Source organism: Tenrec ecaudatus, chromosome 8 (assembly GCF_050624435.1).
Source record: "Tenrec ecaudatus isolate mTenEca1 chromosome 8, mTenEca1.hap1, whole genome shotgun sequence".
Lineage (NCBI taxonomy): Eukaryota > Metazoa > Chordata > Mammalia > Afrosoricida > Tenrecidae > Tenrec > Tenrec ecaudatus.
Window position 1 is genome coordinate 36,044,045 of NC_134537.1, and position 243,271 is coordinate 36,287,315.

Here is a 243,271-nt window from a genome sequence, read left to right on the forward strand (position 1 = left end):
CTGCACAAAGGGACTCTGTGAGCACTCTTTACTGAGAGCGCGGGACGGGTTCAATACAGTTCATTCCCTCTTAGTGAGAAGGGATGGTCAGGTTCCTTAGACAAAAGTTCCTAGCCAATTAAACTCTTATTCGCTTGCATTCCTAGAAGAGGAACCAATTTTGAAACGGAAATTATGCAAATCCAGAAGAGCAAGTGCAAGTTAGGGCCCTGCAATTTATGAGTCGGGTGACGGTGCTGAAATTCCATGATCTTTCTGAGCCTCCACAGCTGCGTCTGAAAAGTTGGGAGGGCGCGAGCAGCCTCCGCAGAGCCACTGGACTAGGTCGCCAACTCGCTGTGGCCGAGAGCGACTGGGACACGGTGACCGTGCTGCGCAAGAAGGGCTCAGGGCCGCCCAAGCCAAGTCCAAGCAGGCCCTTCTGGCAGCACAGAGACGAGGTGGGGATGTGGAGACGTCCAAGAAATGGGCCGCTGGTCAGAAGAAGCAGCACTCCAGCACCAAGAACACCGCCAAGCTGCACCGAGTGACGGAGGAGCTGCGCCAGGGCCGCGTGACCCTGGAAGTGATCATGGTCATCCAGCAGGGCCAGCAGAGCAAGGGGCTCACGCAGAAAGACCTGGCCACCAAAATCAACGGGAAGCCCCAAGCCGTCGCCGACTACAAGAGTGAACGGGCCATCGCCAACACCCAGGCTCTGGGCAAGCTTGAGAGGGCCAATGGCCTCATGTTGCGGGGCAAGGACATCTGGAGTCCGCGAAGGGCCCGAGGGCGAAGTGAGCACAAAGCCGCGAATCTGGTGTCCACACTGCTCCCGTCTGGGGGCTCCCGACCGACGGGCTTCGTGTCCCTTCACTGGCCAGCGACTCGGGACACCAGGCCACTGGGGATCCCTCCCCCCACACCTACCGTGTAAAACATCACCTGTCTCCCCAGAATCCCTCAATTACAGTGGCTCCGTGGACAGCTCCTTTTCTCACTGGCACAGTTAGTACGCAGGAGTCCAGTGTTGTGGCTTCTGCGTTGATCCATCTCCTTGAGCATCGTCCTCCTTTCGCTGGCTTTCCGCTTGACCAAGCATGATGCTCTTCTCCAGAGGAGACAAAGCTGTCCCTATAAAGGATCATTTGATGATAATGTTGTACAAACGTTGTGCCCAGTGATAATATACTCACTTGAAGATGTGAATCGGATGGAATCTGCGAGGACCGGATAGGGAAATCTCCATAAAGATAGACGGTGTGATCCTCATGAAAGAACAGCCAAGCATGGAAGAAGTGAATTCCTCTCATGGTGTCTATTCAACTACTGCTTGCCATTCAAGGTGCAGGTCTCATGCCATCACTGCCCAGCCTGTTCTGATCTCTCACCTGGAAATGAGTTCTTTGCCCACTTAAAACTCCACCTACGGCCCTTTTGCCTTGGAGAGAGCCTGGAAAAACAAGATGGGTCCGCAGCTACTCTACTGAAGCCACCCATGGAAATTCATCCAGGGTTCCAGTCTGGCCGCTTGTCTTGTGGTCAAACCGGCACGATCTTAATGGGGAAACATGGCCTCAATGTGTGCTGTCCGTGTTTCCATCAGTACATGCGAAGGACATGGGCTTCATAAAGCTGGCTTAAGTGATCTTTGAATGGACTATCCAAGATAGCTACCCATCACAAGAAACAATGCCAACTATTTGTACATAAAATTAAAAAAAAATTCAAGTCTGAAAACAAAACAAAACAACTCTATCTAGGTAGCTCTTGTAGCCGGAGGATTTCCTCTTTCCGTTTGGATCATGTGGACAAGTGTTGTTCACTCGTCACTGGAGCAGGGACAGGCACTGTTTCGACTCTCATTGCCTTCCTGGGGAATTCAGTGCAGTTGTTTGACTAATATGAAATAGGGAAAAGTTTGGGAAGAGCCCTGGCCGCGTACTGTTTATGGGCTGAACTTCTAACCACAAGTCCGGCAATTCAAAACTACCAACGGCTCTGGGGGAGAAAGATGAGGCTTTCTACTCCTGTATAGTTACAGTCTCAGAAACTGACAGGCACAGTTCTACTCTGACCTATAGGGGCGCTATGAGTCAAAATCCATCCCATGGCAGCTAGTTTTTTTTAAGAATGTAGAACTTTAGTTTTAATTCTCAAGAACTAAATGTTGCTTTCTCATATGCACACACTTATTTGATGCAAGTCATTTATAGAGATGCCCTATGATGTGGTAAAGGGAGTTAGGCCTGGAAGTTGGGAGAGAATTTTTACCACTCAATCACTAAGGACCCTTGAAAGACAATATCTCACCTCTCATTCCTCCCTTGGTATAATTAGAAGTGAAAATATCCTCAAAGGTCACTTAATCCATGGCCTGAGACACAAAGGAAGAGAGGGGACTTGTGTAAATTGATTTCGTATTGGGTGATGAAGTCAGAGCTGGAGACTGCTTCCTACCCCTACTCTCTGTGACAGAAGGGCAACTAGTGGCTATCTCAGAGGGGTTGATGAGGAGGAAGGTTGACATTCTGGAAGACTCTTGGGAAATACAGATATTCTTCATGTTGATTAGATGGTAGTTACTTAAATGTACAGAAGCCAAACTCACTGCCATTGAGTCAACTCTGACTGGTGGCAACCCCGTAAGGGGGGGAGGGTGGCTCTTGCCACTGGGGGTGTCAGACACTGATTATTATTATTTTAATCATTTTATTGTGGACTCTTACAGCTCTTTGTGTGTGTGTGTGTGTGAAAATGATGCCTTTTATTATAATCACATAAAATTAAATCAGCTACACAAAGTTTTCACAGTTCTTTTTTTAAAAAAAGATTTTTAAAAATAATTAAAAGATCATTTTATTTGGGCTCGTACAGCTCTGATAACAATCCTTACATCAATTGTACCTCTCATATTTTTGCCATCATTATTGTCTAAACATTTACTTTCTATTGCACCCTTAGTATCTGTTCCTCTCTACCCCCCCTTCTCACCCCAGGATAAATTATAAATTATTATTTTCATATCTTACACTGACCATTGTCTCCCTTCCCCCATGGTTTCTGTTGTTTCCTCCCTGAGGAAGGGGGAGCGGGGAAGTGGTTATGTGTTGATCATGGCGATCGGTTCCCTCTTCCTCCCCTCCTGTCCCCACCGTCCCCTCTCATATCTCATATACCATTCCATACACCAATTGGTTTGTTTTGCTTTTTAAATCATTTTATTGGGGACTCTTACAACTCTTATAACAATCCATACATCAATTGAATCAAGCACATTTGTACATATGACGCCATCATCATTTTCTGAACATTTACTTTCTATTTTGAGCCCTTGGTATCAGCTCCTCATTGTTCCCTCCCTCCCCCACCCCAACCACTACCCTTGAGACCCCTTGATAAATGATAAATTATTATTGCTTTCATATTTTACACTGGCCACTGTGCTTGTCAGTTTCTGAGACTATAACTCTACAGGAGTAGAAAGCCTCCTCTGACTGAATGTACAAGAAGCACCCCACCACCACCACCACATCCACCACCACCACCACCACCACCACCACCACCACCTCCACCACCACCACCACCTCCACCACCACGACCACCACCACCACCACCACCACCACCACCACCACCTCCACCACCACCACCACCACCACCACCACCACCACCACCTCCACCACCTCCACCACCACCACCACCTCCACCACCACCATCACCACCACCACCACCACCACCTCCAGCTCCACCTCCACCTCCACCTCCACCACCACCACCACCACCTTCACCTCCACCACCACCACCTCCACCTCCACCACCACCACCTCCACCACCATCACACCACCATCTCCACCACCACCACCACCACCACCACCACCACCACCACCACCACCACCACCTCCACCACCACCACCACCACCACCACCACCACCACCACCACCTCCACCTCCACCACCACCACCACCACCACCACCACCACCACCACCACCACCACCACCACCACCAATGGAATTGCACTGGGCAGAGCAGAGCTTTCATAGTATGCGTTTTTCCTGCTAGGCCAGTACTGAGCAACTTGCTCTGAGCTAGCGCACCCAGTGGCATCACCTGGGAAGGTTCTCCGTGGTCATGGTGAAATTTTTGTGAAAGCAGTTTCCCTCAAGCCTTGCTTTCTGTGATGGTCGATTTAAGAGAACCGTGTGCAGCTCTGAAATTTTGTTTCCTGCTCGGTAAAAATACTACGGAAAACTGCTGTGATGTTGAGCAGAGCTGACAAGGACAGCGCTGTGGGGAAAGCTCAAGTAGATGGATGGTTTTCTCATTTCAAAATAGATGAAATGTTGATTGATGACAACCTCGTTCTAGACTGTGCCAACTTCCCAAATGGATGAAATGGTGGCAAAATTTGTGCACTTGTGCATGGAAGATTTGGGAATGAGAAGGGGAGCTGCCTAATTTGTGCCTTGGGTTCTGCTGACAAGAAAAAAAAATAGTGTCCAGTGGAAATATGCTGTGTTTTGAAAGAACAGCTCTGAAGCGACCCAGACATGGTGCCGTTCTTACAACCCCAAAAGCAAACATCAATTAAACCAGTGGAAGATGCCATTTTCACCCTGGCCCCCAAAAGCTCTTCAAGTGAAATCAAAGGTCAGGACAATGCTCATTCGTTTTTGACGTGAGGGGGATAGGGCATCTGGATTTTGTTCCACCAGGTCAGATTGTTAAACGTTCTATTTAGAGGTTCTGAAAGATCACGTAACAATGCACAACAAAAAAGGCCTGATTTGTGGCAGACAGGGGACTGGTTTTGCCATCATGTCCATGCACCAGCTCACACGGTCATCTCAGTGAGCCAGTTTTGGGCACAAAACAGCATGCCTCTCTTGCCCCACCCACCTGACTCACCTGATCTTGCTCCAAGTTACTTCTTTTGTTTCCAAGAATGGATCTGCCGATTCGACAAATGTATTAGGTGTTATGGAGAGTTGTTTTGTAATATATGTGTGTGTGTGTGTGTGTGTATAGCTTTGAAAATTTTTCTGCTTTTTTTCTTTTTGTTACCCTCGCATAAGTAACAACCCAGGAAAAAATGTACCTTAATGAAACTATTTGGTTTCTAAGTAGCCCAGGTGGTGCTGTGTGTGAAGAACGAGGTGGCTCACCTCAAAGTTGCTGGTTGGAACCCACTAAAGCTCCAAGTAGAAAGAGATGGTAGCCTGCTCCAGTTACGAGTTACAGCCTCCCAAAGCTGAGAGAACACTTGCACTGTATCCGATAGGGTCATGAGGAGACGGAATCAACTCCTAGTCAGGCACTTTTAAAATCTAGTTCCCTTTTAGCTTACCATTTGTAGTTCTTGCATGTTTATAATTTTTTTTGGTGTTAAATAATACATATTCAGTAAAAACCCCATTGTAACAGAAATGTAACAACTTAGAAAATTAATACTTTTAAAATGTCATTCCCCAGAAAGAAAATGTTGGTAAAACTTGATTATACCTGGACCGTATTTTTATCTGCAAACGCAGCTGCTTGGACAAGTGGAGTATGATCATTTGGCTCATGGTTTCTAGCAAATTGTGTAAGCCTCTTGGAAACAGTTTTGTGTTGTAAAATCAGTGCTGGCATCAGAGACAACACCGCCTGCTGCTTCCGAAACTCCTGAGGGTTATGGTGTGGGGTGTGTGCGTGTGTGTGTGTGTGTGTATGTGTGTGTGTGCTTATAATGAACTATTTTTAGAACAGTTTTAAATTTAGTGAAAATATGCAGAGAGGAAAGAGTTTCCACCTACTTCTTCCCAACTGTATATTATTTCTACTAATATCTTGCAGTTAATGAACCAATCTTGCTGCACTCGTGTTGACTAAAAGGCATGGTTTACACTGTTGTTAGTGGTGGGGCCATGGAGTTCTTTGTGACCCACAGGCACCACATGCAACAAACAGGCTGGAACTGTCTCCTGGGTGCTGAGGCTGCACTATGCACGGCAGCAGATTGCCCTGTCTCTCTCCGGCCGAGGGACCAGGCCTGTTAGCAGTGGGGAGGGCTCCTCTACTCTGCATCGGGGTGGTCTTGGGGGGCTGGACAGTCCTGCGGGTTTTGCCACTGTTTGATGTCACGTGTCTACCATTGCAGTATCATCCTACAGAATAGTTTCACTCTCCAGAAATGCCCTGTGCTGAGCCTGGCAACATGAGTCTTTTCTCTGCTTCTGTAAGTTTGCCTTTTCATATAGTTGGAATGCCATGGTACATAGTGTCCGGGGCTGCTTCTTTCACAGTCCTCCATGTCCTTTAGTGGCTTGATATCTGATTTCCTTTAGTTTTTGAATCACCTTCAGTGCAGACGTGTGGGCCCGAACAAGAGCACAATCGTGGGGATGGTGTGAGAGCAGGTGGTTTCCCCTTCTGTGTCCATCGGGGAGCTGAGAGTTGGAATGGACTTGATGGCACTCATAACAATAGTACAGATATATATAGATATAGATATAGATAGATAGATAGATAGATAGATAGATAGATAGATAGATAGATAGATAGATAGATATAGATAGATAGATCTCCCATCACTCATCTACTGAATGACACCTAGTTGCTTCTGATGTTTTATGATTATGAATAAAGCTGCCGGAAACAGTCATGGGAAGGCTTTATGGACATGCTTCCATCTTAATTGAGTTCATGCATATGAGTGTGACTGACGGATCAGGTGGAAAGCACATGCTGAACTTTGTAAGGAGCTGTCACACTGTCATCCAAGACAGCTGTACCACTTTGCATTGACAGTGAATCCGAGTTCGAAATCCCAGTTAAGCGCTGATTTATTCCAACTTTCAGTTTTTCCTACATTCCAGAGAACCGGGCCTGTTTAATTCCAAGGTGATTAAACCTACTGATCTTCCATCTATGGTTTCTCCTCACGGTTGTTGTTGTTTTTAATATTAAAATTTCTCCCGTTTTTCCATGCTCCCTAAAGCAGGCTCGTGGTACTGGTCAGTTTCACAGAGTGTTGCTGTGAAGGAATGAAAGTGGAGGAGATGAAAGGTATCAATGATCGACTCGAGAAATTGACAGTATGACCCCAGGTCTCCCAAGATGATTTGATTATATATTTGCGAAAAGATTTGAAATTCGTATTAGCCTATGATGAGTTGTTCGTTTGTCTTCTTATTAAGAACCACACATTGTGTGAGGAGCTAAGCCCACTGCCAGTGAGTCAGAATGATCATCTTCTAGGACAGTTGAACTGTCTTGTAGGGTTTCCCAGGCTGTCATCTCGACAGAAGTTGACTGGCAACACCGAAATTAACTCATCAGCCTGAGCTGACAACTTCATTAGCTCTTTTCCTCACTTCTCTTCCCTTCCTGAATAATTCAGGTCAGAAGCCAAGTCGGTATAAAGACTGGAATCTCTGTTTGTGCCATACAATGAAGGAGATGCATGAAGAATGATAGGAGCGTACAAAGTGAAAAATAGATCATTCTCATATGGGATGGTAACAAAATAAGGAATTATGTATCCCTACTGATATGGTCATAACTGAAGACACTGGAAGTGTGATAAAGAACAGCATGCTTATATCGTTTCAAAGTCTTCCCCACCCCACACATCTGTTCATTCACAGGGGAAAGGAATAATTTTATAGTGATTGAGCTGGACAGATTTTCATCAGGTGATCAAAGTGGACATCGTCATTAATGAACATCACCATTACTTGAAATTATGTGCCACCTGATCAGGTGCAGTGAGAACAGACCAGGCTCTCTTCTGTGGTCTAACTGCCTGGACCTAAGGACACAGAAACATCAGAAAATGCAAATCGAGGATATTCTACAAACAAACAACCTTGCCATCTTCAAAAGCATCAAGATCCTAGAAGAGTTGCACATTGAAAATTATCAAAAGGAACATGACAGCTACACCATTTGGGATTTGTTTTGCTATAAAGAACATTATGTGACAATGTGTAAAATTTGATTGGGGTTAAAGGAGGAAGTGGTTGCACTTTATCAATCCTAGTTTCTTGATCTTAATGGTATCGCTGCAGTCTGAAGAAGAGTGTTCTTGTTGTTCTGGAAATACGCATGACCGTTTGTGCGGATTAGAGAGTGTCCGGGATAGACATGTAAACTTGGGTGGCGAGGATGTACCCATGATATAATCTAACATCATGTGGCCAGCTCCTTGGTGGGATCACCTGTGATACAGGAAAGCACTGTGAGGAGCATAGACCTCCTCAGTCTGGTCACAGCCTTGGTATGATTGAGAGGGGGGCGGTGGGGGGGGGTTGTTCAGGGTGTAGGTTACTCTGTGTAAATTGACAGTATGTGGAAGCCAGCTCACTTCTACGGCTGGATTTGGCTTCTGCAGCTGGTTCCTAAGCCTCTTGTATCTCCTGCCCATTCTAGGAACCATCAGGGGAACGCCGACCTTGGATGAATTCAGCCCATCTTGAATCCATTCACCTCAGCACCCACCAGCTTGTGACCTCCCTGCTTCATCTTCCTGTTTCCTGTTCATCAGCCCCTGATGCTACATGAGTCAGAAGAAGCCTTCCGTTCACATCTGAATCAGACTGGACTTACCCACTTCTACAATTGTGTGAGCCATTTCTTGATATTAATTGTGTTCTATATACATTCACATACAAGTGTCCCGGATTTGGCTTCTTTAGCGAACCCGCCTAACACAATAGTTGTTAGATGCCTTCAAGTTGGTCTGATCCACCACGGCCCTGTGCACAGTAGAGAGAAACGCCGCCCAGTCCTGCGCCCTCCTCACAATTGCTCTCATGCTGGAGCCCATTGCGGCAGCCACTGTATCATTCCATCTCCTGGACGCCATTCTTCCTCTTTTTCCCTGTCCTCTACATGATCAACCACGGCATGTAAATTTCCAGGGACTTGTCTCTCCTGATAGCATGTCCCAAGTATGTAAGATGAAGTCTCGCCATCCTTGCCTCCAAGGAGCACTTGGGTCATTAGTCTTCCACAAACAGATGTGTGTATCCTTTGGCAGTCCACACAACAGCTGATGGTCGTCACCAGCACTATAATGCAAATGCATCGACTCTCCCTTGATCTTCCTTCTGGCTCCACTTGTCCAGGTTCCACATGCCTAGGAAGCAATCGAAAATACCATGGCTTGGGTCAGGTTCACCTGCGTCCTCAAAGTAACCTCCCTGTAGTAACCCAACACGGCAGCATAATGTATTTTCAAATTATTCAGAGGGGAAATAGCTTTTAAACTGCACTCGCAATGCTTTCCTAGATCTGAGATAGTCTCAAACTAATCATAAATACGAGCCCAGTGCAATGATTGAAGCAGTGCCTTCAGATAACATTCTTAAGTAGGCTAAAAATAGTCTCTCTCTGCTTTCTGCTCCTCTTTCTACGGTTGCCTGGGAGTTGGAAGGGCTCGTATTTGTGGAAGAAAGGGGCTTTATAACATCGTGGTGTTGAAGAAGACGGGAGAATCATCAGAGCAACGTTGCTTCCCTGTAACATCTGCTGGTTCCTCTGGGCTCTGAGGCATGATCTTTTGTCACCTGGTTGTAGCTACTCTCTACCATCATCTGATTAATCTCTCTCTCTCTCTACCATCATCTGATCTCTCTCTCTCTCTTTCTCTCTTCTACTTGGCCACCTCAACATTATCTTAGTCCTTGTTACCATTTTAAATCCTTTTGAGTCTCTACCATACCGCTTTCTGGCTCCCTGGTGTAAACAGTCCCGCTCCATCCTTTCTTGTGGGGATACCTTGTCCATTCGACCTGTGGCAAGCCAGCGGCCTCTCAATTCAGCTGTGTCTGATTCTTCCCTCTAGGTCTACACGTATATAGGCGTGCTCTTACCTCACAGCCTCATCAGCTTTTCCAGGTCATCTAAAACTGCTTAGCATTTGGTTAAAAATGGTGATGTGGTTGATTTTCAATGAGGATGTTAGAACTGCTCAGGAGAACATCATGTTGAGTCCTGTATCTAATTGTTCTGCCCAGTTTAATTTGATACATATGTGCTCCAGGTTGGTATGGGGAGTTCAGCCCACCAGGAGAGGTCCTTTAAAAAGCCCTGTATAGGTATTGGGACAACATTTCATCTGTAACTTGTTCCATGTAGTTCTCTCTACAGACTCAAGCCTAGAGCAGGGAAGTCAGGGCACTTGGGTTGGACTGGTGGGTTCTCGATCTTATGCCTCCCTTTGCCCAGTGTGCCTCTGAGTCAGATAGGGCAGCCACAGCTTCCCTTCTCACTCCTGCCACAAGGCTGTGTTCATACACGGTGTACGGTGGAGGCAGGTGGGCAGGATCTGTCATCCAGAAGAATCTCCCAGGCTACTTGTCAAACCTTTTTCTGGATACTGAGTTAGATTTCTTGCCCTGAACCACATCTTGGTTGAAGAGGTGGAAACAAGCAAAAGAAATACAAGGGGGGCTCAAAAAATTCTTAGAAAATTCTATCATCATTTAATTCCATTTCCCCCATGAAATTTTGAAACCTCCTTTGTATATTTCAGGGGGACAGATGAAAGAAACCTACTTTTAAAAAGATGTCCTTTATCTCTAAATATATGTGGGACTCCCAAATGAAATGTATGGCCATCGAGTTAATTCCAACTTATTGTGACTCTATAGGACAGGGTGGAACTGCCCCTGTGTTTCTGAGACTGTAATTCTTTGGGGAAGTAGAAATCCTCATTTTCTTCCTGCAGAGCATCTGGGAGTTCTGAACTATTGACCTTGCAGTTAGCCGTCCAATGTTTAAACCATATGTCACCAGGGCTCTGGGTTTATGTGGGACTAGGCTATAACTAATGTATTCCTGGAATTGCCTTTTCTCAAGATGGTAGAAACCTAATGATGCCATATAATATTAATTATTCTGTTGTTTCTGGGTATGTTCTCTTTCACCAAGCTTATGGGTTTCAATGATCCCATTAAAGCCCTGAGTCCAGGTTGGTAATGCGGCATAACGCGATGTGCAGGATCTGCATTTGTGCGACTGCTTGGTCACTGCACTGTCTAAGCAAGTTCATTTTCATTCCAAAGCTCTGGCTTTCCATTAGCTTAAATCACAAGAGAAAAAGTAAAGACATAAACTTACAAAATATCCTTTCTGAGCACCTCTGAGGGATAGGTAATTTGAATAGACATCTACATGGGCCCAGTGTAGGTCAGTCAAACGAAACTGTGGCTGGGCAAGAGGACAGCGGAGAGTCTGGTCCTCTCTTATTGCCTTTGTGGCTTTAGGAAGTTCACCTCTGAACCTCCACTTCCATATCTGTCAACTAAGAATAATAATATCCATCTATGTCCTTGAAGATACAACCATACTAAGAGATTGAACTGAATCTTGAATTTTAAGATTGGCCTAGTTGCCATATAAGCAACAGATACCATTATTAAATGTATCAGGGGTTTGTTTCCCCTATGAAATTATCCTTAGAGGGTATGCCAATAAATACAATAGTGTTGAGAAAAATTAAAAACAGGTGCATAAACTATATGATTAAAGACTCTATAATACTCCCAGTTCCTTAGTGAATTCTGCTGTAGAGCAGAGCATCGTATTACAGTTGACTACCTTAAGACTGATTAAAAGAGGAAAACTGGCCCATGAGAGTCATAAGCAAGTTTGTGGGCAGAGGTGTATGTTGGGAAGGGAGGGGACAGTGAAAGTGACACCTAGAGAGAATTTTAAGACAATAATAAAATCAGCCCGATGTCAGTCTGCGTTTGTTTAGTTTGATGAGCTGGTGATTATAAGTAACTTAATATCAACAGTAAGGTACTACTCTTGAGAATGAACCACAGCTCTGTCCCCTTTCCTGGTTCTGTCACTGTGTACAGGCATAGAAAGAGATCTCCATTCCTGCCAAGTGCCGTCAGCCTACAGGATATGACCATCGGTCGGCGTGTATGTCTACCCCACCTGTGTGACTACAGCACAATCTAATGTAATTACTTGGAGTCCCTCTCCAGTCGACTGCAATCTGGTATACTCAGTCAGTTAGTTGCGATCCTAGCAGGGCAGGATGTACCCTAAACCTAATCACTTCTAAGTAATTAAGCAGTGATATGCATGCACGTACTAAGGAAGACTCCGTGGGCGAATTGCCAAGAGAACAAGGAACACACTGGGGCTAATAGCAAGAGAGGAATCTATACAACTGAGACCCTGCTTTGGACACTCAGTGAGGAAATAAGTCCCAGCAGCACTCTCGAAGATACATGCTCATGCACACTCACACATCTGCACATGTACCTCTTAGCAGTGCTTGCTTGCCCTTTCTAACCTAAGGTCTAGACACTCATAAGAGTGGCGCTAGAAAAGCCTATGAAAGTTGGAGTTCCGGGCCCTGCTGACTTGTAGCAACGTCTGAGGGAGATCAGATCAAGGGAGGCAGATGTCTCCTTGAAATGTGAGGAGCTAGCTTTGATTGAGGATGAAATTACCTCGAACTCCTTTTATGTGGATGACCATCTTTATCTATGTCTTGCTTTTGCTTCGTTTTTGGTTTGAAATATTTTCTTTCATTGCTTCTCACCAAGGAAACTATTCTTTTTGGCTCCCCACTGCTAAGCCAGCTAATGAATCATTTATAACTTGCCTTTAACAGCTAAAATTCTAATTTTTTTATATCTTGATATAATTTCTATGTCTCTTTCCACTGAGAGGATTTTCTACAGCTCTGGGAGCTCTTTTAAATCCCCAGACTCTGCACAATTCAAGTGCAGACCCTAAACTTGAAACTGAAAACTTTATTGTAAAAAATGTATTCGTTGTGAGATATTTTTTAAATGCTTGTGAAGGGGTGAATATATATTTGGAAATGTATTGAAGTTCCTTGTTTTTATTGCAGATACTATCTTTTTTGGCTTGAGAAATTCCACTTTCCATTCTGCAGGTCTTTCCTTTTCAATCGACAGTCAGTCATGTATAAGAGCTGCTTAAATAGTTGGCTTGCCAATTCCAGCATCTTGGTCACTGTTCTTTCTGTTAGGCTGAGTTGTCTAGAGAAACAAAAGCAGTGACCCTCATACACGTATCAGAAAGAACTTTCCATCAAGAAGTAATTTTATATCAAGAAGAGTTTCAGCCCAGTCCAACTCAAGTCCATGGGTCCCATACCTATATTCATCGGAGCCCTCTTCAGATTCACGTGGCTGTGGGCTGATGACCAAGAAAGGTGACCTAGGAAGCAGGGAGGTCACAGGGTGGGGGTGCAGAATCACATGGAATCAAGGTTGGTGGGAGCTTGGCAGGGTGCCAACAGTTCGCAGGTTGGCTCTCAGGCTCAGCATCCCACAATGGCCATTCCTGGAGGCAGCTATAGTCCCAGCAAAGATGAAGGGCAAGAGAGGAAGGAGAAGTTCCCAGTTTCTCTCTTATCAAGAGGTCACACACCCAAAGGGGCAATATCAGACTGTAACCGGATTGACAAGTTGGATTCCATCCCTACACTTTCATCCAAATTCAAGTGGACATAAAATCTAACTTTGACATTGTATTTCTGTTGACCCCTACACCCACTCACCACCTTACACTGTGTATCATCTTGTGTGTTGTACATTAGAAACCTTCTATTTTTGTCAGGATATCTATATATATTTGTGTGTGTGTGTGTGTGTGTAATTTCCTTTAAAGAGTGTTGGGCATTCTTGCATCCATTAGTAATTTACTGGCATGCAATTTTCATCCTGTAGAAGCTTGATTTTAAGGTTTCTTAGGGTAGATCTAGCAATAGCCCTTACTCTAGAGATCGTTTATCTCTACCATCTACCTACCAGTTGTCGTTGCTACGGAATAGAGCTGTGCCCAGAGTTTCAAATACCAGCAGGCCACTGACGGTGGATGGATTTCAGTAGAACTACCAGACTAAGCTGGGCTGGAGGAAGAAAGGCTAGTAATCTGTTGCTAAAATATAGCCAGCGACACGCCATTGATCGCAGCAGAATTTTGTTCAATATTGTGCCCAACATGAGCCTTCTAGGTTGAAACACACCCCAAACGCACAGTGGCTGCATATTAGACTCGAGCAGATGCAGGGATCGTGAAGAATTAGCACCGGGAGTGGGAGCTGCCATGGGCAGGGCTGACTCAATGGTAGTTAACAACAGAAGGCTTCTCTGGATTCCCAAGTGCAAGTTAACAGTCTTTAGCCAGTTTCCTGGCTGTGATGGCCAGAACTCCCGAGTCTTCCATACGACGCGTCTGCCAGAACCATCCTGCAGCGTGTCATGTCTCGGAAGCTATCTTCTGGCAGGCCTTGTGAATCTGTCCTTTCAGTTCTGACTACTTCAGCGCCCGCAGACGATGGATTCTGGTGCTTTCTCTGCTCAGTGCTGTGTCTACAATCCCCAACTACACACACACACACACACACACACACACCCCTCCTGCCTGCAGCTCCAGACAATGCCCCCAGGCTACGAGCCAGTGACTAGGGGGCTCCTTCTCAGGAGGCTCACATTCCTGCAAGAGCTGTCATCCGTCTATCCCGTGAAGTTTCACAGTTGCTTAAAACATGGGCCTACACTGGTCCCTGTTACTCTACGGGTGCAGAAGCCAAAATCAATTCTTGCTTTTAGTCCACTATTCTAAATGTCTTCATATTTTAGAAGACTTATTGATCCCATGAAAGGTACTATCAATGGCAGTATTTCCCAGATCTTCTCCATAAAGATTAAAATGACTGTGGTAAAACAGTTTTAAAGTGCATTTTTCTTGACAGTAGAACATCTCAAGATCATGTAAAGTTGATATGGATGATAAGTTTTCAAGGGATTATGCTCTCTGCATTTTGCAAATTCCCTTTCCCAGAGTCCATCATTACAGAATGTCATCGGCGTGTTAGACCAGGAACCCGTTAGGGCAGGTGCCGCTCTCTCGGTTCGCTTCATTTGTTTGATGAACAATGTGTGAGTCCAATTTAAAAGAGAGCTTGATGTGGCCGGCTAGCTCAGTCTGTAGAGCATGAGACTCTTCAAAGAGAGCTTGATCACAGCCATCTTTTAAGTACATCTTTAGTTGGAGCGTAATCTCAGTCTTTCATTTTTGTATTTAACAACATTCCATTCAACATTATTCCTGGAAATCCAAAGAAAGGTCACGCCTAGAGACGATGAAGGGGCCTTTAAAAGCTTTCATAGAAAAATGAAATAGAAAAATAGTGGAGTTTGTCCACATGTACATACTTGCCTGGATTAAGTCTGCAAGGTAGGCCCGTTCACCCTGGCATATCTGATTTCAAAGGAGATTTCAAAGAAAAAGGCATATTTTATAACTCTTCGATAAAGCCACCAGTTTTCACCCTGTGAAGTTACTGTTTGATCCTGCTGGGTGATACATGAAATGTCATGAAGACTTGCTTGAGAGTGATGAATCTGCAGCAGCAGCAGCAGCAATTGGACCCCTTGTTACTATTAATAATTCAATTATTTTAAGCGCCTCTCCTTGTCGCCCATCCCAAAAGCACTCATCCAAAGCTCTTGGAACAGCTGACTGGAGGTGTCGCCTCTCTTTCAAACGTCTAAGAAGTGTCTGGAAACGACAGTGACACAGTAGTGACTCGGCCCCTGGGCTGCATGAGATTCAAGGGGCAGAAGGCAATCTGGGTTTTCCACTCTCCTCCACCATGCAGTTCTTCTCTTTGGCCCAGAGTTTCTCCAAAACGAAATGAGTTCTTTGCACTCGATGGTTTCAGAGGTTCTTTCTAGCTCTTGCATTTGGCAGATCTTCTCGGCTCATGTTAAGTGGGCTCACGAGAGTGGCCAGAATGCGGCTTCGCTACAGCAGTACCTCTCCCTGGGAGAGGGAGAGAAATACTCAGAGAAACGATGGACCATGTAGCTGGGAAGCAATTTGTAGGTTTCGCACCTGTAAACAGAACATTTCTGACATTTCAAATTTGACCTTCAGCACTTAAGTAATTCCCTCATCACATTCCATTTGTCTTCTGCCCCAACCCCACATTTTCGTTTTTGTCAAGTGACAAAGGTGAGAGTTCGCCTCCTGTTGATGGCAGGAGATTATAAGGCAGGAGTGGCACTTTTTCCCCAAGAGAAAATGGAATTTTTCAGAGAATCAGGACACAGGGCTTTTGAATCACTTAATGAAACCAGGAGGGAAGAAGAAGTGGGGGAGGAGGGAGTCAGTCTGATTTTAGTTGCTAACAAAGACAGAGAAAGAAAAAATTCAGTTGCTATGTTACTTCTCCAAAAGCCAAGCTCAGCGCACAGTGCAAACGGATCTCTGGTGCAGCTCTACATTATCTTTAATTGCATGATTGGCTTAGATTACAGCAGAACAGAAAAATCCCAGATCAAAGGCTTTCCTTTCCTTAGGGCCTCAAATGTATCCGTGCCGCATCTGTCTGGGTGTGAATTATAGATGGACACCCGTAAGGGATTCCTCATCTTGCTCTGGGGTCAAGGTGAACGTTGAGAATTGGCAGTGTAGCTCCTGGGCTGGGCTAGCTTAGGGGAAAGGCACCACAGAGAGCAGAACCAAAAAGTTGTCTAGCCAGGAAATTGGGGTTCACAGGTGGAGATGCAGCACACAACTGCATGCAATGATGCAGAATGCAAGAATCCTAGGCTGGTGGGTGAAAGGCTGGATGAATCCAAGGTCAGAGGAAATGTTGCAGGGTTCTGGCAACTCTCAGGGTGGTCAGCAAGCAGGAAAGGGAAAAGGCAGAGCTAGGGGGAGGTTCCCAGAGCCCTCCTTATGAGAAGGCCACACCCCTAAGGAGGCACCATCAGGCTGTGACCTGATTGACAGGTCAGATAATATGCCTGCACTTTTATATATCTTCCAGTTGACGTAAAATTATCCAGCTACCACAAGGGTGAAGTGCACAGCTTTGGCAAAGACTGACTAGCTGTCTGGTCTAGGACAAGTTCCTTAACGACTCTGTCCTTCCATTGCCTCCTCTGTAACATGAAGGTAGCATATTTAACAAAAATAAAATGGAGGAAGATAATAATCTGGATTTTAGTAGCCATGAGTATTAATTAAGTGAATATAAATAAAGGAAGTCATAGAGTATCTGAGACATTAAGGAATCTCCAGGTGGTACGAACAGCTAATGCACTCAGTTGCTAATGGAAAGGTTAGTGTTTCAAATCCACCCTTAGTAGACACAGAACAAGGGCTTGGTGCGCTACTTCTGAAAAATTAGGAGTTGAACGTTGTGTGGAGCACAGTTGTATTCTAGCACATGTGAGGTTGCCATGAGTAGTCGTGACTTGACAGGCAACAGCGGGTTTGGCACATTGAAGTCAAAGGTTAGAACCACTGCACGAAATCCTATTGCCCTCCAGTTTTGCCTGTGGCCAGCTGGCATCAACAGGAGCAAGGGGATGTCCATCAGGGTCAGAATTGCTCTCAGCCTAGTAGACGGCTCTGCTTATGTAGGCAAGAGAGTTTGCTTTCTATGACTTTTTCAGCACTTTGATCCAATTCTTTTTTGTGTACACTCATATATATGTGGGAGTGGAACGTGTGTCCCTTTTGCATATTTTCACACAAACACTTTGGAATTCATGGTGCTGGGTCAACAGAGTAGTAGCATCCCTCTGTCCTCTCTCCTGCACGGCTCCACAAAGAGCGCAGTGCAAGAGCATGGGTACTTCCGCAACCGATAGCATATGTGGGCAGGAAACTCTTTACCCACACTGAGAACCCACCACCTGAAAACTGGCTGAAGCCCCTGGCATGACTGGGCCATTCTAATATCTCTCTGTGGGGCCTTATTTTACATGTATGAGAAAGAAAAAGCCAGAGGCTGAAAGAGTGATGTCAGTAACAGATGGTAGGTTCAGGAGTCGAAGGAGTAGAAGATGGCATTGGAGGAGGAGGCAGAGGATCAGAGAAGAGTCACAGAAACTAAGGAAGTGGGCATGCAGGCAGCTAGTCACTACCAAGCTCCCACAACATGCTGTTCAAACTTCTTATTATAGCACGTACCATATTTTATGCATTTCTCTTTCTTTTCCAAAACCTGCACGGTACCGCTAGGTTAAAGATTTCATGATGTAAGTCCTTCCTTATTCCAAGAGTTTAACATAGAGTTTGGCTTATTGCAGACTCTTTAAAATTTTGAATAAATGATTGGCTAGTTGGATGGATAGATTGTTGAGTAGGGAATTGATGGGTGAATGGATTGATTGATACATGGATGATCAGAACACAAGAGACAAGGGAGGAGAGCAGAGGTTATGAGTTAGGAGCTATCAAAATAACCAGTCTCCAGGACCACCCAGGGCTGATCCCAGGTGCAGAGTCTGGGTTCTCAGCCCAAAGAAGCCTCTTCCCTGAGAATGAGGAGATAGAAGGAGGAGTAACATTCCATCAAAGGGCTGGATTCAATATGATAGAGAAGAAAATCCAATTTGATCCCTAACTGGGGACCCAAATTAATACCTCAATATGAGGTTGAAGGCATTAGTTTGAAATCAAGTGAAAAACAATCCAGGGACTTGGCAAAAATAAATATTGCTATCTCAGGCTGTCGGACTCAGAGAGGTACACTGGAAAGGACTCCTTCTCATGGGGCTTGGGGAGGGGCACTTCCACTTTAAGAGTGCTCCTTTGGGTTCATATCCGGAATATGGAAAGCCCAACTTGAGGGGGGATGTTCTGGCTCATATATTCTCACCATCCAGCACTTCAAAGTTTTGAGACCAGACCTGGTTTAGCAGAAGTCAAAAAGATCTCTGGCAGTTTATTCCTGGCACCTGTCTCAGAAATGTATGTAACGAGACCCTGGATGTCCATCTGGTGCAAAGAGTGGTGAATACAGCGTGGGTTAAAATAGTGAAAGAAGAGAAAGGGAGTTTTGAGCTGTAAAACCACAGACAGAGCTGTCTGTGTGTATTAACTTGAAAGCTTAACGATGCCGACCTACAGTTGGGATAGGTGCAAGCGGTCCTTGTACCTCCCACCTTACATGCCCTTATGGCACATTATTTATTCTTTGATGCATGGGAGTGAGTCGTCTATGAACTTTAAGTACTCTAAACTACTCCAAGAACTGATGGTGGTGTTTGGTGTAGACATTTGGAAGGTAGAGTGAATATTCATTTTGGAACACAAAAAATGTGCTATTATAGATAAAGCCTTTAGTTTCAGGGTCTTGGTTGACCCATCCCTAAGAATGACCCACCTTCAATATTAGAGAATCCAGTTGACTATCTAACATTGTTCTTGGCTTAGGAGAAGCATGTGATGAACAAGCTGGTATGGATACCTTGTAGAGCATTTTCCAAAACTAGAATATAAACCAAGGAGCATAATCAGAGATGGGCATACTGTGAAAGTAAAATATTTTTTTGCATGAAGAAAGTTGTAATGAATAACTCAGTTGGTTAGGGTTTGGGTGTTCATCCCATGCAATGTCAGGCTAGTTCTCCAATCAGATTTTTTTTCCTGCTTACCACACTCATCATGTTAATAGTTCACCTTATTAACATCACTTATTAACTAGTCACTGCCCTTGAGTTGATGCCAGCAAATTGTGAACCTGTAAGACAGGGTAGACCTGCCCTTGGGAGTTTCCAAAAAGGTTAGTGTTTATGGGAGTGGAAAGCCCCATCTTTCTTCTGAGGAGTGGCTCCATGGCTTTCAGACCCAATAGGAGCATCGGTCGGCATTTGCACATGAAAAGAAGAGCACAGTGGCTGGTTTTTCCTTCTTACTTCCACTCCCAGACACTTGCATCTTGGCAGCCTAAAGATGTGAGGGCCAAGAGGTATCACATCAGAGTAGATTGAGACAAGCCATGTAATCAATAATAGAGATGATTGGATTTTTCATTCTACAATCCAAGATGGTTCTCCAGGCATAAATGTTACACTGTAAAACAAAGGAGGAGGAACAGGCATTTTATATCAATAAAAAGGAGACAAGTTAGGAAAAACTGGTAGAATAAACTGGGAACAATTCATATTTCCAGGCAAAAATGATTTAGCAGCCAGGTCTGAGATGCTTCGATGATGCTGCAAGATAGATCAGCCAAGCTTTTATATTCGAATGGAATCTGTGTCCAGAGATAAACAATGAGTATTTTCAAATCTTACCAATCTACTAAAATTCAAAAAATAAAAATAATGACTCTCACCATGTGATGAAGCTTTAACTGTGGTAGAGAGTGATTTGGTTAGGGAAATCAAACCCCTGGGAACCAAGAGCAGAACCAGTTGGAACAGGAGTGGGCAGGCAGAGTCTCGAGTGATGCCCTCAGTGCCTAGCTCACCCAGACTGAGATCTATGATTTCTAAGCGAGCTAGCAAAACTCAGCCTAGAAGTGACCGTTTCCATGGTATCACCGATGTTTCCAGGTTATAGCCCTACGAAAATGACTCGAAGACATTGTGAAACTAAACCAGTAATCGATAAAGTCCACCCTTTAAAAATACACCATCGTTTCAATGAACAGAGCTGTACGTCATGTGGCCTTGCTTTCATATCGCAGCTTCTAATCTCTTAGAATCTGGCAGACGTGGAAGGCTGTCCACCAGATTAATTTCCTCTGGCAATTAATGTCCAGGGAGAACAGTAATTATAACCATTTGCCGGAGTCAATGGAATGCGAGCAAACGTGAGGGCTATCATTTCTGGTTCAAGTCTTTTTATGAGAAAAAAGCGCTTCTTTTATGTCCTTTACCCTTGGTGGCAACTGAAACGGCATCTCCAGGACAATCTTGCAAACCAGGGGTTGATGATTGCAGCTGCATTGTCAATGTAAGTCCCTCAGTGACTGCGGAGGAGAGTCAACCTGCTGACCAGGCACACCGACCTTGGACTCTTATGTGCACCTATACATATTTGGTATTCTTTGAGCTTTGATGTTCGAACAATTTGTTATTATGATCATAATAATGGAAAGGTAACTTAAAATTATTTTTCTCCATTTATTAAAGGAGAACGAAATTAGTTTCCCCTTTCTTCTTTTTCTTAAAGTGTTTCCTTAGAAACATAATAAACCTGAAGTTTTACTCTAACCTTTAATTACAGATAAATATCTCTGTGTTTAACCGGGTTGACCAGAGAAACAAATCCAGGGACATTCACATATGTATAAGAAAGAGCTTTATATCAAAGAGCACTTGTATATCAAGAAAACACTCCAGCCTAGCCCAGATCCAGCCCATAGGTCTGATATTAGCCTATAAGTCTGATACTCACCCATAAGTCTGTCTTCAGACCCACGCAGCACATGCAATGATGCAAAATGCAGGAAGATCACAGACCGGCGGGTGCTAGGTCTTAAGGACCTGGTGGCAATGAAAACATCTCCAAGGCTCTCTCAGGTGTCAGTGTGGTTCCATGTGGCTTGTCAACAGGAAGGTAAAGCAGTGAGAGTGTGGTCCACCTCTCAGGAGAAAGAGAGGAAGTTCCTAGAACCCTCATGAGAAGGTCACGCCCACAAGGGAGCATCATCAGGCTGTGATCTGACTGACAGGCTAGACTCCACCCCTTCACTCTATTTAGCAAGTTGACATGAAATTATGTGACTACCTCAATCTCTAAGGATTCAATTCAGGTTACAGTTTTTACAATTCAGAGACCTCCCCATCACTTGGGTTGAAGAACCTCTAGAGATGTAGGATTTGTCAATGGAATTAGCTCAGATGTCTTTCACAAAATTTGCAAGAGCCCATCATGGCGTGCTGCCCCTTTGCTTCTCCGGGGTGTAAGAGAAGTTTTCATTGTCCCTTCTTCTACTCCGTTGTATAAGCTTCTGTGAAATCTTGTTCAGACTTTTAAAATCACTTCCATGCTACCTTCCAAAACCAAAACCAAACTTGTTGCCATAGAGCTTGTTCTGACTCGAGACTTCATGGGAGCCTCGCTCAGCTTCATAGAGCTTCCGCGGCTGTGATCCGTGTGAAAGCAGACTGCCACAATTTTCGGCAGTGAATTGGCTGGAGGATTCGAACTGTCACACTTTTGATTAGCAGCTGGGTGCTTCACCACTATACCACGAGAGCTTCTCCACGCCTACTTTACACTGTATTATCTTCTATATTCATATGGAAGATACTTTGGTTAGAAAGATTGTGTTATTTCCTCGACAATAATCAGAAAGTAATTCCAGATGTGTGGCATTCATGTCACAAATATTTTAAATGCAGGTCACTGACTTGGTGCTCAAGCAACAAGGGGTAAGGGAACCGAGATCAGGGGTTGGAAGGATGAAGACTTTCATTATACAAAATCATTTCTCCTGCGGCCAGAGCCTGGATGATCTGCCATTATTTGGAAGAGAACATAATGCTCTGTGAGCCTGTAGTCCCAGGAAAAGCGATCGGAAAAGGCTGGTGTTTTTGTATGTTTGTTCCTGTGTAGTTTGTCTGAGTGTAATGAGCCAAATATTGCAAAGAAGAGATTCACGTTCCTTCCCACCCCCACAATGGTGGCTTGTTTGAAAGCAGAGACAAAAAGTAAAAGGATTTAAATTTTTTCAGATCGAAACGCTAACTTGCTCGTAGACTCCACTAACAAAGAATGTAAAGACTGAGAAAAAACAAACAAACCCTATAAAAACGTATCAAAGAGACTAGGTCTTACAACAGGTATTCGAATAAGGGTTTTGCCATTCAATCCAAGCTGATGACTTTAAATGGCTTTGAAATATTTCTTTAAAAATGCTTTGAAAATGATTAGGGCAAGGAATGTGCAGATGTGCTTTATACAATTGATGTGTGTATATGTATGGATTGTGATAAGAGTTGTATGAGTCCCTAATAAAATGTTTAAATAAAAAAAGGAAAAAAAACACAACTTTTTAAACAGGGGTCAGTTCACTGTCCTTCAGACCCATTGGAGGGCCAGACTATAGTTTTAAAAAAAAAAAACTATGAACAAATTCCTAGGCACACTGCACATAACTTATTTTGAAGTAAAAAAACAAACAGGGCAAAAACACCAGCGGGCCGGAAAAATGTCCTTGGTGGGCTATATGTGGCCCACGGGCCATAGTTTGAGGACGCCTGCCTTAAATTGAGAGAGTTCAACATAAGCATGGGGGGGGGGGGGGAGAGAAGTAAGAAACCATGACCCAAACCCTACATTGAAGAAAGAACTTTAGATAATGTTCATTTGCGAGTGTCGTTGTCTGGTTGTAAATACAAGCACATTGGGAGCCTCGTATGTTTTTGAAGTAAATGTGCTCGCTAAAAGAATCCACAGGCCTGACTTTTAAAATCCTTGACAAAACAAATCCATGGGACCACAACTTTCCAGAGGGCAGAGCTAGGACCACGGACAACAATGGGTAAGTGAGTCCCTCCCTGTGCAGATCAGAGGCTTAGTAAGGACTTTTCTCTCCTGCTGAGCAAAGTTCTCCTCAAGGATCAGGCAGCATCAACTCAGGCTTGCCAGGGACCAAGGACTACTGGCTTCCTATGCACTCTCTTCCTGAAAGAGAACGGCCCTTCCCAGTATCTTAGTGTGGTGGGCTGGGGCCTGGACTAGGGGTTGGCCTCAAAACAAAACAACTACCTTATCTTTTCTATGTTGCCGAATCACAAGCTGCCCGCCACCTTCTGAATAGATAGAAGGACCATATATCACCAAGGGATATGGTCCTTCTTGGAGTTGGATGCAGAAACTTACCTTTGGGTGGCTTCCCATTAGGAGGAAGGTGTGTGGAATTTCGAGGAACAATCTGGATAGAGAAGAGTTTACTCTGCGTTATCTCTTCTCAGAAATCTTCATAAGCAAAATCTTAAAAATCGGTTCCAGCTTTCACAAATGGACTTGTTTTTGTGCAGACAGAGAGGTTTTCATCAGGAACAAAAGGCCAAGATGTAAGTGGACATACTGCATTTTTTTTTTTTTTTGGAAAAACAAGGAGAGCACAGAAGCCATCAGCAATGAGGCACTTCTTTTTACATGGCCATTATGCTTTCGTTTCTTATAATTAAGCTCTGACCCCCAATCCTGACAATAATTGATATATTTCTCCCATTTTCTGCTCTCATGAAAGAGGCCAGTTTACTCAGGGTATACATCGGTTATTATGATTAATTTTAAATCCAGGGTGTTTTTGTTGTGAGCTGCAAAGCCAAAGAAAGCTCCAGTGTCCTTGCAGAAAAGACACACTTGTCTTTTTACACTTTGGGAGTGTTGGGACCCACAGGTGCACTGGCTTAATCACGCCTGCACCTGGCCATCAATCACCCTTCTGGAGACTCTCTCCCATTAGGCACTAGGAAAGAGGGACTCTTGCCAACTAGAAACGAGGGCAGAAAATGTCATTTTGTTCTCTGACAGGGATGGAACAGAAATTATGCCAAACCTTTGTCTGGCATCGCTCAATGTGAAACACACACAGAAAAAATGTGCAGAACTCGTGGTTCGTTCTTCCTTCAGAACAAACTGCCATGCTCTCATTCTTTCATAATTTACCCTCAGCAAGTGCACGGGCACACAGCTGAAGTAGCTGTCCCCTGCAAGACTTGGACGACGATATAAGAGATGGGCACTTGATGCTAATGGTCCATTGATGATGACGGAGCCTGCGTGCCTAGCACGCTCCTCGCCACTGAATCTCACAATTGCCTACCTCATCCTGACCCCTTCCTAAGCGTGTTACATTTAACCCTTAATTGAATAGATTCTCCATGGATTTGCACAATTGCAAAATATTAGGATAGCAAAGACCCAGGGACAATTTGATTTCATCACTTGTTCTAAGGACTGGAAAAATCAGCCCAAGAATGGTGCATCGATTTGTCTAAGCTCAAACAGCCAGTAAGTGGGAGATTCATGTGTGTGTCTCCAAGGTCCTGTCTCCTGGTTCAGAGTTGTTCCTCTTATTTCCAGGTTATTTTCCATTTGCATTCAGATTCTTGCATGGTGGCAAGAGCTTTCTCATGAAACCAGTATGTTGTGAACTGCCGTTCCACATGTTAAAGCTGATGAAGGAACAAATGCCAGGCCACCTTGGGGCTTCCCTGGAGGAGAAACAAAACAGCCCTCCTGGTTTCCTTTTAGGAATGACATCCTTTCTACTTAGAAATCTTAAAACCAAGATTGCTTGCCTGAGAATCTGGAGTAAGAAGCTCTGGGTTGTCAAGAGAAAGAATGTATCCTGGAGAGAGAGAGAAGTTAGCAAATTATAGAGCTACAAATACATGACAGCTGTTTGAAGATGGGTAAGGTGAGTGATTAATTATTCACTTACTGAATTCATTCATCATTCATTTAATGCCTGCGGCACTTGTGCTAAGGTATTAGACTAAGGGTCCAGGGGAATGGAAAGATGCGTAAGGCCATTTCTGCCCCGCGAGGAGGTGGTTTCTAATCTCCTAAAAGAAACAAGTCACAGATGGTACTTGGGGTATATTGATGGGGTGTGAGGAACGAAACTAGCCCCCGGTGTTCCTGAAGGAAATGGTCTGATGCCACCTTTCCCCTGTGCACCCATTTTTTAACTGCGAGAATCTGGCGTGAACAGTGTGGTAAGTTTTGCTATATGCAGATATCCATGAAGCTATAACTACTGACAGATCATGAACATATTTATAATCCCTTACATTTACCTTTTGTAATCTCCCCCTCCAAGCCCTCCTTGATATTGTCCCCAAGACCCCAGATGAAACCAGTGGATTTTCTTTCTGTCACTGTAGCTGTTGGAATTTTCTAGAATTTTATATAAATTGATTGGATTTCTTTTTGTTTGACTTCTTTCTCTCAACATAATTATTTTGAGATCTAGTCATGCCGTGTGTTAATGTACAACAAAGCTTCATTCTTTTTAATTGCGGAACAGTACAGTGGTATTCCATTATATTGCTACAGCATGCTTTGCTTATCCATGTATTATTGGAAAGTTGGGTCGTTTCCAGTTTGGGGGCATTAAAACTAAAATTATGAGCACTCATGTATAAGTCTTTGATGATCATATGTCTTATTTATTATAAACACTGAAGAGTAAAATGAGGGTAAATACCTAGGAATGGAAGGGCTGGGTCATACAGTATATTTTAATATTTTAAGAAATTGTGAAAATGTTGAGTGACCATGCCTCTCTCTGCAGCCTCACCAACAGCGTATGAACATTCCAATTCTTCCATATTCTTGCCAACAGTTGGTACGTCTAATGCTTTCAAATTGAGCCATTCCAAAAGCGTTTTTATACGTCTAGTTGAATTTATTGAGGTTCAAAGAAATGGGGAGCCTTTTTGGACACACCTTGAGCCCCACCTACCATAGCTGTTCAGATACATGTGCCAGATATTCTGAAAATTCCCCAAACTCACCGCCACCAAGTCAATGCCGGCTCATCTCGACATTACAGGACAGGGGAAAACTGGCCCCCGTGACTCTCTGATACTGTAGCTCTTTATGGATGGAGAAAGCCCCATCTTTTGCCCATGAACCGACTGGTGGTTTCAAACCACCGGCATTATGGTTAGCAGCCCAACACGTAAGCACCCTGCCACCCAGAGTTCCTGATGCCCTATAGGGAGAGTCACATGGGCCCTTGGAAGGAATTATCGTAAAGAAACAAGGAGTCTGTTACAGGGAACTAGACTTAGAAAAGCATCAGAGGAGATGGCGGTGCCAGGGACCATGTGGTGGTGAGACCAGAAGTCATCCTGCTGCAGTTTTGGGGTCTTGTGCATATGCACAGAGGGAGAACAGCATCTCTAAGGCTGGAATAGTTGGAGAATGCAAGAAACCTTGCTAGGGCCTCTTCTCTGCACAAGCATCACACTGACATTGTGTTGTCCTTTCTACTTCATAAGGGTGCTAGCAGAAAACTTGCAGTCAGGCCACTCCCATCGTAACATTGAGGGTGGTAGGTTCCCAGACCCATTGGGTCCTGGGGGTGCTGGGTGCACAGTTTCAACTTCAGCAGCACCACTGTTGGGGCTCATGTTGACTGAGGGGGTGAATTCTAATCCGGATTTAATTGTGGAAGCCTGAGAATAATCTTGAATATTTCTAGAAATAATTGAGAAGGGACCATGATGCCCCTATTGTATATCTAAAGCAATCAGGACTAGATCTGAATCATTGATGTTTGGGTAGTACACAGGACTGAGTTTTTATTCACTAGCCACTAAGGCTTGAGACAGTAATGTAATATGCACTTGTGGCCATGAGGCTAAGCAGTTCGGATGAATTTGAAAGGGCCAAAGGAGATGAATAATGATAGCAGTCATTTATTGAGATCTAGCTGATGTTTCAAACAATCTCCAAGGTGATTTAAATGGATGGACCCATTGAATATGATAACACACAGGCATTTAGGTTGTAGGCTGCAGAGTCAAAGAAAATGAGTTTCCTCATAGGAAATGTGACTTTCCTCTTAAAACATGGCAGTGGGGTGGCACACAGTTGCTTTCGCTTTATCATGGCTGCACCTATGAATTGCTGTTATAATTGTTACTTTCATTTTACGGCGGAGGAAACAGAGCCAATGAGCTGAAGTGAGGGAATGACACCAGGTCAAAGGGCAAGCTGTCGTGGAGAAGAAACAAAAGGGAAATCCTCGGTGAGGTGGGTTGGCACATGGGCCCAAACTTCCCAGTTGTGAGGCTGGTGCGGGTCTGGGCAGTGCTTTGTCCTGTTGTCATCATGGTGCTATGAGTCAGAGTCAACTTGACAATCAGCGCGGCTATGTTTAAGCCCATGTTGCAGCCACTAGGTCATGTCATCGTGTGGAGAGTCTTCCTCTTTCACATTTCCCCTGTACATCACCCAGCGTGGCGTCCTTCTCCAGGGACTGGTCTCTTCTGACACCGTGCCCAGAGTATGCGAGCTAAAGACTCATCGTCCTTGGAGTAAAGAGGGGCATTCTAGCTTGTCTTCTTCCAATGAACCAAAACGTGTTTGTTCTGCCATTTCCCTGGCATATGTAGTATTCCTCATCACTGCCTTCCCTCAAAGGCATCCATTCTTCTTTGGTTTTCCTTGTTCATTCCTTGTCCAGAATCAAGAAATCAAATGACAGTTTGTGTTGGGCCAATCTGCTTTACAGCAGTCTTTTGTAAGCCTTCTTGAAAATGTTTTAAAAAGCAAAGATGTCACATAGCGGTCTATGGTGTACCTGACTCAAGCCACATACCTCAAACCGCACAGTCCTCTTTTCCTGCTGCATATGGGTGAACGAAATAGGGGGAAGATGCATTCGGTTGTGAAGGATTGTGATCGTAAAAGCTTAGCACGCTCACGTGGGATCGGTCAAGTTTGCCATCCTGCTGGGTATCAAGTGAGCCATCTCAGAAGCAGGATGGGGGATTTTACTACCACCAAGCGAGCAGAGATAGACAGGAGTGGAGCGCGCCCTTTTATATCTGAAATGCCTGCGTATTAAAACTTGATCCCGGAACATAAAGCTGTGATACAAGAGAAGCACAAGAGGAGCGACAGAGGAGCAGCAGCAGCAGACCAGAGCATGAGGGAAAGTCGTGGACTTTTCAGCCTGCAGAGCAAGTAAAGCTGAGGCTTTTTTACAGGAGGCTCACTTTTAGGATGGGTGCTTTCAGGCACTTAATTGAGAAACTAGATTTGCTGACATATTGAGCTTGAGCTGAGTGCCATTGGGCTGTGGCTTAAAGCGAAGTGGCATCTTCTTGGGTGAAGAAAAAGCTCTGAAGAGCTTTTAACATTACGAGAGCAGAGTAGAGGCTAAGGAACAGACAAAAACATGCCTGTGGGCATGGTTGGGAAGAGACTGCCCTGACTGAAGGACTGTGTCCCGGGCATTTGTGATCTTGAATCATAACCTGATCATTTCTCTAACAAAGCCAATAATCTTGAGTATGGTCTCTCATGCGTTGTGGTCATTGCAATGGATTATTGAACCCAATCATTAGAAAGTGCTTTGTGAAGGAAGGACGATTGTGGTCAGAATTAGTAAAGCAGGTTGGGAGTTAGAGGCAAGGAATTGGTCTTGAGATGATGCGGTTTGCTGGTCTAGCTCCCTTTTGAAGTCAAAGGGGCAGAAGACCGGCCCCACATCCTTTTCACACCATGACATTTTCAGTGATCTCATAGCATGAGATGAGCATCTTCAAGTCAGAATAGTTTTACTTCTTCCTTTCCAATTTTGATATCTCTTACCTTATTGCTTTGGGTAGAACTTGCAGTACAATCTTAAGACTAGAGATAATAGGCATTCGCATTCATGTTCTCAAGGGGAATTATTTCTATATTTCTATTGAGAATAATGTTAGCTTTTGGTTTTGCATGTACACCCTTGTTTTTTATTTGTGTTATTTTTTCACACTGATACATTTATTTACAAAAACCATACATATAGACTAATGACTCTGTGCTCAGATAGCGTCGGGGTTCTGTGCTGACTTCCACCAAATGTCACCTAACTGTCACGGACTCTTCACAACTACATTCTGGACAAAAAGAAAAAGGTCCACAGAGACGGTGGTCAGGACAGACCTGCTGCAGACACTTGTGATGAACACTCGCTGGAAAATGAAGCTTGACATAATTTACAATTACATCCGCATTTACGGAAGTTGAGCATCAGAGGCAAAAGGGTGCACTATCGCCACAAGAAACCTTTTCACATTTCCCAATTAAGTTTATATAGTCAGTCAGTCACCAGGAAAAACAACAAAAGCTTGTTCCGGTCAAGCAGCGTGTTTAAGTCCATTCAATCAGAGTCTGGTATATCTTTCTGGGTCTGTTCATTTGCAGATGGGAAGAGACCAGAACCAGAGTCTTCACATCATGCATTCGCAGGCGATACTACATCTTCATATACTATACAATTTCTTTAAGATAAATGGAGTGACTTGCAGCAGGGCCATGTAAATGAGAAAGTTCCGTATGGAGATCACGTCCTCGCGCATCTTCCGTTTCATTTCCTCAGAGTCCAGGTTCGGCACGAGGCCCTGGATCTGAAACATCGTGGCTGGGCTTCAGCGACTCCTTGCTAGGGGTCTGGGTGCTTCTCGGATTCTTTACTTGTGTTTTAAAAACAGTTTTATTGGCATACAGTTCACATAGCATATAATTTAATAGTTCAATACCATAAGAAGGCTTGTATAATCACCACCACAATCAGGTTTAGAACATTTTTTTTCAGTCGTGTCCTCATCGGTATTAGCTCCCCATTCTCCCCAGTCTTCTTTGGCATATCCCCAAGGAACCATTAATCCCGATTTCCAAGAATCATTAAGCCGGTTACTGTCTCTATAGATTTACTTAACCTAGATTTCATATACAGAGAACAATTTTTAAAAACTAACAATAACAAAATAAAAGAATTGAATTGAAAAGAGCAAAACAATATTAAAAACTAGAACCCATTTGAATGTTCATAAGGGACAGCAAATGGGTACTGAATTGTTACCTAATTGCAACTGCAGCAGTCCACCACCAATGTCTTCTGCCTGGCATCAAACCTGTTCCCATCCCTGGTCCATGATTTAGAGGGGATTCACTGGGAGCTTAATCCACATGTATTTCCCTTCCCTCAAGAAAAAAAAAAAAGCTTTCAAATGAGTCAAACTATTAGGCCTTTACTCAAGTCTTCCCTCAACACAAGAACACTTTGTTTTAATAACCTGCCATTCTATGATGCTCACCTTCCCTACATGATCGCTGAAGACAAAATGGGTGCATAAGCTAATGTGGTGAAGAAAGTTGATGGTGCTTGGCTATTACAAGATATATGTCCTGGGGTCTTAAAGGCTTGACGTTAAACAAGCATCCATCTAGCAGGGAAGCAACAAAGCCCACATGGAAGAAGCACACCAGCCTATGTGATCACGAGGTGCTGACAGAATCAGTATCAGGCATCAGAAGACCCAAAACAAACAACCATTTCAATGAGAACAAGGGGCGTGGGAATGGGGACTCAAACCCATCTGTAGACAATTGGACATTCCCTCACAGAAGGGTCACAGGAAGGGATGAGCCAGCCAGGGTGTAGTATGGCACCAATGGAAACACAACATCCGTCTAATTCTTTAATGCTTCCTAACTCCCACCCACCTACTGTCATGACCCCAGTTCTATCTTAAAAATCTTACTGGTCTAAAGCATGTACTCTGGTACAGAAAAGAGCTCTTGACACACAGAATCCAGGACAGATAAACCCCTCAGGATCAATACTGACAGTAGCAATACCATGAGGGTAGGGGGAAAGTGGGGGGTAGAAGGGGAGAAAGGGGAAACTGATCCAATGATCAACATACAACACACACCCCCACCCACCAACCAGGGGGGGCAAATAACAGAAGGGTTCACAAGATTGGGAGGGTGGGGGAGGGAGGGTGAAAAAGAGGAACTGATACCAAGGGCTCAAGTAGAAAGAAAATGTTTTGGAAATGATGATGGCAACATCTGTACAAATGTGCTTGATACAATTGATAAAAGAGGTGTAAGAGCCCCCAGGAAAATGATTTATTAAAATAAAATAAAATTAGTCAGATGAGAGATTAAATTATATTACATTTTTACCTGACTGCATCTGCCATAAGTAACTTCACAATATGTTCTGCCTGATAACAGGGCTATTCATTTCGTCAACTATGATCAGAGAGAATTCACCAGAGGCTTAATCCATGTGCGGACCCTGCAAGTAGAGTTGGGATTTTCACTGTCACCCCCAGCCAAGAGTTCACAGTTTAAGCTCTGATAGCATCCCCTCCTTTAGATTTGAATTTTATTATTTAAAATCATTATATCACACAGGCTGGTGTGTTTCTTCCATGTGAACTTGTTGACACCTCACTTAGGTGACTGCTTGTTTGAAAACTAGCCTTTAAGACCTCAAGTGCTGTTCTTTCTGATAGCCAAGCACCATCTAGTTCCTTCACATAGATTGGGGGGGGGGGGTAGGATTACGTGCAACCTCAAAGACCATTCATGCATCTATGCTATCTATATATAAAACTCTGGCTCACCCTAAATGCATAAGTATCATTTTATGCTAGAGAACATTATCAATGCCATCAAGTCAATGCTGACTCGTGACAACCCTATAACACAGGGTAGAACTGCTCCTGTGAGTCTCTGAGCCTGAAAATCTTCCCAGGAGTAGAAAGCCTCAGCCTTTCTCTGGGGAGCTGGCTGTGGTTTCAAACTGGTGACCCTGCAGTTAGTAGCCCAATGCATAACCACTACACGTTGATAGTGTTATTAGTTTATCCAGTGTTATAGAATTTAAAACACTGTTGAGAAAAGGAAACTATATGAGTATAGGTCAGATATAAACTACAATACTTGAATTATTGACTTGTCACAATTGAACTTTTAAGTGACTGGATATTATTTACACAAAAAATGGGAGTTGGTGATAGGGAAAATCTTCCAATAAAATTCATTCACAAAAACAGAGTCATGCCTCACAGATGAATAGCTGTCAAAATGAAGCCAGGAGAGGATTAAAGTAGTAAGTATATGGTATTACTGGGCCACCAGTTATTGTGCACCCTCAAATATGTTCTTGATTTCATTGAGTCTTCCTTCTATCCGTATTGTCCTCAGAATTTTTTTTTAATCGGGAATGGGTGTTGAATTTAGCAAATGCATTTCCCCCACCAATTGAGATGATAATATAATTATTTTCTCTTGATTTATTTATGAGGTGCATCACATTGATTGAATTTCTAATGTTGAATCACTCTTGCATCCCTGGTATGAATCTCACTGATCATGATGTATTTAATTTTTTTTATATGCTGATAAGTTCTGCTGGCTAGCATTTTGTCAACATTTTGGGGATTAAAAAATTGTGTCTATATTTATGAGGGACAGCGGTTTATAATTTCCAGGTGTTATTTGCCTGGCTTTGGTATCAAGGTTATGCTGGCTTCATGGGATGGATTAGGGAGGATTCCTTTATCTATGTTCTGAAAGAGTTGGAGTAAATTGGTGTCAACGTTTCCCGAGTGTTGATGGAATTCTTCAGGGACGCCAATAGGGCTGCTATTGTTGTTTTTAATGAGGCAACCTCTTTTTGGCGTAAACATAGAGCCCAAAGAGTACGGGAGCATGTGCTGTGAAGTACCCCCCCAAGGACATGGGAGGGTGAGGCAGCTGTGCCAGAGGCCAGGCCAGCACGGCAGGTGTGCCTTTGCCACTGGGCCCAGCGCAGGGCAATCTGTTTCCAAAAACCCCTGCTGTACTTTACATGCAAAATCCCAGGTACTGGTCTGTAGGCTGACAGCATTAGCTAGATAAGACAGATATTGAGAATCACTAGCCCCAGGATTTTTGACATTTTCTATAGCAATAAGCCACAGAGAATCACTATTCAAAGTTTAACATTAAGAAGCTGAGCTTCAGGCAGCTCTAGGAAGAGTAAAGATCAGTTATTTTCTCAAATGAAAAGGGAGAGAGTCAGTTCCAGGCAGCCTAGAGATGCCTGGGCACCTGCTTCTCTGGTTCTAACAGAATCAATCAGACAATTCAGGCAAAGACAAAAAGGTCACTTGAGCTAAAAACTTGGATTTTTCCAATTTATTTTCTTGGGCTGGGTTGATTAAATTTGGGTTAAATTTTCCAGTCAGTTTAGTGAAGAGTCGAGTTTTATGTATAGATCGAACCAGACGGAAATGGGCACCTGAGATCATGTTGCATTTAACAAACTCGCTGCCTTGGAGTCTAATCTGACTCAGGATCCTATAAGAACAGAATAGGCCCATTGAGATCTGCGGCTCTATTTTTTACGGAAACAGATAACCCCATTTTGTCTCTTTGTAACTTTTGAAAGAAATGCAATGCTGTAATTTGTTAATAATGGACTTGTCCTTTGTTTAAGCGTGGAAAGATTTATGTCTCCCCTATGTCCTTAAGTCTCCCCTGTCCAAGTTACACTTCCCCTATATTCTTCCAAATCTCTACCCACTGACCACACAGATGCTTTGGAGTATCAAACAGTGACAATACAAGTCAATAGTTACATATAATAGTTACCAGGCATTGTTCTAAGTCTTTACTGTTACCTAATTCATTTTAATCTTCATATTAACCTAAAGACGTAGGTCAACACAGGAAAAGAGAAAATACAGGGAAGGGAGAGGTTAGGATCACCTGCCATGACCACACTGCATCTTAGGGCAGAGCTGGGGTACAAAACCAGACAAACTTCTATTGCTCAGGGCACAGTCGGAACAAGAGAGCGTCCTGAGAAGCCCTAGAATTTGGTTGAGAATTAAATTATCTCAAGGGCAATACATTCACCTTTAATGAGTGGTTCCTTTATTTTTTTTAGGTAACCGGAAGAACAGAAAGCTATAGAGAGAGTTCTTGTCACTATGAGTCAGTATGGACTCAATATCAGTGAGTTTGTTTGATTGCTTGTTTGGGGGTGGGAACTCAATTTTAAGATACCTTGTACCTGAACCATTTGGTAGAGACCCAACAAGACATGGTCAAACTGCGCTTGTGGGTTTCGGAGAAGATAAATCTTTATGGGAGTAGAAAGCCTGTTGGTAGGTGTTGGATTGCTAACCACAAGGTTGAGAACTCGAACCCGCCACCTGTTCTGTAGGAGAAAGTAGAGGCTACCTTCTCCCTTAACCATTTAGAGCTTCAGGGACCCTATAGGGTCGCTATGAGTCAGAATCAACTCCATGGCAGTTTTTTTTTAGGGGGGGGGAGGAGTGGTGAGTGAACCAGGCAAAGGAGGATCACCCAATAATCAAGGCAAGCATAGGCCTACTTGTGCTCAGTTGTCATCCAGTTCGACTGTGTTTGCTCATTCCATTGGGAAACCCAACACTGTGTGGCCATTTGCTTTTGCAAAGATTACAGCCTTGAAACTTGACGGGGCAACTCTACTCTGTCCTAGAGGGTCACTAAATTTTAAATGGACTCAATGTCAGTGGGTTTTATGAAGACTAGGTTGAAGCAGCATGATCTGACACCTTCCGAAGCAGGGCATTCAGGAGGACTGGTACTGAAAACGTCTAGAATCTCCGTATAATTGTTGGCAAAATGGGGACTAGAAACACCTGAGGGGTTGTAGCTTCATGGTTTGTTTTTGCTATTTTTTAAATGTGTTCATATTTCCCTTTCATCTTCTTTGTGCCGAGATAGATTTAGAATTATGAACTGAATCGCGTCTGTCTCTCCATGACCTCTTAATGCCGCAGAGAAAAAGCCATAAACATGCATTTACTTTATGTTGCTTAACTGTTTCAATTGAGTCATCACTGAAGGAAGTGGTTCATGATTTTGTACAGGAGAGTTATTGTGAGCATTTATAAAGCCGTCCCGCTTATGAGCTGAATTGATTATGTTGGCCAGGTTAATCTGCTTTCTTTAATCGGCCACTTCATCACCCGGCCTCCCCCTTGCATTATGGATTCATGAATGTGAACTGAGGAGACTTGTGCAGCCAGGGCAGGATGATGGATTCCCTTTTCATTTCGGGGCTATTTGTGATTAAATGCTTCAACGTAGAATTAAAATGAAATAAATCTTGTAATTTTACTTCTAGATCCTTGCCAAGCTTGGGTAAATGCATCTAGTTGAGAGTAAATTCAATTCCGTGTCCAGCTTCGTGACTGCACTCCTGCAGACATGTGAGGAAACCACTCGGGGGTGCTGGTCTGTGCACGAGCAGCGCAGAACTGAAATCTCCACGCAGAAAGAGAGGAGCCCTAGTGGCATAGTGGTTGTGCATTGTGCTGCTAACCGCAAGGTCAACACTTCAAACCCCGACCCCAGTCACAGCTCTGCTGGAGAGCCTGGGCTTTGTCCTCTCATAAAGACTGGGGTAGCCACAGGAGCAGTTCTGTTCTGCTCTATAGGGTCACAAACTTAATGGGTGGCAGCAAGTGTGGTTTTTTGGTTTTATTTAGGAAGCATGAAGAATTCACTTAGGGCAAAAATAGCTGGATGCTGGCCGTCTGGATATAGAGCTGTAATCTTGGGACCTCCAGGGCTGCACGTGGAATGCGATTGAGGCAATGATGGAGTATAGCGAAATCATTCATCCCTATTCATTTGTCTATTAGTGCTACCCACATGTTATCTCGCTTCTCCGTAGCTGCCCGGTTGGGTTGTATGCCCTGAAACACATGGGGATGATTAGTCACATGTGTTGTTAAATGAATAGAGTCTATGTGCCCAGTCAAAATCCTGGGAGGAAACGTACAGGCATTAGGATTTGCTTTATAGTACCTAGAGACGAAGCTGAATTGGCATGAAATGATATTGGGCAGAGCACGCATCAACAAACCAAGCCTCACAGCAACCCGAGAGGATACATTAGAACTGCTCCACGGGGTTTCTGAGGCTGCAGATCTTTATGGAAGCAGCCTTGCGCCTCTCTTACCCCCCAGCCACTGGTGGGTTCACACTGCTGGCCCCTGGGCTGGCAGCTAAGCACATTAACCGCTGCATTACCAGGGCTCTTTTTGTACTCAGAACAGCTCTATGTGTTTTGTGTGTACATATTACAAAAGACAGAGTGCTTTGTCTCATCTGATCCCTCAAAGAAGCCGTGTCTTCCCAGGTTTCCATGATTGCTTGAGGTCTGAGGTGTGGAGGAGCTCCTTGGTCAGTGTCCCTTGGGATCGAACTGAGGCCAGGAGCCTTCTCAGGGAGAGCTTGTCTGGTACCCAGATTGGACTTTGTATTCGATGTAGAAAGTAAAGCCCTCCATTTAGGTTAAACATACGCTCGCACACACTGTGTGAATTCAAGGCAGATAAAACCTAGCGAGGAGACAACAGGTTTAAAGAGGATCTATGGCTAGCCTTACATGAGAGATTTACTGAGCTGATACAGAGGACGTTGGCTCCAGGAGCAGATTACTGGTAAAAAAAAAAAGGGGTCTTCCATACCCAGCCCACGAATCCATGCTGTTGACGTAAAAGCTTTTCTCTTTACTTGAATATCCAGGCATTGTATCTACTCAGATTGGATTTTTGTACAAGTTGCTCAATCTTCTCACTCAATCTTCCCTGTGTGTTCTTGGTCAATACAAATAGACCTAGAAATCTGTTATACATCTTCACATAGTGCACAGCCAGTCCAGTTGATGTCTCCGTGATTGTGCCTTCCCAGCGGTTCTGTTGATTCGAAATGATTAAACTTACTATGTTGGGCTAAGTTCAGGCTCTGGGACTATCGCAGGTACCTGTGGAGAAATTATAAATGGAGTCCAGGTTAGAGTCACAAAAACCTATCAGCAAATGGCAAGCAAAAGAAGAAATAGGCATGCCTTCTATTGAAGAGGCTGCCTGCATTCTGCTCAGGAAAGAAGATAGTGGAAAAGCCTTGAATGTCTTGTCAGGGGTCTTGGGTTCTAATCTCAGTTCTACCACATTCTAGCCATGTGACACTGTGGACATTCTTTAAACCTGGAGCCTTAGTTTATGTATGAAATGAGAGCAGTCATGGATTACAGTGTCATCTTCACTGAGGTGTAAGAGGTCTTTTATGTGTGTAAAACTGCCTGGGTGCATGAATGGCTAGTGTGCTTGAATGCTAGCCACGAGGTTGTAAGCTCAAGTCCATTAAGAATTACCTCAGAAGAAAGGACCAGTGATCTACTTCCCCCCAGATCAGCCATATAAACACTGGAGACCACGGTTCTACTCTGACTCACATGGGACTGTCATGAGTCAGAATCTGCTCAACAATAACTGGTTTATGTTGTGGTCAGGTGCCGTTACATTGGCTCTGACTCATGGCAGCCCCACGCAGGTACGGCAGGATGAAACACTGCCAAGTCCTGCATCATCCCCACAGTCGTTGCTATGTTTGAGCCTCTTGTTACAGCTACTGTCAACGCATCTGATTTCCCCCACTGATTCTCTACTCAGCATGATGTCTGTCAGAGTTAGATTTTATGTCAACTTGCACCTGTGTGAAGGTAAGGATAGCATCCAACCTATCAACCCGGTCACAGCCAAATGACAGCTCCTGGAGGTTGTGACCTTTTTATACAAGATGCTTCAAAGAATGTCCCACTGTCTTGCCCCTGTGCTTAGGCTTGACTGGGTCCTGTGTCTCATGTCAGAGGTCCGTGTGGTCCGCTGACTGGGAAATGTTGGGGCCCTGCCATCTTCCTTCACCCACCAACAGCTGCATGAGTTTGGAAGGCCTCCTAGTAGCATCTAACCCATGGACTTGATTTGGACTGAGCTGGGCCGCTTCCTTGATGTAAATTTCTTTTTGATCATATTGTTTATCTTGAAATACAGCCTAAAGCATGTCCTTCTCCCAGGACTGGTCCCCCAATAACATGTCCAAAGGGCGTGGGACAAAAATATCAGTATCCTTGTTTCTAAGGAACATTCTGGTTGTACTTCCAGGATTTGTGATTTCAGGTAGCACTTTCAATATTCCTCAACAATATTATAACTCAAAGGTGTCCGTTACTTTTTGGTCTTCCTTATTCCTTGTCCAGCGTTCTGATGCATGTATGGAAGTTGAAAGCATCGTGGTTTGGGTCAGGCGCACCTTTGTCTCCAGAGTGATGGCTTTGCTTCTTAAAACACTTTACAGAGAGAGATTTTGAAGCAGATCTTCCCAATCCAATATGCTGTTGGGTTTCTTGGCTGCTGTTTCCGTGAACATTGATTATAGATCAAAGCAAAACGAAATCCGTGACAACTTCAATGTTTTCTCCATTTACCTTGCTGTTGCTTATGGGTCTAGATGGAGCTTTTTGATCTCCTTGCAAAGATTTTTGTTTATGTTAAAGTCAGGTTAGCATTTATGTTGAAGTGTACTCCATCCTGAAGACTCTAGTCTTTGATTTTCATCAAGAAGTGAGCCCTCCATGCATCCTGATTATGTGTTTTTCATCTGGTCCAGTTCCGCAAATTGCTTGCTCAGTTGAGTTCAAGTTGAGTAACTGGTGAAAGGATACAACTCTGGCACACACCTCTCTTGATTTTTAAAGTTCTGTTTGGATGTCTGCTTCTTGATCTACATCCAGGCTCTGCATAAGCATTATTTAATATGAGTGGATTTCCATGCTTCACAATATTGCCAATAATTGTTCTGATCCACACAGTCAAATGCCTTTGCAGAGTCAATGAAACACAGGTAAACAGCTTTCTGCCAGTCTCCGCTTTCAGCTAAGGACTATCTAGTATAAATAATTATTTTAAAACTACTTTATAGATATATAAAATATTTTAATATGCATAAAAAGAAAACACAAAATATGATTGGTAGACAGATATAATACAAGGGTAACCTTGAAGAAAATGCTCAAATTTTGTCATATTTGGGAAGGGAAATGGCTAAACAGATACATGATATACCCGCTCTTGCTTTCCTTATGTGTGTCTTGCTATTTTTAATCCTGAGCAAATTGCCTTGCTTATTAATTGGAAAATTTATTTGCATAGTCACGTAAAAGCAATACTGATAGTATCACTAAGCCTTCCTTGCCTTTGATTAGTCTAATGAATAAAAACACACTGCTAAAAAGAGGGCACAGATCTAAATGGTCCTAGGGCCTTTGCCCTAAGGAAATATTATGCAATGCATTTGGAAAAAGGGAACTATTACTTGTCCTCTGTAAAATGCTGAATTCCTGAGTAAAATCTTAAAGCACAAGTGTTTACAGGACTCTAGGTGGCAAGAAAAGCAATAGTAAATGTGCTTCAGCACGAAAATTCACGTATCCATGGAAACCTGTGAAGTTCTCAAAGCGTACAAGTACCCGGGCTCCCGTATTTATTGAAGGGCTGAGGCAGCGACCAGTGGGTTACTATGCAGGGAAAAGCTGACAGATTGCTGGGAGCGCCTCTGCACCAGTGTGGATGAGGTTGCCATCCCCACTTAAATGTAATTACTGCGAAATGCAGAACTCTCAGACGTTGCCGAGGGGAACAAGTGTTGGTGTATGTATGTGTCCTCCTACCTCCTTGAATACAGCATCCTAAAATCAAAGCTGTCATTGGCGAGCCACCTGGATTTCCTTCTCGTCCCCATTTGTAGCTGCAGTTAAAAAACGCTAGATTTTCAGTGTGTGTATATCCAGATAGTTCTTTGTTGGGAGCAAATGCCGTGAGTTCTTAGCCAACGGCTTCTTCCTGGCAATTTAAATATGCTCTTGGAATGTGCGACAGCTTCAAGATGAGCAAAAGGTATAAAATTAGAGGAAAAGATAATCTGCATATCCAAAGCTTTATACAACTCAAAACCAATATCCTAATTGAATAAGTAATATTATTTACAGAGGCATTTGCCACGCCATGTTCTATGGTTTAAAAGCATGATCATGCATGTAGTCCTTACATCAGTCTTGATGTGAATTATTTTCCTGGTTGTTCCCTGCCCATGCCACTTTCTGGCTTCTTTCTCAATATTCTGGAATGTAATAAGCAGGACATGAGAGCGAGCAGTGGTGGGAAAAGGACACCTTGTTTGTTAAAGTAGACGGTCAGTGAAAAAGAGACATGCTCAGTGAGGTTTCCTAACTGACAATGGACTCAAGTTGAGCAATTGCGAGGATGGCTGAGCTAGGCTGGGCTGACTAGAGAAACAAATCTGAGACATTCCTAGATATGTAAGAAAGAGCTTTATATCACAAAGTAATTGTATATCAAGAAAACACTCCAACCCAGTCCAACTCAAGTCCCTAAGTCTACGATTAGTCCATAGGTCCCTCTTCAGAGTCACATGCAATAATGCAGAATATGAGGCCGGTGGGTGCACAGGCGTGTGCGCCGAAGGTCGGTGGAAGCACGGCAGGGCTCCGGCAGCTCGCAGGGTGGCCAGCCAGCAGCAGAGTCGAGGCAGATTGAGAGGGAGATTCTGCCAGCCCTCCTTATGAGAAGGCCATGCCCACGAGGAGGCACCATCAGGCTGTGACCCGATTGGATAGATTGGATACCACCCCTACACTTTTATATATCTTCAGGCTGACATAAAATGATGCAACTGCCACAACGGCGTGAGTCCAGGCACTGCTTTGTTCTGTTGTAGCAGCGTTAATATGAGTCGCTCAACTGAACACACCTACGGCAGCCACCATTTTCACCTTTGTTGCCTGAATTCTTTCTAGATCTCTTCTAGCTTGTGTCCATGTTGCTTCCCTTAATCCCTCTAATGTTTTCTATGTCCTGCAGCCAGAAAAATCAAATACCATGTTCAAACATCCATGGTTTTTTCTCTTATCCAGAAAAACTCTAACTCCTTACTATAGCTCCCAAGACCTCTAAAGATCATATAAACCCACGTGACCTCATCTTGCCTCTTATCGCTTCCCCTGTTCCTCACCTGGCTCTAGTCTTGGCTCTTCCCATGGCTCCTTCAATGCTCCAAATAGGGTTTTCTTTTCATAGCCTTTGCATATACTATTCACTCTTTCTGAAGCCTATTTCCCCCTCAAAAATATCCCCATGTCTTGCTCCCTCATTTCCTTTAGGTTTCTCAAATGTCACCTTATTAAACCAGCAGCACCACCACCACCACCACAAAACTCACTGCCATTGAGTCGATGTCAGCTCATAGTGACTCTATAGGGCAGGGCAGAACTTCCCCCATGAGTTTCCAAGATTGCAACTCTTTGAAGGAGTAGAAACTAGCCTTATTTCATCACCTATCCTCTCTACCCTTCTCATAAAAAATACAAATTCTTACAGCTCCTAACTCTACCTGTCCTTGTATATTTACTGCCTTGCGTCTAACAATTGTTAGTTCCCTTTAAGCAGGAACCCTGATTATTTGGTACATAAGAATCTCCAGCACTGGCGTCATACTTGGAGCACCTGAAGGATAGCGAGGCCCAGCAATTCCCTTGGCCTTCCCCATCCTGCGGCAAGGTGGCTGTAGTAGCATCTACCATTACGCCCTTACACAATCACCTTCAAAAGAGGAAACTGTAGACACAAAGCTCTTCTCCTGCTGTCTTTTTTCCTTAGTAGAGAGACAAATGCCTTTTGTAGACGCTCCCAACACTGTCCTTTAATATTTACTGACTAGAACTGTCTCAAGGGTCATCTATGCTGTAGGAGAAACTGAGGAAGCCAGGCTTGACTTTTCCAGTCCTTTAGGGTGAGAGACAAGGCACAGAGGATGTTTGATTAATCAAACCACCACACCGACAAAACGTCGTATCTGGTGTGCCCCAGTTGAGCACAGGGTGGATTAGAGGCTTGGTGGAGCATGAGCTCCAGAAGCACTCCACAAAGAGTTTGCACCCGGCATGCTCCTCATGTTCTCCACCCTTCACTTCTTAAAAACAAGGTCATTTTTATGTGACGTCTCTCTCCAACTAAATGATTGTTTCATTAAATGAAAGCCTTTTCATGTGATCCATGGAATAAATTGCTTATGTGATTCGATCGGCTGGGGGGACCGATGAAGAAAAATGACCGGGAGCCTGAATCCCTCAGAATGAGAGGAGAAGCAAGCTGAGGGGTGGGCTGGGAGGTGAGGACAGAGCCAAGGACAGTTCTCTCCTGCTTGATTTCTGATCTTGGTTCATGCTGTGCGAAATCAGCAAGATCAGATTTCTGCGCAACATTTGTAGGTCAGACACTCTGAATGGCACATGGGAATTTATTTTTCTTTTTAAAATCTATGAAACGTGGGTTCTTGGCAGATTGATGCTGTGGCCCAAGGCAGTGTCTTCCCTGCTGCGAGGGAGTCCGGGAAAGACATTAGGGTTTGACTACACGCACACGGCCTCCCTCCCTCCCTCAGGTCTGACACATGGGCCAATAGATGAGAAAGTAGTCTGTAGAAGACTGGAGCACACAGCCCGCTCCATGCCACCAAATCTCGCCACAGAAAGAAAACGATGGCTTGCAATTCCAGAGGCTCCAAATTGTGAGGATCTGAAAACATGGGGGCATAAGAAACTGGTAGTGTGACTTTCAAGTGAACCCTAGATTTGATTTATTCTCACCTTGGGAAAGCCCGCCGTATTCTCCTGATGCTGCATAAAGAGTGCGGCGAATCTTTCATATGTTGCTATGACATTTAGGATGACTCGTGAGGACGCCATCTAAGTCGCGTAGCCACTCAGTTATGTTTAATGAGGGAGTCTGAATGAGAAGCAGGTAAAATCAAATGAACTAATCCCCACGGACTGTGGGATCTCTGGTTCCAGGGCTGGATTACCCAACAAGCAAGGTAAGCGAGGGTTTACCTGTGCTCGTTTACTTATCTGTAGTGAACAATTTCACATTTCTTCATATCAAATGCTCTTGTCTAGCTCCTGAATAAAAAGTTGCACATTTATTTAGCTAGTTGTTACCCACATAAAATTTAGCCTTTGAGTCAGTAGGACGCTCTCTTCCATTTGCGATGAGATGCCATTACAAATCTAGGCTATGTTTGAAGGAAGGGCCTGTGTAGTGCTCTAGAAAGTGCACCTATCACACACGGCCAGGCTCTGCTTGTCAGAGGCACACTTGGCTCGTGACCATTCCCAGCCTCCCTTCGGGAGCAGAGAGAAAAGGATACCGGTACTCTCTCCGCCCAGGCTTTATGGTATTTTTAAATGCGCATGGCTGTTTTCCTGGTGACCTAAAAGACAGCTTGGCCTTGCTCTGTCACATGTATCCACGTTACTCATCTGTCTAGAGCCAGAATATTTTGCTGGAGCAAGGCAGGGGCAGCAGGGACCAGTATGCAGCCACGTAAGTTTCCCACTGGGAGAACCTAGGACCTGGAGGTCTAAGAGATGACGCACACTGCTTTCTTCTTTCACCCCAATCTGAAGTTGGATGAAGTTCGGTGGGGGTGGCGGTAAGGTGGGGTATGTTGTGACTAGGCTGGGAAGGTGGGGTCCTTGTGTGTCTTTCAAGGCCCTTGAGTGCTAGATCCGGCCCAGAACGTAAGAGGGCAGGGTGGTGGCAGCGGTGGCAATGTGTGTGTGTGTGTATGTGTGTGTGTGTGTAGGCAGTGTTGGCAGTGGTGTGTGTGTGTAGGCAGTGGTGTGTGTGTGTGTGTGTGTGTGTGTGTAGGCAGTGGTGTGTGTGTGTAGGCAGTGGTGTGTGTGTAGGCAGTGGTGGCAGTGGTGTGTGTGTGTGTAGGCAGTGGTGTGTGTGTGTAGGCAGTGGTGTGTGTGTGTAGGCAGTGGTGTGTGTGTAGGCAGTGGTGGCAGTGGTGTGTGTGTGTGTAGGCAGTGGTGTGTGTGTGTGTAGGCAGTGGTGTGTGTGTGTAGGCAGTGGTGGCAGTGGTGTGTGTGTGTGTAGGCAGTGTTGGCAGTGGTATGTGTGTGTGTAGGCAGTGGTGTGTGTGTGTGTGTGTAGACAGTGGTGGCAGTGGTGTGTGTGTGTCTAGGCAGTGGTGTGTGTGTGTGTGTGTGTGTGTGTGTGTATGTGTGTGTGTTCACTCTTTCCTCCTCGGCTTTCCTGAATCAAAAACAGAGGTATATCCAGAGATGCAAGGACCAGTCTCTTCTACCATTCGGCAATTGTAAGCACTTCGTGTAGAGCTCGAAGGGGGTGTCCTTGCAGTGCAGAGTGTAAATTTATAATGAACCTTTATGCTATCAAATAGCCAGAGAGCCCAGCAAGCCTCCAGGCCAGCCCGAGGGCACCTGCAGGGCTGGCGGGGTTTGCGTCCACTCTCCTGGGGGAGCGGGGGCGCAGGGGAGCCCAGTGCGTGTGCACGTGGGCCGGGCGGCCAGCGAGCCGGGCCGCGGGTGGGCACTGGCCTAAGGCTCCGCGACGGCGGCGCGCTGCGTCCTGGCGGCCGACCCCGGCGTGCACGCGCACGCGCACGCGGCGCGGCGGGCGGGGGCGCGCGCGCAGGCCCGTGGTCACACGCTCGCTCCCCGGCGCGAAGGCGCGAGGCGGGGCCGGCGTTGGGGCTGCCGCGGCCGCGGAGGGACGCGCGGAGCGGCGGGCAGTGGCTGCCCTGCGCAGGCGGCGGCTTTCGGTGACAGCTGGCAGGAGGGGCCCCGCCGTGAGTCAGGAAGACCCTCCCCACCCGCGGCCGCTGGCCCCTGGGGAGAGGCGACTCGGGCCGAGGGGGAGGCCTGCTGGCAGGGGCGCGGGGAGGGAGGGTTTCTAGGACCCCCATGTAACCGGGTTTAAATGGGAACCAAACACCTGACCCAACCCATTGCCCATGGAGCTTAAAAGAATGACCCCCGCCTACCTCCTAGAAATAAAGGGGGGATTATCGGTCCGCAGGGGAAGTCTTCCTTCCCCAAGTCATCCACCTGACGAATGGCAGATTGGTACCAGATACCCAATTAGTATTCTTTTAAACGATATGGCCATCGTAGAAAGAAACATGTAATTATTACGATAACAGTTTAGATCTTGGAAATATGGACGGGGATTTTACTTAGGCACTCTGGGTTCGTGCACTAGAAGAAACCCCAGCTAAAGTCCTCCTACCTCTGGGCTTCTCCATTTCCCATTTGCTTGGCAGGCAGAATCCACTAAATGGCAGTGGGTTTGGTTTGGTTTGGTTTGGCAGTTATTTGTGCAATGCACTGTGGTAGAGACTGGTGATATAGAGAGAAGCAAGAAGAAGCCTTCCTAGCAGAAGAGAATCCCTCCTCCCCTCAACCCCCGGATTGCAGTAACTACCAGGTGTGAACAGGTATAAAACACCCTGGAAATAGAGAAGATGACACTTAGGTCTGATTGGAGGGGAGGGGGTGAAATGGATATTTAAGAGCGGGTATTTCAGGACATTTGGAAATCATAGGGCATTCCAAGTTGAACTTCACTGTTAGCTGGTACAAAAAAAAAACTCTAGGTCATGACTAGAGAATAGAAATATACCCAGAGGCCAGAATGATAGAGGAGCCAGTCTGGGGAGGATTCCCACTGGAGAATGTCGTTGCTGTGGCTGAGCGTGCTTAATGTTTCCCACAAGTAGAATCCTGGCTGTAGAGTAAGGACACCAGACTAAGATTCCTGAGGTCCTAACAAGGCTATGAATTAGTTTGGGAATGCAAAACTTCCTGGAGACCTGGGCATGGAGCAAGGCTATGGGTGTACAGGATTGCTGGGATGAGAAAGTGACAAAATTGAACTGGAAAATAGTTGAGCTCAGGGTGGCCTGTAACTGGGGCTCCTCTTGGGGAGTTGACGAAAAGGTGCTTTTAGTATTACTCAAACTCAGGTGGCCTCATGGATGTGAACCTCAGTTCAACATCCAGTCCGTATCTGCAGGGAACGGTGATTCCACTTGATGGGTCTCGAAGGGCCAACATCGAGCTATAAACAAGGCAGCTTGTATTGTTAGTGGAAAGAGGAATTTACGTACCTTTGTGCCTTTCTGTGTTATAAAAGAGTGAAACAATTCTATGCAGATGACCTGTTAAATGAAACATTTTTAATCTTACTTGTGACACACACACAGATTGAGGACTTTATACATCTGTTTTTAGTTGGTCCTGTGCTGTGCTGTACCCATGAACCACTAAATTACATACAGACTTGTGCCCAAATGAAAGGGGCACATGCATGTAAGTCAAATTATTCAGACAGGTTACAATCATTCATCTGTGGTGGAGGATGCTTCCAGAGAGGGGAACCAAGAGTTAGTTCCGCAGCTCAGCTCCAGTTCCCAATACTACAAGGTGCACCATATGAGTGGTGGAAAATTCCTTGTATTAACATATGAAATGCATGTTCTGTGTGCTTTCAAAAATTCCTGGGGCTTTGAACGGCTACTTCCAGTTCCACCCCTGCAGAGTACTTTCATTTCTACCCCAGATATACAGAATCAGAAGTTATATTCTAATGAGCTCTCAGAGCTGTAGGAATCTCTTAAGAATTACCTGTGCAGGTGGCCTTTAAAAACTGTATATTATAATTCAGTATATCTGTGGTGGAAATATGAGCCTTGACGGCATAGTGAGCTAGGCATTGGCCGGCTCACTACAAGTTCAGCAGTTTGAATCCACCAGCCATTCCTAGGGAGAATACAAGGCTTTCTACTCGTGTTGAGAGCTACAGTCTCTAAAGCCCACAGGGAGTAGTTCTGCCCCTTCTTAATGGGATTGCGATGAGTTGGTGAGGTAGTTAGTTGATAAACACATGTGATAAACACGTGGGGTTAATTGAAGGGTGGAGGGATACATGGCTTGGTGAGCCTTGCCTTTTGAGTTCTCGGGCCTCTTGCTTTGTAATGGTCGCACCAGGGTACAGTTGCCTTGGTCAGTTCCCTACTTCAGCTGGCAATGCTCACTTCCTGCAAGACATCCCCTGGGAGAAGTCACATGGACCTCCCCCGATGCAGCCCTGGGTACTGGAGCAGCCGTGTGGAGACCCCTGCCAGCACTGAGATGCTTACACAGTCACTGATTCGGCTTTCCTCCTGCAGTCGGCATCATTGTGTATGTTTTGTGAGATGGAGGAGGACTTTGTGGATTAGTGTTGGACATATGGGTTAAAGGGTTAATGTTAGATTTGTGGGCTTTGGCAGCACTGGGTTGGGATGTTTTCATGATGTGCACTTAACCTTTATATGAACCTCTCTCTTATACATGAGTTTCTGTGAATTTGTTTCTCTAAAGTACCCAGACTAACGCAGTTGGATTCGATTTGATGGCATTGAGTTTGATTTTTGGTTTTAAAATAGAAATGCAAATGATCGAGAGGGGGTCAAATCAGTCTGAACCATTTCAAAGCCCTGCAGGGCCCTCATCTGATGGGTAGATTAGAAGAGAGAAAAGATGAAATGCTGGTAGCAATTCTTTAGGTTAACGGTGTCAATGTATTCAGGAAGAGCATGGAGTCAGTGGACATAACTGGAACTGAATTCTACCACCTATGTGATTTCAGGTCTGACTCTTGTCTGAGTATTAATTTTCTTGTTTTTTAATGGTGATTGTAATAATTAGCTCACATTTGTTAACCAGTCTCACAGCAAGTGAGAACAACAAAAACTGCTATGATCACTGCAGTGCGTCTGTTTGGACCCATAATCTTTTGGAGACTATAAATCGTCATGGGAGCAGACAACAGCTAGTGAGACGGCTATGGAAATGTCCGTGGAGATGGACCCACAGTGTGAATGTGGAGCATCATTGAGGAACCTGACCTTGGAGGAAGCTTAATCTGATTCAGGTGGTGGACCTCAGGGATGGGTGAAACCCTTTCAGCTGTGTGATTTGGGGTGACTGCTTAAACAACTCTGGGCCTCGTATGAGGGGAAAATAATTCTGTATTTTGGTGTTGAAATGAGATCTCCACTTATCACAGTGATGTGTCCGGTGCCATTGAGTCGGTTCTGACTCATAGTGACCCTGCATACAACAGAACAAAATTCACTGCCTGGCCCCGTGCTGTCCTCACAATTGTGTTTGAGCCCATTGTGGCAGTCACTGTGTCGTCCATCTCCTCGAAGCCTGCCTCTTTTTCACTGCCCCTCTACATTTCAAAGCATGAAGTCCTTCTCCATGGATCTGGTTCTCCTATCAATGTGTCCAAAGAATTTGAGGTGAACTCTCGTCATTTGTAACATAGAGACCGACTCTTATCTTACAAATCCAATGGATTCGAGAGGGTATGATCTGCAAGGGTCAAACTTATATACAACAGGGACAGCCAACAATTGAGACGCAGGCACCCTGCAGCATAGATACTTCAGGGTCTCGCACTTTATTAGGGGCAGGCTTGACTACATCCCCTACACATAGCCTGCAACGTGATAGGATTATATAAAGGGGGGCTTACAATTCTTTGAGAGTATACAAAGAAATATTACCACTTCAACCAAGTTATTCAGAGACAGGGAGGGAGGATGAGACTGGGAGCATGAAGTAGCTGATAAGTATGCAGATGACGGCTTTCTACAGCTTTTGTCAAGGAACAGGAGGAAAAGTGTCCATTTTATCTCAGGTGGAAAGGCAGGCCAGCAGCTCCCGTGGCTGAGCCATCAGCATTCTCCCACCGGCCATGAACCATGGAAGGTGGTGGTCCTGTCCCCTCTGCCCAAGGAGCAAGCGCCTTTTACCTCACAGCCACGCTTGCCTTTAAGGAGCACTCTGGCTATTCTTCCTCCAAGCCAGATTTGTCTGCTCTTTCGGCAGTCTATGGTACCTCAATATTCTTCACCGGCTCCGTAATACAAATGCATCGATTCCCCTTTGGTCTTCCTTATCCATCGTTCAACTTTTACACACCTTTGAAACAATGGAAAATAATATAGCTTGGCTCGGGCACACCGTAGGCCTCAAAGTAACAGCCTTGCTTTTCAACACGTTAAAGAGGTTTTGTGCAGTAGATTTACCCACTGCAATTAGTCACGTACTCGCTTGACTGCTGCTTCTGAGAGCATTGATTATGGATCCAAACAAAACAAAATCATGAACAGCTTCATTCTTTTCTCTATTTATCATGATGTTAGCTATTGGTCCAGATGTGAGGACTTTGGTTTTCTTTACAAGAAGCTGTCACTGTCCTAGGTCATTAGTGACCACTAATGTTTAAAGGGACTTTGGAAGATCTCTCACCCTTAGAGGAATCATGTTGTTATGGATTCTCTTTCAAGCACTCCGGGTGTCAGAGACTGCCATGGACATAAGGTTTCCTATTTCATTGTTGGGCTACTTTCAGTGAAAGAAATGTTTCCTCATATACAGCTTAAAACAGTTCAATTGAACTTCAAAATTTGGATCCACTTCTCTGCTTTGCATATAAAAGAGCACTAGTCTTCCTCACAATTTTTAATTAAAAATTTTAACTCGAAACAACTGTAGATTCATATACAGAGCAAACAAATCTGCCTTGGAAGAAGTACGGCTAGATGCTCCTTAGGAAGCAAGGGTGTTGAGCCTTTGTTGGACATGTTGTCAGGAGAGACCATTCCCTGGAGAAACATCATGCTTGATAAAGGGGCAGTGACCAAGAGGAAGGCCCTTGACAAGATAGACTGACCCCATCACTACATTGGGCTCAACGTAAGAACGCCTGTCAGACTGGCACAGGACTGGGCAGTGTTTCCTTCTGTTGTACATCAGGTCACTATGAGTCAGAACTGACTAGACGGCACCTAACAACAACATCAAAAACAATGTACAATTATAACAGATAATATAAAGTGGTACTTTCTATCTTTACTCAGTTTTGTTCAGTGGTACCCAATTCAATGGCACTATCAAAACCAGTTTATTCACATTGGCACAGTAAACATACAGAAAATTTTCATCACCGCTTTTATAGTCACAACCACTAGTGTCCCCCGACCCCCGACCCCCATTGCCTTACTTAATACCTGGCAACCACTAAGTTGATCTCCAGTTCCAAAACGTTTGTCACTTCAAAACTGAGATATACATCATGCAAAAAGCATTAGAAAGTGGATGACTGAAGATGAAGTTAGCTTAAAATTTAGCACCTTATCATTTGATCTCCCTTATCCATTTTAAATTCGCTCTAGGTTTTAATATTTTCTGATTGAGATTTTCTTCATTGTTGTAAGTTTTGTTTTCTTAAATGTTTTTCTGTGTATAAAATCCAGGATAGAGACAATGACTGGATTAATGGTTGCTTGCAATTATAGCAGGGGAGGTTGGGGGAAATGGGAGCTAATATTGATGACCACACGAATGACGAAAATGTTCTAAAACTGTTAGTGGTGATGATTGTACAACTTTTCTAGATGTAATTGAACTATTGAATTGTATGAGATGTGACTTACTTGTCAATAAAACTGTTCAAAGGTGTTATAATTGGAATCCAATGCTATGTGATCTTTTGCAATTTCTTCCCTCTAGCATAATTCTCCAGAGAGCTTTCCAGGGTGCTGTGAGTATCCATAGTTTGCTCCTTGTACTTGCAGAATAAGTATTCCGCAGCTTGTCTAACCTTTTAATAGCTAACTACGATGTGCTTCTTCCAGTTTGCTGCTATTATGAATAAAGCTTCTGCGAACATTGATGTATGATTTCTTATGTGAGCATGCATTTCGTTTCTCTGTGATGAACGTCCAGTAGTACAATTGCTAGGCTGTTATTGTAGTTGCAAATTTAGCTCGTAAGAAATTTCAAAGCTGCCTTTTAGAGTGAGTGTACCATTTTACATTTCCATCAAATAACGTATGAGGGATCCACAGTCTCTGAATGCTACCCAGTAGTTTACATTAAAAAATGCTTTAAAAATAAACCTTTAAATTATTAATTATATTAAGTTTTACAGAACAAATTATAGCTTTACATTCAGCAATTCACACACATTCTTATTCAACTCATCTGTTATATCCCTGTAATGTACCATCTCATATCCTACCTCCTCCCTGTGCTTCCCATGTCTATAACTCCTTCCTTCCTTCCTTCTCTCCCTCCCTCCCTCCTTCCTTCCTTCCTTCCTGAACTTTGTATTTGGTTGAATGCTTCCTTTTTTATCTTAAGTGATTGGTTATCCTAACCCGGAAGTACTGGTAAGTTCTGTTCTAGACCTGAAGGGTAGTGGCCATAGCCTAAGGGGCCCCACCAGTCTCTATCCAACTAGTAAGTCTGCTCTCTTTCATGATTTTGAGTTTTGTTCCACATATTTCTCCCACTCTGTCTACAACTTTCTAATGTGACGTTTTTCAGAGAAGTTGATATTGGTAGCTGGGCACCATCTAGTTCTTCTGATCTCAGGGTTGTTGAGTTTGATGTTTGCTTGGTCCACTAGACCAGTGGACTGATTGTTTCCATATATCTTTCAGTTTTCATCACTGCGCTTCCTCTGAAAAAGGAGAAACAAATAGTTGCACTTTAGATGGCTGCTCATAAATTTTAAAGACTCTAGTTGCTACTTACCAAATTAGGGCGTAGAATATTGTGAACTCTGTTATGCCATTGGACTATATGATATGTCAATTGACTTTGGTATCCCGTGAACCAAACTGGACTTATATATTAAGCATAGGCCACATCCCGAACACAATCTCCTTCAGTCATATAAGGCTGTGACCAGATTGAGGAAGTCTGTTTCCCCTGCAGCTGCTTGCCTGCTTCACACAAGATCTCATCATGAAGTTGATCACACTGTTAGAACACATCGTGAGCGAATCCTGATCCTGACATAAAACCTAACTGTCATACCACTTTCCAGTGTGCTGGACAAATTTACAGCCCTCTAGCAGTGTCTGAGGGTCCAGTCTCTCCACACCCTCACCAGCATTTGCTATTTTCTGTTTAATATAATAGTGTCAGTATGAGGTAGCTCAGCATTGTTTTGATTTGCATCTCTTGAGTGACTAATGATCATAAGCATTTCTTCACATGTTTGCTGTCCACCTGACTTATCTTTGGTGATGTGTCAGTTCTTTTGCTCTGCCCATTTTAAAACCACATTATTTGTCTTTTTCTTGTTGAAATGTTGAAATTTAAGAGATCAATTCCCTGTATAATATTTCATTGCCAATTTTTTTTCACTCTATGGGTTGTCATTTACTTTTTGGGTGAAATATTTTGATGCACATGAGTGTATTATTTATAGATCAGACTCACTTTACGTCTGGCTGTTTTATATGATTTTTATTGTGTATGATAGTACATTTATGCCATGTGCTAGGGTCCCTATGTATTAGCCGTGTGGCACTTCTTCAAAGAGTTGGGAACGGAAGTTGGACTTCATGCAGAAGAACACAGCATCAGGATTGGAAGGGGGCCTCTTTATAATCTGCAATATGCAGCTGACACACCTTTCCATGCTGAAAACCAGGAGGACTTGAAGAACTTGCTGATGAAAACCGAAGACTGCAACTTTCAGTGTCTACTGAAATCCAATAGAAAGAAAACCAAAATCCTTACAACTGTACCTCTAGACAACATCATAAGAAATGGACAAAAGATTGGAGTTGCCAAAGATTTCATTTTGTTTGTATCCAAAATCATTGCTCATAGAAGTAGCAGTCAAGAAATGAAAAGATGTAGGACATTGAGTAAATCTTCTGCACACGACCTTTTGAAAGTGAAGAGCAATGATGTTGCTTTGAGGACTAAGGTGCCCTTGACTCAAGCCATGCTATTTTCAGTCACCTCATGTGCACATTAAAGTTGGGTAATGAAGCAAGAAGACCACAGAAGAATTGATGCACTTGAAATATAGTACTGATAAAAAATATCAAAAATACCAGGAACTGCCAGAAGAACAAACAAATCTATCTTGGGAGAAGTATATCCAGACTACTCAGTGTGTTAGTCTGGGTTGTCTACAGAAACAAATGACACTCACATATGTATAAGAAAGAGCTTTATATCAAGAAGTCTTATATCTAGAAAGTATTTCAGCCCAATCTAACTTAAGTCCATGTGTCCGATGCTAACCAAAGAGCCTTCTTCAGACTCACAGAGCTGAAGGCTGATGATACCGAAAGATGAAGGGAGATGCTGGAAGATCACAGGTTAGTGGATGCAGGATCAATGTAGACTCAAGGTCACACAAAAAATAGCTGAGCGCCAGCAACTCTCAGGGTCAGTGGCCCACATGTGGCCCACACTGGGAGGCATGCACAAATCCCCAGAGGGCAGAGAAGGGAAGAGTCCTCAGTATCTCCTTTATCCTCTCAGGTGGCATCATCAGACTGTGAACCGATTGATAGGTTGGACCCCACCCCTACACTTAAATACAAATTCAAGTTGATGTAAAGTTTAACTACCACAGATGGCAGGAATTCACCTCACATATTTTAGATATGCTAACCAGAGAGACTAGTTTCTGGAAAAGAACATGATGGAGGAGAAGTAAGGGAGAGTGTCAGTGAAAAGGAAGAAGCTGGTCAAGGAGATGGATTAACACAATGGCTTCACTACTGGGTTCAAACTTGACACTTGTGATGTAGGATCATTGTGTTCCATTATATTGTGCATAAGGACACTTTGGGTTGGAATCAACTTGATAACACTTAACAATAATAACAAGTTCTTAATGTTTAACTTATGGTCTGTGTTAGTCTGGATGGACTAGTGAAAACAAATCCAGAGACACTCGTGTGTGTGGGAAAGAATTTTATAGAAAAGAGCAATTGTACATTGAGAAAACATCCCAGCCCAGGGTAGATCAAGTCCATAGTCTGATATTAGCCCATATGTCTGATTCCAGTCTATAATTTCCTCTTCAGACTCATGCAACACACGCAATGATGCCAAGTGCAGGAAGATCACAGGCCAATGGGTGGTAAGTCTTCTGGATGCAGTGGCGGTGGAAGCATTTCAGTACTGGTGTGGGTCTCTATGTGGCTCCTACAGCTCCAGGGCTCTGGTCCCATCAGGGGTCTCCATGTGGCTCATCAGCAGGAAGACAAGCAGAGTGTGTGAGTGTATCTCTGGCCTCCAGTGAGCTATTTATCTCTGTGGCACCTCCAAATGAGGTCATCAAGCTGCAACCTGATTGACAGGCTAGACCCCACCCCTTCACAAGTTGACAGGAGATTATGTAACTGCCACGTGGTCTTTATTATTCAGGTTTTACATTTAGGACTTTGATCCATCTTCAATTCTGATTTTTGTATATGGTCTGAGATATGTGTTCCGTTTCAGTATTTCACAAATGGGTATTCTGTTTTTTAAAGAAACTCTTTCCTATTCAATGTGTTTCAGCTTTTTGTCAAAGATCATCTGCCTGTAGAGTGATGGAGTTACATCTGATTTTAAAATTCTGTTCCATTGGTCTATGTATCTAACATTGTACCAATACTAAACTTTTTTGACTCTTATGGCTGAGTGGTACATTTGAGATCAGGAAGTGAGAGGTTTCCTACTCTGTTGTTCTTTGCTTGTCTGTTCTTTCCTTTCAGTGGATGATTCACTTTTCTATCTTTTTAAAGAGTTATGTTGGAATGTAGAACAAAATTTGCATTTTCTCTCGACTTCTGTGGATAATATTGCTAGTTTCACAAGCCTACCTATTTATGAGCATGGTATATTCTTTCATTTGTCTAGGTATCTTTTTGTAGTGTTGTATTGGTTTCTTTGTACAGATCTTTGGTTTCTCTAGTTTGATTTATTCCTAATTATGTAATCTTTTGTTTGTATATTGTACGTGGTATCATTTTCCTGATCTGCTTTTCAGAGATTGTCCCCCTAATAGTTTTATTGCAATAAAATTCACATACCACACACTTTCACAGTTTAGTTGTATTTAAAAAGTGTTCTGTATATCATCACAATTAGTTCCGTTGCATCTTCCCTGCTCCAGTATTCACCATTTGCTCCTCAGTTTCCCTCGACTTCCCCCCCCCCATCCCTGACAAGCCATTACCTCACTTGTTGTCTCTGTACATCTGCACTTTCAGTTAGCTTAAAGGAATCCAACTGATTATTGTGTGCTGCTCTTGTGCCAGGCAATTTTGCAGAACCTTTTAATTAATTCCAGCGATTTTCTTGCCAAATCTTTGGGGTTTCCTGTGCATATGATCTTATCATCTACTACACGAGGTTTACTTCTTCACCAATTTGGATGCCTTTAATTTAACCTTGCTTGTCTAATAGTTCTAGATAATACTTCCAGCACATAATTAAAATGAAGTGGTGAGAAGGGACATCTTTGTCTGGTTTTTGTTCACTTCCTCTCAATTGAGCATCGTGTTGGCCATTGCTCTTGTACATGTGCCCTTTATTATGTTGAGGAATTTCCTGTCTCTTCCTGTTTTCAGAGTGTTTATCAGGAATGTGTGCTATATTTTGTCAAATGCCTCTTCTACACCAACTGATATCATCATGGCAATCTTTTCTTTTACTTTTTTCTATGTGATAGCACTGCTTGTTTTTGTAACATGCTGTTCTTGCAAATCTCGTATGAATTACACTTAGACATAATGTTTCTCTTCTCTTTTTATTGCCAGATTCTATTGGCTAGGACTTGGTTGAGAATTTTTGCATGTATGTTCATGAGGGGTACTGGTGTGTACATGTCATTTTCAATGCTATCCCTGTCTGCTTTGGGGTTCATAGTTATTCTCAATTCACAAAATGGATTTTCAGATTAGTCATACCTTTTAATAATCTGGAATAGTAGAATTTGTGTCAGCTAGTCTCTAAATATTTGGGAGAATTCACCAGTGAAGCTGTCTGGGCCCAGTTGTTTGGTTTTGTTGTTGTTGTTTTGGCGGGGGGAGGGGGTTTTGGAGTTTTCTAATGACCTGATCGATTTATTATTTTTTTAAATGGGTATATTCTGGTTTTTATTTCAGTCTAGGTCATGTTAGGTAGATAATGTTCTTCTAGAAATTTTTCCATTTTTTCCTAAGCTTTCTAATTTATTGGAGACTTAATAATATTCTATTATCTTTTTTATTTCTGTTGGTTCTGTTCTGACATTACCCATTTCACTTCTTATTCTTATTATTTATATATTCCTTGTTTTCATATTTTAGGTTCGTCATTGGCTTGATAATTTTACTTGTTCTGTCAAAGAACCAATTTCTTATCTTACTGATTATTTCATTTGTTTTTCCTGTTTGCTGATTCATTTATTTCTGCTCTAATATTCATTATTTCCTGTGACAATAGACTTAGTTTGCTATTCCTTTTCTAGTTGTTGGCAATGTTGGGCGAAGGGGTTAATTGTGGTTCTTTCTTCTGTCTCGATATATACATTTATTGCTATAAATGCTCCTTTGAGCATAGCTTTAATTGTGGTCCTCAAAGTTTGGTATATTGTGTATTAGCAGTGGTTTGATTGACAACTTTTTAAAAAACGGCTTCAGTAGTTTTAGTTTCAGTGCACTTTATTTTTTCCCCTTGACTTTATTGTAGTTGATTTAGAATTTTATAGCATTTCAGTCTAAGAAGACACTTTGAAATATTTTGATTTTTAAAAAATGTATTGAGGCTTCCTTTATGGCATAACATAAAGTCTGTTATAGAGAATGTTCTCTATATGCTTAAAAATTGATATTCACTGTTGGTGGGTGGACTATCAGTGTATGTCTATGAGATCAAGTTGGTTAATTATAGTGTTTAGTTCTTCTTTGTCTTTAAGTTTTTTCTAGATTTTTGATTCTTCACTAAAAGAGGTGCCCACAATTATTGTAAAGTTTTCTGTTTCTTCAATTGTGTAAGAATTTGATTAATGTATTTTAATACTTATATTGAGTTCAAAAATATTTATTATTATTATTATTTCCTCTTGTTAGGCTGACCCTTTACCATACGCTCCCTTTCTTTGTGTTGTATGCTGGATTTTGCCTTAAAGTATATTTTATCAGAAATCAATATTGCAATTCCTGCTGTTTAATTGCCATTAGTTTGATCTATTACTTCATACTTTGATTTTTAGGCTATTTAATGTCTTAGTGTCTAAGGTATTTCTCTTGAAAACAGCATATTGATTTGTCCTGTTTTCTTATCCATTATATCCACTAGTGCATTTAATCCATTTGCATTCTGTGTAATTTTGATAGATATTAGTTTATTGCTATCACTATATTTTTGTGTTATTTGTTTTTTAATCATTATATTAGGGGCTCTTATGGCTTTTATAATGATCAATTGTATCAGTCACATTTGTGCATATGTTGTCATCATCATTTTCAAGGCATTTTCTTTCTACTTGAGCCTTTGGTATCAGTTCTCCTTTTTACCCCCTCCCCTCCTCTTCCAGCCTCCCACTCTTGTGAACGAACCCTTGATAAATTATAAATTATTATTTTCATGTCTTACTTTGTCCACTGTCGCCTTTCTCCCATGTTTATGTTGTTCATGCCCCTTGGAGGAGGTGGTGGTGGTGGTGGGGTTATACATCAATCATTGCGATGGGTTCCCCTTTTCCCCCTTCTCTTCCCACCCTTTTCCTACCCTCATGGTGTGCCCCTACTCCCATTACGTTACCTGCAGAGTTTATCCATCCTGGATTCTGTGTGTCGAGAGCTCTTATCTGTACCAGTGTACATGGCTCTGGTCTAGCTGGATTTGTAAGTAGAACTGGGTCATGATAGTGGAGGGGAGGAAGCCTTAGAGAACTAGAGGAATGTTGTGTGTTTTGCCGGTACTGTACTCCACCCTGGCTGACTCACCCCTCCTTATGACCTTTCTGTGAGGGGTTGTCCAGTCGCCTACAGATCGGCTTTGTGTCTCTACTCCAACCCTCCTTGTTCGCATCATTATGGTTGTTTGTTTTGGATTTTCTGATGCCTGATACCTGATCCCGTCGATACCTCATTATCACACAGGCTGGTGGGTTCTTCTTCTATGTGGGCTTTGTTGCTTCCCTGCTAGATGACTGCTGGCTGAACTTCAAACCTTTAAGACCCCAGATGCTGTATCTTGTAATAGCCAGACACCATTAGCATTTTTCACCACATTTGCTTATGCACCCATTTTGCCTTCATCAATCATGTCGAGCAGGTGAGCATCACAGCATGAAAAGTTATTAGAACAAAGAGTTCTTTTGTTGTGGGAGGGCTTCAGTACAGGTTCAATGTCCATCTTCTGCCTTAATATTTAACATATATACATCGACCTAAATCCCTCATTATACATTAACATATTTACATGTATAGATGCCTATATTTATACCTATATACATGTCTTTTGCTTCCTAAATCTTTCCCCTTATTTCCTTTTACTTTCCTCCTATCACCACTATTACGTTTGACCTTCATTCAGCTCTCAGTAATTCCTCCCGACTGCATTGCACTTGATCTAACCACACCAGGCATTCTACACCCTCCTCACCATCTGTTTTAGATCTTTTGTTGTTCACTTGTCCTTGAGTTTGTTGACTACCTCCTCTCCTTCCCCCATCTCCTCCTCTCCCCTGTCCCCTCAGAATTGTTGGTTCTGTTGTTTTCTCCTCAGGATTGTTTATCCAGCCTATTTTATATAGATGGACATAGGGGGTGGGGGAGGAGAAAGAAGATAAAAAGCCTAAAAATAGTCCCAGGTCTGTTTGCTGACCCTTATGAATGTTTTCTCATCAGGTCTGATGAGGTGCCAAGCCCTGCCTCTGAGTCAGAGGTCTGTTTTCGGGATTCCTTGGGGACTTCACTGCTTTGCTACTCTTTCTGCTCTGCTGTGCTCCCTTTTCATTTCACCCCGTGGGGGTGGCAGGTGCAGTTAGACTGGGCATAATTCCTACACTGTACCTCCAGTGGTGCCCCCCGTAGTGTTGTGGGCCTGTGAGTGGATGTCTTGTCTCGTGGTGGGGTCGGCCCTGTGGTCCTCTGTGTGTATTGTTGCTCTGAGCGGGAGTGGCATCCTCAGGGCTTGGTAGGCCAGGATTTGGCATGATCTCTCTTTTTCTCCCTTTCCATCTTAGTTTTCTCCCGTGTGATCTGGGCAGACCCGCCACTCTCCCGGGGCTGTATCTTCAGTGCTGTCCTCTGTAGTGCATTCTTTTTGGATGGGGGTTGATGAAGCTGGGATTGGGGCTGACCCCACAGACCTCTCTGTGAGCTCCCTGCTTCTTGCCAGTGTGCCCTCAAGGCTGGAGGACCGGGTTGAGGTCTGGTCCTTTTCTTCCTTTCCTGTGGAGACAGAAACAATACCCTCCCCATGATGAGTTAGTGTCCTGTTCCCCCACTACCCTCGTCCTCTTTTCCCCCCTCCTTTTTAGTTGGCTGCCATATGCATCCCTGGGTTGGGTCTGACCCTGGGCAGAGTGCCGGGGGCCTTGCCCAGGGACTTTATGCATTTAGTGACTTTCCTCTATGCCCATTATGTTTTTGAAGCTTCCTTCAGTGGACTCGTGTTGTACTTGTCCTTTTATGCTTGGCTGCCTTTACTTAGTATAATTTCCTCCAACACTTCCCATGCGATGATGGGCTTCCTGCGTCCATCCCTGTTTCTTAGGGATGCACAGTACTCCATTGGATGTACGTACCAGAACTTTTTAATCCTTTCATCTGTTGATGGACATTTTAGGTTGTTTCCAGCTCTAAGGGATTGTGAACTGCGCCACAGTGAACACTGGAGCATAGATGTCTGGTCGTGGTCTGTTTCTTACTTCTTATAGGTATATTGCTGCATTGCTGGGTTGTATGGTAGCTCAATTTTCATTTGTTTCAGGTACTGCCAAATTGATTTCCATAATGGCTGCACATACCTGCAGGACTACCAGCAGTGGATGAGAGTCCTGTCAAAGCACACCTTCTCCAACACTTGTTGCTTTCTGAGTTTTTTTAATTGGGCTATCTTTGATGATATTAGCTGCTATCTTATAGTGATTTAATTTATATTTCCTTTATGGCTAATAATCAGGAACATTTTCTCATATGTTTATTGACAATTCAGATTTCCACCTTTGTGAAACTTCTGTTCAGGTGTTTTGCCCACCTCCTCACTGAGCTTTTTTATTTCTCTTCTCCTTATTGTAGGCTAGCAGAGTATTGTAGATTTTAGTAAATAAGGCTTTGTCTAATGTGTCATTGCTGAAGATGTTTTCCCATCTCTTAGCGAATCTTTCGATGTACACAGGTGTTTTATCTTCTGTTTATCCCACTGGTCAATTTGTGCTTTCTCTGTGTTTGTGTCTTTCCCTGTGTTCTTAGGCTTGACCCTATTCCCTCATTGATGGTCCTAATAGTTTGGGGTTTTACCTTGAGGTCTATGATCTACTTTAAATTTATTCTTGTGTATTAAGTGAGGTAAGGGTCTTGCTTAATTTTCTGAAGGTAGAAATTTTTTTTCATTTTTTTCCAGCACTACTTGTTGAAGAGAATTCTTAGACTTGCTATCAAAGACATAATCCATTAGAAGGAAAAATTTCGACTCTAACTCACCTCACTCACTCACTCACTCTAACTCACCTCACTCACTCACTCACTCACTCTAACTCACTCACTCACTCTAGCTCACCTCACTCACTCACTCTAACTCAGAGACTTAATTATTCACTCACTCTAACTCACTCACTCACTCTAGCTCCCCTCACTCACTCACTCTAACTCACTCACTCTAACTCAGAGACTCACTCACTCTAACTCACTCTAACTCACCTCACTCACTCACTCACTCACTCACTCACTCACTCACTCTAACTCAGAGACTCAAAAAAAAGAAGGAAAAATTTCTGCAAACCTATAAACATTCAGATTATGAAAGGCCCCTTTAAGAGGATGGATGGACAAGCAGAACAGTGGGAGAAAATATGTGCAAACTATATATCTGAAAAAGGACTAGTCAGAAGATACCATGACCTTTCAAAAGTCAACAGTTAAGTGAAAAATCCAATTAGAAGATATACCCCCTCTTCAAAATCATTAGCATATAGACAAGTGATCTTCGATAAGGGCCCAAAAATATCAAGTGGGAAGTGGATATATTAAGTTTATGAGGCTTTACATCCTCATAGAAGTGGACAGCCTCGTCTTTCTCCATTTGAGTGACTGCTGAGTGTGAATCAGTGGCCACGTTATCCATACACCACTTCCCTGACAGTGCTGCTGCTTCTCCTAGTCTGTGTTCAATCCAGTTCTCCATCCTGTCTTCCAAGACTCGGGGTTCCAGGATTATCCCCTTTGTCTGCTTCAGTACATTCTTGTTGTACAGGGTCTGTGAAGCATATCTGCCAGTGTGCTATCTTGCCAGAAGTTGACAGTAATTTTTATTTCAGACATCCTGATAAGTGTATAATGATACCTCATGTTGACTTTAATTTACATTTCTCAGATGATAGATAGTTTTGGATATTTTTCCATCTGGACTTTTTTCTTTTCTTTCTCTTTTCCATCAACATGTCTTCTTTTGCCGAGAAAATATGAAGCTTTCTACTCCTGTAAAGATTTAGTCTCAGAAAAACATAGGGGAATTCCACCCTATCCTATGGCCTTACTATGATTCCAGCATGATTTGATGGCAGTGAGTTTAGGTTCTATTTTTGTTTTTTGGGGGGTGGGGATATCTTCTTTAGTGAACTGTTATTCATGTCTTTCGTTCATCTTCTATCCAAACTCGTTACCATCTAGTTGATAATGACTCGCAGTGACCCTATAAAGGAGGGTAGAATTGCCCCTGTGTGTGTTTCTGAGGCTGTAGCTCTTTTTACTCAAAAAGCCCGATCTTTCTCGGGAGTGATTGTGGTTTTGAACTTCAGATTTTATGGTTAGCAGCCCAATGGGTAACCATGATGCCACCAGAGTCTTATCATGGCTTGAAATTAGTGAATTATCTTTCATAAATTAGTTCATGAGCTATAAATGTGCTGTATGTGTTAAAAAAAAACTTTCAGCAGAATCGCTATGTATCTTACAGGATCATTGTGGTTTCAAGTGAAACTAAGAAGCTAAAGCCACACATCCGCCTGTGCCGTTTTTGCCAATGTACAAAGTCCTTGCAGCCCCTTTCGCTTCATAAAGGGTTATTTCCAGAAGCTCTTTGAGATGGATAATTTGGCCTCATATTCTTATTCCCATCATGCTCTGATCTGCTTTCAAGTCAGCCCCTAATCCTAAGGATCCTATGCCCAATGGGATCACACTTTATGATCCATAGATTTCCAACGGTTGATATTTTTGAAGTAGAGCACTATGCCTTTCTTCGTAGCCTATCTTACTCTGGGTCTCTGCAGAAATGTGTTTGGCATCAGAGAAAATACAGCTACTAATGATACTCAGGTAGTGGCGGTGCATGAGGACCATTAGCAAGGAATTGAATCCAGATCTCTCACACAGAAGATAGGAGGTTTACCGGACCACAGCTCACTGCCAAAACCCTCAGCCAAACTCACTGCCATCGAGTCGATGCTGACTCATAGCAACCCTATACTTTCGGCCTGCCCCTGTGAGTTTCTGAGACCATAACTGTTTATGGGCGTAGAAAACCCTGTCTTTCTCCTGTGGAGCAGCTGGTGGTTTCAAATTCTAGACCTTGAGGATCACAGCCCAACTTGTTTAACTGTGCAGCCAGGGCTCTGGTAACTGAGCCCTAGATAATTTAGGTGACTTCCCCTAAATTGCAGAACAAGCAAGCAGAAGGCAAGCATTCACATCTTTTACACCCGATTCAGTCATTTTTCTCTCTCACATTTTATAGCATTATGGCTTCAGTGAGCGTGTTCAAAAAGTTGACATTTGCCAGTATAGCTTTTTATCTGTAAAAAGCAATAATAACCTAGTGGTTAACTGAAATAATTGTGAGTTTTTATTCTTATTAAGTAGGGTTAATCGAGATAGTAGATTTGAAAACAAAAAAAAAAAAAGTTTCACTACCGAGTACTCTATGTTCAAATCATGGTTATTGTTGAGTGCTCAGCTCGTCAAAGAATTCCAGCAGATTCTTCCTGTTCATGGGGAATGTGTCTGTTTGCATCGTAGTAGATTATCTCTTTTTCTTCTTCGTGCCCACGTGGCCAAATGGATATACTAAAAGGAATCAAACATGTTTGAGAGGGTGGTGAGGCGTAATGATTTCCATAAAGTTGTTGTAATAGTTATTTTTCAACAGATGGACAGCTTGCATTTGGCCATGTCTCGGTGACAGTGTGATAATTGAAGTTTCCACAGATGGCACATGGGTACTGGGAAGCACACCCTCCCAATATTAGCTGTTGTAAAAATGACGGTTAACGTGCCAGAGAAATGATAAGTCCATAATCCCAAGCCCTGAGCCAGTTGTCTTATCATTACCATTTGGACACTTTGGAAGTTTTTGCTTCTGGCACTTGAATTTATTTTGTAAATGAGTGTACAAGTCTGCACTGGAGCTGGAGATTATGAGTTGTCAGAGATTCAGCATGGATATAGCTTTTGATTGTTTATAGATCAGCAGAGCTCTCTCCTGCTGAATCTCTCTACGGCAATGCCATGTGCAGGAAATGCAGGTCTCCGCAGGACCATGCTGTCAGACACTTAGATGTCCTCTCTGTAAAGGATTGATTTCAAAGGGGGGACAGCAAACGAAAAACCCTCCTCCAAATCTATCAAATTTAGAATGTTCAGGCATACGCATCCGTAGGATGTTGGCACCTTTGAAGTTGTGCCAACTTTGTGGACCACCTTGCCCCATTTATAGAAGCAGTGAGTGAGGAACCCGGCAGTGTGCGAGACATTGAGATGGTCCTTCTATCCGTAAGTTCATTGGTGACGGATTATAAATTCTAGCCTCAATGCCTGTGACTAGAATCCCATTTTGGAAGGAGTTCTGTAAGGCGAATGGTCAGGATTAAGGTGGAATCTAGTCTGGAGTCTTCACTGTATTAAAAGCAGATCCTTTCTTTGAGGGTATGGGCGGCTGAACAGAAGCCATGCCTCCATCCAAGCCTTCTCTTTTGTGACCTCTGCCTCCTGCGTGAGCTTTTGTCCAAGCTGCAGACCTGCTTTGACTTGAGGACAGTTTTGACTCTGGTTCTGGACTCTGAAGCTGGCTGACCTCTGACTGACTTCTGGTTTGGGGACCTGAGTCTCACCAGCATCCTTAGCCTTTTTACGAGGGAGGAGGGTCCTCAAGAAAAACAGCTGGACTTTGGATTTCGGACATAGAAGCACCCCCAACCAAGTGAACCATTTCTTTAAAGCCTCAGGAGTTGTTATAGTGAATTTCAGAATCCAGGGACATGAGGGAATAAACGGGGAGAAGTGCTGGGTAATATAAGGGAGAATGGAGCCAAATAACCGCTTGGGAAAATTTGACATTTGGGCCATCTTTAATCTCCACCTTCTTGAGACCAGTCTGATATTAATTCTTCTAAAAGAAATTATTTCCACTGACATTAAGGGAAAGGGTACAAATCTGAGGGGGCATTTGTGGTTGTGATAGTTACAAGGACATGCTGAAATGTTCAGCATAGTTCCGAACAAGCAAGAAATGCCCCTAGCCCATATTACGGCTGAATATCTGGCTACATATTCATCTGAACACAGGACCTCCTGCTATTAGAATGGCAGACTGTGTTTTGTATGATATTTTTATACAGTTTAGATTTTCATAGTGTATTAGCATCCACCGTACCTCTGTAATTTCATTTTTATTGTGCTGCTGTATGGAGGATTTCTGGTTTCTCCTGGATCCTGACTTTCCTTGTGTTTTAGAGCTTAAATTGTGAGCACCCCATTTGCAGAAAGCTGTGGATGACAGTAAAAGTCCCAATCCATTTGCAGCGTCCCTCCATGGACCTGAATCCTCCATTGAATTTCTTCTGATCATTTTCCAGTAAAGTGAGTCATCCTGTCCTCAGGCAGACTACACTGGAAATGGAGTGCCTCTCCAACCTGCCCAGGATGGGTTTGCCTGGGTGCATCCTTAACGGAGATCACTCTGAGTGTCCTAGTCATGAGGCATGCCTCATGAATCATGCCCATGGTTGCCTTGGTTGGAAAGCCCTGGGCAATCTTGCAAGCATGTCTGTGTAATATAAATACATGTGCCACAATCCTAGTTTCCCCATGTTATATTGATCTGCCAAACATGCTTTTTGTGACAGTTTCCTTTGCCCTCCCAAGTCCTTTTTAAAGCTCTGTATCTCAACCCACCTGGGACGCTCTTATGACCTCGTGCTAATGGTCTCCCTTACCCAGAAGAGTCTTTTTGTGTTTGTCCCATTTAAGAGTTTGTCTCTAAATTACATTTGTGATTTGGGGTCTATTTTGTACCCTAAAACACATGCTAAATAAATGCAACATATAGATATTTTATAACACCACTTAATATAGTCATATCCCGAACATTTGTATAATGAAGCATATTATTATAAACTTTTATTTCTTCTTTGTGTTACAAATATGGTATATTTATACGTAAGAAATGTCCGAATTTAAAGGGAATTATAACATTCTTGTAGTCACACAGGGGTGCTGGCATTACTCAGGATGAGAAACACTATTCAAGAAAAGCAAGCAATAACAGGTGATTCCGTTTCCACCTGTGCCGACTTGGCCAAGCATAATCCAGTGTTGGAACGCTTCAAGGGAGAGGGTGGTGTTCTGGGTCTGAGTCACGCATGAAGCATGCAATCTTAGTAAATGCCATGCCAACCACCATGCTTCCATGGGATGTCCACATTTGGTGGCACAGTGGTTACAAGTTGGGCTGCCGGCAGCTGCTCCACGGGAGAATGACAGGGTTTCCAACTCCCATAAAGAGTTACAGTCTTGGAAACCCACAGGAATGATTCTACCACGTCCTATAGGTAGAATCACTATGAGTCGCCATTGAGTTTTGGTTTTAAATCGCTTCTGACAAGTTTTATCCGATAGATCTTTTTGTGTCTGTCATTGCAGATGGCGCTTAGTGATTGCTTTAGTTTGACCTATCCTGGCAAGCCCAAACTGGGGGACTTGATCGAGGTGTTTCGTCCTGGCTATCAGCACTGGGCGCTGTACTTGGGCGATGGCTATGTTATCAACCTCGCACCTGTAGGTAAGATTTGTGTCCAGTGTCTCCTGGGAGCTTTGTAGTTTTCTTATCATAAGAGGTAATTGTGAACAAAACCATTTTTTAAAAAGTAAAATGTAGAAAATAGGCAAGTCTAGCTGATCTAAATTTAGGGAAGGACTTTCTACACCCAAAGTCGTCTGTTTCAGTTCATTCAGCATGTGGCTGTTGGCTGTCTGTTTGGTGTCACCCAGTAGATCGTGGCTCATAACCACCCAATGTCACAGAGAATTGCCCCCATGGGTTTCTAGCTGCTGCACATATTTTTATGACTGTTTAAATGTACTGTGACAAAGAGTCCTTGTGACATATTGAGCAGCCAGCTGCTCAAGGTCATCAGTTCAAATCCACCAGCTTCCTGGCAGAAGAACAGTGTGGCTTTCTACTCTTGTAAACACTTAGACTTGGAAACCCACAAAAAAGGCTCCACTCTGCATTTACAAGATGTGAGTAAACAGCAATACTAACCCAAATGGAAAAAAAATGCAAATCAATTACCTGAAGACTCTTTATGTCTAAGTAAAAGGAATCAAAGTAGGATTAACTTAAGTAAAAAGGAAAAGACATTGTTTCACTGAGGAAAACTACAGAAAAGGTAGAGGTGGTGCTGATACCTGTATCTAGGGGGTTGAACACTGTCACCTATCTGCCCCGCCCCCATATATTATCTTTATCCTCAGGCTGTGTGTCTCTGAGAAACTAAATTGATTGCTTTAAGCAACGTAGGCTTGCATTCTTACATCCTTGGGACCCAACTAGAGAGAAAGCTGTTAGGAAATGACTCTTCTTGGTCAAGTGTGGGTCACGTACCAGTCACTGGGATATCACTGTGCCCAGGAGAATGGTCTACTAGGATTCATGTTGGGAGAAATAGGTAGCGGTTGAGTGGGGTGCTATATAAGACATAAAAACATTTGCAATCATATTCTGAGATAGATTTTATATATTTTAATTGGAAAATTCCATATTTAACAATTCAGTATATAACTTGATATTCAGTTTTCAATATATATACATACATATGTGCCTCAAGAGTCCTTCTAAATGGTTATGGAAAAGACCCATCATCTTTTAAGTCAGTTTTTCCATGAAACTTTTGAAGCCCCCTTTTCATATGCACGTATATACAAATTACCATATGTGCTGATAAAAACATAACAAAAGCTTAAAAAATAATGATCATTATTTCTGAATGGTTGGGTGATTAGTGATTTTATTTTCCACATATATGTTTGTCTTTATGTTATTTAAATGTTTAGGGATAATCACAATTTAGTTTATTTACTAGGGGAAACATATACAAACAATATGTAACCCCCTGAAGATATCTTTCAAGAGAAGTATTTATGGGTCTAAGTTTTACTGTCTCGGGAACTTATGAGCCCTTCCAATGAAATTACTTTTGCAACATTTTCAGAGCATTTGTTCTGGTTCTGGAAATATTGTCAGTGGCAAGGACAAATAAATGGCATTTGCAAATCAGAGCTGACTCTGGAAGGCCCAGTGATTATATATATATATATATATATATATGAATGATATTACCTCTGTAGCTTTCCCACCTGGAGAATAATATGGCCTTTGGTGCTGTTTCCTTGTTTTCCTATGTCTTAAACTCCACATTAATGTGGCTTAAGCCCTGAGCATTGATGCTGTAGCTCAAGATTGTATCCCAGCTTATTCTGGTATCTTTTTGTATCATCTTTTGCAAGCCAATTTCCCTTTCTGAGACTTACTTTCCTTATCTGTCAATTGATGGCATTGGGCTCGACAACACAAGTTCAACAGCAATGACAGCGCCAGCAGCAAAGTGTAGTCGTGGTTCTAAATAGGATACACGTGCCCAGCAGCACATGCAATGTATTAGAACTTGCCTTGTGTAGGGCTTTGACTGGAAAATGAGAAAAACTCGGAAGAGATAGAAGAGTGCAAAAGATTTGATTAATGATTGAAAGGGAATGTTTTAGACACTGGTTATACAGAGACTCTTGCTTTCATGAGTCACCTGAATATGGATAAGCAGAACAATTGTGTTATGGTTGACTAGGGTCCAGGAATTCCTGGTAGTCCAGGCAAATGGTCACCAATAACAGTAGCTGAGGTGGAGGAGTGGGGCCGGGGCAGTATTAAAAGGTGGGTAGGGGACAACATAGGGCCATCCGGTGGACAGTGCCTATTGGATTAGAGTTCAGGGCCAAGATTTAATTTGTTAGTGAAAGGAACTGGCAAGAGAAATTAACTCCCTAGTCTGACCCCAAGTGGTTTTTTGCAAGACAGGATACCATTTAAATTTCCAAGTAAGAAATCAGGAGCTAAGGCAGCAGCCTGGTTGAAAACACATGGGTGAAAAGTGGAGGTAGAGGTGCATATGAGAATACAGCTTAGGCACCAGGAGGAGCCTGCTGAGCATAGTGCACTCTTGCTAAGTCCTCGTCTAGTTTAGAAGTACTTGATTGGTGAACAAGAGACTGCTTTATCAAAGAAGTGGTCAGCAGACCACTCAGATTGGTTTGTGTTTGACTATTAACTAAATGGTCAAAACTTCAAATCCACCCAGTGGTTCCACAAAAGATCGGTGTGGTGATCGAATTCTGTACAGTTACACTGTAGAAAGCCCCCCGAGTACAGTGTTACTGGACCAGCTTGTTACCATTTGAAATCAACTCTGTCACCACGTGTTGGTCTTATTTGAGAGTATGACACTGAGATCGCTGGTGACCGTGTCAGTGACTAGGAGTTAGTTCTCACTCATTGTGTTTTATGACGAGTGCAGACGTTTCCAAAGTTATTCTTCCATTCTTACTGATGCAGCATTGAGTACGTGCTATAAGTTACAGAACGAGGGCTTGAGCTTGAGCGACCCCTTGGCCTCTCGTTTAGTGAAATATTAGGAACAGCTGGGTTTAGACATCCCAACACTCCCAGCCTATTTACAATGACCCTGGCGTTCGCTGGAGTGGGTCACAGTGCCTGACTAACCAGAATTTTCCTCACAGACGATGGCATTCCTGCATCGTTTACAAGTGCCAAGTCTATATTCAGCAGAAAGGCCCTGGTGAAGATGCAACCCCTGAAGGATGTCGTGGGAAATGACTCATATAGAATAAACAATAAATACGATGAGCTCTACCCACCTCTGCCCACGGAAGAAGTCATGCAGCGCTCAGAATTTGTTATTGGACACGAGGTAGCATATGACATTTTTGACAACAACTGTGAGCATTTTGTGACTTTGCTTCGCTATGGAGAAGGATTTTCAGAGCAGGTGAGTCTTTCTCTTGGAGACAAAAGAAGCTTCCCAAATGAACAGCATGCTTGATTGACTGCCCTTTGTCCTATCTGGGAAACCCATGGGGCGCAGTGATTAAGTGCTTGACTGCTAGCTGAAAAGATGTTGGTTTGAACCCACTAGCTTCTCTGTGGGAGGAAGATGTGACAGTCTACTCTGGTGAAAATTTGCACCCTTGGAAACTAGGAGTTGTATCCCGTCCTACAGGGCCTTTATGAATGAGAACCCATGTGGCAGTGGGCTTGGCTCAGTCTTATAGTTAGCCCCACCAATCCAGTTACACTGTTGATGTTTTTCCCAGCAACTTACTGCGATGGTATGAAACTAAATATGTAAGACTTTTAAAAGAAGTCTTTTTCATCCTAAATCCCCCAAATAATAATTCACTAGATTTTAACCTCCAGAGTTGTTACCTATGAAAACTGGAAAAAAGAAAAAAGAGGATACTTTGAAAATTCAAAGAACTCTACCATAACATATTAATAAATATTTTCACATCTCAAATTTTTCAAGTCTTCCATTATCTTGAAATGGCAAATCTGTTTTATTAACTTATAAGGCATGAGGCTATACCTCTTCTCATGAAAGCTTGGGAAACGGGACACACAACAAATTGAAAGGATACATTTGTTTTCATTAAGGAATAATTGAATGGGAATTCATTAGGGTCATGAACACTCTATTCGCATGGAACAGTAAATTGCGTCAGCAGTGAGTTTGCCACCTGAGACACACAGTATTTCCTGTCCACCTTTGCATGGAAATCTCATGGTGCAGCTGAAAATTAGCAGACTTCTGATCCATAAAAAGTGAATTCTTCCTCCACAAGCAGTAAAACTGGCCCCAGCAGGTTCTGATAAAGATGGTGCATCGGTGGTCTTGAAGGTTTACTCAAGCTTTGGCCTCCTGCAGACCTGTGCTAGAACCCGGTCATCACCATCTATTAGCCAAGTGATTTTGACCCACTCCTGAACACCAGACTTCCATCAGGTTGTTTTAGAGTATATATTCCCAAACATATTTGGCCTACCACCTACTTTTCAGAAAAAAAAACAAAAACCAATTACTCCGCACTCCCCCTTGTCCCCCTCAGCATGAAAGCTTTGGACTATATGGCCCAGAATCGTAGTGACCTGCTTTTGCTGCACCCCCTGGATTGTTCCAACTTCCCCCAAGGCGCAGTATCACTCGCTGTGAGAAATACTCTTAAGTGATGAGAGCCTTTTGAAACTCCGTGTCAGTGTGTGGCAAACACGGAAACCTTTCACGTACAGGTCTACTTCAGCATCCCTGGGTCACTGTGACTTGGGATGGAGTTGATGGCAGCTGCTTTAATAAAGTCTTAGGGACCTTGGCCACAGAAAACTTTTCTTGGGAAATGGCGATGTATTTTCTCCACTGGGGGGGAGGGTAATGTAAGTGCATAAGAAAGTTCATACGGATGGAAGGTTGTGGAACGACTTTCTTTTAATTTTGTACTTTCCCACATTTTCTAAAACCACTGTTTGTGACAGCCGTCACCCCAAAAGATAATGTAATATGCATCTCACTGTGGAAGATGGCAGTGGCCTTACTTAACCCAGACCAGTTGACCCATGCATGTCCCTGCCACTGTGGCCTTGGACACTCAAGGCGAAGGCACTTTGATAAATGGCTGCCCTCCTCTGCGGCCCTGTCACACTGATGCCGGGGCTCATCCACTCCAGATTTTGCTAACGTTGCACTGGACACGTGCAGCTCCAGAGAGAGAAACCCTTGTCCAGGAGGACGTGTGCAGTGTGGTATGTGCAATCTTCTAAGCCTAAGTAAGCCGCAAAGTAAGAGCCCTTACCCATGCTGGCTCACCAGCAGCATCCTGGGACATTTTAATCGTGTGGGTCAGAGCCCATTTCATGTAACTCCAAGGGATTGTCCAGATTACACGGGATTTTGCCATGTGGGATGCAGCTAGAAAGGCACGAGCATTTAGGGACTTGAGAGACCGCATGAGCTGCTGAAAGTGGCCTGACTATAATGGCGTCTGGAGTCCCAGGGGAATTTGGTTTGGGATTAAGTTCTCTTTCTCCCTCCCAGGCTTCTTGGGGTGATGTGATTTTTACATTTGGGGTTTCTAGCAGCTGAATTGTACCTAAGCAGGCCTGCGTCTGCTCTGTTCTCAGGTCCTGATAGTTTCCCAGGGCATTTCCCTTAAAGATATCAACTGTATCTTCTTCTTTCCCCCTTTGCCTGCCCCATGTCTCTGCAAAAAGACCTCCTTGGGACCTCAGCATCATCCTGCAGTTGTGCAGGGGCTGGGCTTGCGTACAACCCATAGTCCTGCCTGATGATTGATTCTGTGTTCATTGGGGTTAGTCCTGTGTCTTAGACCCTCCTGCCCCTTTTTGGTTAGCTCTGCGCTGCAGCGAATTCCAACTCTCTCCTGGAGCTCATTTAGGTAGTCACTAATTTAACATGAAGAGGTAGGTAGGTAGAAAACACACACAAACACACACACACACGTCCCAACAGTTATACTGCTGCGGTATGAAGGCAGCAGGCACCATGGCAGAAACTGGTGAGCTGGGTCAGGCTTTCTAGCTCTTGGGCTGATCCCCAGAGTCATTTGGAAGAGATGATTGCTTTATTTGAAAGCCTAATGCTTAAATACCAGAGAACAAATTTATTATTACTTTTGAAAGCACCATGACTCTGAAATATCTGAATGTGACCTTTGAGTCCTAAAATTGCACTTAAATCCATGCAGAAGGAAGGCATTATCAGCCGAGTGCTGTGGACCCGTGACAATACACAGCCCCCCATCATCCTGGTGATGATGCAGACTTTTAAAGCTGTCCGTGTCTGTACTCCATGATGCACACGGAGCTTGTGAGTGGTTTGTTTCAGTTTGCCTGCATGAGAAATTAACTTTTGATATGATAATGAGCATCAGTGTTGGCTTGTATTGTTTATCAGAATCGAAATGATATCTACCACCTAAGGGTTTAGATATATTTAGTCCAGATCACATCCTGGAATGATTTTATGAATAATTCACACAAACATTCTTTTCATTAGCCAAAAATTATCTATGTTTATACCAAGTTATTCATTTTGATATAGACCCAACCCAAACAAGGTGTGTGTTTAGGGCTAGGAATAGGAGTAGGAATCGAGAAAACACGTGGTTCCTAGGACCCATCCTATCCTGAACTGGCCTCAGGCAAGTGGCTGACTTCTCCCCTCAAGCTCACACTTGTAAAACACGGGTGAGCAATGCTACACCTCTCCCACAGGTGTGCCCTGACGATTAAGGTAGGCTGGGTTGCCTAGAGAAGCAAAACCAGTGATATTCATTAGTGTATAAGAAAGAATTTTATAACAGAAACATGGGTGAAGGGAGACAGCAGACGGTGTAAGATATGAAAATAATAATTATTATTATAATATATCATTTATCAACGGTTCATAAGGGTTGGAAGGTGGGGGAGGGAGGGAAAAAAAGAGATGATACCAGGGGCTCAAGTAGAAAGAAAATGATGATGGCAACATATTTACAAGGGTGCTTGATCCAATTGATGTATGGATTATTATAAGAGCTGGAAGAGCCCCCAACAAAATTATATGTATATATAAAAAAAGAGCTTTATATCAGGAAGTAATTTTAGATCAAGAAGGCATCCCAACACAGCCCAACTCAAATGTATGGGCCTCCCTTCAGACTCATGTAGCTGCAGGCCGATAAGGAAGGAAGAGGACACAGGGTACACAGATCAGAGGCCCATGAGTACAGAGTCACGTGGATCCAAAGATGGTGGAAACATGGCAGGGTGCGGACAACTCTCTGGGTCGGGTGCCTGGGGCCATCCCTGGAGGTGGTAGATTCCCAGCAAGCAGGCAGGAGAAGGGGCAGAGAGAGAGAGAGGGAGAAAGAGAAGCTCCCAATTTCTCCCTTATCAAGGGGCCACACTCCCAAGGAGGCATCATGAGCCTATGACCTGATTGACAGGTTGGATTCCACCTCTATACTTTCACACACCTTCATGTTTACATACATCTAGCGACCACCGTGACTAATGGGAACTATCCTTCAATAATAGGTTTATAAGTGGACCGGTACTAAATGCTCTATTCATCTGCTATATGGATCCATATATTTAGCATAACTATAAAAATATGCACATGTATTTGTTTGCTCTTTAGTCACACATAATTTGAATTTTGCACTGAAATATTAAGTCGCTGTGCATTAAAAGGGTCTCTGGTTTTAGAAATAAACTTGAAAGGTGCTGTGAGATGCCTTTAGAATAAGATCTGTACTTGTCTCTTGTTTCCTTCCAGGCCAACCGAGCAATAAGTACCATGGAGATTGTGACAGCTGTTGCCGGCAGTGCCTTCTCATTCCTGGGCTTGCTGCTAAAAAGACAGAAAGCAAACTACGCTTAACAATTTACTGAAGAGATATTGGAACCGAAGGATTTTGTGAGAAGGAAAAACAAAACAAAAACCTGTAATGAATACTTATTTTCACTGAATTGCTGTTCCAAATTCCAGTGATAGATAGCAGGCACTTTAATAAATTGCTTACCACTATTGTCTCATCATTGAGTCAAGGAAAATTTTCTCCCCACTCCATGGATATGCTGTGGCAGCCTGAATAAGATGCAGTGGCCTTGTGAATGACCAAGCAGAGAATCTTAACCAAATTGCATAATATTTTGTCTCCTACTATAAATATTGTTATGCTTTCCCTTGGGGGTAGCTATTTTATATTTGCCAGAAAGATGAAGAAGCATTCAAATATAGTTTCGAAGGAAATGTTACAAGCTCTAAATTGTGAGAATTGACATCTAAATTCATATTCCTCTACTAGCCAGGAAAGGCAGGGTTTGGTTCAGCAATTTTTGAACTTGGACTTACAAGCCGAGTGCAGGCGTACCCCCATAGGCCCGAATGTGGTGATGGGATGAGGGGGGTAGAAGGTGTCCTTGGTTTCAGAGGAATTTCTCCAGAGCTTCTTATCTTTCAAGAGGACCTGGCAAGCAAGAGGGGAATGTTGCCGGTCAAGAATTACACTGTTCTCTGTTTTGCAGCATCTCAAAGGCCCCGTCCTTTCGCCGTGGCGCCATGGCATTCACTGTTGGCTTGAAGTGCCACGTTTAGAAAACCATGTCCCAGGATGCGAAGGTAGCCCTTCAAGTTTACTCTAAATGCGCTTTCCCACTCCTTTGACGTCTGCTCCCCACTGATGGTCAAACTGTAGTTCTCTAGTACTTTCCGACTAGACTAGCTGAAGTTTAGTGTGTTACTTTCCCCAAAGTGTGCTCACCTTCCAATAAAGCAGTGGGTCTCAACTTTCCTCATGCAGCGACCCTTTAATACAGTTCCTCATGTTGTGGTGCCCCCCCACCTGAAAATTATTTTCGTTGCTACTTCATCACCGTCATTTTGCTACTGTTATGAATCCAGCAGCCCCTGTGAAAGGGTCGTTCGACTCCCAAAGGGCTCACGACCCACAGGTTGAGAACCACTGTAATGAAGGATGACAGCAGAGGACAGGTGGGCCACGCTTAGCAGGAGAGACAGGCATTATAACACTGTGGCCAGTGGGAGAGGGAGCAGAGCTGAGCCCAGAGAACCTTCTCAGGACCCAGAAGCCAAACCTTTCTGGAGTGCTCTGTCTGGATGCGTTCATACTTCCACTAGTAAATTTCATGTGAGGATTCATGTTTCTCCAATGTCGTGTTCCAGTCCCCAGTAGTTCTCCTCAGAGGGAACCTCACAAAGTTAGTCATTCGTTTTCCATAAAAGGGTCACCTTGATGAGGGGCAACTTCAAATTAATTCCAGTTTGACTGCTGTTGTGTCGTGTGCTCATGCTCAATATGCTTTCTTTGAAAGATTTAATAAAAACTAGTTTTTATCCAATTGTATGTTTCAGAAAGTCAGGTACAGAGTGCAATGTTATCATATTCGAAAGAGAATACATGTTATCAAATAAGGATCATCATCACCCACCTAATACATTGTTGGGGGACATGGGAAAGGGGAAAAGGGGCAAGGTACACTTTTTGAATCATGATGAAAAATATATTTATTGTATCTATAAATGTCCTCTCAAGTGAATCTTCTGATTCTAAAAGTTGTTACTAAATGCATGTCTCAGCTCAAGGAACCTGAGTTGCAATATTTTCTAGGTTGACATATTCTTACATTTCTTAATCAAAAGTCAAAAGAATATTTTTATTGTGCCAGAAGTTCAGAATTAGTGCAGCACACACGTGTGCATGCGCACGCACACGGGAAAATGTAAAGGTGCATCCTGTTGAAACTTCACGCGGGCCATTCTCTACCCAGGTTTCTCAGGACACGAACACGGGACAGCACCCTCAAGACGTGGGACACCCTAATTTCTGGGAGAACACGTGGCCTGAAGGTTAACTTTCTCATGTTCAGCCAACTTCTTCTGTCCTGACCCATGTTGTTACCCAAAGGCAGCAGAGGCCTTGGTGCTATTGCTGGGGAGGCAGCTACAAGTGTGACCCCCAGGTGCCCAACATCCCCAAAGCTCCCAGGTGGGAGTGACGAAAGCACAGAGAAAGGGTCTCATTACAGCTTCCCATGCCTTTTCCTTCCTTGTCCTAAAGAGGAACAAGGGTTCCCAGCAGGAGCCCCTCTTTCAGGCTGCTGTTGAAGCCCTTGTGGGGCAGGTGGGCTCTTTTTCAAGCAAGTCTGTCTGACAACACAACGATGTCCCAGCACTGTTAAAAATATATTTTTTATATTTTTAGACACACTTTGTAAATGATTACTCTCCAAAGAGCTGTGAACAGCCCCCCCACCCCCCTGCAAAACAAACAAAAAAGCAAACAAAATGCAAATACAGAGATTTGTTTTACATTTGCATTTATGTTGGCTTGTGTAACAAAGTGTACACTCTTAAATTGCTGACTGGATTATTGAAAACATTTGTCCTAAAGATTTCAGAGTTGTAAATGTAAGGTTCTTATTAGACACATAATTGGCCCTCACGGAATGGGCCTGATTAATTGACTGCAAGATCTATTGTTAATTGCCATGAAGTGGCTCCAACTCATGGTGACCTGACCCACAAGTGAATGCAGATTACTTATTGCTGCCCCATCATCCCGGCTGTCTGCACATTGGGCCCAGCGTGACAGCTATTGTGTCAATACCTCTCATCAAGAGTTTCCCACTGTTCTGTTGGCCCTCTACAATACCAATCAGGATGTCTCTTTCTAGCAATTAAGATCTGTTAAATTAGTAAAGTTAGATTTATTATTTCAAAGATGTCCTAGATGATCGTTTAGAATGTTCATAGGAATAGCTTCCCTTGGTAGGTCAGTCTTAGATCGATTATAGTCAATAGTGAACAGAATAGACTTGTAAAGAATGTACTCTTTCTTGTGGTCTTTAAGGTACATCTAGTACGTTGATTTAAGTAATGAAAAGGTGAGGTAGAGTTTGAGATGGCTTAACCTGGGAATCGCAATGTGATAAATACGAACATGGTCACTTCCTAAAGGATTCGGAGCCCTGCTGGCATACTGGGCTGCTAACTACAAGACTGCTGCATGGAGCCCACAGCCACTCCGGGGAAAAGATCAGGCTTGTCTGTTCCAATAAAGATATAGAGCAGCGGTTCTCAACCTGTGGGTCGCGACCCCCTTAGGGGTTGAACAACCCTTTCACAGGGGTTGCCCGATTCATAGCAGTAGCAAAATTACAGTGATGAAGTAACCACGACAGTATGGTTGGGGGGGCCACCACAATATGAGGACCTATGTTAACGGGTCGCAGCATTAGGAAGGCTGAGAACCACTGATACAGAGTCTAGGAACCCAGTGGGGCAGTGCTGCTTTGTTCTATAGGTTCGCGGTGAGTCGGAATCCACTCAGTAGGAGTGGGTTGAGTTTCCCTGAGGTGGCTTTTAAAAGATGAGCAATGAAGAGTTCTGGTTAATTTTTAGAGTCTGGAACTTAAGGCTTCCCTGCGCCAGTAACAACGTGGAAATAAAGTTACCATGCTTCTTTGAGTAAAAATGTTATTTTTATCATTTTATTGGGGGCTCATACAACTCTTATCACAATCCATACATCCATCCATTATATCAAGCACAGTTGTATATTTCTTGCCATCATCGTTCTCAAAACATTTGCTTTCTCCTCGAGCTCCTGGCATCAGCTCCTCATTCCCCCTCCCTCACAAACACTTGATAATTTATAAATTATTATTATTTTGTCATGCCTTACATTGTCCAACATCTCCCTTCACCCACTTTTCTGTTGTCCATCCCCCAGGGAGGAGGTTATATGTGGATCCTTGTGATTGGTTCCCCCTTTCTCCCTCACCTTCCCTCCACCCTCCCGATATTGCCACTCTCACCACTGGTCCTAAGAAGTTCAGCTGTCCTGGATTCCCTGTGTTTCCAGTTGCTATCTGTACCTGTGTACATCCTCTGGTCTAGCCGCATTTATAAGGCAGAATTGGGATCATGAAGGTGGGGGGGGGGCGAGGAGCATTAAAGAACTAGAGGAAAGTTGTATGTTTCATTGTAGTATTGCCATACTACACCCTGACCGGCTCATCTACTCCCCGCAGCCCTTCTGCAAGGAGATGTCCAAGGAAAAATGTTTTCATAGTGGAATCCATTATCTCTCTGATTTACTCTGGACCTTCTAGCTCATTGGAACCAAAATAATATTCCTGGAGATGACCCACTTTGGTGAAGTTGGCTGAGGTATTAGCTCTGTTCCCATCAAGATTATATGCAATGAATAGAAATCTCTACTCTTCTTCACATCCACAACACTAGCCTTCTCCCATTAGTGTTGTTGTCATTCTTGTTTCTCTATAAGATCACAAAGTAAACGGCCGGTTGGGGATGGAGCACATAGGAGAGCTTTTAGACATGTAAACAAATATTCTTCCCAAATGAATATCAGATTTAAGTAAACTTGTAAACAGTTCATTGGGAGTTTCTTTTTTTTCTCCCAAATTCTTTTATTTCTGTACATGAGATAGTGACTCCTTCAAAGACCAAACTTTCACTCCATGTGCCTTCTCTTGATATTCAAACCACCAATTTCATGGCCTTCAACTGTGCAATTTAAATAGGATATTAGTATATGATGTCAGTAAAGTTTATAAGACATGTTATGAATGAAATAAGTAATCCATGAAATGATTTTTCCCCTTTCTTGTTATAGGATACAGAAAAATGAATATGTTGAATGCCCTGTATCTCAAGCCTCAATGTAGGCACGCTTGTGCTTTGAGTCCTCAGGTAGAGGGTCGGCCACCACCTCCACTCATGTCGTTGTTTCTCTGGAGAACGGTGATGCTGTTAAGCATGTAGGTCACCAATTCTGATTAGAGTCTGGTTAAGAAATGCTGTTCTGTGGTTTGATCTCCGAGCTCCGGTTTGTCTTTTGGAATCTGCTCAGAGCTCTCATAGGCTAGGTTGACGTAGAAACCATTTTTGCCCTCGCCTGCATAGTCTGTCCTGTTTGTGGGAGGCCACGTGGAGTCTTCTGCCAGCTTTCTCTGCCAGTGTCTGTATTGGCTTTTAGAATAGAAACCAAATTCTTTCTTGATCAATAGCCAGAGCTCCCGGTTCTGAAGGATGGCATCCTGGAAATTCAGGTGGAAACAAAACAAAAAGATCAAATCTTCATCTACTGCCTCCTGGGCCACCAATTTAGTTAAAGCCACACCCTGCTTCCCCAGGGCACCCCCTAAAATGTGCTTGTTGTTGCTTCTGCTACAACGTCTTCCTGCTACTCCCAGTGAGCCCAGCAGCTTCGCAAGCACCACCCCGAGACCAGAAGACTGGTTGTGCTCAGAGTTCTGAAAACATTTCATTTCCACAGAGTTCTTAGCTAGATCCTGGCTAATAAATCACATAAAAACGACTTTCCACCTGACTGAAAGGTAACAATAAGGTACCCAAAACCAAGAAGAACAAGAAGTACAAGAAAATACCATTCAGTCCTGTTACTGCCACCTGCCTTATTGAAAGGACCAAATAAATGCTGAATGGCTGATAAATCCTAGAAATCAAATAGTGTTTGTACTACTTTTGTGAATTCCCACATCCTTTGCCCACATGCATGCACAAGTTTACACATTCGTTTAGAATAGTGGTAACATTTTGTATCCTGTTTTTATTAGCCCCCAAGAAATATCATACAATATGTAATGTGTAATTTTATGTTGTTACTTTGAGGACTAAGGTGGATTTGACCCAAGTCATGGTATTTTCAGTTGCCTCCCAGGCGTATGAAAGTTGGACATTGAGTAAGGAAGGCTTAAAGAATGGTGGTACAAGTGAAGAATATCAAAAGTGCCCTGAGCTGCCAACGACTAAACAAATCAGTCTTGAAAGAAGGACAGCCAGCGAATGCTCCTCAGAGGCCAGGACGGTGAGCTTTTGTCTCATGTACTTTAGACAAGTTCCCAGGAGAGACTGGTCGCTGGAAAAGGACATTGTGCTTGTGCAAGAATAGAAGAAGCACAAGGAGGAAGGCCCTTGGCAAGATGAATGGACACGGGCTCAAACGTGAGGACCACTGGGGGAGGCTGCAGGACCAGGAGCGGCTTAATTATATCCAGAGGGTCACTAGGAAGCAGATAAAATAATCCTAACTAAATCCAGGGGTGGGGTGGGAAATCCTTGTCTCAGTGTTTTTCCTGAAGTGAAAAATTTTTAATTAAAAGGAATTGACTGTATACTTCAGCTCTAATACCTAAAAATTCTACGAATTAAAAAATATATATTTTTGAAAACTTGAATATAAGACGCTTCCTTAGAAAAAATAGCACTTGAGCCTTTTACTGAGTCGTGAAAATCACGTAGTGACACTGAGCTCAAGCGAAATACTGCAAACATAAAATTCCGGCGGCGGACGTTGACTCCAATGAGCACCAGTGTCCTTTCGCTCTCATTTAGGCAAGCCTGTCTTCGGACGGTTCTTCTGCTGAGGTTTACTCTCACTGGCCTTCCCAGGGGGAGGGTCACCTGGTCTAGTCTCCAATAAAGCAAACACATTGTCCTCGCGTAGCGACCGTATAGGACAGAGTAGAGCTGCGACACCCCCACCCCACCCCCTGTGGGTTTCTGAGACTGTAACTCTTTATGGGAGTAGAAAGCCTCGCCTTTTCTCTTGTGGAGCAGCTGCTGGTTTCCAACTGCTGACCTTGCAGGGACCGTATGCCGCGAGGGCTCCTCTAGTCTCTAACAGGTTATGCAAAATGCCAGAGAAGGATAAGAGAACGTCTCCCTGTGGAGACAAATTACTCTTCTATGTTTGGCTTTCTCTTTTCAAAACACCAGAAGCATTTCTACACAGCCTTCAAGGAACTTTAACTTATCAAGCAGCTTCTCGCTGAAACAAAGTCTGTGTGTTTTCATAAACTCTTTAATAGCTATCATTTTAGAGACCAACGTGGTTGCTCTAAAAGAATTAACTTATTTGGGGAATAAAACCCTTTCTTTCCACCCACCCCAGAAAATAAGACCACGCAGAAATTAGTTTACCTCTACAAAGTAGGCCACACAGAATTGAACAAGGGCTGCTACGAGAACGGAAATCCGCCACGATGTGATGGTTGGGAGGAACTGTTGAAAAAGAAATAGCATCGTATTATTTGGATACCTTACTCTTAAACACATATTGATTACCTTATTTAATGTTTAAAAGGCTTTTCAGAACTTGAAGGGTGGGCATTACTTTCTCTACTTCACAGATGATAAAGCTGCAGGGCAGTGCCCTGCTTGGGGAGTCAAAGCCAATTAATAAATGGAAGGGTCAGGACAAAAATGAGAACTGACTGCGTCTTGGCCTGTCCTCCCTCCACCTGCCAGTGGCTATCTAGTGAACGTGTCCAGATGGTGGATGTGAGCAGAAGAGACTTTGGAGCTGTTGCATATCTCTTCAAGTTTAATTTGCAGAAAAGAGAGGGTGTAAGATTAAATCATTCATGCAATAATATTACTTCCAAGTCTATGAAAGCAATATCTGCCTGGATTCTCTCTCTCTCTCTCTCCTTTTCTCTCTCTATCTCTTAATTAAAGTTGACACATGGCTGGAACATAAGGGGGGCGGAGGAACAAATTTATTTTGATTGAAACTGGTTGATGTTTTCTGAACAAATCTTCACAGCCCTAAATCTAAAGGCTTGGTGAAGTTCCAACTATTCAACCCACCTACTTTTAACATCAAAATCTACACATTGGGCATGAATTACCATTACTTAGTAGGTAGGAGGGCAGAAATGCCCCCATGGCTGTATCACTAACAAGAGGGTAGTAGCGTAGCTCCCTTTTTGGCTTTTCTGGGTAGACTGGATGACTATGTATGGAACTCTCTGGAAGACTAAAACTACAGATATGCTCTAGTACTCAACTTCAATGCATCCTTATTTTGATGTGAGCTATTTCAAAGTAATAATTGCTTGTCATTTCCCCACCCCAACCCCTAACTAGGATAGCCTTTATCAGAGCTGTGAAATATAGCAGACTGGTGGAAGAGTTGCTGTGGGGTGGTGGAAGCGTTAGATGTAGTAGTGGGTCAGAATATAATAGAGAGCCTGGATCTTTCTCCCTTAAGTACTGCCAATCGCATTCCTTGGCCTAGAGCAGTGGTTCTCAACCTGTGGGTCGCGACCCCTTTGGGAGTCAAACAACCGTTTCACAGGGATCGCCTGATTCATAACTAACAAAATGACAGTTATGAAGTAGCAATGAAAATAATTTTATGGTTGGGGGGCTCACCACAACATGAGGAGCTGTGTTAAAGGGTCGCGACATTAGGAAGGCTGAGAACCACTGGCTTAGAGGAACCTGTCAATTGCTTAGGATGTTCTTTTCTTCTGTCGTCTGGGTTCCTTCGGAGCAATGATACTGCCTTCTCATCCCTGTAATGTTGTGTTAACTGCCATCCAGTGAATTCCAACTCATGGTGATGCTGTGAGTAAGAGTCATGGTTAATGATGTGTGTCGACTTTGTTAGGCCAAGTTCTAGGCATAGAGTTTGGTCCCCCACGTCTGGATAAACATTTTTCCAGTTGCTATTCCAGAATATCATGCAATGATATAAGCACATTCCACATGGAGTCAATCGGGTGGAAAGGGAGTCTCCATAGAATGGATTCTGCCTGCTGACACGAAATCGTTATCTTCACAGATTTTGCTCTGTGTTGTTCTGTCTCTTACCTTCTGAGGAAGCAAGCCTGCAGGCGTCTCCTACTGCATAATGTATGGATTTTGACTTACCAGCCCTCACAATCATGTGGACCAATCCACTGGAGAAAAAAGCAAACCCTCTGTATCTGTAGACACTCCCACACACTCACATGCTGATTGTTTTCCTAGAGAACCCTAAGACAGTACCCTTAGTGCGGAGCACACACTGAAGCTCCATGATGTTTGATCAATGCATGCATGGGCTTGATTTCCACTTCCCAACGCCTTTTCTCTCCACAGCCTCCCCACTGCTACCTATGAACTCCCTGCCACCATCGTCTTGAATGCTCTGTGCAAAAGCCTGCTCAGGTGTCCTCAGCCACCTCCTGCTGCTCTAGGCATGAATTCAACATATTCCGCTGGATATACCTTTGTTAATCCATCCCTTCCTGAATGCTGCATTTTCATCTGTAAAACACACTGCTTTAGCTTTATCAGCTACTTGTTCTAGGAAACAAACTTTGCTTTTGATTTTTACTTCTGGTCCCCTTCCCCCTTTACATTCCTTGGCATTTGCAAGACAAAAGAGACACAGTTAGCTCCTTCTTACTTGTAGACACCCACTGCTGTCCCCCCTCCTTTCAAAGCTGGTTTATCCTTCAAGATCAGGAAGCTCCAGGGCAGACAGCCCAGCTTCAAGGGAACACCTTCTCTCCCTGTGCCTTTTTAGTACTTCCATGACCTTGGGAGGTCATTTCACCCTTTCTCCCTTGCTGTGGCCTGTTTCAGTAAGGAAACAATGGCTTGGAGTTCAAGACTCAATCCTTCTTTCATCTTCCCTGCAATGATGGGTCCAAGGATAGATTCTCAATTCCTAGATGGACTTACTTATAACTTGGCACACCCTGGATCAGCTTATATCCCTGAAATTAACTGCAAGGTCAATAGTTCAAGATTACCAACTGCTCTCAGGAGAAAGATGAGGCTTTCTAGTCCCATAAAGAGTTACAGTCTCAGAAACCCACAGGGCCAGTTCTACCCTGTCAGATAGGGTCGCTATGAGTTGGCACTGACTTGATGAGAGTGAGTTTGCTTTTTTGGTTGGCACCTGACTAACATATGGTCTGAACATCTGCCTTTCCTCTCTTTTGCCAGCGACATTAAGAAAAATGTCTACTATATGTTTAAAAATGTTCAACTTAGAGAATGACATGACAGTGCATTGATCTGATCGGACTAGTACAACGTAGCGGAATAAAGAATCCAAACGCAATGTGTCTGGTATGAACGCAGGGCTCGTGTGCTGTCGGGTGCGAGAAGGCTGCAATCCAACCTGTGGCTCAACAGGAGAACATTCGGCTCTGCCCAGGACGACGGCAGCCTAGGGAACCCTAGCGAGTCGTTCTACTCCGTCATAAAGGTTTGGAATTGATTCCAGAGTTCACCGCAGCAGCAAATGGGAATAGACCGACTAGCTGTAGTGGTCAGAGAGAATACAGTAATAAATGACTTATAAACTACAACTCAAATATGATCTCATGGTGTATGCCAGCCCCTCCAGATGGACAAATCGATACCACTTACCTCCATTGCACGGTAGATAGCTTGAAAATCAGAGAAGGAAAGGAAAATCGTCAGGCCCAAGGCTGATATAAGTAGACATGAGAAGATATCTGTGGAAATGCCAAATATCACTTTAAGCGACTACAAAGTATTTCGGACAATTTGGCACACATTACCGAAATATCTCTGTTGGACAAATACCAGAGGCATCTCCAGACGTTTTAATGTTTCCCTGCATATTGTATAACAGGCCCCAAAGCTTACAACAGAGAGGTGGCATCTTAAACTCTTGCCTTGGAAAGCTGGGCAGAGGATGTTGTCAACAAAATCCATTATAATGACCTCCATTCAACTCATGGGGGGTGGGGAGGGGATGGCAAAGATACAGTGCCAGGAGAAGTCCATCTAAGTCACCAGAAAGGCATGTGCACTATCCTTGTTTGTCTACTGTCCTACACATGTGAGGGACCAGGAGGGGAACGCGCATCCCTCCTGGTATCGCCTCATTCTGCTGCGTCTCTGGAACACCGTCTATGACTGCCACTGATCATTCATGACCTTCCACCATCGGGTCCCAGTTTCTAAAACTGATCCCTGACTGTTCCACCTGATGTGTAATAGAAAGAGGAACCACAACAGCCGCCTCCCAGAGAGACCCAACTTGCTTCTGTCCACAGGACACCAGTTTCTGTGCTTCTGTCCACAGGATACCCTGTGGAGATATTCTCCTCTCTTGGGGAAGGTCCGATTGTTCATACTTCCAACACCTGAACTCTAGTGATACTTCCTCTTAAGACCTTCTTAATCCCCCCTTTATGCATTATTTGTAATGTGCACATCAGTTACATTACGCCCACCTGAAACTTGCTTTGTCTCTGGTTTGGGGGACACTGCATTAGAGGAACAGATGAGTGCATAGCCTGCTCTTCTGCTGGGTTCTTTATTTCCATCCTGTTCAAAAGGCTTTACTTATGGGGACTACATTTCCCAGGGTGCACGGTCCCCAAGTCTCTGTCCATATGCCCCAAATGTATTACTTCAGAGCTTTTAGCAGAGTATTTGTAGATGGTGCCTTGGGACTGCTTCCCGATGGGATTGTAGCACACGTGGTCACTATGAGCTTGAAACAAGGGAGCAGTGGTTAATCAGTGTCACCAATAGATATTGTTGTAGCCACTGCATCAGTCCATCTCCGTCAGGTCTTTCTCTGTGTGGCTGCCCTTTTATTTTTTCCAAGCATGATATTCTTTTCCCGGGACTGATCTTTCTGGATAACAAGTCCAAAGTGCATGAGACAAGACTAGTTTCTAAGGAGCATTCTGACTAAACTTCTGAGATAGAGGTGTTTGTTCTCCTGGAAGTCCATGGTAATTTCGGTATTCTTCCCCAGAACCAGAACTCAAATGCACTGATTCTTCTGTGGTCTTCCTTAAGCCATTGCTAGCTTTCCTATGCATGTAAGACCATTGAAAAGACCGTTGCTTGGGGCCAGTCCCACCTTGGTCCTCAAAGTGATGTCCTTGCTCTTCGACACTTTAAGAGAGATCTGGAATAGAAGATTTTTGCTCAGTGTAATGTATCTTTTGACTTCTTGACTTTTGACTTCTTGACTGCGCTTCTATACGCATTGTTGTGAATCCAAGCAAGATGAAATCCTTGACAATTTCCATCTCAAGTCCGTTTTATCAACACCAGTATAGATGTCAGGCAATTGCCCCTCTACAGCAGGTTTGCCTTTGAAGCCAGAAGTTTTATGTTCACCCTCGACCTACCCTCATATTCATTCACATATCACTTTATGCATACAACTAGAGATTGCAAGGCATTCCTGAATAGTGAAAATGATTAGCAGATCCAACTGCTCACCCCGAGATTTGAAGTTTGAGCCTACCCACAGGCACCTCAGATTAAAGGGAGGCCCACTGCTGGAAAGCCAGGCATTGAAAACCCTGCAGCACACAGTGCTGCTTTGACACACCTGGGGCCACCATAAGTCGAGACTGACTCCACGGCAACTGGTTCCAGGCAGCAGGTGTTCCCTGGTCTTTCTAGGGACTAGAAGAGATGCAGAAGCAGAGAGCAGAAAAGTAGACAATGCAGCTATCAAATTAGCACGATGTGAGATAGCTCTATGCTAAGAAGACCTTACGCAGAGTCCCATTTCCTTTGTTTGCTTTGGATTCAAGGGATCTATGGGCTGGAGATCAGGGGGTGCGCCATCTTTACCACGGCCGCATGCTCACTGCCAACTGGGTTCAGTGTTGTGCCAACATCTGCCTACAGATGAATGATCTGAAAAGCAGGGCAGGACCACGCACAGGTGAGCAAAGGGTAACAAAACAAAATGGTCCATTAAGTTCTGCTTTGATTGAGAAGCAAAATGAAAAATTAAAGTGCATATCGCCCTCCTCGGTTAAATGCCTTTGATGACCAAAGGGGAACAAATAGGGCTTTGTTGACACAGGTCAGTTGGGAAGACAAGTCCTGTGAGGGTCATTACAGCTTATTTTCAGATAAGGAAAGACCTAGTGCATATTCACCTATCTGTTTCTTTAAATCCATACTTTCTCTGTGTCTGGTCAACGTCAAGTTGAGTTTCTGTTGGAGTGGTGGGGGGGGGGGGGGCGCAAAAGCCTTCTTGTTATATTAAATAAAATTGCTTATATGTTTTCAGAGTAGTTTCAGGACTGTTGACTTGTGACCTTGAGAGTGTGTGATCATTATATGATTGCACTTGGGATGTTTGTTATAAACCTTTTTTCATTTAAAATTATTTGGAGTATTGCACATAGGAGTTTGAGTTTAGACACAAGCATTATTATTATACAACTACAATAGCTTTATTTACATAAAAGGACTCAGCGCCTGACCTTAAAATTAGAGTACTAGCCAAGGGCATAGATCCCCCTTATGAAATATATTTACAATAATATAAAAAAGGAATTAACCTTAAAACATGAAACATCTCAATTTGTTGTGAGTAAAGCCAAAGAAAGGCATCATTAAATATTTCATCAAAAGTTTTAAAAATATTAAATATGCAAGAATTTTATAGGAAATATAAAATTAGAGGTTGATCTTAGTATGCTCTTAAAAACTATAATAGACCAACTGTACAAAAAAGGAGGTCAACAGACTTCAGCCCAGTGTGCCAAGATGTGAATACAACATACCAACATGTACCAGGGAACCAATCGAGAGATCTGTGGGGTAGGTTCCAATCCCAACTATGTGGACCTCCCCCCACCCCCAGAAGAATGCGCTTCAGAGGACAGCACTGAAGCTACAGCTTAGGGAGAGGGACATGTCTGATTAGAGCACATAGGAGAAGCGAAGAGGGATGGAGAGAGGGGGAACACATCATGGCTCACCAAGCCCCTAGGATGATATTGCTCAGAGCAGACAATGCACAGAGAGGACCAAAGGGTGGGCCCCACCATGAGACACGCCTTCCCTCACTGAACCATAGTGCTACGGGGGACAACACTGGAGACACAGTGCGGGAATTGTGCCCGATCTGACCCCAACACACTGGGGTGAAACACCAAGGTCATGCAACAGAGCAGCAAGGGGAGCAAAGCGATGAAATCCCCAGAGAATACCAAAAAGCAGACTTTAGAGGCAGTGTGTGGCACCCCATCAGACTCCACTGGAAAACAGTCCTAAAGGTCAACAAACAGACCTGGAACTATTTATAGGCTTTGCCTCTTTTTTCATTGGCTTTCTTTTTTGTGGTTGTTGTTTTATTTTTGTTTTTTGTTATTGTTTTGTTGGTTTTGTCTTCTTTTGTTGTTTTGTTTGGCTTTGCCTGGATTTTGCGCTTATTAATGTCTCTGCATGCCTCGCTAGATAATATAGGCAGGATGAACAATTCAGAGAGGAAAACAACAGTACCTACGGTTCCCAGGGAATAAGTGAGAAGGGGTGGTGGGAAAAAGGAAGGGTTGGGCCACCAACCCAGGGACAATGGAACAAGTGAACTAAAATCAATGGAGAGAAGGGTATAGGATGCCTAGTGGGGCTTACTCAAGGGCAATGTAGCAGCGAGGAATTACTAAACCTGAATGAAGGCCCAACATGATGGGCGACAAGAGGAAAGTAAAAGGAAATAGAGGAAAGAACCAGGAGGCAAAGGACACGTATAGAGGTCTAAATACAGGCATGTAAACATGTAAATACATTTATATATAATGAGAGAGGAATGGATCTACATACTTATATCTCTATGTGAAGAATTAAGGTTGCAGATGGACATTGGGCTTCAACTCAAGTACTCCCTCAACACAAGAACACTTTGTTACTGCGATGCCCATCTTCCCGACATGATCTCCAAAGATAAAATGGGTGCAGAAGCAAATGTGGTGAAGAAAGCTGATGCTGCTCAGCTAGCAAAAGATATAGTATCTCGGGTCTTAAAGGCTTGAAGATAAACAAGCAGCCATCTAACAGAGAAGCAACAAAGCCCACATGGAAGAAGCACACCAGCCTGTGTGATCATAAGTTGTCGATGGGACCAAGTATCAGGCATCTAAGACCCAGAAGGAAATCATACCCAGTGTGAATTGGGGGTTGGGAGGGGGCATGGAACGGAGATCCAAAGCCCATCTGTAGACAATTGGACATTCTGTCATAGAAGGTCATAAGGAAGAGATGGACCAGTCCGGGTGCAGTAGAGCACTGATGAAACACACAACTTTCCTCTAGTTCCTTGATGTTTCCTTCCCCCCACTATCATGACCTCAATGCTACCTTACAAATCAGAGTAGACCAGAACATACGCACTGCTACAGATAAGAGCCCGAAACACAGGGCATACAGGATAGATACACCCCTAAGGGTCAACAATGAGAATAGAGATATCAGGAGGATAAGTGGGAGGTGTGGGGAGAAAGGGGGACTCAATCACAGGATCATTGGATCAACATAATCCCCTCCCAGGGGGACTAACAATAGAAATGTGGGTGAAGGGTGACAGAGGACAATGTAAGATATGAAAATAATAATCTATAACTTATCAAGGGTTCATAAAGGAGGGTGGGAGGGGGAGGGAGGGGCAGAAAATGAGGAGCTGATATCAAGGACTCAAATAGAAAGAAAGTGCTTTGAAAATGACACAATGGATGATTTGTATGGATTGTGATAAGAGGTGTAACAGCCATCAATAAAAGTATTTAATTAAAAAGAAAGAAAGAAAGAAAATGATGATGGCAGCAATTAAACGACTATGCTTAATCTAATGAAAATATGGATTGTAATTTTATATGCCATATCTCCTAATAAAATGTTGAAATAAAAAATAAAAAGTAGGTCAAGACAAAGTTAATTGGAATAATATAACTACCGAGACTGGTTTACTACAGTAAGTGTATACTTCTACCTCAGGAATGGGAAGACTTACTTTTTCTAGTATTTATGATTTATTTAGAAAAGCAAAGATTAAAATTTATATTATGTAATGCATACATTTGCCATAAGTGACCCAAAGCAGAAATTTTACAGAAGAGGTCCTCTGAATATGATAGTAAAACTTGGAATTATTAACTACGTTTAAGTGAAAAACATCTTCCAATTTACAAATTAAAACAAAATCTATTGAGGCAAAACAGAAGTCAAAATTATATTTGTATACTGATCAGAAAAAAGTAATAGTAGGATAAAACAAACTAAATTCCTTCCCTCTTAAAAGCAAAAATCACTATTTTGTAAACAAAATGGTAAAAGAAGGATTCAATCCTGGATTAACTCATAGACACATGGACGCTTATAGCCTGTTGCACATTACTGATTGCAAACTGCACACTTTTAATCTTAAATGTTTCTCTAATGAGAGAAAATACAAAAATTGTAATGTCAATTCACACATTTATAAAAATGACTAAAAAAATAAGAAAACAACTAAGGTAAATATCAAATCAGAAATTATAAGACATACAGAACTTTAAAGAATTGGTCTTTAATGAAAACTCCAAAATGAAAACATAATAAATACAAAATAAATAATACACACAAATTAAAAATAACACATAGGATCAATTTGGATGGGAAGATGCAAAAAGAATCATTGAAGGTACTAACAATTCTACAAGAGTTCAATCCAATACTAGCGTTTGATAATTAAATGACATAAAATTCTCTCAGCAAAGATAGATATTATTGTTTTTTAAAAAGACAGTTTAAAAAGAGGATAACCTAAACCAATAATCTAAGAAAGTAGTCTTTAAAAGGAAGGATTTGAATGCAATGATTTTACTAATGGATTCTTGCAAGTTATCAGAGAATAATTATTTCTATATATAAAAACTTTTTTTACATTAAAAAGTCAGATTAATAGGTAACCTACCAAAACACTACACTAAAATTTAATCATGTGAATAATATGCATGAAATATAGTCATTTAAACAAAAACTAGATTTTAGTATTATAAATTATAAACTATAATTTTAGTATAATTCACAAGAAGGATTTGCTCAAGAACATGACTTACTAATAAATAGTTTATTATAACTATAACTCAGTCTAACAGTAGGTCTGAGGAGAACTGCAAGATCATCTCAGTAAAAGATGAAAGGGCATTTGATGAAATTATTCTTGATCTTTTAAAATACTCTTGGTAGACTAGAAAGAGAGGTGGCCTTTCTAATGATATAGCCTGCCTTGAGCTAATATTTAGTATCATATTTACAGGAGACTCCAAAACATTGCCATAGAGCCTATTCTGACTATAGGGTCTCAGCCCTCTAAATCTCTATGAAATCAGGTAACTTTCCCCCACATGCAAGAGACCAGTGAGTATTACTGAAAAGTGGGATTATCTGCTTTTACCACTATTATTTAACATTGTCTTGGGAAATCTGAGTGCACTAATGCAAAAAAATATTAATAAGCATTTTAGCAACTGGAAAGGAGAAAGTATCATTAAAATTTATAGATAATAATTCTGTCTTTCTAAAATATTGAAGAATCAAAGGTTTATAGCAAAATGCAGAAAGATTTCCAGATATAAAATAAGTATAAATTTCACTACTATTTTCCCACATATATATGTTAACCAGTTAAAAAATATGATAATGGGGGAACCATTAACAATATAAAGGAAAATATAAAGCACATATGATTCATTTCTTAATCATATTCAGGATCTTCAATAGAGAAAGCCAAAAAGACATACTAAGATACATAAAACAGAGCATGAATGGAGAGATATGTCATGCTCCTAAATGAGAAGACTCAATTGTGTAAATATATAAATTCCACCCAAAGTATCAAAATCTTAAAGGGGATTATAGAAACCTTGGTGATTTTAATTCACCACTGCCCTGAAGGAGAAATATGTGACAGCTGGCTTCCACAAAGATTTACAGCTTTGTGAACGGGTAGGGAAGTTCTACACTCTTCTGTAGGACCTCTCTGCGTTGGAATCAACGCAATAGTAGGGGGTTTGGTTTGGCTTATAGAAGGTGATCTTTCAATTTTATTTTCCATGAACATTTTGAAGCCTCCTAATATATATCCTGGATATGGATATAAATATAAGACTATGATATAAATGTATCCTCTCAGTTTTATGTCTATAGGTATACATATATGCAGGTGTAATAAAAGTGGTATTATGAATAATTGGGGGATATATAAATGGAAAAATCTTAAATATTTAGTAGTCAATTAATTCTCCAGGGAAAATTTATTAATTCGTTGAATAAACTAGTTTGATCCCTACTTCAAACACTAAGTGAAAGTTGACTTGGTACAACAAAAGCATAAATGAAAATAAAATAGTGATACACTTTTATAATGAGGGGGAAAATCTGTGAATAAAAATAATGGGGGAAATAACAAAGGAATAAGTAACCCATACAAATAAATAAGGAAAATAACAGTAACCTAATAGAAATGGATAAAAATATGAAACAATAATTCTCAGGAGGAGAAATAGGTAATAAATGGCAATATGCCTATTGTCACTGGTGATCAAAGAAATGCCACTTTTTATGTTATATCAGCAAACTTTTATTTTTTAGTATGTTATAGAATGTTGCAGAAGCAAGTAATAGAAGTGAAAATCAGTACAAATTTTCTAGGATGCAATTTAATTTATGTATCAAAAGTCAGAGCAATTTCACAATATTTGGACTTAGTTATAGAGAAATCAGAAGCTAGATCAAAGTATGTTTTTCACCTCACTGTAATACTGAAATACTGAAGCCAATTACATGATACATCTTTGTGGTTGTTGTTAGGCGCTGTGGAGTCTGTTCCGATGGAGACTGAGTCTGCACGACAGGAAGAAACGCTGCCAGACCTGCACTCCCCTCATGGTTATTGCTGCCGGATTCCGTTGTTGCAGCCGCTGTGCAAACATCTCACTGAGCATCTGATTTGCTCCCTTCCTGCTTTACCCAGCAGGATGTCCTGGGCCCTGCTCATAACGTGCCCCAAAGGAAAGGAGACAAAGTACCTCTAGCCTTGCTGCTAAAGAGCAATCTGGCTGTATTTCTTCTAAGACAGATTTTGTTCATTTTTTTGTGGCCAATGTTCTTCACCAACACCACAATCCAAAGACATTACTTCTTCTTCAGCCTTTCTTCTTTATTTTCCAGCTCCCCGATACGGTGCAAACAAGAAGCTGCTTGATTTCTTGGCTGCCACTTCCACGGGTCTTGTTGTGAATGGTACAATGAAATCAGTGTCGATTTCAGCCTTTTCTCCATTTGTCATGCTGCTGCTTATTGGTCAATTGTGAGGATTTTTGTGTTCTTGATGTTGAGTTGAGGGGTAATCCATACTGAAGACTTGGGTCTCATCAGCAAGTGTTTCTCATCCTTCTGTCTTTCAACAAGCAAGGTTGTGTCAACTGCATATAGCAGTTTATTAAGAAGCCTTCCACCCATCTTGATGCTGCATTCTTCTTCAAATGGCTCATCTTCTTAGATTACTTGCTGAAAAAGTATGGGGAAATGATACGACCCTAACGCCCCTTGGTTGATTTTAAACCAGGCTGTATTCTCTCGTTCTCTTTGAATGACTGCCTCTTGGTCTATGAACAGGTTCTGCAAAAGCAAAATTAAGTGCCCTAGAAGTTCCATAGTTTGCAATGTGATCCAAAATTAGTTATGATCCACATAATCAATTCCTTTGCATAGTCAATGAAACACTGTCACGCATCTTTCTTGTGTTGTCGTATTTCAGCCAAGATCCATGATAGACAGGGTATCCAGATTTCTAACTTACCCTCTAGTCCTTTTGAAGTCTGGTTTAACTATCCACAGAACCTGCTTTCATTCTCAGAAGTGACACCATATGGTCAATGATAGGACTTCTAAATCAGGGTCTTCATTTTTAGCTTCAACAAACTGCGTGTGTTTTGTCATGATGTGTTTGTATGTGTTGAAAATGACTCTTGAAGACTCACAATAGGATAGGATTCGCGTGACCCCTTAATAATGTTTGTGCTTGTCTGTGCACAAGCAGATCTCTGCCCCTGGACTCCACCATCTCTGATTTTTACAATTCAATGACCACTTTGGAGGATTGAAATGGTTTCTCCCTGAACTCGTCACTTCACCGGTCAGCTGCAGCGAGGGGGAAGGCAAAGAAGGGCAAGGAATAACTCGAAAGGAAACTTAAACTTTCTGATACTTACAGTTCGTATAGATGGGTTTTCGAAATGGCTTTCCCTTAGAAAAGACAAATGCTACAGTGATACAGTTGATGGTGCAGATGGGCCACAGTGTGGTGCTCTCGAAACTCAGAATGGAGCCAGGAATCATGGTGGCATTTCCAGTACAGTTTCTTTCCAAAGTCATGTTTGTTGAGAATTCCGTTCGGTTGGCCAGAAAGCACTCACTGCAAAAGAATTACCAGCGCTTATGATGCGTTTTATTCAACGGGCCCCCAAATCAAGATGAATGAAAAGCCATCGCTACCACGAGACCTCAGCGTTTAAACTCCTTCAGCCCCAATATTCTGGACAACAAAATATCATCGCAAGGCTCTTGCAATGACAAAACAAAAATGAAATTTGGAGGCAGGCAAGGTTTGGCTCCATCCATTCGCGACAGGGGACCCCTCGCTAAAGGGATCAGATGATCAGGTGCTAATGGTGCCGGCTAACGCAAGGCCAACTCAGAGACTGAAGGAGCCCTTGGCTAATCAATTTACCTCACACCGTCCAAGAATCAGCCTAAGGATCAAAACATGATACTGTCCTGCTTAGGAAGTGCCTACAGCGCCATTGCCCCAGTAAATTACACCCAGACTGCTCGCCCACCCTACCCTCCTGGCCTGGCCTCGTGTGGCTCCTCACAGCTACCTGACACTCCAAATGCAGGAGAGTATTTCTGGTTTTCCCGCATGTCCCAGTTTGCACATTTCCAGTTAGGTCTACTATCACCCCAACCTCCGTCAGACACCACTGGCTTGGCAACGTTTCTGCTTTGGCTGATAAAGTAGAACTGGTCATTTCTATTATTCGATAACAGCGCTTAGTTCCTTGTGTATAAGTTAGTTTACATAGCTGCATTTTCTAATGGGAGTGGCTTGGATGTAGACATTTTCATTGTACTTTTCTGCTTTTTGTGACCCTGGAATTTACAACAAAACCTTTGCACCTAGCGCAGCGGGTGGCACATAATGCTTATTCATAAAAATGCTGGCTTAAAAGATGGGGTTTCTTAGTCCCGATTGATCGTTTTGCAAAGTTCATTTTTTAATTTTGTTTTAAAATAACAGCCCATACACTAGTTTCTACTGGCTTTCTGATTCAGCTCAACACTTTTAAACTAGTTGACACTTTTACAACTATTTATACTTCAAACCAAATCCAAAACCATAGAGTGTATTCTTACTCATAGCAACCCGTAGGGCAGAGCAGAACTGCCCGATAGGGGCTCCGAGGCTGTGTACCTTTAAACAAGCAAACTGCCGCATTTTCTCCCACATAAATGTTTATAAATAAGATTAATTTTTAACTGTAAACTTATATGCAAGGCTTAAGTCTTATTATCCTTGGCTCCATGGTATCTCATAGATGTTCAGCTATTTATTTATTTTTTTTATTTATTTGGCTAAATAAATTAATGAAACAAGCCATCAGTAGTCCTGAGGCATTCCTATACAAAAGGAGATAGACCTCTTTCTATTCAGATGGCCTTAATTATAGAGTTTTATGCCCAAGAGTATCCTGCCCAATTCCTGTTCATTGTCAATAAGAAAGTCAAGAACTTCTATAGCACAACTAGCTGATTCAAGGCTACACAGGTAAGTAACCATTGGATTGTTAACCTCAAGCTCAGTGGTTCAAGCCCCTCAACTGCTCCTGAAGAGCAAAATGAGGCATCCTGCTCCTGTAAAGATTTACAGTTCCCCAAACCCTATCAGAGGTCGCTGTGAGTTGGGAAGGAACACAGTGGCCGTGGGTAGTGGTGTGCTCTTTTAATTACACAGTGTAGTCTCCTAGAGTCAATCAGAACTGTACACCTTTCAACATCATCGTTCTAAAGGAAAACCCAGTTTTGAATTGAAAAGGAATTCCCTATTCTAAGGGTATTTTGGCATGTCTGCTCCTTTAAAGATGGACAGTATTGAAGACCCTATGGAGCATTACTATGTGTAAGAATCCACCTGATGGCCAAAGGTGGAGGAGGGGGGGGGTAGCAGCTGGTCATGCACTGCTTCAAAAGAGTAATTTTCCCTGTATTTTTATTTGTGGGGGGAATGGTCAAGTTTTATCAGAAAAAATAGTTTGAATATCTATATTTCATATCTTGTCACCTTTACTCAATAGTTTAAGAAACTGAAGTCCAGGAAAGTGAATTCATTTGTCCTGAGTCCCATTGATAAAGGCAAAGCCAGAATTAGAAAGAACTAGGTTGGCTAATTGGATTTTAGTGTTCAACCCCAATCAACTAGCATCTTTAACATTCATTTTAAAAAATGAATATCATTTAGGTTTTTAGTTTATGTTATTTAGTTTAAATCAATATCTATTGGTGCATGTCTGCATTAAAGATTAGCAAACCAACCCACAGAGCTAATCTACCCTGTTTGGATGAATAAAGTTTTATTGGAACACAGTCATGTTCATTTGTTTGCATATTGGTTGGCTGCTTTTATGCTGCAACAACTAGGTCTGGTAGTTACAACAGAGAGCATCTAGTCCACAAAGCCTGCCATGTTTGCAGCTGAACAGAAAAGAATGGTCCACCCCAGTCTCTCCGATGCTTAAACAACAGAGGGATAATACAGCAGCCAGTAACCACTGTATTTCCATGAGCCAATTTAACAGACCTTCTCCTTCCCCCACAACGTGGCTTCCTCCAGCCCTCCATCTATTAATTGTGTCTTGTCCTAGCATTTGTGTTTTGAGGTGTGGACACGCAATTTCTGCTAACTAAAATTTTAGGATATCTGTTAAAACCAAGTTGTACCATTTCATTGACTGCTCATTATCTATCTCTCAACGAGTTAAGAAATTAAGAAACTAAACTTTACCTGTATTTGTAGATCTCAAAATACCAGGGCTGCTGCTTCACTAAGAGAAACGCACAAAGCTGCACGATGATGGTGAAAGAGGAATTCAAAATGACCGAGAGTAACAAAGGGGGAGAGAGCAGCTGTCCTGCTGGCCTGTAAGGAGCCAACTTAGGGTAGGCATGTGTTGAACTCACTGAAAGATAAGCACATTTAGTCCTGTTACAATTTCATCATGGAAAATAAAATAATACTTGGATGTATATCTTACGTCTTATCATAGGATTCAGAATTAACCAGCATGATTTGAGAGTTTACCCCCAGGCATTCTCTAGTTACATAACCAAGTCTACCCACCCTTGGCTCTTTGCTGCTTTGTTTTGAGCTTCAGAAAGGAAAGTAACAGACTCAAATGTTCTATGATTCGGGAATGTATTCTATTGGATATATTTTGTACAACCAGGCTGGGTGGGAAGGTTATGTTAAGAGGAATCGACCTTCCAAATGGAATTTGTATTATCTACTGCCAGATCTAGTCGATTCCAACTCAGAGTGAAGAGAGCTGAACTGCTTCATAGAGTTTGTGACAGATTTACCTTTCTCCATGGAGTGGCCTGTGGGTTTGAACTGCTAACCTTGTGGTTAGCCGCCCAGTGCCTAACCCACAGTGCCACCAAGGCTCCTTTGTAAATGGAATAAGCCCTACCAATAGTACCTTTTGATAATGATGGGAACATGGAATGTCAGGATGAGAGTAAGAAGGAGTGTAGCTAGCCTGCTCTTCATGTGCTAAAAAAACAAACGAACTCACTGCCATTGAGTCCATGCTGACTCATAGGGACCCCCTGTGGGCTTCTGAGACTGAAACTCTTTTCAGGAGTAGAAAGCCCAGTCTTTCCCCTTTAGATCTGCTGGTGGTTTTGAACTGCTGGCCATGGGGATCATAGCCCAACACACAACCACTATACCTGGTGGCCTACCCTGGCTAGACTAGGTAGTTATAAAATGAAAAGGACTTTCTTTATTATTCACTCAGACGATCTCTATAAATGTTTCAATGTTCCAGGTCCCATCTTAGTTGCCAGAGATGAGCTATGCTTCCTCCCGGGGAAGCTTGGGAACAGAGGGCTAATCATGCATATTACACTCAGTTTGGAAAAAAGAATGGATAGAAAATGCATGCTTCCAGATGGAAGTATTAAATTACATTGCATAGAACATTGGTTCTAGAATTTATCTTTTGACATTTAAAGTAGGTGGAGTGTAAAAAAGAACAAACAAAAAGAAAAGAAAGAATGATTACATCCTTTTTTAGGAGCTACACATTCTAACATGATTATAAAAATGAAATGTGCGTTACTTCCCAAGGCAAAACAGGGGAGAAGCTAAGGAAAGTCGGCAACTAGAAACACCACATTTAATGATTTGCATCAAATTCCTTATGTTTTCATTCTCATCTTTATATCCGCCTTGGACTCTTTCTTTTCCACAGCTAATCACTGGGTTTGGTCAGAGGAAAGGAATTAGGGTATGTGCATGCACGTACATGGGAGTCAGATGTTGGTGAACCCCCCACTTCCAACAACAAAATGCTAAGGTAAACAGCTTCTGGCATGTGCATTTGGGGTTAATCATATTTTTCATATAAAAAAAATCTCTGTTATGAAATGTGCGAAGGAACCCAGGAGATTTCCCATATGAGTTATTCTACAGCTCAAAGACCCGGGTGGTGCACAACAGCTACACTCAACACTGACTTAACAACTGGTGACTCATCCTTTCCCGAGACTGCACACACGCAGACACTCTCGTCCATAAAGATCATAGCCAAGAAAATTGTAGGGCAGAGTTTCGATCTGTAACCTACGGTGTCTTCATGAATCAAAATAAACCCAGTGGCAATGGGTTCCAGACGACCCCTGGGTGGCACAAGGGGATAATGCTTGCATTTTAATCCAGAGGTTCGTGGTTTGAACCCACCCAGCAAGGTCTCAGCAGAAAGGCTTGGTGAGCAGCTCCCATAAAGATTTTAGCAAAAAATAAAGCGTGGAGCTCAGTTCTACTCTGTAACACATGAATCACAATCTACTCAATGGCCACTGCTGGATGGCCATCCAGACTTCTTCTCTGTATTTCTGAAAGTGAGGAGGACTTGCATGATTCGGAGACCCAAAGCCCATCTCTGGACAATTGGACATCCCCACACCGAAGGTCACAAGAAAGATATGAGCCAGTCAGGGTGCAGCATAGCAACGATGAAACACACACCTCTCCTCTAGTTCCTTAATGCTGCCTTTCCTCCACTGTATCATGACCTCACTTCTACCTTACAAATCAGATAATACCAGAACATGCACACTGCTGCAGATAAGAGCCAGAAACTCAGGGAATCCAGTATAGGTAATCCCCTCAGGGCCAACAATGAGAATAGAGATACCAGGAGGATTAAGGGAAAGTGGGGAGAAAGGGGGGATCTAGCACAAGGATCAATAGATAACCCCCTCCCAGGGGGACAAACAATGAAAAAGTGGGTGAAGATTGACAGAGGACGATGTAAGATATGAAAATAATAATCTATAACTTATCAAGGGTTCATGAGGGAGGGTGGGATGGGCAGGGAGGGGGAAAAATGAGGAGCTGATACCAAGGGCTCAAGTAGAAAGAAAATGCCTTGAAAATGATGATGGCAGCATATATGCAAATGTGCTTGACACAATGGGTGAGTGTATGGATTGTGATAAGAGATGTAAGAGCCCCCAATAAAAGTATTTAATGAAAAAAGGGGTAAAAAAGATGCGATGTAATGGAATAACAATAAACATTGATGTTTAGAACATATCAACTCTAAGGAACAGGAAAGAAATGGTGGAATAGAGACTTAAATAAGATTAAAAAAAATAAAGGAGGACCTGCAGCCCCTACTAAAGAAGGTCAACGATGACAGTTTTCAATATGGATTACACCTGAACATCAATCCTGGACCAACAAGTTGCATCAGGCGAAGCAGAGATAAGATTGAACTTGTGGGGGATTTTGTTGGACCCGATGCACCTTCAGTGCCTGTGGAAGCGGTTTTCAAGACATTGAATAATTTGCCCTGGGAAAATCTGCTATAAATGAGTTCTCCAAAGTGCTAAAAAGGCAAAGGTGTCATTTTGAAGACTACACCCAGTCTGACCCCAGCCATGGTCTTTTCAGTCCCCTCTCATATATGCAAAACCTAGACAAAGAATAAGGCAAACCAAAGTAGAAGAGTTGCCTTTGAGTTCTGGTGCAGGTGGAGAATATTGACAGTCTGTGGATTTCCAGAAGAATAATCAAATCTGTCTTGGAGGAAGTACTGTTTGAATGCTTCTTAGAAGGGAGAATGGCAAAACTTTACCTTACGAATTTTGGACAAGTCCATGAGAGCCCAACACAACCTTGCGTACATCTGATCTCAATTTAGAGACAATCTCAAGAAGATATTTGACACAGTGAGCACTAATGACCCAAGATTAAATAAATTGTGGGAGGACATCAAGACCATTATATAGAAAGAAAGCAAAAGGTCATTAAATCGAGAGTACATGTTTAAAAGGTCAAAATGGATGTCAGACGACTCTCAAACTTCTGCTGAACAGGGTAGCCAGTGTAAGAGAAAAAGGTGAAGCAAAAGAACTGAACAGAAAATTACACAAAGCTGGTCAATTAGACAAATGGAAAACTTATTTTAAAATGTTCAAAGACGTGGAATGAGTAAACCAGAAGGGAAGAATATGCTTAGCTTAAGCTAAAAGAATTGAAGGCAATTTCAAGGAATGATGGAGTCAAGAACAGAAACAAAGATGGACAAAACACACAGTCACTGCTCCCACGCCTGTACCCCTGCCCCCACCCCCCAAAAGTCCAAGCTGCATTGACAGCATTAGTGGAAAAACAAGGCTCATGGAATTAAAGGAATATTGATTGAAAGGTTTCAACAAACGGATGCAGTGTAGAAGCACTTGCTATGCAAAAAAAAAAAAAAAAAAACATGTGGGAAGACAGCATTATTTGGCCAACTGACTGGAAGATACTTATTTGTTCTCATTTCAAAAGAAATGTGACCCAGCAGAATGTGGGAAATTTTGAACAATATCCTTAATATCACATGCAAGCAGAAGTTTGCTACAGCTAGTTAAAAACAGTTTCGATTGGACATGGACAGGGAACTTCCAGAAATTCAAGCCAGATTCAGAAGAGAACATGGAATTAAGGATCTTGTTGATATCAGATGAATCTTGGCTAAAGGAGCATACTAGAAAGATATTTGCTTGTGTTTTACTATGTCAAAGCATTCGACTGTGTAGATTTAAGTAAACTGTAGATACCATTGGGACGAATGAGAATTCCAGAGCATGTAAATTACACTCACGTGGAATTTGCACGTACACCCGGAGGCAGTCATTCCAACAGAGTAAGAGAACACTGTATGGTTTCTAATCAGAAAGGGTGTGCCTTAGGGGTCTACCCAAGCCGTGGTATTTTCAATCACTTCATAGGCATATAAAAGTTGGACAATAAATAAGAACGATCAAAGCATCAACGATAGCTTTGAATTGTGGTATTGGTGACGAATATTGAAAGTGCCATGGTCTATCAGAAGAGCAGACTCATTCATGTTGGAGGGGGGGACACCCCGAATAGTCCTTAAAACCGAGGACGGCATGATGTCGTTTCCTGTGCATGAATGAGCATGTTATCAGGAGAGACCAGTCCCAGAAGAAGAACCTCAGTAGGGAGAGGATGACCCCAATAAGATGGACTGACAGAGGAGCTACAACCACATAACAGGACTGGGCAGTGCTCGTGCTGCTGGATAGGAGGTCCCTAGGAGTTGAAGGACATTCCGTGACATGTAACAATAACAACTAGACTCTGGAAACTCTGCCGCTACTAAATATTTATATGATCTCTTTTCCCTTTAAGAGCAATCCAAGATAGGTGTTGTTATTACATCTCCCATTTCACAGGTGAAGAAATGGAGTTTGTTTTTCAAGGACCCACAGCTAGTGAGTGACAGGATGGTGATATGAATGCAAGTCTAATTAAAAAGCTCCACTTCTCTGTCCTACAGAATATTACCATGTGATGGAGGCTGCCAATCAAAGAGAGGAAGATGAGGGGCCCTGAAATAGCCCTGGGTAGTAGGATAGATGAGCCGTCAGAAGAACGTTTTGGAATTGTCCAGGTTTCCTTAAAAGCATGCTGATCCAGGCTATCAGATTGCCTGCAGAAGCATGCAAACTGTGAAGTATTATATTTTCTTCAGAATAAATCATTTCCTTCTCTGAGTTCCCACAGCACACTGTTCATGTTGCTGTTATAGTGCAGTTGTCTTGTCCTAAATCTTGTTGTTTACACTTGCTCTCCGCAGACAGTGAGTTCTTGGAGGGGAGAAACCCAGCCTATTTGGCTTTCTGCCCTTTACTTAGCCCAGCACAGAGTCAGCTCTATGGGAGAACTGAACGGTTTAAATTCCATTACAAATAATCATTTTAAATGGCTCTGCATTCCTTGGTTATCATTAGTAATGCTTCTTCCTCAAGTTATTTATTTTATATTATTTACATGTGTTATGTAAGTCAAGCATCAAGAAGCACATGAACTCCCCTAAATATTATTATTTTAAAAAAAACATTTTATTGGGGGCTCATACAACTCTTATCACAATCCATCCATCCATCCATTGGGTCAAGCACATTTGTACATTTGTTGCCATCATCATTTACAAGACATTTTATTTCTACTTGAGCCCTTGGTATAAGCTTGAAATCCCCTAAATTATATGCAAAACTTCACATGTCCATTATAATACTTCCAAAGTAAAAAGACCTATATCTTTCATTAGCTCCTCAGAGGAGAGTAAGATCCAAAAGACATTAGAAGGCACTGAAGCTTATGCGAAATACGAAGCTGCATAAAGGATAGATTCCCTCCCACAGCTGCCTTTGCTGGTGACAGCTTCCTCTTGTGCACGGTAGTATTGGGCTTAAACACATCGGCACGCCAATGCCTCTGAGCTCTCTGACCTTCCTCACAGAATGAATGGCAAAGAGGTGCACATCTTACCCAGGGTAAGTCAATACAATTTCTTGTCAAAAGATTTGCAATGGGGACACTAAGAGATTGGACTACTTGGGAGAGAAAGGGTGAGGAGAAAATTGGTGGAAGCCCAATACTGGGACAACCATTTGGGGTCATTTGCAAGGTGAAAAAAATATGAGTGTTGAGATGAAAATAATAAAAATGGATAAAGGAAGCAGGAGCTAAGGCAGGCTCGATTTTTGATCTTTAAGTGTTCTAACGTCAGGTGAAAGGCCTGGAGATGAACTTCAGAAAATCACAGTCATGGAAACACCTCTGCAGTGCAGTTTTGCCACAAAGCATATAGCGCCGCCATGAGTCAAAATCAACTTGAGTACCAGGGGTTTGGATTCTTGTTAGTGTGTTGTCCCTCCTCAGGCCCACGGGCATCAGAGTTCTTGTTCTCAGATTTGTTTGAGAATTAGATTCTTCAGCAGCCCCCTCTATCTTCATCTAGCTTAAGTAGGTGCCACTGAAGAAAGAAGCCACAAGGCTAGAATAAACCCCCTTCAAGACAGTGGCTACATAGATTAAGGCTAATGTTAGGAGCCACTTTGGGCAGTAATTTGATTTCGAAGCATGTCATTTTCTAAGGTATGTTCTGATTTCATCTTACTTTTCCTCTTGGCTTTCTCTTTAATATATGAGGGGGTAACCCCCACAAATGGTTTTTTTCCCAAAGCTATGTATTTAAAAATTTTTAAACAAATAACCTTAGCTCCTTCAAAGTACTCTCCATAATACTTAAAACTTTTGTCAAATCTGCAATTTCGTTCTTAGAAACATTTTTCAAACTCATCTGTTTGGGTGGTTGACAGCACCTCCCTTGTTTTTTCCTTCACTTCTTCTATGTCATCAAATCGCTCTCCTTTCATGTCCCTCTTCATTCAAGGACACAAAAAGAAGTCTCAAGGAGTGAGATCAGGTGAGTCAGGTGTGTGGGGAAAGAGAAGCATGCTGTTTCTTGCCAAAAATTGGCTCACTGAAAATGGCTCTGTGACATTGCAGGTGCATTGCCCTGGTGGCAAAACCAGTCCCCTGCCTGCCACAAATCAGGCCTTATTTTGTTCACACACTGTTACGCAATCTTTTCAGAGCCTCTAAATAGAAAGCTTGATTAACAGTCTGACCTGGTGGAATGAGCTCCAGATGCACTATCCCCCTCACATCAAAAAATAAATGAGCATCATCTTGATCTTTGATTTCACTTTAAGAGCTTTTTTGGGTCAAGGTGACAATGGTGTCTTCCACTGACTTGATTCATGTTTGCTTTGGGGGTTGTAAGAATAGCACCATGCCTCATCACCAGTAATGACCTTGGAAAAAACGTCTGGGTCACCTTGGAGCTGTTCTTTCAAAGCACGATATGTTTCCACTTGGCATTCTTTTTCTGGTCAGTCAGAAACCAAGGCACAAACTTGGAAGCTACTCTATCATTCCCAAAACGTCCTTTAAAACCCAGTTCCAAGATAGCCCAGATAACTTCCCCATCTTTTGAATGGCCTGTTGTCTATCCTTAAGCACAAGTGCCCAAATTTTGTCAACATTTTTGTCTATTCGGGAAGTTGAAGGACGTTCAGAATGAGGTTTGTCATCAATGAACATTCACCTGTTTTGAAATGAGAAAAGCACTCGTACACTTGAGTTTTTCCCATAGCACTATCCTGGCAAGCTGTGTTCAACATCACAACCGTGTCTATGGCACTCTCCCCGAGGAGAACAAAATTCACCACTGAAGGCTGTTCTCTTAAATTGGCCATCACAAAAAAATAAGGTTTGAGTGAAACTGATTTTACAAAAAAAATTCACTGTGACCAGAGAGAACCTTCCCAGGTGGTGCCACTGGGTGCACTAACTCAGAGCAAGTTGTTCACCTAGTGCAGTGGTTCTCAACCTGTGGGTCACGACCCCATTTGGAGATTGAACAATGCTTTCACAGGGGTCACCTGATTCATAGCAGTAGCAAAATTACAGTTATGAAGTAGCAACAAAAATAATTTTATGGTTTGGGTTCACCACAGCATGAGGAACTGTATTAAAAGGTCATGGAATTAGGAAGGTTGAGAACTACTGACCTAGTGGGAAAATTGCATACCATGAAAGCTCTGCCCAGTAGAGCTTTTTTCTGTTTTGTGGGGGTACCCCCTTGTATTATATCTTGTTTTTACTAGCTACCTTTGAATGTTACATTAAAATTCAGAAGGATTAACATCCTCCTGAAACCAAGCAGATTATGTATAAATAAGTAAACAAATACATTCATAAAAGATGTAATGGTGTTTCCTCTCTCCTTGCTAATTCAGGCTGTAGGCAGAAAACTTGAATCTGGAAACCTTGGCAGGTAGAAGCCTCGGTGAGAGTGATTTTGCATTGATTGTCCGATCAACAATTGCCCTTAGAACACAGTCCTCAGCGTGGCAGGCAAGATTCTCTGTGATCTGGTGCAGTTCACCCTTTGAAACTATTTAACACGGTTTCTTTTCACATACCCGATCATGTGGTCCTGTTGGAAAAGTTCACACCCTGTGTTTCTCATCTCCTGTATGACTCATGCTCCTTTCTTCTACTACAAAGGCCCTTCTTTGAAGCCTCACATACTTGAAATCCATTCATCCTTCCTATTTGGTGCAAATGCTAGCTCCTTCACGAAGCTTTCTCTAGGATCTGGCTCCTCATCCCATTGTTCTCTCTGCTTCATCCTTCCTCACCAGAAACAAAATCTCTTCTCTTTGACTCTTAACACTTCTGCTGGACTCTGGCAGTTTTAATAATTTCAAGTTGCATCATGTTCATCAAGTTGCAGTTGTGAAAAACCAAACAAAACCCAAAGTTACCCCTGAGTTAATTCTGCCTTACGGTGACCCCTTGTGTTCCTGAGTATACCTGTGGTTTATGAGATTTTAAATAGCAGATTTTCAAAAAATGTGACTTTATCACCAAAGTCTAAACTTTCGTAATTAGTCTTTTGATGCCCAAGCATCCACATGCCTAACACATAATAGGAGAGGAACGTGTGTGCAAGAGACTGTTGAGTGGGCTACTTCCTTTTGTCTAGGGAATCTTGGTAAGTCCCATATTTGAGGACAAAGGAACGGTAGTAAGAGGTAAGGTCGTGCAGTGAGATGACAAAGGTAGTTCCATAGTACTACTCAGAGAAATCTATGCAGATATGTCCCCCAGCTACCATAAAGATCACTACGAGATTCTTTAAGGAGAATTTGTGGGACTAGCAAGAACTGTTTTGTTGTGCTTTGTTTTTTTTTCTCCCACTAACAACCCCCCCACCCCCATCAAATGAGGTCTTAAGAATACTCTGGGAGAGATGGGAAGTGGCTTTCAGATGGGAGATTAGCCTCAATTGCTCCCCTATTGCAATCCCAGGGGAGAGTGGACTGCAGTGCTCTGGTGGCATAGTGGTTACCTGTGTTGTTAATTAAGTGCCATTGAGTCAGTTCCAACTCATAATGACGGTGTTAGCAAGGGTTTTTTGTGACAACATAGCATCTGTAAGAAGATGTGGGTAGAGTTTAACCTGTCAATCAGGTCACAGGTTGATAACCTCCTTTGGAGGTACGACCAAGATATATGACCCTCTGGAGGCACCACCTCCCCTCTCTCTGCCTTCACCTTCCTGTTGATAAGCCACACTGAGACCTGTACCAGATCTGTGATGTGGCCACTGCCATACAACTCTGTACCCACTGGCCTGTGATCTTCCTGCATTCTGCACCCTTCCATGTGGCTACGTGAGTTTGAAGAGGGACTTAGGTCTATCAGACTCATGGATTTGAGTTGGACTGGGCTGGGATGTTGTATTTATGCACAATTACTTCTTGATATAAAGCTCTTTCTTATACGTAGGCGAGTGTCTCTGGATTCGTTTCTGTAGTCAAGCCATCCTAGCACAATTACCATGTATAAGAGATGACAATACTGTGAAACTCACTGCTATGGAGTCAATGCCGACTCAGAGTGACCCTATAGGACAAAGTAGAATTGCCCCTTTGAGTTTCTGATGCTTTAGAAAACCATTTCTCCCAGAGTGGCTGGTGGTTTCGAACTTCCAACCTTGCATATCACAGCCCAATGTGAAACCAGTATGCCACCAGGGAACCCTAGAGGAAAATGTAATACTGTGAAAAATATCCATATTACCTAAAGCAATCTATAAAAATAATACAATTCCGATCTAAATTCCAATCTCTTCCAACTCAAAGCGACCCTAAGTACAGAGAACTTTACCGCCATAACTGAAGGAAAGAGGTCTCTATATTTGTTTCTATCCTCTATCAGAAACAGGGGCAAAGAGTAAGTAATTCAAAGAAAGGAATGAAGAGAAAATGACCTTCCACCACTGTTAGAGATAGGTCAGGCCTGAGCTAGCGGGAAGAAAAGAACTTTGAATTGGATTAAAACATTGAATGCTCATTTAGAATAGCTGGATTGTTCCATTTAAGAACGAGATCGTTTAATTCCTGGAAATGACCAGGAAATGATGGGCTTTGGGGTCACCAAGTCTGAGAGAAATGAACTGAGTATGTTTGAAAGCAAAGGGTTTTTAAAAAGGGAGAGAAAAGCTGTTTCCTGATTGCAGCCTGGGCTTCATTGGCCTCTCCCAAGCTCAGCTCACTGATAACAAGTTCAAGCGATGGCCTGTCCTACTCATCCTGCCTGTCCCACTGTGCACACTCAGAGGAGAGGCAGCGTTACCCGAATGACTGAAGGTCAACAGGCTATTGTCATTGGAAAGCACAAAGTGGGCACACAGGGATGCTAATCCCTAGCCAGTGTTATCGAATTCAACATATACAAGCTGAAAATAAGTTGCTTTGGATGACATCGTAATTCCAATGCAAGGCTAGAATCACCCGTGTCTTTGGATTCCTAATCAAATAGTCGACCTGATTACGGTTTCACTGTCTCCAAGGGTAAGCTTGTTATCTCAAGAGGAGAACCAGGTGATACGGAAGGAGATCCCCCAGGTCTTGTGATATGCCGTGTACATGGGCTGGGCTATCCATTTTACAGACACGACTGTTTCTGGCATTTGCACAACAATCCTATGAGCATGTCTCATAGTAAGGAAATGTTTGCTTTACCACTAACTTGCCAGAGCTGTCAGAGTGGTAGAAAAGAACATGTCAGCTTTATTTTATACAACGCCTCTTGGCTAATCTCTTGGAATGTGAACCATGTACATAAGTGAATCATACAAACGGCATGTAAATAGCCAACACGGAAGAAATAGTATGCTGCTGTTGTAGATGTCAAGTTGAGTTCCCGCTCGGCAACCCTGTCGCAGAACGAAGCACTGCCCAGCCCAGCACCATCCTCCTCATTGTGGGCATGTTTGAGCCCATTGTTCCAGCTACTGGGTCGATCCATCTTGTTGAGAGTCTTCTTTTTTTGTGGACTTTTTGCTTTTCCAAGCAAGATGTCCTTCGAGGACTGGCCCCTCCTGATAACATGTTCAAAGCACATGAGATGAAGTCTTCCCATCTAGGTTTCTAAGGATCACTCTTAAGACAATACCACTGATTCAAAATTATCCAGCAATGTAAATCTTAATAAAATGTAGGACAAGATACTTAGATTGGCTATGAAGAAATTGTTCTACCCTAGGAAGCAAAATGGATATTGCCTATATCTCTGACTGATCCAGAGATCTAAATTCAACATAGGGAACGTCATGATAAATTACTTCAATATCAGTTCCATGTTATAAGATGCTACATGAAATTCTCCAGGTTATTCATATCCTGTACTTCGAGATGTTGTATCTGTTATTTTTCATAACATTCCCATCATTGAGCAGAGGAAAGGAGATGATGAGCCATTCCCTTTCTCTGCTCTCTGTTGGGCAGTCACCTTGCTCACAGGTGAAGAGCCACTGTCCTGCCCTGAGTCCCGTGATGGGGATCTTCCATCAGTGTCATCTCAAAGGAGGAAATGAGCAATCGTTGCTGTAAGAGAATTCCGCTGCAGTAAAATGTTAACATTGTTCTCACGTGTCAAAGACCTAGCAAAACTGGTTTCATGTCAATAGGCAGCATAGCTGAAAAATGGAAAACGACCTTTGGGTTTTAAATTCTCCCTTTCTGGATTGCTTGTGTATTTCCTATCTAGCATACACCTATAAGAACTCAAAATATATTGACAATTTTATCAAGCTAAGACCTACCATTGGCAAAAAATCCACACATGATCAGGTTTTAGTCACAAGAGGATATCTTTCTCAGAAAAACTTACTTGTGAGCTCATATAATTTTATCTTGTGTTTCTAGAATTTCATTGGGATCCACAGTCAATGTCCGTGGAAGCAGCCATCAAGAAACTAAAAAAATACACTGCATTGGACACGTGGGCAGCACAAGATCTCTCTAAAGTGTCAGAGAGCAAGGCTGTCACTTTGAGAATCAAAGCAGGCCTGGCCCACGTCATGGTACTTTCAATCACGCGTATGCATGTGCCAGTTGGACAGTGAGTAAGCAAGACCTGAGAAGAATCAACGCATTTGAATTACGGTCCTGGAGAAGAATGTTGACAGACTGCGAGAAGAACAAACAGATCGTTCTTGGAAGAATTATAGCCAGAAGCAAGTGGATGGTGCGTCTTGGTCTTGTGTCCTTCAGATATGCTACAGAAGAGATCAGTCACAAGTCATCACCATCCTTAGAAGGACAGAGGAAGGCTGGTAAGGGGACACACTGGCACAGTGATTGCAACAACAAGCTCAAATGTAACAACCATAATGAGGGTGGGCCGGGACCGGGCGGTGCTTCATTCTGGTGTGCAGAGGGTTGCTCTGAGTTGTCCATAGCACCTAACAACAACAACAGCAGCAGCAAGTTCATGGGTAGGTACAAATCGCAATTTACTTTGCTAAAGAGCTTACTTGTTAAGCAGACCATCAACGTAATGGCTACATCTTGCATGAGGTATTGGTAATTTCCAAAGAGCTGTAGTTGCTGAAAAGAAAAGAAAACAAAAGTGAATAGAAGTGTGGTTTCTGCCATGCTAGAAGTTCCAGTATTTTAACGTTTATTTGTTTGTTTGTAGTCCTCAGGAAACAACGGTTGTTTTTCTCTCTCCTCTTTATGAAGAAAAAAATCCAGCACCTTACAAAAGATCACTAGCAATTCATTATATGGAATGAAATCAGATCGGATGTTCCCATTGTTTATCTTACTTTCACTCCAGCATGGAGAGTCTGCTGGGAAGGCCTCCCTGTTGGCACAGTAATTCCAGCAGCTGCAGTCTTGGCCTCGACAGCTGAATTCTTAACCTAAGATGTCAAAGTCTGACAGCTCTCGGGGGACTTCATTTAGAATTTGATGTCAGTCCTCAAATTCAACAGATGCTGCTCTCTGTCCTCACCTGTGGGCTCGTTCGATTCACTTCAAAGCCCATCCAGCCTCACAAATGGAAGGAGAGCCCTCAGTGTAAGAGACTTCCAACTGGCACATCCGACTTTCAGGTGTATGGAGACAGAGGCTTGGTTTAAGTTCACATTCGTGGAGTTGAAATATTTGCATGTTAACGTCACACTGTTAACTCTTTGGGAAATTGCCTTGAAATACCTTTTGTTGTCAGGTCCATGTAGCTGCGTGATGACTAAAGACTAAACACTTAATGATACTCTGGTTGTAAGCACACTACAAACCATGTTTTTTGCATAAAAAATATATTACTGGATAGACTCAAGGCCAAGAAAGTGCTGGGTAGAGTCCTTAGGGGGCACAGTCACCGAAGTCTAGGTCATAAGAGTGAATCACTTCAAATTCGATGATGGTTCCAGCAGCATCTACGGTGAAAGTCTGCTTTCACTTTATTGAGAGGTCACAAATGGTCCCACAGTGCTCCTGACATTCGACAATTCTTCCTGCCCCTGTACCTTTATTTCTTGTGTCCATTTCTCGCGGGGGAAGTAAACGTCTAGATACATTTGTAGGATGAGATGGCGCAAGAAGTTTTCAGAGGCAGCTTTAGCTTTCAGTGTAGGCATGACTCTCAGTCAACCCAACTTCTGATTGGTGGGTAAAAGCATGGCCAAGGGCAAGGAAGACCTAACTTGTCCATATGCTTATTGATGGAGGCAAAATTGAGCCATTTAGCCAAACTCCCAATTCCATTCTTATTTCACACCATTAGCCGTCACCTTATCCCTCAGCATGAGATTCTTGTAGGCAGTAGAGCCCACCAGAAACCCTGTGGTTCTTTCATTCACTCTCCTACCTGCCAGGAAAGCAAATCCATTTCCTTCCTGAGTGAGGTGTTCCCTGAGTTTGTTGGATCCATTTGTTGTAGAGCAAGTTGTTGCTGATGAATGAAGATGACTTTGAACCTATATGCATTTCTTCCACATGGACAAGCAGTTCTTAAATGACTGCTTTTTATTGTTATTTAGTTTTACGACATTTTAAGTCTTTTTTATTTTTAAGAATTGCTAGTCTTTACTAATGACATCTAAGTTTTAAGTTCCTGTAGGTTCAGAGATAAAATTCCGTGTGTGTGTGGTTTTCTGATTTATTTATTACTTTCTAGGTTTTGAAAATCAACTTCAACAATTTTTCTTCCTTTTCATTTCTCCTTGAATTATTTTTGGCCAAAAATGATCCCACAGTCAGAGACAGATTCATTTCCTGATGAGCTATATTTAGGTTACTCTGAAACCTTCTTTATTCTCTAATTGAAGAAATAGGAGCTTGGAGAGGTTAAGTGTCTCAGCTTATCGGCTGAAAAGCAGTGCTGTTAGAAAGCCGATCCACATCTATTTAATCCTATCACTATGTTTTCAACACAGGTATGCCAGGTCCCTAACTTTGAAGATGCATAATTTGAAAAATGATATTTATTTATAAAACATTAAAGTATTTGGTAGTGTCCGTACTCCAAAGAATAAACTGGTAATATAACTGCAACTAGAAATAGAAAAAGACTATTTTTGTTCATACCGAGTAGAGGAGTGATGTACCAATAAACTGGATCATGCCATACATGGTCAAGTACTTAAACACCCCAAAGGATGAAACCAAAGCAGCTCGGCCTTCTCTGTTTAAGAAAAAGAAAGACATGCTTAATAAAAACAAGTAAGTCCACTTATCCAACTTTGTAAATATTTCAACAGAAATTTGATTTTAATAGCCTCGTGATACTTATTTACTTAATTGTTTATTTATACGCTCTTTAATTATAAATGGAGCCATTCATTAATTTATTTATTTTCTTTTTCAATAACCCTCTTACTCACTGATTCATTCACTCCTTGAGGCTATTCAGAGTCAAATAGGTTATAAAATGAAGCAGGCACAGTATTTATTTCAACAACCTTCCAGTGAAGAAGATTACACATGTATATAATCAACACCACACAGTGTTAGGGTCAGGGTTTACTTGATTGTAATTCATTTCATTCTAACAGATTAAATAATTCTCAGGAGGACTTGGGGATTATACTGTGGGGTGTTTTAGAGGTCCTACGAGATGTAATAGGCTGAAAGTTGGCTGCTAACCTCAAGATCAGCAGTTTGAAACCACCAGGGACTACAAAGGAGAAAGACGAGGCTCTCTATGCCCATAAAGATTTATGGTCTTGGAAACCCACAGGGGCAGTTCCACTCTTTTCTATGGGGTGACTGAAAGTCAGAATCAACTCAATGGCCGTGAGAGAAACAGAAACCTAAAGTAAAGGACAGATATTCTCACTTTTTAAGAAATTTGAATAACGCTTGAGAGGAAATGGAATTGGTGGGTTTCCATCTTCCAGAGGAATCCAAGATAACAATCTGAACTGGAGCTAACATGGGAATCCCTGTATAGAAATTCCACTTGAGGCCATTTTCTTCCATTTCTTGCTAGGGTGGAAGACTTGGACAGGCCAAAGAACACGATGAGAGGCCAAGCGTGCAGTGAAGGAGTAGGAACTCGGCAAAAAAAATGCTCCTTGCAGCCTCTGTTGTCCAGGCAGAAGCTAATGCACAGGGGAGCCAGGCCTCATCTTCCTGCCCAGTCCCCATGACCTGAACACCTGCTTTCCTCAAAGACTCTGTTGACATCAGTCTTTTTAAAAAAATCATTTTATTGGGGGCTCGTACAATTCTTATCACTATCCATACATCCGTCCATTGTGTCAAGCACATTTGTACATTTGTTGCCATCATCATTCTCAAAACATTGGCCTTCCACTTGAGCCCTTAATAACAGCTCTTCATTTCCCCCCTCCCTCCCCACTCCCCCCTACCTCAGGAACCCTTCATCATTCATAAATTATTATTTTGTCATATGTTACACTGTCTGACATCTCCCCTTCCCCTCTTCTCTGCTGTCCATTCCTCAGGGAGGAGGTTATATGTAGATTCTTGTAATCAGTTCCCCCTTTCCACCCCACCTTCCCGCCACCCTCCAGGTATCGCCACTCTCATCAATGGTCCTGAAGGGATCAACTGTCCTAGATTCCCTGTGTTTCCAGTTCCTATCTGTACTAATGTACATCCTCTGGTCTAGCCAGATTTGTAAGGTAGAATTGGGATCATGATATTCGGGGGTGAGGGGTGGAAGCATTTAAGAACTAGAGGAAGGTTATATGTTTCATCGTTGCTACCCTGCACCCTGACTGGCTCATCTCCTCCCCACAACCCTTCAGTAAGAGGGTGCCTGGTTGGCTGCCGATGGACTTTGACTCTCCACTCTGTACTCACCCACCTTTACAATGATATGAGTTTTTGTTCCTTGATGCTTGATACCCATCAGTCTGTCTTTGGAGCCATACAAGGAAGCAGTAGCTTATTAAGGGGGCAAGGGGGCATGACTTACTTTATGAGATGAGGCACACACTCGATGTTGGCTGTTTTGGAGGTGAACGGTGAGGCCACAGACGCCTCCTGCTCTGACAGTGAGATGCCTGCATGAGCCATTTTCAGAGCCTGGAATGACAAACCCATGTTCTCCCCTTGACGCTTCAGGCTAGGCTCAAACTAGTCAAACGCTACGAGGCGAGTCTTCATGCTACTGAGTTATAGAGCCCTGCTCTCTTTCACCCCCAGACCTGTTTCTGCTGTCTTTCAGAACAATTCTCTGTCCACAAAGGCCTTCATCGACAAAGTCATCAACTAAGGAAGCACCAAGATCCAGAAGCAAAAGAGTAGTGTGTGCATGAACCCACGTTGTTAGTGGGATGTGATGAAAGGATTAGACTCATTCAAGAAGTATATTAGAAAGAAAAAAAGACAGAATGTGGGTGGACTTTGCTGGGGGGTGGGGCATCACTGACACACTTCTTAGCAGTGCATCTTTGTGAACAATGGGGGCAGGTCTCTGCTCCTAGGACTGCCCAGCAGCGAGCCCAGTGGGGTAGAGCATGGACAGTATCTCCACTGAGACAGGGACCAGATGACGCACAGATTCATTCAGGCTGTGCGTTGCCTGGTGAAATTGGTGCCTAATTTATTTCTCATCAAGGCTGAGGACTATCCAGAGAATGCAGCTAGCCAGCAGGGGTCAACAGAGGAGGTCAGCAAGCTTTTGATTCTGTAAGAACTGTGCGAGTATAAAATAAGAATTTGCATTTTTAGAGTTCTGAAAAAATGACAAAGAACCTAGCATCATGACTGGTTTGTACTAGATTTGTGCTCAGAAAATAGGCAATTATTTACTTATTTCTTCCTTAGGGTTTTGCATATCTATTGTATAATTTAGGTCTGCTCTAGGTAGGGTTACTTTTATACATGATTCTGCCCCTCACCAGGCAGTGAGTTTTTGGACACAAACTTTTTGACGTCTGATCTACTTATTATCTTCTAAACCGCATGTAATTAAAGGGAACAGTGTCCCTTCCAGATATTAAAGGATGGACTAATGACTAGATTCTTCTCGTGATGCATAAGGCAGGAAAGTCACTAATAACTCTCAAGTCTGAATATGGCTTTTCATGGAATTTTAGAGACACAGACAAAGGAGTAAAACAAATACCTAGTTCGTCGACACCGTGTTTGCTTTATTAGTACAAAGCAACTCTCGTCACTTCTTGTCCCACAAAGTAGGTCCGAAAACATGCTTTTTAGCTGCACAATCCTCAAAATTGACTATGGATTCAGATTTTAAAATTTAAATTATACACCAGGCACTTGCCTTTTGTGCCAATTCCAAATTTGTTGCCATGGAGCCAAGTCATAGCAACCCTAGAGAACAGGGTCGAACTTAGTTGTGAGTTTCTGACACTGGGAGTGTTTATGAGAGTAGAAATTTCATCTTTCTACTACCAGAGCAGCTCTAGTTTTGAACTGCTGACCTCAGGGTAGCAGTCCCACTCATAACCCACTATGCCACTGGAGATGCACTTCATTCTAGTACACAGGAGAAGTAATTTTTTGAGAGTTCATCAATTTTAAACCTAGCTATATATGCTTAGACATTAGGTTTTGTTATAGCCCATAAAAACCCAATACACTAGTCCAGGATTCTATTGGGTGTGAGAATTTGGGAGCAAGGTCAACTTTTAAAAACTAACACTGGGCTGGAGAGTTGTTAGGAATATGCATGATGTACACATCATCTGACAGGTTTAATCATCAAATTCAATTTTCCCTTCACTAAAACTTTACCAGCGGTGTAACCTCAGGCACACAGAAACCTACTTCCTTGAGACTTCTGGATAACCTGAGAAATGTACACCAGCCCGTCTCCTAAGGGTTCTGTGGTTCTGAAATACAGAAGTCTAAGCAACCCTGTCTTTATCATTCTAAGAGGGCCAAGAAAACAGCTGAAGTCACTGGCCTCACCTTCCTCCTCTCCATGGCAGCCCCCGCTCAGGTGGAGGTGCATACCAGCAGCACCTCGAGCAAGAGACGGCCGGGAGAAGGGTGAAGAGACAGACCCCAGGGACTGCCATGCTCAAGAGGGAGGATAGTGAGCTGCCTGCAATATTAGCAAGAGTCGTTTCTACTCACCCCACAGTCATTAGCTCCATCTCCACACATGCCCACGTAATAACTGGAGGGGAAAGGAGAAGACAAATTAACCACTTATCGCCCCACTTGAGTAATTTTCATCATAACTAACTGACTCTGTGTGCGTGTGTGTGTGTGTGTGTGTGTGTGTGTGTCCTCTTGAACACATGAGGTCAGGCTGGAGGGAAATGACTTCAGGAAGGGAGTCGGATTCCCAGAGATATTAGGTCATGACAGCATATTATTTAGCTCAATTATATTGCAATGATAGTGATACCATCAAGCCCATCCACGGAGATGGTGGTGACACTTCAAAAGAAGCCAGGTCTGGCTGCATGACCAAGGCGGAGCTGACTGCTTTCAGGTGTCCTCAGCGCACTCCCTCCCATAGGTTTGGGTCCAAAATTGGAACCTAATCCAACTATTGCTCAGAGTTTGGAGTCCAGACATGAGAACGAGAGACCGTGGGATGGTTTAACAAGCATAACCAGATACACACACGCATGTTTTTCACACACCTGGGAGTGGGAAATTATGTTATGCCACTTGGATGGGAAAACACAGTGATGTAAATAGAAAATAAAATCTAAAGATGCAAGACGTACTCTGCTTTGTCCATTGCAGACATCGATTAAAAACAGACTCAGGTGCAATTTTCCAAAACACATAAAACAGCAAAATCAATCAAGGGAAATGGGTAAAGTTCTAGTAGGTTTTATCATCAGTTGACACATAAGACATACTGTGCTTTCTCTAGGTCAAAAATAGTCAACTGTAGACAAAGTCCTATGTACCTAGTATTCAGTCATTATTGATAAATAAACCTGATGCTGTCCAGTCAATTCTGCCTCGGGGTGACATGATGCCATGCATGCAGCAGAACTGTGCTAGGGTTTTCAATTACTAATCGGGGGCAGGGGCAATAAATGGCTTTCTGTCAAGGTGTCTCCGGTTAGATTTGAACCGCCAACCTTTCAGTTAGCAGTTGAGTTTGTTCATCTTTGCACAGCTTGGGGACTCTATTATATGTGACTGTCTATAAAAATTGACATGTGTACCCATACAGTGGAGTACATTACTGTTGAAAAGGGGCTTACTGTCTCCAGGCTGCCTGCATATATCTGACCTCTATATCACACATTAGATCATAGATCTTCTGATGTCCCGTGAATTCAGAAAGAGAGTTTAGACAACCTTATGCATGTTGCCCAGGACAGAAGGATAAGGATAAGGAGGACATTGTCTGAGAAGACAGCACCCTCTAAGGCAACGTGTGTCTTCCTGAATCGTTCCCCTTGAGAAAACGGAGGTTTTCAAGATTAAGCATTCGAGTTGGCAAAATACCTCAGGGGTATCAGAAGAGTAAAACTATTTCCTACAGCCAATATCATGTAAGTACCATGTGAGGAAAGTAGCCATTTTTTGACACCGATTATCCACCTGGCCTGAAGGCATTGTGGATATTAATAGGTAGCTTTAGAAACTTCTCTGAGAATATTTGGGCAACAAAAATAGTGGTGCAAGGCAACCTCCTTGTGCAAAGTGCTACTTCTCAGCAATGACCTAAAGTTTCACTGTTCTCCGTTTCAGAAGACTGCAGCCTCGGAAACGTGCCGTCTCCAGCCAGGAATAGTGACGTCTGCATCCAGAAGAACCATTTCACTCCAGTGCCCCTTGGCCCTCTGTATGTGGGCAGCCGATAGAAGAGGCTTTTCTTTGCCTCTGACCTTTGTACCCAACCTCTCCCAGCGCCAGTAGTGAAAATGCTGTTCCACTGATTTCCATTTCCAAGAGGACATGTTACCTTCCAAAGATCCTGCCTCAAAGAATTCCAGTGACAATCTATAGGGATGCCCATGTCTTCTCACGTCGGAACCAAACACGTAACTCATTGGCTCTATTGATTTTCAGGGGATTTTGTTCTACGTGCCATGGAGAGAATGCCCGCAGTGTAGACCGATTCTCCCACATGTCCTATCGGTCATTGCTTCCTAGCATTTACACCCGTTACCATTGACTCAATTCCAACTCATCATGATCCTGCACGGCACAGAGCAGAAGTTTCTTTTGGGGTCTCCAAGACTCAATCTTTATGGGAGCAGGAGGCCTCATTTCATTCCCAGGGAGCGGCTCGTGCTATCCAACTCCTGACCTTGTGGTGAGCAGCTCCAAGCAGAACCCACTTTGCCCCCAAGGTGCCCCTGATATTCATACTTTTGTATAATCTGTTTTCCTGACTACGGGCAGAGGGTCTGAGAGATGCGAACGGGTTTGGGTCTGAATGTTGGTGGTTCAAATCAACACAGCAGCATTGTGGCATGCAGGCCTGAGAAGCTGCTTCTAGAAAGATTACCTGCAAACATTTCCTCGCAGGCAGGTCTGCACCTGAGCACATCTGGTTCTTGTGAAGCAGACACAGTGCGATGGCAACAGATTGTTGCTTTTTGTATTGTTTTGAATCTGAATGTGGCTGAGACATAATGACACTCTTGCAATGGGCGGGGGTTAGGGAACAAAAGGACGCCCCCTTTGCAGTTTGATTATAAAAATCTGTAACACCCATTTTGCTCTCTGACTTTTCTTTTGGGCTCCTTCTTCTGGGAGCCAGCTGCAACCTGACGGGCTTTCTTCTGACGTGGCCCTTAGAGCTTAGCACTGAGAATGACTTAGACTGGATGCCAGCAAAGATTCCAGGTCTTTGAGTCAACAGCCACCAGGAACCAAAGCCTGCCAAAAACAGGGGAGTCAGGGTGCTAACATAGTCTTTCCTGGTGAGATGCTGACATGAGGCACATGGCTGTCTCCCTGAGGACAGCCTTGAGGGACAGTTGGTCTCAGAGCGCTCAGACACAGTGAACTTAACTGCTGGCTGTTCAGCCACCGAGAATGGGTATGGTTTGTTTTGCTGCAGTGGATAACTAATACACTCTCTTTCATACAACGAGACCTACTTTAATTTCTGAAATTCTTCAACGAGGCTTGATTTCTGCCCAGGAGACATTCTTGCAAAAATGGTTCCATTCACCAGAATCTAGAGAGAGAAATACCAGTGCAATAACATCAGGAAGATCACAGTTTAAGTAAAAGAACAGCAGTGAAAAATCCCCCCTGGTGACGGCTGTGATACAGCATTGGGTGGTTTATCTGTAGGTCAAGTGTCGGGAAGACAAGGATTTAACGGTTTATTATTTAACTTTCACTTGAAGTCCTCCGTCACGACTCCATTACTTACATCTATACCAAGTATCCAAGCTGGGGTAGCCTCTAATTACCAATCACCATAATAAAAGGCAGCAAGACATACGGAATAAAAATACCCAGAGAAACACAGGGCGTTCACTAAACGCTGGCTGTGTAAGGGCAGAGACGTGCTGTGTAAGGCAGCACGTTGAGACAAGCGTCTCTTCCTGGCTGCCTCCAGTAGCTGTGCCAATGTTGAGCCAGGTGCTTAATCTCTGGGAATGTCAGCCTTCCCAGTCTCTACAATGAGGGCGGGCCTCAGAGCTGCCTGCTCGAAGCCTCTGGGTCCTAGAGTCTACGATCCTTGATTTGCAAGGCAGCAAAATGTTCAAGATACTGTTACAAGCTCGTTGCTCCCCTCGGTTGGGGCTCCATGGATCTTCTCCACTCTGACAGCACCCCCCGTGACACCACTATTTTAGAAGAGGACACAGAGGACAAGATAACAAACGATTTTGAAAATAAACCCTGGAGCCCTTGTTTCGTCCGCCTGTAATTTAAGAATTCCGACAGGGAGTCTGACATGAATTGGTAGCTTCCAGAGAGAAGCTGACTCACAGCAGGCAGCGGATTTGGAGTGATCTGCAGGCTCTCTCTCCTTGGCGGGGAAGGGATGAAGGATGGAGGCCCTGACTGGGCTGAAAGGGAGAAGACGAGGCCATGGTGCAGGAGGTGCACCAGGTTGGCCAGGGTGCTTCTGACGAAGCAGTGCCCCCTGGGACGGGGCTTCTTGTCTACATCAAAGACAGATCCACTGATCACTCCTCCCCTCCCCTTGTTGGGCTCACGAATTGGAGGGGCAAATCAAAACACTTCATTTCTCCAGAACTTACTTTTGGTAGCAAGGTGTAGAAATGCTGAACTAACACTTGGTAGGATTTCCCACTCATCGCAAAATGGTAACCGCTCCCTCCTGCCCCGTCAGGTGCTGAGCAGTTGCCAATGTCAATGTAGCTTTCCTAGGATCAGAAGGGTGTTATTTCCACATGGGTGCTTAATGCATATTTCTGCTGTCCTAGGTTTCACAGAAGAAAGAGCAACCGTGTTACATAACTGTGCAAAGACCAGCCAATACAGACTCACTGTTTCATTTGTTCATGGAACTTTGGCTCACATAAGGAAGACACTAAAAATTCATTCCCCTTCCCCCAGGATAGGATAATATAATGCTTTTGACACTGCTGTGTTCTGAACCCTATGATGAGAGGTGATACACGTGGCAAGCTGTGGTGGTGTAGTGGACAGTTGACCACAAGGCCAGCAGTTTGAAACCACCAGGAGAAAGAGGAGGATTTCTATTCCCTTGAAGAACAGAGGCAGAACGGACAGTGAGTTTAGTTTGGTTGTTGGAAGTCAACTCAAGAGAAAATTCTACGGTCCCATCAGTGACTCCAGGGAAGATCGGGAACTGGTTTTACTTCTTCTCACACACATGTCCATTTCCTAAGACCTCCTACCAGTCATCCACAGATCCGCACAAATGGCTGTTACGTGAGGTAGACCTAGCTTTATTTTGGGCCACATTCACGTTTCCATCTCCTTGCTCCTTCGCTCGTCCACTCCAAGAGAGCTCGCACTCTCCCTTGGTTCCCGGGTCCTCTTCCACTCCTTACGCCCCCTTTTGCCAGCACTATTCCTTTCCGGAAGCCGTTTCCCCACCATCCTGCACTTGCCAGTGTGTCCTCTCGCCAGGCTCCCAGCTGCGGGGAGGGAGAAAGCCCTGAGGAATGTGTTCGCTCCACTATGGCAGTAGCTGACATGGCTTTTCCAGGCACCACCTCTCAGAGGCCTCTATATTTGTTAGGGTCTCTGAATTCAACTAATACAGAAGCTGAGATATTTGTATTCCTTAGAAAAACCACTCTTATGGTACACCTGGTCTTAGCAAGGAGAAACATTTTGATGCGATAAATGAAGGAGCAAGTTAGGACATCCCTCCTACTCTCCCTACGCAATTCCAGAAAAACCAAAAAGCCAAACTCACTGCCATCGAAGTCTGACTCATAGCAAATTGACAGGTGAAGGCCAAACTGCCCCTGTGGGCTTCCTAGATGGAAACTCTTTTCAGGAGTAGAAAGCTTTGCCTTTCTCCCATGGAGTGGCTGGTGGTTTCAAACCGCTGACCTTGTAGTTAGCAGCCCAATGTATAACCATTAAGCCACCAGGACCACCCCCCAGTTACAAAGAAACCAGAAAAAGACGTACTCTAACGCAGTGCTTCTCAACTTTCCTCGTGACTCGACCCTTCCATAAAGTTCCTCATATTCTGGTGACCCCCCCAACCATAAAGTCATTTTTGTTGTTACTTCATAACTATACTTTTGCTGCTGTTATGAATCGGGCGACCCCTGTGAAAGGGTTGTTCTACCACCCAAAGGGGTTGCAACCCACAGGTTGAGAACCACTGGGCTAAAGCATTCCATGTGGTGAGATGAGGGCAGGGATTCCTTTGCTTTTACCAGCAAGGGAGGGGAGGGGAGGCCAGAGAGGAAGACCGAGACCTGAGATGATGATGATTCTCCCAGTGGCCAATAAACTTCAATAAAGGTATGAACGCGTATATGGTTATATAAGTCTACCATTTGTGAATTGAAGGAAAGAGCTCAGTTTCATGGGGCAGCAACATGAAGGCAACTTCTACCGTTGCAGAGACAAGTGCGTCTGTAAGGAAGGAAGGACCAGAGAGATGCTGGAAATAGAGAGGATGAGTATGTTTCAGGAGATATGCTTTGGAAGAATAAGCCAAGCCACCTTTTCTTACGGCAGGGCCAAGGTCATTCAGTACAGTTGTGTCGTTTGTGTAATGCACACAAACACAGGGCTGCCAGACAGCCAACTCTCCACTTAGTCCGAAGTGCTGCTGGTCAGCTTGAAGGAAGGGACACAATGTGAAGTTCACACCAAGGCAGCTTGAATGCTAGCTGGGGTGGTAGTGCATCAAGAGCTGTCCTGTCTCAAGGGCACAGCAAGTTTGTTTTCTGAAATGCCTTGAAACCCATGGTTCAAGGGCAACCTAATCACCCTTCGATTTGAGTGGAATGAATCAGACCCGAGTGTGATTTTCTGGCTCTGAATCCCTCCAGCTTTGTTTCTTAGACAAGCCCAATTTCTCTGAGCCTCCCTTTTCTCATTTGTAAAACGAAGAGTCTGTCCGAAAGCATCGGGTTTCTTACCCATGTCTGCACATTGGAATCACAGGAGAAGTGACTGGTGCTAGACCACCTCCCACCCTGAGATGTTGATGGCAACAGTCTGGGCCCGGAGAGTCTTACACATCCCCCTGATGATTTTAGCATGCACACTGGATGAGACATGCTGGTGAAACTAGTTTGCAGGGACAACTCCGGACAGATGTGAGGATGGGCAAGATGCTTCTTGTGGTTATGTGAAGGGCCGAGAGGAGGCTGTGTTCCTCCAGCCCAGGTCCACAGTGGGGGCTCTCTAACATGCTCACCTTCTTCCCTGGTCCCTTCTCTTGGTGTTCCACCAGCTGCCAGGACACAGAGGCAGGTGCGGATTCTTCGGGCTCGTTCGCTTCAACTAGGATCACTTGACTTCCTCGAGGAATCATCCCAGAATTCTTTGCAACAGTAATGGCTGTCTGAAGGTTATCACCTAGACCACAAAGAAAATTAGTTAACCTTACGTGTAACCCTCCTCCCTCGGAGTGTCCACAGCACTTTGTTTGGTACTATCTGGTACCATTAAACACTCTTGCCTAATACCAACTGCGCACTTAGCGACCTGGGTAGGTTCTAAAGATCAAATTGTTATACAGAATCAGTGCTATAAGAAAAAGGAGGATGACCCATTAGAGCATGAACCACAAGACGCCAACATCATTGTACAAGTCAAGTGACATATTACATAATTACTTGTCAAACCAGTGAGAATCATGGCCCAGCTGTAAGAACAAAGAACTGACCCATCACAGCCAGTTACTTCGCCCCCCTCCCACCTCAGTGGCCATTACTGCCAGGTAAATGCTGTTAATGGGCAAAATGGTCAAATGGTTGCTTTTTCACTCTCATTATAAATGTGAAAGGTTGGCTAATGAGGCCATCAGTAAGTGGAGTGGATGTGTCTTTTAGAACCCTATTGGTGTAGTGGATGAGACTCTGGGCTGCTAATTGCAAGCTCAGTGGTTCAAAGCCTCCAGCGACTCTGGGATGGGAAGATGAGACCTTCTGCTCCCCTGGAGTTTACAGCCTCCGAGAACCAAAGGGGCAATTCTACCTGGTCCTGCAGTTACAGCTCACTTGATGGCAGCGCATTGAGTTTTGTGGTTTCCTTTTATCTTTTCCCTCACTGCAAAAACTATATTTGCATCTCCCTCTGTCCATTCAATCTGTAACATTGTATGTGGCCCATTGCATATTTCCAGAATAAATACATAAATACATGCTCAAAGGCTTTGTGACGAATTCTCAAGAGACAGACAACTCTTAGTGGTGAACATAATATGGCTCCCCCCTGCTAGTGTAAAACCAGTCTCATGATTCCAGTTCAGTAGAGAAAAGAACCTAGTGGCAGGCCATGTGTGAGTTTGACAAGCATATCTCAGGCGTGGCCCCACTGCCCTGAGAAAAGTCAACCAGATTCTCAGGCTTTTCCACTGAGGTCTCATTGGGACCTTTGATGAAAACATGTCCATGTTTATGCCTACCGATTTCCCTAGGGAGATTAGCTTCGCAGACACGGGGGAGGAGGAGTGGGCATTCAGCAGAAAATGAGACAGGTCCTGCCTCTGAAGGCACAGGTGTCCCAGGGCAGTGTACCACAGTTAAACAAACTCGATGGCAGAGTCTTTCCTCTATCTACTTGGGCCAGCAGACTCACTCAGCTATTTCCATCCCGTCTTGTTCTTTGGGTCACAGTCTACTCAGGGTGTACAGCCGGCAGAGGCACCTACCTGTGATCATCACGGTCCTGATGCGGGCCTCGCTCAGCTCCTTCAAGACGGGGGTGGTTTCCTTTTTCAAACGGTTCTCCATGATGAGAAGTCCCAGGAATGTTAGCTCACACTCCACCTCCTCCCTGGGGTTCACGAGAAAACGGGATTATTATGAGAAAAGTAGATCGACGTCCTGGGCTCGAGTCATGGGTCACAAAAGCAGGTCACTCCTTACAGAGAGATGGTCAGTTCAAAGCTATCTCCAGCTGCCTGGAAAGAAAAGCGAGGTGATTTGATCTGCACACATTGGCTAACTAGGAGCTGGAAATCACTCCATTGCAACTGGGTTTGGGATTTTGTTTACTTCTTATATAACAACAATGTGTTTGTTGTGTTTTAAAGGATTGTTTGTGATTTGTATCAGTGTGATACATGCCCATTTTTAAAACCTCAAGGGAACCCAAAGGCTCCATAAAACAAAGCCCCAATTGTCCTTGCTTTGAACAATGTCCTTCCTTCTCTCCCTTCCTCCCTCCCAGAGGCAGCAACGTTGACATTTTGTAGCTGCTGCTTCCGGTTTTCAACTCTTTAAAAAACCTGTTTTTTAAAATGTGCTTCTCTTTCCACTCTTCTAGGGTTTAAATTTTTTCAGTTAAGCATATATCTTTGGGATTTTTTTATCAGCAGCCTTTTTAAAGCTTATAATCATTTAAGTTGATGAGATATGTATTAAGTACATACTGAATACAAGACAGTGTAGTAATTATTGAATGTACAATCATTCATTTGGGGCTCCATCTGTAACCCCCAGCAAATATAAGGCATCAGCCACCGCTTGGACACGTGCTCAGAATCTGTCATTGGAGGCTGGGAGTCTAACTGGGCTACGTGAGTTACTTACGTTACCTCCCTTCTGCAATGGAATGCAATCTCAGATGGCTTTTTTTTTTTTAGGTAAATTTGAGGCCCGAGAGTTCTTGCTCACTCTCTGTGTTCCATTCTATGTGCAGAGATGCAGAGAGAGAAAGGAAGAGGGAGGAGTGGGAGAACCAGGAATCCAATTGCTCTGTGCAATTGCGGTCCAGCCCTCTGTGCTCAACCCTGAGTCTCACACCTGCCTTCCACGGACATGGCCTGTGCAGGTCTTGACCTCTCCAGAGCCCTGCAGGGGGAACCAGCCTTCCTCTTGACATGTGCACTTCTGCCTGTGGTGTACACTGTGGTGCTTCATTCCTGCCGAGCCAGTTACCACTCCCCCTGCTACTTTACAGCTTCCAGGAAGGTGTTGACATTGCTCATCTGGAAAGTGACTTCTTTAGTCCCCTTGGGCAATGGTGCTTTACTTTTGTGTGAGCAGGATGGGGAGGGAAAGGAAACAGGCACCTGGTCAGCAAGCCTTCTTTAAACATGAGATCAGACTTGACTTTCCTAATGGAAAATAGAATTCGAACATGAACGAAAGCACAGGTATAAACGGGTGCTCACTCTCTGGAGAGAGTGCAAGCTTCTGCGTCATTCATCCCCAAGTCCTTTTACTAAGTAACTCTTTTGAGTTAGATATGACATTGAGCACTTTGGTGAATGCCAAGCAGGTATTAATCCTGACTTTAGGGATCTCAGGGATAGCTGAAAGAGAAGCCAGGTTAATACTGTGCTGGAGTTGAAATCCTGGGCTCTAGCTTCGAGGAAGGCGACAGTGGGCGCTCTAAATTATTATTTTATTTTTAAGTTTTAGTTTGTATTTTGCTTTTAACTCACTACCCATTAGAAAACTTATCTAAATATGCTTTTAGTCTAAGAAACATCTAAATTCTGGTCTTTAACCTACGTGAAAATAGTAATGAAATTCCAAGAAGCATAATGGGCTCCTGGTCATCTCTGGGAAACCGGAGATGGTTGGAAATATAGCATATTTTATCCTCATTTGAAAAAAAAAAAAGGTTGTGATGTTTAATCCAGAACAACACCGCTTCATTTGTAGGTGGCGGCTGGCTGGTGGCCGAGTTTCATCCCAACCATGACATTTTTCTTCACACGTGACCTCAGACTTGTGTTTTGAAAAATTACACACTCCCCTGACCTTGATAATTACACTCAAGGGAAGTTAAAGCCTTAAGCCCTTGAATGCTAAAGCTGAGTATGCCACCAGTCATGTATTTCAAAAGGAGCTTCATGATTCTACATGGAAGACTCCATTCCTGTGGCTAAAAGGCCCCTTAGGGGTCACGTAATCCTACATTTGGTAGATGGGGAAGGGCTCAGAGGCTGAAAGGGTGATCTGAGAGTAGAAGGGCGGGGGTTGCAAACAGCGATGCTGAATACCCAGGATATGAGGGCCTTACACTGGATGGCTAATTATACATCAAGGAGACCTCCTTATTACCAAAAAAATCCAGTATAAATGAGACATAGATGACTTGCTATTCCATTTCCCACTGTAGTTATTGATGTACTCCTTTAGTGTAGATAATCCAAAAATGAAAATTCTGAGAGATGTTCAGAGAAAAAAAGGAAGTATCCTCTACTGTGGGAAATTCATCTCCCTACCATAATTAAGGATGCTGAATTTTGTTTCAGATGAGGAACTTAATTTGCACTCACTACCTACACGGATAGGAAATAATGTAATTTTGAGTCCAGGGTTTTCTGGGAGTCCTTTAAAGGGGCTACCTATCTCATTCCCATAACCCCCTTATGTGTGGGTATGTATATAAGTCACCCGTAAGATGTAAGGTTGAAGAAGGGTTTGGTTGGTTTGGGTGGGATAGGCGTGTGGACTGAGGTGAGCAAGGTGCTGTGCCAAACAGATAAACGGTACGTAGTCCACTCCCATCGCGACTTGACCAAGCGCTCCCGGTCTGAGACAAATGCTCATGTCCGAGAACCTCTCCTGTGATGCAAGCTGTTCGTCCACAGGGTTCGTTGACTCCATGCAGACAGACTGTCCTAGTGCCAAGTCTTACCTGGTGACATTCACCACTTCTGAAAGCATCCCCATCTTCAAGACTTTATGGGCAAGGGCAATGACACGGAAGCCTTGCATTGTGTAATTCCTCAGCTCTTGGGAGAAATGGCTGGGCACTGTAGAGACAGAGGAGAAGGGTAACTGCAAGCCCAGTTGGATGGTTGCATGCTGTCCAGCTCTTTAGAAAGCTGCCAGACTACCATCTGGTCCCACCACAGGTAGGGCTCACTCCCTGCTGTGAAGGACAATGAGCTACTTCTCCCTAATGGCTTGTGGCCATCAGTCTGCTCCCTGTAGGTAGGGTTCACACCTTACTGTTAATGGTTCCTATAGAGAGCCAGAGAACAGATCAAACCTGCTCAGTGACATCCAAAGGTCGGCTGCCATCCTGAATCTAGGATCCGCCCATCCTGTCACATGTGTGCCCCCAATCCCTCCCCTTTTTATTGCATGTGTACTCCTAGATCATCCCCCTCCCATTACTGTATTACCTATAGCACAACCCTTTCCTGTGACGTATATCTTCACCTATAATTAGGGGGCTTGCATGTCCCCAGAGAATATATGTCTTGATTAGCAATAAATCTCTCTCTCTCCTCTCGCTCACTCCCCTATTCCCTTTCCTCTTGTCCTCCTTCCCCTCCCCCTCTCTACTGCCTCCAGTCCCTTGTCTCCATAGGGACCACCAAGCAGACTACCCAATGGGGCTGAGGTGAGCAGCTACCATGATATGTGTCTGACTCAATTATTTCAATCTCTCCTCTGGCTTTCCTTATTTGCTATGACTTTATCATAATCTATATCTATGTGTGTATTTATTTAATTGTACAATTGCACCTATCGAGCCCGCGATTAGTTGTGGGGGACTGGCCTTCCCCCACAGTCTTTTAACCTTCAGTCCAAAGCAGAGCACTGATGGAGAAACTATAGCTTTGGCCAAAGGTCAAGTACACCCATCCCACGGTGCTCACTAACTGCCTGAGTATCATGTGTACCCAGAGTTTTCATACTTGGATGAATGAGGGAAGTTGCCGACCCTCCGGATAAGGATTGTAAAACTACAACCCATATGCGTAGTTCAGCCCATTGCCTATTCCTGTAAATAAAGCTTTATTGGGACACAGATTGGTTACTGCTGTCCTGCTATAATGGTAAGGTTGGGTAACTGAGACAGACACTGTGCGACCAGCAAAGTCTAAACTACTTACTAGCTGCATCTTTAAAGAAGACATTTGTTAATTGCTTACTTTAGGTGAGAGGTAACTCAATTGTTGGCAATGTAATCATTATTAATATTTAGAATCTGTAAAGCTTTATGCTCAATGCTGTGTCTCTAGGGGAATGAGGAGGAAGCTTGGTTAATGGAAGGTACAGTGGTTTAGGTATCAAACCACCTGAGTTCTAGGGTCTACCCTATTGTCAACTAGCTCTCTGACCTTGGGCATGTTAAGTTTTTCTCAGGATCTCATTTTCCCACTCATAACTACAGGGGGATACCAGGTCAGGATGTCCCCAGTCAGCTTGTTGTGGTTGCTTTTGTTCGTTGCCATCATTTTGATTCTGACCCCTGCTGACACCAAGTGTATAGGGTAGAACTGCTCTGTATGGGTTTCTTGGCTGTGACCTTTTGGAAATAGATCACCAGCATATTCCCAGAGGTACATCTGGGTGGGCTCAAGCTGCCAACCTTCTAGCTAGTAGTTGAGCCATGCAGTTTAGGTTTTTTATAATTCTAAAATAATCCTGGAGATGGGATCTAATTTCAAGAATCTCCCAGTTCTCTCTTTCTTTTCTTTTTAACTTTTTATGGTGAATTGGACAAAGGTTTGACACAGCAGATGATTGGTTGTACTGATTCACACATATTCCCTTTCATCCCATTTATTGCAGTCGCCCCATGTCACATCACCCAACCTGCCGCCTTCCTGTGTGTGCCATCTCCATTCCTCTGCCTTCCTGCCAAACCCCTCTGAATTCTGGTCTTTGGTAAATGCTGCCACCTTAATCTCAGTGTATTCTAAAGTTTGCACACCTCAATACTGCTATTGTCCCTCTTGTAGATCTGTCTCTTGTTTGGCTGAAAATTGAGCCCAGCACGATATTTCTTAAATTCAAGAGAGAGGAAAAAAAAGTCACTGAAAAATGATAGTCATGCTAAGAATCAGAGGTTATGACGATAGAAATCGTTGGAAGGGCTGCCCGACGAATATGAAGGCGATAAATGGCAAATCCTTACTGGTAGAAAAGAGCAACAGAAACCACTTAAAACCTTAAGAAGATAATAAGTTGTATCTGTATAAGAAGAGAGCGAGCAGTCAAGCAAGAATGGATTTGGGAAAGAATCGAGTTAGAAGAATCCAAGGGAAAACGACAGCAAAACCTGTCCTTGCAAAGGTACAGAGAGACAACAAGTGGGGACAAGGTGATGCAATCATTCACCACTTCTAAAATTCTGTGCACAAGCTGACTGCTATCAGCAATCATAAGAAGCATATTGATGAAAATCAAGAGGAAGAAAAGGCTGACTTTATCCAAATGAACTCATTTGGATGCCACAATATTCTTATAAGTCCAGGCAGCTGCTTTAAGAGTGCATCCATTCCTAAGCCTAAGAAATGATCTGAATCAGCCAAAATCTGGCCCAGTGAAATGAAATTACTGTGAACATTTTCAATTACCTTGCTTTAATAACATCTCATTTACTCTAATCACATTTTCCCCTAGAAGATTGATCTGTTCTATGTTTTCATCCCTTCAATCTGTCTGAACCCCCATCTGTGGAGCCAGCCCCATGAGGGTGAAGAAGCACCCCTGTTTACAGTAATCTGGTGCTTCCTTGGATCCGTCTGAGGGCTGTACACTCGCAGCCCCAGGTAGTCTGACCCCTGTGAGTCCCCGAGTCAGCTCCTGATGCTCACTTCCATCTCCTTCCCCAGCTCCCCATTGGTTATGTGTCTTTGGCTGGGCCATCTCTCCATATAGACTCCCTGCCATGAAATGATCCCTCTGCCTTGCTGAATCAACCTCTTTCTATCCACCCATAAAACGATCACTCCCACATTCATTGATTGGGTTTGTATCCTTTCTGTGTTCAATTTTTTCAATGTTTTGCCTCTTAACTGGGCTGCCGACATAACAACATCTGTTATGAAGCCATAAGAACTAGATGGGTCTGGCTAACAAACTAAACATTCTGACCAAAGGTTCTAGAGCAGCATCCTGATCAAAAGGGGAAAATTTTAAACCAAAATCTCAAATTCTCATGGAATTCACTTTCTGGAGTCAATGAGACTAGATGACACCCACAAAATGATCACCTCAAGGTAATATTTAATCCCTAAGCTCAAAGTCACCTTTATAAAGATACCTATGCATACATACACACATTTATATGTATAGATCAGTAGTTTCCAGGGGTTATATATGTTAATATTTATATAATTATATATATCACTGGCTTTCAGGGATTCTGAAAAAGGCAAAGAGAAATGAGTAAGTGGAGCACCAGAGATGTTCAGGGAAGTAGGACTCTTCTGCTTGATGCTATAACAGTGGACACGATGGTCTATTGTAGGCACATGCCATTGTGCATTTGTCAAAACACAGAGTAAGCCTACTATGAATTATAGCCTTTCATCAATCATAATGTATATTGTGAGATTGATTTAATAATCATATATTTACTCGGTTCATCAACTGTAACAGATGTACCATACAAGCTGTTCATGGCAGAAGGAACTATGTGTGTGTGTGGTAGGGGAAAGGGGCAGGAGGAGATATAGGGGCATTTCTTGTATTTTTGGTGTAATTTTTTTATAAACCTAAAACTGCTCTAGAAAAAAATAGCCCTGGGGTTTGTGTATATGGGTTTCATGTCCTGGCAGAGAGAACTGTCAGTACCTGTTTGAGATCTGCAGAAGGTGGCCACCATCTCCGGGGCACCCTTCATGTAGGCATGGAAGCCATCTTCCCCAGCCAGCTGAGCGACCACAGACATCCTCTGCAGGCTCGAGGAAAATGGAAACTGCAGCAGGACGGTGATGGATTCCACGGGACCCTGCGAGCAGCCAACACAGGGGCACTTTGAGAAGCTTTTAAGGGTGATGTAGCAAATGCACCCCCAACAATATGGTCTACTGTGTGAAGAGGTACCATCCTGAGGGACCCCTGGGCAGGATGAAATGGCAACTCATCTTTTACTGACTCTGCGGTGACTTCTTCACCAAGATGTTTGGGGTATCAGGCCTTCCCCTCAGCTGACTAGAGAGCTCTTGTCACATTGTCCCACAAACAGTCTCTGCTCCCTCCTTGGGACTCTGATGGCTATCTCCACTCCTTATCACCATGCATTGCACTTATTTGCACCTGTAGTGATTTTCTACAAGATTACATGCACCTGCCTTCCCAAGTCCAACATATGTAGTTTTTAAATCGCTCCACCTTCTAAAAGCGTGGTTCTTTAATACATACAGGTACTCATTGAGTGTGTGTCGAATGAATTAATGGATGAATACAGGGCTTGGGGAATTAAAAAAAAACCCTATGGAAATAGAAGTAATTTCTGCTGTTACTTGCGATTGAATCAATTCAACTCATGGTGACCCCGTATGTTACAGAGAGGAAGTGCTACAAAGGGTTAACGTTCAGTGTTTAACCCACAGCACCACCAGGCTTCCTGCCGGGGACAGGAGTGTAAGAACGCAACTGCATGAACATCAGGAAGGTCTCATCAGTCTTAACAAACTACAGGATTTACAGAAACAAACCGTACCTGGCTGGCTCTTGGCCCTGGCTTTATTACCGCGCCTGAATCCGGCCTGCCCACTTTGCTGCCTGTGGCATCGTCCGCACTGCCATCTTCCACTTTCTGTTTTAAAAGGAAAACATTCATTAACTCCCTTGGAGACAGGAAATAAAGAGACATCTCTGACTTGCACTGCACTTTCATCTTTTCAAAGTTCTTCTCACTTATTTTCTCTTTGAGATGAATTGTCTTAATACCTTTGTCCAATTTCTGTTGTGTTGGCTTGCACAAAGAAGCTTTGTATAGAGTTGCAAAAAGCCAGAAATATTGTAAACACCAAAGTAGTAACTGAGGCAAGGTGCTGGCAGCAGGTCAAAGGCTCTTCTGACGTGTTCTGTCTAGTTATCGGAGGAGGGTTGAAAGGAGATTGGCTCTTCAATAGAATGGGAACTTTTACTCTCACCTGAGCTAGGAAGCAGTCTGACATAAGTCTTGGACTCCTTTGCCAGGTTAGATAAAGAATTAGCAGTTTATCTATCATAGGTAAGAAAAACATATTTGGAAATACTTTGGATGTGCCACAGTAGTAATGATGCCTTCTGACAAGTCAGTATAATAATAATTTTTAAAAGGGGAAGGTATTGGATACACCAATAGATGTTGCTATTTTTAGGAGCCATAGAGCTGGTTTCAACCTACAGTGACCCTACAGACAGCAGAAGGAAATATCGCCCACCTCTGCACTGTCCTCGCCGTCGTGGCTCCAGTGGAGTTCCTTGTTACAGTCTCTTCGAGGGCTGTCTCTTCTGTTGCTGACCCTCCCTTTACCAGGCACGACGTCCTTCTCCCAACACAGGTCCGTCCAACTAGCACGTCCAAAGTACATAACCTGATGTTGCTCTATGCTGCCTTCTAAGGAGCTCTGTGTGCTGCCTTCAAGACAGAGTTGTTTGTTGTTCTGGCCACCTTTGTTAGATTCGGGATTCTTTGCAAACACCAGGCCTATGAGACGATTGCTAAAACAATGGCTTTGGGCAGGCACTCTTGAGCTCTCAAAATAACTTCTTCCGGTTTTTAAAATTTAAAGGGCTCTTTTGCAGGAGATTTGCCAATGCACTACAACCTTGGATTTCTTTCCTGCTGGTTCCATGGGTTTCCATTATGGATCCAAGCAAAATGAGTCTCTTGGCAACTTCAATGTCTTCTTCGTTTATCATAATGTGCATGACGATGTTGCTTATTGGCTCAGTTGCAAGGAAATAACGTTTTGCTACACTGAGGTATATATAATCCATATTGAAAGATGGAGTCTATGTGGGTACAAGAAGCCTTCTAATTACCAAAATATATTCAAAATACATTCAACTTGAGACCGCTCCTAATCCAGCTTTAATATGTGTCTGGATTATCTTAAACTCAGAATAATCTTACATTTGTATTCTTTGTTTGGCATGATACAAGTGTCTTTCCAGGTAGTTCTTCACAACAAATACTCAAGATTTATGTTCTCAGACAAGGTCCCAACTTCTTGTCCACTGTATTCTTCTGTGGTGGAGTTTTCTCTAACACCGTGAGGACCAGATCAAAGGGACATGGAGTAGACATGACTCAATGTAACTCATCATTTTATGTCAACCACAACCATGCTGCTGAGGGCATTGGTTATAAAAAGTAAACCAGTTCCTCTCCATTGAGTTCCAGGGAACTGTTTGCAGTATTATCTTTATATCAGATTTTCCCCCTCTAGGGAAATTACTCAATTTTAGCTTACTGATATCAGGAAATCCCTTAATCATCAGATTTCCCCTTTTTATTGTTTTGGCTTCCCTCAGAAACGAAACCAAATTCACTGCCATAAATTCAATTCTGACCCATAGCAACCTTGTAGGACAGAGTAGAACTGCCCCCGTGGGATTCTGAGAGCATAACTTTCCAGGAATAGAAAATCTTATCTTTCTCTCCAGAGCAACTGGTAGCTTTGAACTGCTGGTCTTATGGTTGGCAACCCAACGCATCGCTAAGCCAAAATTTTCTACCATATTTTATTTATTTATTTATTTTAGGCTCAATTCAATGTGCTTGCAATCATATCTTTCCTTTCTTTTGCACCTGTTTTTAAGGACTCTACTGTATTCCGTGTAGTTTTAGAAACTTTGAAGAAGGTGTTTTTGTTGTGTATAGTCAAATCCACTTGAACTTAGAGAGTGGCACCATCCCAGAGGATGTATTTCCTAGTTGGGCTACAAACTGCAAGACCAACAGTTCCAACCCACCAGTTGCTCCACAGCAGAAAGACGATGCTGACTGGTCCCCTAAAGACTCACACTCTAGATAGGGTGGCTGTAAGTCAGAATCAACTCCACAGCTGTGAGTACTTTTTATGGAAACAGATAGACAAGCCTTTTCTTGTGGTTCAAACTGCTGGCCTTTGGTTCACAGCCAAGTGCTTATTGATTGGATCAGCAAGGCTCTTTGATTGAGTGATTGATTGATTGAGTCCCTTCATTTGTTTGGCACTAAATGCGTATAGCACATAGTCTCACGGGTCACCCCAACTTCTTGTTTGAAGCATTCTTCCCCAAAAGGCCCTGAGGAGATAACATATTCAGCATTTGGTACTGGATTTGAGGTCACCCAGCTAGAGAATGGGGCAGTCCAGAAATCTTCCACACGTGCCCAGGACACCACCAGGGTAGATTTCTACCCTTCCAGTATCATTCATTCCCTCTCCGTGCAGCACAGGGACCTGGTCAGACCTGCAGTTCTTCCTTTTGTGTCTCGACTCATGCTATCCCATACCATAATCACAAGTGGGTTGTAGCTATTTAGATTCAAATTTAATTCACATTGAAACTTCACTTCTCAGTCACATAGTCATGTGTCAAGGTTCAATCGTCCCTTGTAACGAATGCCTGCCTTATCGGACAGCCCAGAGACAGAACATCCCCATCACTGCAGGAAGTTCCTTTGGACCTCACTGCTCTGGACCACTCTTTTTTAAATCTTAACAATTTCATTGACATATAATTCACATATCATACAGGTCAATTGCTTGAACCCAGGAGAATGAGCCATGCGGTTATTGAGTGATCCACAGAGGTGGAGCTGGGGGACTTTAAGTTACTTCATTGGAAGACTTGCATTTGCTGACCCACAGAGTTTGAGCTGAATTCCCTCGGGCATTTATTAGCAGCTCTGAGAGAACTTTGTAGCATGTCCTGACGGAACAAGTGAGCATTTCTTACCTACATTACAACCTCATAACTTCCACCACAAGCCTTACAATCACGAGCATTGACTGGGTGTGGCCATTACCGTGATTTACACTGTAATGTAGACTACAGTGCTGTCTGTCCACAGGATTGTGTGGGTGGGTTTGAGAAATACAGCATACCGTACTTCTGTCTGGACTATTCACCGTGCACCGCAGCCTAGCAAAGAAATCCTACAGTTGAGACACTGATTTGACATTGTTTAAACAGCAGTTCCCAAATTTATTAGCTGTGACGAACCCCATTTTATGTGGCACTCATTAACAGAGGTAGGGCGATTCTGGTCAGATCAGATCCTCAGCCAAGAAGTCTCCTGAGTCTTCTCAGTGCTCTGGGTTTTAACCTACGTTGGAAATTCTCTAGTCCTCCCAGGAAGTTTTTCCCCTCCAAGTGTTTCCCCAAATGGTCACCTTACCCAATTGGTGCCTTCAAACATTTTGAGGTCCAGTGGGTCTCCCTGGACGGTCCCATCGAGAAGGATCAGAGAGTGACAGCTGGCCATGGCCGCACACAGGGGGCCCCATGGCAAAGGCGAGCCTGAGGCAAAGCTGTGGACTTCCTGGAAACTGAAAGAGAAGGTAATTGATCAGTTAAGCTCATCAACACAGTAGTTCTGAATGTCTTGCCCTTAAAATCCTAGTGAGGTAGAGTTCTAGTCATGAAACCACGATATTCACCCTTTTACAGCGTCCCACCCCACTTCTAAGTTAACCTCATAGCTTTCACGCCCATCGATGGCCTTGATGCCTAGGGATCTAGCATCAAATGAGACCACTTGCTACGTCGACATGTGGCCAGGAACACCCCTTTCCTGGAGCCTTTGCTGCCTCATTTTTGAACAAGAATAGGCTACTTGTAGAATGATCCTTCCAAAGCCTGCAATGGAATTGAGATCTTTCCAAAGCCTGCGATGGGATTGAGAGGCAGATTTCATCCCTAACAAAGATCGCCACTAACGGATCAGTAATACAGGGTCAAAGGTCTTGGATGTGATCACAAAGCATTGCGTCCGGTTATTTGCAGCCAGCCCGTACAACAGCAGCCTTGCGAGAAGGGACCCGAGCAGCCAGCTCCCAGCTACTCTCTGCAAAGCGGAGAGAGGTGGGCTCTAAAGTGACACGTACCCGGGGAAAGAAGTCTGTCTCTAGGCTAATGAGGTGGAAGGGACAGGAAAGCCCCAGCTAGTTAGTCCAGTCACGTAAAGGCAGCCACCGCCTCCAGGCAGCCCGCACGTGGCAGCAGGGTTTGTCCTCGCTTGCTGCACTTCCTGCTGCAGACATGCTGCCTATTCGAGCCGCTTTCCCCTTTGACAGTACAGATCGGCTGATTTGCCATCTTCTCCGCTCACCCTACAGCACAATAGGAAAGGTGCCTGGTTCTTTCTAGACTCAAAAAAAAACCTTCCAAGCTGCAATCTCTGCAAAACGTGTTAAAAAAATAAGTTTCAGGGTGCAAGGAGCCCTGCGACATGATGGTCAGGGACTTGGTTGCCAGCCAGAAAGCCTACCCTGCTGCTGCATGGGATGCAGACCCGGTGACGGGCTTCCGTGGCGGGAGCTGCCAAGTCAGGCAGTTCTACTGGAATGGCTTCCATTGGCCCGACAGCAACAGGGGCGAAGTGGAAAGGGGAGGAGTGGAAACTGCAGCCATCGTTTTCCTCCTGCACTGCTCTGGCCAACCAAGTCCCCGTTGCTGAGCAAAGAACTTGGGGGCCCCTGGGCAGACAGGAGCAGATGCACAGTGAGTGGGCTCAGTGGCTAGCCCAGTCATTCCTCCGCTGCAGCACACTGCCCGGGCTGCCCCTGTCCCTCTCACGATGTTGACAGGCCCCGGTGTGACATCTTTACTGACGCGCACCGGCCTCTTGGTTACTGTTTGGAGCCAAAGTGCAGTCTCACTGCCACTGAGTTGTTTCCGACTGGACTCCACAAGGAAGGGAGCTGAGTGCCCTTCTCCACCTGCCCTGGGCAGGGCAGCTCAGCGATTGTCCCCTCCCCTGATCCAGTGTCAGTTTTGCATATCAGACAGAGCCTGTAAAAATATTTACAAGCTGTAAAACATTTAGCTAGCTAACCTTCCAAACTTCGCTCAGATGATCTGCTCACTTGCTCACCAGGCCATTATAAGAATCAGCACTGTGTATTAGACCACAGCATCATGCGCATTCCTTCCCTGCACTGCGTTGCCCTGAAGGTGGGTACATTTGCATCTAGACTGTGAGCTTCTTTCTTTTCTGGGCCCCCTGCCTCCATATCTGCCTACAATGCCCAGCCCCTCTCCCCAGGAAGTTTCTGCTGGTTTGAATTAAAACCAGCCCTTCCCTTACACCTCCTTTCCACTTAGTCAACTTGCTAAGCATCCACCTCATTTGATTCTACTTTTCCTTAGAAGTTTGAAGACCTACTTTCCCTAATCTGATCTGAATGTAGGACTCATTTAAATAGTTAGAATACCTGGGAGCCAACGTCAGCCCACATATGCATTCTTTAGTGACTTTCCTTTCTTAACACATAAAGGTTACAGATTTGAGGACCAAGTCAAAGGTAAGCTCAGCAAATACACACTCTGTTTTCTTGAAGGGACCTACCAGTTGCCAGCTGCAGGAACTACTCCCCACAGGTCCAAACCATCTTCTGTAAGAGTACCAGTCTGAGTAAAAATGAGACTTGAGATTAACACAAGGATTAAAGCTCTTAATGACATGGAGATTTCAACAAAGTTCCAGCTTCCAAGAAATCACAGTGATTCCCTTGCGCAACGCCCTCTTCTCTTAGCAATACCTTTGAAATCAGAGAAGGGCGTGCCCAAGACAAGATCAGGCAGGGGACACACACATTTGCCACCGCAAGGGGCTGTGTGCTCATTAAGTCACTAGGGCAAGGAGAGGCATGGGTTCGGTTTGGTTTCTGCGATTTATTGTCGTTGCTGAACGCGGAAGGTGCAGTGAATGGAGACCCCATCTCGAGTGTGACATTTTAGTCAGCACCTGCTGTCTCTCTGAAGCAGGTCTTGCGACTTCTCTCCCCAACACCCCCGCCCCCCCTCCACCATTCTTTCTTTTCAAGATGGTTTAGTTCACAGCTTGCCATCTGGTTCCCAGTAATTTTCTAAAAATATGAGTGACATAGTGACTGTCCAGATTGATAATGAAATGTTGATAGAGGGCTCAGAGTCTATAGAGAGATTCTAAGTGCTAATAATAGATATTAATTAATGCCCGTGAATGAGTTTTATTGTTAGATGATGAGGACAATGGCTGGCGGATTTGATTTGCTGTATTATGAGAGCGTATTTGTCAGCTGAGTATGATCACAGCACTTTTAATGTCCTCGTGGCCTCACAGTTGGTCCTTAATTACACAGCCTGGTGTCTTTCTGCAGTAGGTTAACAACATTAGGGCTATTTAACATCAAATAAGAGGACTCTCAGCTGTTTAACACCGTCAAGGCCAACCAGGGGACTAGGATGGCCTATGGAATGCTGCATTTCAACACCTAGGTCTCAGGTCTTTGCTTTTCTTCGGTCCTTTCTGTGTAAGACACTACAATTTATCGTATTTTATTAAATGACATTTTCCCACCCCCGTCGCGGCATCATGGTTAGTGGCTGGCAGCCACCAGCTGCTCTGTGGGAGTCAGAAGAGGCGCTCTACTTCAGGAAAGAGTGACACTCTCAGAAGCGCGCAGGGGCACTTCAACGCTGTCCTATGAGTCAATCTCAACTCAGTGGGTGGCAGTTTATAGCACATTGCATGAGCATGAAGCGTCAAGAGTAGTGCTGGTGGATGCTTTTGATGTTTACAGGGGAATAAGCCGGGAGGAGGCATGCCCAGCGAGGGGTGAAATGAGCACCGTAAGAGAGCATGGCACCGAGTCCCTGAGAGGTGCCAACGGTGAACTGGGCTCAGCTACTGGACAGAAGGTCGGATGGGCCACTCTTGGGAGAAAGGCCTGGGGATCCGAGACTTATGGAAAAGCAGCCGTTGAAAATGCTACCGGGTGGAGTTCTTTCTATTCTGAAACGCATGGTATCACAACGAGTCGGACCAACTTGATGGCGGTCGTCTTCCGGAGTCTCCCTCTGGACTACAAGTATTTAGTGGATTCTGCAAGGCATGTGGGAAACAGAGCCTACTCTAGGGGCTCTGGATCTGAGAATGAAGGAATCGTTGTTTCATCAATTCGTTCAGACTTCACAGAGGGCTGACATGCTTATGAACAACAATGCAAGAGGATTTGGTTCATCTCCCTCCTGCATTTATTTCATAAGGCCTTCATCCGCTGCATCTCAACTCCGAATCCCCATTGAGTTGTTCAATTTCAGAGTTCACAATTTAGTGCACACAGAAATGTTTTCTTGATAAGCAGATTATTTTAAAATATCAATATATGTTAACATGAAAACAGAGAGGCTACCACAGCAAAACAGGAGTGGAATGATGTTATTTCCCTACGTGGAAATGACCCTCAGACTACCAGCCTAATCATAAATAGGAAGAAAACAGAATTATGCCCAAGGTTCTGAAGGGAATAATATAGGAAGAGAAAATGTAACAAAATACAAGTCCAGGCTTGGGTTGAATTGCATAGGAAAGAAGAGGCCTTATTTTACACAGCTTGATAACAAAGACAATGTAAACTAGAAAAAAGATATAGGGAAAATGCAATCTGAATTGGACCCAAAATCCCTAAAAGAATTCAATGAGTTGTGGAGAGCTTTATTCCAGCATCATGCTGATGGAACTGGATCATGTAAAAGTTGGAAAGAAGCTGAAGAACTCATTCTAGTTCCCTCTTCTTATCTTAAAATGTCTCACAGAAAGTTAGCGTCAGATCTAGGATTAGAGTTCCCATTTGGCCAGTTCTGAGAAGTAAGGGTGCGTGGCAGTCGTCCGAGCTGTTAGGCCATTCAGAGTTGGGTGCAGCGGGCCTCCACGGGCCTACAGGCATTCTGGCGAGGAGCGCAGGAAGAGGTGCATGGAGGGCTTCCCAGAAGAACATGCATAGCTCCAGGAAAAAATGAGTTGTAGAGATGGACAGATCTGTCGGGGGCATCTTTTAAGAAAACCTTCCTCCTGCGGTTTAGATGCGAGTCAGCTGAGCAAGCAGCGGGAACACCTCCCAGGGAATGCCCATGGGCTCTCAGAGGGCCCTGCGTCCAAAAGGAAGCTATCTTTACAGTTAACACCACCGGGTCCTGACTGGTGGCCATGGAAGGCTTTCTTTGCTGAACAAAACCCACAGAGACTCAAACAAAAGTAATCTGAGAAACATGCCAACTGGTAACTGAGGCTTGGCAGATGTACTTTGCGAGTGTCTCTCTGGCCTGGCGCCCGTCTCCATGCCTGTCCAGAGGGGTCCTGCCTCAGTCATACCCACCCACCACCCTTTAGATGGAATAAATAAAACACACTTAGAAAAAATGTCACTAGTCTTCTCAAAAAGTGATGTGGGATTTCAATCTTCATCACGACAAGGCTCTTTTGTTCTAAGCCTGGCACGAGAGGCCCTCTCTGGATTTAATCTCTACGGATGTCTTAGCTCCACTCCCTTCTGCTCTGTCCTGCACGCATCCCAGGGGCCCAGTCCCTCTTCCCTGCCCCCCACCCCCCACCCCAACAACCAAAGCAACAACTCTACGGTGACCTCCCACCAAGGCAGGCCCTATCCACGGGCCTTTCCCGCAGACCTCCATTAAGGCACGCATGGCACAGCCCTGGCATCGTGGCCATCCCGGCCATCTCTGCTTCCTCAGCTAGACTGTGAGCTGCCTGTAAGCTGACAGTGTCGCATTAACAGGGTTCTCTACCAGCCCTGTGTCCTCTGCTCTGCCGAGGTAAGTTAACTCCAACTTTGAAACGAATGGTTGTCTTCTTGGCCAGCTCTTCAAATACGCCAAGGACATTGAGGGACCAGGCCAGGCTCACTGGCCTCAAAGAGCCAAACCAACCAGCCCAAGGTGAAGGTAGGATCCTACCAGGAAGGCCTGAGGCCAGCATCCCACAGGACAGCTGCCAGGAAGGGCCCGCACACACAGACTCTCCTTTCTTGAAAGAGGCAGCAGAGCTGGAGAAAGAACGCGTTCAGTGATGCTCTGGACAAAGCACTTTAGGAACCAAAATATTCCTCAACTTTTCCCCCTTTTGTAAACTAAAAAAGAAAAGCCAGTCAGTCAAAGAAGGTGTTATAATAAGAAACGAATTTGATGCACCAGCATGTTATAAATTTTAGCGTGAGAATTCTCATGATGTGATGGCCAGCCTCTGACTATGGGTCTCAGAAAGGGGACTCCGAGCTTGTGTCTCCTGCGGGCTCACTGTGGGCCCTAGCTGGTGTCAGTGTCCCATCTGTCGAACGACCAGACATGTCACATGCCCTGAGGCCCCTCCCAGCTCTGCTGCCCTGCAAACCTAAGCTCCCGGGTGGAAAGTTCGGGCCGTACTTTGTCAAAGCACACGAGGTTTAGTTGCCCGCACATGTTGATTCTCTGTGGCGAGATGCAAAAGATCTTCTTCTTCTTCAGCCTCTTCTGTGCATACACAATGCCCGTGGTGAGAGCAGCTGGCAGCACAGGCGGGACCGTCACGGTGAGAAGCAGCAAGGCCATGGTCACCGTCTCTCTTGAAGGGACCTGGCAAGGAGAGGGACGCAGAGGTTAGCCCAGCAAGTCGGGTCACCGTCCTCCCTGAAGTCCTCCGCCTGTAACGACATGGTCCTCCTGGCGGCCTAAGGTCAGAATACTCGGCGGAGTCTGCTCTCTCGGTGGGGCTGAGAGCATCCTCGGCCATGCCTACTGCGAGAGCATGCTCTTTGCCACCGCAGAAGAGAGGAGAGCGTTGATCTCAGCGCCACACTGACCTGTCTTCTTAACATTTCCTCTATCCACAAGCCCATCCCTTCACCGCCCATACACTTCCACACAACCCCTGGACTCCTGGGACACTGAGATTGGCCTTTGATGAGAAGGTCTCACATTAGTGCAACAGTGATTGGCAAATGGGCCTGCTACAAGTGACTGGTGGTTTGTAAATCTCTCTCCCCTATTCGCCTACAGACTCTTCAGACCCAGCAGCATGGATCTCCCTCATGTCTGCAATCCCAGAGTCTAGCTCAGTACACAAATTTCCATCTGAATATATATGTATATACAAGATTCTGCCAAGATCTCAGCACATATCATTCGCTAAGTTATTGTTGCTATTAGCTGCCAATCATGTGGGTCCTGACTCCTGACAGCCCATGCATAATGGAACGAGATGGTTCTCAGTCCTGTCCCATTGCCTTGGTCTACTGACTCTTCCACCACAGTGAACTGTAAGATTTTCTTTCTTCCTTTTCTTCCCATATATTTGAAATAAACTTATATGTCATGGAAGACTCCTCCAAGTTCACTTCATTTTTACTTTTCCTCCTCTTTTAGACACGCAGACCAATATTTAGCTCTGAGGAGTAAGGAAACTGAGTAAGGATAAGAATTTCATTAGCTGATTTTCAGAAGAGGATTACCAGGCCTCCCCCCTGCCCGGCCCACCCCAACCAGTCTATCTTACCTAGAAGTACCAGTGAAACCTGTTCAGCATCCTAGCAACATACATCCACCACTCACAAGCCCAGGTGGCTTCATGGGTGGGAGAAGGCCTGCTAACGACAAGGTCAGCAGTCCGAACCCACCAGCTGCTTTCTACTCGCATGCAGAGTGACTGTCTCAGAAACTCACAGGGCTACTCACAGGGCAGCCCTACCCTGTCCTGTTGATGGCTGCTTCAGAAGAGGCTCGATGGCAGTGAGGGAGAACGCAGGAGGGGCACTGCTCAGAAATCAAACCCAGGTCTGCTAGCTGGCAGGCAAGATGCACCACGAAACCAGCAAAGGCCTCACTGTTAGCACAGCACTAAAAAGTTAAGCTATTTTACATTTTATATAAAACCGAACTCAAACTCACTGCCATCAAGTTCATGCCAACTCATAGTGCCACTATAGGACAGGGTAGAACAGTCCCTGTAAGTTTCGGAGGCTGTAACTCTTTCTGGGAGCAGAAAGGTTGACCTTTCTGGTGGTTTTGAACCGCAGAGCTTGTGCGTAGCAGCTCTCTGCATGAGGACAACAGCTTACACGTACTGCAGTCTTTCTCCAGAGCGGGCACCAGGCCGGACTACAAACAATGTTGCTGGCTCCTCATAACAACCCTCTGATGTGACAATTGTCATGTTCCCCAAGCAACAGACTAAGAAAGTTAGGCTTGGAAATTTAAATAACTTTCCCAAGACCATATATGCTAGATACATGGTGAAACATTTTTAATTAACTAGTTTGCTTATTTTTAACAGTTCGCTGACATACAGTTCATGGATCACACGTTTTCAAGAGCTCCGTCGCATTCAGAGTTGTGCAACCATCACGCCAACCAGCTGCACGATCGATTTCCCTTGTGCTCACGGTTGTCGAAAACATATGAACAACAAGCAAAGAGCCCAGTCTCAATGGCAGAATGAAACAGAAAGAAACCTCCATCCAAACAAAGTAGAAGATATTAAAAACTGGAACGTACATTAGAGCGAGAAGGAGCTCAAAGGACATGGCAAAGGTGTCACAGATGGATGTACCTGCAACTGAGGAAGGCCGTCTATCTGATGAGGAGGTCTGATAGCACCCCTGAGCAATAGCCTGAGGGGATTGACCTGAGGCGTAGTCCACACAGGGGACCCTGAAAATGGACCTTAGTCCACCCAGGGACCCTTCACTGTTGTCCACAGCCTTCTGATAAATGGGTGTTCAGAATTTCGGCTCTCATACCTTTCCCTCCCCTGGGTTTGGTTTTTCCTGTCTCCAGTGATTGGATCACAAAGGCTGCTGTGCTTCTTCCAGGTGGACTTAACTAATTCCTCACTTTGATGGCTGTCTGTTTTTCAGACACCCCTTTAAAAACCACAGACGCTATGCTTTCTGGGAGCTGGGCACCAACTGCGTCCTTCACCACATTTGGCCATAGCACCCAGATGCTCAGTGATCATTGCTTAGAGGCAGACACTGAGCAGGGTAGTGTTATAAGAATGAATTGTTCTTAGATTAAGGTTCCCACGAAGTGAGCACATGGTGTGAATTGGAACCCAACTCCCTTTGGCTCCAGAGCTCAAGCCCTTGGACAACACACCAGTCCTTGTGGAACACACAACTAACAAGGGCAAGCGCCACCCCCCAAGGCCACAGGACTCCTTGATTTATTTTCCACATGCTCTCTATATTAACGGTTCTAACTCTGTAGACTTGCCGATGTTTTTTCTTTTTTTTTTTTTCCGATGTTTTTTCTATAAATGAACTGTCATTTTAACCAGAGAGCTTTTTTTTTTTTTTTAATATTGGGAACATAGATTCGAGTTTAGTACCAATGACTACTAGGTACATTGCTTGTCCAAACCTAGCTTATCCCAAATTCCATCAGTCTCTGGTTTTCTCATCCTCGCTCACAGAGGAATTTTGATCCCAAAGAGTTAACCCCATAGGGGGCTACGAAGGGAGTTCATAACTACCAGGTCTTGGGTTGGAACCATCAGCCACTTCCTGGAAGAAAGATGAGACTGTTTACTTCCATATGGATTTAAAGTCTCAGAAACCCAAAGAGGTGATTCTACCCTGTTTCATAGGGCTATGAGCTGGAATCAATGGGAGGGCAGTGAGTGAGTCTTTGCGAACCTGAGCCAGTGTAGATAGAGGCAGGCAATAAGTTCAAGGTTCTGACTTATAAGAACATGGAGTCTGGAATTGATTCAATTATATTATGATAGTGTGTACTGGATATTGAGTCCTGCCAAGGCTTCTGGGTCCATAGGAGAGGGCTCTGGCTGGCAGTCCTGCTGAGTGTTTTGGCTCCCTACATGAACCTGGCATTGAAATTCTGCTAAACTCTGTTCAAGTTCCATTCTACTGGTGCCAAATGCTCTACTCTTCATGTCCCCCACCTCCCACCCCCTGTCCCAGAAATACTCAGCAGAGGCACACTGCTGATAGAAATGAATGCTGCGGATACAAGTTGGACAATGGGCATTGCCTAGAAATGCTTGTGCCTGTATCTTTGCCCACCTCCCAGTCTCACCCTGGCATGGAATGTCCTGATGCCATTCATTTGGGCATTATAATTAGATCAGCCATTCACTTGAACATCTGCATTTGGACCTTTTTAGTCATCATTTTCACTCTTTTTCCACCAGCCTACAATGCTAAGACCCTAGTGCCCATGGCTGCATGGTTCAAAACAGAATCACATCCTGGCAACCAGAAAGGGAACCAGAACACCCACGAGGGATGTAATCCCCAGAACAATCAGCCATATGGAAGCCCAAGGGCAGTATTTGCCCAGAAACAAAGCTCAGAAAGGATGGTGAGGCAAGAAAGAAAGAGGAATGGAAATGGGGAGCCCAGGAGGAAGTGGGGAAAGTGCTGTTCCATTGAAGGAATCACAACATGGCATGAATGAAACCAAAAAGGTATATGAAGTGATGAATGGAAAACTAAGTGGAGCTGTAATTTCACTCGCACCACATTGTTTACTAGAAAAATAAGCAATTTGACTTTCAGAACCCGGCTAGAACACATAGGCAAACACATTAGTTGCATGGAGTGTTGGGAATCCCTGGGGACAATCGTACTTGCAAATCCTGCAGGAGAAGGTTCACACTTCTAGACCTGCTATTCAAGAGCCTCTTTAATCTGATCTACTAAGTAGTATCTTGTGAGGTTTTTCTCTTGATTACTTCCTGGTGCAGAAGATGCCAACCCTTTTCTTTCTGTGCATTGTGCCAACATCAATCTGCATGCCCTCTTATGTTTCTGATACAACGGATGAAAACCTCTCCTGTTCTTCAGGCTCAAGAAAAATGCATTTCCTCAGAGACTGTTTGGGCTTGGGCATCACAATGCTATACAACCCATGAAGCCCATCCCCATCCAGACAGCCAAAGGGGCCAGTGAACTTTGCAACTTTTCATCGCTATACTGGTCAATACGATCGCCACTCACTGCATGTGGATATTTACATTTAAGTGCATTAAAATGAAAACTACTTCAAACGTGTTTCCTTGGTCCCAGTAGCCGCATTCCAAATGCCCAATAGCTCCCCATGGCTCATATCTACCATATTGGACAGTGCAAATATGGAACATTACCACCATCTGACACAGATATATCAGACGGAATGACAGGACTAAGAGGCATCCTTAGCCAAGTCGGAGGAGTGGGGTCAGGTTCTCCAAAAGAGCTGTGCTATTGAAGAGTACTTACTTCATAGTGCATGTAGACTCCAAGGGCATAGAAAAAGCCAGCCACACCAAGACAGGCCAGGAACACAATGAACTTGAAGGCATCACTGTATAATTTGAAGTTCAGAGGTCGGGGGTACAGGATGGATCTCACCAAGTCACCTTTGGCTGTATTGTAACCTGTGTGAGAAATAGTCACAGATGTTGTAAGGTTCTGTATTACAGTTTCTCCGAAAACAAAAAATGCTTTGATTTAATTTAAGGATTGGTTACGAGGGTTATTTGGGTGTGGGTTGAAAGCAGCAAGGCGGTGACCTAAGACTGGATTTGCATTTATTATTCTTATGTGACAAGGAAGGAGTAACGGATGGCATCTCTGTGCCATGTCTCTTGTTCACACAGTGATCTTCCCTATTCAACGGTGGTGGTGTGCAAAAGAGGACGTAGGAGCGGAAGAAAGAGGTGACCAGAGAGATGAAGTGTTTAAAGCACAGATAGTTGTTGAAAATAATTTTAAAAATTAAAGGGAAAGAAAACAAAAGAGCAAGTAATTTCTTAAAAACATACAGGCAAAGATCTTCAGTTGTGTTATCCTTGTGATAAAAAAGCTTTCTAGAGCCATCATATTTTAGAATAAATTTCCATTTTCCAGATGTGATGTTCAAGGTCTCCTTCACCCAGATCTACTTCTACCGCAGTAGACTTTTCTCCATTGCTTTCTAGTTAAAAAACCAAACAAACCCACCTATGCATTTGTAGTTCTGTGTGTTGTAGGTATAGATCATCATGTCCTTCCTGCTCCCTGATAAGAAATCCTCCTGTATTCTATCAGGTTTGGTTCAAAATGATAGCTTTTCAAGTAAATCTCCCCAGAATTTTACTCCCATAATGTCATCCCTTCACTCTGGGCTACCGATGAACTAGGTCATCTGACATCTATCCTTGCTCCATGTTTTAATGAGCCTTATGGCTACATGTCTCCCATACCAGACCATCATCTTTAGTAAGGTCTAGAAGTTTATCAGAATGGTTTTCTTTAGCTGACAGTGCCTAGTCCTCAGTAGGTACTCAATATTTGAATGATTTATGATGACAGATTCCTATAGATTCTAGATATATATCAGTAGAGGAAGTCAAAACATTTTCATTCTGAGCCAGAACCTGGTCTCCTCACACATGACTTTGCCGTCAGTGGAAAGAGGACAGTCTTCGTTTCCCTGCTGCCCTACCATTTTCAACCTGTCAGGTGGCCTCCCCAGTTTCAACCTCCAAGTTCTTTTCAGGAGATGGCCTGAGGGATGCTTCTAGTAATGCCCACCAGCTTCTTTAAACATAAAGTAAAACTTTAGATAGAAGGATCGGATGAGAAATGAAACTAAAGCATGGAACTGTCAAGATCTATTTGAGATCTTTGAAAGCATGGAGTGGCAAAGACAAGCAGATAGCAGGATGTAATCGTAGAAGCTCTTGATTGTGTAATCGTGTCTATAAGGTTGGGGGTGGTTCTATAGCTATAGATAATCACGAAGGGTTTTAATTGACTGTGTGGACTGCTACACATCATGTTGTAGAAATATGAGTTGGGTAACAGGTTGGGGGATATGTTAGAGAAAGGTTTGCAAAAGTTGAAATGGAACAAAGACCATTTCTATTGTAGCAGTTTAGCCATGAGATGATAACTACTGGACAACACAATATCAACAATGGGGTTGAAGTGAAGGAAAAGGTCTAAGATGATTTGTCAAACCATCACCCCATTTGAGCGATAGACACTGAGGCATTGGAGCTGATGTTCCATGGCTTTTTGAAAAGCCAGGCCGTTAGCAGGAGGAGGCAATGCAGCCGGACACATTCCCTTTCATACGGGTTGCCTTGGAAGTGTTGGAAGGGCACCCAGGTGGAGACCATCCACCAGGAAGGGGCTGTTGAAAGGGACTAGGCTTCACAGTGGGAGTGGCTGAACTTTTGTTCTTGGAAATCCCTGAGCAGGGGCATAGAGGGAAAGGAAAAATGCAAGGAAAAGCAACACCATGAGTTTGCTTTTGAGCAATTCTACGCATTATACCCTTACACCTACAAACGTTTTAACAATCGATTCTATGAGTCAGAAATGACTTGATGGCAGTGAGTATGGATTTTGGTTTGGATTCTGGTGGTAATGCTGGCCACTCATTGGGAAAGAAGGTGACTACTACCTACCAGTGGGACAAAATCCGTGCTCCTAATCAAAGTTTTCCGAATGCAACGCCCTCCTTTCTCTAGTCTTGGAATACATTTACAATACCTAGAGGTATCTTACGAACCTGTTTTCAAAACAACTGCTCGGACAGGACCCTGCCCAGAGGGCTTGACCTGGATCACTTCTGTTCCGCAGAAAAGGACGTGTCTCCGGTAATCCTCCAGGCTGTGCGATTTCCAGGGCATGGTGTGCTCCGACTGGGGCAACGGCGTCTTTGTAACGGGTATACTTTCTCCTGAAGAAGATTGGTTGTTGGTGCCACAGGTATGAATTACAGGTAATTACTTAACACTGGTGCTCGCCAGTTTGAAGAGCTTATACAAAGCACAACTCACCCAGTCCTCATGTCTAGCCCACAGAGGTCAATGAGAGAGCTTAGAAGTGCTTGTTGATGGTTCAAGCAATAGTAAGCTTAATTGTAGGTATTTTAATTGCTTTTCTATGAGCGGCTATATTCCTGAGACAAGTGCTTAAAATTGCTAGATGGCATGATTTCTTGGGACAATATTAACTTGTTTCTTTATAGTGATCTTGAGCTTTACAGTAGAGCAGGAGGTTGGAGGCTAGCTACCAATTCAATGAGATTGTTTGGCTTATGCAGACCTGTCTCTTGATGAAGTGACTCAGCTACAGCGTGACCAGCGACCAGTTCCTTGCAGAGATTGGTCTGGCTAAGGACAGCCACCTGACGGGTCCTGGGTTTTAAGTGCTTGTGGAACACGGGAGTTTAAATAAGGGTTTCCTTGCAATGAGTGGAAAAATGCCCTTGGTCTCTTGTCACAAGTTTAAAACCTCACAACTCGTATTATGTAACCATTTAGGATCCACTTTTAACTTGAACTAGTGTAACTCCTTCATGTAATACACTGAAAAGAGCCATGCTGTCTAGTGTTGAAGTGCCCAGTCTGAAACAAAACAATGTTTCAGCCAAGCTCAGAGATTCAAGTTTTCTGATGGTTATGTCTGGTCAGAAGCTCCCTTGCCCTAAGAAAATGGCATCCACCCCCCTGGACAGCTTGCAGTGGAGAGGACTGGATAAGGCAGCTGTACCACTAGGGATGGATGCTTTGGCGGCAAGAGTAAGCTCCCTTGGTGTCTCTCAATCTGACATGGGGGCAGACATTAGGAGATCACCCCCTTCCCTCCAGTAAGGTGATAGGGCATCTGGCTTTGCCACCAAGGTCTTGTTTTTTTTTGGCCAGACATACCCCAGGTAAGGGGTCCCCCAAGATCCCCAGCATGGGAGGCCAATCTTCTATCAGAGTTAAACCCTTGACAAGGGAACACAGTAGCCAGCTGCAGCACTTGCATCCTAGTAGCAACAGCTGCCCCATGCCTTGTGAAGTTGTGAAGGAACAACTGGCTCCCCCCTTCCCCTTCCAGCTTTAGTATTATAGGATGTATTTAAACTCTTATTTAATAAAACCAGTTTGCTGAAACAAACATAAAAGCTAATGTTTTCTGCTTTAGCTGAGAGCTATACTAGGGATTAAAATGTCTCAGATTTGAACATATTCTATAGAGACCCTTTTATTAAGCATTAAGCAGGACAAAAACAAAATAAAAACAATCATCCGGATAAAGAAAACCATTATTATATACCCAGCTGAGGGAGCCTGCCTACTCGGGTCCCTGATAGAAGATAAAGAAACAAAGGAAATTATCCCAGGATCATGGTTGACGGCAGGTCAATCCCTCCCTCTAACAGGTGGGCTTGCAGAAGTAGAGAAAGGACCATCATTGGGATATATACACAGTTTAGGTTAAAATAAGTTGTAGGATTTGTCCTAGGCCTTCCGTTACCTGATTTTGTGATAACTGGAGTGTGACTCACAGTCATGCAACCCTAGGTGGGTCCAAGATAGAACCTGGATCCCACGGCCCAATTTCAACTAGATAACTTGTGTTTGACAGGCCACTTCCCGTAATTTCCCAGGAACATTGTAAATCATGTAAATAATCATTATTAAATGAATTTTGTTAAAGCTAGAACTTGACACGGCTGCCTTATTTTTTCTAGTTCTTGCCAAGTTTTCATTTGATGTGCTTCCTCTTACATACTTTGGACATGTCAGGAGAGACTAGTCCCTGCAGAAGGACATCATGCTTGCTGAAGAATAGGGTTAGCAAAAAGAGAAAGCCCCTCAAATAAATGGCTTGTTACAGCAGCTGCAACAACGGGCTCAGGCACAGCATCAAGTACGACGCTGCACAGCGCCACGCAGTGTTTCCTTCTGTTGTGCGTGGTGTCATGCTGGGTCCAAATTGACTGGAGGACACCCAACAGCACAACCGTCAGCTTTCCACCTAAACACGTTTCAGCCTTCCCATTTTTCTGGCACTCACGCTAGTGGAAAACAGTTTTGTTTTCTTTTTCTGACAGGTTTCTGCTTTACACAGATCGCTGCTTTCACAAGCTGTACTCTGCTGGATATGCGGATCATTGATGCTCCTAACCCACTTATCCATGTATTCATTCATTCAATATGCATTTTCAAGTGATCCTTCTGTGCCCTAACACCACAAAGGTCTTACAATACCATAATGAACCAAAGAAACAGAAAGCCAGACCTCATAAAACTCAGAGTGTCATAGAAAATAGTTAGACATACAATAAGTTAAGTACTGCGGTAGCGCTGCAGGTGATGGGATCCTCTAACCTGAAGCAGTGGCACTGAGAGGCTTCCTGGGTAACGCATAAATGAGAACTCGAAGGAACATAGTATCAGCCAGAGTAAGGGAGAGAGAAGCGTATTCTTAGAGGAAGTGAAAGGAAAAGCATGATGTGCTAGGGGCACGATAAATAGTTGAGGAAATATGGGGTATTGAGCACGAGAGTTGCAGAAATGAAAGATGAATGAAAAAGAATCGCTCCACGAGCTCTAAGAATATACTATGTTATATACTATGAATATACTATGTTATATACTATGAATATACTATGTTATATACTATGAATATACTATGTTATATACTATGAATATACTATGTTATATACTATGAATATACTATGTTATATACTATGAATATACTATGTTATATACTATGAATATACTATGTTATATACTATGAATATACTATGTTATATACTATGAATATACTATGTTATATACTATGAATATACTATGTTATATACTATGAATATACTATGTTATATACTATGAATATACTATGTTATATACTATGAATATACTATGTTATATACTATGAATATACTATGTTATATACTATGAATATACTATGTTATATACTATGAATATACTATGTTATATACTATGAATATACTATGTTATATACTATGAATATACTATGTTATATACTATGAATATACTATGTTATATACTATGAATATACTATGTTATATACTATGAATATACTATGTTATATACTATGAATATACTATGTTATATACTATGAATATACTATGTTATATACTATGAATATACTATGTTATATACTATGAATATACTATGTTATATACTATGAATATACTATGTTATATACTATGAATATACTATGTTATATACTATGAATATACTATGTTATATACTATGAATATACTATGTTATATACTATGAATATACTATGTTATATACTATGAATATACTATGTTATATACTATGAATATACTATGTTATCAAGACGGGTCCTCTCTTTCTTCTTTGTGAAGGATCCAAACATTTACTCCTATGAACTCTAAAGAGCTATTGAAAAGCCATGTACTGCCAACAGGACAGACAGATCGTCCTTGGAAAAAGTACAGTCAGGGTGCTCCTTGCAGGAAAGAATAGTGAGACTTCATTTTACATACTTGTCAGGAGAGACCTGTCCCTGGAGAAGGACATGGTGCTTGGTGAAGCAGAGGAGCAGTGACGACCAGGAAGGCCCACAACGCGATGGAGTGACACAGTGGCTGCAGCAACGGGCTCCAGCATGAGACCACTCATGCGCCGTGGCCGGGCTCTGGGCGGCTTTGTGTATGTTGTGCATAGGACACACTATGAATCGGAATCAACTCAACTCAATAGCACTGAGCAACAAATACTGTCTATCTTCATCCCTCTTCCTCCTGGGATCTTTGCATGGAGTCTCCTATTTGGGACTACAATATTGGTATTTTTTTTCATCCTGAACTCCCTTCCCCTCCCTGACTTTCCTATTTCTCTTATGCTATCACCATATTATTGGGTTATGGATTTAAAATCTCAGCATCATCTTAGACCTCTTCTCTTCAGACGCTCTGCCTACTGCCAGAATGATTCTCAAAGTTCTGTTGTTTCTTCCTCTCAAGTCTGCCTTCCCGAGCAGAGTCACCCGTGGAAGCAATTGTCCTCTAACCCCTAGTGGCAGTACTAACAATGGATTCACTGTGGTTTGTTTAGTTCTTTGAAGTGAACACATAATATCTTATCAACTGTTTGTAGATATAGCTGATGCAATATTAATTCTCTTGGCAACTATCCAAAAGATGGGTGGCCCATACCTTTTTCTACTGTCCCCTGGTGACTGACAAAACGACAGACTATTTAAAGTGCAACGAATTAACTTAGAGTTCAAGAAGTATCACTTGTGGAGGCCAAATTAAAATGTTAATAACGTCTCCTGGCTCCTAGATTTGAAGAGCATTAGAAATAATTTAAAACTTCATCAGTCTTTTGCTAAGTGTACAATTAGCAAGATAATGTGCTATATTTCTAATTTGGAAATGGTATTATGGTGATTACAGTTATATAATTTAAGATTTTTTCATTTTTCTAGGCAACTGAAGATAGGGACTTGAATATTTATATAACTATTTATATACTCATTTCCTCTAGTGGTGTGTAAGGGAATATATATATATATCTATACACACACAGACACACATATAATCTATTACACATACAATATATATTGATAAATGCATGGATAAATGAAAGAAAACAATTACCCAAGCTGTTTGGCTACCGATTTTTCTAAACTAATTTACGTCAGGGTTGTATTTTTTATACTTTAAGGTGCAGCAAGTTCAGCAGTTCAAAGCCACATAGATGATGCTTTCTCCACACATCCAGAGGTGTAGTTTCAGAAGCCCACACAGCACTTCCACCCTGCTCTAAGGGGTTGGTAGGGGTCAGAATCAACTCTATGGGTGGGAGGGAAGCTACAAGAAAGTGCCGGACTGCTGACTGCCAGGTTAGGTCTTGACACCCAGTGACCACTCCGTAGGAGGAAGAGCTGTACTCTGGATGTCTTATCAGCAGGGACCCTGGAGAGGAACTCCTTGTTTGATAAAGGAGGTCATTGAGAAGGAAAGTCCCTGATGGATTGACGGAGAAGTTGCCACCATGGGCTAGACCTAACAATCGTGCAGCTGGCTCAGGACAGGATGGTATTTCTTTCTGTTACACATCACGTGCCTGTGAGTTGGAATGTAGTTGGTCACCACTAACAATAATGGGAGCCAGTGGGGTCGGAGGGTGAGTTAACAGCAAGGAAGCAGTTTGAAACCAGCAGCTGTCCTTCTCCTTCCTTAAAGAGCTACAGTCTGGGAAAACCCATGAGAACAGCTCAACTCTGTCCCCCAGGGTCACTGCGAACCAGGCAACAATCTGTGCCCATCCACCAGCTCTCTCTTCCCACTGAGGCACTATTCCCACCGACTTTATTATTATTCCCACCGACTTTGGGGTGCACAACCTCCTGCTCCATTGTGACTGACCGCGTGTCCATCTGAAAAGAGGAGCCGACACCAGAGAAGGTACATGCTGTGACAACTGGGAGTAAAAGGCATGTGGGCCGGCCTCCCTTTGCAGAGCAACAAGCCTCAGACAGTGTCCCAAGCCAAGAATGACACAGGCGGAGGAGAAACCAGAGCTGATCTAAACTGGGTGCCCCTCCCCAGGGCTCCGCCCACCCTAAGCTGGCTTGACTGGAGTCACGTGGAATGTAAATTGGTGAAGAAAACTGACTCAAACCTATCATGTTACACTGAAAAATTTTAAAACGGGCAAAAATGTAGAGGCACAATGAAATTCTAGTTAGGAAATGAAATTAATTTCTGGGAGGAAAAGAGGTGAGTCATGAAAAGACGCCTGCTGTAGGCTTGCGCTCCCCTCGACCCTCAAGAACAGGGTGTGCACACAGACCTGGGTGAAGCAGGGCCTGCCAGGGCTGGGTGGAGGCGAAGGAAGAGGGGGCACCGAGCCCCTGTACAGGACAATGGGAACATCTGGCCAGACACACTGGCAAGAGTGGCACAGCCTGATAAGCCCATGCCACCGAAGTCCACACCGGAGAGTGCAACATGGCAGATATTTTGTTAATATGTATTCATCCCAGTGACAGGGGGAAATTTAAGCTTCTTGTACAAGGGAGTTTGTAGCAGTAAAAGGATACTGACCCGATCGCAGACCGGTGCTAGGATGGGAACTTGAAGAGGGAGAAAAAATGTGACAAGGTGTGGACAGGAAGGCCCAGGTTCACCTACCGGAGAATCGTCTTCCTCACCCCTGTCATTTAGGCTGAGGAGCAAGTCTGAGCTCGGAATCAGTTTCCCCACACTCACTATCTGAGCAGCTCTGGCCCCGTTGCACCTCAGGCCTCATTTCTAAACTCTTCTAAAAATTATAAAGTCCCTACCATGATTGAGTTCGGACTCATCTCCCTCCCTATACTATAGGGTAGACCTGCCCTTTGGGGTTTCAGAGACTGCAACTCTTTATGGGAGTAGAAAGCCCGGCCTTTCTTCCTCTAAATCCTTAGCCTTATTTATTTGCTTGTTTGTTTATACCTACTTATCTATTTCTCCTCTCACTCATGCATTATGTATTCATGTAATTTCACGATAAAGAGTCATTTGTAAAATATATATTGCTATCTGTACAGAGGAGTATTTTGCAGGCAGAGAAAACACACACTGGGTCACCTTTGTGGACAAAGGCCCTGGGCAGACATGTGCAGTTTCAGGAATAGACTCCGCACCTTCTGATTGTTCTATCAGAATTCTTCCCGCCAGGATGTACCTGAGGGGCAGTAACGATGTCGACTGGGCGGTAATATATTTAGAGCATGCTGTTACTAAGAGTTTTTTAGAAGAAATTCATGAGAAAGACACATCCTTCTTTCTGTTTTAGGTCTCTCTCTAAAATTGGCCTTTATCCATTCCCAATGGTGAGTAAATATTCCAGAAAGAGAGCCTGGGGAAAACTACTTATCATTCAAGGTCACACAAGGCCAGTGGTTATGAGGAAGCACAGTGTACCTGTTGGACACCTGTGGCTGGCTCTGGGTGCTCCTGAGAGTCAGGTCCGTACTGCACACCCTCCCCGGCTCGGAAGGAAGGGAAGATCCAGGGAGCAGACCTATCTTTCCTCCCCTAGATTCCGGCCTGCCTTGCTCCGGGTGCTAGGGACACAAGTCCTTCATTGTCAGGGTGTGGGAGCTGAGATACAGTTTCTGTGCGTGAGGAAGAAGGACGGCTTTCCTTGGGCTTATGGTTTGCAGGTTGGGTACTATGGCAACATACTGGCTGAAAGATACGATCAGTATGCAAATCCTCATCGTTATCATGATAAGGCAGTTAGATTTCAGCACATCAGAAGGGTATTTTATAATTATACCAAACATTTATGTTTACTCTGTTTTCTTGCCTCAATTTCCAATTAAGAAGGCTCATTTTCAATGTGAAATCCGCTGGTGTTGAACCATTTAAGGGTAGTTAAGAAGCTCTCTTTTCACACAAGGGATGTTGACAAGTTTGGCGGGAGCTTCCCCTTCATAAACACACACACATGCACACACACACGTGCACACCGGCGAGACAAATTGCGGTTCATGACCACGCGCTGTGTGAGTAGGTGTTTCCCTGGAGAATATTGTGGGAGTGGGACCTTACGAACTGCACAGATGCAAAGCAGCTGTTACAGAACACAGATGTGCACGAGGGCGGCCCCACACAGGTGGAAGCGTGGGTCCTGCTCCGGGACACCAACTAGAAACCTAAACTCGATGGAGCCCACAATCAACCAGCAGGCTTACCTGTGTCTGAAGGTTCAAGTCGACTCCATCTCCACGGAAACTCAGGTTCCCATTGTTAGAGAGCAGGGCTGGGTAAAATCGTTAGCCCTTCTGATGCAGAGGGTGGGTGATCTTTTAGACTGATCTTGTTTGGGTATGTGCATAAATCATTCACATGTTTCTAAAGAAATTGGGTCTCAAGCAATATAGTGGTTTTGTTAGGCAGGCTAGCGTAAGGCTAAAAATGTCCATTAACGCATGCCCAGAGAGCCAAGCATGGGAACAAGGAGTGTCACACTGCACATGCTCAGAGGTTCAGGTTTCCCGCAAGTAGGCATGGGTGGGCACTAAACCTGAACTGACCCACCTAGGCCACCGGGATTGGCCCACCTAGGCCAGGTGAATTCAATTCAGCCAACGGGCTCAATCAGGGGTCATCCACCACGCCACCCCATGGAATCCTTGAAAAGGCAGGAGGTCAGAGTCGAGACAGACTTTTCTGTGTGACGCTGAGCAGCTTCCACCAAGCTGCATGGTCGAGAGGAGTTCTATGGGTGCCGTGTAAACCTGAAACTTCTTCTAACTCTCATAAAACTCACTTGGATCATGAACCAGGCTTCGGCGTGAATGCTTTCTCATGTGGGGCCAAGGACCAAGGTGTAACCCTAGCTCCAGAGAGACCTAACAGCCTCACCTTTTTCTGAACCCAAAGCACTTGATCCTCCCACCTCTCCAACAATTAACCTCCTGTTGTATTAGGTGTTTCTTCTAGTTTCATTTTTAGGTTGGCTGAATTCTTTCAACAGTGCTAAACTTGCCCTGTTGGAATATATTGTTTGAATGGGAAGGCTGGGTGTGTCCCTCATGTATTTTTCCATGTTTGGAGTGTGGGGACTGATAGAAGGTAGATGACTAGGCCCTTACCTGATTTGCTAGCATTTGTCTAAAGGGTTGGCTCCATCTCAATAGCACTTGTCTAATGGGTTGGCTTACCTGTGAGCATGCCCTCATTCACCACACAGATTCCATCCATCAGAATAGCGTCGCACGGCAATGACAATTTCCCTGGGAGAATCAGTGTGTCCCCAGGAACCAAGAAACGGGATTCCAGCTCCTGTAGACCTAGGCAACAGCAAGGTCTCCAAGTTAGCTGATCTTTTTGTTTATACTGAAAATGAAGGCGACCGAGAAGACTTGTCCACATGATGGGCAGGCTTACCCTACCTCTCATCTGCTTAAGTGCCTTTCCACTCAAGTGCACATTCCAAGAAAACCAGCATTCAAGAACTGGTTCCTCCAATATAGCAAAGGATTAGCTCAGCCACAAATTCCTGCCTTGATCTGAGGACAGTGCTGTGTCCACAGTGGCTGAGGTGCCTATTGGCTGTGACTTACCTTCTTTGAATGGGTTCTTGATCCCCTGCAGTGCACCCGGTCTCTTTGGATTGTGACCAGGGAGACCAGCCAGATAATTTAATTGGACCTCACTCCTTGCAGACTCATCGCCACCCCACCTCAAGCCAACTTAGAGCAAATGCTATGTGTGCAGCCAGCAGACTACAAATCTGGAAGGTCTGGAAATATATGATGTAGAGAGAGCATGGACTCATTTGGATAAATAAAAGAAGGACCATAGTCTAGTCAATAATAATCAGGCATGTGAAATATGAAGAATAGAGGGAATTTGAAGCAACATTGGGTAGGAATGATGCAGTCAGGAATGGGATGAGGGTGAAGCAAGCGAGCTGCCTTGAGGACAAATATGCGACATGGCCCTCATGACCACTCTCAGTGTCCTAAACGTGCAAGGCTAGCATTTTTTTTAAACAATTTATTGGGGCTCATACAATTCTTTTCACAGTTCATACATATACATACATCAATTGTATAAAGCACATCTGTACAGTCTTTGCCCTAATCATTTTTTTCTCTTTTCTTCTTTTACATTTTATTAGGGACTCATACAACTCTTACCACAATCCATACATATACATACATCAATTGTATAAAGCACATCCATACATTCCCTGCCCCAATCATTGCAAGGCTAGCATTTATACAGACTTGCCTCCCTAGATTTTGCCCATGAAGTGTCTGGCTTGCCTCACCTTAGACTCTCTCCATCCTGAGTTCAATCAGGAACGGCTATTTCTAGGCTAAGAATCAAGGGTAAGTGGAACGGATTCCAGCTTCAAATATTAGGGTGTGGGGAGAGGCAGAAGAGGCCACTTACCTTTATCTTTCACACTGATTGTCACCTGGACTTTGTTGTGATCCTCCACAAGGTTGTGCAGTTTAACTGATTGCTATCAATTCAAAGGTGGTGGTTACATATTAGAACCCTTATAGGTAAAAGCACGGTATCTCAGAAGAGTAAATGCTGAGCCTCCTGTCATTGACAAATGAGCTGGCGACCAAAAGACTCAACTTAAAAACAATAAATAAATAAAATAAAAAAAATAAATAAAAAGACTCAACTTCTGGTTTTAAAGCTCCCACTTTGCTTCCTCAACCCACCCCACCAAACCCCTACTTGCAACTGTGCAAATATGCTCCTTAACTGAATGTTGTGTCACTCCCAGGAATGTAAAGCACAGTGGACACCCCCGGGGCCTGCGCAAATGACCCGAGGCTTCACTTCTTGAAGATGGATGCAGGAAGAACAGCTTGCTTCCTTTCTGCATGCCTCGTTCCCTCCCCACAAACCACCAAGCAGGGCTTGAGCTGTCCGTACTGATTTTCCTTCCTACTGGAGGAGCCTGTGACTATGAGGGGGCTTCGAAAAGTTGGTAGAAACATTCCACTTTCTCTGTTCCATCTTTCAAAGCGCCCTCATATGCAGGTTGTATTCTGAAAGTAGGCAGGAGAGCCACCCCTTCCTGGGTGAGTTGATGGCTTTTCATATGGGATAATAAGAATGCAGAGGGGAGTCACCCTGCTTAGCACCCCTGGATAAGAAACTCATTTCGCTTCTTTAACTCTCTTTTCCTCGTCTGAAGAAAGGGATATTTTGTAGGCTTATTTTATGCTTCAAATGGGATGCGCAGTACAAACCATTTACATTCATTACTACCTAAAAGATTCACAATTTGGAAGTCCCTAGCCGTGCTGGGCAAGTAGGCCTGGGGGTCCAGGTCCAAAGGGTGCCCACATTGAAAACCCTCTGCCACACAGTTCTGCTCTGACGCACAGCCCGGCAACAAGAGCAGGAACTGACAGCAATCGAATCCGTGTTTTGCCTTTAGTTTCTTTTGCTTTAAGTCAGTTGATTCTCACACAGCTGTCCGGCTAGTATTCCAAACGTCATGAACTTGAACGAGTGTGAGTAATGAGTGAGAGGAAGCATCGCGTTGGGGTCTGTGGCTGGCAACCGGAGAAGCAGTTTGGTGAACACCTTTACCAGAGTGATTCACGGGAGGTTGAACGTCGTGAGAGAGGGCAGTGAAAAACAGAGCAAATGCAAGAAGTCCAAGGAAGTGGAGAAAGCACCTCGTAAACTACGTCAGGGGAGACAGAAGCAAAGGTGAGAGGAGGCGATTGCTCACACGAACTGTGGACTGTGGGGGGTGGGGGGGAGCCATCAGTGGAGCGATGCCCGGTGAGGAGGGACTCTGCGGAGCAGCCTTGTAAGCTTCCACTCCTTCGCTGGAGGGATGCCATAACCTGCAGGCCTCTAAGACGTAGGTGGGGGCGGGGGGGGGGGCTTCAATACTGTCGACAACACTCACACACAGGTCAGCCGCATTCAAATATAAAACATTTATTTCTTAGAAGTTGGAGTAAATTACTTTTATCTGCTCTGCTGATGATTCTAATGCTACAGATGTCACCAGGCGAAGACAAGTTTTGCATGCAATTATGCAACTTTCCCCTTGAGAGAACATGATGAATTCAGTGTTAATATTTATATAGGAAAAATGTATTATTTACTCTAGTTTTGCATGAAAAGTTAAACTTCAATAATTTGGCTCAATTGAGTGGAAGAAGCGATATTTCTGGTAGGTACATATTCATTGCCTTCACTTGACTTGCTGAGTTTGCGGTGAAGCATCCATTTGAATGACGAACAGTGAGGAAATCGGTCACGGTCGGAGGAAAAGAGCCCTAGACGCAGTCAGGATTCCTGAGCTGAGCTGTAGGTCAGTCTTGCTAGAATTTTAAGTGTCGCATTACAAGTCTGTCGTTTCCTAGATAAACAGATGGCATTGAGGTGGCTCATGTCCAAGACACCTTCGGTCTTGTCAACGGTATGTTACTGGCTTAGTTTGGTTCTGAAAGGTTTACAAAATCCTTTCAAGGTTTCATAGAAACAATACTGCAAGGTATCCAAATGACTATGCTTCTCATTGTACAAAATAGCATCTACTCTATACCAGTCCCTGGGTGGCCCAAAGGGTTACATCCTCGACTGTAAGCACAACGGGTGACTGAATCCATACAGAAGTGCCTGGACGACAGGCGTGGAGATCTGCTTCCCACAGGTCAACACTGCAAACCCTGTGGGATAGCTGTACTCTGAACACGCAGGGGTGCCGTGAGATGGAATCCACTCAATGGCAGCTAGTCACCTGAGGCATAACAGAGAGGAGCGTGGTGGGAGCATTCACCTGGTAGCATGGAATGACATCCTAAGACGCCACAAGTCGGAGGTATCCAGGCAAGAGAGGCAAGGGCGGTTCTGCTACCGCATTGTAATTCCCACCCATCTTGAAATTGGGAGGAAGGGGCCTGCGAATTAGAGGTTGACCTTTGCTTGATAACCATATAGAGGGAGAAAATCAGAGGCTTCAAGTGTTAAGGTAACTTGCGTCCATGGCGCACGAAGTAGGTGGCAAGATGAACAATCAAACCCAGGTTCACCTGACTCTCAAGCCTTTCCTGTTGAGGACTAAGTTCTCTTCCCATCCTTGGACAGCTCTCTTCTTGTCCCCCTGAGGAGGTAAACACTTCCTTTACAAGACTATGTCCTTTCCTTGCTTAGCAACCTCTTGTCACTGTACACAGTGCGAACTTCTGCCTCACTCAAGAGGGTGAGTCACTTGCAAATGGTGAACTAGGAGTCAATAATACTTGACTGTCAGTTTCAACCCCCTGTATGCCTGGAAGCTGAACAGAGGTAACACTGTGTGTACATGCTCATGCTTCCATCCTTTTGCTCAGGCTCGTCCCTACACTGCTCATCCCAGCTTCCTAGCAGCCCCCCTTTCTCATCCTTCACTGAAAGCCCTGCTCAAATGTCAGCCGCGCTCCCTACAGTCCTAACATCTCTGGGGAGAGAGGGCGCTTCTGCTTCCAGTGTTTCTGGGTGACTGTCCTGATGACAGCACCTCCTCTAGCTGCAGGTCACGCCTCCCTTGCTTACCAGGTGCTTCTCAGAAGACAGGGGGCATGGATTCACCCACTTATCCCTCCAATGTCTGTCTCGTAGTAGGCCATCAAAATTACTGATGAGAGGGAATGAAATGGTCCTATCCCCAACAGCCCTGGAGTATGGATGATAATGTAAGCGTTCTCTTGGAGCTTAGGTACTCAGAAGCGCCACAAGCCCAGGTTTCCATGACAACCGAACAGCGCGGCGAAGGCGCTTGCCGTGCTTGTGAAGCTCGCACTCTGGTTTTTATTGGGTCCCTCTCTTTGCTCCAGTCCCTGTTGAGGGGGACCAGGAAGGCTTTCCAAGGTACATTTGCATATTGCCATTCGGCACATCTGTTGCTGCTTGTCTCTGTCTTTGCTGCGGCTGGATTTCCGCCAGCGTTGAGTAATGAGGCCATTACCACAGGTTTCTCTTGAGGCCAGCTGAGTGAAGAGCGATGGGCCAGGTCCTCTCAGCACGATTTCAGGCGTCTCCCTGGAGCCCAGCCATGGAGTATGCAAATACAGTTTAGTGTCAATACAGAGTGGTAAGGTTTGCATTCATGCCGGCATCAGACTTGCTGGGAAAGAACCACAGGAGAGGTACTTCTTGGCTTAAGAAAGGTAGGTGCGTCCTCTTGGTGTGACCTCCTTTGGAAGGTAGAGCAATTGCAGGAAAATGGCTTGTTCTATCCCTCCCAATACCTTCCTCTTCTAATTTTGAGAAGCATGTATTTGGTCAACTATTTAATTCAGTAAAACAATGATTTTCAGGGCAGCTCACTAAGAAGAATTGGAAATGGTCATAGGTACCCCTTTCATTTTTGCCAAATGGTTTCCCCAAATCATCTTTTTTGGCTATAAAATTATAAAAATAATTGCTCATTAAAATAAGGCAGCTAGCTGGCTCCTTTGCCATTTAACTCAAACCTGAAGGCCAGGTGTATGTCATTCTCTCTAGATGAGCTGGGCCAGGCCACATCAACACCCCAGTTGTTTCTGCCTCTTCCTCCTCTCCGGGCGGTGGGGGTATAGCAGTCCTGTGTGTATCCTTCCACAGCCTGCCCCTCAGAGTCACATGCATAAAAGAGGTGGAAGCCCACTGTAAACCATAAGGCGCTGTATCAATACTGGTGAGATAAAGTTTATTGTGCCAACCTGGCCAATAAGCACACGTGGGGTTAATAGAAGGGCGGAGAGCTACATGGCTCAGTGAGGCTCACCTTTCGAGTTCTCGGGTCTCTTGCTTTGTGATGGTCAGACCAGGGTGCAGCTGCCTGAACCAGCTCCCTGCTTCAGCTGGCAAGGCTTGATTCCTGCAAGACTTCCTCAAGGAGAAGCCCCATGAACCTACTCCAGTGCAGCCCTGGGTGCTGGATCAGCCATGTGGAGACAACCGCCAGCACTGAGATGCTTACACATTCACTGACTCAGCTTTCCTCCTGCAGTCGGCGTCCCTGTGCGTGTTTTGTGAGATGGAGGAGGACTTTGTGGATTGGTGTCGGACATAGGGGTTAATGTTGGACTTGTGGGCTTGGTTTGCACTGGGTTGGGAGGTTTTCTTGACGTGCACTTAACCTTTATATAAAACTCTCTCTTACACATATGAGTTTCTGTGGATTGGTTTCTCTCAAATATCCAGACTAACACAACTGGTTTTTGAGGACTTGCGATTTAGCTTGCCAAGGTATGGTTCCAGGACATTGTTCTATTTTCTGCAGTGTTACAAGATGCCCGCCAGGTTTCAGATCCACTTTTATTAACAGACACTAACAGCTAATAGGATTAGTGACCTTTTCCTTTCCTTCTACCTCCCTGGGTTCATCTTGTTTAGTTATGTATTTTAATTTATTGTTGTGTCGATTATTCTAAGAGGTGCGTGCTCCACTTCTGTATTTTTGTTCCCCTAACAGACATCACTATTGTTTCACTGAAAACTGTGCCACTGGAGTGAGCTCAGTTCTAAATATGAAGGACCATTGTCTCAGGGGATCCACTCTTCTCTTTCTTCTTTTAAAAGAAGTTCCTTCCAACACTGTCACCCAGCGTGACCCCCATGGCTACCACCACTGTCACCCCCAACCCCAGATCAGTGACTGTTCTGAACAAAGAAATTTAGAGATTTCTGTAAGATACAGAATCTGCACCTTTCAACCCCATTTAATTAATACCTATCTAATCCAGGTGAGTTTAAACATAAATGTTAAGCAAAGGACAAATGGGAAACCATGAGGAATGTCTCATTTCGGTGGGGGAGACTTTTTAATCAAGCAAGGAAACCCAGAAGCCAGAGGAAAATATAAACTTATTTGACAATATGCAACAATTTGATATCTGGTGGGGGGAGGGAAGAGTCCAGGTCAATAAATAATGAATATATTAAAATATGACACTTTTCCACACCTATGCTGGAAATAAACAGGTTGTCGATAGAAAATAAAAAGTGAATATCTTTAGTAAATATAGGAAAGGGCATTTCTTGCTATTAATCAGGGGAATTTAAATTAAAATCACAATGAGGCACATTGTTAGTGAAAAAAATTAAGTGTTAATTAGCCCCAAATACTGATGAAAATCTAGGGAAATTAGTATTCTCATAGGTTACTGATTTTAAAAAACAAACAAACAAACAAACTCACTGCCATTGAGTTGATGCTGACTCATAGCGGCCCTATAGGACAAGGTAGAGCTTGTGCCTATGAGTTTCTGAGACCAAAGCTCTTTATAGGAGTAGAAAGCCGGGGTCTTTTGAGCAGTGCCTGGCAGTTTTGAACTGCTGACCTCAGAGCCCAGTGCATAAGCACTACACAGTAGGACGGTATTAAAAGTTCCCCCTCACTTTTGTCACTAAAAACAATGTTTCCTTAAATAGAATTACAATATAGGTGTATCCTTACATATTGTTGATTCCATTTTTTAAAAAGATAGCAACTAAACCTCTAGTTGTTGAAATATTCAAATACAAAGAGTTTTTGTATTGGGAATATTAGTCTAAAAAATTCACAGCTAACGAGTCATGTCTGACTAATAACGACCTTACAGGATAGGGAAGAGCTGCCCCCCTGGGTTTTCCAAGACTAATTCTTGTGTGTGTGTGTGTGTGTGCGCGTGCGCGCGCGCACGCAAACTTTTAATAGAGAAGGTTGACAGTCTTTAGTTCTTCTCAGAAACACCAACGTCCAGTGGTGCAGCCACAGCGTCTAGTGGTCTTGGTGTGCTGGCCTTGAACTTGAAGGACCCAGAAGTGGCGCAGCCCTGCGTGGTCTCGAACCGTTTCCAGTCGATCCAGATCTTCACGGAGCTTGTCCAGACCGCCGGCCAGGACCCGGCTGTACTTGCCATCCCTCACGTCTTACTGTCTTTTCAGAACCAGCCCGTGGATTCTGAATCAACGTGAAAGCCCGCCGAAACGCGTCTCGGTGAGCTCCCCTGCACTCTGGGTGAGGTCCGGGTACACCACGAGAGCGTTTCTTCGCCCCGTACCCTGACTGGCAGTGTTGGCAAAGGTGCTTTTCTGTCGCTCATGCGCTGGAGCCTCTCGGGGAACTCTCGAGATACGCCCCGGCAGCGACGGCTTGTAGTCCTCTGGGTGGAAAAGCCGTAATTCTTTACGGGAGCAGAAAGCTCACCTTTCTGCACCTTCAAACTGATAAATTTGGCATTAACAGCCCAATTCGTAACTAGTATGCCACAACCTATATTGTACTTACGCTTTAGGAAACATCGTTTTTAGTGGAAAAATTGGGAAACATGTTAGTGTCCGAAAATATGAGTCAACTAAATGCTGATGCCTCATGGAATATCATACTATTATTTTAAACATAATCTAACATAAACATAATTATTTCTACATCTAGGGGATACCCTTATCTAAATTACAAAGTGAAAACTACATGTCCCAGATTAATGTGTATTGTAAAAACCTATTTTATTAAAGTGAATTAATAAACGCATACATACATCTCCATACAAACCTGTATGTGTATGCACACTGAATAGAGTTATAAATAGGGGCCCTTGTGGTGCAGTGGATAGTGAATAGAGTGTAAATGTGGGGAATTGTGCTCAGCACAGGACGGCATGAATACATACAAATAGTTGGGCTACTGGCTTTTAAATTCACCTTTGGGTGGGTCCCTCTAACAACAGCTCCTAAGGTTACATGTAACAGCCATGAGTGAGAAAGTGCTGGGACGTGCAGCTTCATATGATTCTGTGGATATGTGGGTTCAGTCTGTCTGGAAGCTGCATTTCAGGCAATTCTTGGTCAGGAGCACTGAGCTAGATAAAGTGTAGAAGCAAACCTGGTTTCTTCGCAACCCTTTGCTGAAGCCCAGGAGGAGCACGGGCTACCGGCTGTGTGGTGAATCCACGGTGCCTAGGAACACGCCCAGTGGCTAATCCCAAATCATGTCCTTAATCACCTTCCGGGAGCTTCCCTTCAGTATCTGTGAACCACCCCTTTACTCCCACTCCAGGAATAATAGTAAAAATAGCAACATCAACCTCAGCTATAGCAAGAACAGGACTAATGTATGATGAGTGTTGTATTAGTCTAGGTACTTTAGAGAAACAAATGCACAGAAACTCATATGTATAAGAGAGAGTTGTATATAAAGGTTAAGTGCACATCAAGAAAACATCCCAACCCAGTGCTACCCAAGCCCAGAAGTCCAACATTAACCCACTGCCCTATATGTCCAACACCAATCCACAAAGTCCTCCTCCATCTCACAAAACACACGCAATGATGCCGAGTGCAGGAGGAAAGACGAGTCAGTGAATGTATAAGCATCTCAGCACTGGCAGGGGTCTACACACGGATGCTCCAGCACCCAGGGATGCATTGGAGTAGGTCCATGTGGCTTCTCCTCGCGGATGTCTTGCAGGAAGTGAGCCTTGCCAGCTGAAGCAGGGAACTGGCTAAGGCAGCTGCACCCTGGTCCGACCATCAGAAAGCAAGAGACCCAAGAACTAGAAAGGTTAGGCTCACCAAGACATTTACCTCTCCTCCCTTCAGTTAACCCCACATGTGTTTATCGGCCAGGTTAGCACAATAAACTTAACTATATCAAGTGTCCTCTATGTACCAGACACCTAGCAAACCAAAAAATTCATGACTTCTCAGTCAACTCCAACTCCAATAACCTCATGGGATAAAAGCAGAGAGTCTCCAAGACTGCAGCAGCCTGTGTGGAAGCTGATTGGCACATTGCTCTGCTGCTGGGGGACTGGTGGTTTGCACTGTAGACCAACCCCTGTATCCTGACAGCTCCAGGGCTCCAGGTAGATACACTCAAACACTCAAACACCCCGCCTGCAAGACCATTCTGACTCATTGTGACCCTGTGGGATCGAGTAGGACTGGGTTTTCAGTGCTGTAAATCTTCACTGGAGCAGGAAGTCTCAATATTCTCCCTGGGACCATCTGGTGGGTTTGAACCACTGACAGCACAACATATAACCCGTTACACCACCAGAGCTCCTTTCCAAGTATAGGTACTTCATATGACTGTTTTGCACATGCACAGAACGCCTGCGAGGGAAACAGGAAAGGACGTAGATGTGCGTTCCCCTGCTGAGGTGGGTGTGAAAGAGACAAGCAGCACACCAAGGGCTAAGGAGGAGGAATTGTGAACTTCCATTCGTTAAGATTTCCTTATCAAAGGTTTCATCATTTTTTAATTCAGAATATTTTTGTGATATGCAATTCGTTATCTGAGTCATTTTGTGATGTAATACTTCCAGTGTACTTGGGGAGACCTGTGTTCACTTGGGTAAACACAAGCGAACACTTCTAAAGAAAATGGAACATCAGGAAATCTTTATTGAACAAATGAGTGTCTGTGAGTCTATTTGAAAGCTCTTGCTTTTAATCATCATGCTTCGCTGGTTACCTGCAAGCAATGTAAATATGGTAATGGTGAGTTATGAGACGTCCTCTCTGAAATATTGTAAGAAAACAAAATGATAATGCCACGGACACAAGACAGAAGCAGGGAAGAGTGTTTGTGGTGTGTTGTCTTAATGTTTCTATCAGCCTACGTGTTTCCCACACACCAATTTTTTGAAATATGTCTATTTAAATTCAATCAATTAAACAGTTGTATTTTATATAATCAAGTAGTATATTGACTTAGAAAATTGTATTAATTTAAATGAATTCATTTCATCTAATTTTATAATAATATATACATTTTAATGAATTGCTTCAGGGCAAATAACTGGAAAGTAACAGAAAGATTGAAACTAAATATTACATTCGAATTCTAAAGTTTCTTTAGTGTTACCCAAAGAGACGTGATATGGCAGCCACGTCCTGATGGATTTGAGAATACAAGAATGAAAAACAATATTCTATTTAAAATCAAGATTTGTCAAAACCCAAAAGGAATAAATTCTGTTTGGGAACTTTATTAAGTGACAAAGTTGACACTATTCTGTGTCCTGCTGTGGTGGCCCAGAATGTGTCAGACCCTTTACCCGCCAGTGTCTACTTCAATCCATGGGCTGAGGTGCCTGCCACTCACCAGAAGGAGAGGAGCCCTTCCCCCTTACGTGACAGGCAGAAAGAAAGATCTCACCACCATCAATGGAAGATTGCAGGTCACCCTTGTATTTTCATATTAGTTCACAAAGAAACACTATAAAATATACACTCAAACAAACAAAGCCAAAACAATAAACAAACAAACAAAGCTCTTCTGGGCCTTATTCCCCAACCCATATTTTTGAACCTGATTTCTAGCTCTTTACATACAGATTGCCTTTCTTTTATTTCTTTTCACACATTTTAAAACTCAACATTCACAGAACCTAAGACCATATAAAAAGTCAATATGAGAATTAAGGTTTGTTGAGTAACTGCAACTGAGTGGGAACGAAAGAGCTCTTTTTCAGACAGATTAGTATTGACCAGCTCTATGTCTACCTACTGATGTGTGCCCAGGTTTCACTACACTGACATCTGGAATCACCACTTCTCTCACAGTAGTTTCACATCCATCCTCAGTTCTTGGCAGCTTGAAAGTAAGCTAAGAGACCATGGCATATGCATTCAAAATTTCATTTTATGAGAAGCCAAGGATCCTATTTGGGTCACTACAATGGTTGATGTTCTTTGTATGACCTTTGAAAGAAAGGTAAGGTTTCTACCATCTAAATAGTCCCAACAATTCAAGTTTCAGGGTGGCCATTACTCCCGGGGTCTCAAAAGCTAACTCTACAAGCCAAGCGTTCAAACCACACAACAGACAGACTGAGACACTCCTGTGCGCTCGCCTTGTGCTACGATGCGTCAAATCTTAAGTGAAGTAGCAGAATATTTTCCAGAAAGAGATTGTGGAGAAGAGAGACTTAGTGGAGGGAGGGGGATGAGACATAAGCAATATTCAACTAAATTCTATTTCAGGTTGTGTTGCTTTTCAAAAGACTGATTAAGGGGGGGGGGAGTTGAAATAGGTGTAAGATGAACACGGAGTGGTGTTTTAGGGTGAGCATTGGACTGCTTACCACAAAGTCAAACCTCCCGTCTGCTCTGGGGAGAAAAATGAGGCAATCTGCTCCCATAGAGATTGACAGCTTTGGAAATGGCATGCAAGGTCATTGTGAGTTGCTATCAATTTGATGGCAATGGGTTGTATCCGTGAACAATGATAGTGGGAGAGAGGGGAAGATTGTGAACCTGGAATGACTCTCGCCAGTGAGAAGAGCTGGCGCTGCAAAGGAGTGTAGGAATTGGCAGGGCTGCCTGAGAGGAGCTTTAGGAGTAAAGGGAACTTGGAAGCTCTCAGAATCGTCTTCAAATCAATATTTAGCTCGTATGAAAAACAATGGATCATTTAACAACAACATAAACGAAGCCCACAATGCAGAGAACGTTTAGAAACAAGACTAAGCATACCTTGAAACACGAAAAAAAATGTGGATAAAACACCGAACTAAAAGACATTTTGAGGCACAAGAGAGCACATGGGCACTGCCACCTTCTTTCAGCTGGCCCTGGGTGGGTCCTTTTGGAGATACTGATATGGAAATGGGCAGAGGTGAGATCTCTCTTCTGAGATCAGGGACCCTGAAGAGAATTCACGCCTCAGAGTCCTAGGGCCATCTTTGCCACCCTGGGAAGCATCAAGGCCGCACAGAGGAAACCACAGTTCTCAAGCCAGAGTTCCTAGCAAAGGAATGGCACACCTGGATGCTGTGGCACGGTCAAAGTGCTACAAACCCTTCTGCACACTTACGCTTGAGTTCTGTCGTACTTACTTTATTGCACATGGAGAAACAATTCTAAGATTAGCACTGAACTATTGTTCACACTTTAGGCAGGCTGACAGTAAGGCAAGGCTAAGAGATAGATAGTTTTCTAAAGAGTTTAAGAACTTGGATCCAGCCACGCTTAAAGTAAAACACCCATTAGTTGTCTTAGGTGAGTTGCTCCATTTAGCTCAAGTTGGGTTGCTGTTGATGCAAACTGTAGAAGGCTTTACTAATATGCAGGCTTGGGACACTGTCACTCCTTTGCTCCTAACCCCTCCCCCCCAACCTCCTCACACACCTCCCCCCCCTGCCAGCTAGTATCAGCGTTGGTTCCCAACACCAGCTCAGACACCTGCTTCAGAGCGCTTCTAAAAACAGGACTCAGTCCAACCTCCCGTCAGTAATCAAATAATCAGAGTTTCAAAAGGGATCACACAGTGAGTTCAACTCTTACCTGTCTCAGATCATACACACTTAAGATGATGGAGAGAACCGACAAGATGATGATGGCCACCGAGTATTCCGTGTAACCTTGACTCAGCCACAAAGTTAGGGTGAAGGCTTGGAACAGATAGAATGGATTTAAAACCTACAGTTATAAAAATGGCATTTGGGTTACTTGTATGGACTGTAGTAGTAGTCAAGATACTAGCATTTCTTTATAGAAAGTCACTATTTTTTCTTATTTTTACAACATATAATAAATAAGCTCTAATATTTAAAAAAACACCAGTTTAATAGAACAAAGTATTCTTGCATTGAGGGAGTACTTGAGTGGAGGCCCAATGTCCATCTGCTACCTTAATACTAAACCTATATATATATATGCATGTAGATCTACTTCTCCATTATCATATATAAATATATTTACATATGTACATGCCTTTATTTAGACCTCTATAAATGCCCTTTGCCTCCTAGCTCTTTCCTCTATTTCCTTTTCTTTTCCTCTTGTCCCACCACCCTCAGTGCAAGAATACTTTATTCTATAAAACTGGCATTGCATGTTGCTCACCCTCCCGACACAACGTTGAAGACAAAGTGGGTACATAAGGAAATGTGGTGAAGAAAGTCGACAGTACCCGGATATCAAAAGATATAGCATCTGGGGTCTTAAAGACTTGAAGGTAAACAATCGACCATCTAGCTGAGAAGCAAAAAAGCCCACATAGATGAAGCACATCAGCCTGTGCGATCATGAGGTGTCGAAAGGATCAGTTATCAGGCATCAAAGAACAAAAAAATCTTATCATTGAGTGTTCATCTCCCCGATAAGATTGCTGAAGACAAAGCGAGTACATAAGCAAATGTGGTGAAGAAAACTGATGGTGCCCAGCTATCAAAAGATATAGCATCTGGTGTTTTAAAGGCTTGAAGGTAAACAAGCTGTCATCTAGCTGAGAAGCAACAAAACCCACATTGAAGGAGCACACCAGCATGTGTGACCATGAAGTGTCGAAGGGATTAGGCATCAAAGAACAAAAAATCATATCATTGTGAATAAGGGGGAGTGCAGAGTGGGGACCCAAAGCCTATCTGTAGGCAACTAGACATCCTCTTATGGAAGGGCCTCAGGGAGGAGATGAGCCAGTCAGGATGCAGTGCAGTAATGATAAAGCATGCAACTTTCCTCTAGTTCCTAAATGCTTCCTCCCCACCTACTATCATGATCCCAATTCTATCTTATAAATCTGGCTAGAACAGAGGGTGTACACTGGTACAGATAGGAACTTCAGGGAATCCAGGGAATCACAGGGAATCCAGGGCACAGGGAATCCAGGGCAGATCCCTTCAGGACTAGTGAGAATGGCGATACTGGGAGGGCGAGATGGAAAGGAGGAACCAATTACAAGGATCTACATATAACCCCCTCCCTGGGAGATGGACAACAGAAAAGTGGGTGAAGGGAGACACAGTTTAAGATATGACAAAATAATAATTTGTAAATTATCAAGGGTTCATGAGGGAGGGGGGAGCAGGGAGTGAGGGGGAAAATGAGTTGATGCCAAGGGCTTAAGTAGAGAGCAAATGTTTTGAGAATGATGATGGCAATGTATATACAAATGTGCTTTACATAATTGATGTGTGTATGGATTGTGATAAGAGTTGTATGAGCCCCCAATAAAATGATTAATTTTTTTAATTACCTAGAACTCTATTAATTTGGATGGAGACTGTAGTGGAGCGAAATTTCTTTATTTTTTTAAAATCATTTTATTGGCGACCAGAGATACAAGATCTCTGTCTGAAGAGATGCACCAGAGACTATGGCTCCTAGGCGATAGGGTACCTTCTCCTCATCTGGCCCAAGATTAGGAAACTGAGCTAGAACAACAGGCTTCCTGGCCCATGGAGGCAAAAGCCAAGGGACCACATGCATACGAGACTGAGGACCAGAGAGACTCGTTGCTGGCAGAGGACAGGTATTGTTGTAGACCAATGACTATATCCTTACTATTAGCTGAGTCTGACTTGTGGCAACCTACTAACTTCCCTACTAAACCCCCTTAATTGTAAATATTGTCTGGGAGTTCTCTGTAGCCACTGACAGGAATTATTGAACGTAGCATAGAACCAGAGTGCCATGGGACTAACGGTTGGCATCAGAATAGGGTAAAGAAGTATGGAGGGTGAAGGCATGTCTGACCCTCCTTTGGGGCACTAAGGAGTCAGAGAAGTCAGCTATATCCGCCTCGATTGCCATTCACTGCAGAGACCATGTCAATACATAGACTGAGATACAGTGGAAGCAAACTTCCTTTAAATTTCAGCACTCACAGCCATGCCCACACTTAACCATTTAATGTTGAACTTAAAAATTTTTTTACTACTAACAAAAATCCCACAATTTAACTTTTAAAGGGGATTTATTCAGGATGGAGGAGAAATATGATTCTGTTCAGATTTTCAGTTTGTTTGATTTTCTTTTGACAGTTTGGGACAATTTAGTTGTTGTCTTGTTTTCCCCGTAACCACAGGCTACAGGAAGAATCAACTCGTACTGTGAATATAAATGTAATACAGTATGTTCTTGGCATTTCAGGTCTTAGCAGGAGCCCCTACGAGTCAGTCAGGGCAGCATGGCCTTGCCTTGAACAAGGATCGGTACCGAAGAGAAATGTATACACACAAACCAGCCTCTCCCCCAAACTCACTGCCCTCGGTCAATTCTGACTCATAGCGACCCTATAGGCCAGGGTTGAAGTGCACCCATGGGTTCTTGAGGCTGTAATTCTTTACAGGAGAAGAAAGCCTCATTTTTCCTTCACAGAAGAGCTAAGGGGTTCCAACTGCCGACCTTACGATTAGCAGCCCAAAGCGTAACCTCTGTCCCCAGCCTCCTTGTTATCCGCAGGCTGCAGTGACAATGAGGCAGTCTCTATCCTCAGCCCCACCCCTGGTCACCCAGACCTGCAGTTTGGGGTTTCTCAGAGCGCCCTTCATTTATTAGCTGTCCTCAACTTTTCCCACTTTGGAGCTGCTGACTCCATCATTATAGCAGAGAGGGCAAAGCTGAGGGGTGAGAGAATGGCCGCATGATGTCCAAACCGAGCATGAATTTAAGAACCAGGGTTAAGGAAGCCGGGGTTCTGTCCTTAAGGAAATGCCTTTTATAGTTATCGTTAAATTAAGCATTAGCTAAAACGAATGTTGTCCTCTTCTTATCTTCACTTTTTAAAATTATCTAACACATTAAATACAATTGTACTTTAGTCCTAAAAATCAACTGATATCTGTTAGGAAGCTGAATAAGCTTCATTGTAAGGGTTTTTTAAGGTCTTGGATACATTTTGTATGTTAAATATCTTATCCCTTAATGTTTCTTATTATTTCCATTTTAACATACTTTACTTACAAATTATAGCTCTTCTGTTTACTTGGCATAAAATGCTCTAATCGTAGATTATGCACTAATGATAATACAATTTGAATTTGCATAAACTCAGTAGAAAATTGGTTAAATATTTCTTGTAGAAGAAACATTCCCATTATAATTATTTTCACTCCTTTAGTCAAGGTTATTTCACAATTGAATGTGAAGGAAGCAGTTTGTATTCGTTTCTATTACCAAACCCTAAACCAAACTCATTGCCACGGGTTTTGACTCACAGCCACCCGAGAGGACAAGGTAGAATTGCTCCTGTGGGTTTCTGAGAGACCTACTAAATAACTCACTGCCATTGAATCGATTCAAATTCATAGCCACTCTATAGGGCTGAGCAGAACAGTCCTTGTGGGCTTCCGAGGCTGAAAATCTTTATTGGAGCAGAAAGCCTTATCTGTCTTTGGAGGAGGGGATGGTGGTTTTGAACTGTGGACGTTGCTCCCATGCTCCTGTAGACCTAACAAATAGATGCCAGAAAACACTAACCCTTCTTCCCAAAGAAATCACATTGACATGAAGGAGAGTCATTGGAAACTTGAAAAGGTGCTTGAATAGAAGTTTAAAGTCCAGTTTAGGGGCAATGGAGACAGGGGGAGCTCTACAGGTGGCAAGGGACAGGATCCAGACGTCCTCTGCAAAGCAGAGCGCAGCCTACGAAAAGTGTCAACGGGTGGTTCATGGAGAGTGGAATGGGCAGAACCCAGTTCATGGTGCAATGGTGGCTAGGTCAAACCCTTAACTGGCTCTGGACCTGAAACGGAACAACTCCAGAGAGGGAACAGTCCAACTATCCACACAGGCTGTGGTTCTGGACCAAGCTTTCAAAGAGGGGAAATGCATGCACACTGGAAAAAGGAGAACAAGAGGCAGCAGAAAGTCCGACTGGATGAATTTACAGTTGAGAGGATGAGCTTATGAGGGATCTTTAATACACAAGGAAAACATTAGAACAAAGGGAACATAAGAAAATAAAATTAATACAGCAATAATAAAAAGACCAAATTAACAAAGTTTGAAACTACAGATGTAGTAACGTGGCTCTGTTGCCGTCTTCCCAACCATCAGCACCACCAAAAACTAGCGAGAAAATGCAGATAGGAGACACTAAGACAGAAATCTATCCCTTGTGTCGACAAGGATGACATACTAAAACAAGCAGTTGTTGAAAAGACCCAGTCGGAAATCCTAGAATTAAATAAATATGTATTCATTGAAATAAAATGTTAGGAGACAGGAAAAGTCAACGACAAGAGTATTGAGTAGAAACTATATAAAACACAGACTTCATTCACATAAATTTAAGTTCTCCAGAATACCAGGAAAGAAATGGTGGGAGAAGGGAATTATTGATCTCAGAACGCAAAGAAAATAGTTACCTGTTTAACAAGCAGCTTCCATATGGGCTGGATTTCCACTTCAATGGCATTGGGTCCGCACACTAGTCTTCTGTAGGAGATTAGTCAGCCATTAGTGCTTCTCTACGATCTCACTGACAAACAAATGAGTCCAGACCAAAGGAAATACAAGTATTTTCTTTGCCCTGTAGGAGGCTCATGGGGTCAATTAAATAGTTATATGCAAATACAATTTGCATGTGAAACATGATTGTAAACCACTAACACATTTTAAAAGTAAAAGTGCATAAAATGAAAAAAATATTTTTCTGGCTGAAAGAATATTGTGAGTACAGAACAGTTCAGGGGGTCAAAAATGAAAGTTGCAATTAATTTTTAGTTGAATTAAAAATAATTATACTCAAGAACAGCTAAAGGGACACCTATGAAAATGTGTTAAGCTTTCTAGCTCCTCCAGATTGCTCTCGCTCATATCCCTGTGGCCTTGGTGTCTTCAAGACCTGGGACAGATCCTGAGAGAATGAATTGAATGAATGCATGGAACCCACCAAGGACATGGAAGAGAGTACAGTGTCTCGGTAGCTCATGTCTAAGAAATCCACATATATGTACCCGATCATAAGAATCCCACATATGTGTAGTATTTTATAATTTACGAACTTCTTTTTATTTTAATTAATAAATCTTTTTATTGGGGCTCATACAATTCTTCTCACAATCCATACATACATCAATTGAGCAAAGCACCCTTATACATTCGTTGCGCTCGTCATTCTCGAAATTTACCTTCCACTTGGGTTCCTGGAATCAGCTCGGTTTCCCTTTTTCTCCCCTCCCCCTCCCTCCCCACTCCCCAATTCCCCCTGGTCCCTTAATAGTTTATAAATAATTATTATATCTTATCTTACACGGCCTGGCTTCTCCCCTCACCCACCCTCCCATTGCCCACCTCCCAGAGAGGAGGTCAAACATAGATCTCCAAGATCAGTTCTCCCTTTCTACACCCCCTTCCCTCCCGGTGTTGCCACTCCGACCACTGGTGTTGGGGGGTTCGTGTGCCCTAGATTCCCTGTGTCTCCAGATCCCCACTGCACCGCCGTGCATCCTCTGGTCTAACCAGGTCTGCAAGGTAGAATTGGGGTCATGATAATTGGGAGGGAAATTTATGAACTTCTGAAAGAAGATTTTCTCATTTAATCCTCATCATCATCCAAGGAAAGAATTAAAGCTCAATTCTGTCATCAGGAAAAGTTAATCAGTGTGGTCATGTCTTGCTAAAGGTGAATATATTGAATATTATTTATGAAAACATACTTTTAAACACAGGCGACAGTGCCAGCACCTTTATGCTCATGATTTCCTTTCGCTATGACATCCCCATGAAGTTTCTATTATCATCTCTTTTCTAAAGAAAACTGAAGTTCAAATAAACCAAGTAGCTGCCCCAAGATATCAGAACACTGAAGAGACAGAGCCAGGATTCACCCTATATTCTCCATACCTCCAACTCAGAGCTCACCTCACAAGGTGCCAGTGGTAAAAGTTTCCATGACGGTTCTTTAGCCTAACTACTGTACAAGAGACACCCAAATAAAACCGCAATTGCTCCGGGTGGAACGAGCTTTCATAGTACGCATTTCCCCTCAGGTGAGCATCAAGCAACTCACTCTGAGTTAGTGCACCCAGTGGTGTCACCTGGGAAGGCTCTCTCTGATCACTGTGAATTTTTTCATAAGAGCAGTTTTGCTCAAAACTCATTTTTTGTGATGGCAAATTTAAGAGAAACAGCGTGCAACTGTGAAATTTTGTTTCCTGATCAAGAAAAATGATGCAAAAATTGTTGTGATGTTGAACACAGCTTATGAGGACCGTGCTGTGGGAGAAACTCAAATGTACGAGAGGTTTTCTCATTTCAAAAAAGGTGAAATGTCAATTGATGACAAACCTCGTTCTGGATGTCTGTCAACTTTCGGAACAGATAAACATGTCAACTTGTAATGCATTTGGAGTTGATCTATTTAGAGGTTCTAAATAGATTGCCTAACAGTATGTGACAAAAAAGGCCTGATTTGTGGCAGATGGGAGACGGCTTTTGCCACCACAACAGTGCACCTGCTCACACGGCCATTTCAGTCATCCAGTTTGTGGCAAAAAACAGTATGCTTCTTTTGCCCCACGCACCTGACTCACCTGACCACGCTCCATGTGACTTCTTTTTGTTTCTGCAAATGAGAGGGATAGGCAAGGACAGCAATTTGACGATGTAGAAGAGGTGAAGAAAAAAAACAAGGGAGGTGCTGTCAGCCGGCCAAATAGAAGAGTTTGAAAAATGTTTCCAAGCATGGAATCACAGATTTGACAAATGTATTAAATGTAATGGAGAGTCCTTTGAGGTGATAAGGTTGTTTCGTAAAATTAAAAAATATATATAGCTTTGAAAAAAAATACTGTTTGGGGGGATGGGGTACCCCCTCGCATAACAGAGTTGAGGCCAAGTTTGTCGGATGTTGAGGCTCATGCTTTTCCAAGTACAATATTGTTTGAAAGGAGCGAAAATAACTCAAATCAATAACTTCTGATTTGATGCCATAAAGATTTTGAAGTTCAGTCAAGCTTAGAAGTGGGAGGTTAGCTAGCATGTAGGACAGTTTGGATTTACAAGTCCCTGAACTCATTGTGGGAAGAGACCATAAGGCAAGCCACTTGGGGATCCAGGATTGTTTTCTAGGTTCCATGGAGGACTGGGACGAGTGTCAGATCTTCCCAGCATCCCAGTCTGCTTACCTGTTTCTCTCTTCTCCTCTCTCTGCAATGCAGTGTATTATGTAAGGTGGCTACTCTAGTCATCGTGAGGTAGTTAGTTGATTGTGCCAACCTGGCTGATAAACACATGTGGAGTTAATTGAAGGGAAGAGAGATAAATGGCTCAGTGAGCCTCGCCTTTCTATTTTCTCTTGCTTTGTGATGGTCGGACCAGGGTGCGGCTGCCTTAGCCAGCCCCCGCTTCAGCTGGCAAGGTTCACTTCCTGCAAGACATTCCTGAGGAGCAGCCACAATGGACCTACCCCAATGCAGCCCTGGGTGCTGGAGCAGCCGTGTGGAGACCCCTGCCAGCGCTGAGATGCTTACACGCTCATTGATTCGGCTTTCCTCCTGCAGTCAGCGTCACTGTGTGCGTTTTGTGAGATGGAGGAGGACTTTGTAGATTGGTGTCGGACAGATGGGTTAATGTTGGACTGTAGGCTTGGGCATCACTGGGTTGGCATGTTTTCTTGATGTGCACTTAACCTTTATATAAAACTCTCTCTTATACATGAGTTTCTGTGGACTTGTTTCTCTAAAGTACCCAGACTGATATACATAGCCTTTGTTACTTCTACCAAATGACCTTAATTTTCCCGAGAAGAAGCTGGGAGAAGATACTGCCTGGATTGCATGATGAGCTGTGGGTGATTGTGAACAAGCGTTACTTGTGACTGGCAGCCTTCTGGGTTTGAAATCAGCCATCTCAGAAGCAGGAAAATGGGTTTCCCCACAGCCAAAGGGAAGAGCCAGGAATGGAGCTCATCTTTTGGACCCCCACGTCCCTGTGCATTGACCTTCCTTGATCCAGGAGACTGTTGTGACACCAGGGAAGTGGCAGAGGAGCAGTGGCAACAGCAGTAGGAGAACCAGGAGGCAGAGAATGATTCAGAGCAGTGGACTTCCCAACTCACAGAACCAGTAAAGCTGGGTGCTTTGGCACAGGTGAGTGGCTTGTAGAATGGCATGTCTCTGGGCATTTAATTGGTGGAGGTAGTATTGCAGATGCACGAAGTTGGTGCTGAATGCCTTCATGATGGCGTAGCATGCCTGTTGGGCCTTAATTGGCCACCTTCAAAAGCTTTGTAACTTTACCTGTGCAGGACAGAGGCTAGGTTACTAGGCTGAGACCCAGAGAGAGACCTGCCAAGGAGCATGTCCCAGAAGACAGCCCTGACTGAGCAACTGTATCCTGAACTTTTCTTACCTAAATAGAAACTTGTTGACTTCTCTAATAAACTCTACAACCATGAGCATTGTCTGGGACTTCTGAATGTCCATTGTCATGAGGTATTGAACCTGGCTATGGAAGTAGAGTATTGTAGGGGGACAGTTGGTATCACACAGGGTAAAAAGGGATAGAAGGTTAAGGTGTGTTCATCCTCGACTTTGTGGCGATGAGCCTCGAGAGCCCGAGGAGACAAGAAGTGGCCTCCAACATATTTTTGTTTTTTTCTCTCTCTCTTCTGGGAACATCCTTACTTCACAAATATGCCCAAATAGCTACCTTCCAAATTTCTTCATTTTGTAAATGCCTTTAAGAGACAATTCTGACAGGCAAGACTTATGATTGAGAAAAGTGAGTTCAAACTAAACTGAATGCCTTAGCCAAAACTGAGAGTCCAGAAATTGATTGAATGCCAATTGAAATGTTCCAACAAGCCAGTGAAATAGGGAAAGTTATTGCTTGTCTGAACTAGGAAATTTAGAAGATAACTATGTGACCAATTGACTGGAAGAGATTCATATTTGTGTCCTTTCAAAAGAAGGTAACCCAACAGAATGCTCAAGCTATAGAACACTATTACTGATATTGCTTTCAAGTAAAACTTTCCTGAAGATCATCCAACTACTGAAGCAGCACTATCTTGACATGGAAATGCTAGAGGCTCAGGCGGGATTCAGAGGAGGATGTGGAACAAGGAATATCATTGCTAATGTTTAAATGGATCTTGACTCAAAGTAGAGAATACTAGAAAGATAGTTGTTTATGCTTCATTGACTATGCAAAGGCATATTATGGACCTTAATAAACTGTGGATAACCTTGAGAAGAAAGGGAACTCCAGAGCACTTAATTGTGCTCATTGAGAACCTGTAAGTGGATCAAGAAGCAGTTGTGGGAACAGAACAAGGGACTAGTGTATGGTTTAAAATATATAACTATACTCTAGATCTGTGACATTTCCTCCCCCTTACCATTATGGTCTTTGTTTTATCTCATTATTCTTGTCAGATCTGTGTAGGTCCATTTGTATACTTAAGATCGTTTGATGCATGAAAGTCAAGACAGATAACCCTTCAGAAACAGTAACAGGAGCAATGATTCCCTGACAGGACAGGAAGGGGGAAGGGGTAACTCATAGCACTTAGGACTGCATGACCCCACTCAAAGGGATCAAACAATGGCAGTGCAGGTGAAAGGATACATTGGAGGATGTTAGACACGGCACCTAATAAGAATAATAACAATAATATATAACATTATAATTGGGGTTCTGGTGGGGGCAGTGGATAAAGAGGTACTGATATCAAGGAGCTCAAGAAGAAAGAAATTGTTGAAACTGACGGTGACAGCAATTGTACAATTAAGTTTTATCTAACGGAAGTACAATTACTACAATATCTGTAAGAGCTCCCATAAAGTGATTAATAAAAGCAATAAAATTATTAAACCATAAAAATCATATATAAATATTTCTTGCCTAATATTGTTCAACATATTGTCCACTTAAGTTTTTGGTTATATACAGAAAAACTTCCAAAAATTTGTGGAAATTTTCCATCATTTCATTCAATTTTTCCATGAAAATTTTGAAGCTCTCTTGTATTGTCATGTTATTCTACCATTAGTACTTTAAATGTAGAAAAGAAATGTGCACATGAAAACTGGTTATAATTTAATCTTTATAAAGTTGTCTTAAATCAAATTATGAGCAAAAGTAAAAATTAAAATTAAATTACTTTTTCAATAAATAAATGAAAGAATGCATAAATAAGGAAGTGGACTTCACTTCCCTCATCTGTAAAATAGGACTGGTAATACCAGCTTAATAAAATTGTTATCAATTTTCTTCAGTCTGTTCAGCTTGAGATATGCTGAGCATGTCCTTCCTTTTTGACTTTCTGACTGCAGGTCTTTTCATCTTTCATAATAATACTCTTTCAGATGCCCTTTTACATTTTCTGCTCAGGTCTTTAACGTCATCATTTCCTCCTTTTCCCTTCGCTACTCTGCATTCAAGAGCAAGAGCCAGAGTCTCCTCTGACATTCACTTTGATCTTTTTATTTTTTCCTGTCATTTTAATGACCTTTAGCTTTCTTCATATATGATATTCTCCAGGTAATCTCACAGCTTGTCAGATTTCCTGTCATGAAGTTCAGGGATTCGGATCTCTTCTTGAGATGTTTTCTAAAGTCAGGTGGGATACACTCGAGGTTGTATTTTGGCTCTTTAAGACTTATTTTTCATTTTCTTCAGCTTCCACCTGCTGTAGTCCACCGTTCAGCTCGCCTCTTGTTTTGGCTGCTGATATTGAGCTCCTCCTGCATCTCTTCCCACAGCTGTGTAGTTCACTTGATTCCTGTTCATTCCACCTGGTGAAGTCCACCTGCATTACCACTGATGGCGCTCAAAAAAGATATTTGCGATGAAGAAAGTTTGGGCCGTGCAAAATCCTATTGCGCAATCTCCAGTTTCGTTTCTGTCACTACGGCCCCATTTTCTAATGCGTATTTCTTCTTCATTTCCACTCTTCGCATTCCAGTGGCCAATAATTGTCCGGGCATCTTGACTTGATCAATTTCAGACTGAGGAAGTTGGTAGAATCTTTCATTTCTTCATTTCTAGCTTTAATTCTTTGTGTACATACACCTGAATATTAGTTGTATTAATTGCATGTCCTTGTGTGAGTATAGATATTATCCTATCATAGATAATGTTGTATTTCAAGATAGACCTTGACATATTGTTTTAAGCAATGACTGTAATGCCATTCCTCAGAGTAAACCATGTGATGGTCTGACTCGTAATGGCCAATCTCTGTTCATTTTAGCTCAATAATGTCTTGGATATTCACCTTCAAGTGTTCCACTTTAATTTTTGTGATTTCTAATTTCTCTAGATGCGTACCTTATAAATTCCATGTTCTTCTTATGAATAGATATTTGCAGTTGTTTGTTTTCATTTGGAGCCATGCTCCTTGAAGGTCTGAGAGCTTTCTTCCATCCATGTCCTTAAGGTCAGCTTTTCATTGAGAAGGAAGCTCATAGACTGCCACTTAAAAGGCTTTCAGGAGCTAACCTCTCAGAAGTAGACAACCTATTCTGTTCTTAGTCTGGAAGCTTAACCGAAATCTCTTCGCCTGGGGCGAACCTCCTGATATTTCAAATGCCAACGGCAGAGCTTCCAGCGTCGAGGCAGCACACAAGCCATGACAGTAGGACCAACTGACAGAGGAGTCTGCATGTACAAGGAAGATCAAAAGACATATGCTGCCAATCCCCAGCCAAACCTGGAAGTCTAGTTTATACAACGGCACCAAAACAAAGTCTGTGGGAAGTCAGTTGAGCATGCCACACACACGTGTTTGCTGTTCTTCAGTTTCTGGCTGGGCGATGTGTTTCTGACCTTAGTATTCAAAGAGAAACCCAGGTCTTAGAAAGACTGCGATCCAGTTGACCAATATTTTCCCACAGATTATACCTGTTACACTTGATCTGGGTCATGTTTGAATCACAGGCTGGCATGCTTCCTGTTACTTCATCTTTTCTACTGTCTCTTGCCAAAAGCCTCGTGTGTTTAGGTTTCATGCACTCATGTAATTGTCAGGGCAAGCTGTGGGACATTTGCATGTCCATGACCAAGAGGTGAGCAACCATAAGGAAACAGAGAGGGAGACGGGAAGCTGGGCCCCCTAGAAGAGAGGGTGTTTCTCTCGGCTAAGGGCTGGGGTTAAGAGACTGCTGAGGTGTGTGCTAACACCAGGATGTAATGTGAACAGGAAATCTGCATTATTTTATTTCTATTGGGGAAAAATATGAAAGACTAGGCCCATACTTTTATATCCTCGTTCATCTTGTTAATGACTCATTCTTTCTTTCATCCAATTTATCACAGAATAATTCCAGGGGTTCCGTTGCATGTTAACTACTCTCAACTCCAGGGAGTGAAGATTAGAGCTGAGCCGCGCAAGGGAAGCATGTTAGAATCGCTGATAAACCTTTTCAGGCTAAGATGGCCATCCCTCTTCTTACCACATGGCTCTATTCTGAAGGATCCCTGGGAACACAGTAGTTAAGTGCTCTTTTGCTAACCAGAAGGTCGGCACTCGGAGCCCACCAGCCGCTCTGCGGGATAAAGATGAAGAGTGTACTTCAGTAAGGTTTACAGCAATGAAACCCTTACAGAACAGTGCTAATCCATAAGAGTCACTGTGAATCAGAATCCTGGGTTTAGGCTTCCCTTCTGATCAGCTTTGATTAGGGTCCCTGTTAGGGAGGCAGAAAGAGGAAACTTCCCGCTTCCATACAGAGTTACAGTCTCAAATCCACAGAGGCAGTTGCCCCCTGGGTTTCTGTGACTCAGACGTCACCTCGATGGCAGTGAGCCAGAGAACTCATGCCAAGTCTCTGTATTATGACATGACTCACTCCCATGGATTTTAGAATGTTTAATATTTAGTGGGCATAATATTTGTTAGTTTTCTTGGAAAATTCTGCTACTCAATCCCCTACCCTGTCTTATAAACAGAGGAGGGTCTAAGATATTCATGGGACACAGAATATGGTATCCAACTTCTGAGATTTGGGTGTGAGTGTAAGTAATGTAAAGTATGGCATAACAACGAGGGGTGGCAGCCTTTCCTTTAAGAAAACACACACCCGTCATTGGCCTGTTTGAGACGCGGCTTTGGAGATGCGGGAATCTCTATTTCAGCAGTGTTTAAATCTTCCTCTGCACTTTAATGCACATTTATACAAAGAAGTGGCATTTTACAAATACAGATAAAAACTGCTCTCACTCGTCCTCACCTGTGACTCGTATATTGCTTTAATTCCCTAACACGTCGTCTCTCTCCTGATTGCCTCCGGGAAAGTTGGAGTCTTGCAGGATACCATGCACATTTTTGTTTGGAAGGCTTCTGAGTGTCCTCAGGGATGAGGTTGAGGAAGGGAGAAAAGCAAACCAATGGAGGAGGGGAATGGGGGACGGGGAAACCCATAGGACAGTCTCCAGAGGAGTTCAGGACTGACTGACACTTGGTATATCCATCGTTTTACTCTGAAATGGGGCACTGGAGTTCAGTGAGTTTACACTTTCAGGGGACCTAGATGAATAGACAACCGTAATCTACTAAAAATACTGTGGTGGAGTGAAATTTCTTTATATGGCTCTTCTACCCAAGTCTCTCTGACTCTCACCTAATGATTAGATGGGACGATGCAAACAGAGCACATGTACCATTAATAGAAGAGATGGGTCAATTTTCATAACCACCCCTCTGGCTAGAAGGGTGAGACACCTTTGACATAGCATCAGCGAGAAAGAGCGCAGGCCCATTTGGAATAATGCGTCCAAGATCTCTGTCTGAAGTGGCAGATGTCACCATAACTAGATTCACCAAAGACTGGGGTACCTTCCCTTTGTCTGGCCCAACTCTGTGAACCTGTGAGACAGAGGGACAGGCAAGCTGGTTTTCTGGCCCGTGGGGGTAAAGGTCAAAGACTGAGAGACTGAGGATCAGCAAGAGATGTGGCTGCTGGCTGAGGACAGGTGTTGCTGCGGACCAGTGGTTGCATCTTTACTGTTTGCCGATCTGTTAACTTCTCCAGTCAGTCCCCTTAAGGGTGAGGGTTTCCTGTGAGCTCTTCTTGGCCATGGCGAGGAATTATTGACCCCGACATAGACTAGAGCAGCGCAGGCAGAATACTGGTGTCAGATTATGTAAAGTAGGATGGGGAGTGGAGGACCCCCTGACTCCTACCTTGTGGCAACAGGGAAGCCAGATATATCCACCTCCAGTGCTGTTACTCCAAATAGGCACATGGATAGAGACCAGAATAGGCATGGCTCATCTTCCGCTTATTGTTCGAGGAGACAATAAGTTGGCCACAGTAATCGGTGGGGGGGTGTACAGCACGATGGATGTAACTGGTGTCGCTATTGTAATTGTGAAAAGTGTTGAAACCCAAAATGTGATGTTATTTATATTTTATAGCAATTAGAAAAGAGAGCGTCAATCACAATTGTTTATTTAATGTTAATCAAATTTCCTATGATTATATTTTAAAGAAAAGTAAGGGTCATATTTCAGTAACTTATTAACTTCTAAATGAAAGTGGATGAAGGTATGGAAGCACATTTTCTTTTCTGACCTTTGATTTTCTGGGGTCTGAGTCCCGGTGGGTAGTAGTTACCCGTTGGGCTGGTATTTGAAAGATCAGCAGTTCAAAACCAGCAGCTGCTCCACAGGGGCTTTCTACTCTCTCAAAGAGTTGCAGTCTCAGAAACCCACAAGGGCAGTTCGGTCCTGTCCTACAGTGTCTCTCTGACTTCGAGTCAACTCGTTGGCAATGAGTTTGATTTTGTTTGAGGAGAAAGGCTGGAGTTCTGGGGTCGGTCGTCTGTCTTTCATTCCCATTTCCTCCCGTCGTCTCTGCCTTTAGATGTGCCCACCTTGCCCAGGACAACTTCTGCCAGCTTGTAACAAATCATTGATGGCAAATCTGCCCTTTCTTATTTATTGTTTACACTGGATTCTTTTCTCTGGGGTTGACAAGCATGACTTTTCTCTCAACAATGAGGCAAATGCTGGATTCAGTGGTGCATGGAGACCAATTTAGAACACTATGTCCTGTATGGATTGAATTGTGCATCCCCAAAATATATGTCAGCTTGACTGGGCAGTGATTCTCAGAGGTTGAACACTTCGATAGTGAAAACCCTTAGAAGTTAGCTAATATTGTAATCGTCTGCCATGATGTGAGCGGATGTAGTCAACCAATCAGTTGTCAGGGGATAAGTGAGTCAGGACTCTTATTCAGATCGCAGGGCTCATTTAATGTAAAGAGAGTTCCCTGGGGGTGTGGTTTGCATCAACTTTTGTCTTTTGAGACCTCAAAAGAGAGAGAGAGGCAAGCTAAGAGAAGGAGCCAACTACCACTAAATAAAACACAACAAGAGCTGGGAGATGCTTGTGCTCTTTGGACTAGGGCTCGCTACACTGATAGCCTCCTCAACCAAGGAGAAGATTGATGTCAAGACACAAGGAGCTCCAGGCCCTCCGATCTTAATAGGAAACGAGTAGCTTCCTGCAGAGCCGATATAGAACGGAGGCTTCCCCGAATCCACATTTGGATTTTCAACATCTTAAAATGAGAGAGAAAACGCTTGTTTGTTAAAAGCATTAGAGAAGGTTCATTCCAACTCTGTGTTCCTGGATGTCATACTGGTAGCTCAAAAACTGCCATGGTGGGAGTATTCCCGTGGTGGAAATTGGAAACCCTGCAAACTGAAGCACCCCCCCGCCCCGCCCCCATCTCCCTTTCAAAAGAGTTGCATCACTAGCAAGGTGATCTATTGGCAGCTAACCCCTATGAAGTGGCCCGCCATGCTTTCTGAGTGAAAAGAGCCTGCAGAGATGCCGAGCTTCTATCAACACCGTGCTCCAAGAAAGACTCGTGGAATGAATCTGCATAAGGTTTTTCCCTCGGGGCCTGTCTTCATGAAAGAAGGGAAATACTTCAAATGCCTAGACCTAGGTCTAGTTCCTGGGTGTGTGAAGATCCGAGCAGGGACACGCCTGGTATCCTTCTGTGCTCTTCTCCTGATACCTGCCTGAGCATTCTCTCCGGGGTGGAGCTCTCTTTGCTGATGACCAGATTTGCATTCTCTGATGGAAGAGTGAACGCTTTGTCAGCTGGTGGATTTGCCTTCTTTGCCTGGCTGTCAGGAAGCCCACAGAATTAGTTCACTAATAGTCTCTGCTGCTTCTTATCATTAGAAATTCTAACCCATACCTCTCCCCTTATTTCTTATATCATGTCCTTGGTTTTATTTAAAGGAAGTTCAAAACCACTTAAGATGTTCTATCAGGAAGATCTAAGAAGAATCGATACATTTGAATTATGGTGCTGGCGACGAACATGGAAAGAACCAGAGACGGTCAAAAGGACAAATAGTTCTGCCTTGGAAAAAGGACAGATAGACTGCTCCTTCGAGGCCAGGATGGGGAGGCTTCCTCTCAAGTACTTCGGACACGTCGTCAGGAGAGACCAGTCCCTGGAGAAGGACATCATGCTTGGTAAAGTCGAGGGGCAGCGAAAACATAGGAAACCACAAGACAAGACAGACTGACACAGTGGCTACAATCATGGGCTCAAACATAAGAACATTTGTGAGGACGGTGCAGGACTGGTACACATGGGGGACTGGCTGCGTGGCACGTAGCAACAAGGGCAACATCGCTCCACTAATTATTTGATCACATTTGGTTCAAAAAGAATTGTCTTTGCACTCGAACATGAAGGAGGAAAAGTTCTACCTGCATCCCATTCTCTTCCTCCATCTCAAAGAGCTAAGCCCTTAAAATAAAACATGCCTATACTTAGAAGTAGATTCTTGCCTTTCCTCTTTGTATTTGGGAAACTACACTCTTTGTCTTGTTTATTAGATTGTCAACCTCTTTATTGTGTGTGCCAGATTTAAATTTAATTGTGTATGATGTTTATTAAATCTTGGCACTTGATAAATAAGGACAAGCATGCGCCTGCTACACTGGTGGGAAATATTTCTTGTGGAAATGGCTTTCGAGGCAGGATACATCTACATTGATCAACTAGATTTCTTACATATCCTCCATCAATCCTTTAACCCTCTTGTGCTAATGCTATTAAGCCAATACATTTTTGACGACTTTGGAAACTTTCTGTATTTCAGTGCCTTAAGTGTGATATAATGATACCATATCTAAGGCGGTTTGCAATATCGTCATAGTCTAGGTGCTCAGTTCATTTTTCACAGTGTTCAGGCAGTGGGAAGGCATAAAGGCAACAAATAAGTAATTCCTAAACTTGGTGTGCACGAGACTGTGGAGGTGCTAGCTGACGACGCTGGCTCCTTCTGTGCCTACTGCCCTATTGTTTTCTCTTCGGCATTCAGGTGTAGGAGCCCAACAATCTGTATCATAAGCTCCAAGATGGATTCTTAGCTTGGGAATTGGTCAGTATTTCTGGCTGATAACAAAGAAACTTAATCTTGTCATGGCCCTAAAAATGGGCGGAGGAGGAAGGTAGTTAGTACATTTCGGAGGATGAGTTGCCATGGTTCTTTTTGGGTTCATCAAAGGGAAGTGAGATTTGAATAATGACTGAGGGCAGCAGGGATTGAAGATGACTGCAGAGTAATAGACAGGTGATGGGTGTCCTAATCCATGTGCATCTCTGGGCACCAGGATTGCTGTTGGTTCATTCTTGCTGTCACTCTCTCTCACGGAACATTATTCGTCTCAGGGACAATGACTACGAAGTATTTCTCTTTTGATCCACAGGGCCTTGTAAAGTAGTATTCACATTCGAGATGACCAGCTACTAGACTAGGTGGTGTATTAATTCCTTCTTTCATCCACAGAGACCTACTGGACTCCTCCCATGCATCAGCCACTGTTCTAGGGACCGCCGCCACAGAGGTGACTAACATGACTGATGGAAGAAGCAGGATGCCCATCCAGCAGGCTGCGTGTGTCACACAAAATGGGATCACAATGTTGTCGTTGTGTCTCTCTGAGTGTTTTGAGGCCTGAGAAGCTACTGTTTATGGAGTGACCCAAGACTTTTTGAGAACGGAATAGCGAAGAAGAATGTTATCGAGGTTTGAGAGACAAGATCACGTTCTATTGAATTGCGTGGTCCTTTTAGACTCTTCAATAAGTTTGCGTAAGAGTAAGTTTGCACAAAGGCCCTGGGATTGTATCCACTGGATTAACCTCGTGCCAGTCGCTCATGGATCACCAGCCATGGAACACTTGCACACACACCGACTGTTTACTCTCAGAGCTTACAAACCCTACCTGACCTCTTGCTCGGCACTGCTCAGGCCCCCTCCAAACGTTTGGTGGATGTCATAGCAGGAGTTGCTGTCTTCCAGCAACCTAGAACGTGGTGAGGACAGAAACCACACGTAAGTTGACGGCCTTCGACAAAGAGCATGCCACCCACCCATCATGCTCGTCTCCGTGGTAAGAAAAAGCTGGGCTTACCCAACTTTGTGAAACTGCTTCTCCACGTTGTCCCAAACATAGCGGATTTTCTGCACCTGAATGCACCGCAGCTGTAATTACAAACACGGCACCTCAGATGGCATCACCAGGGAGACCCAATGGAGGCAGGTGGGAGCTGTTCAAAGCAGGACCCTATGTCGCCTCGCTTTCCATGCCTAGTGACAGTGTCCGGTCTGACAGGGGGAGATTGAGAAGTTCATCTGATGAACACTCATTCTTCCTCCGCCGACACGTGCCACTCCACCGCGCTCTCAGACTCACTTACTTTTAATTCTGGCTTCGAAACAGCTTTGTTGATGACCGAGTGGTGGTCGGCCACCACAAGTTCTCCGGGGCTCTTGCTTATCGGAAACGTCAGTGTTGCTAAGTTGAGGCAGGTCACCTTCTTCCTCATGTACCTTTGGAATTCATCCTAGAAAACATGCGGCCGTGACCTTCTCAATGCTATCCAACATAGCACTCATCAATCAAACGCCCACCAACTGCTAGCCCATGGTTGCTGACACTGGGGATGCAGATGAGAGCGTCAGCGCACCCTGGGAATGTGCTAGACATGTGCCTTTGGGGCCCTACCCTTCCCTGCTTCTGAACCACAAACAGAGGTGCTGTCCTTTGTAAGCCAAGCGTGTTAAAATGGAAATTGCGAGGAACGTTCAGAAGCAAGATTGTACATGTCCAACATGTATTTTGACAGGCACTCCGGGTGACTGGGATTTTCCCTAATATTTGAGACCCACTCCAGGAAGGTACACATTATGAACATGGACTATATTCTTGAAAAGTGATTTCTGGCTAATTTAAATGGCATTTTAAAAAAGAAGAAGAAAAACACAAAGCAACACGCAAACGATTGCCCTCTGATACAGTCTGACTTTATGAGCTCTCCCATGCACAGGAGCACAATTGTGCTCCACAGGGCTGGCCAGGGCAGACTTGTCAGAAGGAAATCAGCAGGCTTTTCCCTGTGAGGTGCCTTTGGGGGAGTGGACGGGGACTCCAGCTTTGGGGTTAGAAACCCAGCATGCTAACCATTTGTGCCGCCCAGGAACATGTATATCATGTCCCCCAAATGTATATTTTCGGAAAATTGGATGATCGTTTTTGTGTTAGGCCTGTAAGAGTTACGATGCTGACAGCCACCACTGTCCCTGGGGACTGCCAGCTTGGTCAATGAACGGACAGGTCAGACATTTCTCCAGGGTGATGTGGAGGAAGTTTTCTTGCTTGCTGGGTCACTGATGGTGTATCAAAAGTCTCCCGCAGTCTGCTTCCCATCACTTTTATCTTGGACTGGGGGAACGCTTCAAACAGGGAGATCTAGCTTCTGGAATGTGGCCAGTCTCCAGTTGTGACACAGATAGAACACGAAAGCCATGCGTATGGCATTTGAGAATGGTGACAGAGGGGCACTTACCGTTGTCCTCAGCAAGACAGTGTCTGCTTCCTGCAAGGAGCAGGGGGTGCAGCAGGCCCACACTCTCCACTGGGGCCTCCAGTACAACACCAGCAAAAGGACCCCACAGCTCAGCACCGATGCTATCAAGCACAGGGCACACCGGAGCGTGTGGCTGCGGTACCCAAATGCCTCCTGGAAGGGATACAAAAGATCATTGTCATGCTCTTCATTTCACAGAAGCCTGTGGCTTTGTTTCAGAAACACAAACGAGGGGTGCGGTGGTGTCCGTCAAGGGAAAAGTCTGGTTTCAGCTGGTTGCATCCGATCGACTACCTGCATGTCTGCAGCTGTCAGCTGATACCATTTTTTTAAAGTGGAGTCATTTTACTCCCTCCCAACTGGAAAGGAAACATTACATAGGAAGAGCAATAGGGTGGGAAAGCTCCCTTGCTAGATATTCATGAGTCACCTCAATTCTTTTAAGATAGCTCATGTTTTGAAAGATGAGGACTCTCCCACGTTTACAATAACAAGTTCACAATAACAAGAAGCTGGAAATAACCCATTTGCCCAGCAGTGGAAGAATGGATAAAGAAACTCTGGATAAAGAATGGATACAGAAATACGTGCACAGAATGGAATACCATGCATCCCTAAAAACAACGATGGAAGCATGAAACGCCACATGCCACAGAAGGGCCTGGGAGCCATTACGCTGAGTGAAGTTGGTCAGTCACAAAAGGACACACACGGTGTGAGCCCACGACTATAAGGAAAAACACACGACGCAGACAGTCCTCTGCTATCGAGTCGTATCCACTTCGAATCCAGTCTCCCAAACAAAGACGTCGAGAGCCCGCTTAGCATGCACGAACCGAACCACCTATCAAATACTTCGAGAGCCTGCTTAGCATGCACGAACCAAACCACCTATCAGCCTTCTTAGAGACTCCTATTAACACCCACTTCAGAAGAGCAGCCCTCGCCTCAGCCGGGTCGCTCCTTCAGGAAGGAGGAATACGGAGATGAACATGTATGTGCTGCCAGAACACATTGTCTTAAGTTCATGCCAAATTGAGATATTCCTACAAGAGTGATAAGGGAACCTGATTGCAAAGTCAAGTCAAGATGGGGGGAGGGGAATATCTATGTCTCAAAAGAGGTGAGTGAGCAAACGGGGGGAGGGAAATTGAAGTCAAGATGTGTGTGTGTGTGTAGGGGGGAGGGGTGACATGTAACACGTTTATATAAAGCCCAAGAGAATAAGCAAATAAGCCCCATACTATGTTCCCAGTTTTGACCTAGCTTCTCCCCAGCCCTTGGCTACATACATACCGCTGTGACTTTAGACGGTCTCCTTTCAACGAACACAACATCCTTCATGGGCCACACCAGAAGGACTCAGTGTGGAAACCCCACTAAATGGACTGGGCTTTACCTCAGACTTACCTGGAGCCCTTTGGCTTTAGACTGAAACTCCCTGGTATGAGAAGAAACAGGTGACTGCACCCAGCGCTGTGGAAATGGCAGTCGCTGGCTTTGCTTAGGAGCCTTGCTCTGTGAGTGCTCAGTGAAGGGGGCCAAAGGCCATCATATATTTACTATTTTAATGCCCTCCTGGCTTTATGATGATGTGTGTTAACCTGACAGGCCTGGTTCTACGCTGGTGAATAATGAACGTAACTGGGAATCTTCCCCGATCACCAACCCACGAGGTCAGCGATAACTGGAAATTGGAGTCCACAGAAAAGTGTGGTAAGGAAAGCAGATGGTGCCCGGCTATCAGAACAGTATCTGGGGTCTCACAGGCTTACAAACAGCCATCGAAGCGAGGTATCAACTAAGTGTGAACCAAGGGTGACACACATAAAGCCTGAATCTGAAGGAGGGAATGATATCAGACCTTAAATTGTGAACCCCAGTTTTCAGAAGTCTATGGAGCACAGTGAGAGGCTACCATCCAGTTGCAGCACCCCTACAGGGATGAAGCCTCTGGTGACTCCCCTCTGGTCATAGTCAAGGGATATGCATAACCTTGCGATCCAGCAGCATATTACACATTTGAAGAGGTCAGGTATATTTAGGTTAAAATGTCACACCTGATCATTTGATCTCGCTTTTGACCCATTTTAAATTTGCTCCAGTTTTTAATATTTCTTATTTTTCTCTCAATTGAGGTTTTTTCCCCTTTGGCTTATTTTGATATTATTGCAGTATTTTCACTGTGTGTGTATGTTTTCTAGAATATGAAATCTAGGATAGGCAAATCTATAGAGACAGTATCTGGTGCAATGGTTTATTGAGAATATGGGAGGGGAGGTTGGAAGGAAATGTGGAGCCTATAATGAATACACGAAGGAAGGAAATTGTTCTAGAACTGACTTTACTGGTTTTATAAGTCTTTAAATTATGACTGATCTATAGAGGTATATGATATATGAATTATAGCTTAATAAAATGATATTTTTAAAACTCATGTTTTTAAGTGTCAGATATATATATATTCATATGAATTTACTGGAGAAAAATGATGAGAATATGACAGGTATAGTCTATAGCCTTGTTTCAAATAATAGCATGGTTGAGAATGATTAAAACATAAATAAGTATAAAATTTTCTAAAACAGAAAGATGATATATATTTAGTAATTGTCCTCAGTTATGAAAAACTTTCAAAAGACAGGCAGATTGCAGGAGAGGGTAGGGGAAACGGGGAGATGGAGGCAGATTACCTGAGAGTAATATTTGTATTTTTGGTAGTAGGTTAGTTAATATTCATCATAATTTGAATAAAGAGTTGAGATGTGGTTCTAAGAAAAATCAAAAGGTCTAAGAAATGGATTGGTTTATTTAAAGCCCATTTCTAGTTCCCATCCTTTGCAACGACATGTCACAGCCTTGACTTTCAGAATGTCAGGGATGAGATTTGGGAATACATTGCAAAGATCCCCACACTGCTGAATGAAGGAAACTTACTATTTTCAGTTCCGCTGGTAGCATTCCTGAATTTTTCCTCATGCCTTCGGATTCATGTGCCCTGATCATAGAGCCATAATGTCAGGAAACATCACAGTGTTTGTTTGCTGTATTTCTTAGCACTCTCAATGATGCACTTTCCTGCCAGCATAATTCATATTATATTTAATCTCTTACTTCTTGGACAAGGTTGTGGCTTCCTTCTTGGGGCAATTTGCATCAGTCCAAATATGGTCCCTTTATTAATTTTTCCCTGACAAAGGGTGTTCGGTTGCAGATCCAGGTGGCAGTTGAAAGTGCTCATCACTTGTACTGGAAAGGACACCCAAGGGTCAAGCAGCAGACAAGATCTGCGGGAGACACTGTTCTGCTTGGTACCAGCTATGTGACCTTAGGGCCGTTATTGCAACTCAGCGGGGGGGAGGGGCAGCTTATTCTGGGGAAAAACAGGATTAGAACTATGTGCCTTACAGGGGACTTGTGCTCAAATGAGATAGTGTCTGTTAAGCATGTTGACAATTCCAATGATAAGAACTCGTTGTCATTGCTCCTGACCACCATCACCCCCCAGGGGAAGCTCTTAATAAAATGCAGTGATCAATTTAGGCTCTATTTTGAGGTTATCCCAGATCAGGTATAAATGTAGCTACGAGAATGGGTTTTATTCAGCCTTTCAGAATATTTTCAGTTGGAGTCCTCTCTTCCTCACTCCCATTTGTTTCTACAAACCTGTTACAGTTTTATTTGGGGATTGGTTCTTCATCCAACCCAAATAAAATGCATACATCAGTTCACATATTTATGAACACGTGTCATTTGCCTCATTCCACTGAGCACTATTTACAGAAGCTCTTGCTAAACCCCAAGTATGTGCAGAATAGAAACAGAAATCATAGTTGAATATCTTTCTTTTTTTTTTCTTTTTTTGTCTTCTCTCTTTTTTTAATTGAAGGTTTCTCGTAGGCCCAAACAAGTGGCTGTCAGTGACTGGAGGGGAGGGGGGCAGGTCATCTTAATTTTCCAATTACACACAGTGCTAAATCAACAATCACGGACTCACTACTGCAGTTAGAAGTTGGCAGCCTGGAAAAGGGGGGATGGGGAGTGGTCGTTAATAAAAAAAATACAGCCCCCTTCTCCAACTGGGGGGACAGGGAGGGAACTTGGTCTGTTTCAACAAAGGAATCAAAGATCAGAAGCCATTGGGAAGGCCAGAGCCTTCGGGGCGGAGGGAAGTGGGCTGGTCCAGGGGTTGGGGGGGGGGGTTATTTGGCAACTGAGGCCAAGGGATTGCCCTCCCCCTGCTGGGGTCCCCCCAGCCTCTCCGGTCTGGCAGGAAGGGGGCAGCCTGCAGCCCCCGCAGGCAGGTCTGGGGCTGCTGGGTGCTCCTGGCAGGGGTTGAGGGGGCTCACAAGGGCTTGCCCTCCAGTGAGATGACGGCGCTGCCCCCCAGCTTCTCGGCCAGGGGGCAGCGGTCCTTAACCTCCTCGGAGCAGTTTGCTTGTAATTCGTGTTTGATTCCCGTCAGCTTCTTCTTGATGGCATCCTTGGAGCTGGCGTAGATTCTTTTGCTCTTAAGGGGTGCACACTCGGGGGCCCAGAAGATGAACACCAGGTCCTCCTTCTTGCTCTCCTTGGTCTCGTAGGTGGCGTCGTACAGAGCGTAGCGGCCGTCCTTGTCAGACAGCATCTTGACAAAGGTGGCGTAGGGGTCATCCACCGTCTGGCCCACGTTCCCAACCAGGATCTCCTTGCCCTCCTCCAGGATGATGTTCTTCTTGTCCTCGCTCAGGCAGAAGAGCACGGCCTTCTTGCGCTTCTTGACCTCCTCCGGTGTCGAGGACTTGCGTACCTTCATGTCATTGAACACCTTGATAACTCCGTCGGAGATAGCCACACCAGAGGCCATGTTTCCGGAAGCGAGAAGAGTATGGCAGAGAGAGGCAGAGAAGATGGGAGCCGCTGCAGCTGCTGCCGGGACCCGACTGAACGCCCATAGTTGAATATCTTTCACTAAATGATATTTAACAATCAGAACTCCCCAAAATCAGTAACTTACAGAAATGAACTAAATTGGCCTAAGTGACAAATTTCTAAAATTATAGCCCCAAACTTGAAAGTTTGAATTTTTTAAAGATACACATGAAATGTTTATATCACATTCTGGACCATGAGGTATGAAGACATTAAAACTGAACTAGAAATTCGCAATGGGATTTGAACTTTAAAATCCCCAAATATTTGAAAACCAAGCAAACGTTCCTACATATGTGTGACTCAAATAAGAAGCCACATGAATATTAGGAAATATTTTTAGTGGAATGAAAATAAAAATATGACAGGTCAAAATTTACAGGATGCAGCTAAGGCAGTGCTTAGGAAGAACGCATGCTCCTCAGGAAGCTATAGATGAGCCAATAAATGAAGCACAGTGAAAGACTGAGAAAAAATATCAAACATAAAAGCTGAAATTAAAATAGAAATGAGAACTAAATTAAATAAAGAAGAAAGATGAATAGAAAAGCAGAAATAAAATAGAAATTTCACACACAATAGAGACAATCAACAAAGGCAAAATTGACAAACATGAAAGGTTGATAAAATTGATTAATTCATAAGAAATTTGAATCTCTTGTGGTTATTAATGAAAACTTATGCATACTTAAGTCTTCCCACAAATAAATCTTCAAAATCAAAAGATATGTGAAAACTTTAAAACATATAAGGTAGAAATGATACCAGTCTTTCGCAAACACTTTCATTAACAGAGGAGTTGAGAAAGTCCCCAACTTCTTTCATAAAATCAGCTTATTCTGATACCACAATCTGAAAGGGTATAAAAACAAAGAAAAATTATAAACAACTGTCATTCATGAATATAGATGCAAGAATCCTAAGATATTTGACCGAATTAATTTAGTGGTGTATTAAAAGAGTTCATCAGTACCAAATGAGATTGATTCCAAGCATGCATGAATTATAAAAACAACAAATCCAGTTTACCACATTAATATACATCTCAAAACTCACTGCCATCGAGTGGATTCCAATCCAGAGTGAACCTATAGGTCTAAGTAGAACTGTCCCTGTGGGCTTCTGAGGTTGTGTAGTGGTTATCATTGGGCTCTAAGCTCAAGGTCAATGATTAGAAATGACCAGCCTCACTTTTTTTCCCCAAAATAGCAGCTGGTAGTCTCAAGCTGCAGACCTTGTGGTTAACAGCCCAACAATATCCAACCCCCAAACTTTCTCTGCTATCCAGTTGATTCCAGCATCACTACATGGAAAAAAATTTTAGTCTCTCAACACATTAGAAATCAAGGGGGAACATCCTTCAAGTCTCATTGTGCTTAATGGTGAAGTCTTTAAAAATTTTCCCTGATACCATTGAAAACATTGTCACTACTAATATGCATTTTGCTTGGATCCACAATTAGCATTCACAGAAACAACCATTAAGAAGTTGCTTTGTTTTGCTCCATCTTGTTTTTTGTGCATGTCATTATCTCTGCAGGTCTTTCTAGATAAGATAGGCGAGATAAACAATCTGGAGGAGAAAACAATAGGACCTATGGTTCCAGGGGGTCATGGAGAGGGGAAAGTGGGTGGGGGGGTGGTGACGGGGAAGGAAGTGGGTGTTAACAAACCCAGTGACAAGGGAGCAACAAATGATCCAAAATCAATGGCAAGGAGGGTATAGGAGGCCTGGTAGGGCTTAATCAAGGGCAATGTAACAGAGAGGAATTACTGAAACCCAAATGAAAGCTGAGCATGACAGTGGAACAAGAGGAAAGTAAATGAAAATAACAGAAAGAGCTAGGAGGCAAAGGACATTTATAGAGCTCTAAATAGAGGCATGTACATATGTAAATATATTTATACATGATGATGGGGAAATAAATGTGCATATTTGGGGAATGTGATGATTGGGCAATAAATTTACATATATTTATAGGTTCAGTATTAAGGTAACAAATAGACATTGGGCCACTACTCAAGTACTCCCTCAATGCAAGAACACTTTGTTGTATTAAACATTACCTGATGCTCACCTTCCCAACACAATCACTGAAGACAAAGCAGTGCATAAGAAAATGTGGTCAAGAAAGCTGATGATCCCTGGCTATCAAAAGATACAGCGTCTAGGGTCTTAAAGGCTTGAAGTTTTGTGATAAGAGTTGTATGAGCCCCAATAAGATGATTTATTTTAAAAAGGCTTGAAGATAAACAAGCAGCCATCTAGCTGAGAAGCAACAAAGCCCACATGGAAGCACACCAGCCCTTGTGATCATGAGGTGTCAATGGGATCAGGTATCAAGCATCAAGGAACAAAAAATCATATCAAGGTGAATGAGAGGGAGTGTGGAGTGGAGACCCAAAGCCCATCTGTAGGCAACTGGACATCCCCTTACAGAAGGGTTGTGGGGAGGAGATGAGTCAGTCAGGGTGCAATATAGCAACAATGAAACATACAACTTCCTCTTGTTCTTTAATGCTTCCCCACCCCCACATCCCACCCTTACCCCCCTATCATGATCCCAATTCTACCTTACAAATAAGGCTATACACTGGTACAGATAAGAACTGGAAACACAGGGAATCCAGGACAGATAAACCCCTCAAAGCAAACCATGAGAGCAGTGATACCAGGAGGGTAAGGGGAAGATGAGGGAGAAGGGGGAATCAATCGCAAGGATCTACATATAATCCCCTCCCTCCCTGGGGAATGGACAACAGAAAAGTGGGTGAAAGGAGACGTTGGACAGTGTAAGACATGACAAAATAATACTAATTTATAAATTATCAAGGGTTCGTGACAGGGGGCGGGGGCAAGGAGGGAGGGGGGAAATGACGAGCTGATACCAAGGACTAAAGTAGAAAGCAAATGTTTTGAGAATGATGAAGGCAACAAATGTACAAATATGCTTGACACAATGGATGGAATGGATGGATTGTGATAAGACGTATGAACCCCCAATAAAATGATTTTAAAAAGAAATCAAATGATGCATTGCATTGGGCAATCAGACCTATTTTAGGTGCTACTTTGAGAATGAAGGTGTCCATGACCTAAGCTGTGACATTTTCGATTGCTTCACATGCCTGTAAAAGCTGGACCAGGAATACGGAAGGCGAGGGAAGCATTGCTGTCTTTGAATTGGAGTGCAGGCGAAGAATATGGGGAATAGCATGGACCACCGAAAGAGCAAACAAATCTGCCTTGGAAGAAGTACAGCCAGAAAGCTTCGCAGAAGGGAGATGGAGAGACTTCTTCTTGTGTACTACGGACATGTTATCAGGAGATGGACATCATGCTTGGTAAAGAAGCAGACCAATGAACAGAAGAAGACCTGCAATGAGATGAAACAGAAGCTGCAACCAAAACTGCAGTTGTGAGTATGGGGTAGAACCAAGCAATGTTTTCCCCTATTTTACATTGCGTCACAGTAGCCAATATGGGTCTTCAAGTCTTAATCCATTCAGTATGGCAGGTGAGAAAAAAGTTTATGAAGATTGAAAAAAAAGTGGTCAAACACTATTTATAGATAAGGTGATTATGCACATTGAGATAGTTCAAGTTTATTGTGCCAACCTGGCCAATAAGCACATGTGGGCTTACTTGAAGGGCGGGGAGATAACTGGCTCAGTGAGCTGCGCCTTTCTAGTTGTCAGGTCTCTCGCTTTCTGATGGTCAGACCAGGGTGCAGCTGCCTTAGCCAGTTCCCTGCCTCAGCTGGCAATGCTCACTTCCTGCAAGACATCCCTGAGGAGAAGCCACACGGACCTACCCCGATGCAGCCCTGGGTGCTGGAGCAGCCGCATGGAGACCCCTGCCAGCGCTGAGATGCTTATACCACCACTTGATTCAAAGGTCTTCCACCACTGGCCTGGTCCTCCTGCATTCGACATCATTGTGTATGTTTTGTGAGTTTGAGGAGGACTTTATAGATTGGGTCAGGCATATGAGCTCAGTCAGACTTATGGGCTTGGACTGGACTAGGTTAGGATGCTTTCTGAAGGTACGCTTACCCTATATATAAAACTCTCATACATATGAGTTTCTGTGGATTTGTTTCTGTAGTTTACCCAGACTGATTTATTTTGTAAGACCTCTAAACTGGAACATGCATAAACTTGCCAAGAACTAGATAGATGGAACTATATTATATTTAGGGATTAACCATTAGCAATCCCACTGAAAATCTCATTAGACATTATTTGCAGTAATTCATGAGCTGATTCTAAATTTTGCATGAAAACACAAAGGACTTAGACTAGTTGTGTTAGACACGATCCTCTAGAGAAACAAAACCAGGATGCTAATAATTTTATATATATTTACACAGATAGATAGCTATATAACATACGAAATAAAGTTAATTAAATTATAAAGAAGTACAAATGGCTCAGTGCAACTCACTCCTGTGAGACAGTTGTGAGACACTGGCAGTCCTTCAAGTCTTGAGGGCCGCCGGGTAGTCCTCTGTAGAGAGATTCAGGCTATCCAGGCACAGGCAGCAAGCAGCAAGACAGGTCACCAACAGTCAGTAACACATTCCACGGGTTAGGTGTCCCACGGGTAGTGTAGCTTGCAAATTGAGGCAAAGAACAAGCAAGGCAGCTGCACACTGGCCTGATAATCAAAAAGTACGAGACAAAAAAGGCAAGATTCACCAACCCATTTATCTCTCTGCCCTTCAATTACTCCCACATGTTTATTGGCCACGTTGTCCCAATAAACTAAGTACCTCGCTAGTCAAGAAACTTTGAAAAAAATGAAAACATGGTGGATTTACCCAACCCAAAGTGCAGGGTTATTATCAAGCCACGATAGTTAAGACAGCGAAGCATATATCACTATAGACAAAAGGAGACATGAAGCAAAACATAGAGCCTCGAGACCCAAGCACATGTGGTCACTTCATTTACAACAAAGAATCCACTTCTGTTCAGTATGGGATACACGCTCCACTTAATAAATAGTTCTTCAGGGAAAAAAATGTGTTCTAACTCCAACCTCCTACCATCCACGCAAATTAATTCAAAATGTCATGTGTATGCAAATGTGAAAACTATGACAAGAGATCATCTGAAAGGAAAAAGAAAATTTTTTTATAAATTGGAGTGCACCAATCAATGTTTTTAATCACTGAACAAAAAGAAAAGGCCAAAATTAATAAACATGGCTCCATTAATAACTTCTGTTCATTAATAGGCTGCTGGAGTACAGATTATTTATATGGACTGACACAGTGACGGCAGCAATGGGCTCAAACACAAGCATGATTCTGACGATGGCACCGGCCCGGGCAGAGTGTTGTCTGTTCTGTGGAGGATTGCGATGAGTGGCAATGGACTCCCCCGCACCTAACCCTCTCCACACAGTTATTGCTATGTATACACGTATGTGCACACATGGATATCCGTGCAAAACGGACATGTAGTTTACATCTGGAAAATATATAACACCGCTATAGACCAATAAATAACAAACAATATAAATGGGGAAAAGATTTGAATAGACAATTTTTGAAAAGAGAATTTCCATATTGTCTATCACTTTTTAAAAACTGCTCAATATCATAAATCAAGGAAAGGTGAAATAAAAACAGTCACAATGTCATCAGCTGGAATAGCTAATAAAATATTCAAAAGGAACAAAGCTGAAGGGTTTACACGACCCAATTGGAAGACTTACTCTCCAGTGACATAATGAGACCATGGCAGATCGGCATGGCCTCCAAAATAACTAACCTTAAAAAGAACACATCAAGGATCGGTAAGGATGCAGAAAATTAAAACATTGTTCTATAAACCAAACCAAACCCACCTCCCCAGGCTTGATTCTAGCTCACGGTGACCTTAAACGGGGGTTCTGGGGCTGTCTTTATGGGATCACATAGTCTCAGCTTTGTCCCTCGGAGCAAAGTGACTTGTGGGTTTGAACTGCTGACCTTATGGCTTCTGGTCTAATACCTAACCCACAGCGCCACCAGGGCTCTTTCATACATTGTTTAAATGAAATCCCCTGCCATTGAGTACATTCTGACCTTGGAAGCAAAACCTGCCAATCTACTCCCCTCAACTGCAGCCACTAACAAGCCCATGGGGTCCAGTTCTAGCCTGACGCCCCTGGGGCCACTGTGAGACTTGGCCGCACTGATTGAATCAAGATGTAGGTGAGGAGGTTTCCAGGAGAGACCCTGCTTATAGCTGGGGACACCTTAGTCTCCAAATGTCAACTCTTTTTGTTCTCTGGTCTGTGAAAGATAAAGAAAGGCGCTTGTAAATGTCAGAGTAACTTTGTAGTTCTCTGAGCAACGATGAACAGGAGCAATGTTTTTTTTTTTCTTTGCTTCCTTGATAGATTAGCCTCATAAACCTTGGTAAATTCCTTTCTAGACCATTTTTCCATTTTCCCAGAGGTATGCGGCTGATTATGAGGTCTGAGACTTTGGCGAAAATAGTCACTGCTTTATTTGACATTCTGTCAATCAAAGGCACTTGATCAGCTGCATCTGAGTGAATACGGTTTATTGCAGTGTATGCTTCCATTTTGACCAATTAAGCTCAGGTGTAATTTGATTTGTCTAAATGAGGCTTCTTCTGATGCAGTGAAAGTCTTCCGGACTACCCTGAAATATGGACACCCCTCAGGAGCAGCTCAGTAATAACGGAAGAACAGGAGTGAGAGGAACCAAGTCTCAAAGTCACCCTTCAGGAATCTCTGTGAGTGAGTAACATGAATTTGCCACCTAGTACCCGTGTGACCTCAGAATTTAACGTCCCTAAAGTTCAGTGCCCATCTCTGCGTTTAAAACTCTAGAGCCAAGTGCCATCTGGTTAATTCCGATTCATAGCGACCCCGTAGGACAGAGGAGAAGTGCCTCTTTGGGTTTCAAAGCTGTAAACCTTTAAAGGAGCAGACAGCCTCAACTTTCTCCTTGAGAAGAGCGGCCCAACCTTTAACCCACTGTGCAACCAGAACCCCTATATATCCATATGACTCAGAGGGACCCTATAGGACAGAGTAGAATTGCTCCTATGGGTTTCTGAGACTAGAACTCCTCTTTCTCCCTAGGAGCAACTGGTTGTTTCGAACTGCTGACCTTCCTGTTAGTAGCCCAGTGTGCAACCACTATGCCACCAGGCCTCCCTGTATCTAGGGGGATATTTCTTGCTCCTCGTTGGAAGAGTATTCGTGAAGATGAAGCAAGATGTGCAAGGTAAGCTTTGGTCCATGTTAGCATGCCAGTCAATGGAGGAGAGAGAGTAAGTTTTCTGTTTTGTCTTGCAAAATACCAGGCCAAGGTGAACATGGAAGCAGACTGTGTAGGTGAGGGATCCAGATACGCCACTAGCTATTAGTTGAGTTGGGTGCCCTGGCGGCATAGTCATGTACAAGTTGACCACAAGGTCAGGAGTTCAAAGCCACCAGTTGTTCCACAGGAGTAAGTTGAGGCTTTCTATACCTGTGAAAGTTTACTGTTTCTGAAACCCACCAGGGGAGTTCTACCTTGGCCCGTGGGGACACTGTAAGTCAGCATTGACTTGCTGTCCGCGAGTTAGGTGTATCAGTGGGTTGAGTAGCATAGAGGTTGTCCTCATTTCCACACAGATTTTATTTGTATCCTCTCTAAGCAGTGAGCCCCCTCACTTTGTGTGTGTTTGTTTTCTCATGGCGTTTCTGGACACCATCTGCTGTGGGAGGTACCTGAGTCGGAGGGCTTGTTTTTTGGTGTAGGATCTAGGGAGAGGAAGCAGCAGGGATCTGAAGATGCACAGTTTTGTTTTTTGTTTTTTACCGAGGTGAAAGCTAGAGCCAGGGAATCTGGGTCGGACATCAGAGCCTTTGCTCTCTACACAAACCTCATGCCTTCTAGCAGCTCCCGGTTCTATCCCTGGCTCTCTCACTTCCTAGCTATGTGATCAGGGTAAATTATTTAAAGACCCTGAATTGTAAATGTCTCCTGTGAAAAACGCGCACAGTTCCCTTGTCTGTCTCAGAGGCTGGCTGTGAAAGCCAATGGAAGTAGTCAGATAAAAGCCCAGGATTTGGAGTGAGAGAACAATTTCAAATCAGATGAAATTAGATACTTAACTAGATACATGACTTTGAGCAATCCACTTGACTTCTTCTGAAGCCTCAGTTTCCTCTTCCATAATTGGGAATAATAAACAGTAATGATCTCTTAGGTTTGTTCAGCGAAATGAAGGAGATAATGAATGCAAAGCATTTAGCACCATCTTGAACGTTTTGAGCGCTCAATGTATGTCAAGTATCACTATTATTCTGAGTAACAGACAAGTCCTTTTTCTCTCCCAGTAGATTAACAGTGGCTCTTCCCACTTGGCTCATTTTAAAACAACTTGACCGTAGGCAATGTTCAGAACTCCACTTTATTTTCCAACACTATAAGTTGTATTTCTGAAAGCGATTGATCCAACAGCTTAAATGGAGTTTTTGCTTTTCCCAAAGAGCACAGTCTTTGAAATTGAAATCAAAGAGAAGCCCAAAAGAAAATGGTTTACCTCTCTAATATGTAATCCCAGGCAGAAAGACTGTCAGGTGAGCACCAAATAGATTCAAAATAGTCTTTCAAAATAGCACAATGATTCCTCACTTGTTCAGAAGGGAAGCAGTGATACAATAGAGCATCTTGCGTCTGACACTCTGTACACTGTTGTGTACATTGCTTAACTGACTCTCCATTCCTCACTTGTTAGTGATTGCCAGAGTTTAACCTCATAGGGATTAAATAGAATGTACTTGAAGTTCTAGTCCCTCACAAGGTGGATTCAAACAGCCAACTTTTCCATTAGTAATTAAGCGTGAAATATTTGTGCCATCCTGGAATTTCAGCACAGGGAAGACACACCTCAGTTTTCTTCCTTCCTTGTCCTTATACAGAGATCTTGCAGCTGTCAATAGAAATGGAGCTGAGTTGGCCCAATTCTTCAGAGAATTATAGGCTGAAGCTTCATACAAGTATAATTAACACATATTTCCCAAAACTCTCATGTGGACATCTAGCTTGGATCTCTCTGACTTCAGCAAGGATTCAGTTCTTTTAAAGTCTCACTGATTCAATCAGGGCCACCCACCCCCTTTTTGATGAACTTTAATGGAGGACACATAAGAGAGAAAGTGAGTGTGTGTGTGTGTGTGTGTGTGCATCCTTTGGAGAAACTAATTACCAACTTTATATTGGAAGGAAAGAAACCTTAGGGCAAATAAAACACTATTAAAAAATAAAAAGAAAGTTGAAGGCCTTTCATTCCCAGACCTTAAAACCTACTCTATAGTCACAGTACTCCAAACAGCCTGGTGCTTGTACAATGATAGATATGATAACCAATAGATTAGAATGGAAAACCCAGAAATACCACCAAGTACTTACAGGTATCTAATTTTTTGGTAAAGAAATAAAACCCAGTAAATGGTCAAGAGACAGCCTTTTCAACAAATGGTACTGGAAAAACTGCATCTTTACCTGCGAAAGAGTGAATGAAGGTACGGATGAAGACCATACCTCACACCACATACAAAAACAAACTCAAGATGGATCAAAGACCAACATATCAATCATACAATTATTAAGATCATCAATGAAAAATTAGGGACAACTTTCCTCTAGGTCTTAAATGCTTCCTCCCCCCACCTCCCTCCTACTATTATGATCCCAATTCTACCTTACACACCTGGTTAGACCAGAGGAAGTACACTGGTACAGATAGGAACTGAAAATACAGGGAATCCAGAGCAGATGATCCCTTCAAGACCAGTGGTGAGAGTGGTGATACCGGGAGGGTAGAGGGAAGGTGGGGTAGAAAGCGGAACTTGATTACAAGGATGTACATATAACCTCCTCCCTGGGGGATGGACAACAGTAAAGGGGGTAAAGGGAGATGCTGGGCAGTGTAAGAGATGATAAAATAATAATAATTTATAAATTATCAAGGGTGCATGAGGGAGGGGGAAGTGGGAAGGGAGGGAAAAAATGAAAAATGAGGAGCTGACTCCAAGAGCCCAAGTGGAGAGCGAATGTTCTGAGAATGATGATAGCAACAAATGTACAATGTGCTTTACACAATTGATGTATGTATGGATTATGATGAGAGTTGTATGAGCCCCCAATAAAATGATTTTAAAAAAAGAAAAATTAGGGACAAACTTAAGGACCCTAATACAAGGCATAAACACACTACTGGACATAATGAAAAATGTCCACACTATAGAAGACAATATAAAGAAGTGGGACCTACTAAAAGTATGAAATTTATGCACAACAAAAGATGTAATCAAAAGAGTCAACAGGGAACCCACAGATTGAGAAAAATATTCAGTAATAACTCTTCATATGCAGAGCTACTCTCCAAAATCTATAGAATAATCTTAACAAGATTATGTCTCATCGTACCAAGAAAAATATAAAGTAATCCAATAAAATATGGGCATAAGACATGAATAGGCAATTTACCAAAGATGATATATGGATGGCTAATAACAATATGAAGAAATGTTGTGATACTTAGAAATAAAAAATATAAACATATGATAACAATGACACGATATGACCTTTTGTCACACTGACACTTTTGGCAAAATTCGATAAAACAGAAAATAATACATGCTGGAGAGGATGTGGCAAGATAGGAATGCTTTTACGTTGTTGGTGGGACTGTGGAATTGTACAACCATTGTAGAAATCAGCATAGCACTTCCTTATCATAGATTTGATCAATGCAGTAAGTATAATGGCGAGTACTTTCAAGGTATAAGGTTGTTTTATGAAAATTTAAATATAGCTTTAAGAAAAAACTTCTGGTGTTTGGAGACCATTGTATACCCAGTAGAAGTTTGCTGGATCATAAAGTACTTGGATTTTTATCTATTTAAGGAAGTGCTATGCTGTTTGGATGGCTGAGCAGTGCCTCCCTTGTTTTTTTTCTTCACTTTTTCTGTCATCAAATTGCTATCAAAATCTCCCAGAGTGAGGTCAGGTTAGTGGGGCAAAAGAGGCAGGCTGCTTTTTGCTAAAAACTGGCGCAGTGAGATGGCTGCATGAGCAGGTACATTGTCGTGGTGGCAAAACCAGTCCCCCATCTGCCACAAATCAGGCCATTTTTGTCGCGGCATGTCCCGCAATCTTTTCCGAACCTCTAAGTAGAAAGCTTGATTAACAGTCTGACCTGGTGAAACAAATCCAATTGCACTAGGAGTCGACATTTTCATTTGTTTGGGAAGCTGACTGACTCCCAGAACGAGGTTTGTGACCAATCAACATTTCACCTTTGTTGAAACAAGAAAACCACGATACACTTGAGTTTTTCCATAGCGCTGTCCTTGTAAACTGTGTTCAACATCACAACAGTTTCTGCGGCGTTTTTCCCAAGCAGGAATCAAAATTTCACAGCCGCACATTGTTCTTTTAAATCGACCAGAGAGAAACTTCCCCGGCTACACCACTGGGTGCACTAAGTCAGAGAGAGTTGCTTGATACTCACCTAGCAGGAAAAATGCATCATATGAGAGCTCCACCCAGCAGAACCTTTTCTGGTTTTTTTATGGGGGGGTTAACCCCTCATATACCCCAAAGAAATTAAGAATGTAACAGCTATGTTCATCAATTTTTACAATAAGAAAAGCATGGAAACAACCAAAAACCCCAAATGCAGAGGAATGCATCAACAAGCTCTGGTACAGTCATACTATGGAATTTATTCATCAACAGAAACAATGATAACATTTAAACACCATAAGACATGGACAAAACTAGAGGACACTATAGTTTGCAAACTCAGTCAATCTTATAAAGATAAATATTTCATATCACCCTTGCTATAAGGGAGCAAACAAAGAAGAAATATGGTGTATAAACCAATAGATAAGACTTTGGTGACTACAGGGCCAGAAATGGGGGTGGGAACAGGGAGAGGAAAGGGATGAGGGGGCCACCAAAAATGAAGAGTTTAATGCATGCACGCACGCACGCACACACACACACACACACAAGTAAATAATTTTAAAATAAAATTAAAATTGCTTCATGGAAAAAGAAAACCCCTCCCAATTCCTTACCTCTCAGATCTAAATATTGATCCAAGCGGCTAAAAAAGGAGGAAATGTTAAACTGGAAATGTGCATTTGGAGTTTTTAGTGACCTGTGAGTTCACTTCAAACATTAATAATAATCCTTTGACCATGTAGCGTAACATAATTGCAGGAGTTATATTACACTAAATGCACGGGTTTTTTCACTACACTCAACCAGAGGGGACTATAAAGCCATGATGGGAGGGACAGGCTCATCTTAGAAGTTTGCCATCACAAATGATAGGAAAAATAAATCAAATTGGAATTGGGCCTCTGTGAGTTGGAACCAACCCAACAGGACCTAACAACAGTTTGTTCTTTATATTTATCAACTACTCATGACAACACACATCATTTTCTACAGGGAAAGATCCCAATTTGTTTTAAAATAGTTCTTGCTCCTGGGATCGAGCTATCTCTCAGTTATAAATTGAATTATGTCCTCCCCAAATAGGTATTGCCCATGCTTTTGGTTATAATCCCATTTGGAAATGTTTTTGTTATGTTAATGAGACTGAATTGTTCTTGTTGTTAGGGGTCATCAAGCCAGTTCTGACTGATGGAGACACTGTGCACAGCAGAACAAACCACTGCCCAGTCCTAGAATTGCTCCTCTGCTTGAGCCCTTGCTCTGGTCACACAACTGCCCCTTGATCCATGTACAGGCTCCTCGTGAGCACAATTCCACAATTGTGGAATTCCTGTTCTTCTCAAGTCTATCTATAGTGTGCTATGACCCACACAGTTGTATGTCTTTGCATAGTCAACAAAACACAAGTCAACATCTTTCTGACAGTCTCTGCTTTGAGCCAAGATCCAACTGGCATTAGCAATGATATCCCTTGTTCCGTGTCCCCTTCTGAATCCAGTCTGACCCTCTGGCAGGTCCCTGTCAATGGACTATTACAAACATTGTTGGATGACCTTCAGCAAAATTTTACTTGCATATGATATCAGTGCTATTGTTCTATTTTGAGCATTCTGTTGGGTCGTCACCTTTCTTTGGAATGGGTACAAATATGGATCTCTTCCAGTCAGTTGGTCAAGTAGCTGTCTTTCAGATTTCTAGGCAGAAATGAATAAGTGCTTCTGGTGCTTCATCAGTTTGTTGAAACATTTCAATGGGTACTCCATCAATTCCTAGTACATTGCTTTTGGCTAATGCTTTCAATGCAACAACTTTTTCCTTCAGTCCCATTGCTTATTTGTGCACGTGCTACCTCATGAAATGATGGAATGTCAACTAGTTCTTTTTAGTACAGTGACTCTGGGTATTCTACCTTCCTCGATGCTTCTTGCATCCTTCAATATTTTACCCATAGAAACTATCAATATTGAAACTGTGGTTCACAGAAATTTCCCACATTTTCCACGTGGCCCTTACAAACTTTATGAGTTAGAATATGTAGTGGTATCTTTCCAGGCCATCAGCAAGGTCTTACAAAAAAAGACAAACTCACCGCCTTCCAGGCAACCGTGACTCATGGCAATCCTATAGGGCATGGTAGAACTATCCTTGTGAGTTCCAAGACTAAATCCTTGCTACTGTTGTTGCAAGGTGCCTTTGTCAGTTCCAACCCATAACAACACACAACACAACACAACGAAATGCTGCATGGTGCTTGGCCATCCTCACAATTGTTCCTATGCCTGAACCCACTATTGTAGCCACTGGATCAATCCATCTCTTCAGGGGCCTTCCTCTCTTCCTCTCTGTATAGGAGTAGAAAGCCTCATCTTTCTCCCACAGAGTGACTGGTGGTTTCAAACTGCTGATCTTGTAATCAGCAGCCCAACATGTAAGCCATTGTGGAACAGGGAGATGAAATGACTGGCCACCACCCCTTGCTAGCAGCAGAGCCTTGACCCACAGCCATAGCTGCTCTCTCATTGCCCAGGGCTCCCTTGCAGTTTGCATGGGGAAAGTCACCATTTGAAGTGCTCTCCTATTAATTCTGTGTCTTCTACAACAAGCACCCAACTTGCCTACAGGGGTTCCTTCCCCGTTCAATTCCGATAGTAGGTGTCTCTGCAGATGGGAGCCCCCGTGGTGTTCTGCAGCTGCTTATATGGAAGCGGTATCATCTATGGCTCAGGGCAGAATGTATTTATTCCAGATAGTAAACGTGGCCAGAAGGGACCTGGAAACGGGAACGGAAATTGATGTGCAAATCCTGTGTCTTAGTACATGCCTAACTGAGAGAAAACGTGATGTTTTTATTCCCAAAGAGTAAAAAAAAAATGGCAAAAGGATGCTGCACTAATTTTCTAAAGCTGCCAGACCAAATTACCACCAACGTGGTAGTTAGAATAACCTGAAGTTATTCTTTCCCACTTTGGGAGGCCGGAAGCTTGAACTCAAGGCATGGGAAGGTCCCTCCCTCTGCACACTCCGGGGGAAACAGCACCTGGTCTCGTCGGGGTTCCGGTGGCTGTTGTCACCATCATGCCTATCTCTGCCTCTGTTGTCACAGTGCCTCTTCCCACATGCTTTCCTCGCTTTCTAAGGACACTTGTCATTGGATTGAAGGCAAACAGATAATCCAGTCTGCTCCCATCTCAGAAACCTCATCAATTACATTTGAGAATACTTTTCTGTGGGGTCCCAGGTAGGTACATTTACAGGTTCCAAGTGGACGAAGCTTTGGGAGGCCACCACACAACCCACTACAAAGGTCTATCATTCACTGAGAATGTCTCAACCTTCTCTGTGGTGTTTCCGTGGGATGCCCACGTGCACAGGAAGGGGTCTGTGGATACTCCAATGAAGAAAAAATTAGCACACCGAAGTATCCCTCTTAGAGATTCTCAAAGAGCCAAAGCACACCAAAATATCTGAGAGGCTTTGTCATTGCCCTCTGACCTATGTGTCAGAGGCGGCTTTTCCACCCTAATTGATAAGTGGGAAATGCGATCTTTTAATCACATAATAGCAATGGTCAGTGCGGTCATCAAGTGGGTTCCTACTCATAGTAACACCATGCACAGCAGAACAAACTACCACGCAGCCCTGAACAGCTTCCCAATCGTGCTATGTTTGAGCCCAATGTTGCAGCCACACCGTCAGTCCACCTTGTCATTCTTTGTCTTGCTGACCCTCTACCACGCACAAGGTCCTAGGTCAAGGACTGGTCTCTCCCGACAGGGTGCATGAGCCTGTTTCACCATCCTCATGCCTAAGGAGTGTGCTCGCTGTACTTCCTCCAACACAGACGGGTTCATTTTTCTGGCAGTCCAGGGCATAGTCAGTGTTCTTGGCCAATATGATTCAAAGGCATCGCTTTTTCTTCAGTGTTCCTTGCTCAGTGTCTAGCTCTCCCATTCATATGAAGCAGTGAAGAATAGCTTGCTGAGATAGTTAAGGTTTATTGTGCCAACCTGGCCGATAAACACGTGGGATTAATTAAAGGGTGGAGAGATAAATGGCTCCATGAGCCTCGCCCTGCTAGTTCTCAGGTCTCTAGCATTCTGATAGTCAGACCAGGATGCAGCTTCTTTAGCCAGTTTCCCTGCTTCAGCTGGCAAGGCTCATTTCCTGCAAGACATCCCCCAGGAGAAGCCACATGGACCTACCCCAATGCAGCCCTGGGTGCTGGAGCTACCGTGTGGGGACCCCTGCCAGTGCTGGGATGCTTACACGTTCACTGATTCAGCTTTCCTCCTGCAGTCGGCATCCTAGTGTGTGTTTTGTGAGATGGAGGAGGGCTTTATAGATTGGTGTCGGACATATGGGTTAATGTTGGAGGGGCTTGGACAGCACTGGGTTGGGATACTTTGTTAATGTACACTTAACCTCTATATAAAACTCTTATAGATAAAGAAAAGAGGAGAAAAATGATTAGGGCAAAGAATGTACAGATGTGCTTTATACAATTGATGTATGTATATGTATGAACTGTGATAAGAGTTGTATGAGTCCCTAATAAATTGTTTTAAAAAACTCTTATAGATATGAGTTTCTGTGGATTTGTTTCCCTAGTTTACTCAGACTAACACACTTGCGTTGGTGCCACTGAAAATATTTTTAGAAAAGTTGCGTTAGGCACCAAACTCTGCTGCTAGAAGGCTGTAGGTTCATATAGAGTCTGGTGTGGTGAATGATCCTGGAAGTCTTTTTAGTGAAGCAGTGGGTCTTGAGAGAATTTCAAGAGAAGACCAAAAAATTGGATTTCAAGTGAAGAGGTTTCAATGAAACATATAAGGGACAATTTATTAGGAAAAAACAAAGGTGAAAGAAATGAAGTGTGTTTGAGTTAGGTATAAGAAAGAGAGTGGGGAAAGCAGAGGCTATTTAAGTAGAACTCCAAAGCCAAGTTCATAGCCATAGAGTCAATTCCCACTCATAGTGACCCTTTGGACAGAGTAGAATTGCCCGTGTGTATTTCCAAGATATAAATCTTTATGGGAGTAGAAAGCCTTGGAGTGGCTGGTGGTTTCAAACTGATGAACTTTCGGTTAGCAGCCCAAAACTCACCTCACTATGCCATTAGGACTCTAATTAAAAAGGACAACAAAGACCTAGACCAGAGTAAAAAGAAAGACTGGTTGCCCATCAAGTAGATCCTGGATCATAGTGACCCCAAGTACATCATAGTACCGTGCTTCCCTGAAAGTAAGACATACCCCCCAAATAAGACCTACTTACAGTTTTGCCTCTCATTGAAATATAAGGCATCCCCCCAAATATAAGACCTCCCCAAATATAAGGCATCCCCATAAGGCCCCCCACTGAAGCTATCATTACCCTGGGCTATGGACTGTAGCACCAGGCGCCGCCGTGCAGCCACCAGAGCAGACAGGAAGTGTGAGTCAATGTACCATAGATTGTTATACATGGAAATAATGGTAGTAACAAGAAATTCTTGATACTGTAGGGTTCACAGTTTGTCTGGTTATGCTGGTTTATGATGACAACTACTACCGTACCACATACAGGTAATAAATTTCCTTTTTTAAGGTTCAACAATAAATGTGTACTGTGTTCTTCTTCATGGAAAAATAAGATATAGATGTAGCGCATCTTTGGTTGCAAAAATTAATGTAAGACACTGTCTTATTTTCGGGGAAACAACATAGAACTGGGATCCATAGATTTTTTTTTTTTCCAATGGCTGATTTTACCGGAAGAAAAACACCGTGTTTTCTTCCGAGGTTTCTCTGTAAGGACTCCAACCTCCAGCTTTCCAGTTAGCAGTCAAGCGCATTGACCTTTTGTATCAGTGAGGGGGCATGGACTGCTGTGACGGTGAAATGAGGTACCTTTTGCTAATACCCAGCACGATGCTCGCCACAATCAATACTGGTTGCTCCTTTCCTGAAGGAGTTAGGGACTGAGAACGGAAGTCTTGGCGGCCAACTGAGTTCAACCCTCAGCAACTGGACACATGTTTTATATTTGTGCTGAGCTCAGCAAAGTCTTTTGGAAACTGCTCTTGAGTAATCTTATGGAGTAATTTTTAAATCAGTATCTGATTGAAGGAATTTATTATTTGTACAACAGTATAGAGTTTTTACCTTAAGTTCTATTCTCTTACCTCCTTGAGAAGTGATCATGCACATAAAATGATGAATGCCAGTAGGGATCAGTGTGGACAGTGGAAACACATCCAATTGGAAGAGAAAGAGTGAAGAAGCTGTAGAAGTCACATTTATGAGACTCTCCCAAGGCTAACACTACCTGTGCCTAGGTTTGGGTTAATTTACTGAAGTTTGGCTATTGTTGTTTTCAGGTATTTACTTCCAAACTGTTAAATCAGGCTCTTTCACATTAACAATTTAGATTTCTGACCTTCTTTTAAAACAAAAATGTTCATCAAAAGGGGGGAAAATATAGAGTAGAACTTCAAATTCCCAATGGAATCCACACTTTCTGAATCAATTTCAAAATTCCTGAAATGATTCCCCTGAGATAATCTTGACACTTTAAACCTTAAATCAAAAGTGAAATCTCCTTTGAACAAATAAGGGAAAACAATTGTCTTAATAGAGGAGCACCGTCCTCTATTTCTTCTTAAGGATTTAGCTATGAGGGATCAAAGTAGCAACAGCAACTTGGAGGATTAGATGAGAAGTGTAGTGGCAGTGAGTTGAAGTCCATGGTGGTGGAACGGTTCAGAAAGGGAGACTGAGAATGATGACACAACTTGAAAACCATTGTTGACATGGTGCCTGCTAGTCACTTACACAGCGCTGCTGTTCCAGAAATACCACCGATGGATGGCTGGGGACGATATCAGCTAGACACTCCTGAGTAAGGGTAGAGGTGGAATTCAACCTGTCGATTGTGTTGCAGCCTGATGGCACTTCCTTGGTGCCAGAAACCTTTTTGTATAAGAGAGTGGCCAAGCAAGGTTGAATCCTCCTTGGCCCTTCACCTTTGCTGGAACTCAGTCTCGCACCTGGTGTCTCAAACTAATGTTGCATCACCCGCTGATCCCAGGACCCATCAGCACACGACCAACAGTAGATTCATTGGGCTAACTTGGGCTCTCTGCCTCCACCAGCCTGCACCCCTGCGAGCGCTGCTTTGTCGTCCTGCTCCCTGCTCGTCAACCTTCCACAAGTCAGGAGAAATCTGACTGGAACCTCCCGTGGCCTCCCCATTTCCACAACTGTCGAAGACATTCCTTGATATAAATTTCTTTCTACATACAGCACATCCAACCATGGATGGTTTTGCTTTTCCAGAGAACCTGACCTAACACATGTTGTCTCTCTGAAGAATGTCTTTTATGTCTTCTCTTTCTGTTTTCTGGTTCCTTGCAGGCCTCCATGTGTTTTGGAATCTATCTCACCATACCTCTTCTAGCTGTTTGCTTAGTTAACCTCTTTTTATATCTAAAAAAAAATGACTCAAGATATACCCTACACTAATGCTGTACCATAAATCTAAAGAAAATAATCTATTCCCAAATGATACAATCACTGGCATAAAAGTTAAGATCTATAGCACATATTTTAAGGGACACAATTTAATCTGAAACAATTAGTGTGAATCCATTCGCTCATACACTCACACTCACACAAACAAATAAAAAACTTTGAAGATCTGTCCTTTCATCACCCTTCCAATCTCCAGCTGAACTCAACACAACACCACACCACCTCAACCTCTGTGGCTCAGTTTTCAGTCCAACAACAGCCCAATAATGCGGAACAAAGCCCCAGTGAGGTCTACGAACCTGAGAACAAACAACCACTTGCGATTACAAGAGCAGTGTTTACTGAAGCACGAAGTTCAGAGGGCCGGGAAAGATTGAGAAACAGCAATAGGAACCATACAGAGGAGGTGGGGTAAGAGACGGTGCACGGGGAGATTGCAACAAAGGAGTTCATTAAAAAAAAATGTGAATAGCTTAACATAAGCCAGATGATCTGCTATATATATATTTACCTTAAAAAAACAAACAAAAAAGACCTGGCCACACTGGATCTGTTGACCTAAAGACAGTGTTGCCAGGCATTAGTTAACAGTGTTCTCTTTAGCTGTGCACCTGAGGTTACTACATACCTGCCCACAGATTACAAGGTACATTGGTGAAAAGGAAATGGACCACCATCCCCTCTCCCCAGCATACTCCGCCCACGAGACAAGCAATTGCAGCGAATCTTAATGACTTTCCCTTTGGTGGATGTCTCTAAAAATATTTGATCACCATCAGGGAAAAAGAAACTGGAACCTGACATGCTATGTAATCTTTTGAGGCGTCATCCTTTCTCTGTGCTTATGGGAATTTAAATACATGTCTATATGCTTTACAAATACAGCACCTGGTGGGAGAAGACTAGAGTACCACGGAGAGATTTCCATGTGCTGCAAAAGTACTGGGATGTTAACAGTGAAGAGGGGTAAGTCAATTGTCATCCTCTCAATCTGTCTGAATATTCTAAAGCACTTGGGTCATGAGCACGTGTCTGAGACACACCTGTTGATCTCTACCTGTCCAGAGCAAATAAGAGCAATCAAAATCAAAGGCCCAAGGGAAAAATTAGTCCAAAGGACTCATGGAATGCACAGAACAATAGTTTCCATTATCCCAACACTGCAAGGACCAGATGGGACTGGCTACCACTGCTCACTGCAGATCCGGATCACTGTAGAGGGCCCTGGGAAGACCAGGAAGTGGGAGAAAGGACAATACATCAATAAATCTTTTTTAAAAAGGTAGACTCACTGGTCTACTAGAGACTGATGGCATTTCAGACTGTGGCCCTTAGATCTCCTTCAAAGCAGCAACTGAACCAACTTTCTGCCCAGCAATACGAAGCTTGTAGAGTGATTAACATCAGGGAGGAACACGCAACTCAGAACAATCAATCATACAAGACCAAATGGGAAGCCTTCCCCCAAAACAAAGCTCAGAAGGCTAGAAGGAGCAGGGAGGAAGGATGAATGGAAATGGGGGACTCCGGTGCAGGAGTATTGTTACATTGAGTGGATAGTGACCAATGTCACAATTCATAATGTGTGAAAATTGTTGACTAGAAAACCAATTTGCTATGTAAACTTTCACACAACTCTCCACAGAAAGTTAAAAAGTAACAATACAATGCTCTTGTCATTGTCTAGATCAGGGGTTGCGTCTCAACCTGTGGGTCATGATCCCTTTGGGGGGTCAAGCAACCTTTTCAAAGGGGTTGCCCGATTCATAACAGTAGCAAACTTACAGTTATGAAGTAGCAATGAAAATAATTTTATGGTTGGGGGGTCACCACAACATGAGGAACTATATTAAAGGGTGCAGTATTAGGAATGTTGAGAACCACTGGTCTAGGTCATCTCTGTCTAAGAATGCAAGCCTGGAATGTGAGCCATGCTTGTCATTTCCTGGTATCTTCCTGGGTTACAGGTCTGGCTACTAATCACAAGGGCAGCAGTTCCAAACCACTACCCACTCCAGGGGAGAAAGAGGAGGCTCTCTAGTCCCATAAATAGTTACAGTCTTGGAAATCCACAGGGGCAATTCTATCTTGGCCTAGAGCAAGATATTATATTATATTTATTATAATATATTATATTATTATATTTATCATTTATATTATGTTTCCCTACTTTGTCCTCAATACCCAGAGTGTAGTCTACGCTTGAAGCACATGTCAATTCCTTCTGGCTACTTTGATAGGGCCCTCAAATCATATGTGCCAAAAAAAACCACAAAACGAACACCATGCAAAAAGAATACATAAGCACCTGAAAACATCCTCAATGGCATTGGATTATCAGAGAAATGGAAATCAAACCTGAAGGAGATGTCATTTCCTACCCACTACAATGGCCGTGACTGAAAAGTAGCAACTATTGGCAAAGATGCGGGGCAATTGCAATGCTCATCTGTGCTGGTAAGAATGCAAAATGGCGCAGCTACTGTAGAAACTAAGTTGGTGTTTCCTCAAAAGGTCAACGAGTCATTTTTTCTACACACCCACAAGACTCACACAGCTACTTGCACATCAGTGTTGCTTGCAACATTATTAACAATAGATAGGAATGACCAAGAGCTCCTCACCAGAGAAACGGATAAACCCCCAAAACCAAACCATTGCCATCAGGTGCGGCACAGGCATCACAGATCCATATGAAATAATATTCGCCCACAAAAGAAATCTGGACGCAAGGACAACACAGATGAAATTTGAACACTCTATGCAGAGAGAAACAAGCCAGAATCAAAAGAATAACTATTATATATGGTATGATCCCAATTATATGAATATTTGGAAGAGGCAAATGCATAGAGCCAGAAAGTAGATTCGTGGACTGGAGAAAGGAGAAATGGGCAGCATTTGTGTTGGCGGGGAAGAAATAAATTTGGAAATTGAGAGTTGTGATGGTTGTGAAAATTAGAACAAGAAAGTTAAAAACAAGCAAATAAGCAACATCAACACAAATGGAGTGGCTAATGGCTATCTCACAGGATGGAGCAGATACAGGTGAAGTCGTTTATATCCCTGATGATAACAACGGAGGTCAGAGAAAGGACAGGAGAATCAGGGTGTATGCACATGCCCCACAGATCTCACAGGAAACCTGGCAGGTTGGACAAGAGGCAGCTACTCTTTTGATATATGAAACTGTATTTCTAAGTCATATCCAGCCCTCCTGTTCGCTCTTTCTTTCTCTCCACCATCCCCTCTTCCCGCTCCCCAAGCCCCATACTGTAAAGTGCATGTGGATGAGGAGAGCCAGGCACTGGATCCTAGCCCTGCCCCTTACCGGCTGGGTGACCTTGGGAAAGTAATTTAGCCTCCCTGCTCTCAGATTTCTCCCATATGAATAGGATTAATCCTTTCACCACTCCACTGTGAGGATTACATAAAATAATAAATACAAACTCCGGGTATCAAATAGAAACTCAGGAATTTTCCAGTTTTAATGATTTCTTTTTCGTCGAGATTCAGAAATGTCTGATAAAAGGAGCAAGGTGGGGCTGGAAACTGGAGACATAAGAACTATTGTTTATCTATTAAAATTTCAAACCACACTCTCTTCTTAAAACTGCTTTATATTCTTAGGGGAAAAGCTTGCCTTAAGCTAGCCATACACTGATCTTAAATGATGAGAATATACCAAAGCATGAGAACGACAAGGAAAGGTTTCCAGTGTCAACAAAGTGTGCCCAATTATCTGGTGACCCTGACAACAAGGAACGAGAACTCTGGCGACAAAAAGCCCCCTGTGGGGTCCGATCCCGAGGACTACTGTGCAGAAAGCAACATCACAAGATCAGCGTGCACGATACCACCCCAGAGCCACCACTTGCTCACCGCCTCAGGTTCTTCTCCAAAGGATGTGCACCTCTTTGTCGCCAAGGAAATGAACGATCCTCGGTGCCACAGCCTGTCTTTTAAGTTAGCTGAAGACAGAGCCCTGACCACAGCCAGGGGGACTTGGGGAGAGGAGGGTAGGAGGGCAGACTCACCAGTTCGTCCTCCTCTCCAGAGTTGAGCAGAGCCCGGTGGCCCTTCTTACTGCCCTCCTCCATGGAAATGGGAGCTCTCTCCTGGCTAGCTCCTTGGAAGAATGTCAAAGTCACCTGGGCTTATGTGAACTCAGAACAGGCACTGCTTGTCATTGCTACTTGCAGGTGGTTTTTAAATTGCTTAGCACACACCTTGCTTATTAGACTAACAAAGGAGAAAGAGGAAATCCTCTCTTCAGCCACAGGGCTGCAGGGTGTTGATCTAAGTCAGTGTAATGCAACCTTCCTAAAGCCGCGACACCCATCCCCCTCTTTTTTTAAAATACTTTTATTGGGGGTTTTTACATCTCTTATCACAATCCATACATTCATCCAGCGTGTCAAGCACATTTGCACATATGCTGCCATCATCATTTTCAAAGCATCCTCTTCCCACTTGAGCTGCCACCCTCAGACACTTCCTCATGTGATGGTGGTGACCCCCAACCATAAAATTAGTGTCGTTGCTACTTCATAACTATGCTTTTGCTATTGCTGTGAATCATAATGTAAATATCTGATCTGCAGGATGTATTTTGCTTGTTACAAATTGAACATAATTAAAACATAGTGATGAATCACAAAAACAATATGTCATTATGTATTGTGAAAATATTTATTTCTCATTACAAATAAATGAAATTTTGTCTTGAAGCATAGCGTAGCATGGGTAACAGTCTTCATACCGGGCACTTGTAGGTGGGGGTATCTGCATGGCGGCGGACCCGTTTGGAGACAGAGGAGAGGCATCTCAGTTCCTAAAATCATCAGAAATATGTGTTTTCTGATGGTGTGAGGCGACCCCTGTGGATAGGTTGTTTGACCCCCCAAGAGGTCACTACCCACTGGTTGAGAACCACTGACCTAAGTACTTATGATCCTTTTGTTTTGTTTCAGTTTGCATTTTGTTTGCTTGTTTGTTTGGGGTAGCTGAGCTAGATGTGACTGCTGGAGATAGGGGACAGCGATGCAACAAGAGAAAAAGTTGTGGACCAATAATTCCATGTTTTATCCAGAAATGTCCCAGATGTGAATGGGAATGGTGATTTTGCTTAAGAGGAAAAAACCAAAAAACGGTCAGTGAGAGGTTGACACAACCTTGACGGACTCTGATCCACCAAGAGAATCCTGGGCATCACAAGGATGGCAAGAGAAGAGGGATGAATCAATGGTGAGGGCAGGAATCATTCTGCAATCAGAGTTCAAACCCCATTGTACTCAGTTTTAGGTTTTTACTATCTAGCATAGTAAGACTAACGATCAGACCAATATGAAGATTAAGGTTATATTTGCTAAAAGTCCACGAATAGCACCCGTCATATTGAATGCGTGCTAACTAATGATCATAAACCTAATCAAGAAGAGAGAGGCCTTTGTAATGAACCATAATGATCATATTAAGAATATAATTTTCTCTCTTTTGCCGTTATAGTTTATAAACAGTATTCAGAAAAGTAGCTAGAAGAAGTTATGGAAGAAGTTAACAGAAGGAAGAGGAGCTAGATAGGTTGACCACTGGGGATATAACCCAAATTTCCAGAACTATATAATCACCACTGACTTTGATATTTTTATCAAGAAAATAGGTAAACTCATCATTCAGAGACAGGTAAATTTGTTTTTAAATGAAAATGTCTCCCTTTATTGCATCCAATCCACTGAGCAAAATTCTTCCACTTTGGCTATGGAAGAAAATCGGCTGATGGCAAAAACAAATAAAAGATGACATTGGGCTCCTTCCGGTGCCTTGCCTTGAAAAGGCAGTGACGTTCACAGGGAAGTTCACGGGAGGCGGAAGTATTCTCTGCCCGGAGGGAGTGGCTGATGAGAACAATCAGGCAATAACAAATTTGCATGCCAGAGAAACTCATAAAGCATAATATTACATAACAAATGTTACATTTTGCCTTGTCCTGGTGGAAGATAGAACACAGATTTGGAGGAAAGAGCCCTGGGTGTTAGGAGTACCTGATTAATTACATGAGTGGCAGCCATCATTAGCTACTTTCACAAGAGTTATTAACTCAGGTTTCATGGCATCAGGCATGAATCACGATTTTTCTGTGCGTGGGTATTTGACTCAAACAATGAAATGCCAGGGAAAGGCAGCCGAGGGGCCAGGGTCTTCTCCTACTGGTGAAAGGGAGGGGGCAATGTTGCCTACCCTTTCCTTCCTGAAAGTGGCAGCCATCTAACGAGCATGAGGAACGTGGTTGTCACCATGCTAAGAACACGAAAGTAAAAGAGAAAAAAGAAAGAAAGAATCTAGATCCCTATGACACCCCAGCGGCCCTGAAACAAGCCTGGGTCTGCCATGCGGTGGTGTGCCTGGAGTTGACTCCAAGTCTGAGCAGTGACACTGTGAGTAGGTGCCATCCAGTTGTGTCTGACCCATAGAAACCCTCTTCGCTGCAGCATACAACGAACGCGACACTGCTCGGTCGTGCGCCATCCCCACAGGGTTGTTCAGTTGAAGCCGTTGTTGCCGCAGCTGTGGCACTCCTCCTCCTGAAGAATCTTCTCGTAGGCTGCTCTTCGACTGCACAAAGCAGGATGTTCTTTTCCAGGGATTTGTCTAAAGAGCCTTCTGACTGAACTTTTTCGGAGACAGTTGGGTCTGATCTTCTGACAGTTCATGGTTCTCTCAATAGTCATCTCCAACACCAACATCCCAATCCGTTCATTCTGTGGCGGTCTTCTGTATTCATTGTCCAGCCTTGACATGCAGGTGAGGTTCTTGAGGGAAACTGCCCCATGGAGTTTCCTCAGTTCTTAGTACGAGTAGAGTGGCAGGTGTTTGCTCCTTGGGAGCAGCTGGAAGCTGCAAACCTTTGGAATTTGGTTAGCAACCGAGCACTTAAACACTGCACCACCAGGAGTCCTCGGGGCTGCCAAGACCCTTCATTGTTATCACTCAAATGGACTGTATTTCTACACTAATCACATGCACACTATCCTTTTTATCTTTTTGTACAGTGTCCTTCCTTCTACCACAAGGTTTGCTTTGGGGTTGTTTTGTTTGTAAGCATACTCTGCTAATTTTGGCAGGTTTCTCTTTGATTTTTTTTAAACTTAAGTTGCTTATGAAAATGCCCCGTTGGGAACAGGGTGAAATTGCCTTGACAAAAATATGTATCACGTGAGGCAACAAATGTGCAAATGTGCTTGACACAATGGATGGATGCATGGATTGTGATAAGAGTTGTGCGAGAAAAAAAAAAAAGAGTTGTGCGAGCCCCCAATAAAATGATTAAAACTTTAAAAAATTAGTATATGGGATAAAATTGATAACAATACCTTGCGAAGCTATAGAGGAAGCTTAGAAAGCAATGAGATTATGTTAATTCGAGAGACAATTCAGAAAAGGAGGGAGATCGTGGGTGCACAACTTGAAGCATGTTATCAATGTCACTGCATTGTACATCTAGAATTGGTATATGTGTTGTGGTGTCTATTGTCAACAATAACTACAAAATATTTATTAAAAATCCAAAAAAATATGTATCATGCACATGACTTGAGTAAACATGTTAATCAAGCCACTGCTCGTTGGACTTTGGTAAGTTACAGCACAAATGTTAGCAAGGAGTATTAGAATGAGGAGGCCTCTAGTGAGATGGGTTGGCACCATGGCTGTAACATAGGGCTCAGACATAACAACAATTGTGAGAACGGCTCAGGAACAGGTAATGCTTAGAACTGCCATGAGCTGGAACCAATGCAACCAGACCAACTACAATAAAGTGATGCAAAGCGGTCTAGCTCATTCAGTCCTTAAAGCACATGGGGAATCCATTTGAGTTTTTCTCAGCAATGACATATTGAATAAACGCTTGGTTCCAGACACTGGCTGTGTCAGGTCCTGAGGTCACACAGGTGACAAGAGGAGTCCCTCCCCTGGGGAAGTATGGCTGCTTGGAAGGAACAGAAAAGCTCTAACTAAAGAAAACAAAATCAAACTTGGGACCAACCTCCCAGAAAGGAGTGGAAAAGGACCGGAGAACGTGATAGATGAGATGCACATTCTAGTCTAGAAGCGGGTCAAGGTTAGGTAAAGACGTGGCTTATTAGGGCGGTATTAGGAACTAAGTAAAACTTGACAATAAAGAGCAAGAGGGGCAGTGCTGAGAGGTGATGGTGATCAATGATCGATCGTGAGATGCTAACAGGTGTCTGACGGGCTGTGAGACCTGTTCTGTAACTATGACAGCAGGGATTCCTACTCTGGTTTGCAAGTGATGGAGAAAATGCACACCACATCAGGTTACTTGACGGATGTCTCAATAATCCCTGCCTTCAAGTGTTTCAGAGATGATGCGCTTCCTTGCCCTACAGGCGTGCATGCTCACACCGGCCTTCATCAGATAGAGGATGAATGCATCAGGTCAAACATTCTGTGGCATGACCTTGAGGTTCAGTAGGTACTGAACACTTTATCTATCAGAAAACATACCCTGCATGAAAAATTAGATAACATCTGTTTTATACCCTGGCTCCTGAAGAATAGGCAACAGATTTTAAAACAAAGGATCTAATTCCAGAGACCCAATAACCAAGGGAAAACCAGTCACACCTCACTAACTTACCCAGCCCTTTGAAGTAACACCCTTCTCCCATAGGGGGAGAGCGCCATGTGTATGTAGGTGAGAAGGGATCTTATGGGAGATGCAGCCTCAGCATTCAGGGAGTGGCCTTTTCCAGGCTGCTCAATAGAACTTCAAATCTTAGATCTCCAGAGATTGTGGCTTATGTCAGGACTCGCCAAACCTTTGAAGAAGCTGAGCTTTCCACTGCTTTTGACTGGGAGCAAAGGGGGCCGGGGGAGGGGGAAGAGTGCATCCCAATGGACTCCGAAGCCAAGCTCCTTACCCCTGAGAAAGATTGGCTACTGTTGGTAGCATAAAAGAGGTTCCCATGGATCGGTGAGTGGAGGGGAAAGCTGGATGAAGAAATACAAAAGAAAAGAGAAGTAAATTGTCATCTCTCGTGAAGTAATAACTCATTGACGATCCCTTTAGAAGTTCTTTGTTGACTCTCTGAAGGCCCTTCTGTCCAGGACAAAGCCACAGGCAGTACATGAAAGGGAAAACTTATCTTCCTCCTACCCCCAATCCAGCACACACTTCCTACCAAGCAAAAAGAGAGATTTGCTTAAGGTCACATGGGAGAATAATGGCAGAGCAAGGGCCCAAGATTGGGCGATCCATCTTTTATTGTGGTTTATTTCTTAGGAAGCAAAACCCTTGCTCCTGCCATATTTCCTATGGATCTTGGAATGCTTGCAGGTGAAGACCTTGGGGTTCATATGGTTTAGAAAAAGAGGGTACCTCTCTAGCTCTAGTCCTTGAGAGTTTTCTCCATGAAGATTATTTCACAAAGAAGCTACAGGTGTGGTGGAGGTCATTAGAACCATGCCTCACTCTCTTACTTCCCCAAGACTAAAAAAAAAAAAAGAAAAGCAATTTAGATTTGGATTTCTGTATATTTAAAAGTTCACTTATCAATTGCTAAAGTTCCAGGGAAACATTGTAATTGACAAACACTGTTGGGTACTGAAAATGTTTAAGGTAAACTGACTGCTACAGCAATAAGAGAAGTCACAGTTTTCTATAGGCTAATGGGTTAGGCCAGGTTGACTAGAGAAACAAGTCCAGTGACACTCATATATGTGTAAGAGAGAGCTTTCTATCAAGTAGTCATATACCAGGAAAACACCCCAATCCAGTCCAACTTAAGTCTATAAGTCTGATACTAGTTCATAAATCCCTCCTCAGACACATAACCACATGCAATGATGCAAAATGCAGGAAGATCACAGGCCAGTGGGTGAAAAATCTTGTGGATTCAGTGGTAGTGGAAGCATCACAGGGCTTGTGCAGGTCTCAGTGGGCTCAGCGGCATCAAGGTGAAAGCAGAGAGAGAGCGGGGAGGTTCCCAGGGTCTTTTTATGAGAAGGCCATGACCACAAGGAGGCACCATCAGGCTGTGACCTGATGGACAGGCTAGATGCCACCCCTACACTTTTATATCTTCAAGTTGACATGAAATTACGTAACCACCACAGACCACTCCTTATCAACTTGACACTTTCCCACAACTCTTTAGCCATACATGATTTTAAATAAAACAGTAATAAAATCATATTTGTGCCTAACAGGATAAAACTAAAACCATACAACTCAATGTGTACCAGCCTCCTTTAAACATACTATTCTATAAATGAACAATACAAAAATATGCTAACAAACTGCAGTTATGTGAACACCTACACTATAGGTCCAATGTCCGTCTGCTACCTTAATACTTAATATATAAATATATGTACATAGATCTACTTCCCTATGGGATATACTTACTTATGTACATGCCTGAATTCAGACGTCTATAAATGTCCTTCGCCTCCTAGTTCTTTCCTCTCTTTCCTTTTACTGTCTTCTTGTCCCTCTATCATGTTTGACCTTCATTCACATTTCAAAACCTCCTCTTGGTTACATTGCCCTTGATCAAGCCCCACCAGGCATCCTACACCTGCCTCACCATCGATTTTAGATCATTTGTTGTTCCCTTTCCTCCCGAGGTTGTTGGCACCCCCTTCCTTTCCCTTGTCTCTCCCGCTCCCATGAGCCCCCCTGGAACCAATGGTCCCATTGTATTCTCCTCCAAATTGTTTATCCCTCCTATCTTATCTATATAAACATGAGAAAAACAATAAGCACAAAAACAAAGCAAATCAAAACAACAACAGCAGAAAAGAAAAGCTTATATAGAGTTCCAGGTCTGTTTGCTGACCTTTACGAGTGTTTTCTGGTTGAGTCTGATGGGGTGACATGCCCTGGCCCCAAAGTCTGATTTTGGTATTCCTCGGGGATTTCATTGCTTTGCTCCCCTTGCTGCTCTGTTGCACGCCCTTAGTGTTTCATTCCAGTGTGGTGACGTCAGATCAGCCACAATTCCTATACTGTGTCTCCAGTGTTGTCCCCTCTAGTTCTATGGGTCAGTGAGGAATGTTGTGTCTTGTGGTGGTGGGGATCCTATGGTCCTCTCTGAATTTGCTGCTCTGAGTTAGAAAATTGTTCTCAGGACTTGGTGGGCGAGGTTGTGTTCCACTCTTTTTCTCTCGCCTTGCCTCTTAGCTGGCTCCCATCAGTAAATTTTTTTAATTAAAATTTTATGTATAACAATGCCAGTAAAATAATTTGAAAAAATAAAGATTATTGTACATAAAAATTAATGGATTAATACTTTTAAATTATAGTTGGGTGTTTGTCACAAAAGTGGAAAAATGCCTCTTATTATTGACATCACAGTAGTTGATAAATGAATTTTAATAAAGGCAAAATACTTGAAATAGGTACAAATTATGCAACTATTCTACCTTCATTGCTACCATGTCTTAGTTTCTTGGTAGGTTCTTAGAGTTTTAAAATAGACAATTAAAATTTGACAAGAAAAATTAATTTCCATTTAAAGTGATCATTCAAATTCAATAGTATATTTGAAGAATGAACTGAAATGCGCACTTACACAAAACCATTTCAGTTGGCAACATGCATTCTTGGTTTATTCTTTTTGATGATCCTAGGAGGCGGGTAGGAACTCAACAATCAAGTTGAAGCCAGGATACCTTAGTAAGCTCAGTAAGGAACTTGATGTACGGTGGACAAAGAGCATCTCCTGGAGGGGTCATGGTTCACCAACCTCTTAAGTTCTCAATTCAACTGTGCACAACTTATGAAAAGCAAGCACGCACAAAGCACTCTCCTAGGTCCACAGATGAGAGTGTGCAGTGAGGGCTGGCCCCTGGCATTGAACGCAGTTGCTGGCACCATGGCTTCTGAACTCATGGCTCACATCCTCCAACCACCCTCCGGCAGCTCTGGTGACCCACTTCCCACACGGCTGTTGGCCAAGCTCACCTCTTCTCGACAGGTTCAGGCTTGGCTTGTTTCTCACGTCAGTGAGTCATCTAGTGCATCTGTGCGTCCTTTAGGACAGCCTCTTCCTGCAAAGAGCGGCCGGTTCCAAACCCACAGGCAGAAGTTCAGGTGTCTGCAAATGGCATTATTGGAATATATGCAACTTCTGAAAGAAAACTGGGAAACCTTGGACTTTTGCTTAAGTAACATGAAAGGAAAGAGGAAGAAATATTTCCCTCAGAGAGAGAAATCTCTTCAGCCACTGATAGCTGTGTCTTGACCAAAGAAGACTCCCCTGCTTCTGCTGGTGGCCGTTTCCTGGGGTTCTCATTTCTGCTTCTGTCTTAGGCCCCCTCCCACTGTCTGGTACCTGAGCGACCTCCTCCATGACCTTCACAGAAAGCAAGTACCAGAAGTAGTTTCCCTGTTGTAGTTGGTCTTTGCTGTAAAAGGAGAGTTGATGTCTCCCAGAAGGTTTTGATGTGGTGTGGATCGTTAAAGCATTTACTTGTTTTACTTCAGTATCGACTTTGGATCTTAAAAACTTTGTCTTTTGGGTCGTTGTTGTTGTGAGGTGTCTTTGAGTCAGTTCCAAATAGGAGAGACCTCTGCGTATTAAAGAATGAAACACTGCTCCATCCTGCGCCATGTTCACAACTTGTTGAAGGATGTGCCCATCCATCTCATTGAGGGTCTCAGTCTGGTTTGTTGCCCCTCTGCTTGACCACGCCCTTCTCTAGGGACTGGTCCTTCCAAAGTCTGTGAGATGAAGAGTCTCCACTGTAACTTCTAAGGCGCATTCTTCTGCGCTTTATTCCAAACAGGTTGGCTTGTTTTCAAGTACGATGTGGTTTATGCAGGATTCTTTGAGAAGGTCATAATTCAAACGCATCGATTCTCCAGTCGTCCTTACCCAATGTCCAGTGCTGACATACGTATGATGAGAGTAAAAATGTCACGACTGGTTTAGGTGAGGTGCACCAGGGTTCTCAAACTGTACCTTTGTTTTAAATACTTTACAAAGATCTTTTGGGGCAGAGTGATCCAACATAATATAGCTTTTAAATTATTGACTGCGTATCCATGGACTTTGAATATAGCTATGCATAAAATGAAATCCATGATAAAGTCAGTATTGTCTGAATCCATCAGTCGTCTGTTCATTTACTTGTAAGGATCTTTGTGTAACAGTTAACTACTAAATGCAAAAGGGGCATAGGGACAAAGCTACGGTATACAAACACTCCTGGGGTGAGGACCAGGTAGCATGGCAGGGGCCAGACCAAATGCAGGGACACATATGGTGGCCAACTCAAAAGGAGGTGGGGAAAGGAAAAATAATAATAATAAAGAAATGGGGAGCGGGGGCACAGGGCACTAACCCACCCAAAGGGAGGGTATTGTTTATAGCTCCACAGGGAAAGAGGGACCAGACTTCAACCCTGTGCTCCAAGATGTGAAGGCAACATGCTGGCGTGGAGTAGGGAACCAGTGAGGAGGTCTGAGGGGCCGGCCACAATCCCAAATACTATGTGGACACCTGCCCCTCCCCCCAGAAGAATTTATTTCAAATGACAGCATTCAATCTGCAGCTCCAGGAGAGGGACATATCTGATCAGAGCACACAGGAGCAGATGAAGGGGGAGGAAGGGAGAGTGGAGCACATCCTGGCTCACCAGGCCTTGAGGCCAATGTTCCCAATTAGAGCAGCCAGCCCACAGAGAGGACCACATGGCTGGCCCCACTATGAGACATGACATCCCTCACTGACCCATAGCCCTACAGGGGACAACACCAGAGACACAGTGTGGGAATTGCACCCGATCTGATCCTGCCACACTGAGGCAAAACACTAAGGGGGTGGAACAGAACAGCAAGGGAATGGAGCGGTGAGGTCCCCAGGGAATGCTGAAGGTGAACTTTGGGGCCAGAGCGTGGTGCCCCAACAGACTGGACTGGAAAATACTCCTAAAGGCCAACAAACAGTCCTTGAACTAACTACAAGCTTTTCTTTCTTATTGTATTTTGGTTTTTTTGTCATTAGTTTGTTGTTGTTTATTGTTTCTTGGTTTTGCTCTTTCTTGTTTTTTGTGCATGTTATTATCTCTGCAGGTCTGTCTAAATAAGATAGGCTGGATGAATAATCTGGAGGAGAAAACAACAGTCCCGGGGGTGGGGGGGACATGGGAGAGGAGGAGGTGGGAGGAATGGTAGTGGTGTTAACAAACCCAGGGACAAGGGAAAAACAAATTATTCAAATCGGTAGTAAGGAGGGTGTAGGAGGCCTGGTATGGCGTGATCAAGGGTTACATAACCAAGAGGAATTACTGAAACCCAAATTAAGACTGAGGATGATAGTGGTACAAGAGGAAAGTCAAAAGAATAAAGGAAAGAGCTAGGAGGCACAGGGCATTTATAGATGTCTAAATAAAGGCATGTATGTATGCAAATATATTTATATATGAGGATGGGGAAATAGATCTACGTGCATATATGTGTAGGTTTAGTATTAAGGTAGCAGAACAACATTGGGCCTCCACTCAAGTACCCCCTCAATGAAAGAATACTTTGTTTTATTAAATTGGCATTCTATGATGCTCAACTTCCCGACACAACCGCTGAAGACAAAGCAGATGCATAAGCAAATGTGAAGAAAGCTGATGGTCCCTGGCTATCAAAAGATATAGCTTCTGGGGTCTTAAGGGCTTGAAGGTAAACAAGTGGCCATCTAGCAGAAGCAACAAAGCCCACCTGGAAGAAGCACACCAGCCTGTGTGGACACGAGGTGTCGAAAGGATCAGTTATCAGGCATCAAAGAACAAAAAAAATCTTATCATAGTGTATGAGGGAGGTAGGGAGTGCAGAGTGGAGCCCCAAAGCCCATTTGTAGGCCACTGGACATCCCTTACAGAAGGGTCACGAAGAGGAGACGAGCCAGTCAGGGTGCGATGTAGCAACGATGAAACATACAACTTTCCTCTAGGTCCTAAATGATTCCTCCTTCACCACTATCATGATCCCCATTCTACCTTACAAATATGGTTAGACCAGAGGGTATACACTGGTACAGATAGGAACTGGAAACATAGGGAATCCATGGCGGATGATCCCTTCAGGATCAGTGGTGTGAGCGGCGATACTGGGAGGGAGGAAAAAGGGTGGGGTGGAAAGGGGGAACCAATTACAAGGATCTACATGTGACCTCCTCCCTGGGGGATGGACAATAGAAAAGTGCGTGAAGGGAGACGTTGGACAGGGCAAGATATGACAAAAAAATAATTTATAAATTATCAAGGGTTCATGAGGGAGCTGGGAGTCGGGATGGAGGGGACAAAATGAGGACCAGATGCCAGGGGCTTAAGTGGAGAACAAATGTTTTAAGAATGATGAGGGCAATGAATGTACAAATGTACTTTACACAATTTATGTGTACGGATTGTGATAAGAGTTCTATGATCCCCTAATAAAATGATTAAAAAATCTTAAGCACTTTGTTCTTCATCAATGAATGTTTCAAGTCCTCTTTGCTTTCAGTAAGGCAGGTTGAATCATCTGCCTATCATGGGTTGTTAATAAATCTTCCTCTACACCAAATATCACGTTTTTCTTCACATAATTCAGATTTTCAGATTATTTGTTCAGCATACAGATGAAGATGAAAGGATGCATTTCCTGATTTTACATATTCCATGATCCCAGTTTGCCTCTTGGTCTATGTACAAGTTCTACAGGAGCACAAGTAATTGCTCTGGAATTCACATTTTAAAAATTCTTATTCATAATTTGTTATGATTTCTAAATAATACATGGCATGGGGCCTTCTTTGAACTCCTCTGGCTTCCATATTAGCAGGAGGCAGGGGTGAGACATGCTTCTATGGTCCATCTTTCTTTATCTATTCTGATCCCAACCATTCTTCCCACACCACTCTACCTCTGTGCTTGGCTCAATGTTCATTGTAATGGCTACACAGAATGCACAAACAGTGCTCACAAGTAAGGCAGTTATTAGAGAAGTTACTAGATCACCACAAGGCAGGATCGGCAAACAGTAAGGATGCGGTCACTGGTCCATAGAACACCTCTCCTCAGCTAGCAGACATGTGTTGTTCTTGTTCTCAGACTCTCAGCCACATGTTCCCTGGGCCTTGGCCTTCAAGGTTCAGGAAGCCAGTTCACCTGTCTCTCCGTCCCATCGTTCCATTGTCTTGGGCCACAAAGGCGAAGGTACCCCACAGTCTTGCCACTGCTCCTCTGAGCCTGCCTGCCAGTCTCTGGTACAGTTGGCCTCCATGGTCTCTGTCACTTCAGATTAAGGAAGTTTGGATCCAAGGGATTAAGGGAGTGCATCCAATAGATCTTGGATGCACTTTTCCAAATGTATGTGGGATTTCTCTCTGTATCCCAGACAACTCTTATAGATAGAGGACTGGCTTTGATGGAGGTGTGGTTTGTATTTTAGCCCACCATAGCCCCAAGGACAGCACAGAATGGTATCTGATCCACATCCTCTAGTACAGTAGTTATAGACACCCCCAAGGAGACAAAGGGTGACACGTTTCACACCCTCCACTAAAACTCATTGTTACCGAGTCGATCCTGACTAATGATGACCTTATAGGATGGGGTAAAAGTGCCCCTGTAGATTTCAGAGACTGTAACTCTTGATGGGTGTAGAAAGCCATGCCATTGACGGGGTGTGGGTAACAATTTCAAACCACAGAGCGTGTAGTTAGGAGCCCAGTGGGTAAGCAATATCCCAGGAGGGCTCCTTCACCTACTACGGTCAGGTCTGAACCTTATCTGAATCCCTCCCTTTGGTACAATAAAGACCGCCCAGCAAAATGGGATTATCGCCAGGCATAGGGTCCAGAATTACAATGCGTCCCATAATGCATTGTGCCTTAAAGGGCCACACACAAATAGTCAGTAAAGCACAAGGAAACATTTTTCTGATAGTCTCTACTTTCAGCCAAGACCCATCTGACATCAACAATGATGTCAATGTCCTCTTCTGAATCTAGCTTAAATTTCTTATACTTTCCCCTTAACGTACTGCTGAAACCATTTTTCATTATCTTTAGCAGAATTGTATTTACATTTTATGTTAATGATAGTGATCAATTATTTCCACATTCTGTTGGGTCACCTGTCTTTGGAATGAGCCCAAATATCTCTTCTAGGAACTCGGCCAGGTAGCTGTCTCCCAAATGTCTTGCCATGTAGACACGTGAGCACTGCCAGCAATTATCCATTTGTGGAAACCTATCACATGGCATGCTGTGGATTCACGGAGCCGTGTTTTTTGCAATGCCGTCAGTGTATCTGGGAGTTTTCCCTTCAGTACGATTGATTCCTGAGCACACACTCCCTCCTGAAGTGGCTAAATGTCAACCATTTCTTCTTGGCACACGGACTGTGTGTTCGTTTCATCTTCTTTTGATGCTTTCAGCATTCCTCAGTACTGTATGCATAGAATTATTCAATAATACAATAAGAATTACTCTGTCCCCTCAATTCTTTCACCTTCTAAAATGTGTTCTTTTGGGTTTCTAACTCCTAGTCTTATATATTTCACTGTAATATTTTATTTTGTATACTTGAACCTCCCTTTGAAATCTTCTGTTATTTTATTTCATAATTTCTTGTATTTGCTCAGCTTGTCTGTGTTCAAAAGCAAGTGTCTCTCTGACATCCATTTCTGGTGTTTCCTTTCTCTCTTGTCTTTTAAATAGACTTTTGCTTTCTTTGTATGTGATATCCTTGATTTCATCCCATAACCCCGTGTATTACTCTGGGTGGACTCGAGAAACAAATCCACGGACACTCATGTGTGTATAAGAAAGAGCTTTATCTACAAGAGCAGTTGAATATTGAGAAAACATCCCAGCCCAGTTCACATCAAGTCCATAAATCCAATATTACCCCATATATCCGATACCAATCTATAAAGTCCTCTTCAGACTCACAAAACACATGCAATGATGCCGAATGCAGGAAGATCACAGGCCAGTGGGTGGGAAGTCTCGTGGATCCAGTGGCATTGTGAGCATCTCAGCATGGGCAAGGCTCTCCACGTGGCTTCTCTGGCCCCAAAGGTGTCTCCATCAGCCTTTCTTCATGCGCCTTCTCCACAGGGATGTCTCACAGGGAGTGAGCACGTGTGCTCCCTCCAGCCAGCTATTTATCTCCTCAGGGCCTCCCAGATGAGGTCATCAAACTACTACCTGATTCACAGGTTAGACTCCATCTCTTCACTCTGAATCCTCAAACTGACACCAGATTATGTAACTACCACACTACTCTGATATTTAGTCAATAGTGTGCAATGCATCAAATTATTCTTGAGATGAACTCTCAATTTAGATGGGTTGCAGTTCAGCGCTGTGGCCTTGTTTTAATTTTCTTCAGTTTCAACTTGAACTTGCACATGAGAAATTGATGGTCTGTTTTGCAGTCAGTCCTTGACCATATTCTGACTCATAATATTAAGCTTCTTCATAGTCTCTTTCCAAAGATGTATTAGATTTTATTGTTGTGAATTTCATTTGTGTTGTTGAAAAAGGGTATTTCCAATGATCTTGCAAAATTCTATCATGCAACGTTCAGTGTCATTTTTATCACCAAGAACCTAGTTTCCAATTACCAATCTCTCTTTGTTGCTTCCAATGTTGCAGTCACTAGTAATTATCATTGCAACTTGATTGCATGTTTGACTAATTTCAGACAGTAGGCTTGGTGAAAATCTTTCATGTCTTTATCTTTGGCATTAGTGGTTTGTGCTTAAATTTAATAATAGTCCTATTAACTTGTCTTCCTTATAAGGGCATCATCATTACAATGTTTAGTTCAAGATAGATCTTGAAATGTTTTCCTGATAATAAATGCAATGCCATTCCTTCTTCCCAGCTATATGATTGTCCAATTCAGAATCATCCATACCAGTTCACTTCAGTTCACTCATGTCTTTGATAATGAACTTCATGTGTTCCATTTCATTTCGACAACTTCCAGTTTTTCTAGATTCATACTTTGCACATTCCATGTTCTGATTATTAATAGGTGGCCTGATCAGCTTCAAATTTAAACATTTAGCATAACTGATATATGTAGTACATACCCAGTAAATATTGATGAATTATTCTTCCTCGGTCTGAATAATGGTGTGGGGGGAGTGTTTAACCACTTCTTACTTCACAAGGGGAGAAAGAATCAAGATCATCAACAGCAGCTTCCCAAGGCTAATTCGATGTGATGGTGGTCAAACATGTCTCCACCTCCAGATGTTTTGCCAATCCTGACCCCACTAGTCTCTCCCACAACACTCTTGATTGCTCTGCTGAGTTTGGTCATTTATTTCACCAATTCTGACTCCACTAGTCTCTCAACTGCTCTGCTGAGTTTGGTCATCCATTTCAGTGGCCACACAGAATTCTCAGATAATATTCAGGATTATGGGGTTTATTATGAAAGAAATTCATTACAATTCAATTTCAGAAACACCTTGGATAGAGGTCTTCAAACAGGACAGCCTCCTCTCAGACACACCTACTGGCCCATGGTCCCCTCAGCCAGGCCCCTGCCTTTCTCAAGCAAGTTACAAAACTCTTTAAAATCTACCATTAAGTGATGAACAACAGCATTCTAGTCCACCACCGAGTTTCCTGCCCCAAAGTACTCCGATTTTTTGCTCTGTGAGCCTGGAAGCCCGTGATGCCAGCCTGGTTCTGATGATAGCCTGGTTCTGCTGCTTCTATTGCTGCCAATTCTCAGCTACTGCTTTTCACTGTCTGTGTTGTCCCACCTCTCTGTCTCATGGATCAAAGAGGTTCACTGCGGGGATCGTGAGTCCAAAAGATATACTTCCATCTTGGCTTTTTTGTTTTGTTTTGTCATGATGATGGTAAAACATCATCTTGGTAAGACCATCTTCCACTGGCATGGCTCATTTTAAACCTACCTTGATAACAAAGGGGGCCAATTCCCATGTTAGGATTCCATACATGTTATTCATAGGGTTCCATACATCATACAGTTGCCTGCATCTTATTTACATGATTAGCAAGTCACCACATTAGGTAGTATACTGGTACATGTTATCATTCATTCCTTTTACAGTATTCCATTGCTCACATAAGATGCATGCCCGGAGAATATTTTCCTAGGGCAGGTCAATGACAGAGTTGAAAATAGAACAGTAACAGATATTGTCTATGATCTGTTCTGTTGGATGTCTTAGAAAGAAGCCTCCCAGGCTGCTGTGTATTTTTTCATGCAATGCCCTGAATGTGTGGCCTTCTTCACAGATTTACGCGAGCATGGGAGTCCTCCTGTCTGACCCAGCAGACCAGAGAGTGCCTAGGATAGACTCCCCTTCCCACCTCCATGCCCAGGAAACCCTGAGCTACTGTTGGATGAAGATGGATATCCGGATCCCTGCTCCCTTGCCAAGAGCTGGTACAAACTGAGGTAAAGTTGACATCCCGGAACTCCCTGCCACACTGAGCTGACTTTGCCTGAAACTACATCCTTCTTTGCCTTCTTCCCACCCACCACCCTTATCAGTTCCTGTTGGGAACACATCATTAATAAAACATTGGCACAACTCGGTTGAGTCCAACCCACCCTCAGAAAAGAACTAAGGAATCTTAATATTTGTACTCCTGCCTCTATGACATTCTTTGCCATTGAGTCAATGTGGACTCATAGGGACCCTGTCGGAAAAGGTACATCTGCCTCTGTGGGTTTCAGAGATTGTCACTCCTTATGGGAGGAGAGTGCTTTGCCTTTTTCCCTCAGATGGACTGGTGGTTTTGAACTGGTAAAACCACTGTGCCACCGGGGCTCCTCTGCTGCCATGGAGGCACCGCCAAAACTTTTTTCTACCAGGAGCTGAAGCACCTCCTGTATATTTTCATATTCCCTTACTCTCACCAGGTTCCCACTTTACTTTAAAGCATTCGGTTTCTTTTTCCCCGATTTAAAACTTTCCATGCACTCATCCCTGAGTTTAGGCTGACCGCAGGTATGGGGTTCTTCCAGGAGACTTCAGTAGCTCATTTCCTCCTGCTGGAAGCACACAGACTATTGTGAAGGACTATAAACTTGTCAAAGCTTTGGCCACATCATCCTGGAACTCTGTGTGTTTAGTCTGGCAGGAGCGGAACTCCCGTTTCACTTAATATGCTGGGGAGCTTTCCAGGTGACTGGTCGCAAGAGCACATCTACACAGAAAGCTAGTTGCATGACTTGTCTGGTGAGCACAGCAGGTGCCAGTGAGAGTGACCGGCAAGTGGGAACTGTGTTTGGCAGGTTATTCACCAACCTGAATCTGACTAGTGGCCAACAAGATGCCCTCGTGCTCTCAGGTCGATACATACCCTGGTGAACATCTGAACTTTCCATCTCTACTCCCTTCAAGATTACTGAAAATGCTGACAACCGTTGAGACCCTGAAGGGTGCGGAACAGAAGGGCTGTGACATTTCTGAGATGGATGTTGTCTCTGCCCAAAGAACAGTGGTCCAGCTGCACTGGAGAATTCAGTCTTCCCTGGAGAAAAAGCAACGAGGACCTAGGAGATAATGAAGTCGTTACAAAGGTAAGAAAGAGACCTAGGCAATCCCGAGTGAGCTGGATCACAAGATATCACTTACAGATCCCATGGAACCTCTAAACTGAAGTTCCCAGGCAAACCAATTCTTTACTAATGAGTCTCGAACCTGGCTGCAGACAACAGCATTTCTTTGAGATTTTCAAGTCTGTCCACAATTCCAGATCAGGTTTTCTCTTTTACTTTAAGGTGCCCAATAAATAGTAATGACAGACTGCTACATATTTGCGATTTGTACTCTCTGCTTTTTTTATGATGTCTTAGTCCAGCAGGCATGGTTCTGCCTTTATGGATGATCTATTGAAAGTTTTGCTCTATTGCCAACCCGCATTATTTGTGTAAATAGTGTCTAATCACTTAAATTTTTAATTGGTACAAGTCAATAATCCATGTATTTTAGTCTAAAAGGTTGTCCTATACATGTATACTATCCTTGTCTAGATAGTATTTTAAATTCTATACCAGTGGCTAAATTAATGAGACTGTCAATTAAAATTACCATATGCCCCACAGGGATGATTTATAATGTTGCTCAATAGATATGTCAGTTAGGGTGTGATGTAGCACTTATGAAGAACACAGCTTTCCTCTACTTCCTAAATGCTGCCTTCCTCCCCCCACCCCCATCTCACCCCCACTATCATGATCCCAATTCTACCTTGAAAATTTGGCTAGACCAGAGGATATACACTGGTGCTGATAGGAGCTAGAGGCACGGGGAATCCAGGGCGGATGATCCCTTCAGAACCAGGAGTGTGAGTGGTGATACTGGGAGGGTAGAGGGAGAGTGAGTTGGAAAAGGGGAACCGATTACAAGGATCTACATGTGACCTCCTCCCTGGGGGACGGACAAAAGAAAAGGGGGTGAAGGGAGACATCGGACAGGGCAAGATATGACAAAATAATAATTTATAAATTATCAAGGGCTCATGAGGGATGGAGGAGTGGAGAGGGAGGAGAAAAAAAGAGGACCTGATGCCAAGGGCTTAAGTGGAGAGCAAATGCTTTGAAGATGATTAGGGCAATGAATGTACAGATGTGCTCTACACAATTGATGTACGTATGGATTGTGATGAGAGTTGTATGAGCCCCTAATAAAACGTTTAAAAGTTATAATGATATCTTTAAAGTGACATATATAAACCTTACATATATGAGTGGATTCTGAGATCCCATTAATAGTAGCACTAATCTAAGAACAATTAGTTCTTATGATGTGACCCTGCTGTACATTTGTCCTCATGAAGTGATCACTGAGGACATGGGCTGCTATAGCAAAGTGTGATGAAGAAATCAGATGGTGCCCAGCTAGATGGAAGGCTAGTGGCTGGGGTCTTAAAGGGCTATCTTAAAGCAAACAGTCATCTAAATGGGGTGTCAGCTAAATTCACATTGAAGTAAGCCCACCAGCCTGTGTGAATCAAGGAATGTAAATAATAAAATCCAAAACAGAAGGAAGGACCTTTATTGGAGCTTAAATTCTGAACATCTGATTTGCAAAAGGCAGGAGGAAGTGGAACAAGAGCTATTATTGTTAATGTCAGATGGGTCTTGACTCGAAGCAGAGAATATCAGAAAGATGTTTACTTGTGTTTCATTGACTTGCTAAGGCATTCAAATGTGTGGATCATAATCAACTGTGGATAACCTGGAGGAGAATGGGAATTCCTGAACACTTCATTGTGCTTATTCAAATTTGTACATGGATCAAGAAGCAGTTGTGTGATCAGAGCAAGGAAGCCGTGTATAGTTTGAAATCGGGAAAGGTGTGTATCAGGGTTGTATCCTTTCCCCATACTTGTTCAATCTGTATGCTGAGCAAATCATCAGAGAAGCTGGATTATATGTGGAGGACGGCATATTAACACCTACGGTATGCATATGATCCAGCCTTGCCTGCTGAAAGTGAGGATCAATTGAAGCAATCACCAATGAAGATCAAGCACAGTGGCCTTCAGTATGGGTTACAGCACAGTGTAAGAAAGACAACCAAACTCTCACAACTGGACCAATAGGTAACATCATGATAAACGGAGAAAACATCTGAAGTTGTCACGGATTTTGTCTTGCTTGGATCCACAATCAATGAGCATGGAAGTAACAGTCAAGAGATCAAAAAATGCATTGCGCTGGGTAAATTTGCTGCACAAGACGTCTTTAGAATATTGTAGAGCAAGGATGTTACTTTGAGGACTAAGGTGCGCCTGATCCAAGCCATTGTCTCAAGTGCAGGTGAAAATGGAACATTGAATAAGAAATGCCATGGAAAAATCAATGCATTACTGATGCATTATGCCTTATCATTGCATTATGGTGCTGGAGAAGAATATTAAAAGTACCACGGACTGGAAGAAGTAAGGATAGAGAGCGCCTTAAAGGGAAGGGTGGCAAGACTTCATCTGACACTTTGGACATGTTGTCAGGAGAGACCAGTCGCTGGAGAAGGACATCGTATTTGGTAAAGTGGGGGTGTGGTGAGAAAGAGAAAGCCCCTCGACAACACGAGTTGACACAGTGGCTGCATCAGCAGACTCGGGCAGAGGAACAGTGGTGCGGATGGTGCAGGACCATGCAGTGTTTCAGTCTATTGTGCATTGGGTCGCTATGAGTCACAGATGACTTGATGGCCCCTAACCACAACCACATGGATGACATGCACAGCCCCGGATCCATTTTAATGGTTCTCAGGTGGATTAAGGCTCGAGTGAGCCCCTCTGATCATTGACCAGGGATGTGAACAGCCTTGCTCTCAGAGTGCATTGGTAAGTGGATTAATACAGGAGTAGTTAAGTTAAAGTGCAACATCTGATCATTTGTTCTCCCTTTTGGCCCATTTAAGATTTATTCTAGTTTTTATTATTTTCTGTTTCTTTTTGATTGAGGTTTTTCTCTGTAATATTTTGGTTGCTGTTTTTGAGCCATTGATTCTATCTTTCTTGGTGTTTTTCCTCAGTACGTCCAGGAGAGGTAAATCTACAGAGACAATAACTGGACTAATTGTTTCTTAGGGTCAGAGTAGGGAATGTTGGGAGGAAATGAGAGCTACTGAGGGTACAAGAATAAGGGAAAAAATGATCTAAGATTGACTGTGGTGATCATTGCAGAATTCTTTTTAATATATTTAAACCATGGAATTGTATAGATGAATTATGCATCAATAAAATTGATTTTATAGAATTTTAAAATCTGAGAAGACACATGAAAACAAAGATAATATTGGACAAAGAATTGGGGAGGGGGAAATCAGGTTTTCTCCTTCTACCATACCTGAAAAGTGAACATGTTTGAATAACTTTAGATTGGAGTTCTTGTCTAAGCTTTCAGCTAGCTTCAGAGTACTGAATCTGAATCCAGTTGTCCTCCTTCGGCTCATGGCAAGGCTTCCTCTTGGGTCGTTGCCACCACGTGGTTGCTTTTACAAGAGGGAGGCACCCAGAGCTCTAACAAAGAGCAAAGAGAAATGGATTCCCCTCCAATGACTGACGTCTGTCTGCAAAGGTTTTCGTCACCTTGGACCACTTGTCTCACAGGGAGCAGAGGATGCAGGGATAGGCGGAGCCTTCCCAATGCAAGTAGACCCCACCCCCTCTGTGCCAAGTGAGTCGGAAGGGCACTTTGTGGATGAGTCTCTGTGTGGACAATTGCAAGGACCACATTCAGGGGAAATAAACTAAGGTCTTCTTTTAGAATCATGGACCCTCTACACCCGATATGTGATCAGAATGTTATTGATAAAGCGACACATCCCCAGGATCCATCTAGGAAATTCTGATCAGGCATGGGATGGGGCCCAGGATCTTATTTTTAATATTTTGAGAATCAGATTTCAAAAAGAAGACTATGAATTGTGTGGTCAGTCCCCGGGAAAGACAGGACCAACCTGTGAGGTGACAGCAAAAGAAGATACCGTAATTGAATGCTGCTTGCAAGTATGTCCAAAGCCGGCCCGTGAGCAGATCTTGGCTTCTCACGTGGAATCTCATGCCCCTGGGGATGATGCAGACAGTGCCAGTGGAAGGGACGCCATGGAGAGAGAGGTGACCAAAGGACGTCAAAGTAGAAAGGAGACTGAGGTGTAAGTAATTTATTCTGTAGGGAAGGTCTGGACTCTGCCTCTTTAAATTAATAAGAATAAGCAAGCTCTCTGAGAGAAAATAATTTGAAACACATATAAAACATGAAAATTTTCATTTTAATAAAAATGTAATCATATAGTCCTTTGATTCCTGAAAGCTTCCACAAAGTGTGTTCATTTATTTAGTCTTTTTTTTGTTTATCCGTTCTTTTATTAATTTACTGTTTTTACATAGCACCCAGAATAGCTATAAAATGTCTAAGGCTAGGACTTTAGAAGCCTTGTTAAAGCTTGAGAGACGAAGTTAAAGAAATGATGTACCACCTTAAATCAATCTCCTTCCATCTTTGCAGTTATGAACTTGGTAGTTACTGGTCTGCTCCTGCCAACAGCCCAGGAATCTAAGGTGCAGCACAGTGACCAACCAGCGGTCATTGGGTTGAATCCAAGTCATGGCAACCCCATGGGATTCAGAGTAGAGCTGGGCTCCATAGGCTCCTCCATAGCTGATTATATATATATATATATATATATATATATATATATATAGAGAGAGAGAGAGAGAGAGAGAGAGCGCAAGGGTTGCCTTCTGAGGGTGGATTTGAACCACCAAACTTCCTTCTAGTAAGTGAGCACATGATAACTGCTTGCATCACCCAGGGACTTCACAAAACACCTAAGTGGATCAAAATTACAACTCAGGGAAATTTGGATCAGACTCAGATCTGTTTGGTCTTAGCTGCCATATGTCAGTGTCCAAGGGAGACCCTTGGCTTTATCTGTGTGTGTCCTGGCTGACCCCTTGTGATGTGGGTGAGATACCATGACTTGAATTAGCTTATCTGGTCCAGGGCTCCCACCGGCCCACCTACCCTGACATAGACTCCTGCAAGCCTGAGAAACCACTCAGCCCTGAGACAGCTGCAGCAGGGTGCGATGGGGGTGCATACAAAGATTCTCCAGTCTGACTCCTGGCAGCCAAACAAAACTGGATTCGATGATGATCTAAGGAGTGCCAAGCCTTCCAAATTGGTCCCCAGAGCAAACCAGTTTCCAATTAATTGAGGATTATGGCTAAATTCTTGAGGCTTTTTAAGCCTCTATTACAAGCTCAAGGTTTATCTCAGGCTGTCGTAAGAGAGACTTGGCTCAGCTTTCAGGAAAGAGCATCCACCCCTCCCTGGAGTCACCTCATCTTGTCCTTTGTTCAGACCCCAGGCCCACCAGGGACAGAGCGGTGGCTTTAGACACCTGCATGGTCTCTCCATGTGTGCCCCTCTATGTGGCCTTCTGTGGACTCGCCCAGTGGGGAGAGATCTTTCCTATCATAAACCCTGTTTCCTGTACTTGCACCTGGGACAAAACAGGATCACAGGGCTCTCCTGAGTTACTGAGCCAACCCACTGAAGTCTCCTCCACACCTGTGATTATACCATGAGGTGCTGCTGTACCTGCACCCTCTCCTCTCTGCACCGTGTGTTGGCTGGAGGGGCCACGGGTCACCAATCGGAGACGATCTCTGCTACTTGCATGGTCGGGTTTCTGGGGCCTTGCCTGGCCTGAGATTGGTGGCAAGGACTCCAGGCCTCGGTGATGTGTTATGGCCACTTTGTGTCACCCCTGAACATTCTCCATCTCCCTCAGGCATTCTCTGTTACATGGAGTCCATTGGAGACATGCTCAGAGCTTTCATGTGACCCATGTAAGCACGACTGTCACCGGAGAAATGCATCCATCACTGGTGATATGCGTCTTCCAGGGTCTTCCATCTGTGTCACCTCACTGTTGGGAGTTCAACACAGGGAGCCAGACTAGCTAGGGCTCTCTCCCAAGCTCTATTAATTACAGCTTTCTCTACCTCGGGACCTTTCAAAAGTTCCTAAAGGTGGGGTGAAATTAGAGAATCAACCACAGGGACACACCCTGCTGTGTTCAAAATGCACCCCTGTGCTCCGTTGACCTTTTAAGTCAGCTTGTGTGTCTACCTGCTCTCCTTTGTCAGGTTAAATGTTTACCCCTGAGGATTCTTCCGTCTCCAGTGCCATCTGCCTATGGAGATATTATTTTTCATTCTTTTCAACACACGCGCAGGAGGTGAACAGTCTTACCTGTCAATCACCGCATTGACATCCTTACACCTTGTGTTTGTGATTGCTTGCATTCCAAGACCGATTGTTTTTATTCTGCTTGTTCACACTGCCTGGGAAGCACATGTTCCCAAAGAGGAGGAAGGAGCCAACAAAATAGTAGAGTATTTTTTTTTTATCCAGTCACACCACAATTGCTGGCTACAGCCCTAGTCATGTGGGGGTGGGGAGAGGGCAGTGCAGGGTGCAAGGAGAAAGATGAGATGGATTAAGCTTGGTCTCTGATGTCAGAGTTTGTGCTGACTCGTTGGTGTTGGGTCAGGTGGACACAGGGTCGCCAAGAATCAGAGCTGACTCAGTGGGAAACAAGGCAGACAGAGTGCTGCTTGGACGTCGTCTTCCCCTCCCCCCCCCTTTTTAATACACAAAGAAGTGAGCACAAGGCAAAGTTGGAGCGAACTCTTACGACCTTCACAAATTGTGCACACACAGGAGCCGCATGGAGCTCAAGCACAGACGCGGCATTTTGCTACCAGAGGCTGGAGTTTCGTCTGAATGCACACACACAGAAACTTAGAGGGCTCTGTCTTTATGCTTTTTACTCTCCAAGTGGTGAGAGTTGACCTTCTCTGTGATCAATGGTCAAGTTCAAGCAAACTTCCATGAGACATTAAAAATCCTTTCGGGCGGGAATTATATGCATGATGGCAACTACATTGGGCAGTTATCTAGCTGGTGCTTTATTTTCCTTTTTCCAGTGTCACATCCTTTCCATCCAAGGAGAAACCCCATGGGAAAGTGTAACTTTAGAGATAAATCAAACTCAATGCTGTCGAGTCCATTGTGACTGCTGGCGACCCTATAGGACGGAGTAACACTGCCTCTACGAGTTTCTGAGACTAATTCTTTCCATGAGTAGAAAGCCTCCTTTTTATCCTGATGAGTGGC

At 43.4% G+C, this 243,271-nt stretch overlaps 3 protein-coding genes and 2 pseudogenes across 3 annotated transcripts; 2 read left to right on the forward strand and 3 right to left on the reverse strand.

Moving 5' to 3' along the window:
• Positions 1-218: 218 nt before the first annotated feature.
• Positions 219-780, forward strand: LOC142454699 (endothelial differentiation-related factor 1 pseudogene; annotated as a pseudogene).
• Positions 781-29,720: 28,940 nt separating this feature from the next.
• LOC142454705 (mitochondrial import receptor subunit TOM5 homolog) lies at positions 29,721-29,873 on the reverse strand. Its single transcript, XM_075555889.1, has one exon. The coding sequence runs from the start codon at positions 29,871-29,873 to the stop codon at positions 29,721-29,723; it is 153 nt and encodes a 50-aa protein (XP_075412004.1).
• A 36,088-nt stretch (positions 29,874-65,961) lies between these two features.
• PLAAT1 (phospholipase A and acyltransferase 1) lies at positions 65,962-73,934 on the forward strand. The gene is made up of 3 exons (XM_075555634.1): positions 65,962-66,100; positions 69,112-69,380; positions 73,722-73,934. The coding sequence occupies exons 1-3, from the start codon at positions 65,962-65,964 to the stop codon at positions 73,824-73,826; spliced, it is 513 nt and encodes a 170-aa protein (XP_075411749.1). The 3' UTR covers positions 73,827-73,934.
• A 4,707-nt stretch (positions 73,935-78,641) lies between these two features.
• ATP13A5 (ATPase 13A5) lies at positions 78,642-193,620 on the reverse strand. Its single transcript, XM_075555886.1, has 30 exons — positions 193,579-193,620; positions 190,621-190,794; positions 189,472-189,618; positions 189,186-189,256; positions 188,997-189,077; positions 175,147-175,216; positions 170,339-170,473; positions 158,507-158,579; positions 157,267-157,395; positions 148,340-148,510; positions 146,059-146,216; positions 141,227-141,415; positions 137,373-137,434; positions 135,201-135,351; positions 131,541-131,636; positions 130,670-130,826; positions 126,768-126,885; positions 123,823-123,947; positions 122,365-122,525; positions 119,744-119,869; positions 118,622-118,701; positions 115,671-115,713; positions 113,539-113,648; positions 111,681-111,777; positions 109,622-109,694; positions 96,640-96,814; positions 93,791-93,993; positions 84,171-84,259; positions 80,940-81,020; positions 78,642-79,033 (listed from the first exon to the last, which is right to left on the reverse strand). Exons 1-30 carry the CDS (start codon positions 193,618-193,620, stop codon positions 78,773-78,775), a joined length of 3,648 nt encoding a protein of 1,215 aa, XP_075412001.1. The 3' UTR covers positions 78,642-78,772.
• A 1,366-nt stretch (positions 193,621-194,986) lies between these two features.
• On the reverse strand, positions 194,987-195,516 carry LOC142454262 (cofilin-1 pseudogene; annotated as a pseudogene).
• Positions 195,517-243,271: the final 47,755 nt, after the last annotated feature.

Bases quoted from the DNA above. Each gene is read 5' to 3' on its own strand.
- LOC142454705 (XM_075555889.1), bottom strand. From the start codon at position 29,873: ATGTTTCAGATCCAGGGCCTCGTGCCGAACCTGGACTCTGAGGAAATG.
- ATP13A5 (XM_075555886.1), bottom strand. From the start codon at position 193,620: ATGAGGAAAAATTCAGGAATGCTACCAGCGGAACTGAAAATA. The intron at 141,416-146,058 runs GTAAGTACTCTT...TCTCCTTGCCAG, and splicing joins GAGTCTACATGCACTATGAA to GTCCCTTCAAGAGAGACGGT. The intron at 93,994-96,639 runs GTAAAGTTTAGT...ATTCTTTTGCAG, and splicing joins TTTGAGATCTACAAATACAG to TGAGTGCTTTCTGGCCAACC.
- PLAAT1 (XM_075555634.1), top strand. From the start codon at position 65,962: ATGGCGCTTAGTGATTGCTTTAGTTTGACCTATCCTGGCAAGCCCAAA. The intron at 66,101-69,111 runs GTAAGATTTGTG...TTTTCCTCACAG, and splicing joins TATCAACCTCGCACCTGTAG to ACGATGGCATTCCTGCATCG. The intron at 69,381-73,721 runs GTGAGTCTTTCT...GTTTCCTTCCAG, and splicing joins GAGAAGGATTTTCAGAGCAG to GCCAACCGAGCAATAAGTAC.